Consider the following 243793-nt stretch of genomic DNA (forward strand, 5'->3'; position numbering starts at 1 on the left):
CTGGGCCTGAAAATTAGATCACGATAGGGATGAAGGAAGGAGTTGGTGGAGGACCCAGTTGCTGGTAGTTGACCGAAGCCAAGGCAGGAAGATGGAGCACTACATCTACTTCTGCTTTGGAAGGCAGGGGGCATTAGGGTCATCCAACAGGAGTGAGAGCTCATCTTCAGGGTGGCCTGGACACAGACGGGTGGCCAAAAGCAAAGAGCTGTTTAAACAGTATCTGTAGTAACTGAGGATGCTAATAGGGGGAGCAGAGGGATGAAGATTTTATAATTATTTTTTGGTTGTTGGACTGTTGTTTCAGTGACAGCAGCTCCTGGCTTGGACTAAACCAGGAAGGAGCTCATCTCTATTGCATTACACAAAGCTGACTTGCTGTTTAAGGAAGAATCAGCAAGTTCACAAGAAATAGAAACTAAGAGTTATTCTGTGGACTTCCCAACCAGCTAGATCACAGGAACTGCAACAGCTCAAAATTCCTCATTTTCATCCATAAGGAGATGCCAAGACACCTCCCAAATCATAGTCATATCCCACATCCCCACATGGCCTTGTTGCAGTCACCCTTGAGTGCTCCTGAGGTATCTGGTTCCCCCGAGTGCTATCCCAAGATCCCATCAATGCTGGTGCAAAATGTTTCCCTCTGCTCCATTCTGCATGGATTTGTTTCCCCATCTAATTAACGCTTATCCTCCCCCTGGGTGAATGGGGATAAACCCAGTTTACCACCAAGTCTGTGGCCCCCCTGTTCCCCAGTGCAGGGGTTCTTCACCTGGGACTGTGTTATGTTTGATCATGTATTTGTTCATGCTCTTTTGGAGGCAAGTAACAGAAATACAATTGACCATTGACAAGCAAAGACAGATAATTCATTATTGAGGTTCAAGGATATCTTACTAAATTAAAGAGCAGGAATGAGCCAAGCTTCAAGGAGGGGTAGAGTTGGGAAGTGGAAAAACTTTATAAACCTAGGGAGTGCTTGCTCCCTGGGTCTCATCCTTGCTTCTCTTTGGGCCTTTGTGTCACGCACACTGCATACAAGCTCTCTCTGATATTTGGTCTGTGGGGCAGATGCAAAGTTACCCACTATGCCAAAATTCGCATACAATAGTTCCAGACAGCCGGAGACAGTAACTCTCTTTCCATCCCAATTCCAAATTTCTAGGGTAAGGACTTTGATGACTTCTGGGGGCTCATCACCTTGGATAGATGGGAAGCAGTTAAAGGGGTCATTATAAAATGAGGAGGCATTTCAAAATATGTCCGTGCAATAAAGATTTATTTATTTCTCTGAGTTTACATCTAACATTGGTTGCTACGGGTAGGAGATCTCTGCTCCACAAGTCATATAGAGCAATGCTGGTGGAGACACCACCATCTTGGTGATGCACCATCTGAAACTTATGCCTTCTTCAGTTCCCACCACTATACATGCATTTTTTTTTCTGAGATAGTTATGCATTTCCATGAGATTCTCAGATAAGTCAATAAACAGAGTCTATAGGGATACAACTTTGTGTTTTGCACACCCTCACCCTGCCACTGAGGTTCAGATCCAGGTCCAAAGAAAGCTGGCCCCCTTACTCTGCCTTTGAGTATGGTCCTTTCCTTCTACATCCACATTCTATTTCTGCAACCTGACTCCCCTTCCTTTCAGGGTGAGCACCTTCTCCATCCAGAACATGGGCAGAAGATTAAGAGTCACCCCTACTTCCCAATGGAATCTTTCTGGGGCAGATCATCAGGCTTCACATATCCAGCCTCATTAACCTTCCTTTGAGTTCCTCTGTCTCTCATGCCCATAGACCCCCAGAGTGCCTGCTTCACCAGCCCCTGGATATGACCCGGGATATACAACACGGCAAGGGACAGAGGTTGAATCTTTGCTCTGGAACCTCTGTTTCTGGTATATATTAGTCAGGACTCATTTGGTTGGAAGTAACAAAAATTCAACTCCAACTCACTTAAGCAGAATTGATTCTTCATTGTCTCATGTAAGCACATCACGGAAAGTCAGGGTGGAGTTATTGCTGACACAACTGAATCCAGGGACTCAAAGATGTTACCAGGACTCCTCCATCCTTGGGCGCTGCGTATTTCTCTGTGTTGGTCTCATTCTCTCCTGTTGCGGACCATCTTCCATTTCTTAGAAAGGGCATAGCTGCAGACAGCTACAAACTTGCATCAGCCCAATTTAGAGGGAAGGAAAGAGCATCTTTTCATTAGCTGCCAAATGTAAAAACCCAGGAAAGGCTCTAGTTCACCCTTACTGGGTCACATGCTCATCGTTGGGTCATTCACAGTGGCCACGCAGGTGCCACTTGTACTGCCCATCTCTAGAGGGGAGGCAGCATTCTAGTGTGGAGGGCCCCATCATAACCGCATGAAGTAGGAGGGGGACGTTCTTTAAAGGGAGTGTGTACATTTCCCAGAAGACAGAGGTAGGGAAGAGATGCCAATGGACAGATAAAAACCATGGATGTCCACTCCCATTCTTAAAATCTTCTCTGTCTCCGTGAAGAGCAGATTCTGCAGGTGAGAGCAAAGGGGGCGCAGCCATCAGCTATAGAAGTCAAGGCAGATTTGGTGTCCTACCTGTGCCTAAACTAATCAAAATTGTGAGGCATCAGCACTCCGGCCTTTCTAGACTATGATAGTAATTGCCCATTATCTAAGGCAGAGACAGCAGCATTCCCTTCTGGCTCTGCGTCTGCTAACTAGTGAAAGTTTCACAAATGTCTGTGAAATGACAGCATTTTGACACGAGCCAGACCATTGCTACAGAAATATCTTCTCTCTTTAAAATGTCTTAAGTTTGGTGAGTTGTTTTGAAGTTGGGTTAGCAGTAAGTGCTGTGAGGGGCCTCTGTTAGCTCTGGGGCCGGTTTAAGGCATCAGAGTGGCTTACCCCTTGTGATGATAACAGGGAATCACAATATGTCTTTAGTCTGGGTGTTCATGATGGAAGGCTTGGCATGGATGTGCTCCTATCATATCCCATCATATCACTGAAGATGGCCCATTTTTATCAGCTTGAAGGGATGTTCTAGAACCTTTAAGCAGAAAAATACAGATTGAGCTAATGACTGCTTTCAAGGTGTTCCCAATACAAGACACTGCTAGAGTAACAGCTTCAGCAAAATGAGTCACCAAGAAAAGGAGAAAAGACAACCAGGTACGGATCCAACAGGAGAGAGGCAACAAGAACTCCCAGGCTGGGAAGATGTGGTCCAGACTGAAGCAACAGAAAGGAGGGCTCTAGGAGAGAAGACTCCTGGAAAAAAATAAAAATTGTAAACATCTGATTTATTAATTACAGAAAAGACAGAGTTAAATAAGAAATGCAATGTAATCAATGTATTCTTCATGGTTTACATGTGCACAGACTTTACATAGTGATACAATTAATGCTGATTTAATGCAAAAAAAAAGAAGGAAACAACACTAATGGGATTATGCCAGAAGAGAAAGTGTGTGTGTGTGTGTGTGTGTGTGTGTGTGTTCAGGAGTGAGAGGGCTAAGTCCTCATTCTCCATAGTAGAACACAAGTAGATAATCTCTAAAACTGAGAAAATTAAGAAAGAGTACCATAAGCATGCTATTTACAAAAATGGAGTAAAATATATGAAATAGCTGAAAAGATAAAAAGTAGTTGCCTCTGGGAACAAGAGTTGGGAGTTGGGAGAGATGGAGCTGTTTTTTATTATAAATCTAGTAGTACTATTTGATTTTTAAATCTATTTGTTCAGTGTGATTCTAATTTTAATATATGTATATACCTATATATATACACACACATTACACATATTATATGTATAATAATACATATTATATAAATATTACATTGTTTGCCTACTTCTATGCACATTAAAAAAAAAACAGAGAAAAGCATACAAAAGTCAACTATGCTGTCTCTTGGGAGGGGGAAGTTTAGGGTTGTAGGCAAGTTTTAGCTTTAGTTTTAACTATTATTTCTATTTCCCAAACTAATTGTAAGGAAGACACATTGGTTTATTATTATAAATTTTTTTAAGAAGGAGAGAAAGAAAGAACAGACAGGAAAGGGCATCTTTCTGGGAGCGGGAGATCTGGGTTCAACCCCAGCTGTGCCACTAAGTCACTGTGAACTTGAGCAAAATGCCACCTCCCTGAGCCCCTGTGGATCCAGCTATAAAAGCAGGATTGAACTGAGCTCTAAATAATAGCGATGCTCAGAGCTACCATCATCTAGGACTTACTGTGTTGCCGACTCTCTGCTAGATGCTTTACTTACACCAGTGGTTCTCAAACTTCAGCAGCACAAGCATCACCTGGAGGGCTTTTTAGAACACCAATTGCTGAGCCCACCCCTAGAGTTTCTGATTCAGTAGGCCTGGGTGGAGGCCTGAGAATCTGCATTTTTAATAAGTTGTGGGGGGTTGTCGATGCTGCTGATCTGGGGACTACACTTTGAGGACCACTGACTTATATTAATTCATTTAAGACTTACAAAAACCCCATATGATATTATATTCCTAGTTATTTGTATGGGGAAACTGACACTCGAGAGGTCACACAGATATTAGAGCTATGATTTGAACCCAAGACTATTTGACCCAAAGTTCCTTCCATGACCACTGAACGTACTACCTTCTTCTGAGGTTCCTGCCCAACTTCAACTTCCTATGTTTCTAAGTTTACAAACAACAAAACCCACACATCCAAGGCCAAACTAAAGCTCTCCAGAAAATCTCAAGAAAATCCTGAGCACGTGCATCTTCTGCTCATGGAGGATGAATGGGCGCTAACCCCAAGAGCAGCCATGGGAGGGAGAGCAATGGACTATGGAGCTGCCTTGCCTGAGCAGGGCCAGCCAGGAGATTGCAGCCTCATTAAGGCGCCCTCGCAACTGACTTGAACTTTTCTTTCCCGTCTCCTAAAGTTTATTTGGCATTCTCTGGGTCCTTAATCCACAGTCATTTGGGTGGCAAAAAAAAAAAAAAAAAAAGGTAGAAATGAGCTTTCTTCAATGTTGACTTTTCTTTCAAATTCATGATGATGTGGTGTCCCCAGGAATGGTTATTTTCTTCCCTTTCTCTCTAGCGTGAATTCTCAAGTAAGTAGCAAATGATTTCAAATGCATGCTGACTACAGTGGACAGCTGCCAGGAGAGAAGTGAAAATAAACTGGTGACAGGAAGTGTCACAGTTCATGGAAAGGGCAGCAAGGATATAGTGGAGCAAGCCCATGACACTTCTGGGTCCACATGCTGAAAGACTTACCCGGACGGGCTAGGCAGCCACAAATCTCTGAGTAATTCATTAAGTAAGGGGAAATGCTCCCAGAAACATTTCTCCTCCTCTCCTAACACCCTTTGTCTTTTAATTTCCAAACTCGGGTTCATTCCTATGTCAAGCAAGCCAGGGTGAGTCTCTCTAAACAACCCCTTCATTCGTGATGGAACACACAGCAGCAAACTAATGCTTTGACTCTAAGTGTTTTAACAGGCTGAGGAAATTTCCAAGCTTTAGGATCACAAGATGGATATATGATCGGTGTGAACTACAAAGTAGCATCAAAAACAGCATGAAGGATGGTGGAAACAAAAGCAAATCATGTGGAACTTTGCCCAGTGCAGGGATTACAAAACGAGAAGGAAAGTTACAGGGATAAAAATTGTATGAAAAGTTAGTCACAAGATAAAATAAGATGACAGAGTTGAGGTCAAACATATCAATCATATAAATCAATGTAAATGGGCTTAATTTATGTATTTAAAAAAAATATTTTCAATTTGGCTAACAATGCAAAATCTAACATCCTGCTCTACACAAAAGACATACCTAAAACAAGAGATCCTCAAAGGTTAAAAATAAAAGGATAGAGAAAAATATTGACAAATGCAAATTAAAACTTAAAAGCAGAGTTGCAATCTTGATATCTGACAAGGTGAGATGCAAACCAAAATGCATTAAAGGAGACAAAGAAGGAGGCTATAAGATGCTAAAGGCAACAATTCACCATGAAGGTGTGTCAGTTATCAGTATTTATGTACCTAGCAATACGAGAGGCAGGGGAAATAGACCGGAACACACTAATAATAGGAGATTTTAATACATCTCTTTCATCCAGGATAGATCAAGTGGACAGTAAGGATATAGGTGAGAGAAACACATAACCAATAAGGTAGCTCTTATAGATCTATGTAGAAATCTGAACCCCAATACTAGAGAAAACACCTTGTTCTCAAGTGACCATAGCTTGGGCCACAAAGACAACCTCGATAAGTTCCAAAGACTAGAAAGAATGCTCTTTGATTGCAATACAATAAAACTAATAATTATTAACAAAAAACCAAAAAGACCATTCCATCTGAAAATTTAAAAACACAAAAACATAAGCAGCTGTGGGTCAGAAGTAGAAGCACAACATGCAATTACAGAATTTCTTGAAAATAATGATAATGGAAACACCAGTAATCAAGACTGTAGTATTCAGCTAAAGCAGTTAATAGAGGAAAAAGTTTAGCATTAAATACCTATATTGACAAAAATGAAAATAAATGAATCATGAACCCCACTCAAAAAGCTAGAAAACAGCAATGAAGTAAGCCAAAAGAATCCAGAAGAAAGGAATCAATAAAGATGAAAACAGGGCCAGACCCGTGGCTTAGCGGTTAAGTGCGTGCGCTCTGCTACTGGCGGCCCAGGTTCGGATCCCGGGCGCACACCGACACACCGCTTCTCCGGCTGTGCTGAGGCTGCGTCCCACATACAGCAACTAGAAGGATGTGCAACTACGACATACAACTATCTACTGGGGCTTTGGGGGAAAAAAAGGAGGAGGATTGGCAATAGATGTTAGCTCAGAGCTGGTCTTCCTCAGCAAAAAGAGGAGGCTTAGCATGGATGTTAGCTCAGGGCTGATCTTCCTCACAAAAAAAAAAGAAAAGATTAAAAAAAAAAGATGAAAACAGAAATTAATGAATTAGAATATAGAAAACAAGTAGAACTAATAAATAAACTCAGGGCTGAAACAATCAATAAAATATACAAACCACCAGCTAAATTAGTTAAGAAAATAAATGATAGAAAGCACAGACACACTAAATTAGAAACAGTAACAGTGGGTGGGTGGGTGGGGAAAACCATCAAAGCAGAGGAAATCTAAAATAAAAACATGAGACTGTTTTTCCAATTCTATGCAAAAATATTTAAAGATCTAGACAAATGGATAATTTTCTAGAAAAATACAGCTGACTTAAATTGACCCCAGTAGGACATAAAGTCTTAACAGACCAATTACCACAGAAGAAATAGAGAAAGTAATTAGAGTTCCAACAAAAAAGCACTAGGCCCAAATGGTTTTACAGAGAACTCTACCAAACCTTTAAAGATCAGATAATCTCAATGCTACTTAAGAGCAAAGAAAAAGAAGAAACACTTCGGATAATTTGAATATTAATAAGAATAATAACTGCAACAGACTGAGACATGTAAAATATGTTTATTTCCATGAGTTGATAATATAGATACCAAGTGGTAATAATACTAAAACAAAACAACAACAATAACAATAAAACTTGCTTGTTATCTTTGGAGGATATTAGAGATCTTTATTTTGAAAGCTGGCCAGTAAAGGGAAAGAATCAAGCATTTATCTTTCTTTTCCTGTGTGGACTGTATATCATGATGAAGGTAAGTTTCTCTTTATAGAAGATTCCAGCTAGAAATGAAAAGTACTGATACACTTAGAATATCACTATTTTGTAACCTCTAACAAAATTTATGGATCTGGGCTATGATCATTAAAGGCTGCTCACTTCTCAAAAGGACTGAGTAAGAGACATTACATGTCTTCCAATGGGAGTTCACTGCACCATCCATAATGCATTCTTGGCACAAAATCAAACCCGAATCTGACCAAGCCTCTAGAACTATTAATTTACAAGAAACACACGGTCCAGAGGAACATGTGAAGTAATACTACAGGGATGCAATCAGCAAAACCCAAACCATAGAGTCTCTACAGGAAAAATGATTCAATTTCCTAAACAAATAAATTGCAAGGGGGAAGAAGAGATGGTGGGGGAATCTACAGATTAAAAGAAATTGAAGAAACATTAACGAATCCAACATATGGATGCAATTTGGATCCTGATTCAAACAAACTATGTAAAATTTATGTGGCAATTGGGGGAAATTTGGACACTGACTGGTAATATGATGATATTAAACATTTATTATTAGTTTTTTAAGGTGTGATATTGCTATTAGAACTTTAAAAAAAGATATATGGAGAGAATCCATGTATTTCAGAGATACGTTCTGAAATATTTAAAGATGAAATTGTATAATGTCTGGAATTTGCTCCAAGAGATTAAAGGTGGGAGAGGAGAGAATTAGATGAGGCTATAAATAAAATAAGATTGGCCGGGAGTTGGTATTTAAGGAAACTGGGTGACGGGACATGGTTCATGTGAACATAGGTTCACTATATTATCCTTTTTACTGTTGTGTATGTTTGAAATTTCCCAAAGTAAAAAGTTTCTTTTGTTGTTGTTTTTAATGTCAGTATTCTGGGTGATTGTTATTTTTACCTTATACTTTTATAAATTTTTTACAATAATAGTGATTTACTTTAAATAATGGGAAGAAAGCTTTTTGGCAAGAAATAAAACAAAAAATTTAGTCACTGCTGAATTTCTTAGTAGCTCACTGTGCAAAGTTTGATAATACCTAATATTTATTGAGTGTTTATTATGTGGCAGGTATAGTCAAAGTGTGCATGTGGATTAACTTATTTATTCTTAAATATATTCTTATTTTCCTCTTAAGAGATGAGGAAATGGAAGCCCCGAGACTTTAAATAACTTGCTCAAGATAATACAGCTGGTAAGAAATAGAGCCAGGATTTGAATTCAGACTGTCTGCCTCCAGATCTTACTCTCCAAACCATGGTGTTATCCTTGCCTCTTGACTTCAGTAATTGCTTGGTGAGATGTTGGCATCTCCTCCCTACCCCTCCTCCTCCCGTAAGAACCGCCCATGTGTGTGCTGCGAACATTACACTGTCACTAAGAGTCTGGCTCTTGTTTGTGGCATTGTGGGTAACCTTGGGCACCAAGTCACTTCATTCTCTGACCTTCAATTTTATCACTTGTAAACTGAGGGAGTTGGACTATTTGATGCTGACTCTTGCTGCTTACCAGTTGTGTAGCCTAGGAGAAGTTTCGTAACCTCTTTGAGCTTGGTTCTCCATCTCTGAAAAGGGATTTTATTCCTGCCTTGTAGGGTGGTTGAGAAGAAGAGAGACCACGTGTAAACAGTGTGGGGCACAGTGCCTGGCACAATAATAATGATAAGTGATGACTGCCGTTATTCTCCTCCTAAGAGTCCCTGAGTCCGGAAGGTTTGGGAAGAAGGGGTCACTTGCCAAGAGACATCCTACTGGGCCTTGCAAAGGCACGCTGGTGACTCCCTCTATGGAGAGGATTCCACGCTAGCATAGGCAGAGGATAAAGAGGGGCCCAGAAATTTGAGCTGAAAGGGAGCCTAATAATTGTGCGAGTTGCCATTTATTAAACCCCTACTATTCTCTAGATGCTTTACAAATACTCCCACATTCAGTCTTGGCTCAGCCTAGCAAGGGAGATATTAACAATACCCCCACAGCTATTAAGCAAGTGAAAGTGAAAGCAAGATGGAAAACCATGCTCTTTCTCCTTTACCACTTTGCTCTGGTTATGCTTAATTAGATTTTTTATTATGTGTGCAATAGGGTCTTACTATTGTATTTAACATGAAAATGCCCAAGTCACCAATCAAATAGATTTTTTCCAATTATAAAACAAATACATGCTCAATATAGCAAATACAAGAAAAATCCAGAAAAGTAGAAAGAGAAGACAATCCACTTGCAAATCTACCAGCATGCAGAGACAACTACGATTAACATTTTCTTCTAGTTCTTTTTTTCTTTGTAGGTTTTTCTTATATAACTAAGATCAGGCAATAGTAAATAGATTTTTAAAATCTGAAATCATTGAAATAATAAAGTAAAATGATCCCGAATTGTAAGGAGCTCAGATAACAGAGTATTGAGTTGGTCTATCTCAGTGGGTCTCAATTATGAGTGATTTTGCCCCCCAGGGGACATTTGGCAATGTCTGGTGCTACAGTTTGAATGTTTGTGTCCCCCTACAATTCATATGTTGAAATCCTAATACCCAATGTGATGGTATTAGGAGGTGGGACCTTTGGGAGGTGCTTGGGTCATGAGGGTGGGGATCATGAATGGGATCAGTGCCCCGGAGAGCTTGCTAACCCCTTCCACCACATGAGGGCACAGAGAGAAGGTGCCAGCTATAAAGCTGGCTATAAACCAGTAAGAGGGCTCTCACCTGCTGGTGCCTTGATCTTGAACTTCCGAGCCTCCAGTACTGTGGAAAATAAATTTCTGTTGTTTGCAAGCTACCTAGTCTGTAGTATTTTGTTATAGCAGCCCCAATGGACTAAGACATCTGGAGACATTTTTGGTTGCCACAACTTGGGGAGGGCCTCTCGAGGCTACTGGCATCTAGTGGGTAGAGGCCAAGGATGCTGGTGAACATCCTGCAATGCATAGGGCAGCCCCACAACAAGGAATTATGCTGCCCAAATGTCAACAGTTTCGAGATTGAGAAACTGTGGTCTATCTGATGCTCCAAACACAGCAGCTTTGTCAGTGTTGGATACAGGCAGCTGTATCCTGCTCATCTTCATGGTAACAACTCAAAATGCAGAAGACCCAGACTGATTAAATGGTGAGGGAAGGCCCGTAGCTTTGACTGCATCTCTGAGAGGACCAGGATCCCATGTCCCTGAGGTAGGGCTTCAGCACATCCCTCTTGATGCTTCCCAAGCCAGGCAGCATCGCCACCACTTTCAGACCCCCTTTTTCGGGCGCTGTAGTGAACCCCGAGGACTGGAGGGAAGCTGGGAGTACCACTCCCACTAATCAAGAGAGCTTGGGATGTGATAAGTCAGAGGTCAGAGACACAGTGGACATCAAGAGGAGGACATAAACACTCCAGCCAGAAGAGGGGTCCTGAGCTCCCAGGGCTATCTTTTACCTCCTTCCAACCAAAGGGAGTTGGGTCAGGAACACACTGCTGGTGATTACAGAATAGGAGAACAGACAGAGCCTTTGCCCCCATGTATTAGTTTCCTGGGGCTACCATAACAAAGTACTACAAATGGACTGGCTTAAACAATAGAACTTTATTGTCTGACATTCTGGAGGCTAGAAGTCTGAAATCAAGGTATCAGCAGGCCATGTTCTTTCTGCAGGCGCTAAGGAAAGATCTATTCCAAGTATCTCTCCTGGCTTGTAGGAGTTCCTTGGCTTGTGGCAGCAGAACTCCACTCTTCACAGGGCATTCTCCCTGTGTGCAGGCCTGTTTCCCAAATTTCTCCATTAATAAGGACACCAGTCATATTGGGTTAGGGGCCTACCCCACTCCAGTATGACTTCCTCTTAACTACTTACATCTGCAATGACCCTATTTCCAAATAAGGTCATATTCTGAGGTACTGGGGGTTAGGACCTCAGCATATGAATTTTGGGGGGACAATTCAAGCCATGACAGATCTTGTGTTTGGAAAGTGATTTCAGTGTCCCTAGCGAAGCAGGAGGATCTGAATCATGCTGACTGCTCATGGATGTTCATGGATGTTCATTGGCAAAGGATGTTCATGGATGTTCATTGGCAAAGGAGTCCTTCCTATGTAGATGTCCATCTCCTGGAGTTCCCCTGCCCTGTTCAGAACCTGGAAGAGGTAGGGATGAGGGGGCCACTCAGAAGCCCAGCTTGACCAAGGGAGGCTTAGGCAGGAGGACTTATGTGTCAGGATCATGATGGGAGATTTAGTCCATGGCCAAGAATCCATGTGACCTAAACCGAACAGAAGAAAGAAACAAAAAAGAGGAAGGAAGGTTAGAGATTGGGGTGGGGGGTGAAGTGTGGACAAAAGGGACAGTTGTGACCTAGAACAATCTGCAATAGGAGTCCTGTGGGCTGGAGCAGACATTTTTGCACATATTGGTTAAATAGATTGGGGTTTCTCAAAGTGAATTCTGTGGAATATCAGTTCTTTGGGATATTAAATAGGTATTACAGGATGAAAGGGTTCCATGGCAAAATAAGTGTGGGAAGCAATATTAAACTGGATTTTACTTTCAACAGCAAGATTTTAGAACTTTTAATATACAAATATGGACTGTGCATCTTCAAGAAGAGTAAATAGTAGTCAGCATTCACCAACTTGATTGGGCCATAGATATTTTTTTCTCAGGAGCATCTCGTGGGATGCATTTTGAGAAATGTTAAACTGGGCAATGAATGAGCCCATTGTGAAGAAAACCACAGAGCTAGTGGATGCAATCCATAATAGTCTTGGAAAATTCCTAATTTACATTATTAGCATTCCATATTCCTCCTTTCCTAGATCTTCCCTCTGTTGCTAGTACATTGGATTTCCTTGGTTTGTGAAACATTTCTTGATGTTTATACCATTTCTTGGGAATGACTAATAAAATCCTCAGCACTGATTATACAACAGTTGGCAAAATCATTTTACATGATGCCACAGAGCTAGGATACTTTTTTGACATATATCCCACCTCTCCAGACTCCAGCCCTCCCGCACAGGGAGTCCTGTACAAAGCATTTGTGGGCCCCCAGCAGTCTGCTTAAACCAACATGGAATAGGAAGCCGTCATCACATGACCCTTGAAAGTCTACTGGCTGCCTGAGATGAGGCAGAGCATATTGAGCAGACTTAGGACCCGAGGTTCATTTCCTTTTCATATTTACCCTAAAATAAGACGTTCATTTGGATTCCCCATGAAACAAACCTGGAGACAGATATTTTCTTTAGGAGGTGACCCCAGGAAACCCAAATGAAAAAGTGGGGAAAGTGAGACAGAGAAATTAGAAAAGCCAATAATGGGTACATTAATGAACAAGTTCTTGTTGTGGGAAACTGAGGCTCAGTCTGGCTGGGGAACCTCTGAGAGACCATGTGGAGCACATCTTGGAATGGCGCCGCCAGAGGGTGGGGTGGCTGAAGCATTTGCTTGCCCACTCACTTCCCCCATTGGTTGAGGGTTGTGCTCTGAACTGGGTTGAAGTGCCCCCCAAAATTCACATTCTTCTTGGAACTTCAGAATGTGAACTTATTTGGAAATGAGGTTGTTGCAGATGTAATTAGTTAAGATGAGGTCGTACTGCAGTCGAGTGGGCCTTAATCCAATATAACTGGTGTCCTAATAGGAAGAGGAGAAGAGACACAAAGATACAGACACAGGGGGAAGGTGGCCACGTGAAGACTGAGTCAGAGATTGGAGTTACACTGCCACAAACCAAGGAACATCAAAAATTACTGGCAACCACCAGAAGCTAGGAAGAGGCAAGGAATGATCCTCCTCTAGAGCCTTCAGAGAGAGCATGGCTTTGCTGACATCTTCATTTTGGACTTTATTGCCTCCAGAATTGTGAGAGGAAAAATTCTTATTGTTGTAAGCCACCCAGTTTGTGGTACTTTGTTAGGGCGGCCCTAGGAAACTAATACATCCCAGAAGGTGTAAAGCCCCTCCCAGCTCCCCAGGTATCTAAGACAGCCTTCAGGCAGAGAAACAGAGATGCAGGTACTTGAGGTGGGATGCTGTCAGTGGGCTGAAACCATTCCAACTGTAGTGGGGTCAGGGGTGGATGTGGGGCAGGATATCAGCAGTGTCTGCTACCGTCAGTTTTATGTAATAAATGCCTCATTTATTAAGAGGCATTATATCATGGCTAAGTGCATGAGTTTAGAAGTCAGGTTCAAATCTCTGCTCTATCACTCACAAGTTTCAAGACCTTGGGCAAGTTACATAACCTCTCTGAGACTTAGTTTTCTTTATTTGTACAATGCACATGAGATCATCTTTCATAGAAACGGTGTGAGTATCAATGAGTTCACTTTTAAAGAGCATCTAGCACGTGCCAGGCACATTGCACCATTCAATAAACATCACCTGTTGTTATTAGGTATTATTAATAGAAAGAGGGCAGGCTTTAGAGTCAAACAGACTTGAGCTTAAATTTTAGCTTTGTAGCTGCATGACCTTGAGCAAGTTTCTTAATCTAGTTGAGTTTCAATTTTTCCATGAAGATGTTAACACTATGTGTGACGCCCCTGCTAGTTTTAACTTTTCTCCACTGCTCTAGGAAGCATACAAGGATCATCCTGGAGGTGTCTTTCAAAGCTTCCCCTCACTCAGGGCTGTGAGGTTCCTGGGGGTATTTCTGAAACCCGGAGACTCTCCCTGTATCCATGGTAGAGTTTAGAGCATGAAGTGGGTGTGTCCTCTTGACCTTGCTTTCTGGTGCTAACGCTTCACCTGCTGTCCCCTCATATCTTGTCTCTACCACCCGCCTCCCATCACCCTGCATCTGACTAATAAAGCCCAAATCCCTGACGTGACACGTAGAGTCTGGGCTGCAGCCCGGGCTGGCTGCCCAGCGGGCATTCCTTTGAGTAAGGAAAGGAAGCTCAGACGCCTGTCCATGCCTTCGCGTCTGAGGTGGAAATGTGGCCTCTGCCCGCGGAAACGTTGGCAGCAGCTCTGTGGAAAGGAACTGGAGACTCTTTCCGTGGGCGAGGTGGGTCGGCCCCTTCTCTGGCTTCTTAGCATGGACACAGCGAGTGGTGGGGCAAGTGTTGATGGGATGACATTGGCTGTGACATCTTTCCACTCCCCATCTCACTCTCAGCTAGCAGTTTGTCCAGTGCCCTCGGGGGAGTGTGAGCAGAGGGGAGGATATCCCCCCACTGGGCCCCCTTGCGCGCTCCCACGCTCCCATCCCCACGGTCCAGCACAGTAGGCACCAGCTGTGTGCTGCTATGGAACGCTCGAAATGTGGCTGGAGCTGCTGAAGGCTGAAACCTTACATTTTATTTAATTTTAATTTAAAAACAGGTGCTCGATTCTGTTATTGGAAAAATTTTAAAAATATGTCTGGAACAGCTTAGGTATGTGGATCATACCTTTTACTTTTACAACTGTACATTTTTATGAAATCTAAAAACAGATTAAATATTTCCAATGAAAATTTAGCATCCGAATAGAGATGTGCTGTAAATGTAAAATACATACCAGATTTTGAAAACCTAGTATGAGAAAAGAATGTAAAATAAGTCATTATAATTTTTTAGACATTGATCACTTGAAGAGATGCTAATATTTTGGATATATTGAATTAAATATAATATATTATTAAAACTATTTTTACCTACTTCTATTGACTTTTTTAAATGCTGTGACTAGAAAATTTAAAATTATGTAACTTGCATTAAATTTCTGTCGGACAGTGCTGCTCTAGATGTGTAGAAGCACAAAACATCAGAGCTGGACGGGGCCCCAGGCATCGTCTGGGACATTCTCTCGTTTTCGAGGTGAGGAATCTGACACATGAAGAGTCTAAATGGCCTTCCCAAGAACTAGAACCCAGACCTCTTTTCTCCTGGCCAAGGTGGCACAGAAGCTGGGACATTACAAATAAGCCAAGTTGCATAAAATGAGGTAATGGATTGAAAGTACATGGTTATAATAACATGACAACAACATCATAAGGTGTTTCTGATGTGAAATAGTATTTGCTGTTATTTTTGCCCTTCTCTGTGGAGCGTGATGGAACCAGGAAGTCTCCCTTGAGATTACTCAGAGGGGCTGGTTTTTTTTTTTTTTCCAGACATCGGCCTCATTCTGGAACCTGGATACCTAGGGCTCCTTCCAGGATCGAGGCGTCTGTCCCTGTAAGGAATGTTCTCTTCACAGGAGCAATGTAGGAAGCAGGCTCAGGGCAGAGAGGCCGTCCTATTGCTTTGAGCTGAGTGTCTCCTCTGCTTCTTTCCTGGGCTCATCCCTTTTCTTCCTTTCCCATCCCCCCACTTTTTTGGGGGCCAAGACTTCTCTATTGAAAGGCAGGGACTCCTGTCACATAGACCCTAGCTCCATGTGACACACTGGTACCCTGACATACTGGAGCTGGAGACAGGGATATGGCCCCTACCATCCAGTCTAGCCCTGGCCATTGCATGTGGGTGTGAATTTGACCAAAGCAGAGATCATTGGTGTGATTCCAAGTGGGAAGAGGGGGTAGCTGTGAATGTGGTTACAGAGAGGGGTGGGGGTGTTGTTCGTCTGGTCTGAGGGTCCTTGTGTGTTTGACTTTGCTTGTACATTGGGCTGTGTGCATGGCTCTAACCTTGGGGGTGTGGTTGTATGTGAGAGTGTGAGCTGAGTGTGGCATGGTAGTGGCGGTGGGCTGTGAAGGTGGAGGTGGTTCATCCCAATGCCTGGGTGAGTGGGGAGTAGAGAGGAGTGGAGAGGTGATTTTGAATGAGTCTTTGTAGACCTGTGGGGAATTCGGGGGGTTGGATCTATAGTGTAAGGTTGAAATATCTGCCCAGGTAGATGTGCTTATGGATAGTTGTGGGTGTGGCTGTGTGCCTGAAGGTCGTGTGGGCCCTAGAGTACGGTGTTCTGTGGCCTTTTTATAACAGAACTCAGGGCATTTCCTGTTGGCCCCAAAGCATTGCAAGAAATTGCAGTAAGATTATTATTGTCGAGTATCTTCCTCCCTCCCTCCCTCTCTTTCCTTCTGTCTTTCCCTTGTTTTCTTCTCTGTATTTCATTTCAAACTTACAGAGCTCTTGCTTCGTCCCAGGCACTATATCGGGATTATTTGTCACTTGTCTTTTCTCCCCATAAACTAACCCCTCAAAGCACCATGATAACTGACCTTCTCCTCAGCGACTTCATTATGAAATCCTCTTCATGGCAGAGATGAGGTCTTGCTGGGCTCTGTAGCTCACAGTGGCTGGCGTTTTGTCCCCCTCAATAAGTCCTTGTTGACGAGGATATGCTGTGGTGTCTCTCTCCAAGAAGAGAGGGAATAGGGGAAACGGCTGAGTCGCTTGTTTTTGGTGGGGACAGGGCAGCTGACCAGGGAGGCGATTTGAGCCTGATGGCCTATGTCCCTGCTGTTTGTTCTCCTGCAGGCCCATCGCAGCCCCTGGAGATGCTAAGCCAGGTCTGCAGCATCTCCGTCATGGTCAGAGCCATGTGTGGCTTGGGCTGGCCCCGAGGTGTTGGGCACAGCTTGATTGTCTCCATCACCAGCCTTTCCCTCTGGCACAGGCCTGGGCAGCCAACTGCCTGCAGGCTCTCACACAAGTCTCAGGACCTACCAACAGGGCCTGACCCCAGAGGGGATCGTAGGACCTGGCAGAGGCCTCTGGTTCTCCCTTAGGGCCAGCGGCTGTGAGACCATTTCTCCTTCCTCGGGCTGCTGGCTCTGGTTTAGAACACTGTCACCCTGCTACTGGTTCCCCGGAAGGGGCTTCCAGAGACGCATGAGTCTCAGAACTTGGTGGTGACCGCCACATGACACACTAAACCCTGGCTATCCCTACCCTCCCCGGCTGTACCCAGCCAGGCTCATTGTCCACACCCAGGAACTCATTGGCACAGCAGCTGCAGTGCACACAAAGGGTGTGAAAAGCAAAAGGAATTGCTGTCTCCAAAAAAAAATCTTTTTACAAACCTGGAGCCTGGCTCCCATTTGCTTCATTTTTTTGCTCAGCTTCATTTTCATACAGCAAATTGGAGAGACATAAGGGAATGTAATGGAATTTGAAATGTCAAGAGACACAGGGCGCCGTAGAGGGCCTTGGGAGATCTGCAAGACCACCCTGACCCCAGCACCAACTCCTTCTTGCACTGTTTGTTTCTGAACCTCTCTGGGCTGCAGGTTTTCAAATCTGCCAAATGAGCCCATCTTCTCAATCACTGTATAGGGTTGTTATTTAGGTGAAATGAATTAGGCAATGTGAAAGCAGTTTGCAAAAGAACCAAAGGAAGGAAGGGGACAAATGGTTATCTGGCACTTACTGTATACTAGGAACTTCATAGACTGCATCTCAGTGTGGAGCCGGGCTCTGGAGACTGACAGGCTCCCTGACCTCCACCAACCTCCTTTGCTTAATCTCAGCGATTCCCAAGGGGCTACCCTAATCCTCCAGTAAACATTTGCGCTGAAGTCTGAACAGTGTGTAGACAGCTCCTAGGAGTCAGGAGTCCTGGGCTCCAGTTCTAGCCCTGCCACTCGCCCTGTGATTTCGGCAGGACACCCAACTCTCCGGGCTTTCTGAGCACAAGCATGTCCCTGACCCTGCATGCCCCCCAGACCCCTGCAAGGGTTCCCAAGGCCCAAGTATAAAACCAGGTGTCTTAGCTTGGCATTCATCATCTCTATATTCCGGCCTCAATTTACCTTTTCATTCTTAAGCTCCTCCTCCTCCCTGCCCTGGACACCCCTTGTGCTCCCCAAGCCCTGCACGTTCCCCCCTACACACTCTCTCACCACCCCCTGTGAATGTGGAGCACCCAGAATGCTCAGAGCAGTGCCCGCTGCAGACTCCGTGCTCTGTAAATGGCAGCTTTCATCACTTCCGCCTGGAGCGCCCACACTTGTTTTCAGTAACTGCCTCATCCCCACAGCATCCTCTATGCAGTACTCCAGGCAAAGATATCAAACCGGATTCTAACAATCAAACCAACCTGGAGAGACAAGTCAAGATGGGGGCGCAGGCAGACTCTGAACTCACCTCCTTCCACGGACACAGCCAATTTACAACTACTCGTGGAAAAATTACCCCTGAGACAGAACTGAAGACTGGATAAGAGGAACTCCTGCAACAACGGACAATCCTAATTGAGGTAGAAGAGGCAGAAACTCCCTTCTGGAGAGGAAAAACGCCGCCTTCACAAACCGCAGCACCTCACGGCCGCCAGGGAGCAGCCCATAGGTACGCAGCCCTCCCTGGAGGAGCGGAGCCCCGAGCTGGGGAGCGCCCCCGCTGGGGACATTTTGTGGACCTAGCACAATCCAGACGAGTGGCATAATATCTGACTTTGCCTGCTACTAAAACATTGGGGAATACCCCCAGAAAAGCTGGTTCACAAAGAAATTAAAACCGGCTCTTAAAGGGCCCACACACAAACTTACCCGTTTCAGAAAGCAACCTAAAATCACCAGAAAGAAAGATGCACAGTGCTTTGGTGAAAAGAGACTCACCTAATAGGCCCTGAGTGCATCTCGGTGAGAGGTGAGACCTCTCCAGGGACTGGGACATTGGCAGCGGCCATTGTTGTGGCCTGGTGTGGGTGTGCTGACACAGACACCGTTGGAGTTCTCCCTGAGGCCTGCTGGCCCAGGGTCTGCCCCACCCGCTAGAGCACCGATTTAATCCAGCTCAGCCAGGGCAGGCAGCCCACCCTGGAGACTGGCCCCACCCAACAGGGGGCCCTCGGGCAACTTGTGGGCCTGCATAGATTGGTGACTGGATTCTCTGCACCCTGGCAACTGAGCTGACTTTAGTGGGGCAGGGCGTGCACAAGGAGCGGGTGGAGAGTGTGGGGTGGTGGTAGAGTGTGTGGCACTCCAGCCATGGAGAGACTGGGTCCGCTTGGGGAGGTCGGGGCGCGCACACGGGGCGGGACTGTGTTGACTGTGTGTGTGTGTGGACCTGTGGGCGGCGGAGCTTGTCAGCTGCAGAAGACTTGTGCTTCTCAAAGACCCACATAGGGGGTTTGCCCCACCTTCCAAAGCCTGAAACAATTGGGTGCTCCCGTGCCTGAGGCCAGCCCCACACAGCTGCAATCCTCAGAGAGCTGACAAGAGACCTAAAGGCTGGAGGCTCATAGCAATTGTAAGGCCCTGAGCCTAACAACCTGCCACCCTGGGGGCCTACTCACTTAAAAGAAATACTGCAACACAAATGTGGTATTAGAACTTGCAGCCAACTGTGTTGGGGCTCCCCACACCTGATAAAGAGACTGAAGGGCCCATAACAACTACAAGCAGCTGAGCATTACAACAGCTGGCCAGGAGCATAACTCGGCCTCCCTGGGCACCTACAGGGAGAGCAAACAGGCCACAACAGAAGGACACACGTAGCCCACATAGGGGTCACCCCTGGAACATTGAGAACTGAGGGAAGCACACTGCAGGCCCCCTAAGGCATCACTTACATAAGGTCACCTATCCAAGAGCAGGAGACGTAGCTGACCTACCTAATACGTAGACACAAGCACAGGGAAAGAGACAAAATGAGAAAGCAAAGGAATATATTCCAAGTAAGGGAACAAGACAAAACCCCAGAAAAGGAACTAAGTGAAACAGAAATGAGCAACCTACCCGACAGAGAGTTCAAACAAAGAGTGTTAAGGATGCTCACTGATCTGGGGAGAAGAATAGATGAACTGAGTGAGAATGTCAACAAAGAAATGGAAGATATAAAAAAGAACCAATCAGAAATGAAGAATACAATACTGGAAATGAGAAATTCACTAGAGGGACTCAAAAGCAGAGTAGAGGATACAGAAGAACGGATCTACGAGCTGGACGAAAGACTAGAGGATACTATCCAAGCTGAACAGGTAAAAGAGAAAAGAATTAAAAAGAGTGAGGACAGTCTAAGGGACCTCTGGGACAACATCAAGCACACTAACATCCGTGTTATAGGTGTCCTGGAAGGAGAAGAGTGAGACAAAGGGGCAGAGAATCTGTTTCAAGAAATAATAGATGAAAACTTCCCTAACCTAAGGAAGGAAACAGACATCCAGGTACAGGAGGCACAGAGAGCCCCAAACAAGATAAACCCAAAGAGGCCCACACCAAGACACATCATAATCAAAATGTCCAGAATTAAATATAAAGAGAGAATCCTAAAAGCCGCAAGAGAAAGTCAAGTTACATACAAAGGAAACCCCATAAGGCTATCAGCTGACTTCTCAGCAGAAACCTTACAGGCTAGAAGAGAGTGGCATGATATATTTAAAGTGCTAAAAGGAAAAAACTTACAGCCAAGAATACTCTACCCAGCAAGGTTATCATTCAAAATGGAAGGAGAGATCAAAAATTTCTCAGACAAGCAAAAATTAAAGGAGTTTGTCACCAAGAAACCAGTGCTACAAGAAATGTTAAAGAGACTGATTTAAGGGGAAAAGAGAAGACCACAAATAGGAAAAATTATCTATTTCCATGATAAGAGGGTAATGGATAGAAATGCACAAAAATGAGGTTAGATATGATATCAAAAACATAAAAGGAGGGAGGAGGGAAGTTCTTTAACTCTTTAGTAAAGCTTTCAGACAGAGGTCAAACTAAAGAGACCATCAATTCTGTATAGAAGAAGAAAGGAACAGAGAAGGACTACTAAAACACTGAGGAAAAAAAAGTTAAAAAATGGCAGTAAGTACATACTTATCAATAGCTACTTTAAACGTCAATGGACTAAATGCTCCAATTAAAAGGCATAGGGTGGCTGACTGGATAAAAAAACAAGACCCATATGTATGCTGCATACAAGAGACACACTTCAGACCTAAAGACAATCACAAACTGAAAGTGAAGGGATGGAAAAAGATACTCCACGCAAATGGCAATGAAAAGAAAGCTGGGGTAGCAGTACTCATATCAGACAAAATAGACTTTAAAACGAAAACTGTAAAAAGAGACAAAGAAGGGCATTACATAATGATCAAGGGAACAATCCAACAAGAGGATATAACACTTGTAAATATCTACGCACCCAATGTAGGTGCACCTAAATATATAAAGCAATTATTAACAGACATAAAAAGAGAAATAGACGGTAACACAATAATAGTAGGGGACTTTAACACTGCACTTACACCAACGGATAGATCATCCAAACAGAAGATCAATAAGGAAACATTGGCCTTAAATGTCACACTAGAACAGATGGACCTAGTAGATATATACAGAGCATTCCATCCGAAAACCGAAGAATACACGTTCTTTTCAAATGCACATGGAACATTCTCCAGGATTGATCACATATTAGGCCACAAAACAAGTCTCCATAAATTTAAGAAGATTGAAATAATACCAAGCATCTTTTCTGACCACAACGGTATGAAACTAGAAATCAACTATAGGAAGAAAATCAGAAAAGCCACAAATACGTGGAGACTAAACAAAATGCTACTGAACAATGACTGTGTCAATATAGAAATCAAAGAAGAAATCAAAAAATACCTGGAGACAAATGAAAATGAAAATACAACATGCCAGAATTTATGGGATACAGCAAAAGCGGTTCTAAGAGGGAAGTTTATAGCAATACAGGCCTATCTCAACAAACAAGAAAAATCTCAAATAAACAATCTAACAATGCACCTAAAGGAACTGGAAAAAGAACAAACAAAGCCCAAAATCAGTAGCAGGGAAATAATAAAAATCAGAGCAGAAATAAATGAAATAGAGACCAAAAAAACAATAGAAAAAATTAATAAAACCAAGAGCTGGTTCTTTGAAAAGATAAACAAAATTGACAAACCTTTAGCTAGACTCACCAAGAAAAAAAGAGAGAAGGCACAAATAAGTAAAATCAGAAATGAAAGAGGAGAGGTTACAACAGACACCTCAGAAATACAAAAGATTGTAAGAGAATATTATGAAAAGCTATACGCCAACCAATTCGACAATCTGGAAGAAATGGATAAATTCTTAGAATCATATAACCTTCCAAAACTGGATCAAGAAGAAGTAGGGAATTTGAATAGACCAATCACCAGTAAGGAGATCGAAACAGTAATCAAAAACCTCCCCAAAAATAAAAGTCCAGGACCAGACGGCTTCCCTGGTGAATTCTACCAAACATTCAAAGAAGACACAATACCTATCCTTCTCAAACTCTTTCAAAAAATTGAGGAGGGAGGGAAGCTCCCTAACTCATTCTACGAAGCTGATATTACCCTGATACCAAAACCAGACAAGGACAACACACAAAAAAGAAAATTACAGGCCAATATCACTGATGAACATCGATGCAAAAATCCTCAACAAAATACTAGCAAATAGCATACAACAATACGTTAAAAAGGTTATACACCATGATCAAGTGGGATTTATTCCAGGGATGCAGGGATGGTTCAACATTTGCAAATCAATCAACGTAATACACCACATTAATAAAGTGAAGAATAAAAATCACATGATCATCTCAATAGATGCAGAGAAAGCATTTGACAAGATACAGCATCCATTTATGATAAAAACTCTGAATAAAATGGGTATAGAAGGAAAGTACCTCAACATAATAAAGGCCATATATGAGAAACCCACAGCTAATATCATCCTCAATGGTGAAAAACCGAAAGCTATCCCTCTAAGAACGGGAACCAGACAAGGATGCCCCCTGTCACCACTCCTATTTAACATAGTACTGGAAGTCCTAGCCAGAGCAATCAGGCAAGAGAAAGAAATAAAAGGGATCCAAATTGGAAAGGAAGAAGTGAAACTCTCACTATTTGCAGATGACGTGATTTTATATATAGAAAACCCTGAAGAATCCACCAGAAAACTTTTAGAAGTAATAAACGAATATGGTAAAGTTGCAGGATACAAAATCAACATACAAAAATCAGTTGCATTTCTGTACACTAACAACGAAGTAGCAGAAAGAGAAATTAAGAATACAATCCCATTTACAATTGCAACAAAAAGAATAAAATACCTAGGAATAAACTTAACCAAAGAGGTGAAAGAGCTGTACACGGAAAACTATAAAACATTGCTAAAAGAAATTGAAGAAGACACAAAGAAATGGAAAGATATTCCGTGCTCTTGGATTGGAAGAATTAACATAGTTAAGATGTCCATACTTCCTAAAGCAATCTATAGATTCAATGCAATCCCTATCAAAGTTCCAACAACATTTTTCACAGAAATAGAACAAAGAATCCTAAAATTTATATGGAACAACAAAAGACCCCGAATAGCTAAAGGAATCCTGAGAAAAAAGAACAAAGCTGGAGGTATCACACTCCCTGATTACAAAATATATTACAAAGCTATAGTAACCAAAACAGCATGGTACTGGCACAAAAACAGACACACAGATCAATGGACTAGAATCGAAAGCCCAGAAATAAACCCACACATCTATGGACAGCTAATCTTTCACAAAGGAGCCAAGAACATACAATGGAGAAAAGAAAGTCTCTTCAACAAATGGTGTTGGGAAAACTGGATAGCCACATGCAAAAAAATGAAAGTAGACCCTTACCTTACACCATACACAAAAATTAACTCCAAATGGATTAAAGACTTGAATGTAAGACTTGAAACTATGAAACTTCTAGAAGAAAACATAGGCAGTACGCTCTTCGACATCGGTCTTAGCAACATCTTTTCAAGCACCATGTCTGACTGGGCAAGAGAAACAATAGAAAAAATAAACAAATGGGACTACATCAAACTAAAAAGCTTCTGCACAGCAAAGGAAACCATCAACAAAACGAAAAGATAACCTAACAATTGGGAGAAGATATTTGCAAACCATACGTCTGATAAGGGCTTAATCTCCAAAATATATAAAGAACTCATGCATCTCAACAACAAAGAAACTACCAACCCAATTAAAAAATGGGCAAAAGACCTGAACAGACATTTCTCCAAAGAAGATATACAGATGGCCAACAGACACATGAAAAGATGTTCAAAATCGTTAACTATCAGGGAAATGCAAATCAAAACTTCAATGAGATATCACCTCACGCCCGTCAGAATGGCTATAATTAACAAGACAGGAAACAACATGTGTTGGAGAGGCTGTGGAGAGAAGGGAACTCTCATACACTGCTGGTGGGAGTGCACACTGGTGCAGCCACTATGGAAAACAGTATGGAGATTCCTCAAAAAAATCAAGGATAGAACTACCATATGATCCAGCTATTCCACTGCTGGGTGTTTATCCAAAGAACTTGAAAACACCAATTTGTAAAGATACATGCACCCCTGTGTTCATTGCAGCATTATTCACAATAGCCAAGACTTGGAAGCAACATAAGTGCCCATCAAGGGACGAATGGATAAAGAAGCTGTGGTATATATACACAATGGAATACTACTCAGCCATAAGAAACGATGAAATCCAGTCATTTGTGACAACATGGATGGACATTGAGGGTATTATGCAAAGTGAAAGTAGTCAGAGGGAGAAGGTGAAATACCGTATGATTTCCTTCATTAAGTAGTAGATAATAACAACAATGAACAAACACATAGAGACAGAGATTGGATTGGTGGTTACCAGAAGGGAAGGGGGGAGGGAGGAGGGCGAAAGGGATAATTTGGCACATGTGTGTGGTGATGGGTTGTAATTAGTATTTGGGTGGTGAACATGATGTATCTATGCAGAAATAGAAGTATAATTATGTACACCTGAAATTTACAATGTTATAAACCAATGTTACTGCCATAAACAAAAAATTAAAAAAAAAAAAAAAACAACCTGGACTGTAGGACACTGTACAAGATAATTGGCCTGGATTCTTCAAAGACGTCAGTGGCAGGACAGACAATAAAGAAAAAGGTGGGGAAGATTGTTCTAGATTTATGGAGATGCTCTAGACTGTTCTAGACAAGACTGACAACCAAATGCAACATGTGGTCCTTGAGTGGTTCCTGGATTAAAAAAAAAAGTATAAAGAATATTATTGGGACAATTAGAGAAATTTGATTATGGTCTCTATATTAGTCGGCTAGGGCTGCCATAATAAAATACCACAGACTGGGTGGCTTTAACAACAGAAATTTATCTTCTCACAGTTGTGGAGGCTGGAAGTCTAGCATTGAGGTGTCAGCTGATTTGGTTTCTTCTGAGGCCTCTCTCCTTGGCTTGTAGATGGCCACCTTCTTGCTGTGTCCTCACATGGTCGTTCCTCTGTATGCACACGTGTGTCCTAATCTCTTCTTCTTATAAGAACATCAGTTATATTGGACTAGGGCCCACCCATGTGACCTCATTTTACCCTAATTACCTCTTTTTAAATTTGGCCCTATCTCCACATCTAGTCACGTTCTGAGGTACTAGGGGTTAGGACTTCAACATATAAATTTTGGGGGATATAATACAGCTCATAACAGCTCATTGATACTACTAAACTTACTGGGTGTGACAGAACATTGTGGTTATGTAGCTAGGATATATATGCTGAAATATTTACAGATGTACGTAGAGAGCAAATGTGACAAAATAGTAACAATTGTTGAATTTAGATAAAGGGTATAAGGTATTCCTTGGAATCTTCTTAGGAACTTTTCTGTGAGTTTGAAATTTTTAAAACAAACCTGAGGTGGAAGGAACCCTATCTCATCCTCAAGACCCCCCCCCCCCACCACCAAATACGATGCCACTTTCCCCTATTATGAGCTCAGACGGTGGCCATTCTTTTCCATCTTAGCATTTGTCTTCGTTTTTTATTTTGTGTTTGTATTTTGTTTATTTGACTTCTGTCTCTGTGTCTGAGCTCCACAAGGGCATTGGCCTGCTTGGCTCATGTCTGTGTTCCAGCACCGGGCACAGGCCTGGCGCTCAATAATATTGATGAACTGAAGGAATGAATGAATGAATGAACATACATGGGGCCAATCAGAGACAGGCCAGAAATATGGAGGGGGAGGAGGGATGGGGTCTAGACCCCAGACAGCGTCGTAAAGTTAATGCAAGTGAGGCCATCCTTGCTCTCCTGTCTTCTTTCTCTCTTCCTTTCTCTCTGTCTCCTCCTCCTCCTCCTCCTCCGATTCCTCCCTCCTTCCCTCCTCTCTCTCTCCCTTCCCTCCCAGTCTCACTCTCTTCCTTCCGTTTGCTGCTATTGATTCCTGGGTTCCCTCTCTCCTTCCCTGGGCCTGTCTGGGCTCTCCACGAGACCCCGGGGCTCCCCGGAATTCCAGGGCCTGGAAGGGGAGCGGGAGGAGGGGGCCGTGGAGAGGTGGCGGGCGGGGGCGCAGCTCGGTGGGTGCGCGGGCCGGACAGTCCGGGCCGCCGGGCGGGATGGGGCAGGGCGGGGGGCGCGGGATGGGAAACGCGGGCGGGCGCCCCGCCAAGATCTCCCAGCCTGTCCTAAGCCTTAATTTTCAGGGAAGGAAATCTCTTCTTCAAAGGGCTCCTAATTCCTCTCCCGCAAAAGACCCAACGTCTCCCCCGCGAGGTGTCTGAGCAGTCTCCCGAGTGCAGACCGAATTCCTCTCTCCCGTAACGCTTCTGGCCAGGCGGCGGCTCCAGGACACCCAGATGGGCTGGGCGGCCGGGCTGCTCGCTGCAAGCCCGGGATCGCCGTGACCGCGGGCCCACTCGGTGCACCTAAGGCTGCCGGCGGGGTCCCTGGAGCCCGGGGAGACGGAACAACCCGGGTCCCAGCGTTGCCCTGTCACTCCACAGCCGTGGCCTTAGGCAAGCGGTGACCCCTCTCCCGGGCCTCAGTTTCCCCATTCGTGAAATGTGGCAATTGGATTCCATCGAGGATTCAGGCTGGGAGTGACGGTGATGGAGGGGCTGCCATTCTCAGAAAGGATGCTAAATTGCATGTGTGTGCACGCGTGTGTGTAGGGGTACTTTTTGGTTAGAGAGCATCCACAGCTTCCACGGGATTTTCAAAGAGGTCTCTAACCACTGCCCCCTCCCTTCCCTTTTCTTAGCACTGTCACTTTCTGAGTCTAGGAAGTCTCTGTCCTTCCAGCTTTTAAGGTAGGGCCTTTCTCACCCAGCGGACAGAGCTGCCACATGCTATCTGGCGGACGGTCCACTGCACACAGGCATCCAGCCCAGGGGAGAGTGGGGCTCACATTCAGATCATCCTCACTGGCCACACCACCAGTCCGGTGTAGATCTGCATTTGCCTGGAGAAAAGGGTGCCTTTTAAAAAAGTGAACAAAGGCTCTGTCTGGGCCTATAGTGACCTTAGGAGCTGCCGTTTAATCGCTGCTATGGCTTGATGGCCCTGATGGCGAAACTCTTGCCTTCCAAGGCAAGATGGCGAAACTCTTCTTGTGCCCAGTTGAAGTGGTCATAGACTCACTCCACCTGGAAGGAATTGCAGAAATACTCTAAGACCTCCAAGTACATTGAAAATCTCTTCACTCCTCTCCAGCCACCCTCATATTTGCCTGGACCACAGGAGCAGCCTTCTTGGGATCTCCCCGCTTCAACCCTGTTCTCCTCCCACAGCAGCCACGGGGTGCTTTTAAACCCACAAATCAGCCCATATCACACCACTCCTGTTTAACCTTTCCATCCTCCTCTAAATCCCCTCCCCTCATGGCACTTTGGATAAAATCCAAATTGCTTTTTCTCATCATTCAAACATCAGCCCAAAACTCACCTCCTCAGAGAGGCCTTCCCAGACTACACCATCTAATAAGCACCCATTCCCAGCTCCCCATCATTTTTTTATCTCAACAATTTGAATTATGTATTTACCTGCTCCTTGGTTTCTTGTTTGTCTCCCCCAGACTGTAAACCACGTGAGGGCAGAGCCTCTGTGAGTCCGGGTCATGGCTTAACTCCTGTGACCAGCAGGGACGTGGGAGGTGCCGGATAAACTTTCCTGATTGAATGCAACAGTAAAGAGATAATTATCTTGTGCGCTTTCCCCGCCCTATCAGTTTTAGAGCTGAGCAAGCTGAAGCCCAGGGTGGGGTGTGTGGAATGAACTGTTTGAGTTCACCTCACGCTGTCAACCTGTTGGTGGCAGAGCTGGGACTGGTACACCATCCGCTGCCTCTCAGCCCAGGGCTGCCCTGCCAGGGAAATTTCTGGCTCACGAGGGTGCCTGAGCTGTGGGTGACTTTTGGACGTTCCCTCTACCCCATGGGGACATGATCTGATGTCGCATTCCAAGCCCCTGACTTCCCGCTGAACTTGAATTTTTCAGAAAAAAGAGGTGGGAGGACAAACCCACTGGACATCAACCTCTAACTTCTTGCCGAATGCCACACTGAATTCAAGTCCGCTCTACTTACTCTAAAAAATTTAAGAAGATCCCAAAGTCGCTAAAAGTTTTTCAAATGAACTTCTTATCAAAATAATAATTGAACACAGTTTAAAAAGTCAAGTGATGCTAGCAAGCTTAAAACTTAAAAAAAAAAAAAAAGCCAATACAGTTAATCTTGTTTAATGCTGAGCCAAGTGGTGTACTATTATGACATTTATTTTCTTGTATAACTTTTTTAGTTTACTAGAGCTAATTGCTGCTCATTTTTTTTTCTTTGTTTAGATTTCTTTGAACCTTTGGCTAAGTCTTCCCACATCATTTAATACACCAAAAGTGTTTCTCAGTACAATTTTTCCCATTGGTAAACCTGTCAGCTAGTCTCTCAGTTTCACATTTTCCCAGAGATGGTTCTTCTCGGTCCTTCTTTCCTTTTACTCTTCTCTGGGACCTGTAGTTCTTGAAGCCTCCTGGCCACGGTTAAGCAAACCGGGAAAGCGTAGAAGATAGTGAGAGCCACTTCTCCATCCTACTTTGAGTCTTTGGCTTCACATCCATCTTCCGCCACCTTCCCTTCCCTGTCTCCTTAAAACAATGATGCCAACATTTCACTGTCTCTCAAAAAGCAAGTGTGGGCTGGAGGCAGGAGGCATGACATCATACTTTTCCTGGGTCACACCAATGCTTTGATCTGACATTGTGATCGGATGGAAAATCTTAGGTAGAGTTACATGCTCTACTGCCTAAGAATCTGTTGCTGAAACTCACGTTTCTCTTGGAGGGATCACACTTGAAACTACATCTGGGTTTTTACTTTAGGGGGAATATGTATTAACTGCTTTCCAGAGAGTGAGTGGGGTGGAGGGGCAGTGAAGAGAGCTCTTCTACAGGGCTACAGCCCACCACATTCTGCGAAGGGCCCTCCATTGGTGGGTTGCTGAGGGAGAGCAGTACCAAGGAGGGTGGAGGAAGGCACATCTGCAGAACGGCAGACCCTCAGCTCTTCTTTATCCTTATCCTTCACCTGGAATTCTCACTCCCAAGCCAGGTGTGGAATTTTCTGTCTTCCTTTGGGCCATAACAGTATAAAGTATCATCGGAAAGGATGGACTCAGCTCTTCTCCTTCTTCCCTGCCTACGGCATGACCCATGAAAGTGAAGATCCCTATTTGGAGCTCTGACTCACACCCAGAAAACTAGGAAGGAAGTCTTACAAGGACGCCAGCACCACCCTGTGGCACCCTGATAGCACAGGCATCTACCCTGGCACCCACAGCTGCTGCTCAGGTCTGTCTGGCCTCAGCTGGACGAGAGGCTTAGAAGATACCCACAACTGTGGAGGACCAGAGCTTGCCCAGACAGGAGGGCCAGTCCTCCAATTCAAACTCATCCCCTTTATAAACAGGAGAATTCAGGGAAGGTTTGTCTGAGACTGATGCAGTTTGGGCTTTGCAGGACACTACACAGCCCTGTTCTATGTAGATGCCGTTCTCTCCATCTCTTGCTTTTTCCTTCTCTCTCCTCTGGCTTTTTCTCCCTCTCTCTCTTTCAGTCCCATCCTTGTCTCCCTTTGTTTCTCTGTCTCTTGTGTTCTCCATACACAGTTCTCCTTTCCCAGATCAAGGAAGTATTAAAACAATGAGACAAACCTTGGCTCTGGAAGGTCTGAGCTGGGGAACTTGACTTGGCATTAACTCTGCAGATGCGTGTGTTTGTGTTCTGACAGTTTCGTGTCACGTGGAGGAAGAAGAGGCCTGGTCCGTTGTCCTAGCAGGATGCGGACCCTACTGCCTTCTCAGCGACTGAAAGCATGAGTTTGCCCTGATTACCAACATGGGTCTTTGCCCTCCAGGTTCTGCCTGTGACTATAACCTTGAGCTTGTTCTCAATATTTATTAAAAGCTTAGTTGGACCTAACTGTAGATCAAGTCGATAGTATAACCACGCAGAGGAAAACAAAGAACTCATCCAAGGAACTTGTGAACACAGTACTCTTACTGCCTACCCTTCATGGGATGGAGGCCAAGGATGATTGAACTACAAAAATCTCCCCTTTGCTTTGGCGGTTTGTGGTCAGTAGTGATTGTGGTGAAGTAATTCCTAAACTATTTTGAGCATATTGTAGTAAATGAGTAAGTAGATTGGTATTTGAGGGAACTAGGATTTTACTGTGGGAGGAGGGAGATATGGAAATGGAATGGGGGAAGGAGAGGAAGAGCTTTCGGTGTTGGATTGGAGTTGGAAGTATCAGCACAAATGTACACTTTAAAAATAGGTATGTATTTCCTAGTTCTGTTTCCTCTAAAGGCTTAGAAGCAATGACACTCCAGTGGTAATGAAATCTAAATGGTACCAGAGCTCCTGGAGAAATGACTAAGTCCGTGGCTAGGGAGGGGAAAGGAAAAAGTGGGTCTGGAATGTCTTGTTACACCAGAAAGTACTCAAAGTAAGGAAGTGTTCAAAACCTAAGGAGAGATCAAAAAGACATCGCAGCCATCTTGAAGGAGCCCCATTGGTTAAATTTGGGTCAATTGGAGCATCAAAAAGAATAGTGAAAGTCATAAATAATAACATATCAAATAAAAAAAGATCAATGAGTCCGTTGAGATATTAAAATAATAATCATAATAAAGTGTGAGGTGAGATGAGAAAGTTCTTCTTTATAGAATAATGCCGCCAAATAAATGTGAAAGGAGTGACAAAATTAGGAAATCATAATTTTCCAACCCCTCTTTAATAACTGAGGCAAGCAAAAGTTCCTCAATAGATGCTCAATCCTGGGTAAAACCATCAGGGCATAGGATATTCACACAGTCTCAAAATATCACCCTATAGATGTCCATTCATTATAAGAAAAAAGTAGTTTTGTGCCAAATGATCAAACTTAACATCACCTAAAATGAGACAAACTGACCACATGTGCTTTCTGATGTGAGGCTCTGAGAAAGACCCCAGATCACCTCTGTAATACTCCTGCCAAAACGTTTAACTTAAACCTAATCATGAAGAAGCAATCAGACAAACCCAAATTTGAGGAACATTCTACCAAATAACTTGCCTATATGCTTAAAAAATGTCACTGTCATGGAAGACAGGAAAAAAAAAAAAAGAAAACGCTGTTAAAACAACTAAATGCAATGTGTGGTCCTAGATTGCATCATTAATATTTTTAAAAAGCTATAAAGGGCATGTTGGGGAAAATTGGGGAAATTTGAATATGGATCCTATATTACATAATATTACTGTATTGATATTAAATTTCCTGAGTGTGATGGTTATATTGTGTTGATATAGCACAATGTCCCTGTTCTTTGGAAATAAATGCAGAAGTACTTAACTATGAAGTGTTATGATGGCTGCAACTTGCTCCCAAATGACTTGGGAGGGGACAAAAAGTATTTTTTTTGAAGAGAATGGAGGAAGAAAAGAAACAACCTGGCACAAATAGGATAAAATGTTAACTGCGTTTTCTAGATAAAGAGTATATAGATGCGTGTTGCACTATTGTATTCAACTTTTCTGTAGGCTTGAGAATTTTCAAAATAAAAAGTTTGGGGAAAAGCAAGCTTTTGACTAGAAACAAATGCACGGAGGCTTGTTCAACACAATCCACCTGATCCAGTTGAGCCCTTGTTCGAGGCTTGATCAGTGTTGATAAACTCCGACAGCCACACTTTCCGGGAACAGAAAAAGGAAAAGGATTTAAACCTTCCAGGAGATCAGTTTCCAACCATCATTTGCCTCTGGTTGACTCTTCTGATCCCTCTGGGTCCTGGTGGGGTGAAGAAACTCACCCTGAGTGACTGAGCCCCAGCCCCTGCCCTGGAGAGGGTATTTCTGATGGTGAGTTTCTATAAATCAGATCTCTATTACAGAGAGTGCTGCATTCCCACAGGAATATTCCAGAATTATAAGATGAGGTCCATGGCAGTGTATCCTAAACCCAGCTGCTCATCATAACCACCTGCAGGGCTTGTTAAACCACAGATATCTGGGCCATACCCCCCAAGTTTCTGACTCAATCTGAAGGGTACTCCAGAATCCATATTTTTAGAGAAATACCCAAGTACATCTAATTTGGAAATGGGGATTGAAACTGCAGGACAGGTGACCTTTAAGGAAGTTTCCCACTTTTGCTGTATCTCTACTTAAAAACAGAGAATAAAAATAAAGACACACTTTAGAAACAGGAAGAAACTTTTCCTTGGTCAATCTAGTCATGTGATGGTAAATCTCTTCTGTCTGATTCAAAGTCTGCAAGGTAAGTAATACTTACTGCATTGCAGTGGATTAAATAATCAAGCCACAGCTTGGGTCTTAAAGTTGGAAAGGTACTTTCAAATGTCGCAGACGCCGGGTGTTTGGATCAGGAATGTGGTCTGGGTGCCTTCCAGGCAGAGCCTGCCTGTGCCAGGCTGGCAAGTTCTCAGCATGGCCCAGCCGCTGTCTCTCCTGGCTTCTGAGAGCTTTGTCTCTGCCATGTGGGAAGGAAACTGTCTAGGTCTAGAAATACACCAAAGTACTGTATGTGTGAAAGCTAGAAGTCTGGAACCATGGATGACAGCACTCAAAAGAAACTCCCTCCCCCATTTTAGGCATATGTGAAGATGATAAAAATCCAGCATTGCGTGAAGTAGAAATTGCTGAGAGAGCTAACTCAGAAAATTTAGGCCAAGTTCTCCATGGCTAAAATATGCCTAATAAGTTGTGAGATTTTTTCCTTTTTTATTTCTTCCTTGGATCTCTTCCCCCAAATTAAATGCTTTTAGTGTCTCTTTGTCCTTAAAAGACAACACTGTTTAGCTCTTCGTGATAATGGGGATGATTTTGTTTGCTATCAGGTTTTGCCTGATTTGGGTAAACTAAAAAATTAAGGGGAAAAAAACTCATATGGAGACTCTTTTAAAATTATTAGCTTGTGAATCCATTTAAAAATGGATATTTAAAATTTGTTAATCAAATATTTATGTTCTAGGTACTGGGGATACAGCAGTGGAAAAACATACTAAAAATGTAAAAGCCCTTCCCTCTTGGAAATTATAATTTAGTGGATAAAATATTAGAGGTGAATCCAATTGGCAATTTGTAGTTATTGTCATCAATGTTAACCATCAAACACAAAAATGTTGTATGAAAACAATGCTACATATAATACATTTTGTTGTTCCTAAGACTATGGAATTATAAGACACTAGACAAAACTATTGTATATATTTGCATGTCTGTGTTGCTTCTTAAAAACTAAAACAAATAAAAAATTTTTACCTGTCCAAGCCTTCAGTTTCCTAGAAATTTTACTTCTCAGTGGAGCTTCCAAGATTTTAAAAGGATGAGTAGTGTTTGCTTTGGACCAAACTCTGATGATGCAATAGACACTTGTCCCCAGAGTTTGGGGGATTTTACTCAGAGTCCTTTTGGTTTCAAAGAACAGAGACCCATTTGAGTTTGCTCAAGAAAAGTGGCCTTAGTTATGAGAACCCAAAAGGAAAACAGAATAAAATCTGTGGACCCAAGCCCAACACAGCCAGATCTCATTGAGACTAGGACGGAAACCCCAGAGTCACCAGGAACAGGGGCTCGTCTCTTGGAGGGTCTGTCTCTCTTCTCCCTCTCTAGTGGCTTCTAAGCTTTTCTCAGCACATCTACGCTCTCTCTCTCCTCTCTTTGGCTTTCCTCGTGGTCTCAATTTCTCCTCTCCTACAAATCTCACCTTGCACATGGGCCGTAATGGCCACCCTTGTCTCAGTTCTGCTTGGCTTTTCAATGGTAGTGCCACCCCCACTGCTACCTGACAATTTCCCTGGAAGGCTTTTAGTTTAAATTCTCAAGAGAGGAAGCTGACTGGTCTGGCTCATTTTCTTAAGCCAGGCCATACAAGGTATAGGTTGCTGGCCGGTTTATGGATGGTCTCCTCATTGGTCAGATGTCACTCCTGGTCCAATTAGCTGTGGTCAGAGTCAGATGGTATAGAGATGACCGTTGAGGACAGCAGCACTGTAAATGAGGCAGATTCGTCCAGAAGGTGGTGTCTGGGGACAGGCACTCTGAAACTGTTTTAGTATTGTGGTGGTATTTATTCTCAGATCAGGATCTTTGGGGATATCTGTGGCTGCTCCTGATCCCCGTGAGTGTTGTGTCCTGGGCAAAGTCAGAGGATGGTTGTATCCCTCAGAAAGCCAGAACTGGATCCAGGCACTCAGCCTTTTTTTTTTTTTTTTTTTAACCCTAGGTGTCTGTGAACACAAATAAAAGCAAAATGGGGAGGGGACAGCTGCTGGATTGGATTCCCTGGCATCCTCGACTGCTCCTGAATCCATATGTAATCCCAAATATCTGGGTTCAGGGTAAGCTTGCGCCAGGGTGAACCCTTGGTGGCGGTTGGAAGGAAAGGCACTCCGTGTGGGTAATTTTCAGGCTGAGCTTGTGGTGGAACATCAGTCAGGGAAGTCTTGTGGGCGGACTTCTGCTTAGAATGGGGTCAAGAGGGTGAGCTAAGTACAGGTAGAGAGATTTTGGTTTAATTCGTCTAGAAAGGATGGGTGGGGCCATAGAAAAGAATAAGAGGCCAAAAACTAAGCCCAGAGTGTTCTTGTCAGAGAGAAGTTAGCTGAGAATTACATCCTGGAAGCTCCAGTGGGCTTATAAGGAGAGGAAATACTTAATATTCCAGAAAAAACAGGAGGGCAGATTATAAGGTTGCTGTGCTTTTGATCAGGGTGGGTGGGGGGGTTTACATAACAGCGGGTTTTGTAAAGCTGGTAGTTGACAAGGCCTGAGCAGACTGTGGAGGTGGGTGAGCAAGGAGTTGAGAGTGCAGACTTTGGGGCCAGAAAGAAACATCTGGGGCTGCATGATTTGGGTAAGCCTTAGTTTCCTCATCTATAACATGCATATAATATCTATTTCTCAGGGTTGTTAGGAGAGTTAAATATCATGTTATTTGTAAAGTGGAAATGTTAGCTATTATTAAATGAATTATAATCCTTATCATCAGAATATTTGTCCATGACCATTGACAAAACACATTACCATGCAATATTTCACTTGGCTTTTGCCATTTGGAACTGCATTTCCTGACCACAGCAACGAGCAGAAATTAGTAGAAAAGGGAAACGCTTTCAATACCTCGTTTGAAGTTGCCTCTTCTTTCTGGAATTCTCTTTAATCTAGGCTCAAAGCTTCTATTCTTGGGTTGAAGGCTGAAACTCCTAGGAAAGAGAAGACTTGAATAAAGATTCACACTAGAGTTCTATATGACTGGTATAAAATTTTTTCTTATGAGAAATGTTTTTGGTAGTAAGGGCAGGGCTGGGGAGGAGGAAGACACAAGCATATTGGGTGCTTAAAGGAAACAAAAGTAAATGAAAATAAGTCAAGGGAACCAAAGACCAAGTCCCTACTTCTTCTAAGACCAACTTGGCCTAAGAGTTTCTCAAAAGGTGCAATGTTAAATTCTATGATCTTTCTCAGAAATTCATAATGTGAACTAGCGTGTTAAAGGTTCTGAGAAGTCCTGCCACCAAGAAAGCACCGTCACTTCAGTTAGCCCAGCATTTCCAAATTTATTGCCCACAGAACTCCTTTTTAGACAGAGATCCTATCAGTATCCTGAGGAACCAGAAAATTCTGTTCCACATCTAATCGAGGAAGGGTACATCCAATCCTAACTTCTTATTTCTTCATCTTGACTTATCTAGGTGCATTAGAGAAGACAGAATTCGACAAATAAGATAATTGTCTTTAAATGGGTGGAGGGTTGGCACTTCCGAGAGTGAGATTATGTTTGCTTTGTGTAGCTCCAAAGAATAGAGCAAGAGTCAGTGGCTATATTCCAGGAAAGCAGACCCATTTCTGAATGAGAGAGAATTTTTTTAATTGCCTTGTTTTTCGAAAAGACATTATAAGCACGTGGTATAAAATTCAAAAGATGTTAATACCAAGTGAGGATGTGGGTCAATAGAAACCCTCACACACTGCTGGTGGTACAACCACTTGGAAAAAGTGACAATTTACAAACTCCATGACCTAGCCATCTACGATGTAGGATATACCCCAGAGAAATTCTTGCACACATGCATCAGGAGATGTGTACAAGAATGTTCTGGGAAAGCCTGTAAGAACCTCAAACGGGAAATGACCAAATGTCCATCAACAGGAGAATGGGTAAATAAATTATAGCATTTTCATAGAATAGAATAGTATATAGTGATGGAAGTGAAAAAAACTACAGATACATGCAACAATATGGAAAAATCTTAAAAACTTAATGTTGATATTAAAAAAGTAAGTTGTGGAAGACTACACATAGCATGATACACTTTTTAGAAACTCAAAATCGAGCCAGGTGAAACAATATACCGCTTTAAAATATATCTATATAACAAAATTATTTTAAAAGATAGTAAGAAACAGCATTATTCATAACAGCCAAAAGATGGAAACAACCCAACAGTCTTCAACTGATAAATGGATAAATAAAATGTGGTGTATCCATACAATGGAATATTATTTGGTAATAAAAAGAATCAAAGGCTGGCCCCGTGGTGTAGTGGTTAAGTTCCATGCGCTCCACTTCAGCGGCCTGGGTTCACGGGTTTAGATCCTGGGTGCAGATCTACACCACTTGTCGGCCATGCTGCGGCAGCAACATATAAAATAGAGGAAGACTGGCACAGATGTTAGCTCAGGGCTAATCTTCCTCAAGAGAAAAAAAGGAAGATTGGCAACAGATGTTAGCTCAGGGCAAATCATCCTCAGCAAAAAAAAAAAAAAAAAAGAACTGAAGTACTGATACATGCAGCAACATGGATGAATTTTGAAAACATTATGTAAGTGAAAGAAGTCAGTCACAATGATTCCATTTATAGGAAATTCCAGAATAAATAAATCCGTAGAGACAGAAAGTAGATTGCCGGTTGCCTAAGGGCTGGGGTGGGAGGTATTTGGGTGGATGGGGAGTGACTACCAAAGGGTATAGAGCTTCTTTTGGGGTAATGAAAATGTTCTAAAATTGATTGTGGTGATGGTTGCACAATTCTGTGAATACAGCAAAAACTATGGAATTGTACTCTTTATTTATTTATTTCCCTCTTTTTTTTTTGTGAGGAGATCAGCCCTGTGCCAACATCTGCCAATCCTCCTCTGTTTTTTTTTTTTTTTTGCTGAGGAAGACTGGCCCTGGGCCAACATCTGTGCCCATCTTCCTCCACTTTATATGGGACGCCACCACAGCATGGCCTGCCAAACCGTGTATCAGTGTGCGCCCAGGATCTGAACCGGCGAACCCCGAGCCGCCACAGAGGAGCACGTGCACCCAACCGCTTGTGCCACCGGGCCAGCCCTGGCATTGTATTCTTTAAATGGGTGAATTGTATGGTGTGTGAATTGTATCTTAATAAAGTTGTTATAAAAAGTAGCAAAAAAAATACTAGACATGATATTCAGGCAGGTGATACTTGCAGGGGAAGGGGAAAGAGCACTCTGCAAGAATGGGGTAGAGGAGGAGCCCACAGGTATCCTCTATGGAGTTGAAAATGCTCTAGTGGTGAGATATACTGTCTGGGGAAATTCGTCAGTATTTTTTATTTTTAAAAATTATACTACATAACTTGCATATATGTTGCATATATTCTTTTGTAGATGTCCAATAATCCATAATAAAATTTTAATACAAAGTATACAAAAAGGCATATAGTAAAGGTAGATCTCACTCCCTTTGCCACTGTTCTGTTTCTTCCGTGTCCTTCCAGAGAATCTGTGCGTTTTACAAACATGGCACGTGTGTACATATCCAGAAGTGACTGCACGCTCTTCACACTATCTCACACATTGTTTCAGAGAAAAACTTGGAGAACTTTCCAAACCTGTACACAGAGTGGCCTTTGTTGTGTTAATGGTTGAAAGGCTTTCAGTTCTGTTTGGGAAGAATGCTTGTTCTGGAGTCAGAGCCTTGGTTAGCCTTGCAGCTTGCTCTTTTGCTGCATTCAGACCTGTGAAACAAACAGGCCACCTTATCTAGAATGGCACCCTCCATCATCCTCTGTCCCCTGCCCCGCATTATTTTTCTTCCTGGCACAACCTGGTACATGTATGCATTTGTTTAGCTGTTTATCATTCATCTTCCCCACTAGAAAGCAAGCTCTATGACAGCAAGGACTTTGTTCCATTGCCATGTAGGGTGTATACAGTAGGCACACAATAAATATTTATTGAATGGTTAAACAAACAAATGAATGAATGAATGCCTGGTTTGAAATTCCAGCTCCATCACGTACCAGCTGTCAAATCTTAGACAAGTTACTAAATCTCTCTTTGCTTCAGGTTTCTCATCAGCACAATAGCATAATAATAGCTGTGAGGATTAAATAAATGTATACATTCAAAACACTTAGAACAGAGCCTGGCACATAGTAACATTCATTGTATATATGTGATTGTAATGACTTCTTAAGCGTGTGTGTGTGTGTGTGTGTGTGTGTGTGTGTGTATACATATATATATATGTATATGTATATATATATATATATATGTTGGCTCTTACTATTAGAGTATCCCAATATAGGGATGTCCATAATTTATTTAATTGGTCTTCTTTTTAGGTTGTTTCTAAGTAGAGCTGCAATGCAGAACTTTGTAGATAATACCATTTTGCATATGGGCAAGTTTAGCAGTTGGATGAATTTCTAAAAGTGGAATTTTGGGGTCCAAGGGTATGTGCATTTTTGATTTTGAGAGAGAATGCCAACTTGAAGAGATAAATAATGATGAACAGAACTGGACCACACCGGAAGATGCTGTTCTCAGACACTAGACATGAGTGTTTAGTCGCTAGGCTGTGTGACTGGTTCTCAGCGATCTGGTGGTAGCACTTCCTTCTGCAGATGGGAGGCTGGCCTGTGTGACCTGCAAGGTCCCTGCAGATCCGGAACATAACAGTATGTCCCATACTATTATTGGCTAAATGCCAGACATATTTGCAACATAAAAATGCAAACCTAAATTGTTCCATTTTGTGTATAACTGGGGAGAAGTCCTCTTTTAACTTTGTTTTTAAACTAAAAGCCAATTTTTGATTCACATTGCAGTGGGGTTTTTTGGAGGGGGAGGGAGTGTGATTTATTTTGGGGAACTTTTTGAAGGTATTTGGTGAAAAAATTTTAAAAACGTGTGGTCAATTATTTGAACACTCCCTATACAAATGAAATTTTTATATAATGATGAGGGTGGGGAGTGGGTCACGAAATATTGTCTTTCTTTTTGTTTTTTAACTTTATTGGCTTTTTTTTCCCACTGTTGAGTCTAGTCAATAATCCACATTCTACAGCCACTCAAATGTCAAAATGTTTCAAAAACATTAAAAAAAATAAAGAAATGAATAGAAGCGTCCTTGTTCTTTAAATTATTTCTGTGTTACCCTGAACTGTGAGTGAACCCTCCTTGCTTATAAAAGAAGCAGCTGTTCATGCAATTGAAACCATGGTTCATTACAAGCTGACCTCGGATTCAGGAGTAAAACTTCCTCTATTTTACTACGACTATTCAGACAGGGACTGGAGATAAACAATAATCAAAATCAGGATGGAACTTGACTGGGAAACCCTCTATGTTCTTTGGCAGAATTATAGCGGCTCTCGAATTGCCAGGAGTGAGGCAATGTGAAATGACCCTCGAACATTCCTTCTGAAATGCAGTGGGTCCAGGCTGCCAACTCCGAGCAGACAAAGGCTGATTGTAATGACTTCTTAAGCATATACTTATAGAAACATTAATTATCACCAACCTAATTTTGAAAATTTATAGAAAGTCGAGATGAAAGGGCCCTTTTATATCCATTTTTATATTCCCCCTTGTGAGAAACTATGATTACAGTGTTTCTTCTTTCTTTTTTTTTTCTCCTTGGAATTCTTATTTCTAGGTCTTATTCTTAAAATACTCAGTTTGGTTTGAGGCTTATGTGCTCATCAAGTTAGATATGAGAAGACAGCAGGGAAATGAAATGGTAAGTGGATGTGATGATGGAGGAGCACGCTGCAGCGTGGGAGGTATGGGCACCTTGAGAATGGAAAATGACCCATTTTGGAAAAGTGGACATTCCATTTACTAAGGTGCCAATGGAAGCTCATTCTAGATTGAATTGGCTAAGGTCTAAAGCAGTGGTTCTCAAACATTAGAGTTTATCAGAATCTTGGGGTAGGGCTGCTTTAATAATGAGCATTATGGGATCCCACCCCCAGAGAATTCAATTCAGTGGGTCAGCGTTAAACAACACTCCTGGTGACTTGATTGCCAGTGGCTTGAGGCCACACTTTGAGAAGAAACTGGCCTGAAGGTTAATCATTCCCAGCCTTCCCCTCCAAAGACCTTCAGCCATGTGTCTACTCAACCTACACTTATATTCCCCCTTTCTGGAACCTAACCCTACTGTCTCCCTCCCAGGCCTCCAAGGCACACTTTACCGTGTGCTAAAGTTGGCTCCAAAAATGGTCTGTGGCAGGCCATGTGCAAGGGTGTTCTTGGCTGATGCCATCCATGGAGAATGCTTTGACCTCTTGAAGTCAATTGTAATTTTTTATAGAGTTATGAGAAAAAGAGAGATCACAGGCCAAATTACCCACCGATGGGGAGTAGATGTCCTTGGCATGTAGGAGGCTATTGGGTATGGTGGGATAATGGAGAGACCCTGGACTTGCCCGGGGGGCTGGCAGTTCAATGGGCAAAGCACGGATATGGGAACCGGTACAAAGAGTCAGGCTGTTTGTTTGAAGGAATCATGAGGCTGCACAAATTCCTTTGAGCCTACTAAATGAGACTTGGCTTTGCTCTGGTTTCCTAGAGCCCATTCCCTCTCCTGCACCCCCCTTCTCCTGTGCTCCCATCGCCGGCCCAAGAGAACACACGTCTGTCAGTGCTTCACCTTCTTGTCCTCTGCTCTGTCTGTGCATGTGAACACGAATCATTGGAAATCCCAAATAGAGTGTCAGGAGGCCAGGAATTTGCCTTCCATCGGGTCCAATCTCCCTTCTGTCCAATTCTGTAGCGTCCGAAAAGAACCACTGGACCAAGGCTGGCATAGACTGTTGCTCTTCTCCCTCCTTCTGCCTCCAGCTTTCTGCTGATGATATTGGTCTTCCATCAGATAGACATCCGTGACAGTCACTCTGAAACAAAGTTTTTTCCCAAGATTGCCAAAGCCAAGGGCTTCCAGTTTAGGATTGAGAGAGGGGACTGTCGTTTATTAGGCACCTGTGACATGCCAAGTGTTTTGTGTCTTTGTCACACTTACTCCTAAAAATAACTCTGTAGAGTAGGCAGCATTATCTCTGTTATGAGTGGGTGAAACTGAGGCTGGGGATTCTGTGACCTGTCCAAGATTGCACATATAGGACTAGAAGGTAGAGGTAGGTAGAGGGAGGGTTTTATACTTTCTATTCCTTGTCGTTTTAAGGATTTGTCTCACTCTGAAGCACTTATTGCAGCTGCATTTTATGCTGGTTTAGGAGGCAGTACAGTGGTGAGGTTAAGAACTGGGCTCTGGAGATAGCCTGCCGAGGGTTCTGCCACTCATTAGCTGTGTTCCATCCCTCATTTCTCCTGGGATAACAACAATAATGATAATATAAGATCAACCTCTTAGAGTTTTGAAAATAAATAAAAAGAGGCAGTAAGAGGCTTAGCACAGGGCCTGGTACAGTGTAAGTGCCTTAACTAATATTAGCTAATTACTACTATCATTACCACCACCACCACCATCATCATCATCTTGGCAAGCTCCCTTAACATGGGGTATAAATGCATGATGGAAAAATGGCCAGATGGTGGCTGAGGGAATGTATGAAGAATGCATGCATGAACGAAAGAGAATGATAGGTCCTAGAATGACTAAGGCGCAGGTATGCCTCGGCCCTGACCTGCTGACCCGTTCTGTGGCTGGCTTCCTGAGGCCCTTCCCCTCCCCCTGCCCCTGAGTGGCCCTGGCAGGCGGAGCCAGGTTAGCACAATTATGGTGGCCGCTAATTACCTCCCAGCTGTGCTGCTGGCCACTGGGTGTGGAGGTGGGGGTGTTCCTGAGAGATTAAAGAGCAGGCATTTCTGACCCCGCCCAGTCGGGCAGGTCCTTAATCAGCTTTGGGCGGCCCAGCCCTGGCGCCAGCCAGATGAGAGTGCAACCTGGCCTGGGCACCCTGGGGAGGGAACCCTGACCGGATGGGGGAGAGAGACCCTGATTAGACCAGATCGAGAAGGCAAAAGTTCTGCCTGTAAGATGGGTGGGGTGGGGGCAGCAAAGGCATTCATGTTTGGTTCTTATTTTCCAGATGGCAACTCAAGGATTTAAAAAGTAAATCACTTACCCACGTGTGAATTCAGAGAGGTTGAGTCCAGATGGAGAAGGACACTTGGAAGCTAGCCTCTGCCTCCAAGGGAGGGGATTCCTAGTACCTGCTTAGCTCACCTCGCCTGGTGGTGTGAAGATGACTTTGGACCAATAATTTGTGAACTGTAGCTCTCTGTCTTCATCCATGTATCCGATATTTATTACGAGCCTGGGATCCTGGTAAATTATTATTACTATGTCTGAGGTTTGGTGGGGGATACACATTTCCATCTATGTGCTGAAGGTATTTATTGTCCAAGAGTAATAACTATAATAAGAATAAAAGTAAAAAAAAAAAGAATAAAAGTACTAACTACCACCTTTTTAATATCTACTATGTATCAGGCATTTTATGTTTATCATCTCACTGAGTTGTTATAACAATTGTAATAAAGTGGCCGTTACCAGCCTATTTTATAGACAAAGAAACTGAGGCTCAGGGAGGCTAAGTAGCTTGCACTGCATCCAGGACGTATGGCTGTGGTTCAGTGCCAAAGCCGAGGTTCATGCCCAGACTCTGTCTAACTCCAAAGGCCCTGCTCTTACTAGCTGATCAAGGCGGGGAGTATATATACCCGTGAAAGATCATGCATTAATTGAAGGTGGATTTGGAGCCGTTGCTTCAGCCAGAATGGTGGAAGGAGCCGTCGTGGAGGGGCAGGATGCAGGAGGATTCCACAGGCTGAAGGGAGGGGGCAGCATTTCACGCAGGGGAGAGGGGTCAGTGAAGAAGGGCAAGGACAAAGTAGACAGTGAGGACAGTCAGATATCACCGCCACCAGGATCTTCCCAACAGCCCCGTGGAGGGGGGGATGCATTTCCATTTTGAAACGGTGGAAGCTCAAAGAGGTTATGTGACTTGCCCAAGGTCACCCAGCTACTAAGTGATAGAAACAGGTCCTCTGGCTCCTGGACTTCTTCCATTTTACAAGCTGCAGGGAACCGTGGAACTTTTGTGGGCAGAGTGTGGGAGATGGGGTGCAGACTCTCTTGTATCATTAAATGTGTAATTTTCATTATCTGTATAAGAGCAGTGTTCTTAACCTTTTTGTGCCACAGACACCTTTGGCAATCTGGTGAAGTCTGTGGATTCCTTTGCCAAATAATAGTGTTTTTTAAAAAAATTTTAATTATAGTAAATACATATAAAATTTACCATCTTAACCATTTTTATGTTTACAGTACAGTGGCGTTAAGCACATTCACATTGTTGTGCTATTGTCACCATCCACAAAACTCTTTTCATCTTGCAAAACTGAAACTCTGTACCCATTAAACAATACCTCCCCATTCCCCATCCCCCCAGCCCCTGGCGACTACCATTCTACTTTCCGTCTCTGTGAGTTTGACTACTCTAGGTAACTCATGTAAGTGGAATCATACAATATTTGTCCTTTTGTGACTGGCTTATTGCACTTAACATAACGTACTCAAGGTTTATCCATGTTGTAGTGTGTGTCAGAATTTCCTTCCTTTTAAAGGCTGAACAATATTCCATTTTGTTTATCCATTCATCTATCAATAGACACTTGGGTTAGTTCCCAATTTTGGCTGTTGTAAATAATGTGCCAAATAATGTTTTAAAATGCATAAAATTATATATATGTGTGTGTACGTATATATGTATGATGTATATAAATGTGCATATATATAAATGATATATAATGTGATTACAAAGGAAAACAATTATATTGATATGCAATTATCAATATATATTTTAAAAACAAATTGTGATATAGAAATATATCAGCTCTTATACTAATGCAGTAAATAAGATCTAGGGGCAGGCCTAATAGCTGCCTTAATTTTGAAACAGTGATAAGCATAGATGATATTTTGAGATATGTGCAGTAGCGAATAGGATATGAAAATATCCGTGATTTCCATTGGCAAGTCCCATGTTCTGCCAACATTCCTGCAGTTTGTCATCTACATTGATAATTGAAGGAAATGCTAAATTCCAGTTAGAGATTCGTGAAAAGAAAGATGTAATTATTTCCCATACAAGTCCTGGACCCCCTGGAATTCTCTTTGCAGGCCCTAGGAAATTATAGCAGCCTGGGGCCGTGATAAGATCATAGCTTTGGAGCTTGAGGAAATGTTCTTTAACCATCCTGGCCCAAAGTGAGGGCTCCAACTTCTAACATTTGGGTTTGGGGTGATCTTTTCTTGCCTTGGCCCAGCTGTGTGAACTTGGGCAGGTTAGTTAGCCTCCCTGAGCCTCAGTTTCCCCACCTGTGGTTAGATACCAATATCCATTCCTCAGAGGTCGTGGCTTCCTATGACTCCTGAGGTTCCTTAAAAAAAGATGGATAAAACCAGATGAGCATTTTGGCCCAGGTTTATCTAAATCTCAAAATCCCCTCCTCTATCCATAATGGATGGCGGGATGGCAGGCTTTACACCCACGTTTTCCAGAAACTCATTTCTTCCTGCCGTCCAGGGTAAACAACACAACTAAGCCAGACTCTGCATTTTCCTACCATCCTAGCCTTTCAGGAGCCAAGATTGGCATCTGTTTTCACAGACCCTAAGTTGTCTAAAACTTTTACATACCAGAGGGTGGTCTGGGATCCTATCAGGGGCCATAAAAGACCACAGCCAGCAAAGATAGGGGATCAGCAGGGATAGTCCTGAACAATTAGCTAGAAAAAGGAAACAGCAGAGGGAAGTCTGTATGCAGGTGTCCAGGCATTCCAGCAATGTGCCTTAAGATAACCAAATCCCCGGCCGAGGATGACTGGATGGGGATTCGCTAAGTTTGCTGCTCGCAGGATGGGCTTGGTCCATTCTCTTTGAATATTGAACATCTCTTACTGTAATACTTTTTAACAATCTATGAAATAGGATAATACAAGATTGTGGGTTGACTAAGATGATGTTAGTGAAAGCTGTTGCTCAGGCTGAGCTGGGGCTGAGACACAGCCAGAAAGGGATTTGGGGGGCCCCTTACCCCAAGGTCTGTTTGCATGAGTTGATGTGCACAGCAGTCTGCTTCCTGGTTGAGAGAGGAGGGGGAGGGTTTTTCTGTTGGTTGTTGTTTTTTCCCCTCAGGAGCGCCTGGAGAGGGAGGAAGAATGGAAGAAGTGACCACTGTTTCTGGCCTTCTGTTGCAGGTGCTGGCCCTCTACAGCGGGATGGAGCTGTGCTTTTAAGAGGGTTTTTGAGACTGGGCCCAAGCACAGTTGGTTCACAGCCCAAGGGACAAAATGTCACACTGAGCGGGGAGAGGGCTAGTCTCCCCCACATCCCTTCCATTCTGCCCAGACTGCAGGCAGCGCAGACACAACAGGGCCACCAACAGACTCCCTGTGGAGGGCAATGGCACGGTGGGGACAGGGCACAGTGCTTCGCAGAGGCAGAAGACCGTGAGCAGACTCACTATTGTGTCCGTGGAAAGCAGACTCCCCTGGGATTTCTGGAAAATAAGTCTAGGGGAGAGGGGAGATGTCAAATGAGGCCTAATTTGATGAGCAGATCAAGCTGGGAGCTAGCAAGAGTCAACTATTAACTCAATGTGACCTCATTCGCACTGCTTCTACTTTGAGCCTGGGATGTAATAAGTAAAGCTTCAGCCTCATAAAAAAAAACAGAGAAATTCCTCTTCTTTTTCTGATTCTGGGACATAGTGAGGTATCATACACGTAATTGCTTATTACTAATGCTGTTGCTGTTAAGGCATTCCTCTTCCATCACCTGTGTAGGAGCTAGGTTAACAGGGGCAACCGGCTGCTTGTCAAAGAGCTGGGATTCAGTCAGGTTTCCCTGGTCCCAAAGCTCATACTCTTCATTCTAAGACAAGTTTTCCCTAGATTTATCTTTGATAAAAAGAAAACATCTTCAATAAATTAAACAGAACTACCCCAGTGATTCCACTTGTAGGCATATACCCAAAAGAATCAAAGACAAATGATCAAACAAACACTTGTACATGAATGTTTGTAGCAGCACTATTCACAATCGCCAGAATGTGGAAACAACCCAAATATCCGCAAACTGATGAATGAATAACAAAATGTGGTATATACATACAATGGAATATTATTTAGTCATAAAAAAGGCATGAAGTACTGATATATGCTACAACATGGATGAACCCTGAAAACATGACACTAACTTAAAGAAGCCAATCACAAAAGACCACATATTATATGATTTCAAGTATATGTTATGTCCAGGATAGGCCAATCCATAGAAACAAAAAGGAGATTAGTGGTTGCCAGAGGCTGGGAGGTGGGGGGCATGGGAAGTAACTACTAATGAGTACAAAGTTTCTCTTAGGGATGATAAAAATGTTCTAGAATTAGACAGCAGCAATGGTTGCACAACATCTTGAATGTACGAAATGCCATGGAATTGTACCCTCTACAATGGTTAAGGTGGTGAATATTGTTATGTTTATTTTACCACAATTAAAAAAGAGAAAACAGCAAGGAGCAAATATTTAGATAGAAAACATTAATCACGTTTCAGATGCTTTCTTTCTAAGGAACATATTTTCTCAATTTTTAGTATAATAATATCTCACTCATCTTGGAACTCCTTAGGCAACCTCACCTCAGCAGAACACAGCTGAGAATCAGGAAGAAAACGTGGCTCTCAGGACCTCCTTCAGTGCCTGTGAGAAGAAGACCTGAAGGGCGAGCCTGTGAGCGAAGTCCCTCCGTGTCTTACGACCTAGTATGTGCCCAGATCATAGTGATTCCTTGACTGACCAAGACAAGGGTAATTCCACTCGGGGTCTCTGGAACACAATTTTAGATCTTTTGATTTGCTTTCTGCCTTGTTACATAGCAAATTATGTGTTCCTTGATTCGCTTCTGTGAACTTTGAAGATTTTAAAGGAGTTTCAGGAACGCCTCAATTTTGTGATATAAACTCACGTTCTCCGATGTGCCTAATTAGGACATAACTCTGCACCTAAGACCAAGTGTTGCAAGACAAGAGTTCCACCTAACAGCCACATCAACTCTGATATGACGCTGGCCCTCATATTTTTCAACTGTGGGGCAAGGTGTTCTCAACACAAGGCTATTATGAAAGTCAAATAAGATAATGTATGAAAAAGCATTTTATGAATGATAAGATGCTAGACAAATGTAAGCTACTGATTATTGTGTTGGCAGCAAGAATGCCCTGTGCTAGCTCAATGCCAGTAATAATAACTAACATGTACTACACGTATGTGCCGGGTGCTAGGCCAGTGCTTCATACAGTGTCCATGTACATATATGAACTAAGTTCTATGTTAGTCCCAGTTAACAGATGAAGAAACTGAAGGACAGAGATGGTAAATAACTTATTCAAATCCAAGGTCCCAGAGCTGTAAATGATTGAGTCAAGATGAGACCCCAGCAGGCTGCCTCAGTCTGCAGCACTGCCTCTTGTGTACAGTGTATCTCATTCTTCATATAAGGGCAATGAGTAAGTCAAGCAGAACTGAGGGGCGTAATCAACATTTTTTCAAGTGAGTATCTTTGGATGAAACGACACCTACAATCACTGGAACCAGCTCAAAGCTGGTTTCTAGCATGTCTTTCCAAATTCCACCCCCAATGACGTCCATTTCAGTAGCTTAAAATCAACTATGGTGGGAGTGTTTATATCATGGAAATTAGCAAATGTTCCCAATCAAAGCTTTTTTTTTTTCTTCCGGAAAACCTGTTAAACATTTACCGGCATACTGCTGGCTACGATAATTTCTATTCACAGAAAGAATTAATAATAATATCTGATAATGATAATAAAAGCATTTTTCCTTTGCTTGCAAACCTGCAAATGTAAACTTGCAAATACAAAAGGATTCCTCTTGGTGAGTCTTGATGTTGGAAGAATCAGAGGAGAATTACGACAGTCGGAAAGAAACCTGAGAGCAGCTGCTGAATTTGTGCTTTTCCTGGGCCGCTGCTACCATTCTTTGAGCCATACACAGAACACCTCAGTTGTGTTGTCCCATTCGATCCTTCGAGCAAGATAGGCAGTACCAACTATTATTTGAGCTTTAAGCATGAGGAAACAGAGCCTTAGAGAAGCTAAGTAACTTGCCTGAGCCAGAAAGTAGAAGAGCCAGGATTTGAATCCAGCTAGTATAATTCCAGAACTCACCCTGTCAACCACTGGGCTTTATGCCTTCAATATCTTTGTATTCCCCCTTTCTCTTAGGTGCTGCTGCTGAGGATCTTCTCAGATATCTTGGCAAAAACTAAAGTTAAGGCAATTGGAAAAGCCACCAAGACCAAACTATGTTGGCGATTTGCTCACGAGTTAAAAAGCCCACTGATTCTCAGGCTTGTCCTCAGATGTCAGGGACCCCCTCCCTAACAGGTGCTGAGAGAGAAGGAACTGGTCTAGAGCAGGAGGAAAAATAGGACCAAGGGCTCTTGGATAATTAACTCAACACAATATTTTGAGCACCTGCCGTGTGTCAGGCATAGTTCTTTCAGAGTGCAAGGGATAAAGCAAAACTGAAACAGTCAAGTCTTTGCACTAAATGGAGCTTATGCCCTACAAGAACAACAATTAGCATTTACTGAGTGCTTGCTGTGTACCAGCACTCTGCTCAGCATTTATACTGCCATTCTCACCTAATCCTTGAAACAAGATTTTGGGATGAGAGCATGACCAGTTGGAAACCTTGGCAAGTTACTTGAGCACTCTGTGGTCATTTCCTAGGTATGTAAAATGGGGATAACATTGTAACTACTTCACCGGGTTGTTGTGAGAATTAAATGAAGTGATAATATGTGTAAAAGTGCTTAGCATGGTGTGTGGTACATAATAAATCATCTATGCTAGCTTTCATGGCTAGTAACTCTATAAGATAGACACTACGGTTAATGCCATTTCACAGATGTGGAAACTGACGCTCAAGTCTCACAATTAACACTGAACACCTAGCCACACTGTTCTTGGAGTATCAGAATGGGAAGTAGGAAGGGACCAGGTGGAACAGGCTGGACGCCTGCTGAGTTGGAAGAAAAAAGGGGAAAAGAGGAAATCATGGACAGAGATGGGAGTCTTATGCAGACAATTCGGGCACCAGCTGCCAAACCAGCTGCTCTAATCAGCCTGAGCTCTGGGTCATCCCCTCTGGGAAACTTTTCCTCACTGCCCACCCCCATGCTGTCCCTGCCAGCCGGGATTAGGTGTCCACCTGCTCCCCCTAAACCCCACATTCCCACAAGCCCGTGAGGTTATCTTATTCACAGCACACACCACATTGCACCATGATTGTCTGGGTCTCTGTGTGCCTCAGCCCCCAGCACCCCTGGAGCTCAGGAAATGTCAGTTAATCTGGACAGAAGACCACACTTATGATCAAGAAGAGACTAAGCGTCAGCTCTTTCACCTCAAGAAGTTTATAGGCATAAACATTGATTTAGGAAAGGGAGTAGAGTATCATGTCCTTTCCCTACTAATATCTAAAAAGGAAGCTCAGGTTTCTGCCCCGTACAAAGAAAGTTGTTACAGTGGTTCCGTCCCTCAAAGAGACCTTTGAACAAGATGTCCAAGTTGCTTGATGTCCTGAAACATGCCTCAGAATATGTGACTTTCCCATCTCACAGAACCCGGATGGATGCCTGTTGGCCTGCATGTACTGTGATTCATCTAACCATTGCAGAGCACGTAGGTTGTTTCCAGTTTGACTCTCCCAAGCAATGCTGCAGAACCTCTAGCCTTGCACTCCTGTGCAAGTGCATTCCTAGAGGGGAATTGCTGGGTCGAAAGCATTGCATAAAGGTTCCATTTTAAAAACTCAAATATTAGAAAGTGCTCATAGGAAACCTTGGCTAATGACAGTTACCTCGGAGGCAAATACCTCAAAGTACCTTTTCCATGAACATGTTGTTTATCGGTTCTGACTCAGCATGAGGGTTCACAACTCTTGCAGCCGGGTTCCCCTGAGATTGACATTGCGGTAAGTAGCAGGAACGCCCAGGAGGACGTGTCAAGAGAAAGGGAAGACAAAATCAAGGGCAGTAAGAAAAACAACATTGAAGAAACTGAAATAGAAAAGATGGCTTGGGGGCTGAAAGGAAGGTAGGATAGAGTTAAAGACAGAGTGGAAATAACGCTAGTTTCTGCCTGAAAATGATCTCATAAAAGTTTTCCTTTGAAAAACCCATAATGCTAGTACATAGCAAGATTTTGGTAGAAAAAGCAAGGTTTTGAAGTGGAAGAGATCCTCAGGATTCATCCCCATATTATGTGGATGAAGAAACGAGGGGCAGAGGGGTTAACTGACTTGCTCAAGGATGCAGAGCTAGTCAGTAGCATTGCGAGGAGCAGAGCTCTTGCTTCTTGGTCATGCTGCATCATGGCTTTTATTTTCCCTTCCACTTTTCTCCACTTATCCCTTTATAATTACTCTACTTAGGCAATATGCATTATTCATTCAGAGCTGGAACATCGTTTTCTCATTTCACTGAGTTTAAATAGAGATGACAGGGCCTATTCTTAATGTTTAACAATCAAAACCAATTATGACTCTTTCTTTTCCTCATGCAAAAAACACACTGTCCTTTTCAGAATGTAATGTTTTCATTCTATAGCATAAACAGGCCAATGAGAACAGTATATGGCAATAAAACCTCCGGAGAAGATGTATACTAAATATAATCGAGTAAGCCCGGTTATTCAGGGTTGGGGAAATAATGCCATGGATACAAAATAAAGAATAAAAATAGCTCAAAGGACACTGAACTCATGGGTATGAGTCAGGGCACACTCATGTGTGTTCAGCCCACTGATGTGACCAGCTCCAACAAGCTCAGTTTTCTTCTGTCTTTGGAGGGGACCAGCAAGCCTCTAGATACTTCCTTGGCATGGAACCCAAATTCCCAAAACTACCCAAGCTATGCTTGGCTAGTCCAGAAAATCTTCCTGCTTTGCCCCTGTAACAGAGGAAAACTGAGTCAAGAACCACCCTAATCATGTGTTCAATTAATTACCCATCCATCTTTCCATTCATCCATTTATCAATCATTTGTTGAGTTCTCACCATGTAAGAGTTCCATCAGTGAATTTGGAAATAGCCTCCTGATTGGAAATAACAGCAAAGTCTTGACTTTTGGCTTTACAATATCCCTGGGTGTTTGTTCCTTGTTTATAGAGAGGGATAGCCAATCCTCTGAGGTTTTTGTTCGTCTGTGGAATTTCTATGGATGTGGTTGCTCTTCTCTTTGTTATCTTAAGTAGTAGAGCTGGAGAAATGAAGCAAGAAAAATAATTGAATATAGAAGAAAATCCTATTTTTCTTGGACTGCATCCTGAAAAAGCTATTCTTTTGGATATCCGAGGAAGAGTATTTGCCAATGAGGCCTTCAACAAGGCAGAAAGAATTCCAGTGGAGTGGACTGCCCTAGGAAGACAGTCCTTGTTTAAGAAAGAAATACTCTTGGAGGTCCTTTTCCGGTGTATTGATGGTCCTGGCTTAATTCAGCACTAGAGGCATTTGACACCAGTGCCATTGGGAAACTGCATCCTCAGGTGTGTAGGGGGCTCTGGCCATGGCTCTGACCTTGTTCCTCTTGGGCAAAATTGCCTGTGTTTCAGATTTTGGGGACAAAGCAGTACTTGCCTGAGATCCTGGGGGAAGTTCATAAAATGTGACTATCTGAAATTGAAATAAAGAGAAGTGATACAAAATGGATAAAATAAGCTACCTCCTCAACTGTAAGCTCTGTGAGGACAGGGGCTCTATTGTCGTATTCACTGTCATATCTCTAGTGTCTAGCAATACAATGGTCAATGCTCAATAAGTATTTGTTTAATTAATAAATATCACGGTTGTGGTCTTCCCAGGAAATATTGCAGCACCTAAACTGCTAAGCAATAGAAAGTATATCAGACTTGGAGTAAGAAAGCCTGGGTCTGATTTTTTGGCATGTCTATTTACAAAGCTGTGAGCATCAGTTTTGACATCTTTAAAATGGGGTCAATAGCGTCTAGCTCACAGAGCTATTGGGAGGATTAAATGAAGTAGCATACTCAAAAAGCCTGAGCACAATGCCTGGCACAGTGGTATGTGCTTAATAAATGTGGAATCTGTTGAACAAAATTAGAGGACTGCATATATCTTAGCAAGAGGGCTATAGTGACCCTAAGAGAAAGCACCAATTAAGAGTGATACCATGAAAGAGAAGCTAAAATCATGAAAATTTCAGCCTGTCCTAAGGAAGTGTTAAAATAGCAGAAACATTCGGTGACAGATACAAAGAATATTTTAAAAAGAGAATCAGTGGATAAAATTTTGCTAGTGTTTCTTTGGTAATTTTCAGTGCTAACTTTATTTTCATATGAACAAAACAGCTTTCCTAAGTTATCAAATGATGGCTCATTAAAACTTGCTGTCAAAGTTCTTGTTAAGAAAAATTATCCAAAATTTGGCAATAAGACAAAGAAGTTATGATGTGGTCTTGTTTTAAAGTCATGCTAGAGAATTGTCTAATGATCTCACTTAAGGATTATCTGAAGCTCTGGGGAATTATCATTTTGTTTGACTTACTATTTATTATCATCTCAAATTATTATTGGTCTAGGGTCTATTACTCTAGGCTAAATGTTTGTGTCCCCCAGAAATTCGTATGTTGAAGCCCTAACTCCCACTGTAGCTGTCCTTTGAGATAGAGTCTCTTAAAAAGTGATTAAAGTTAAATGAGAGTGGGGTCCTGATCTGATAGGACTAATGTCCTTATAAGAAGAGACACCAAAGAGCTCTCACTCTTCACCCACCACGTCCCACATGCATACAGCAAGGAAAGGCCATGTGAGGACATAGCCAGAAGATGGCCATCTACAAGCCAGGAAGAGAGTCCTCACCAGAAACTGAATCAGCCAGAACCTTGGTCTTGGACTTGTAGCCTCCAGAACTGTGATAAAATAAATTCCTATTGTTTAAGCTGCCCAGTCTATAGTATTTTGTTATGGCAGCCAGAGCTGACTAAGACAACTATGGGTTAAGGTCCAGACTCTAACTTTGGATATTAACTTGCAGAAGATTGATAAGTTGTTTTTCCAGTAGGGATGTAAATGATTCCTGTTCATAGAAATGAGAGCCCCAAAGGTTCTAGTTTTATTGACTTGTAGGACATAAACCATTTTTATCTAATATTGCATTCTGAGCCTCAATTTTCCTGCTCTGTAAAATGCCATTAATAGTTTCTCCTCCATAGGGCTGCTACAGGATTAAATATAAGGCATATAGCACTTGTAGGGTACTGCCTAACACATAGTAAGCTCTCAATTAAATTATGCTCACTATGATTATTTAGATCAGAGGTCCATGGCTGTATTTTGTTGAGTTTGCACCGTGTTTAAAAATATTAGTGGCCAATAGGTAAAAGTCAGGACATTTCACATATTTCAGACTTTGATTTGTCTTAAAAAATGAAAAGGTCAGGCAGCACAAGGCTTACATTCCCACATAGCAATCAGTGGCTCTAAGTGGGTGGCATCTTCCCCTTGGGATGGGCAGGTATTGTCCCACTTGCTGTAGACCACACCCAGGCCCCTTTGTTTCTTTACATTACCTGCCTGGCTCTTGAGGCGCAATCTCTGGTTTAGAGCATCATCTCCTTACTCCCCAATTAAAATAGCCTTCAGCACAGCTTCCAGAGGCCCCAGTACCAGGGGTCCCACCCAATGGAATCCCAATGGTGCGTTAGTGGAGCCCATAAGTGGCTCTCAGTTCAACCTGATGGTATGGGAGGTTTCCATGAAACATTGCCTCCTTCTCTTCTCTCTTAGCCCTGCAGGAAAGGTGTGGTACCCTCAGGCTGAGTGCTAGGGTAGGACATCTTCCCAAGGGTCTCTGAGATTGTCACATCCTGCCTGGATAGTCTCCATGACTTAACAGCTTGTAGTGCTGTGGTTGAGTGCTGGACTAGCTGATAATAATAGTTAACTTTAATATGGAGCTCCCACCTCTGCCAGCCACTTGATGTGGGTCTTCTCGTAGAATCTTCCAAACCATTTGAAGTAGGTGTCACAGGTCCATAATCTGAAATTTCAGAGCTGTAAAAACCAAAATTCCTCTTAGCAAAATCTAAGGTTAGCAGGTTAGCGAAGTCTAACCTGAACCAACATGAAGCTATATACAGCCTTTATTTCTCCTACTTAATGTAAATACCTTCACGTTTTGCTGCAGAAATACTAATATGTTTGATCACTGTGTATTGCCCCAGACCCCACTGGAGACTGGTATTCACACTGAAATCTCTAAGGTTTGAATACCTGGCTCCAAGGGTTTTAGATAAGGTATTGAGAATATATATTATTCCCATTTTACAGATAAGGAAACTGAATCCTTGAGAAATTAAAAAAAGAAAATCCAAATAAGTGCTTAACCGTAATGACCACCCATCAGACAGCCCTTCCTGGATGACCTTGGGCAAGTCACCTCTCTGAACCTTAGTGACTCCACTTGTAAAATGAAGGGTAGCACTACTAGCTATGTGCCATGTACTTAATGGGCTTTATATCATTTCATTCTTTCTGAACCATCCTATAACATGGGCATTATTGTTGTTCTTTTCTCTATTTTGTTGATGAAGACACTGAAGTCCAAAGAACTTAGATAATTTGCCTAGGTCATCCAGCCAGTCGCTGGAGAGCTAGCATGTGAACCAGGTCTGTCTGACTTTGGCATCACACTCATGGGGTTCGAGGGTCCTCGCAGCTCTAAAAGCAGTCTCTCTCTCTTATATTCCTATCAGATTCTTCATTGAAAAAAATTCCACCCATTTTATCTTTCAGTCCTCACATTCCAGCAGTCATCAGCTTGACAGAGAAGCCAGGAAATCTTTGAAAATGGTATTTACTGTTCCCTACCTCTCATACCCCAGGGAAGAGTTCCAGCCATTCAAAAATGTCCACTTTCCCCAGACTATTGCAGGCATTTTCTAGGACCTCATTTTCTAGGACTCAGTGGTCTGTCTCTCCCTCTTCCTGCTGTAAAGATTTCTTCAAGTAGGTGCAACATTTCTTGAGGGGCTTTCAGCCCCAATAGGTCTGAGCTCAACAGGCCCAGTTTCCCAGGTCCTGTTAATGAGGTCTGTCCCTCCTCCTTCCTTCCACGTCTGCTGGATGATTGCTCCTCCTCTCACTCGGGGACACAAAAGAAATCACAGGAGCCTCTGGGTTGCCTGGGTGTGGCAACCCTGCCTCAGTGAAAGAGAGTTGAGGCCCTGGCTAGAGGAGCTGTCATCCTCCAGCCAGTTCAAGTGACCAGGAAAGGTGTGGTTCATTCCCATACTGGCATGTTTTTCAACCTAATTGCTGGAAGGAAATGTCTCTTAATAAGAAATACAGTGGTTTTGGAAGTCAGTTGCTTGTAATCGCGGGTGCTAGAGGATTCATTATCCACCAGTGAAGAGATGCTACCAGAGAGCACCAAGTTCTGTTACCTCTCTCCCCATTCTTTACCCTTCTGACTTTAAGCAAGACATTTGACCTCACTGAACCTGTTTTCCTGTCTTGAAAATGGGGATAAAAACATCCAGTTCTGCCTATCTCAAAGGACTGCAGGCAGAATCACGGTAGTAATGGATGTGACAACCTTTGCAAACATCACATACAATTATCATGTAAGCCCAAGGGCAGTGGGTGAGTTATAGCTAAGGATGAGGAAGAAAGGTCACAGGAAGTCACCCTACAAAGATAGGAGATTAAAAGTTCAGTAGACTGAACTCCAACAGACCTTGACAGATGTTGCTGGGCTTATACATATATTTCCAATACATATCCCCCTCTCCCACATCAAGATGATTGTGAATTACTGGGTTTAAGAATGATTGGCAAGTTTTGTTTGTGTGTCATTTAAAGCATTTTTATCCCTTAAAATTGTGGCTAGCACAAAGAATGCAGAAGGAGTGAAAATCAAGAGAAAAAACAGGTAGCAGAAACAAACCTGTACCTGCTGTTGGTATTGAAATGGTCAGAGACAGATTATAAAACAAGTTTATTTATTATATAAATTATAAACTTGAACATATTTGCAGGAAATAATAAACTCTAAAAAAATCTGGCAGATATAAAGAAGAATAAAATAGAACTTCCAGAAATAGAATATATAAGAACTGAAATTAAACACACCACAGTTTCATAGACAAGTTCAGGGACTCCTCTAGCTGGGAGAAGGTGAGAGGCAGGGCCTCCCATGGAAAGGAACATTAGGCTTGGTGTAATTGGAGCTGTGGGTGGTGGGGGAAGGGAAATATAAAAGAGCTCTGGAAACTGGACTTATCAGAGCTCCAGGGATCTCAAAGGTGTTGACTTTGACAACAATAATAGCATCAGCAACAAAGCCAGATCCTCAGGCGGCAGAAACCAGAACTTCTTTGAAGAAAATGGAAAAGGGATGGGAGAGGGAGGTATCACCAGCTCTTACAAGTCCTTCAGAAGTATGTCTGTACATCATAAATTCCACCATGATACAGAACAAGGAAGAACAATTAGCAAACTCAGGAATTATTCTAGAGAATCAGCTCTAATTAATTGAAGGCCATTTGTGTTTTCCAATTGCATAGTCTTAAGATTGAAGGCAGGAATCCAGGTTCATGAAATCTTTTCAGGAGGTGAAACTTCTTATCAAAATGAAAGGTCATACGAAATGAATGGAAATATACATCAAAGCCCAGAATCATAAAACTTGGCACTTGGAAAAAACCACAGAATTAGTGTAGGGGAATCCCTTCATTTACAGAAGGGGGAACTGAGCCTTAGAAAGAGAAAGTGTGGCAGACACAGATCACACCTCCCAACCTCCACTTTGAGACTAGAGCAACACAACCAAGCAAAGCAGTGTGCCTTGGCTCAGCTTTCCAAAAGAAAAAATATTATGAATGGGTTGTGAATCCTGGTCCATCTAGTGAATGGTTAGCAAAAATCAAAATATAGAGAGATGAGGGCTGGTTTGAGTAGAGGGAGGTGAGCCTGCCAGGAAAGTCTTGGAGGAGATGAGCTTTGAAGCAGGCCCTAAACATAGACACCACGTGAGGAAGGAAAAGGTGCATTAGGCAGGGGGAATGTTACAAGCAAAGGCCAGGAGATGGGGGTGCCTGCAGATTGGCTTAGCTGTTCGTTCATTCAACAAGCATTTACTGAGAGCTGGTCACGTGCTGGGCACAGCACAGGCAAACTGGACATGGTCCCTGCTCTCACGGAGCTTCAAGTCCAGCGGGCTGGGGAGGAGAGGGAGGGAGATGGGAGAGCCAGCAGGAGTCAACTGTTGAAGAATTTTTGATGCATTCCTGGGGAAAAAGAAGAAACCAGCCAAAGATTTGGTAGAATAATAAGGGCAGCGACCTCTCCTGCAGGAAGTGGCAACATCAGCGCTGTAGTATCGGTACAGGCACAGGCCCTGTGTCTGCATCCCAGTCCCTGCCTGATTGCAAGGCTGTGCCGAGGACTGAAGATAATTTTTGCTGCAGCACCAACCTCCTGCTAAGCGCTCACTTAGCAGTTGCCATCATTACTGCTCCTGCAGGAGCCCCCTGCCTCTCAGGGCTCCGGCTGTACTAAGCTATTCCTTTAGGAAGCAGAGCAAACCAGGAACAGTGTGAATTTCAGGGTGCTAGGATTGTGGGTGCTTCTGTTTTCTTCTTTATACTTTCCAAGTTTTCTACCTTAAATATGCATTACTTTTAAATCAGAAAAAAATAATTGAAGACTTTTTATAAATTATTTATTAAACTACTGATATTAACCATAGGTATCAAATGTACTGATATGGAAAGATATCTGCAATATATTATTAACTGGAGAAAGAAAGCAAGCCAGCAAGCTACAGACAAAACATATAATGTGATCTCATTGTTGTAAAACACTCCATGCATGTATTTGATTATATACACATGTAATACATATATACTCATATAAAGTTCTGGAAGAACCTACACTAAACTCTGGTGGGGGGAGGGGAGTTTCACTTTTATACTCTTCTATAACGTTTGAATATTTACAATAAGTATGTGTTACACTTGCCATTATTAAGCCAAAAATTACATAGATGCTAGGTACCTTTTATTGGGTTGATTGGCCCTGGGACCTGTACTAGCACATTCCTTCTCGCTCTTGGTTGTCCTACTCTCTGAGCAACAGGGAACAAGACTCTTCAACTTGCTCACGTCTGTGCCCATCCCACCCAGACAGACTCTTCCTCAGAAGGAACCTATCTCAGACTCCTTCGATCTTCCCTTTGGGGACGAGGTCTACACCTCCTCCAGGTGTGGTCAAGCTCTGTGAAGCAGGAGACCTGCGGGTGGTTATTTTTCTGGCTCTTCTGTGGCTCTCTGCCCACTTTCCTTATCGGGAGAAGTGCTTGTGATGGAGATGGTGACGGGGGAGTGGGCCGCAGACACCCAGCGGAGTGGGAATGGGGCACCTCTGGCTCGTCCTGCCGGTTGCGGGGAGGGGTAGAGAGGAGGGGGGTTAGGGAGGGGCCCCCACCTCCACCCTTGGCACCCACCTGTGGCCCACAGCCACAACCAAGCTTTTTTCCCCTCACTCTGCCCAGCCCAGGAAGGAGGTGGAAATAATTAACACCTAAGTGGAAACTTTTTCACAAGGGATTGTGAATTCTTCCACCACTTTGCATTTTAAACCTTCTGTGGCTAATTGTGGAATGCGAGCTTTTGTCTCCTCTGAAAGGAAGGGCAGGCAATGGAAATCAGATGAAGAGAGGGGCGTCCTTTTTGTGCAACCCCCCCGCCCCAACATTCTACCTCCAAGCCCAGTGCAGATGAAAAACCTGAGTTGGGAGGGTGTCGCCAGAACAGCTGGTTCCTCCCCCGCAAGGTTTCTGGAAGTGAGCTCTGTTGCTGAGTCCCAGGTCTGCAGCCTGTCTGTGACTTCGGGCCCAGCTGTCTCCTCCCTAAAGCAGGCGAGGCCCAGGCTGGCCCCCCAGCCTTCAGGACAGCTGGCCCCTGTGCAGCGGGGTGTGGGGGCCCGGAAATAGGTCTGAACCTGCTAAAAGGGGCAGGGGACACCAGGGAGGAGTGACTGACATGAGTTGGGAGAACTTTTCAATTATTGATTAATTTTTTGAATGGGTAGAACATTCACAAAAAAATTCAAAATGTTCAAAAGTGAAAAGCAAGTGTCCTTCTCAGCCTTAGCTTCCAGTCTCTCTCTCTCTTTACATATGTATTTATCTGCATGTATGTCTATGTGTGTTTTCACATTTAATGGCAGTCTACAGAACACACTCCTTCATCTTGCTTTGTTTTAAAAGCAGTACTTTTCCGGCCTACTTTGCTGTGAGACCTGTTAATGTAATTAATTTCCTTGTGCTCAATCACCCCACCTGTAAAATGGGGGATAATAAAAATTCTTACCTCATGGTGCTGTTATAAGGATTAAATGAGTTAATTTATGTACAGTCATTAGACCAGTGCCCAGCACACAGAGAACATTATATACGTGTTTTCTGTTATTATTATTGTGGGCATTGAAAGCAAATGGAGAATTTTATCCTGTGATCACCCAAGAAAACCCCACGATCTAGAATCTGTGTGTTTTAAGGTGTGTGTGAGAGAGAGAGGGAAAATGATGATTTAACATTATAAAAAAAAATGGTGATTGATTCTAAGACACTGATTCTGGAAACTGAGAAATTAACATGAAGAAATACAACAACAACAATAACAGCAAAAGCTTCTATTTATTACCTGTCTACCATGCGCCAGATGCTATTCAGGCCCTCCTGTACCTTATTTAAGCCCTGCAACAAAGCCTTGTGGGCAGGCATTATTATTCCCAATGTATAGATGAGAAAACTGAGACTTTGGTTAATTTGTGACAGGAAATAGTCAAAGTAATATAAATTGGTCTTTTGAGGTTCCTCTTTACGCCAGCCACATGGTACAATAGCCAACATGTGTTGATGTTCAGATCAATGCTATGAGTTTTATTTGATTCCATGCTGGTCTCTGTGCGTGGCCCCCTAGTTCTCACATTGCTCTAGCAGCGTGGTCTATGCTTAAAATGAACAAAAATAAATTAGTAGGGGAATTACTGACTTCAAGCCTCATCAATAACTCATCTATTGGTATACTACAGTATGTGATTTTAAGGCAGTCATTGAAGCTGATTCTTTCTTGGGTAAACATTGTTTAATTTCTCCAATGGACGACACACTGGCTTAGCTCCTTGGACATAGTCCGGGAAATTTCGTTTGGCCTTTCTTTCAATCTGCCCCAAGGCATCACCTCCTTGTTGCCCTCCGCCTCTTGTGCCTTTGACCAGGCTCTCTGCCATCAGTGGGTTTACTATGGCAGACCCCTAGTCTGCGGTCTTTAACATGCTGCGCTCTGAGAAATCAGCAGATGACCAGTCTAGATGCGACTGTGCACAAAGCCAGAACTGGCAAGGGTCAAGGGGGAGTGAATCCTATGGGGTGAAGAGTGACAACTCTTTAAGAGGCATTTCTTACTAGAAACGCCTAGAATGGGTACTCTGCATTCTAGGTAGTTGGAGTTGCAGGAAACCTAAACCCACGGTGAGTGTTAACAGTGGATTCCACATCTCTGGCTATTATAGGAGCTAAGAGCAGTGAGGGAGGTGTTAGCAGGAGGCGGCATGAATGAATGTTTGATGACATTAAAATGGTGTGGATTTTGTCCCCTTCCTCAAATGCAGGAGGGCAGCGTGGCATCTGCCCAGTGGCCTCCTCTGTCCCCATCCCAGCCTGGAACCTTGGCTCCCTGCAGGAGGGTTGGCAGTGGTGTTGGGGACTGGCAGGCGGGGGAGGTGGCCCTTTATGTTGTCCTGGCTTTGTTGGCTGTGCCTGGGACTCTTCCCATTGAAGGGCTGGCTCAGGGACAAGAAACAGCAATGACAAGCCTAAGCAAATACACAACTAAAAATTCCACTGATGGGATTTTCTGAAGAAAATAAGTCATAGGAAAGATTGTTTAGTGAACTGGAGCCGTGGCTTCGTAAGTTCTGCCTAGTTTCCCTGGATCTTTGTTCTGTGACCTGCCTGGTCACCTCCATTGCCTGTTCGTCTACTGAGTTGTACTTATAGATCTTGCTGATTGCAGTGAACTCTTTGTAAAATAGGAAACTAACCTTTTATTGGTCATAGATTGCAAACAATTTTTCCTGGTGTTATTTGTCTTATTTTGTTTATGGCCTTTATTTTGCCATACAGAAATTGTGCTTTTTTTTTCCCCCCAAAGCCCCAGTAGACAGTTGTATGTCATAGCTGCACATCCTTCTAGTTGCTGTATGTGGGACACGGCCTCAGCATGGCCGGAGAAGCAGTGCGTCGGTGCGCGCCCGGGATCTGAACCTGGGCCACCAGCGGCGGAGCGCACGCACTTCACCGCTAAGCCATTGGGTGGGCCCAATGTGCATTTTTATGTATCCAAATGTATCAGTTCTTCTGGTTTCAGGGTTTCATGATCTGCTTAGAAAGTTCTTTTCCACTCTTAGATTACACTTTATACATGTGTTCTTTGAGACATTTTATGGTTTCATTTTTAAAATTCAAATCTTTGATCCTTTGGTGTTAAGGATTGAGGTAGGGGTCTAACATAATTTTTTTCAACTGATTATCAATGGTCTCCAAATCATTTACTGAATGATCTCTCTTTCCTTACTAAATTGAAATGCCATTTTTATCATAAACTACATTTCCATGTATATTTCAGTCTGTTTATTGTTCCCTCCTGTTATACTGTCTATTTTTTCTCCACTATAAACTGTTTTAATTATTATTGTTTTATGATGTATTTTAACGACTAATGGGAGTAGTGCTGCCTCATTATTCTTCTTTGGACTTTTCCCAGCTATTTTCACATGTTTATTTTTCCAGATAAATTTTAGCGTCATTTTATCAATCCCCCACCTATCCTCTTGGTACTTTAATTGGAAATGCATTGAGCATATACATTAATTGGGGGAGAAAGACATCCAAAAGAAGGGCATGTCTTCCCATTTACTCTAGTTTTCTTTTATGAACCTCATTAGAGCTTTAAAATTTTCTTCTTATAGATCCTATAGACTCTTCATTAAATTTATCCTCATGAATTTTAACTTTTCAGCTACTATAGCAAATGAAATATGTGCTTCTCATATTTTCTAACTGGCTGTGTGACTTTAGGCAAATCACTCAACCTCTCTAGGCTTCAATTTCCTTGTGCATAGAGAAGGGAGCATGCCTCTAAGATCCCTTCATCTAAACCTAGCTGAGGGGTTTATGATGTAGTCCTTAACACTATGCAAGACACCGGTATTTTCAGGGGCAGCTTTGCCCTCACGGCATTTTCATGAGAAAGACCCAGGGTCAGTTCAGTTTCTCTGGTCCCAGCTGTGCAAACAATAGCTGGGTCAGCCCTAATTGGAGCCTCTGTGAGTCCCCTGCCCCCTCCAATGATTCACCAAGGCTCAACTGCACCCTGACTCCATTCTTCCTGCAGGCTGGATAACCCAGCACGAAGGGCAGAAGCTTTATTCCACCCCCAGCCACCCTTTATTGGATATCTACCATGTGCCAGGCACCATGCCAGCCTCTGGATGGGGCCATTGGCTGTTTATCTGATCACTTGGACAACCGCTTTGGATAATTCACACCTCCAAGTGCAATTTGCATTTCGAGGTTAATTCTGAGTTTGTTTTAGCCTCCAGGTACCCTGAGCAAATAAACTAGACAAGGGCCTTTTCTCCAGGGTGCGATGAAGACACAGCCAGGGCCTATGGCGAGATGCTAGGCATTAATTAGTAGTAATGAAGGGAGAGGATGCTCAGAGAGAGCATGTCTTAGAGAGACTATGATTCTTAGAGAGACTAAGAATGTTAGGGCAGGCCATTCTAGGGATTGCCTGTTCAACCTCCCACCAGGGCAGAATCTCTTCCAAACTCTCCTGGCACCCGCCCACCCCACTGTGTTGACAACTGGGTGACAGGCTCACACTCAGCTAATTCCAGGAGGGACACATTGACGCATTGACCATTCAGCCTAATTGTTTCTTTAATTGAAAGTCAGCAGATAAGCACAGGTTTCTTTCCCATGCAAAAGAGGCTTAAACTAGAAGAAACAAGTCAATGGCATAAAAAACAAATGCTAGCTTTAGCCTGGCTTTGTGGAAGGAGAGCTTTGTGCCTATGTGTTCTTGCATCCTAATGTATTTGAGTTAATTTGACTGGTGGGGGTGCTTAGTTAGCCAAACACTTTGATAGGATTGAAGCAGGATTGAAGCAGGCTACTTTCAGGTCTTACATGGATAAGAATGGACTGGCTAAGCCCTCTTTTCTTTCAGGAAACAGCCCCTACAGTTGTGCAGGCCAAAATAATTAAGTAATTAGCAAAGGCATTTGTCAAAATGCCCAGTGGGGCTGACGAAAATGACAGCTTTGAGAAGGATGAAGAGCTTGCAAATAGCATTTTCTCCAAGCTCTGGGCTGGGGTCAGGCCTGGAGCCTGTGAGGAAAATGCCTGCCTGGGACTCCAGGGTCCCAGCTCAACCTTTGGGGTTCAAGTTCACTTCCCTGTGGCAAAAGCCAAGCTCCTATTTCTAAGAAGGCTTTCTTGAAAGGCCTTTGGAACATCAAAGGGCTCTTAACACGCAGCAAGTAAGTGAAAAATAAGGGAGTCATTTTCCTTTTCAAAGGATTGAAACCGTTAAATAGCCAAGTCTGAGGTGGAGAAGGCATTTGTGGTTTATTGAAATTAAAAGACTGGGAAATAGCTGGAGGTTATAAGGCAGTCATCACTGTCAACAGTGAATTTATTCTGTACCTACTGTGTGCAAAGCAAATTCCTGGATTTTCTTAGGGTCATGAGGATCTCCATCTTACAATGTTTGCTGTTGTAGGGTGGATTAAAGATTGATAAATCAAGAGATTCTCTCAACATAAGAGAGAAAAGCAACACTAAAGTAACCACAAAGTAGGGACACCTTCAATACGTCGGGCACATGGTATCTCATCCAATACCCACCACCCTATGATGTTGGCACTTGTTTTCCTCCTTTAATGGATGGGGAAACTGAGGCTCAGAGAAGTCACGTAACTTAGAGCTGAGAGGCAATGTAAAGGAGAGCAAAGGAGTCATAATGACCCGGTTTGACAGCAGATTCTACTTTTTATAGGTCAAAGGAATAAGAACTGAGAAAAGATGATTAGATTTAGAAACTAGGAGTTGTTGGTGGCTGAAGAGTGGCATTCCATTGGAGTGAAATGGGAGGTCAGACATCATGAGAATGGGGTATGAAGAGGGAGTCTTCCAAAAACAGCCATGGTGGAGGAAGGAGGAGAGAAACATCACTTCGGTCCATTTGGGGAAGTTTGCGAAGCCAGAGGGAGATGCTTGAAGAGAGGAAGAGTTTGAAGAGTCAGAAGGGGAGGGAAGATTTGAGAAAGATAGGTTCTTTCTGGAGGAGGTGGCCCAGAGAGTGATATGCAGCTTAGAGGCGAGGTAGCCTTGTGGTGGTAAGGTGGTGGGGTGAGGAGGTTTCCTGAGAAAGAGGAAAAAAGGAAGGAGAGATTGTATAAAGTTACTGTATATTTGAAGTTAGAAAGGAGGGAGTCGATTCAGAGGAGTTTTGGGGGCAGGGGGGAGAGCTGAGAGGACTCAGGTGGAGGGGAAGTGGCTGACATGGATACTGTCTATGGAGGAAGTCAAGTTAGGCCAAGAGACAGTGAGGCTGGGTGAGAGTGGTGATGGGGTAGAAGTGTGGCTGGAGATGGGAGCTTGGAGTTCAAGGTCTTGGAGGCAGAGTATTTCCATAAGTATAAAGTGGTGTTTGGGCTGGGGGTGGGGGATGCCTAGAATAGTGGCAAGATTGAAAGTTACATTATCCCCAAAGGCCAAAGGTCAGGGAGCTGTGAGGTCTCTCCATGAGCTTTGGATGAATCACGACAGGCAAGGGTATGTCAGGTACTGAAGTCTTCCAAGAACAATGAATGCCAAAGAGCGTAGATGAGGATGGTGAAGAAGACAAGGTGAGAACCGTGTAAGTGGTCATGAGGGCTTCCAATGGGAAGAGTCAGGCAGTGGTGTTGGCTTAACGATCTGGAGGACAAAGAGTAAATCTTTACCTCTTCTTCTAGCGGCAGTGAGAAATATTGGGGTTTTGAGGGTCAAGACCAACCTGGCTTCTAATCCTGGCTCTCAACTTACTAGTCGTGTAACCTTGGAGAAGTCACCTAGTATATCTCTGAGTTTTAAAAGTCATCTACAAAATGGAGGCGCTACACCCACTTGTGGGGTGTGTGTGATGATTAAATAAGGTAATGACTGTAAGGAACCTGGAACAGCACCTGGCCTACAGCCTGTGCTCAGTAAATGGCAGCTGTCAGAAATGTCTGAGCTGGAAGAGCCCTCAGGTCATCTGGTCCAACAGACAAGGAAAAGGAGGCCCAGAAAGGCCACAGATTAGGGAAGATGATGGAGTTCCCCTGAGGTCACACAGTGCAGGGCTCTGGTGGAAGCCACGTGAGGGAGGAGGTGCAGGATGGGAGAGATTCTGGAATCCACAAGGTCACCAGCCTGGCACTGTTGTGTGTGGGGGTGGGAGTTGGGGGGAGGGCAGGTCATAGCTCTTTCCAGGGTGACGAGTGCACACAGGGATATAAAGCTTGCCCTCTAAGTGTGTGTGACAACGTGTTCTGCTCAGCCAAACGAGCACGTTGTCTGTGACCGAAGGTGCCTCGTCCTTTTGCTCTTGATCTAAACCCCAGGCATCGGCCTCACTCTTTGGTGAGAGGGATGTTCGAGATCTGTTTCTATTTATGCCTCTGGTCTCCAAGCTTGGACCATGGTGGCAAGTCCTCTGCATGAAGATTAATTTGTAGTTGACAGTACTTATCTTTGTATGCCCAGTGTCTGATACAGAGTGGGTGCTCTATAAATACTTACCGGATCAATGAATGAATAACCTCTTCTTTGTTTCTGGTGGTGACACGTTTCTCTATCCACCTCTGCAGTTGGCTGGCTGCGTGAGAGTGAAGGCTCCAAGTTCGACAGTTTGAGAAATGAGGGTTTAAATCCCATCTTTATCATTTAATACTGGTGACTTTCTCCAAAATGCTTAACTTCATAGAGCCTCAAATTCCTCATCTATAAAGTGAGGACAATAATACTTCTTTTACCTTCTTTGACAATTCGGTAATACTTGGCTCTGATGTCTTAGCTTTGTGTCTGCCTGGCACACTCAATCATGGTGGCTATTTTTTATTGTCGTTTTATAGTGCAAAGTATGGCAGCACACACAAATTTACCTTCTCTTCAGTTTTTTAAAGCGAGGGCCTTTCTTTCCCCACATTCTAGAAAGTGCTATGAGGAAGCTAAGGGAATGAAGATATATCCCTGTTTCCCACCTGCAGGCCTCACTTAATGCCCACTCGGTTTGGCACTTCAGTGAGAGAAGAGCCAAGCAAACCACCCCCTGATTACAACCCTGAGGTGCCTTCAACCTCAGGTGTGTTTGCCCTGGCGGGGCGGCCAGGTAAAGGCTTGCTGCAAACAGCCCTGGCATTTTGGGGTGCTCACCGCCAGCAGGAGAAACCCTCTGCATGGAAATTACTTTAATTTGCAGTTGACAAAAGGCAAATTGCTGGCATTTTTTTGCTTGGAGCCTGGAATGTAACCTTGCACAGCTGCCCCAGACATTCCAGGTGACAGCTTCCATTAGCCCGGCCCAGATTTCTAGCTTAAAGGAGGGGGAAAAAAGAACTTAAGTAATTTTACAGGTAGTAAACCCTCAATCATCCTCAATCATGATCTAATTCAATCAACTTCTTTCTCTTCAAATTCCCTCCCAGTCTTACCAGCATACAGAGCAGAGTCAATGTGCACATCCTATCACGAGTCTGTTCTTCTTTGCTTAACCTTCGGTCGTGAGTTACCACTGTCCACAGGCTTGTAATTTTTAGTTGGCTGGGAGACTCCTTCCCATGATCTACCAGTGTTGAGTCCTGTGTGACTGGCCGTGAGGTCCTGAGAGCAGGGCCTTCTCTTTATTCCTTTGCAGGATACCTAGATCTTAGTACATATTTGCTGAAGGAATGAATGAGTGAATGAATGAATGAATGGTTTCCAGTTTTTCCCAAGGCCAGAGAGTCTTTGTCTAGTCATAGACTTCTAGAGCATTCCAGAAGGATGGGCATCCTTTAGATGCGGTGTTGGTTGCCTTCCACTTAAAATATGTCCCAGAGATGCCTGTCTCGGGCGGGGTTCTGTGGAATGCTGGCTGAATGGAATGCGTTCTAGGCCCAGTGAGAACCTGAGGCCGCTGCTGCCATCTTGTGGACAGTATCTGACAAGAGAAGTGACAGCAGTGGCCTTTATACCCTTCCATTTCTCCCAAAGAAATCTTGGCTGATTCTACGATGGAAGATTCTCCTTTGCAATGCATTAGGCCATATTTCCAGATCTATACTTAAACTATTTATATTCCTCTGCTGAAACCATCATCACAATATTAATAATTATAACAACTCACATTTATTGAGTTCTAGGCACTGTGCTAAGTGCTTTATACTGAAAAACCTTCCCAGGCCTGTGCTATTACTACCATCTCTCCTGTTGAGAAAGGACGTTGAGGCTCAGGATGGCTGCAGACCGTACCTGCCTAGTAAGTGGGAGGAGAACCAGGATCCGACTGGAGCCTGTCGGCTCTGGGCCCGGCTCTTAGCCGTTATGCCACACTCCTTCCGACTGTCTGGCTGAGTTCTTCTTCTTCTTCCCTTCCCAGCCCCCTTCTGTGACAGTGCATCCGTACCCATAAGATACCAGGTCCTAGCGATTTGTTTATGTGTTTGTTTCCCCTATAAGACACTGAGCACTGTGAGAATTGGTCAGAGCTGTTGAGTACAGGCATTTATGTACCTCTGGGCACCAGCTGTGCACCAGGGCTGTGCTAGATTAGGAGACTGGAAAGATTGGTTAAACTGGGGTACAGGCATTCTTCTGTACGTGTGCCAGGGGGTTGCAAAAACGGAGTGCGTTCCTGGAATATAGTTTGTAATGAAGATTGACAGGTGGTGAGTGGAGGGATTAGGAATTTAACTAGTTATTTACAACCTTATCTTTATATGAACCGGCCTGCCCAGTGCTGCTCAGGTAAACCTTCACCGTTATTAATTCCATCCATACCTGCATTTCTTTGCTCCTTACCCTGGAGCACTTGACACAGAGTTGCCCATGTGAGAAGCAGTTCACTGGCAGCTGGGGGAGTGGAGGGCAGGGAGAGTGAGGGCCTCTCTCTTTGAGGGTCTCCGGATGGAAGGGGCTCAGTGCATATCACCTTCTCCACATGGCCTATATTTTGAGTTGGACTCTCCCAAACATGTCCTCTGTGTCCGATGAACATTTGTATGCAGTTTTCATTTGATGCAGTACTAGACAGAGTCAAAATCTGTTTAAAATAAAAAGATTGTGAAATAGAATGCAAAAATTAGAGCCTGTGGGGTTTACCTGCAAGTTTGAAGCTTTTCAAAAGTCTCCCTTCACTTTATAAATTTATTCTAAGTCCACTTCTCTGTGTCTTAGGGCACTTTGGGGTAAAAGTTCACAAAGCACCCATGTGTCTTTCCTTTATACAGCAGCACTGTCACACGACGTGACTGAACTCAGGACAGCTGTCCTTTCTACTTTGTTCAAGGACCGAGTAAGGATCACTCATCGTTGGCCAGGCACAAGGTCAGGTGCTTCAGGGACACAGAGAGAGTAGACAGGGTCTCTGCTCCTGTTGGGGCTGGCAGATTTCTCAGCTCTAAGTACCAGCATCCCACTGAAGTAATGCCTGCAGGGGCTGAAGAGATACATGGAGAGACAGGAGATACAGAGAGGAAAGGAGACTATAAGAAAGAACTAGAAAGGAGAGAGGGGAGGAGAGGAGGAACAAAGAGAAGAGACAGACTCCAGAGGAGGTGGCAGAGATGACCCCCAGAGGCCTTGGTGGCTCCTCTGAAATGTCCCCCCAGGACCCTGGACTCAGCTCAGACTATCAGTGCCCTCTCTGGGCCCTTCCAAATGCCTAGTCACAGCCATCTTCCACGGTTACTGCAAAGACATCTTACCAGCCTCCTGTGTGTCCCCTCCACTGACCTCTTTGTTCTGAGGTCAAGAGTGTCATGAAGGAAGTATTATCACTATTACTAATATTTTTACACCATGGTGCTGTCTGAATGTGCCAGCCCTCTGGGCAGCAGGAGCTGAGTGGGTGACCAGGTCTGGAGGGAGAAGGTGGGTGCTAGTGGCGGCATCCTCAAGCGAGAGAAAACCTCTAAAACAAGGAAGCCTGTGGGAGACTGACAGAGCATGGGGCTGGGGCACTGACGTGGACCCACTTCTGTGCAGAGATGGCGTGGCTTCCATCCAGGTGTGAGTCCTGGACGCCGTCCCATCTGCACGCAGGGCTCACATCAACTTCGCATCCCCAGTCAGCAGCAAGGGGCCTGGAGGCCAGACCTCGCCAGAGAGCATGGCTTGGATCTTTTCACCATCTAGCTCATTCTCAAGTCTGGTGGGAAGGAAGAATACTTGAGGAAGAATTTAAAAGCTGTACTCTGCGTGATAGTTACACATCGGCGTAACAACGTAGTCCTTCAAAGGACTGGGCTTCTGTATCATGCTCTGACTTTAGTTAACAGTTGTTACAAGAGGTATTTTTGCATGGATAATAATAATAACAACAACAACAGCTAACATTTACTGTGGACTTAGCAAGTGTCAGGGCCTATACTAAGATCCTAGAGAGATATTTCTATCACCTTTTAGTATAAGAAATATCTTTGCCTTTTCTGAGGACCTGGTAAGTCTTTACCAATCAGAACAACAGCCGTCTGATATTTTTCTCTTCACCTTAGCTTCCTGGACGTTCCAAGTCGCTTTTTAAACCTAAATAAGAACAACTATGTTGACTCTTAAAATTGACATTTTTTTTCTTCTCTTACCCTTGTTTAAACCTCATGAAAATTCTGATTGTTTGATTCTGCTTTTCCTTTTTTTTGTGAGTTAACTCAAAGCCCCTTCTTCCTCTTTCTAAGAGAATAGGAAGAAATTTACTTTAAAAATTGGTGAGGTTTAAAGATGGACTTGTTGATCCTAGTGTACTGGTTGGGGACTCTTGCTCAGGTTATTTTAAGCACATTGAGAGTTCTTTAGCAGAATTCACATTTTCTAAGTGAAAAGAGTCTAAGTGCATGCTCTTTCCGAAGGGTGTTGGAGGACCTCTCTGCCTCTCCAGGCACGGAGGGGAGACTACTGTCCCCATAGGAGGTCCTCGGAGCAGACCTACGGCAGCCTTATTATCAGAACCTGGCAGCCTCCCCTGCTCCTTGCACCGCTCTGGGGGTCCAGCAATCAGAGCTTGAGACAGGCCCCCCGCAGGGAGGAGAGCAGCTCAGGGATGGCCGTTAGTTCTGGCTGACCCTCTTAGACTCTGCTGGGGGTAGCACGGACTATAAATTGGTACTATATTTCAGGAAAGCAATTGGCAATTTATCTCGAGGGCCTTAAATATGCTCCTTCCCTTTGACTCAGGAATTTCCCTTCTAGGGATTTAACTTACAGAACTAATGAGAAAATCATTCATTCATTCAATGATGGCTGCTCCGTGTCATATGCTAGGTTAGGTGGACAAGACAAGCTCAACACTGTCCTGCCTTTATAATGTTAACAGCTTAATGGATCTAGAGGCCCCGAAATGCAGGCAAAGATCTTTGTCCACGGCTGTTTAAACAGCATTACTTAAAATAGCAAAAAATTGGAAACAACATATGTCCAGTGATAAGGGATTAGTTCAATTATAGTAGATCCATATGATGAAATTTTAAGTGGCCATTATAAATTAGTTTTTTTCCGTGGTGTGGAAAAATGTTTACAAAATACAATTTTAAGAGGGGGAAGAAAAACAAGCTATAAAACTGGAGAGCTGTGAAGGTAAGGCCCAGGAAGTTCTGGGGGTGGAATCCCAATTGTATATGTCAAAAAAAAAGAGACTAGAAAGAAGTATTGCAAAATATCAACAGTAGTTATCTCATGACAGTGAGAGTATGGATATTTCTCATTTCCTTTTTTTGTGCTTTTTGTGCATTTTCCAAAGTTTCTACAATGAATACAAATTAATTTTAAAATCTTAAAAGCAATAATGAGAAAAAAAGAGACTATTACTGGGTGTTCAGAGCTTCTAAGCCGTACGTATATGGGGAGAATTATCCCTCTGATTCCCCCATCTGCAACATTCCTTCCAGGATCTCCCCCCAGGGCTGATGTGAGCTCATGTCCGGGGTCTTCACTATACTCACTGCACGACCCAGTGGGAACAAGGAGTAGAAACTCATCAAGCACACACGTGGAACTGGTGTGACTCTGAAGCCCAGTTGGTTTTCTTCTGGAACCCTCCTCTCATGCACTGGGACAAATGTGGTGTAGGACTGACAAATGGAATAAAATAAAAATTATAGCAAAACTATAGCCCTTTGGGGGGAAAGAGACAGTCATTAAATGATTTAATTTAATCCTTAAGTTTTTGGTTCCCTAGTTTGATTTTGTTGCTATTTCGTCTGACCTAAGCCATTTAGTAGGATCTCAAAGAGTGGGATCAGCAGATAGAGCGGCTCTGAAGTCAGATTGTCCAGGTCTAAATCCTCTCTCCACCACTAAATAGCTGTGTGATCTTTGACCAGTTACTTAACCTCACTGAACCTTCCTCATATGTAAAAGAGGAAAAACATATAACTAGTCAGCTGAGTTGTTGCAAAGATTAAATGACAGCCCATGCAAAGTAGCCGTGCAGCTTGTCTGTGGCTCTCCTTGCCCATTTGTGCTCAGATCGGTTCCCCACGCTTCCCCCGCGCTCTTCTCTATCACAAGGGGCCAACCTGTGCAACGCTGTCTCCAGGTGAGGGTTGGCCAGTGGGAGGCCCCGCTGGGAGACTGGAGGGCAGGAGGAAGGAAGAGACAGGGCACGTATCCCTCTCTTGCTCTGCTCTTGGCACTGTGGCTGGCAGTGCCTGCCTTGCCTCTGAGGTCCCTGAGCCCACAGGGCACCCACCTCCTCTCTATCCCTCTCTTCCTGGGAATGGACCTTTTATAATTAGTTCCTTCTGCTGAAATCCCAGCTGTGGACTCAGTGTCCTGACTCTGACACTCGTCTGACCTTCGCTCTACCTGAGGTTTTGAATGACCACAATAAACAACTTTTACGAGATTTACTGTGTGTTTGTTTGCAGATCGCCTTTGCAATGAGTTTGATTACAACAAAAAGAGGAAGCAATTTTTAAGTTTTTAAAAAATTACATATTGGATACAAAAGAATATCTTTACAGGATATATGCGATATAAAGAATAATAATACAATGAATGGACACCCCTATATCCACAACCTAGTTTAAGAAAAAAAATTGCCATTATCTCTAGACCCTCTGTCAGCCCCTCCCTGATTGCATCTCCTCCTCCCCTAGCCAGAGGTCTCCTCTCTCCTGAGTCTATCCTCCCTCTCTCTTTTTTGTAGATTTACCACTCTACTCCTAAACCATTTGTTTCATTTTACATGTTTTTAACTTGTATGTAAAAGAAATATCACTGCAGCCATTCTCCCCTGACTTGTTCTTCCACTCAGCATTGTTTCCAGGGTTTATTCATGTTGTGTGTAGCTGTGATTCATTCGCTTTCATGGCTTCATAGCATCTCGTTCTAGAATTACGCCTCCACATATTATCCAATTACTGTTAATGGACCTGGGGTTTCTCCAGTGTTCTGCTATTTCAAAAATTCTTAAACTGTCTCTGGGTGCACGTGTGTTGGCATTTCTCTAGAGTACCAGTTTAGGCGTGGAGTTGCTGGGTCACAGCACAGAGACTGTCACCATTAGCCGATAATGCCACATTGTTTTCCACAGTGGTTTTGCTGATTTTTACTCCCACTAGCTGTGAAAAAAAAAATACATTGTTCACATCCCTTGTGGGTCCTCAATATCAGACTTGTAACTTTTTTGCCAATCCAGAGGGTGGGGAATGTTATCTCACTGTGGCTTTACTTTGTATTTTCCTATTAATGACAGTGAGTTTCTTCGCATATTGGCCGTTTGAATTTTCTTTTCTGAGAAGCGCGTTTGAGAGCAGCTGATTGTATTTCCCTGGGGTAACACAACCTTGGGGTCAGGGCTGACTTGGGGCAGCAGGGGAGGGTGAGGAGGGTCCAAGAGGGAGGGAGAAAGGTGCTGACCTGAAGTCCAGCGTGGAGGAGGGCAGGGGCATGGCTGCAATGGGGGAGACCGGCTGAGAGAGCCACCCAGCCTGGGGGCTTCCAGTTGATTCTATGCCTTGGTTAGAGACCCCTACTCTGGTTGCTTTGACAACAAAATGTACCTGAGTCTCACACTCATCATCTTGAGGAGCTGGGCAGGAAATGTCCAAGGGTGAGGGGTGGGCGGTAAGGGGGTCTGTGGTGAACTGGCAGGCACGTGACTTCAGCCAATTTTTGCTCTGTGAAGTGTTGACAGACCAATGACTTGTCAAGAAAAGTTCAAAATATGATTTTTTAAAATGCATTTTTCTAACTTTTAAACATTGGCAGTTAATTGTAAAAAAGCAATTTGAGCCAAACAAATCGTGTCTATGGGCACTGGATTTAGCCATCAAAAGCCTCCATTATGACATGTGCTTTGGTCATGAGACAAGATTCACCATTCAGTCACTCAGCAAGTGTTACCTGCCTCCTAGGGCTTGCGGCCAGGATCCAGGGAACAGGAGAAGGTAGGTCCCTGGCTTATGGAGGGGTCGTCTGAGGGGACCTCTCATTCTCTTAGCATTTTTTTATTGTGGTAAAATATACAGAACATAAAACTTAACATTTTCAGGTGTACAGTTCAGTGGCATTAAGTACATTCACACTGTTGTGCTACCACCATCCCCACAGAACTCTTTCCATCTTGCAAAACTGAAACTCTATTCCCATTAAACAATAACTCTCCTCTTCCCCCTTCTCCCCAACCCCTGGCAACCATCATTCTACTCTGTTTCTATGATTTTGGCTACTCTAGGTACCTCATATAAGTGGAATCATCCAGTATTTGTTCTTTCGTGTCTGGCTTGTTTCACTTGGCAGAATGTCTTCAAGGTTCATCCATGTTGTAGCATGTGTCAGAACGTCCTTCTTTTTTAAGGCTGAATAATATTCCATTGTATATACATACCACATTTTATTTATCCATTCATCCATTGATGGACATTTGGGTTGCTTTCACCTTTTGTCTATTGTGAATAATGCTGCTACAAACTTGAGTACAAATATCTGTTTGAGTCCCTGCTTTCAATTCTTTTGGGTATAAACCCAGAAGTGGAATTGCTGGATTGTATGGTAATTTTATGTTTAATTCTTTGAGGAACTGCCTTAGCATTCTTATCTGCTTTCTCTAACATGGAATGTGCAGTTAGAATTTGGGGGGAAAATCAATATGATTTTGGATAGCGGTGATTCACATCCTTTCAGAGGCTACATTTCAAAAGCAGAACATGTCTGTCATCTTCTGGCCCACTTCTGTTTGGCTGTTCTTGTTCTGTGATCATGATAATGATGATGATGTCGATGACGATGATGATAACTAGAATGTATTGAATGCTTTCTTTGTCCCAAGCATTGTTCTAAACACTTTTGCATCTTGTAAATCATTTTATCTTCACAATCATTCCAAGAAGACTATTGTCCCAATTTTTCAGGTGAGGAAATCAAGCCACAGAGAAGCAGAACCATAAAACAGTGCTGGGACAGACAAGATCATTTAATTCAATGCTTACTTTCACAACTGAGGGAAAGGAGGCAGAGAGGAGATGCCCACAGTCACAGCGTTACATGGTGACCGAGCTGGGGTGAGCTCACAGGCTTCCAGACGTCTGCAATCCCCTGGCCCCGCGCTCTTGCCGCCTCTAAGACAGGATTCCATCCATTTATTTTGTTTATCCTGTTGACCCAGGTGAAACCTCATATGAGAGGCTGCCGTGCTGCATTGGAATCCAGCTGGATATTCCTGGTCCTCCTCTTGATAATTACCGGGGCAGGACTTAGCTGAAATATGACAGGGGAAGGATTACGAGTTTGGCTCTAGGATTTTGTGAAAACACATGGAAGTAGCACATTAATATTAGTCAAGGGCTGAATAGGCCTTTTTAAGAAGTTGAGATAAATTTTGGCAAAATCAGGTTGCCCTGGGTAGCATTCAATTTATTGTAAGAGAGTTGCTCAAAAAATTACGCTTTTTCTTTCTTATGTTTATTTAATAGTAGAGATCTCAAGTCTGCGTCTCCTACAAAGTTGCGCCCCTGAAGTTATGAGATTGCCCATACATATGGTGGGCCTGTGTTTTTCATTATGTCCCCTTACTCGTTAGGTTTTGCAGTTAGTCCTCGTTACACGTTTCTCTTGTGTTTTTCTTGAACTTCATGAACTCTGGCATTTCATTTCGATGTATATCCAAGGGAAAAGCAGCCTTCCTTTGATCTTCCTTAGGATCCCATTATGTTTAACCTAAGAAAGATTAGGGAGTTGCCATTCAACGCTGAACAAACACGAAACTCAGCTGCAAAGATGGCGGGTGCTTAATCTATTTACAACATCGACTCCATTATGAACTAATTCTACATCAAGCGGACTTTGAATAGCATTCTTCGGAATGGAATTCCCATCTGCCTTGGGGGGCTACATGCGTATGGTCTAGAGTCTCAATGTATTGGCCTCACAAAGAAATCTATTTAGCATGAAATATTTAAACTGTAGCGGGTTTTTAAACTTTGAAATCATTGTCAATGTTGGTTCCCCATATGGAAGTCAAGTTGTACTTTCTCTGAACTGAAGAGCAGTTTCTGGAAAGCACCCTCGCCTTCTCGTTGTGTTTGTAATAACATCTGCTCAACAGTGGTGAAACAAGTCCGCTCCGGTCTTTGGACAAACAGTCCTCTGAGCCGGGGTGAACTCGGAGGGCCAAAGAGCTGTCCCACGGCCAGCACCTGGAAAACCAGACTGCTCAGTTCCCCTCTGCTCTCTTTCCAAAATGGGCTTCAGAATTCTGCCCACCTTTTAAAATAGCTCTTTAAAGCAACATGCAGGTCTAATTGTGACATTTTTTTTTTTCTAGCCTTGAAATGAGAAAGGAAGAACAAAACAAAATCAAATGTTAGCCTGTCAGGATTTCCAGTTCCCTGTCACCCCCACGGCATTGATGGAGATTTATTTTCCTAATGAAGGCTCCAATGTTAATAGTGGCACTTGCTAGAATCAGTTAAGACTAAGTGTTGTTTAATTCACAATGAAGTGACAATCTGACTGGAACGTGATTAGTTCCAGCTTTTAGCTATCATTTATAGGTCACCAGGCGGCTAACAACCTCAAATGAGGGACGATTATCTTTTGACAAGATGAAGCGTTTTCTGGGGGGATGGGAGGAGGGGGAGGGGTGCTACCCAGAAAGCACAGCTCAATATTCTCTCTGGGAATTATTTCATTCCTAATAGAGCTTCACTGCCACTTACTCAAAGGAACTACACTAGTGGATTCCAGGTATGCTGAAGGCAAAGGAGGAAAAGACTTTCCTCACAGCCATTCATTTATGCATTCAGCAGCTATTCCTTGAGTGAGGCACTATGGGAGAGCATATTGGTGGAGTTCCCTGGAAGGAAGGCTAATATTCAGCCTGCACATACTGGCGTAGCTGTTCTACTTTTCTTATAGCCATTCTCCATTGTGAAGAGGTGGAGCATCTGTTCTGATTGGTTAGTGCCAGTGCCATCCTGATTGTTAAAAATTCCAAATAAAAACCTTGCCTGGAACAATGCTCTTTTGTGGAGCCTATTTTTTCTCCAAGAAAATGCCTTTTTAAATAAAACTATCTCCCTTTCATCATTAGAGTATCCTTTAAATTAGATAAAAGCTGTAGACCTTCCATTAATTATAAGCAAGATGACATGACTGTTAGAAAGTAGCAGTTTGGATGTAGCTATAAAATGACTTGAAAGGGTTAAAGGTTACATGTGCTTAGGGGCCTTCCTCATGAATAGCTAGCTGCTCGTAATGAGAGCCATGATGACACCTAGTCAACCCCATAACGCGGAGGGCCCATTGGCCCCCCCAACTGGGGCAGCCTGAAACCACTGGAACAATGCAAATGTCCCTGCTACCACCCACACATATCAACCTTCACAATACTGCCTGGAGTGGCAATAACTGACCTCTTTTCCTACCTCCTGAACTGGAGATGCCCCTTCCCTCTCTCTGGGTCTTGAAAAGGTAGGAGACAGTCTTACATCTTGCTTTCCTCCTACCTAGTGAGTCTTGAGGAAAAGAACCTGTTCTTAGTTCTATTTTTGCAACTAGAACATCAGACTTTTAACCATTCTGATGCAATGCCTAAAGCTTCCACGGATCGAGTACCTGCTGGGCATCATTGTGAAGGTACTTTACATACATGATTCCATTTAGCCCTCATCCCAATCCACTGAGGCAGGAAACATTGCTCCCAGGTTGTGGATGAGTCTGAGGCATGACCCAGGATACAAATCCAGGCCTGCTGCTCCATGGCCCCCTGGGGTGCAGACCTTACAGGTGTTACCTCTGCTCTCAAGGAGCTTACAGTCAGTTGTGGAAATAAGTCACACCTATATAGCTATAAGGCGAAACAAAGTATGGCAATGTTCATCAAACTTGAGCTCTTAGTTTTACAAGAAAAACAATGTTATGAACTTCCAAAGTTGACTTACATTTATAAAGTATTCTTTAAATAAGCACAAATGTAAACCTTGCATAAATTCCTTATCTAGCTAATATTTTGGTACATTTACTTATAGACACACACATATTTGGGTCTTTATTTTATATAGATTTGTATTATGCTTTTTTGTTATTTTGCATACAGCATTTTCCTAGGTCAGTCACAAAATTTTAAAAATGGATATGTTTTCATCCTTGCACCAATATATGGGATTTCACCATATATTCAACCATTCCCCTATACTTGGGCATGGGCATTTAGGTTGTTTTGGATTTGTGCCCTTATAAAGCATACCATAACATACATTTTTGTACTGAACTTTTGGATGTCTTTCTGATTATTTCATTGGAGTTAATACTCAGGAGTGGAATTACTGAATCAAAGGGCACAAACATTTTTAAGGCTTTTAACATATTTCTCCAGAAAAGTTGTACTAATATGTTCACTTCTGAGATTGAAGGATCACTTTGGGGCCCACGAGGTGTCATGGAAAAAGTGGCATTTGAACCAGAACTTCAAGGGCGGGCCGGAGTTCCGCCAGTGCAGGGGGTAGAGGCGTTCCGAATGGGAGATGATGTGCACAGACTCAGGGAGGAGAGTGCAAGGTGCTTGGGGGGATGGTGAGCATTCCGATTTAGCTAGTGTCGTATCTCTCAATCTTTTTTTGTACTGAGCACACTTTGAATGCTAGGATTTTGGGCAGAACATTGAATGGAATTAAAATGTTCAAAATATGAAACAACTCAGCAATAATGCCAAGACAGCCACCATTGTGGTATAACATCGTGTAAGTGTCCAGAAGCAGCGCCATTACAGTACCATTTCTTGCTCCCCTCAGTTCTGTGTTGCTCTTTGACTAGAACTGTTTGCTGATCTCATATATTAACAGGACAATGTTCTCACATGTTTGAGAAGACATGGTGTCTTTGGTGTCGGCATGGAGCCACACTGGGTTGCTACTGTCATTCATTACTTGACCACCTCAGTTCCATGCTCCTCTGGACAGCCCTCCCACTGGTGGTATAGTATTGTGATTAAAAGAAGTTAAGAACCCAGACTATGTGAGTTCAGATTTTAGCTCTACCATTTACTGGTTGTGTGGCCTTGGGCAAGTTACTTAACGTCTTTGTGACTCAATTTCTTCAACTGTAAAATGGGGTTAATAATGTTACCTCTTACATTTATAGAGTTACCTTGAGGATTAAATGAGTTAATATGCATGAAGCACTTAAAACAGTGCTGTGCATAGAATAAGTACTTTTAATATGTGTTAGCTGTTATTATTTATTATATTTATTGTATTATATATTTATCCTATTATATTATATATTTTATTATTTATTATATTAGCCTCACTATTTATAATATTAACCCACTGGCCAAGATTTGACAGCACATATATAAAGGGTTTATGGCCAAATGGTATGCCACGGCATTCCATCCACTGACCCAGAGGACTAGAAACTGCCTCCTTCCCAACTCGACTGACAGCAACAACAATCAGCTGTGTGTCAAAAGTGAAATGTTTTTATTTGGGTTCATCAGAGGGTGAATAGAGTCTCATGACATTTATGCATATAAAATATCATAACAATGGTTATAGGCATAAATAAGAATTACTCTGTTCTATTTTTATAATACATACTCCTTTTTGTTGATTACAAATAAGAAGTATATGAAGTCAAGATGCAGAAATTTTCAAATTCTATTTCAGCAATTTCCAAAAATTGAATTATAGAACTGAGGATACATAAAAAAGATAATTTTAGAATGGAACCAGCCACCTTGACAAATCTTCTGAAAAATGTGGTTAAAACTTTTAACATTTCAAAAGACGATAAGACAATAAGATAAAAATGTTGCTTGTTGGCCTGACTTCCCAGGACCTAGATCCTCTGGGAACCAACAGGTCTGGGTGAAGCAGAGTAACCCACCCTTGGAATGCAGTCTCAGACACAAATCAAATCACTCTTGATTTTGGTCGATAAACAGAGACAGGTTTCCCTCACTGCTGGACGACTCTTGAAAAGAAGCTTTTGCTTTCATTATGCATTTGGCTTCACAATCTTCATTGACAAATAGTTCTGAAAAGGAAACAAAAACAGTGTTAAAAAAAATATATATGTTAGTATTTCTCAACCTTGGAACTATGAACATTTAGGACCAGATGATTCTTTCTTTCTTTTTTTTTTTTTTTGTGAGGAAGATGAGCCCTGAGCTAATATCCGATGCCAATCTTCCTCTCTTTGCCGATGAAGATTGGCGCTGGGCTAACATCCATGCTCATCTTCCTCTACTTCATATGGGAGGCCACCACAGCATGGCTTGACAAGTGGTGCATTGGTGTGTGCCTGGGATCTGAACCTGTGAACCCCGGGCCACCGAAGCGGAGCAGGTGCACTTAATCCCTATGCCACCAGGCCGGCCGCCAGATGATTCTTTCTTGTTGGGGACTGTCCTGTGCATTGCAGGTTGTTTAGCAGCATCCCTGGCCTCTACCCACTAGATGTCCATAGCACCCCCAATTTGTGACAAGAAAATGTCTCCAGACATTGCCAAATGTTCTCTGGGGGACAAAAATCTCCTCCAGTTGAGAACCACTGGTTTAAATCAATAGAATCTAAATCAGGAAAAAGAAATAACTATGAGGAGTTTTTTAAGTGGTCAAGACAGATTAGACTACCTATAGCTAGAAAATAATGTGCATGTACTCATAGTTTACAAACTGAAATATTATACTACTATTGTGGTTGCATGACTATGTTCCTAAACACAAAACTATCTATATTATTATTCATATGAATTGAAATGAGAGTATTTCAATATCTGGACTATCTCTTCTCCACTTGACAAACTGAGCTTAAATGTCCCCTCCTTGGCTGAGACTATCCTCAGCAATGGGATCCTACGGTCATTTGTTCATATCTCTATAACAGCTTGTCTCTCATAGGAATTTACTTGTTCATATGTCTGCTTGTCCCTGGGCTATGAACTGCTCATGGGCAGAAATCATGACTTGGTCATCTCTATACCCCAATTCCTAGCCTATAGTAGATACTCAATAAATTCCTTGAATGGAGGAATGAAGGTACTGCTTCAAGGCATACTGCCAAACCTTCCATTTGGATTCCCATTTATGACTGGGGTGATTAAGGTTAATTTAAGTGGGAGGTTATGTGACGTGAGCCTTAACAAATGAGTAAGATTTTGATAAATACACGGGCAAAGGCATAGCATTGGCAAAAACAACCTGGCAGGTAAGGGCAATACTTGTTTGGGGAACTAACTATCTAGTTAGGGTGGAGTTCAGGGTTTTTGTAGACCTATAATGAGCCCAGATTTGGGGATCTGTGAATACTAGGATAAGGAGTTAGGATACAGGATAATTGGGAACAAGAAAGTCTGAAGGCAGGAAGATCAATTGGAAATGCTGGCTATAGTCCAGAAGTACACTGATAAAGGCCTGAGGGATTTCTCCTAAAATTCCTGAAACCAAAGTTTTTTTCAGACCATAAAGTTTTGCCTGTAATTCGTGAAACCCTAAGAATGTAATTCTAATCACAGAACACATTACTTTAAATTTTCCAAAGGCTGAGGGCTGCCACACCACAACCGCTAAGTAGGTCATTCTTCTGAATAGCAATAAAGGCAAATACCAAGTTAGATGACCAACTACAATTCACACACAAAAAAGCCAAGACAAGAGGCCAAGGACTCGCACCGGTAAGGAGTACAGGAGCACGGCCACGAAGAGGAGCAGTATCAGCAGGATCAGCAGGCCTATGATGACCCACTTAAATCGGCGCCACACGATGAACTTCACGGTCTTACACGGGTTGGTGAACCAGAGGAAGGAGGTTTCTGGTCGGCTGAATTGCAAAAAAATGGCATTACTTACCCAACTCAGGAGGGACAGATATTTTACCTCAGAGCATAACACAGTTTTAAAAATAATTAGTAACATTTATAAAGTCAAGAAAAGATATGATTCCCCTTAGGTAGCTGAGAAAGACTCTTGAACATATTACAGCTTCCTAAGACGCTGAAGGCACACTGGACTTGGCTTTCATGGGAAAGGAGAATGGTTACAACGAAGCCAGATCACCAACCTCTCACTCCCTACCCCCCACTATCAAGTACAAATTTAGAAGGACAACAGCTAATCCATCCCATTAAGCCAACTGGAAGGGGGGCTTTCAGACTGCAGGTGTTTGGGGATCAGACAGCGCTGAGAACAAAGAGGGCCTCTCACTTTGGTGGGTCCAGCTTGGGGTTCATGTTGGGTTCATCCCGTCCTTTCCCAGCTGGCCTCTCGTCGGCCTCCTTCTCACTGAGGACTTCCAACGTCATCTCCACTTTCCCCTTCAGTAAAGCAGAGCAGGTTAAACACATGACATCACGTTTCATAAATATTTTCACTTCGACCCAGGGAGTATTCCCTAAGCAATGATTTGTATTCTTGTAAAACAATCCTTAGATTGCCTTAAATTTTCCTCAAGAGATTTCATCACATTTCCTCTTCCATGTGTTTCTGAACTGACTCCACGTGGGAAATTGCAAGGGCAAATTGCTTTCCCTCCCTCTGCTCCCTGCTTTTTATTCTCTGTATCCCCATCATTCTAACTTTCTTGCATCCATCTCCTTGCCTTCTCACACACCTTCTTTTGTAACCTTATATGGACCCAGATTAACCTGACTACTGTTCATCAATATCTTGCATTAACTGTCAGCTCCAAGAGAGCCTACAAGTTTCATGCTTACCACGGTACCCACCCTGTGCAGAGCAGTGTTGGCACTTAGTGGGTATCCAAAGCACACTAGCTGAATAGATGAATGAATGAGTGAATGAATGAACGCTGGCTCCCTGTTCACAGGTTCCTGAGTGATGTGCTGAGCACTGCTTCAGGCTTCTATAAGGATAATCTCACGTAACGCTCATGGCAAGCCTATAAAGCAGGTACTGCTATTATCCCCCTGTGCACATGAGGGCACTGAGGCTGAAAGAAGTCTAGAAACTTGCTCACTTTTATAGCCAGCCTTAACTAAGGTCGTAACAGGCTTTCTAGGACCCTGGAAAGCCCACTAGGTCACCAACAGTTTGAGAAGCTCCGACCTGGACAATCATTTAGGCAGGGGAGCACAGATGACTCCTATGTTGATTGTGGCAAAGGGCTCCATCTCTCCAAGCCTGTTTTTTGAATCTACAAAATGGAGATAATGTCCACTCCAGGCGGTTGTCAGCAGACCTAAATGAGATTATGTGCAAACTAATCTATAGTGGCAGAAAGCAGATAGGTGGTTTCCTGGGCCAGAGGTGGAGGAAGCTATAGACTGCAAAGGGCACAAAGAAACTTTTGGGGTAATGGGAATGTTCTGGACCTTTATTCTGGTGGTGGTTTCATGAGTGTATACATCTGCCAAAACTCATCGAATTGTGCACTTTAAATGGATGTAGTTTATTTTACGTAAATTATACCTCAGAATTGTTTTTAAAAACAAGATTATGAATGTAAGGCACTTAGCATGTTGCCTGGTTTATAATCAATGATCTCAAATGTTAGCTATCATTGATAATATGTGATAAATTAGGTAGTCTTTTGTGACACAGAATGGTAGCCCGCACTTTTGCTTCTATATTATAGTATATCTTGAGTTCTCCAAACTGGCTTGTAAGTTATGGCCTTCTTGTTCAGATGTCAGCACTCCCTGATTCTCCACCTTTTTAAAATTCATTCATTTATTTATTTTTTTTTTGAGGAAGATTGGCCCTGCGCTAACAGCTGTTGCCAATCTTCCTCTTTTTTTTTCTTTTTTCTCCCCAAAGCCCCAGTACATAGTTGTGTATCATAGTTGTGCAGTTGTAGACTTCTTCTGTATGGGACGTCACCTTAGCCTGGCTTGATGAGTGGTGAGTAGGTCCGTGCCCGGATCCGAACCGGCAAACCCCAGGCCGCCAAAGTGGAACGCACAAACTAAACCGTTACGCCACCAGGCCAGCCCTTAATTAATTTATTTATTTATTTTTATTTATTTTATTTATTTTTTTTGTGAGGAAGATCAGCCCTGAGCTAATATCCATGCTAATCCTCCTCATTTTGCTGAGGAAGACCAGCTCTGAGCTAACATCTATTGCCAATCCTCCTCCTTTTTTTTCCCCAAAGCCCCAGTAGATAGCTCTATTTTTTTTTTTAATGAGAAGAGCTCATATTTGAAGCTACTGGATTGTACTTGAAACTCAGCATAAATTAGCCTTAGTGGTAAAGAAGGGTCCTAAAGAAACACAGTGTAACCACTCAGCCTCCCAGTTTTTTGACAATTCCAATCCCTCTACCTTCCACTTAACCCCAAACATATGCTCACAGCAACTCCCATCTTCTCTTATAGTCCCAGGTCCAAACTGTCCCCATAATTTAAATTCTCATCAATTTAACACTTCCTTATTTTATCTAGAGTAAATCTATTGATAAAGGGCAAAACCTAAATGATAAAAGGAATAAACAACCCCCAACCAAGAAATACTCATACAGCCATCACACGGGAGCCATTTTTATCTGCATAGCATGGCCACCATCCTTTCATGGACTTTTGCTCAAAGAGTGAGGCGGTTTTAGCTTTAAGGGGGTTCATGGCTGTGAGGTCCGGAATCATGTCCAAATTGCATTTCTCCGATGATTTTGCTGGAATGATGGTACGATGCAAATCGAGTTCCAGGAAACCTAGCCAAGGAAACATTAAACCCAAATAAGCTTCAAATGGATCAGCCGTTGTTCATAAGTGAACAGAATGTTCTTGTCAGAGGAGAGGCAGACAGTGATTTTGAACAGGTGATGGGTGAGTTAGAGAAAGGGACCCTGGTAGATGTTTAAAATTCTTTCCAGATAGGATGGAAAAGAGCAGAAGAAATGTTTGTCCCCTGCTCTGCATCTCACAGAGGACTACATCTTTTGTTTCTCAAAGAGACAAGCTCTTCTACAAGCTCAAAATAATTAAACATCTATAGACAAGATTTCCACTGAACTTGGATTTGAAATTTGCTCATATTGGTTCTGAGCTGCCCTCAACACAGAGGTCATTTGGCTTTGGGTAAAGACAATTGGCACTCGGAACACGGGTAGCCCCATAGAAGAGGCACGTATAAGTCTCTCCTAGTGTAACCTCAGAAACAGGAGATTGAGAAGGAACATAACAACTCAGAACATTTTCTCTGGAAACTAGGAAGCCCAGATCAGGATGCCTGGAGAAGCATATTTTCTCTTCCATGATGTGAAGCATTAATTATTTGGTACGACTTTAACTGACTGTCTTTTTTTTTTTTTTTTTTGGTGAGGAAGATTAGCCCTGAGCTAGTATCTATTGCCAATCCTCCTCTTTTTGCTGAGGAAGATTGGCCCTGAGCTAACATCCATGCCCCTCTTCTTCTACTTCATATGTGGGACGCCGGCCACAGCATGGCTTGGTTAAGTGGTGCATAGGTTCACACCCGGGATCTGAACCTGCGAGCCCCGGGCCACCAAAGCAGAGCACGCAAACTTAACCACTACACCACCGGGCCGGTCCCTTAACTGACTGTCTTTTGGGCTTGGGAACTCCCATGAGCCCTTTCCTTAAGAAAATGGTACGTGTGATATGGAGTCAAGTCTCTGGCCTACTGGGACAAGAGTTGATCTTCAACAGTGGCAGCAAAGGGCAACAGGGAGGTTGTGGAAGATTCTCTTTAAACTGTCAGGTTGAGAGCCTGCCCTTCATCTTATAATGGACCCATAGCCCACGATTTACTCAGCCTCTCTTGAGCTAATCCCTGTGTTTATGTTGTCTCTCCTTTTGGTGATAACTACAATTTGCCCACTAGCCATTTTGAAATATACTCATTCCCATTATTTGTTGTCAGACTATTTTGTTTACATTCCAAGGGAAAACCTTCTACTATTCTGGAATTTACTTATAAAGTAAATTTAAAAAGTTAGCATATAAAATAAATTTATAAGTTAGCATGCTTGCACACTCATTTGTTTGTTCAACTCTCATTAAGCACCAGCTAAGTCAAAGCCACTGCATTTAGTGTTGTGAGGGGTAAAAGGATGAACAAGACACAGCCATTGGCCACTGGGAGCTACTGTAACAGCTGGCTAAGAGAAAGTGAGGTCTGAACCAGCAAGTGGCAGAGATCATAGAAATAAGAAAATAAACATGGGTGATAAAGCAGATTACATTGCTAGGAACTGAGTGGGAGAAAGAGAGGAGGACTCTGGTTGCTTTCGCCTGGGAGGCTGGGACAATGGAGGGGCCATGAACAGCAAAAGAAGTTCATGAGGACAGCAGCTATGAGGTCAGGGATGAAAGGCTGAGGTTGATTTTAGTCATGATAAATTTGAGGTGCCAGCCAAACAAAAAGGTGAAAGTTTCTGGTGGGGAATTGGGAACAATCATCATCATAATTTTTTTTTTATTAATAGAGATATAATTGGCATACAACATTGTGAAAGTTTAAGGGGTATGATGTGTTGATTTGATACATCGATATATTGCAATATGATTCATTATAATAGTTTCTTATTACTATATGTCAGGCAGTGTGGCTGGTCAGGAGTTTAGGAGTCATACCTTGCTGAAAGGTGAAAGGTGAAGCTTCACCTTCGACTGAGATGAGAGTGGGTTCCTCACTGGGGGGCCTGGGGAAGAGCTGAGGAACCCCAGGGAAGGCAAAGGACTGTATGTAGGGAGGCCGAGGAAGATACAGAGCAGGCCAGCGAGACAGACCCAAGGCCTGGGAGAGCGGAAACCACAAGAGCACTGTGCTACTGGGAGGGGCGTGTGTGTACGTGCCACGAAAGGGAGGCGCCCAGAGCAGGGGGATTTAACCAGTGCCTTCAACCACAGAGGAGGATGGACCTGGGGGAAGAACAATGGCTGGGGAGACTGGAGGACCTCACTAACTTTGAGAGCAACGTAGAGGAGGAGGATGGGAGCCAACGCTGAAGTGCTGAGGGGAGAGAGAGTGGGTGTTTGGAAGTGGAGACCGGGGTGCGGCATCCCTTTGTGAAAACAAGATTTGAGGCTTCATACAAAGACAGGAGCTGGTGCCAGAGTCTCCAGCCCAGACGGAGATGGACCGGGCTGGAAGGGTGGACGGGGCCCACAGAAAGGGGTGACATTCACTGTGCCCACTTCTCAGAGGACCTGAGACAGCGGACGGGCAGGCCACACTGCCCAGAGGACACCCAGGCAGTGAGTGTGCCCCCACCCCCAATTACCCACAAGTACTGAAGATTTAGATACTTGATTCTGTTTTAATTATTTCACTAATTCCAAGTGAAAACGTATCCAAACGTAAGGCCTACCCAAGTAGTCATCCAGAGAAAACTTGTCATTGTCCCATATCTGAATGATCAGTCTGGGTGGGACCCGAAATTCAGTTTGGTCAATACTCCAGAAATGCTCCTAAAATGACAAGGGAAACAGACAAGCCAAATGACACTGATTGCTGGACTCTGAAACCCTCCCCCTGGGCTCCTTGAAACCCCAGCATTAAGGCATGGCCTTTTCTCTCCTTCGCACCCCCTGACAGCCCCTCCCCTCGGCCCCACCCCTTTACCCCGTGCGTGTGTATGGAGGGCAGTCGGGCTCCCCAGGAAATCTCAAGGCCACCAGCTGGGAGACAAAAGGGATGTCCCAGACAATTCCCAAACAGAAGGTTTCCTGCCATGTTCCTATCAGTGTGACTTCCTGCTGCCACTCCTGGGGTTTAGGGAATGATTCTATCTCTCCCCTGAAGACCACCATGGCCTGCTTAGATTATCCTCCCAAAGCCAAGCTGTTCTAGCCCAGCCCACAATATCACCTGCTGGGGTGTCACTTCCGCTCAGCACCTTCTGCTCTCCCCACAGACCTTCTGCCTGTTCCACATGGATGTCTGAGCACACTCATTTCACATGGGGGTGAGGAGACTGGGGACCAGATTTGACTCTTTTATCAGCACAGATTTAAAATGTCCTGCCATTTTTGGCTTTTGAAAAATATTGCTGGTTTTTACATGCTGTGGTCAACTAAGACCTCCAGATCCCTCACAATAGATAGGTGCAGGGAGGACTGGGTAAGGGTCCTCCAAATTCCCACCGCTGGTCCCTGCCTCTGCCCAGACAATATTAGCCAAGAATAATAACACCTCCACAGTCTAATTACACCTAAGGTCCTCTGGCCCCAGCAGAAAGAGAATCTCCCCCTGCCAATGCTCCATGAATTTGAAAGAAGATTGTTGGGTTGTTCCTTGTATTTTAGATGACATACCAGGAAAGTCACCCTTTGCAGGGCTCAGAGGGCCTGGCTCTGAGGGGCTGGGAAGCCCACTCTGCTGCTGTCTGGCCCTGCTTGACTGTCCCATGTGGGGTCATGTTCCAAGGACCACTCAGGGCATGGGGAGGTCCAGCTCCACATGTGGGTGAATAGGAAAGATAACTTTACCTACAGCCTACCTGACCCCAAACCCCTCGCCTTCCCTTGGTCTGCCTCACCATCTCACAGTGTGCGTGGTTCTACGTCAGGTTGAGTCTCTGTGTCTCTAGAAAGTGCCCTTTGAAGGCATTCATCTCACCTGGCACAGAACAAGTGCTCACTACAGCATCAGCACTGAGTAGGGCCCGCAGGGTGTAGAGTCTGGCCAGATGGGACAAAGGGCATGTACATTTTGAGCAAGTGTGGGGAGGGAGTGACCAGGCAGAGCTAGAGAAAGTTTATAGAATGTGGGGGGTAGGAATGGCACAGGAGACCTATAGACAACATCTGTTATTATTACCTGCCCTGGTTTCAGGCCCCATTTTGGGGCTGAAAGTACCCAGCTTTTCCTCAGGGACTCGCCTCCTCCAGTCTATACAATTTGAGAAGAACTGATTCCATCCCTACCTCTAGAGCCAGGCCAATCAGAGCATTGCATCCCTGGGCAACATTGATTGGTTCAGGGATGGGCATGTGACCCCAAATAGGAAGAGACTCTGAGGCCCAATTCCAGAATTCTGGTTGGCGCCATGGAGGATTCGTTCTCCTCTTTCTGCTGAGGTTGCTGAGAGGGCAGGACGTGAGCTGTGGCTGCTGACAGCCATCTTGCCTCCACCAGGGAATGAGGCCCACAGAAGAAGGCAGAGCAGAGGGGTGGAGAAAGTGCGAGCAATTTCTAAAGACATCAGTTCAACCCGGGATCCAGGCATTCCTTAAGCCAGGTACCCTGGACTTTGTAGTAATGTGAGCCAATAAATCACTTTTTTGGTATAAGCCAGTTTGAGTTGAGTTCTGTAACTGAGAGTCTTATTAATACAGACCATGAGGGCCCTGAACCCTCATAGAACTGCTTCTGAAGGAGGTAAGGCAGAAGCTGAGGTTTAATAAGGAAGGTAAAAGGGAAATTTTACCTACTTTAATATTTTGCCTGTGTTTGGTTAATTAGTCCAACAGTTCCGCTTATCATTGGAAGAAATCGGTCTCCCCATGAAACAAACATACACTTGGGTTGTTGTATATATTGATACAAGATGCCCACTTCTACCCTGTATCAGATCCTTCACCTTGCTGCCAACATGTTAGGGGAAGGAAAGTTGTGTTCCTTATATTTCCTAATTACCCTAATAGCTGTCATAGCTGTGTGACGCTGGGCAAGTATCTGTGGGTCTCAGAGTCCCCATCTGTACCAAGAAGGAGCTGGACTCATGACCTCCAAGGGCTGAGCAGCTCTGACATTCTCTGAATGTCTGTGTTAAGGAAGGCCCAGGACATCCACTTCCCATTGGTATATTTCAGAGCTCACTTTTTTAGCAACCATACAGAGTTGTTCAGCTGGGAGGTAGTCAAATGGGAAAACAAATCTCCAGTTAAAATTCCCTTCGCCATCCAAGGACCTGTAATGGACATCTGTTTTCTGTTTGTTTTCTTCACTGCCAGGAATCCAGCTGAAAAGCAGAGGCACATCGATTTAGCTTCATGTGATTGACAAGTAATCTAGCCGCAAAATTGTGCAGTGATTAGGGTAGTGACGGGCAGGAGAACGAATGCACTTTTCTTGGGCAGGTTCCAGTTATCTACGGAGCTGGGGGCGGATTTATGAAGGGGAGGCGCTCTGTTGCATCCAACACAGGTTGTAGCCAAATAAAATATAACTAACTCCTCTAAAACCAAAGCAGGAAACCTTTTAGACTTCAGTTAACAGGGATAAGGTGAAATTTTCTGGAAAACATCAACAATTTAGCTTCTATTTTGGGAATGTTGAAGCTTGCTGGCTATGACTTCAGTCTTCATAACTATAACTCCTCAGTGTCTGTCATCACCGCTGATAGGCTCAAGGAATATGAGTTAGTTCAAAATCTTAGCATTTCCTCTTCCATATTTTACTTAGGCAAACAAAACAGGCACAACTCAAGTAATCTTACAGCTTCCTTCTTTTGTTATTTTTAAATTCACTATGATCATGTTAATAAGACTAGCAAGGGAGATGTCAGCTGCTCTTTCCATATGCAGATCTATGAAAATTCATTTCCATAAACAATTTAACATCTTAACTTTTGACAATGGAAACACTTCCTTTGGCTTGTACCTGGCACATAGTGGACCTGCTGAAGGAATGAGTGAATGAGAGTGCCTAGGAGGAAGTTGTCACATCTGCCTGCTATTGGGAAGACTCCTGGTTGGAACCAGGGACACTAGATTTTAGACTGGTAAAGTGGTAGAATGTGTGGTTCTCAACACTGAGCACACATTAGAATCACACTGGAATCACTAGGGAGCTTTTAAAAATACTGATGCCTGGACCCCACAGGTAGAGATTCTTGGTAGGAGGCAGGCCTGGCTGTGAACTTGCTTTGCCACTTGACTCTCTGAGCCTCATCTCCTATCTGTAAAATGAGGTTAATGATATGTGCTCCTTTCACATGGTCAATTTGAGAACAGAATGAGAGAATGAGATCACGGCTTAGAAGGGCCAGAGTGGGAAGGAGGAAATCCTAACTATGTTTAGGATAGTTTGTAACTAGGCACTTAGCATGCCTTATTTTATTCTTCCCAACTGCATAACTATTTCCACTTCGCAGATGAGGAAACTGAGGTTCAGAGAGGATATATATATCTTACACAAAGTCACACAGCCAGTAACAGACAGAATTAAGTATAACTCCCAGGTCTGTCTGACTCCAACATCCAGGCCTGTTACTCAGCCTCAAAGGACCATGGCGACTAGAAAGTCGTGTGCTAATATTAGGTCTTATGAGTAGTAGTGGTATTAATACCTATCAGCTACAATTGCTGTACGTTTTGATAGTCAATTAACTGACTAGATAACTTAGTTAAAAAATTCCTTTTGACAATTAACTTCTAAGCTTTTGAACTAACTCACTGAAGAGAGTCTATATTCTTCGGCTAGGACCTTAGCGGCTTCGCCCCCTGACCATCCCCAAAGCGTCACCATCATCCTGCCCCAGACTGCTCGCCCTCTGCAGCTCTTCCTTCTCTTTTTCCATTTCACATTTAATTTTAAATATGAATCTTTTCACATTTTAATCTTAAAATAAGTGAAACAACTACTCTGAGCGTATGTATACGTGTACACGTATGTATAACTTTGTATGTAATACCCATATGTGCATGTGCTAGGCATGTTATTTATGCATTACTCATCTTTTCACATATCGTATTTATATTATAATTCCAAATATTACATGGTACTTTTGCTTTTTCATTAGGGGAGTTTTCTCTCAGTCCAGTATTACTTGAGTTTGTTTCCCTGATTTGGAAAAAAATAATGCTTATGATAGTCAAATAAATTTGCATATATATAATTAGCTGGGATTAGTTTTCCTTGGGGAATGGTAATAAGATCCTGAAATGAGAAAGAATAATGAAGAACGTGATGAAGCATTCCTGTTGACAATGAACTCAAATGATAGTAATTATATCTTTAACAAAGTTTTGATTGAAGGCCACTTGGGATCATAAGTGAAACTTTGTTCTCACTTTATGAATATATTAAATTTCAACAAGACTTATCTTTTACATGTCAAGGAACCAAACTCAGTCTCTGTGGAATAGTAATAATACCAGCTAACACTCATATAGTGTGATGGTTAATTTTATGTGTCAACGTGACTGGCCATGGGCTGCCCAGATTAAACATTATTTCTGGGAGTGTCTGTGGGGGTGTTTCTGGATGAAATTAGAATTTGAATCAGTGGACTCAGTAAAGCAGATGGCCCTCCCCACTGTGGGTGGGCATCAACCAATCTGTTGAGGCCCTGAATAGAACAACACGCACAGGAAGATAGGAATTCATCCTTTTTTCTGTCTCATTGATTGAACTGGGACATCTCATCTCACCTCATCTTCTCCTGACCTCAGACTGGGATTTACACCGTTGACTCCCCTGGTTCTCAGGCCTTCGAACTCAGGCTGAATTATACCCCCAGCTTCCCTGGGTCTCCAGCTTGAAGGTGGCAGATTGTGGGACTTCTCAGCCTCCATTACTGTGTGAGCCAATTCCTCAAAATAAAGCTCTCTCTCTCTCTCTACGTGCACACACACACATACACACACATCCCACTTGCTCTGTTTCTTTAGAGAACCCTAACCAATCCACACAGTGTTTACTATCTGCCAGGCACTATCCTGAATGCTTTAAGTAACTCAGTCTTCTGACTATCCCAGAGCAGTGGGTACTATCATTATTTCCATTTTACAGATGAGCAGCAGTGAGCTTACTAACTTGCCCAGCTAGTAGAGAAAGGACCAGAATTTCAACCCAGGTAGTTTGACTCCAGAGTCTGGCTTCTTAATCACTACACTGCTCTGTACTCAACATCTATAGTCAAGGCATAATACAAAACTAACATCAACATGGACTATTTGGAATTGAATTATGCAAGTAACAGAATAATGAACAACTATGACACTTTACACGGTGGATGCAGGCACTCAATAAATGTTGGCGGAATTAATGATTTAAAAAAACATCTGCTAACATTTCCCCTTTTCCATGAACATTAGCTGCTGGTAATAAAATATATAGAAAAAGAAATTTTTGAAGCTTTACTTGTGCTTCTAGGTATCAGAAAGGAATAAAAATGAACTGCATGACTAAAAAGTCTCAGAAATAACAAATCTGCTTTAATAAACTGAACAAAAGCCACTTTCTTAAAAGCAAAATGAAGAAATATTTATCAGTTCCTATAGGCATTAGATATCTCTGCTCATCAACAAGGTCCATACAGTTTTCTCTTTTCTTTCTGTTCTCTCTCCCTTTGTCTCCCTGGAGGTTCCTAAGCAGATTGCATTAATGAGATAAAATAGCTTCCAATAACCAAGGATCCTACATGGACACCTTCAATAATGAAAACTGATGAAGGAAAGAGTCTGTTTCATTGCCTGAGTTTTTCAAAGGGTCTTGCATGCTAACCTTACCCTTTGACGTAGATGTCACTCATTTCCTCTCCTGTGATGCTTTTCTCATCCAAGAGAACCTCCTTGGTGTTCCAGATGATCACACGCAGGTAGTATCTGAAAGGAGTACATTTTGAAGGTGCTTTTTCCTCTGGTCCTGAACCAAGACCCCAGTCCAATATAGCAGGGTCTCAAGATTACTTACTTCTTGGCTTTCCGGGGTGTGATGTTGAAAGGAGGGCCTGGTGGCCCCAAACTCTTGGGGAAAACATCCACCCACATCTGAAGTTTTCCCTAAGCCATTCAAAAATGAAAAGAGAGATGAAGTTATATTATGGGTAGTAGAGACTACAATTTTCTTTCATATTTCTTAGGTGAAACTAGTTCTTTGGGCCTGCTAATTGATTAGTCCATATGGAAGGCAAAACAAATGGAGTAGAAGAGCAAACCAAGATGAAGCTTATATCTTCAACGCCATTTAGGCCACCCACTCCCGACTCTCACCCAGGAGTCTCTGATGGCTGCATGTACCCACCTGCATCACAGTCTGAGTCTTCTCTGCTTAATAAAATGAGGGGCTTCCTATTGCTAAGACAACCCCCAGCAAACACACACACACAAACACACTCACACATACAAATGCACCCAAACACAAACGCACATACAAAGACACATCCTCTTACAACGACTTAAAGTTGCACCCTTCACCTTCAGAACAGTTCTCACGCTGTCACTCTACTTGTTATCACATTGCCTACTTGGTATCAGTGCCAGCTTTGTGACACCCAAGGGTTTCTCCACTTACCTCAAGACAGAAAATCAAAATAATGTAAAATGGCATTTAATTTCGTAAAAGAAAAACTTATATGGAACTTGCCAAGGAGAGACTCAAACAATGACGAGAACATTACTGTTCCCCAAAGTTGAGGACTCCCTGCCATTGGCTCGCTAGTGCCCACCACCTGGGAGCAGGCTTGCAGAAGCGAGAGAGTGAAAGCCTGGACTGACACTTGTGCCACCATCTTGGTAAGGCCCCACTCAGGTCTTTGTCACAGACCAAGCCCATCTATCTGACTGGAATGTTTTCCCAGACAGGCTAGGAATGCCATTAACAAACTATATCAACCATATGAACCAATTTAAATTCCCCAGACTGTTTTTGGATGTTCTGTCGACTCTGCCTTTATAACAAAAACAGACTGGTCATTAAGAAGGTTGCCAAGGAAACCAGTAGATTGGCTTCCTAATGCATTGTGATCAAAATGAATTAACTGGAGCTCTTGAAAAGGGATATATTTTACTGTGATCCTGACTCTCTTCCAACTAATCTCTGGGGGTCAGGATTCTACAATACATCAAGCACACTGCAGAACATTAGGCGTCCAGGTGTCTCCTAAGACCCAGCCACAGGGTGTCCAATGTGGTAGGTAGAGGTGATGGGGGGTGCAGGGTTGGTGGATTTCTAGGGAGAAATCTTCCTTGCTTTGCAATTTCTTGCGACTTTATTCAAATGAGGGGTGAGGGGGAAAGAGGAGGAGGAATGGACTCTTTGGGGAAAGGAAGAATAACAAGAGAAGGAAGAAATGAAAATGCGAAACCGAATAAAAGCAAGAAGTGAGTGACAAAATAATCTAGTAAGCCCAGGCCACTTATGGCCACTGTTTAGAAATAAGCTTGCCCATGGTTCTGTTGTCAGTGTCAACAACATTTTAATCCATTAGATTAATATTTCTTAAAGTGTGATTTCCTAGTCACCTACATCAGAACCCTTCCAGGTACTTGTTAAAAATTCAGATTCCCGGCCCCTTCCCAGACCTATTGAATCTGAATCTTTGCAGGCACTGCCTGGGAATCTTCACTATAACAAGCTCCCACATGGATTATTTTGTCATTTGCCTCTCCTTCCTTCTCTGGAAACTGCTCCCCAGCTTCTAGGAACTGACCCTCCCACATCATTGTCCACCTCGCCCCTGTGAGGAGCCATCTTGTGCACTGCGGCTCTGCTTCTCCCCTGGCTCTTTCCTCTTAGATGGCACCACCTCACCCAAACTGGGCCAAATGCAACTGCTTTCCCAGGCCCTGCCCTCCTGGCTGCAGCCGAATGGTCCAGTGGTGGACGACTGGGCCAATCCTTTCCACGTTTGGAAGTAGTTGGGCTTACATTATAACATAAACAACCCAGAAACTGTCCACAGTATTCTGACACGGGGAGGTGATCACAGGAAGAGCGCAGACTAAAGCAGACTCATAGAGAGAAGTAGACAAGAGACAAGAGATCCTGGTCCAAGTTTGTTCTTAGTCACAGTCACTCTCCTATATGGATTTAGTGAGTTACATGAAAAATCTTACAATAAATTCCCCTTTGCTTTGAGATGAAGCAAATCTGACTTTCATTTCTATTTCTTGTGTATCTAAAAGTATGCAAAAGAAATAAAAAGAGGCAAATCCGTGTCAGCTATTGCCACTGTGTTTGGGGTGTGGGTGTTGGGTCTTCAAAGGTGGAGAGCCCCTTTACCTGGGAAATGTTGGGCTGGAAGGTGCTGTGCAAAGTCCTTGTTTCCACATGTTCAGGGACCAGCCCCTGAGTCCTGAGGATGTGAAGGGCAAGACGCTCATCAGGGGCCCCAAGGTGGTGGTGCAGGACTTTGTTGACTTCTGCAATAGAAAACAGCATTGAGACAGGGATGGGCATCAGGAACAGTTCAGCCAGATTGCCAGGAGGGGCTTGCAGCACTTTATCCCAGACGTTGCAAAATGGTCAGGCAGTGCCAGTGTGCAAACTTCGACTTGTGGAGGAGTCATTGATAGAAATAGCTTCTGACCGGGTGCCCTGCCCCAACCAGGCTCATGCCTGATTTGTGGGCTGCCAAGAGCAAAGGGACCAGAACACACCAGAACGGTAAGTGAGAGCAGCCTGCGTTTACTTTGGTCGCAGAGGCTCACAGCCAGACTCTGTTTCCCAGACTCCCTTGCAGGTAGGTGTGGTCATGCAAACAAGTTAGGCTAGAATATAATGTAGGTGGAAGTGATGTATGTCCCTTCTAGACCTGGCGCATAAAACCCTCTCATGTAGGATCCTCCATGTGCCTTTCTCTTCTGGATGCAGAAGAAAACAGCAACCTTCGATGCCTTAGCTGAGGAATGGCAGGGCTATAAGATGGGAGAGCTGAGTCCATGAAGCATTGCTTGGAAGAAGGCCACCGACCTTTAGGAATACCTGTTTGGAATTTATGAGAAATAACCTTCTATTGTGTTACGCCACTGAAATTTCTAAGTACAGCAGCTAGCATCACTGTGGCATTTTAAAAACAGAGCCCCCCAATTCTCTGACACTCCTCCCACTGAGAGGTGGGTCTATGTCCTCTCTCTTTGAATCTGGAGACATATTTGACCACTAAAGAAAGGATGCTAGGTGACTTCCGAGGCTAGGCATGAAAGGCCACACAGCTTCTGCCTGGTCCTCTCGGGGCACTTGCTCTGGGGGAAGCCATCCGCCATCTAAGGAGCCCGGGTTCCCAAAGATTGCCCTATTGGAAAGGCCTGAGTAGGTACTTTGGTTGTCAGCCCCAGCTGAGCTCCCAGCCAAGAGCCAGCATCAACTGCCAGCCCTGTGCATGAGCCATCGTGGACATCCAGCTCAGTCGAGCCTTCAGATGACTGTAGCTCCAGCCAATATCCGACAGCAATCAACTGTATGAGTGACTCAAGTAAGCCCTGGCCAGTTGAGTCCTTCCTGAATTCCTAACTCACAAAACTGTGAGCAAAACAAAATGGTTGTTTTCAGCGGCTAAGTTTTGGGGTGACTTGTTATGTAACAATAGTAACCGGAACAATCCTCATGACTGATACAGCTTTTTGGGGTGTTGTTTGATTGTCTGGGGTACTCTTATCCATGACACCATGTTACTTGGCAGTTTATTCCCAATTCCTTTTGCAAGTTCTCATGTTAACAGCAGCATCAACATTTCTTAAACATCTAATCATCCCTGATATTGACTAAGTCCTCTTCAAATGGAAAGATAGAATATAGTTCCTTACAATGTCAAGAATAAACAGTTGAGGATCAGGAAGCATTTTCATTCCTGTGTGCCTTTGCTCAGCTTTCTCTGGATATCCCATGCACCCTAAAGACCAGCTCCACTGCCACCCGCTCTGGGAAGCCATCCCTCCATACAAAACACTGAATCATACCCTAGCTCTTACGCTCTGTTAAGCCTATTTCACTCTTCCTCATAGTGCAGCTAGCTGTTTATGTGTCAGGACAGATTGTATTATAAATTACTACTTGGGAAAGAGCAAGACCCCAAGCTCAGACGTGAGCCAGATGTGAATTTAGCAGATTCTTTGAGCCAACCCCCAGCATCCCTGAGCCTTCTCTGAGAAGGGCTGGAAGAATAATGGAATAAACTTGGAAGAGAAATTCTTGCACCACCATCTGAGCACTTTTGAGCTGATTATGCATTACATGGAAATTAGTTAATTACTAGAACTTTGTGTTCAAAGCTCAGATGGCTATGACCTAAAAAGGTCAAGTGAAACATAAGACAGACAAGAAAATGTGTCCACTTTGACACTTGACATGACAGCCAAATTCTACTATAATGGGGCTTTTGTTAGACAGTCACGTGTTTGGAGTCCCCTATGGTATAATTAGGGTACTGCTCTGCCTGTTCCCCTCCCCAAAGCAAATCCAGCAATATAAATGGTTGCTTTACTTTGTAATCAGCTTGCAATCCATGGCAATGTGCTTACCAAATTCATCCAAACTGTAGTCTCGTCCTCCATATTTGATTATACTTCCATCTTCGGAAAGGGTGGGTGGTGGGAAACCTTTGAATCTGGCTACGTTTTGAAGCAACTGTGTTGGTCTCAATTGATCTCGCCAGGTATTTATTCCAGAACTGTGAATAACATCCCACACCTGGAGTTACTACAGGGCACACAGGTCCCTCTTGGATTCATACCCACATACTCACATACCTACAGACGCCCTTGGGTAACAAGGGAGCAGAGAATGTGCTCTAAGCTATGGCTTTTAACTCGAAATCTATTTCAGACAACTAAAATCCACAATTATTTTGGCCTCAGCCGACTCATTCTTTTTGCCCCCCGAATTTTCTCCTCTGTAAAAATGAGGAGTTGATTGCAATCACCATAATCATAATAGGTGAACTCATAAACTAGAAATCACAAGCTGTGTCTCATTTGATACTGTAGAAATACTGAGTGCCATATAGCGCTCTGGGAAAGAGGGACATCACCAAATTGATCAATTTAGGGGGGAGGGGCAGGGACTCCCTGCTTCCAAAGGGCAGGGAGTTCCTGCCATCAAACATTGCCAGCTCTCAGTCCCTAGCATCAAGGAATGGAGCTCAAAGAATGGAAGCAAGGACACTGGTTCTCCAAGCACTGCTACCTATACCCGCAAAGCACTGCACTACCCCAGGGGCCAGCGTTTTACACAAACTTCAATGTGAATGGCGCCCCCTGGAGTTGGGCAATGCTATGGCTCTGATTCTCCCTAAGTTAATTCTATCATTAACAACAGTCTATATCTGATTCAAAGGAGCAGTGGCTCAGTGAAGGCAGGCCCTGAGGTAGACAGCCAAACGTCCCCAGATATTAAGTCAGATGGGGCAAATTGTCGACATGTATGGCCAAAGCAACTTACACACAGTACTGCTCCGGTATGCCGCAGTGGGACCCAAACCGGGAAAGGAATCGGTTCTCCAGATCAATAATCGTTTCTCCCACTTTTTCATCACGGGTAAAGGTGTCGTAATCATAGACAGAAATTTTCAGATCTTTTTCTTGAGGTAAGTAGCAGCTCAGTTCATACATTCTAAATAAACAAAAGCAAGGTTAGACTCTCCATGATCCCATCCAGGCATCTCACAAACACCAGGGCTCTGTGCAAAGAATCCCCAGGCAGTGGCTCTGGCTGCTGGAGGAGAACATCACGACTAGGAGAACCAGGTGGGTGGTGGTGGGTGGGAGTACTTAATAAGTAGTACATATTAGTAAAAAAAAAGCCACAAGAGATTATATACTTGCTCAGCAGAAGATCACGGGCTTTAAATACCTAAGTTCAAATCCCAGCTCTGCCGCTTACTAGCTGTGGGACCCTAGCCCAGTTACTTAACGTCTCTGTGCTCAGTTTTCTTATGTGTAAAATGGTGATAATAATACCTGCCAACCCACTTCTCTATCAGGGTCAAGTGAAGAAATGTTTAGAAAGCATTTGGCATGAGTGCTCAAAACCCAATAACTATAATAATCATCATTAATTATAATATTATTAACATTATCATCACATGCCTATTAGCTGGGACACCCAGGCATCTCCACCAGCTGGGAGATTAGTAAGGCACAAGCATCCTGATTTCCAGCCCCCTATCTGTGCCCTACTATGTTCCCTCCTCTGCCTCAACAGAGACCACTCCCCACGGAACTTCTGTGACTCACCCCACAAGAGCACATGTGTGGGTGTGTGTGTGTGTGATCGGAATGCACCAACATGGTGTGATGTGCATGGTGCCAAGAAGGCTCCCTCCCCCTCCCAGGCCCTCTGGGTCTGCCATTGGTTCTCAAAGGCTTTTCTATAGAATCTGTACTAAAATGCAAACACTTCTGAGAAATAATCAAACTGTACTTTCTGTGGTAGGTGAGCAACGTGGTGCCGGTCCAGAGAAGGGGATAAACTGAACAGCATAAGCTCCAGATGGGCGGGGTTTGGATCCGTATTACACCATCCACACAGGTACAGGTCCCCCAGTAGGTGCTCGATAAATTGTGTTGATGGGAAACTGTGAGAGGCCTCTCCCATCCCTCCTCTCTCTGTGCCTCCTCCCCTTCTCCTTGCACGCTGGTGTGTGGATGGCTCCTGCCCAAACAGCCAGGAATGTTAATCCATTTGAGCAGAAGGCTGTGTGTCAGTGGGGCTCTGGAGAAGAGCTTCCAGGATGTCTCCTAGCTAAATCTCAGCAACTTTTCTAGACTGCTGCAGCCAGACAGGGGCGTGCAGGGGGCAGGCAGCCAGACGAGAAAAGGTGCTTGAATCATGATCACACACAAAGCACTGTATCCACACGTGGCCCCTAACACTGCAATTCCAACACTGGATTCCAAGGGATAGGTAATATGTATCCTTTAAGAAAAAGAATTCTTTGGTCAAGCAAGGTTGAGAACTGCTTCTTTTGGAGTTCCTCTGGGCAAACTAAAGGCTCTGAGAGGTCCTGCAATTATTATCTTTTTTAACCCAGGTGTCTTGGTTTGATGAAGGAATACTTCTTTTCTTGGAACACTAATTAACATCTTATGGACGACACTGACATTCTGTTGAATGTGATCTGGAGGATGCTATGATGTGATAGGAATGTGCTGAACGGTGGCTGAGGACATAGGAATTTTGACCCTGCCTGAATTCCTGTCCCAGAATCCCTGAGAGTCTTGCTGAGAAGAAAGTCACCTCCTAAGACTAAGGGCAGGGACCAGAGGTTGCAGAGTCGGCATCTCCTTGGCTCCACCCTGCTGGATGGAGGAAGTCTGCAGGCATGCCAGACAGGGATTGGCTGAGCAGAGCCTGACAGCATCACTTCCTCCTGGGGTGGCTTCGAGCAAGACTTTTCCTGCCACTTAATTCAGCTTGTGCTTGGCTCCTCTGAGACAACGATTCAGACAGGGCTGCCTTTCTCTGTAAACCTGGCTTTCCCTGCTTCCCTGTCTCCCTCACATGGAGCCCTCCTTCCTGCCCTGCGTGCCTTTTCCTGTCTAGACCTCAGGGCTGGATCAGTGGAAGAAAAGGAAAACGATCACATTGCCGTGCCAGAGGATTACTTCCACTCCCTGGCCCCGGCACGTGGCCTCGGGGTGTGCAGCACAGAGGATGTGCGCATGTGCGGCTGTGTGTGTGTGCGGGCGTGCGTGCCCGGGAGCTGAGTGAGCGTGAGGTCCCCAGTGCACATGTGTTACAGGGGCTGAGAATGTGTAGGGGAGAGTGGTGCGTGTGAACTTGAGAGACTTTGATCAAGTGACAGACTTTCTTCCATGTGTATGTGCACGCGCACACACAAGAGAAAGAGAGAATGCGTAAGGGCACAAACCAACAAACATGAGTAGAGAAGAGGATGAGAGAGATAGTGAAGCCAGAAATTAACATATAGGCCACACATCAAACAAGAACAAAGTATTCTCCTGCATGGCAAGTTTCCAGGGGAAAAAATACAAAGAACCTTTTTCTACAGGTGATGATGGCTTTGCCATGAATATGAAGCATTATAAAGGGTGTTGGAAAAGCCTGGGGCTTGGAGTCAGGAGTTTCTACCTAAATCTTGCCTCCGTCGTGCACTAGCTCTGTCGACGCAGCTCTTGGTGCCATTTCTCTCGTCTGTAAAGTGGGGCTCTAATCCTGGTCCTGCTCGGCTGCTAGGTTTGACATGGAGAAGAAAATCTGACTGTGGCAGCGACAAAGAGCACAGTGTGGAGACCACGCAGCTGCCGCTAGAGTCAGACGGCCGGGGCTTGAATCCTGACTCTGCCCCCACCAGCTGGGCACACTGAGCTCTGATTCTCTGTGCCTCAGTTTCCTCTGCTGTAAGATGGGGGTAACAATAGCCCCTCAGAGTTGTGAGATTTTTGAGATGTTTTATATAGTCGGCTCAGCATGGCACCTTAACACAGTCAGAGCTCAGCAAATATTACCTTTTATTAAATGTGGACACAGTTTATAGCTGAAAAATGTCAGTCCTATTTAGAGGTCACTTGGATTTGCCTTACCCTTGAGAAGGTTCTGATGAGATCAATGTAACAGTCTAGAAACAAGTCTAAAGTGGCAACGATGAAGAAAATAATGCTATTTCAAGAATCTTCAGGAACAGAAGATGGAGGGAGCAGGACGTTTTGACTCCATCATTTTCTGCCCCCTCCTCCGTTTTGATAGCAGAGTCAAAAATATATTCACTGGATCAAAATGGTGGACTCAAAACGGAAAACGGAACCCACGCTGTATTCCGGGAGTGAGAAGCACCCTGTCACTCCAGGCAGGTCACTCTGCCCATCCTTCTCGTCTAGAAACCACAAACTTATTGGACTCCTGGGCCTTGTACCACCCCCACTCCCAACACCCCCACCTTAGGTCTCAGAGCAAATCTCTCTGAAAGGAGCCCACCTCCTGACTTGATCTTATTCTCTTCACGGCACTTTTCACTTCCATGAAATTCTTTTATTTGCACACATACATCTGTCTTATCTGCTCCACTGACTAGAATCTTCGTCTAGTTCATAGTGACAGTTTCAGGGCCTAGAGCAGAGCTTGGCACCTATCACATCCTTAATACATATTTTACGAAGAAATGAATGACAGAAAAACGTTTGGTATGTACGTTACCTGCCGAAAACTGGGTTGAGAGTGTTGGGAATGTAGTGGTCTCGATCCTCAATTACTTTTTTGCCCAGTGTTATTTTTATGTAAGGGTCACACTGTGGGGACAAAGCAGATGGTAGATTAGGTCCTCATGGGGTGCAAGTTTGAGTCAGTTTCTGGGACAGACTCAGGTGTGCCTCCACACCCACTCCCCACTGATGAAAAGGTGGCGGCCATGGCCCCCGCCTGCCCAGTCGAGGTCTGAGCCCTGCTTCCCCCGGGCAGCACACAGCCAGCGTGCCTTAGGGAAGCCTGCAGGGTGAAGAGGCGGTGGCAGGGAGGAACACCGAGCAAATCTCCTCCCAGGTCTCATCTGTAAAATGAGAAGGATGAACCAGAGCATTCAAAGTCCCTTCAGCCTCTTAGATAAATCCCCGTTGGGATGATCCTCCTGAATACATCGTTTTGATAGAGTATCGTTCCCCTAGTGAGATAACAGACGCCCCAAAAGAAAGAACTTGACAATTATTGTGGCTGATGACTGTAATTATCTTGCTACAGAAGAAGGCCCCACACCCAAACTCTTACCAGGCCATTGTTATCCTGGGGCTGGAGCTCTAAGCCTCGAACAATGTAAATCCTAACCGTGCATTCCTGCGGGATGCTGTCAGGTAATTCCCGAAACTGCCTGGGAGGGGCCGGCACGCTGGGGTCATCCGGCAGAGGGTAGATTCTAAAGGAGCCCTAGGAGAGAGACACACAGATGTACTCACAGGGCCTTGGCGACCTGGGCAGAAGGCTCCTGGCAGTGCCCTCCTCTCCCAGGACAGCCACAGGGGCTGTGGGATTGGGTGACGAAGAGCTGCTTCTTGTGAAAGAAACAACATATGTCGCGCTTTGCATATTTCCAGTAGGGAGAGTGAAATGATGATCAAGTAACTATTTAATAGATCACAGAAGAGAAGACAGGCAGAGCAGAAGCAGGGAGACCAGGCAACAATGTAGGCAAGAGATGGGGGTGGCTTGCACCAGCATAATGTCAAAGAAGGTGGCGAGAAGGAGTGAAATTCTGCACATATTTTGAAGATAGGAATAAAAGTGATTATTTTTAAAACCCAATAAAGTACGAGGGGTGATTTCCCTTTCCTTGCATTCCTCCTATAAACCCTCTCCCACTCCCACCCCCAGGCAAACTCCTATTCATCCTTCAGGTCTCAGCTGAAAGGTGACGCTCCTTCCAGGAAACCTCCTGACTGTCCCCGGGTTGGGTGTGTCTCTGTGCTCTCCTCTGACCCTGCACTCACCCCGTGGCAGCTCTGGCCCGTGTGGTGTCATTGTCTATTTATCGTCTATATTCTTCACTAGAGTGTGAGCTTCCTGAGGGTGGGAATTATGTCGTGTTCATCACTCTATCTACAGGACCTAACACAGGGCTGGGCGTGTAGCAGGGGCACGATAAATGTTTTCTGAATGAGTGAGCCATCAGGGCAGCTTGAGAGGCCATATATTTTATCTGGAAACTAGCTTAAGTACAGGAGAAAGTACTAAAATTGGATTCAGAACACGTGGGTCTTAGTTCCAGCTACATGCATTCAGTAAAGCAGCATGAAGTAAGCGCCTACAAAGTTCCAGGTATTGGCGACCCAAAAATGAACTCAAGGCACCCAGTCTGCCACAGGGATGTTAAATAGGCTTGACTCTCATGCCATCTTTGATTGCTTGGCGGGGAGCTGTAATGAGAAGGATTTTGAGACCGCATATAGGGTATAATCCTCTGATCGATTAACAATGTCTGCTATTGGCAAAGGATTAGAAAGGAGCAGCAATCTGCCATGGATTTGCCAACTGTGGTTGGAGGGAGGGGCAGTCATGAAAGCAGATACTTCAATGTGAGAGGTGCTTTAATAGCACAGGAACCCAGACCTGTGGGAGCCTAGAGCAGGAGTGAGTCACTCTGTCAGAGCCATCAGGGATTCACAAAGAATTCACAAAGAATGTGACATTTGAGCTGGCGCTTAAAAGAATGAGTAGGAGTTTGTTAGACCACAAAGAGGGAAGGAAGGGCATCCAGGGAAGGAAGAAGAGCCTGTCCCAAGGCTCAGAGTTGTGAGAGGACAAGGTGTGTTTGGAGCTTGGGTGAGGTCCTCCTGAGCAGGAGGGCGGGGTGGCAGGGGAGACAAGTAGCTTGTGAAAGGCAAGCTCCGCCTTAGGAAGGGGTTGAGACTTGATCCCGTGGAAACCCAAGCGATGTCTTTAAGCAATCAAGAGACATGATCAGATTTGGTTTCATGGAGGATGGACCGGACTGGGACAAGAAAGGGGGCAAGGACATCAGTTGGCAAGTTGCTGCAATGGTCCTGCTGAAAGCCTGGAGGGGGCAGTGGGCCTGGGGAGGGGAACTAGATCTTGGAGAGGCTGAATCTATAGGAGTCAGGACTGGTTGGCATGAGCAGGGAGAAAGAAACATACTGAGACTGCCTTTGAGTGTCTTGCCCCTGACCCCACTGCCCTTTTCCACATTAACACCTCCTAACATCCTTCAGATATCAGAGGACGTGTCCCTGCCCTAGAATTTGGCTGTCCTTTATCCTAGGTCTATAAAGAAAATAAAGGTGGACTTTAAACAGGACGAACACACACATTTTACTCACCTTAAACTCTCCTACCACAGAAGGATCTTCATTCTCATCTGATTTGCCTCGATACAGCTTGAAAGTATCTGAGAAGTCTGTCAGGCCCTCAAATTCCACTACATCCTCCAGTTCACAATCATATATCTGAAAACCATCAACAGAGTCTTAATTTCTCGTTAAAACACAGGTAGAGTCTAAAAATCAAAAAGACTGACAATACCAAATGGGCATGGGGATGTGGACGGGGCAACTGGAACTCTCACATTGCTGGCAGGAGTGTAGAACGATACAACCACTTTGGAAAAACGTCTGGCAGTTTCTTATGGAGTTAAATATCCACCTATTCCAGGATACAGAAATTGTATCCTGCATTCCTAGGTATTCATCCAAGAGAAATGAAAACATGTCCACATGGTACAAGAATGTCCATAGCAGCTTCATCATCAGGAGAATGAATAAACAAATTGTGGTATATCCATACAATGGAATACCACTCAGCAATAAAAAGGGACACATTACAGTACATATGACAACATGATGGATCTCAAAACTACTGTGTCAGGCTAAAGAAGCCAGACACACACAAAATACATGCTGTATGAGTCCATTTATATGAAGTATAAAAACAGGCAAAACCAATCTCTGCTGAGGAAATCAGATCAGCTGTCTTGGGGAGGGATGGAAGGTTGTGGGAATTGACTGGAGAGCAGTACAAAGGAGTTTTCCGTGATGATAGAAATGTTCTTTGTCTTGTTTTGGTGGTGGTTTACATAGGTGTATACAATTATCAAAACTCATTGAATGGATTACTTTATGGTATGCAAATTATACCTCCATAAAAAACTAGAAGAGGATGAAGACAAGGAAGAAAGATGGAAAGGAGGGAAGAAAAGAGGGAAGGAAGAAAGGAAAGAGGGAGGGAGGGAGGGAAGATGGACTGTGGGTCTGATCCACCAGTTTGATCATTTTTAAAATTAGTGGTTCTTTACATACTGATGTTTCTTAAACTGCGTTGAGATGTTATGAAATAACACAAAAGGATGTGGGTTTTTTCTACTTTGATGGGGAAAATCATTTTAAGGGCTTGATGGTTCTTATTTTAAAGATTTTTTCTCCTATGCGTTATTTTGAAAACTTCATCATTTGCTTCTACTTGAGTGCATTATAGCCTGAAAAACTGAATGAAGAATTGGAAAACCCAAAACATTAACATAAAGATCACAAAGAGCCTGGCCTGCCTAGATTAATAGCTTGTCTTCCGCCTGGCCACACACGCCCATTGTTGTGATTGTATGCTGCATATATGTAACAGAATCAACTTTTCAGCTTGTGAAACTGATGCCCATTCAGGGGACAGGATGAAGTATGTGGACATTTCATGCTGTTCTGCAAGAGCTCCATGACTTTTAGGTCTCCCTGGGTCAAACTGGACAACTGTTAGCCTAATTATAGCATGGTGCCAACCCATTCCCAACCCTGTACCAGATGCCCCGATGCCCCAAAGTGGCAGTCACATAACCATAAATCAACAGCTGTCCTCAAGCCCCTGGAATCTTGGCAAAGCCAAAATCCATTGCAAGAGGGCTTTGCAGGAAGCCAGAGGTGCTTCTGGCGCCTCCCCATCAGCACCCACCATTGGAGCTTTTGGTTTTCTACTTAGCTCTGCCTGTGGCCGGTTATAATGGATGTGGATCTCCCACCCACAGAAGTATAGGCCCAGGTACCTTGAGTTTGGAATAGCCTTTCTGAATATATTGTCCACATTTTTCAAGTTCCCCCGTGGAAGCATAAAATTTACTCCACCAGTCAACGATTTCTTCCTCCTAAAGAAAGACACATCAAAATGAAAAAAAATCTTTAGTGATGACCAGCATTTCCAATCAATGGGGGAAAACCCATATGTAATAGGGAAGAGAAATAGGTACTTCTGAACCCGAAACAGGCGAGATTACATAACTTTTGTTTACATGCACAATGGATAAAGCATTCATGATTCTTCTACCCAGAAGCTGGAGATGAAATGATCATTCTTGGTCAATGAGATGTGTTTGGCTTTAATACCTACAGCTATGCTAGATGTTTTCTTATATCCTATAGACACAATTTATTCATTTGTCTGTTTTTACTTTTTTATCCTGTTGACTTGATATTTACATATACAAATAGATTAAAATAAAACTTCCAATATATGATTTCTACTATTTCATTTCCTTAGCCCTTTTAGCTAGCAAAGCATTGTAAAACAAAGCTGACTAAGCTAAGAGTTGGAAAAACTGGTTTTAATTCAAGTCCCATCCTTTACGTTATAAGCCATACCTTTATGTTACAAGCCATACCGGCTTGGTTGGGCAAGTTACTGAACATCTCTAAGCATCAATTTCTTCATCCACTGAATGGGATAATAACACTACCTGTCTCCAACTATCTTAGTTTTTTTTTTGAAATCAAATAAGATCATTAGGAGAAAGAGCTTTGAAAATGACAAAATGTGACACAGAAGTAGGGAGGCATTATAGTTTATTTCGACCATGGTTCCCAACCTATCCTTGGACGTTCTAATTCAATCAGTCTGGGGCGAATCCTGGGCAACCAGCATGCTTTCCTAAGTCCCCTGCATGATTCCAATGTGCAGCCAGTGTTGAGAACCTCTGGTTTAGATGGTGGTTCATGGTTGGGCAGAAGGGACAGCATATCAGAGTCACTTGTGGAACATTTTAAAACTGCAGGAGGGGCTGGCCCCGTGGCTTAGTGGTTAAGTGCGTGCGCTCCACTACTGGCGGCCCGGGTTCGGATCCCAAGCGCGCACCGACGCACTGCTTCTCCGGCCATGCTGAGGCTGTGTCCCACATACAGAAACTAGAAGGATGTGCAACTATGACATACAACTATCTACTGGGGCTTTGGGGAAAAAAAAAAAGGAGGAGGATTGGCAATAGATGTTAGCTCAGAGCCGGTCTTCCTCAGCAAAAAGAGGAGGATTAGCATGGATGTTAGCTCAGGGCTGATCTTCCTCACAAAAAAACAAACAAACAAACAAAAAACTGCAGAAGGCTGTAGTTTATAGAACACTGCTATAAATCCCACTCAGATTTATAACAAGAATAAACTTTCACCAGGCTCACCCATTGTTTATTTTAATCTACCTGGGAAAGAATGATGTTGCCAAAAATACAGAGTGTCGCCTATAACATAGCCTCCCATTCAGTCTGGGGGGAAGGAAGAGGGAACACTCAAGAAAAGCTATTTCTTACCTGTGTGCAGTGTATATATGTATGTACACACACACACACACACACACACACACACACACACACACAGTTATTTCTCCTTTATGGGATAGTAACCCAGCCCTGGATTCAGAAAAAATTTCTTTACATATCAGTTATAGGCAGAAAACACATGAATCTTAAATCTAGCAAAATGCATACAATAGTTACCTTTTCTGTCAGCTGCTCATCACATGTATGGGCAGGAAGAGGGCAAACCATATAACAGGTCACACAGATATGGAGACCCCATGAGTATAAGGTTTAAAGACAAAGAGAGAAGGAGAAATTATTTTTCATGCATGCTTTATATTATCAACATTTCAATGGATTATTTAAATTATTCAGCTCAAGATGATCTCATAATTGAATACACCTTATTGGTTTCTTCTCTGAAAATGTGCAAAAGAGTTACAAACAGCATTAAAATGAAAGGCTCTGAGGGAGCCCTCCATGTCCCATGTTTTCAATGGAGTTAGACAATCTCAATAACTGCCAGCACAACGGTGGTCATACAGGAGGGGAGGGGGGTGCAGCTGCTCATCTCCTTGCCCCAAACCTTTCATTCCATTTAGCTCCTAAAGCATATCCCCAACTTGGCCTAATTCTCATCCCTTCAAAAACTCCTGTCACAAGATATTTACGTCTAGCATGACCAAAATACCATCATATAGGTACCTTTCCCTGGTTTTTCTCCATGCCTATGTTATAGTACCAAATACATATTTATCCATCAAAATTGTCTAAGATATCAAGTTCCTCATTGGCCAAATCCTTCCATTTGAGTTTTTGCATGGAGAATCCACCCTGATCTCAGGGCACATCCAGGAGATGAGAGAATGGAGATCAAGGATGTTGGGGCTTGAGTTTTCTCTTGGTACATGCTGGAACATTAGCCAAGCTCGCCCTCAGGGGCGGTTTGAAGAACTGCTATCTAGACCCCCATTCCAAAATCCTAACTTCAAGTTCATTTCTAACGTGAGGAAAGAACAACTCCTCACTACAGGCACTCCCTGCAGCCGCTGTGTGGGCGGCCATGGCGCTTCTTATATAGGTGCCCCTTGGAATTTTCTGGATTGACTTTTGCTCAGCACACAGAATAGCCAAGAGAGGCAGAGAGACAGATAGAGGTAACAATCTTTCTATTAGATTCATACCAAAGCAGGATTAAAGGTTAAAACATCACAGCCGCATTGAGATTTTGGAGAGAGGAATTTTATGCCAAAAATGCTTTCACATTCTGAATGGTTCCTGAATTCAGATTTTGAGAGTCTGTTTATTCACATCTGTTTTCAGCTATTCGAAATCATTTCAAAGAAAAGAATAGCTCGTGATTTTGAAAGTATTATTCAAAACAAGTTGCTGATTTTAAGATTTAGGATTCATATGGGAGAATATATTCATGCCTTCTTGCTTATTAGTTCACATGGAAAAGTAACGGAAATAACTTTCTTTATTATATCCAATAATGAATTTGCAATGGGAATCAAATCACTAAATGGCACAGAAGATTCTCCCCTTGGGATTAAAACCATCACATTTGTTTAAAGATCACCTTTCACTCCAAAATCTACTAATAGAAAGAATCTGAGAGGAGAATCCAAGTCTTTAGACTGAGGTCCCCGCGGTCCCAGGCGGCCACATGCATTTTCTTATCATACATACATGCACTGTCGCTGGAGAAGCCATTTTGTTGAGTGCTGTTGACATGCTGCTTAAGCACTGGAATTGGAAGGTAATTGTTGAAATGGCCATGTCGGAATGTCCATGTCATCTGGCTAGCATTTACCCAGATACTTATTTCTGCCCCAAATACTTACTTCTCACTTTTCTTGTGGTAGTGCTGAGCCCATTCGTTAAGAGCTTCCACAGTTATCACAGGGTAATGGTGTGGGTCTCTGTGAGCAGGAGACTGTCACCCAAAGCCACAGCCTCCAGTTCCCATCAACAGCACAGTTTTGACCCACTTCTTCCCTTTACTCATATAAAAGGCTTGAACTGAGTTAGTGGTAATAGATGTATATTACACACACATCGCATGTACATGTAACACATGCATATCACATGCATACATGTATATCACATGTATGTATGTATAATACTACATGTACATGCAATATAGGACATCAGCAAGCTTGTTATTGGCTCTTCCAAAGCTCAACTTTGCTCATTTCACTTGGCAAAGGTGTGTACTATCTTCCCTGATGAACAAGTGGAATCAGTTTTTTAGAGGACATTCCAACCAGCCTTTCTTATGAAAACAGCGTACCTCAACTGAGTGTTGGGAGAGCAAGCTGATGCAAGTCATTTATAATACAGTGGGAAATTACCCACTGATGACTGTACTACCATCTCCAATCCTGCTGGATTGCAATTTAAATTCTCTGATGTAAACTGAACTTTCACAATGTGTTGCTACAGTAGCCTAATCATCTGTTAACTATTGTTAAGGAATGAATGAGAATGGCGGCATAGATTGGCTTTATTCTTCTTCTTAATCCCCCATATCTAGGGCTACTGAGTACAGAGCAGGCAAGAATAAGAATTGATTGACAATGGGAGGTAGGAAAGCTGGAGGCAGATTATAGAGCCAGATCTTAAACTGCCTTCTTCCAGAGCAGTTGTGAATATGTACATAAAGGATCTTAAGTATATTATACTTAACTTCTTTCTAGGCTACTACTATTTTATTAGGAATATTTGGGGTTGTTGATAAAGTGAACATAGCAGTTTTGCAAATTTGATATTGTCATTTGTGACTGTAGAGATTTCCAGGGAACAGAATCAAACACGTTGCTGCACAGTGCTGGCTGTGAAGACCACATTTAGTATGGTCCGATTGTCAGTGAGTTTAATGCAGCGGGAAAGAAGTGGATTTTTTTAAAGGCACTGTTTATGGACATAACACATTAAAGTGCATTTTTTGGCCAGTTTGCACGTTAAAACACGCTGTGAAAGTCCATCATAAATGCCAACAGAAACAAAGAGATATTTGATGTTTTCTTTTTTCTAGGCTGAGATCTTATTTTTCCTTCCTTCTTGTAGAATTGGCTGGAATGGTTTTAAAATGGGGTTCTGAGTGAGCATTTCCACCAATTTCTTGACTTCAAAACCACAGTGAACATAAAAATCAGGGATGTCCCGTACACCGACAAATAGAGTCATTAAAAATCTATGACACTTCAGTTTCATGCAGGGAAAAAAACTGCCATGCTACATGCATGCCTCTTCTGAATGTACGATGCTGTAAATTTGCTCCTGAAATTGCTCTTTCCAGCAAATGATACCACTCAGACTGTCCACATCAATGGTTCTCAGATCTGCCGCCCGTTCGAATCACTAGGGAAGATTCTAAAATATACTGACATCTGGGTCTCTCTCCCTCTTGGAGGGTGGGGCCTGGGCCTGGGCCTGGGTATTATTTCAAGTATCTGGGTAACAGGGTGGAGGACATTAGTCCACATAATGTCTTCATAACTATTGATGAGTACACTATTCAGATTCTTTATCTCAATAAATTAGTTTGATTATTATTATTTTAATTGCATTGAATGGTTGTTTGACTGACTTCACCCACTGCTGAGACATCTAGAAGACAAAACTGACATTATCCAACGATTAGTCCCGAAGCCTACCTTTGAAGCCAGTAATGGTTTGGTGTCTTCTATTTCAATAATGACATCCCGGCAGGGTGGCGTAGACATAAAAGAGGCTGCAAGACAAATAATTTCTTAATCTAAGATACTTACAAACATATAGTGTTGAACATTCTACTCCAAGTTCAAATTTAACAGCCATAGAGTGGATGGTAGTGTTTATTCCTGGATGAGACTTATCGAATGAAGAGGACCACACGCGAATATAGAAAATAATCCAATAATTTATCACTTTTCCCAAAATCTGACATGGTTTTCGACATTTTCAGGGGACTATATGGCTCATTTTTCTTTTGTTTTGGACAATTAGCCCAGTACCTATATATAGCGGAAGTGCTCAAAAAAGAACTGTCAATTGTGTCAACACATGTCTTTAGAGGATGCGGGGTGGGGTGGGGGAACCTACATCTAAAGGAGTCTCCTTTTCATGGGATCTGTTCTAAGACAGAAAAAAGCAAAGCAAGGTGAATAGTTGCACATTCAGGTCTGAAATTGCAGCAGCTGATTTAGCCCTGGTTCTCGTAGTGTATGCAGAGGGAGAAGGCACATGTTCTGCCTTTAGACAATTCCCAGAATATTCGTGGCCCTGGATTTTGGAGTTAGAGCAAGGGCTCAGGAGCAGCCCCTGGGCTCACCAGCTCTGGTTCAGCTGAAGAAGGTACCAAAGCCTCAGCCTGTGCAGGATGGGGGTGAGAGGTACGTCTCCCTTTTATGGAGGAAGGCATCAGGCAGTCAGACTTTCAACAGGAGGCCAGAACCCAGACAGAACAAACTCTGCCAAGCCAAAATAACTTCCTGTTTATCCCACTGGGGCAACTGACATATAGAACATACAGGAGGGGAGGGAAGACACATTTTTTAGGCACCTACCATGTCCCAGGCAGTGGATTACGCCCTTTACATATGTCTCATTTAATCCCTCAACAATCGTGTAGAATATGTACCATTATCCCCATTATAAAGATTAAAAAACTGAGGCTAAGAGAAAGCAAGTCACTTGCTTCAGGTTAAACAACTAGGACAAAGTGAAAGTAAATAATCTAGGTCTGTCTGAGCCCAAAGCTTGTGTTTTAACCATCAACCAGAGCCCAGAGCAGAGTAGACGCTCAGTAAATGTCAGAGAAAGGGTCAGGGGGACACTGGGGAGGCAGGGGGGACTGGAATTTATTGAGCATCTATGACATGCATGTCACGATGCGAGGTCGTTGTACATCCACGTGGCACCCCCAGATCTACCAGCAGTCTCCACGCTTCCAAGATAGCTCCCCCACAAATCCTGACAACTGCACCACAGAACGTGACAGCCAGATGGGCAGGCATGGGGGACACAACTGTATGCAAATTCCTTCTGATATTGTCAGTTCTCCGTGTTACCATCCTGGGGTAAAGAAAGCCTCAGGGACAGAGGACAAAGTTATTCTGTGTGCTTCCAACATTAGGCGAAACAAGCACATTACTCATCTCTTATCCTGTCATTGGTTTTAAGAAAGTACCAGATTGATCTACAATAACAGATTCTGGTCTTGGGAACATTATGCTCCCCTCATCCCAAATTCCTTAAGGATTTCCTTTTCAAGGGGTTTCATGAAGCCTTGACCACACTTCACATTAATTACGTAGAATCACTAACCAGGAGGCCTCTGCCTTGGGACCAACCTACCCGTGACCAACAGGCACATACAGGTCCATCCAGAGAAAGTCTGCAGCATTTGTAATGATTTCACATATTTACATCAAGGAAATTTCTCTCATGAAAGCAGTAGGAAAAACACGAGGAAAATGGTTTCTCTCTATTTAGCAACCCCAAATAAAACAATTCCTGCAGTTACATTAATCTTTGTTGTTATAAAAATGTTGCTATTTTAGGCACCATCAATTCAGCACAAGACGCTTTGCATGGGAAATTAACAGATAAACACATGTAGGGTTTTGCTCAAGTGTGACTGTGGATTTTATTTTTTCCTCTTTCCTGAATCGGGGACAGGATGCTCAGACCCACAAGGCAGATGAGTCTCAGAGGCTCTGCAAAATCAACACCAAACCTTATGGAAGATTAAAAAAACTGGTTAGCCCACAGTTGCTTAAATAGAAGACATCTGTTTCAGTGTTGAAGCAACCAATGATTAGCTGAATGAGTGTGAGCCAGTTCTCCATGGGGTCTCATCTCACGAGGCCAGGGGCCCTGGGATCTTGTTCACCGATGGGACCCAGTCCCCAGGGCCTAACATAGTCCCTGGCGCATGGTAAGCTAAAAATAAGTCATTATTGAATGGACAATAGCAAAACGCTATGCCTTAGTTATGATTTATAATGGAATTCTAAAGTAAGTATTATGCTCTGCTCTATCATTTACTTATGAATTATGTGAGCTAAGCCAAGTTATTTAAACTCAGCAGGTGTTATTTTTTCCTCGATGGATAACAATCAAATATTATCTTTCAAATTACATCACAACAATGTTGTGATGCATTAATGAGATGGGACAACAGATGGAAAGCAATTTGAAATAAAAATCCTTCCCCCTTCAGTGCTCGTCGGGGGGCTCCTGTATTTCCCCATCAAAATATTTATCACACTGGACTGCAGTCACCCATTTCCTTGTTTGTCTTCCCTGCTGGGATCTATGAAAAGTTCATGAAGCACATAACATTTCCTAAAAAGAAGTCTTATGTTCATCCGAGCAGGATACTTCAGAAGGTAATAGCTTGAGCCTTGGTTCCCCCTCAAAATGAGGTGAGGATTCAAGTCTAGCTCTGCCACTTACTAACTACATGACTGTGGGAAAGTCACACAACTCACTGTAAATCAAATCATTTCTTCATCTGCAAATCTGGACGACGAATACTTACCTTGGGAAGGTTTGTAAAGATTAAATCAGATCATGCATGCAAGTCCCCGAATGTTATTTATAGAGCTGCATTTTACCTTTTAGCTGTGGCACAATATCTTCCTTTCCTGCATAAGGGTCACAGCGGAAGCGGTCCAGGCGGTCGATGGTGCACTGGCCGACGACGGGCTTCCGCCCGAACTGCCTGTGGTCGATGACCTTGATCACCAGCGGAGGCATGTACAATTCCTCCTTGGGCAAGAACTGGGGACCACAGAGGCAGGCGTCACTTCTCTGTACAAGGCCCGACAGGGGCAGCTTTGCCAATCAACTCTCCCAAAGGGAACAACCCAGACTCTTTTTGCCCATTTGGCATAGCCCAGGGCAAATAAGTAGTTCTGTAACTAGGCAAGCAGCACAGTGCTCAGGGGCATGAGCTCTGAGGCACCCACGTGGGATCAAATCCTAGCTCTGCCATCAGTTGCTGCATGACCTTAGGGAACTTTCCTATGGGCCAGTTAGTGCCTCAGTAACAGTGGGGTTGTTGAATTCACATATATTAATATGTGATGTGCTTAGAATAGTACCTCAGTACCTGGCTCTGCTCTGTAACAGGATGTGGAGTCAGTCTTTAGTCAGAATTAGTTAGAATTTAGAAATGACCGAGATGAAACTGAAACTTCAAGGGAAATAACTGTGGCTTTGGAGTCTTTTAGCCCTGGAATTTAGTGCCAAATCGGATGCTCATTTTTCCTTGACTCCTCCTGGTTCCTCCACGTGGAATTGGGTGGCCTTGGTGATACTGTCTGATTGGGGAATCATGGATTGGTCCCAGGGCCTGCCTGGTGAGTGGTTCAGGTGAATTTCCACCTCTGGCCTTGCACAGAAATAGAAGCTGGGGTCGATGGAGTGGCTTTCCTCACCTCCGCTGACTAAGGCTAGATTCTAGACTAGAACTTGGGAGGTGGGGGAGGGGCTGGGGAGTGGACAAGGATGTGTGGAGGGGCCCAGGGGTGACCACTTTAGGATTCTGGCTGGGAGGGTCCAGGTGGTGCACCATTGTAGGGGGAAGAACATGGTGTTTGGAGTTGGAGGGACCTAAGTCCAAACTCCGGCCACTCACTTGCTAGCTGTGGCCCTTGTGTAAATTACTTAACCTCTCAGTTTCCTCCAAAGTGGGCAAAAGAGGAGTGAAAATGCCTTGCTGTGGGGTTGCAGTAAAGACTAAATGCAGGGAGTATGAATGCTGCTGGCACCGAGCTGTGGCTGCTGCTGTAGTGTCGACATAACCAGCGCAGCACAGAAGGCGTGGCCTGCACTCACTGTGGGACATGGATATGGCGTTCCCCCTCTCTAGGCCCCAGTTTCCTCATCTGTAAAAGGACAAGTTGAACCACATGACCCTAGAGTTCAAGAGTGGTGTGCTGGAGATACCAAGGGCAGGAAAATGACTGGGGGAGGGAAAGGAATGGGAAGGTTCTCGGCCTTCTACTCCTTCAAACTGAGGAAACATCTTTATTTTTATATCTTTTATCTAGTAAAGTAAAAAAGAAAAATTTTCTCTTTTTTGAAAAGTTAAGGATTTAACTGCTTTAAAGATGGAAAGACTAGGTGACTTCTTCTTGTTCCAAAGTATTATGGGGTCTACGATGGAGGACTGTGAACTGGATGTGATGCTGTCGCTAATAACCAGAGGGTAACTTAGATGGAACAAAGTGGGTGCCACCCCAGGGGCACCTGGAGGAGGGGCACAGTCACGAGTTATTAGGGCATGGCCCCATCACCCCATATAGTTCCTCTGCAGCTGCCTTTCCCAACCAGCAGTCCCTATCCAGAGGGTTCTGGTCCACATACACCAGCAGGGACATGACTGAGGGTTAATATTCTGCCCTCAGGGGGATTGACCAAGAGCCTGTAGCTGACAGCTGACTAGATGGAAAGCTTATTGGAGAAATACATTAGTATTTCTCATAGATATTTCTGTGTTGCTGGGGTTGTCTGAAGCTATAAGAAACCATCACTACAGTTTGAGAATCTAGGGAGGAAAAGTCACTGACAAGCTGCACACAAGGCAGGGTTTTTCTATCTGTTGTCAGACTTTGGAAACATATAAACTATATGTGAGTGTGTGTGTGTGTGTGTGTGTGTGTGTGTGTGATGTATATATATGCACATTTCAAGTAAAATTCAGCTACTCAACACACATGGACTATTACAGAGTCTTGATACTGTACCACTTTCATGAAGAGAACAGAACTGGGAAAGTTGGGTGTCTTCTTAAGGTTTTTGATCACCACTGATTCTACCCTTTCCCCTCCGCACTCCACGATGAGACTGGGGGATGTGACAGAAGCCATCTGGTAGTTCTTCATATTTCTTAAGCCCCAAGCTAGAATCTAAGAAAACAATGTAAAGAGAAGGGAAGGAAACCCAGCATATTAAAAATAATATTCAAGAGGAAAAATTCTTTCTTAATAACTGGTAAATTCTTTAAGATTGACCTGTGTAGATTTGCCTAAAATCTCTGAGAATATTATCCTAGAAAGCCTGTAGGTCACACAGAGAAAGCAGTTTTGCCTCCTTTCTTCTCCTGCCTGAGCAATAAAAAGGAGAGCATTAAGAGGGCAGGAAGCAAATCCTGGCTCTGTGAACTCTCGCAAGTTCGTAACCTCCCTCTGTCTCATCTACAAAGGGGACCGAGAGTATTATCTATCATAGGGTTATTGTGAGGATCAAGTGTAAACTTCTTAACACAGTGTCTGACATGCAAGCATTAAAAAATGATAGTCGTTGTTTAAAGCCACCTGCTTCAGTCTTTGAGAACTCTTAGCAAGATAGCCTGTGAACAGAAATCTCAAGTTAACAGCTGCCTGACTGGACGAAGAGGGGAGGCCTCGAGAGTAGGCCAGACACTGTCCATCAACCTGCCTGGTTGGATCCATCAGCCTGTATCTACTCCAACTGTCTGACAGGTCACCATTTCCCATTACTCCCTTCCCACTCTCCGCCTCTGCCTCCCTCTCAGGTCCCCTCCTCTCTGCAAACACAGACACGCTGCTCTGAGTCTGCCTTCCCTCTCCAAGTTCTCCAGTTGACATGGGAAACCCAGAAATCTACTGGCTCCCAGGAAATGAGAACTCTAGATTCCCTCAGTAATGTTGGAACTGACTGTTCTTGTAGCTTCAACAAGCCTTCTGTTTCCATGAGTATTTCAAATTTTTGGACAAATTTTATAGGACGTTGGAGACAGCAAGAAAATATGCAGCAAGATTCCATTTCCTAGAGGAAAGATCTCAGTTCTGGAGCCACATCCGCTTGATTCGATCAATAAAATTTAGAGAGTAGCATACCTCAATAGCAGTGAGCTGAACCACAGGCCGGATCCCCTGGGGGACCATGTATAGATTTGGTGCCCGTTGTGAGGGAAGAATGGGAAGGTTGGAGCCATCCTGCGAAAAAAACATGGAAACGTCAACGCCTCCCTTTAGTTCAAGCAAACAGTGCCTGGAGTTATTAACAAGTGTTTTAAGCAGCTACACTGAAAGAATACATGAGTGAGCACTCAGCAAGTACCTTGTGCCTCAGAATCAGCTCTGCAGTTACAAGGACATCCCCACATGTCTTGTCTCCATTCATTACTGGGTACCAGAGAAGTTTGGGCGTGACGTCCATTTCTGAGTTTAGTTTCACCAGGGGAGAGCACATGCTTCGTCCTAAAAATTCATCTTTGCCCTAGAGAAACAAGCGATCCTTAAATTCCCCAACAAACATCCCTGTAAACCTCCATTATCCTCCTTGCCATCTTAGACATTCTAAATTACCTACCACTTGGTCATTGTCGAAAAGTTCGATGATAACTTTGGGTGGGTTCTGTAGGACTGTTTGAGGGTCCCCATAGATTTCAATTTCATCAAATATAATTGTTTGGTCCCAGGTGGGATTCAGAGTTGAGTGGATGATCTCAGTGGTTTTACTTCGATGGAGGAAGGAGACATGAGCATATGGGTCTAAAACAAAAAAAGAGAATAACAGTATGGCCATGGCTAAAGTCTGAAACCATAAAACTCCTAGAAGAAAATATAGGGAGTAAGCTCCTTGATATTGACTTGGTGATGATTTTTTGAATTTGACACCAAAAAGCAAAGGCAACAAAAGGAAAAATAAATAAGTAGGACTATATCAAACTAAAAAAGCTTCTGCACAGCAAAGGAGACCATCAACTAAATGAAAAGGCAACCTGGCAACTTATGGATGAATAGATTAAAAAAAAATATATATATATGCCCAATGGAATACAATTCAGCCTTAAAAAAGAAGGAAATTCTGCCACTTGTGACAATATGGATGAACCAGGACGGCATTATGCTAAGTGAAATAAGCCAGAGAGAGAAAGACAAATACTATATGGTATCACTTATATATGAAATTCAAAAAAAAAGTCAAACTCAGAAACGGAGAATAGGATGGTGGTTGCCAGGGGCTGAGGTTGAGGGAAATGGGAGGAAGTTAGTAAAAGGGTACAGATTTCAGTTATAAGATGAATAAGGTCTGAGGATCTAACGTATAACATGATGACTACAGTTGATAACACTGTATTATATAATTAGAATTTGCCAAGAGAGTAGACCCTAGGTGTTCTAACACACACAAAAAAAGGTAAATATGTGAGGTGATGGGTGCGTTGTTTGACTCAATTGTGGAAATTCTTTCATAATGTATATGTACATCAAATCATCACGTTATACACTTTAAATTTATTACAACTTTGTCAATTATACCTCAATAAAGCTGAAAAAAGATAAGAAAAAAAAAAGTAATCCATTTCTCCTCCATGCTAAATAATTTCACCAAACCTTTTTGCAATTGCCTGGGAGCTGACCTATCTGAGCAATAACTTAATGTCTAACTTGATGCTTTTGCAAAAGCCAAATGGGTGCTTGGTTTTTAGCATCGCAGCATCATATGAATGGCACTCTTTGCTTTTGCCCTGATGATATGTCTTATATCTCAAACTGCAAGGAATGTGATTAGAGCTTTACGCAACTTTAGTCAAGAATTTTGATAGGATTCTAACTTTGACTTTCAATGATCGAGTGCCCCCTTGTGGTGAATATTCAAAAATGTCTTCAAAAACCATTTTGGAGATGTGCATTATAGGGATACCTTGAATCTGCTTTAATTTGTAAGAAAAGGAAACCATTTATAAATGTCGGTTAGTATTCATGCTTGGAACACACCTCACAACTGACGTGAGCATGCCAGTGTCAGGCAACTGCTTTAAGAGCTGTTTCCACAGAAGGCCCAGGGAAGGTCTGTGGGCCTTCAGGTCCTGACGTGGAATGCTCCCTGTATAGCCCAGATAGCCTCCAAACTATTCATGGTCCCACAAGCAACAGCACAAATCCCCAGGCAGCAGTGCCCCCGAGCTTCCCCTTAGAACCAGTCCAGAGGCAACAAAACCAGCCAGGGTGTCAGTGTGGGGGTGACAAAGCCTCATGGTTTCATGGTGCTGGGAATTTGGGGAGCAGGCAGCAGAGGAGGTCAAGATGGACTCCACACTGCTTCAAGCCTGGTGCTGTAGGCAAATGGGTAAACTTGTGACCTTTTGTCAACTTAAGAGAGCTACAAAAACATATAAAGTATTTTAACTTACCAATCAACCCAAGAGCCCAGGGGTAAAAACACAACTATGTGTATAAACAGAGAGCAGAAACTGCTTTTCTTCTTGGTGCTTTTTACTACTCAATCAATTAATGATTATTAACATTAAAGGACCATGTATCTTCTCCAGCAACAACCACGCTCGACATACTCAGTGATTGTGTATCTAATGACGGAGCAATTTACTTCATGCACATTAAACTCATCTCAGTATGGAAAAACTTTTTGTGGTTGTTGGAAATAACGAAAAGCGTCCGCTTGATGAAAAGTAGAATCAAGCTGGCCTGCTACGTAATAATGTGCGACAGAGATTATTTTCCTTTACCTGAGAAGCTATCCTTGTCTAAAGCCCTGAGGTTTCTGGCTTGATAGATGTAGCAGCGCAGATGGTAAATGTGGACTCCTAAAAAGAACAGGATGGGGGTTACTTACAAGAAACATAACACTGTTGTTTTTCTGGAATATTTGGAGATAATAGATGTTTCAGATAAATGGGTCACCCAAATCTATTTCCCCACAGTAAAGAACACCGATAATGGTGACGACGTGTCCTCCCAAAGTAGTTCTGTTTCCTGTAAAATGAAACTTATTTAAAAAATGCTACAGTAAGCTCAGTGCCAGTGTGTGAACGAGGAGGACATTACTTCTGGTGTAGACTACCTGGATTTAGGGGACTGCTTGTCATCACTTACCTTTCCAATGAAACTGGGTCTCCAGGAGTTACAGAAATAGGGCTTTCTACACCATTTCAGCACCACATCTAGGGCACAGTTATCTGCTGAAAGTTTCTTTGATATTTCAAAATCTTTATACTCCTTATCTTTATTATATTAATGCATATACACGCCCCACCCACCCACCCCTAAACACATAATTTGAGAGATAGTAAAGCATTGGGATTCAGTGCACAGCTTCTGGGAATCGGACCACTTGAGTTCAAATCTTGTCTCCAGTGCCTACAAGCTGTAAGACCTCGGTCAAGTTATTTCATCTTTCTGCATCTTGGTTTCCTCACCTGTAAAACTGGGAACAATAATTGCACCTACTTTCTAGAGTTGTTATCAGGATTAAATAAGTTAATATATACACAGTGCCTGGCACATGCTAAGACCTCTATAAGGATTTGCTATTATTATTACAGAGTAGGTCTGCCCATTCCAAAATTTCTGAAGGTTATCATTGAAACCAACCTTTACTTAACTTTTTGAACCTTTTTTCTAATTAAAATAACCTTTTTGGGGGCTTCATAGAATAAGTACATATTGAACATACTATGTTAAAATCAATGATTCGACCACCTTCCCCTCCAAATATAATTTTTAAAACTGTATTTTAAAAAATCCTTTTCATCAATTGATGAAAATGGAAGTACATTTGCATAAAGAGATTTTTATTATATTTGGTGATTTGAAGAGTTTTCTTGAGATAAAAGTCATAGAAGTGGAATGCACAAATACACGTTTAAAACTTACTGTCAAAATTACAGGAAACAATGGGAGTGTTTGCTCCAAACACAGTGGTGGCACTGTACTTCTGTTTTTCCATGCTTTTTTCATCTCCATCCTCAGTAGTATCTGCGCCCTAAAGAGACGGAGAAATCAATTAACAATGCCTAAAAACAAACAGGCAAGAATTACAAACCAATGCAATAGTGAATTTTTTCTCATCCAATCACTTCATTTCTAAAGATGAATACAGCCCTGGATAGCAAGTGACTTTCCCAAGGTCACTTAGCTGGAAAGTGACAGAGCAGGAAGTTGAAGCCATACCTTCTACCTCAAGTTCAGGTTTACCAAATCCTGCCACTGAAAGGAAACAAAAAGATAGATAAAGGGATTAAAAGGACGAGAGGAGGAAGAGAAAGAGCAGCCGTAGAAGAGCACAGCAGGGTCAGGGTGCAGAAATATGAAAACAGGCTGTGTTTGGAAATGGTTCCTGACCGCTATGTTTTAGATCAACCACCGCCATTTGCTCATTCATTTGTCCCAGCTTTCTGCTTTTTCCCTCCTGCCTTCTTTACAGTGCTTCCATGTGAACTGCTCTCTAATTCTGTGAGCCATCTTTCTGTTTTCCTCCCCCTCCCATCTGTACATTTAACTTTCTTGGTGTGTTGAACAGTTGTAGTTTCCAAGGTTTGATCCAATGTTACTAGATGTCACCTACAACAAGGGGTTTGGAACAGATATATTTGGAAAATGCTAGGTGAAAAAACAGATGTGTCTGCAGGAGGACTTTTTAGAACTTTCGTATGTTAATGGTCTATTCATTCGACAAAAATTATTGAGCACCGAGGATGTGTAGCTTTCTCCCATATTATTTGCAGTCTTGCTGTATTGGAAGGACCCTCTATGGAGTGGGAGGTATTGTATCCAACACTCATATATTTTCCCTATACAAATATTATTTGAGCTTGGGCTACTTATTACTTACAAGGGCACCTTCAAGTTTAAAGATAGCAGCTGCTCCATGTGTTTCTGAAGGAGCCATTTTTCTCCTCCAGCGTCTGCGGCGAAAGGTATCTGAACTACGCTGTTTCCAGTGAAATTTCCAGCCAATTAAAGAAGCGTATTCCCAGCCCTCTCGGTCTTCAAATTCTTCCCGGGCCTAAAACAGAAGTAAAAATTTTCATCATCATCATCATCCTTATATTGATAAAGCAGATTATTTGGTCAATCAACAAGTATGTATTGAAAATTTACTCTGTGCCAAGCACTGTGCTAGGAGCCAGGAATACAACAAAGAACAAAACAGACAGTCTCTCTGCCCTTGCAGAGCTGACGGATTGTGGCAATAGAGAGAGATAACCAGGTAATTAACGTGGAATGAAATCTTGCCAAGATGGTGGCTGTATCATCAGGAGAGGCATCTTATTCAGACTTGGGGGAGAGGACAGTAAAGCAAATGGATTCTTTCTCAAATTGCTTTCTATTTTCTCACTTCTTTGGCTCAGAAGAACACTGCTATTGTGAGATAGTTGGCAAAACATTATCTCCACTTTATATGTGGAGGAAAAAAATGACATCATCCTCCCCAGGGTTTAAATGTCTCATTTAAGATAATAGTTGTGATAACTAATAATGAAATGATAGATCAGGGTATATTACTTCTGTAATAACTAATAACTAAAGAGTATAGTACTTTTTAGTCTTAAAAACTGTTTATATATAATCGATCTAGGTTTTCAATGTTTTATTCAATTCATTCAACAAATATGAATGATCCCTACATGATAGAGATTGCTAGGAGCTGAGGAAGCAGTGAAGAAAAAGACAGACAGGTCTTTGCCTTCATGAAGCTGACATTTTAGCAGTGGAAGTTTTATGTAAATATCTTAAAAGTATGACCAGATTTAGTAGATGTAAAATAATACCCAATAATATTTATGATCTCAGAAATAAGTGCTCCATGTAGGTTATTATTGTAGGAGCTATTTTTTCAACTTTGAATAAACATAAAATCTAGGTCAAGCACAATCTTGTAATTGACCCTCTAGTTGTGTTAATAGTGGCACTGAAATATTTCATGTAGCCAGGAATGAGGCAGGTGAGGGAACATGATCAAAGTCTCAACAACACTCTTGGGTAGAACTGGGCCATGTTTCTGGTCTTCGACTGGTGGCTCAGTGTTCTTTCCACTTCGCCTTGGTGGTCTCGCATAGAAGGAGGGAGTCAAGTGTCTCTAGAAACTTCTCACCCCATCAGGATAGGGATAATTGAATAACAAATGTTCATTCATCAGCTCATTCATTCTACTCCATTATTTATGAGGAACAAGTTCCTGAGCTAGCAAGAAGGGTACGAAATGACTATGGTTCCATCTTTGTAACCACAGAAGAACCAAGACGCTCACTGTCTAATAAAAAGTAGCTTTATTGCACCTACTGAGTCAGGAGTTTTGTGGAATAGAAAGAGTTCCTGTATGGAATTAGCCTAGCCTGGGTTCAAACACTGGCTCTATCATTTACTAGACATGTGGCCTGGAGCAAATCTACAGAGGTTACTCTGTAAGTGTTATCCATGAAATGAGGATAAAGGCAGATTTTGTGGATGGTAGATGATGCGTATGCAGTACCTATCATTAGAGAAGGCACACAAAACATGCCACTTATTATTGTCATGAATATTATTGTTCCACTTGATTTACTATTATTCCATTTAAGCCAGAATACCCTAATTAGACACATGATATTATACCCATTTTGCAGATGAGAAAGGAAATGAAGCCAGGGTTTGAATCCTTCTGTATCTTATTCCAAGTCCTGAGCTGGTCCCACTACTCCATTATGCTACCAAAATAATTTCTGTTTCTATTACTACCTCCTGAATGGTTCTTGTTATTTAGCTTGCTTCAGAATCACCTGGAGGATTTCTTGAAACACAGACTGCTGGGCCCCACCCCCAGAGTTACTAAATCAGTAGATTTGGGGTCAGGGCACACTTTGAGAATCCTGGAGCAGGGCATTAGGCCTTTGACTGGCAAATGGTTTCTAAAGCAATAGCCAAGTTAACTGGAATTCTGTGTGGTCTGGAAGGCAGAGCCCCCGGCCCAGCTCCCTCCCACTGCTCCTCTTACCCTTGCAGTACTGGAAGAGGTTTGTGTTAAATCTTTCTTGCGTTTTCGGATCAGCCTTCGCCGTCTATGAGTATGATACATTTTCTCTGCTGCAACCCAGGATTTGGGCTTATTATCAGGAGGAATGGTAATTCCATATTCCCAACCTGGAACAGAGTTTGTGAACAGTTAACCAAAAGAGATGCATTTGGCAGGTCACCAAATGAACTCCCAGGAAACATTCAGTCGCTCTCTCTGCCCCCAAACATTCTCTACTGTCACGACTGAAATACCACTGCTCCTTTCACTTTGCTGCAATTCAGCCAAACTGAATACATCCCTGTTCCTCTGGCTCACTCTTCGAAAAGCTTCCTCGCTGGCCATGGGGTTCTCCTCCACTTTATACCTCCAGTCATTCATGGTAATCGAGTGCATCTAAGAATAAGGCACAAGTACAAGAGGCAGGAGGGGACAGTGGTAAAGAGTGTGGGCTGTGTAGTCACACAGCCTGGGTTCAAATCCCAGCACCACCACGGGCTGGCTGTTTACTAAAATAGTTTCTTGCAAGTTAGTAAACCTGCCTATAGTTCAATTTTTCCAGCAAAAAGATAAAATATACCTTTTTGAAAAGAATTAAAATAATGCATGCAAAGCCCTAGGACCATGCTTAGCACATAGTTTGCTCTCAATCAATGCTAACTATTATTACAAGGCCTAGTGTGTGCATTGGATCAGCAAGGAACTTATAATGTATATGTCCATATCAATGCTAGTTCTTTCTGTGCACTACTCCCTTTTACAAAAAAAAAAATCAATTTTTATCTTTTGATAATACCAAATGTTATAGTTCATTTAACTTTAGATTATTGTCCATAGAAAAGGATAAACACAATCAACAGAAGTTATGTCAATAATCTGCATTATTGCTGAATAGGACTTTTAAGGCATTTTACAGTTCTTTCTGAGCTGGGGAGACCCTGAGTGTGATGCTCCTAGGGAGGGTATGGGGTGTGATCAGAATAGAGAAAATCCAAACTCCGGTTTCCTCTCAAATCCTTATCCTGGATTCCCAGCATCTCAAAGTCCAGCTGCGTGGCGCCTGTCCCCTTGTATCTTTCCCTCTCATCAGCCTCCAACCCGGCACCTGTGCAAGCACTGGCCAGTCCTTCAGATTTTGCATCTGAATAGTCACCATAACACCACAGTGACCTGCTTGTCATAGACCAACAGGGGTAAGACTCCTCCCTCCCAAGGAAACCTTACTCTGGCAAACCAGGGCCTTGCTGCAGAGCCCCTAGTAATAGATCTAAAATGTTACCTTTCTCATCCACTGCACGATTTATGTCATATATCCATGCATCATCTTCCCATTCCCAACCTGGAGGGCACGTGAGCTCACTGGGTGATGCTGCTTTATCACCGTTCTTTTAAAAAAAAAAACAAAAAATAAAGAGAAGCCACGGTGTTAAATAAGATACAAAGGGGAGATACACTTCCTCACACTTAACTATAGTATTACCATGCTAATTTAGATACCAGCTTAGACATCAATCTTAGAAAAATCTCTAATCTTTATTTATGTACAATTGCTATACAAAAATTAATTTTTTTAGAATACTTTCTGTTTCCACCATTAGGGAACCACGGGAAATTGTTTTTGTAGGTCAAAAATGGTCAAATATCAGCAATTTCATGTGGTTCAACTTAATATTATGAAATGATGCAACTCTCTTTATGAGGGGTTACATAGGAAAGAATACATCAAACATGGATAAAGCATGAAAAACACGTTTTCAAGTATGGGGTAATGCTGCTGGAGGTTGTAGATGCTAATCACGTAAGACTGAGCAAAGTTTATGTTAAATATTGGCTTAAGTTATGCATAAAAACTGATGGGAGAGTTATGACAAAAAGCTCATAGTAAAAGAAATAGAGATGGTCCTCAAACATATGGAAAAATATTCAGCTTTGCTTTAAATTACGAGTATGAAAATTGAAATAACAAGATACCATTTATTCATGTATTGACAAAGACGTTCAAGTGGGACGGTGCGTGTTAAGAAAAATAGCCCTCTAATATGCTGTTGCTAGAAATATAAATTTCTACAACCTCTTTGAAAGCAGTTTGGCAATATTTATCAAAATTTTATATGCATTGAAACCTTAACCAAGTCAATCTAGGGATCTCTCCTACAGATAAACTTTCACATGTGAATAAAAATGTACATAACAAGGATGTTCACTGTCATATTATTCATAAAAAGCAAGGACTGGAAAAAACCCTAAATTTCCACAAGAAGAGAATTAGTTAAATAAATTATAGTGAATGCATATAATAAAACACTCTGCAGGCATTTTTTAAAAGGCTCATTGGAGCAAGGTGATTCTGGGTTCAAATCCCAGCACCACCATGGGCTGGCTGTTTACTAAAAGAGTTTCTTGCACATTAGTAAACCTGCCTAGAGTTCAACTTTTCCAGCATAAAGGTAAAATATACCTTTTTAAAAAGAATTAAAATAATGCATGCAAAGCCCTAGGACCATGCTTGCAAACCTAGATTTTAAAGAGAAAATGTCTTTATCTTTCTTGTGGTCCATAAATACTTCAGGGCTACTTTCTACAACTATCTTTTCTCTAATAAAGGCTATTATGTATTAACAGTAACAGAAAAAGGCTTCATAATGACAACATTGGGTCTGGCAAAGCAAAAAATGTACAAAAGAAGATCTATGTGTATTGATATCAAAAGATGTCCAAGATATATCGTCATGTGAAAAATACAAGTTGTAGAACTGTGCATGTAATTCTATTTAGGTGGTGAAAAAAGTTATATACTCATATATGAACAGAAAACTGCTATCAATGGTTATCCCTGGGGGATGGAATAGGGATCCAGGAGAAGAATTCTTTTCATTTCCTTTTACGCTGTTTGATTATTTTAAAGACATGAATATTCAACTTCTTATGATTTTTAAAACTATTTAAATAATAAATAAATCTTTACAATAAAAAGTTGCATAACCTGGGGCCAGCCCAGTGGTGTAGTGGTTATTAAGTTCGCTTCCTCTGCTTAGGCGGCCTCAGGTTCCCGGGTTTGGATCCTGGGCGCGGACCAACGTACCGCTTGTCAAGCCATGCTGTGGTGGCATCCCATATAAAGTAGAGGAAGATGGGCACGGATGTTAGCCCAGGGCCAATCTTCCTCAGCAAAAAGAGGAGGACTGGCAACGGGTGTTAGCTCAGGGCTGATCTTCCTTACCAAAAAGAAACCAAAAAATATTGCATAACCCAAACTTTACCATGTGCTCACATCTACTTAAATAGGCCCAATGTCTTTTCTATAGAAAATAATTATAGGTGCACTTGTGTGGCTTAAGTTATAAATGTAATGCTGTTTAGAACATGAGTTGGGGCGGAAGAGACAGGGAAGCCACGCCTTGTGGTTGGTGGATTCACAGAGCTAAGGTGTAAGGGTTTATCTCGGAAGCAGCCCGCTCACCGCATCCGTGTAGGTGTCCTCGGCCACTTTCCACTCGCCCCCGGGGTAGCGACTCTCGTTCTGATATACTTCATCCGTGAACTCCGTGTGACCCGCATCCGCCTCAGTCAGCAAGCTGCAGGCGAGGCTCGTGTTACCAAAGGAGAAATGGTAGCCGACAACCCCAGCTGTTTCCAATGGTCGGGAAACATCCACACTCTGGGCTGGTACCAGTTCCCGCCTCCCTCTACCCCTTTGGGTTCTCCACTCCAACCACCTCTTTGTACTAATAGCTTTTGACATTCCTTTGAAGAACGGGCCTGCTGGAACAATGAGACCTAAATTATCGAGAACTCCTAAATTAGCAGGGTAATTAGGGTGGAGACTGGGAAAACAGTGTTGAGGGCAGCTTCTGATAGGGACCTCGTGTTCCATATTCCTGTTTCAGTTCAGGGCTGTTCAGCTTTTTCTCAGCAAAACTCTTGGCTAACAGTTCAAAAGAATAAAGAGTCGTCCCCCTCATTCCCCCTATTTTTAAAAATGGAGTGGAGACAGTCTCATGAGGCCAAGTGTGGAAACTTTTACTCACGGCTTGTTTGGTCTACCTAACATAAACTGAAGAGAAGAGTTGAAATTTTCTGGATAGTTCCTAGGTAAACAGCCAAACCAGGTCATTTAAGACTCCAAACTCCATCTGAGCACTTAAGAAATCCATACTGACTCTCTGCCATGCCAGTTTTCCTCTTGGATTTGGAACTATTTTGACAACCCATAGAGGAAAGTATAGAGGTTCCAACTCTGATTTAAGTCTTCTGCCAAGTACCCACTCAAGCGAGGTTTCTTTTCCCTTTACCGTCTCTACGTCTTTTCCCCGCTGTATCCTCCCTGAGAATCAGGCACTGGAAAGAAATCAGAAAACAGTCCCAACCATTTGTATAAACTGGGCTCATTCGTCATGTCTCTGGGCTCCAGAGAAGGAGACTAGAAGACCTGGCTGCCGCCTGGGGTCCCATCCAGCTCTGACATGCTTTGACCATCTGTTTTCCAATCACAATGCCCCCTGCCTTTCCCTGTCCTCACTAACCTTCCTTCCTTCTGTACAACTCAAATCCCATTTCCCTTCTCCTTACTAGCAACCCCAACTCCATCCAAAGCAAGCTGTCATGGGCTAAAAGGAATCACGTGCAAACACTGGGTCTTAACAGACCAGACCCAGCACACTCATTCCCTCCTTCCCTAATGCCTATATGATTATAGGAAACAAACGTGGACAGAGAGAGCAAACCCTAGGGATTGAAATCCAACTTCACAAGCTTGTTTCTTCCTAACTCAAGTACGCTGTCATGAGGTGGGGAGAAGAGGGAGTTCTGGTTCTAATGCTGTTGGCAACACTCAGGAACCAGGCTTTGGTTTCCCCTAGACTCTCGGGGAAACGTGCTTGCCTCCCTCCACTGTTTCTTTTTAATAACAGTTTTGAGATATAATTCACATACCATACGATTCACTCATTTAAAGTGTACCCTCTACCGTTTCTTGCAGATGTTCCAGCGCAATAGTGGAGCGCTGGTTTTGGCGCCCAGGCTAGACTTGGGTGCCAGCCCCGGCTATACCACTTACGAGTTGTGTGTCTTTGGACAAGTTACTTAATCTCTCTAGGTCTCAGTTTCCTCATTTGTAAAGTGGAGAGAGTAGTATCATTGGGAGATAATTCTCTGTGAGTCTCTTGCGTTTCTACACAGAGGCCCCAAAACCTTGGTTACAGACTATCTTTTCAAGGATATTTATATGGGGAATAACTGTGAAAGACAGAGATAGTGTCTCTCTCCAGAGCAAAGGGCCAGCATGTTTGCTACCCATTATAAAAGATTCGGGTGCTCTAATCTCAGGGTTCCTCTCCTGTTATACAATCCACTGCATGGGCAAGTGCTATCTGGCCATCTCCGTGTTGCCCTGTGGAAACTAGGGCTCGAAAAACTAAAGCAAAGGCTGACACTCTGATGCAACTATTGCTTGTGTCTCCTGCCAGCATTCATGAAACTGTGGTAGGTGACCTTCTTAGCTTGCAAGTAGAATAAAAATCTCAAACCCTTCATAATTTTTGACACTACCTATTTTGTAGGGCTATAGTCTAGATTCAATAAGATGATGCCAGTGCTTAGCACACTGCTTGACACATTCACACATAATAAGTTCTCAACAACTGTTAGTACCAAGTGCTTCTTATATTTGTTTGTCTTATTATCGGACACTAAAGACATCTTTCAAGTTTCTATGAATTTGTACGGACTAACTTCTGCTCAGTGAGTATTATGTAAATATGATCAAGCATGATGATGGAGAAGATTCATTTAGCAATTTCTTGGGAAACGCTTCATTACTATTCTTTTTTCTCAGAAAAGGGAAAACTTACCTTCTTTCAGGATCAACTATCCAGTCTCCTTCCCATTCCCAGCCTTTTGGAGGCAAAAAGAATTCCCTCTTGAGTTTTATTTTTCCTGTGACATCAGAAAATTTATGACGACCCACTAATCCAGAAGTGCCCCATTTTCCAAACATAAGAGCTTGATTTTCATACTATTAAAAAAAAAATAAAATTGGAGAAACACCATCAGAGAGCAAGAAATAAAGCCAGCCCATACATTCTCAAGTTCATCTGAAACTTAGGCTAAACAGTGATAGACAGTGAGAAAGCTTATACTCAGAAGGTATGGACCTAACCTTCTATTTGGAGGTATGGCTCCAAATAGTTCTCTGAATCTAATCTTTTAAACACCTATAAAAGCCCTTAATTTATGAATGTGCAATCTTCTAAAAGTTTATTTGTAAGTCTACTGCCTAGAAGTTGGGGCACATTGCCCCACAGAAACAATCATATAATTGATGATACATTTTCCAGGCAGTCCACAAAGAACCCATCTGAAACATGAAGTTCATTTGAGCACTCGGAATTTATAGAGACTAAAAGTTCTGAGCCTTCATTCCCTCTAGAGTGCAGAGGTTAGACCAAGACCTTTCTGGAAGCGGGTTTAGTGGCAATGGCAGACTCTGGTTTACAGGGCATTTCTTTCTAAGCTGGAATTTATAAATCTACTATGGTCTGCTCTTCACTATGTCAACCATCAAAACGGCTGAAATTTGCTCGTGGCGAGTGTTCCTTTTGGGCCCAGGCTGAAATTTCCATTTGTCTGCTGATGAGCCCACTGAGATGATTTGCACAAGTGATGGGGAAGTTTTGGGGCTGAAAGAGGAGGGAAGAAATTTGAGTAGGGGCCTGATGAGGAATTTGGGTTCAAGCAGACACAATAGTGTCTGTCTCAGATATTGGCTCTGAGCCCAGAGAGGAGATGAGCTTCAGGCAGCAGCTAAAGGAGTTGTTGTCACAAGGGGTTGTGAGACTTGGGGCCATGTGCATGGCTCCTTTGGTTTCTAAGTGACAAGGACACAGAATGGAGGAGCAAGGCATTCCCACCACTTCTGTTAGAAGCCAATGCGGCTGTTGTAAAATCCAGGCAAGAACCTTGGCATGGACAAGAGGCCTCAGCAGCAGTGCAGATGGGAGTCTCATGTAGCTTGGAGGCTACAGCCTTTAACCAGCAGCTGTGGGGCAGGACTGTTAGGACATGTGAAGCACCTCAGAGACCTCCAGAAATCTGGGGGAAGGGGAGAATTGTGCAGAAAATTGAGGTCTGTTATTAGCAAAGAAAGGCAAGAACCAGTGAAATTTTCATCATTGTTACTAATGTGCCCCTACTGGTAGTCACAGGCTGTTGGAATCTGGGGAAACTAGTCACACGAAACAACTGAAATGCGTGGATCATCTCTTTGTGTGAGTTGAAACTCAAGTTAACCCTATGCAGAGAAGGAGCTGGAAATGGGAAATATTGGAAGGGAGCCCTAGACTGGTCATTCCCTGCTCAGTGCTAGCTTCTCTGGACTTAGCTCCAGTCACAGATTTGGAGGGTAGGTGGACACCAAGAAATCCTACAGGAATGCAAGAGCAAGCCTCTCCTACATGTGCCCTGATGCCCTCACTCCACACTGCCCAGTGACTGGACATCAACATCTGCCACTCAGGGCCCCCCTTGTGGCCTCTAGTACACTCTCTATTTACCTCCAATAGCACTTCCAAGACTGCACTGTAAGGATGTTGTGTGTATCTCCCACGTGTTTCATTGCTTCTCAAAGTGGTCCACTGATGCCCTATATTCACCCACACTGGAATCACTGCTGGTGCTAATCCCTAACTCAGCTACAGAATCAGAATCCCCAGGGTGGCCCTGGCAGTCAGCATGTTTAACAAAACACCCGGTTTTACAATCATTGCAACAGATGAGGAGATCCTTGAGGACAGGGCTTGGCTTCTTCACCACCTTCAGCATCTGCCTCAGTGCCTGGCATAAAGCCACCACTCCATAAAAACCTGGATGGATGGATGGATGGATGGATGGATAAATTCTGTTACCATGTATTTGTTTATTCATAAATATTTACAGGAACCTACTACATGCCAGGCACCATTAAATGAATAAAAAGTAAAAATAAAAGATGGCCATGGGTATTCTTGCCCAGCAAGCAGCTTAGAACCACAATCCTGAACCAGTTGTCAGGTATAGTGGTGGGTAGAAGGAACACATTTATGAATTAGCTAGAATGAAGATAGTCTTCTTCCCATTTATTGAGTAGGAAGGCCCATCTGTAGAAGAATGGAATTCATATAATAGTATACAAAAAATTAGTATATAAAATAACAAATAGTTATATATATTTAACTATATATATTTAACTATATATATATTTAACTATATATATATTTAACTATAACAAATAGTTATTTTATATGTATTTATTATATATATATTTATACTTGTTATAAAAAAATTAAAATAACTTTACTTTTGGCTGTAAAAGTGTATAAAAATTATTTTCATTGGTTTAATTGTAATGAAACTTTTAATTAACTAAGTGGATATTTAACTCAGTGAAGATTTTGCAAACTATCTCTATTGCTTTTGAAATATTCAGATAGCATTTTCTTTGCCCTTGGGCAAACTCATCTGAGGCTTCCCCTAAGTGGGGAATGAGTCTTCTGTGGTTTAAAGACTCGACCCCAAGCAGGCCTCTCAAGGTCTGCACCTCTCAAGTGCCCTCATTCCCGGGATGTTTGTGTGTGAATCACTCTGGTGTGACCCAATCTTTCCCTATCCCCTTAGGTTAAGGCCCCTTGGATGGGATTTTAGGTAGTGGTGATGGTGTGGTTGTTTTTGATATGTGAATGTTTTCCCTAAAGACAAAAAGTAAAAGCACCCCCCACAAAGAGGAAAAGATAGCGATATCATTAAATGTACCATTTCAGCAAAGACGGTGAAGTTTCCTTCCGCGAAGCTATTGAACTTCTTCTCAACAGCACTTAAGCCCAGCCAGATGTTCACTCGCAGCTCCACAGGCACCTTTGGTCCATTGTTTTTTTCCTGCGGATACTGTGAGATGCGCAGTAACATGACACGGTATGCTGGGCACAGCACGGGCTGTGACATTAAAGTTCAAGTAAAAAGCAGACTGAACGTCTAATCATTGTTCTCACCGATCTAATTTTATGTCTGCATAGTTAAAATATTTCCAAATGACCCTACAGCAAAGATTAAAATAACAACCAAAGCAGTGGTTCTCAACTCCATAACTAAAGCAGAGCCATTCAAAGTACAAGATAGACCAGTGGGTTTTAATACAGTGGAGAATGAAAAGTTCATTGATAAGACTTCAGATTCCACGCTGCAATGAATCTTTTAAAAGCTACCACTTGTTGAGTTTGGTGTTGTATCAAAGATGAGTATCCACAATTATCTAAAAATGTTATTAAAATACTTCTCCCTTTTCCAGCTACACATCTGTATGAGGCCGGATTCTCTTAGTATACTTCAACCAAACAACTTATTCTATCAGATTAAATGTAGCAACAGATATGAGAATCCGGTTATATTTCTGTGAAGCCAGACATTAAAGAGGTTTGCAAAACTGTAAAACAGTATCACTCTGCTCTCTGATTTTTAAAGAAAATACAATTCTATTTTATAAAAATATGTAATTTATGTTAACATGTAATGAATTTATTATTGTTATTTTAAAATAAATTAATAAATATTTTTTAATGTCTCAATTTTCATTTGTATTACAGTAAATATTAATAGATATTACCCACATAAACAAAAGCTCCCTGAGGTCTTCAATAGTTTTTGCAAAATTATTTTTTTCTATAAAGAGGTCCCAAGACAAAAAAAAAAAACCCCACTGAATTAAATGACTCCCTAAACTGATAATGAGTATTAACAAAATCAATAAACATATAAAACATTCTCTTAAAAGCATTTTACTGTTTATCCACTGAGTTCTAAAACCTAACACAGAGAATACCACTTTGCCTTCTCTCCCACCCGCTGTGAAGTTTTATTTATTAATCAGTTTGCTTCCACCCACTGCAGAGGTCAATTATAATTGTGGTTCTATCTTAAGAAAAATTTATTCCACCAAGAGATACTTGAAAGAAGATAATCACTCTGGTTCTATTTCACTCTCCTGATTAAAGAGCAAGGAGTACATTTATTAAAAGTTAGCAGGTATTTCCTTGTTTTAAGAGAACACTCTCCCCTGACAGCTTTTTCTCTTCTTGATTTTTCTTCCCCTCCCTCAAATCCAAAGACCTCGGTTGGGGTCGGCCAGAGGGAGGGATGTCCAACATGGAGCTGGGAACTATTCCGCTCTCTGGTTTCAGCTCCAGGCCCTCTTTTAGTTCTCCTTCGGCACTCACAGAGCAGTTCTTAATCCAGGGTCCTGGGATGGACTTACAGGTTCTATGAAGCGCCTGAATCATTTGCAAAATATTGGATGCATGTGAGATGTGCAGTCTTCTGGAAGGGAGGGCCAGTAGCTGTCATCGGGTGCTTAATGGAGTCCATGACTCTAAAAATGTTCAGAACCCCTGCCCTAAAGTAGTAATTCTCACATTTTGCAATTTGATTAGGGCAATAGATTCCATGGACTGTCCATTTGTCCACTTTTTTCCTGCTTCCCAAATGCTCGCTAGAAGGGAAGGGGAGAAAGGCATTGCTTTTGCACGTGACATTAAAAGCAAGTGGAGGGCTGGCCCTGTGGCTCAGCGGTTAAGTGTGTGTGCTCCGCTACTGGCAGCCCAGGTTCAGATCCCGGGCACGCACTGACGCACTGCTTCTCCGGCCATGCTGAGGCCACGTCCCACATACAGCAACTAGAAGGATGTGCAGCTATGACATACAACTATCTACTGGGGCTTTGGGGGAAAAATAAATAAATAAAAAGAAAAGGAAAAAAAAAAAGTAAGTGGAAAATTCATGGCAGAAAGCAAAGCATTCACAATGCCATGTTAATATTAGTGTCACAAAGACCTTTACGGGAAGTGACCTTGATTGAATGCCCATAGACCTTGGATTTCTCTCTGAGAATTACTGGCCCAGGGGAAGGGGCCAGAATGAGCTGGAATTGATCACGATCACCCCAGCCATTCAATGACTGGCAGATTATAAAGCAGCCCCTTCTCGGGAATATGGATTTTGCATTTAAGTATTTCACATTACACAGTGATAAAGACTTACCTTGAGAAAGACGGTTTGAGTTTTCCCACAGTATTTCCCACACGCATTCTCACCACTGGTGGAGTATAAAACCTGATGTGCAGGAATGCGCGCATAGGCTAGTCTTTTCTCTCCCCGGATCATCCAGATGATAATGTCAGGCATGCTATTCTGCGGCTGGTCGCGTGGGTGGACGGAAAAGGAAGCAAAGCTAGAGTTAGTCCAACTGCAGAAGGACTGGAGACCCTGCAGCTGGACCCTCAGGTCTCTTCTTAGCAAAGAAGCCCTGTGGTTAGGGCTCTGTCCAAATTCCTGAGTCTCACATCTTCTAGGACCACACTGTGAGCCTGCAGGGCTGGGAGGCAGGCTGTACCTGGCCAAAGAGAATACTAGAGGGAAGCAGAGGGGGAGCTTCACCTGCCAAAAGCCCTACCCACACAGCTCTGAGAGGTATTTTAGGAAATACTCCCTCTTATCTCCCCCATCGTTTGAAGAAAGGCATCAACAGCAAAGGATTATAGGTTTCATAGATTTCACAGGATACAGACAGAGCATCTCTGTCTCACAATCTGATATTTGCCAAATCTGAAATACTAATTTAGTTTTTAAAATCCTCTTTTTTTCTGATTATAAAGTTGATATAAGTTCACTGTTTAAAACTTTGAAAGTACCAAAGCATAGACAGTAGAAAATAAAAATTACCTGCATCATGTGTGTTTTTTCAAATGTATTTCTACTCACAAATATATGGCCACTCACCCCCCAATCTCTGGAGGTTGGCAGGAGGGATCTTCTACCCCCTGGTTCTTCCACTCCATAGAGGTTAATGGCAGCCAGCATTTAGCCTCACTAGCTGTGTGCTCCGCACTGTGCTAAGCCCTTTAGAATGGTCATCTTCTTCAATCTTCACACAACAATGCTGTGAAGTACTACATTTATCTCTATTTTACAGATGGAGTAACTGAGGTGTGAATACCTTGCCCAAGGTTACACACAGTACTGCCAGGATTCAAAGCCAAGTCTTCCCAATTCCAACCAAAAGTGGCATTTTAATCCTCTGTACTACACAGATCTGCCACTTTATCACTCTGCTTTAAATATTCTCTGACTGTACCATGATAATAATAATGATTTGTCCCCTTTGAAGACCTTTCCAGGACCACCAACTCAAAATTCTTCTCCTGCCCTGACTTCAGTAACATTCACCCCCATTACCCATTAGCATCCCCAGCCCAGTAACTCCTTGACTTCATCATCCATCAGATCTGCTCAATATCCAAGATAACGTACTAGATTTTCCTACCACCACCTCTATCCTTGCTATTCCACAGAATCCCTCTTCCATATCAAGTGATGTTCATGCAGTTTAAAAGTCCTACCTCTTCCGTCAGTTGTATTAGTTTATCAAGCCAGTCCTCAATTTCTGTTAATGTGGACGCCTCTGTGGCCTTAGGCCTCATCCTTATAGCTGCCTCATGGATCTGGGAGAGAGATCTGGATCGCAACTTTTGGATCTGAGTATCAAGAATTGTGACATTAGGTTTTCCTTCCATGAGAGGTAACGTGTATCTAAAAAAAAGAAATGAGAATTTGAAGAATAGCTTTTTAGGCTTCAGAACTGTCAAAATCATTTATGTTTGGTTTCCATCTTGCAAACCACACCAATTTCCTAACTGACTCCACAAGCATGGGCTGGTTTAAGCTGAAGTTAAGTGTGTCTGGCACTGGCAGAGCAGACCTGTCAGACAGACTCTCCCAACTCTCATGAGGAATGCAGGGGGATTAAAATTCCAAAGCAATTCCTTGGGTTTGACCCAAGGCCCATGGAGTCACTGGAAAGAAGATGGAAATAGTAGAAGCAGTTGGGAGAAACTGGCCTTTCCTTCTTTGGCTTCCTATAATCACTGCATAGACCCACAAAATGATGGAAGGGGAAGGGAAATTAAAGATCATTTAGCAGGAGGGTTCTTAACTCGGGGACCACTCACCCCTAGGCAGTCTGTGGGTGGGCCTCAGGAGGCCTGTGAATCCCTGGAACTTACAAAGGAAAGTGTATGTCTCTGTTGACATGCAGTGTCAGGTAATAACTTAGAACACAGGCTTTGGAGCCGACTATCTGGGTACAAATTCTGGCTCCACCATTTACTAGTTCTGTGATCTTGAGTAGTCACTTAATCTCTTGTTTTCCTATCTTCAAATTGGGAAAATAATATCTACTTTTTAGGATTGACGTGAGAAGTAAATGAATTAATATATGGAAAGTATTTAGAGCAATGCCTGTCACCATCATCATCTCATTGTTGTCTCCATTACTGTCATCATCTCAGCAGATATTCCAAGGGGCCCATGAGCTTCCAAAAGGTTAAGAACCACTTATGTTGGCCAAGGTCTCATTCAAAATGAAAAGTCTAGAATGCTGAGCGGGGGCCAGAATTAGCCTTCTTCTGCCAGGGCTTCCCTCTCACCACAGTGGCTGATGGGAACACAGGGTGAGGTTGTCACCAATTCCAGGAAGTTCTACTCACATTGTCTCTATCTAGAATTTCCATTGGTTTGAATTTCACCCAGCTTCTTAAATGAAGGAAATCCTAGCATGACTTCCCTCAAACACAGATTTCCTGTTACATGAAGTTAAAAAAGATTCCAATTTGATTCTTCAAAAACACTTAAATAGATATATCTGTGTCTTGCTCAGCAAACCTTAAAATTCACAGACATTTTCTACAAGAAAGGTATTCCCAAGTGTTTCTGGTTAGTTATATTAGTAATGATGCCAGTGTTTTGGAAGGATTAAGTCCCCAGAATGATTCTTTGAGGCAAAAATACATACAGAAGCTTTTAGCTCAAAGTCACATGTGACACCTTCAATAAATAGATCTTGACTGTGTGAAACATGTAGCAGAAGTTGCACTGGCAAACCCAACTCTGGGCATCAGATGCATCATTTCACCTCTGTGGGCCTCTGTTTTCTCATCTATAAAATAAAGAGACTGGAAGAGATGAACTCTTAGGACCCAGATTTAAATTCCCTGAATTTAAACAAGCGCCCAGCAGTCCTTGGACCTCAGCTGCATTTCAATTACCTAGCTAAACCACTAGGAGGCACAAGAAGACAGGGAAACAGGGAATTAGCCCAGAAGGGGAAGAACTCCTGTGGTTCTTGCGGCTTATGAAAAGTATTCAACATGCTTTTCTTTTAGAACTTCCCTGTCTACTGCTTTATTAGCCAATATTTAAGATGAGTTTGGGATGAATCACTTCCTCTTTGATTTCCAAATGCCCAGCGATCTGAGCTGTTTCCCCAAGTCACAGTTAGGAAAGGTTCTCTGGCTCAAGTCAGATCTACTGGCTTCACCAGAGGGGGCTTGGTCAGAGTGTGCATTAGGCATTCAGTAAAACAGCAAGTAAAAAGGCTGTTCCTAAAAATTTGTTTATGATTTAGGAACTGTTGTTCTGAATGGTAAAATCGACGCTCCACCCCCAGATGCCATTCTCTGTGGGAGCCAGGAGTCACCTTTCTTGGGGCCAGGGGCATAGAAGGATCGATGGTAGGCAGAGGCACAGACCTGCTCCCTCCCCCACGCCCCCACCCCTTGCCTGAGGCTGCACTGAGAGGTGCTTCCCGGAGTGGGGCCTCAGCCGCCCTAGGCTGCTTTAGAATTGGCACCGATCAGCAAGTGGAGGTTTTCCTGGTGGTGATTCAGACTCCTCCTAGTGACGGCCTTGTGAGAAGCCTAATTCAAATTCATTTTTCAGGCAAACACAAGAAACAGTTGTAGAGGCTCTTTTAGTCTTATAGTTTAGGGAGAGGAGTATGGCTGGGAACCTTGAGATGTGATTAAAATCAGTATACCTTGTGTCTTCTATAACTTCATCGATCAGCTTCAACCACATCTCGGCCAACTGGTTTGCAGGAATTTTACCTTGTATCCCTGATTTTAGAGCCTCTATGTTTGATCGCTGAAAAATTTGAAAAGAGAGGAAATAATTGGTAATTATGCCTTATGCCATTATACCCAGTAAAGGTTTAACTTTTATTTTCAAGAAAAAACACAAAAAAGACTTAACAGAAAAATCAGAAGCTTTTTTTTTTTACATTTAATAATGCTCACCATAGCTTAGTACTATTTTTCTTCAAAATGCAATCAACACTGATATGTTTAAGTAATAAGACAACCTTTTCATATAGCTTTGACCTTTGAAACCATGTAAATATTTTATGTACTCAAAAAGTAAATAAAATAAAACCAACAAGGATGGGGAGAAGAAACTCTAAAATGGAACATAAAACAGAAACAAATGAACCTAACTATATTTCAGATGAATAACATAACTACACTGAACTAACCCAAGTAACTTTTGAATATAATATTTTGACTATATACCCTCCATTTAAAGGAAAAAAAAACCCATAAACATATCAAACTCTAATTAGGTTTGTTTTTTCGCAATGGTTTATCTATGGATTTTAGTATTGAACAAATGAGTAAATATACTGAGGATAATGGGAGCCTGGTTTCTCACTGTTGAAGAAGGCAGTTGTAAATATAGAAATGAAGAAGACTAGAATAAACTCTGTGATATTAGAATGGAATTGGAGTTGTCCTTATAAACTCTGCTTTTAGTATATTGATAGATATAGAAATAAACATACATATGTATATATGTGTGTGTATGTTTGTGAGTTTGCCTGCTGAGAAGGCCCAGAAGCAATGACATCTAAGTCATAGTGAGCGCTCTAACACTCAGATCTTGTTTTTTAACATCACCTTCCCACTAAAAGGAACTAGGGCTCCTTGGAGAAGTGGTGATTCCAGGGCTGGAGCAGGGAAAATACAAGATAAGCTCAGAACATATTGTGTCACTTTGAGCATCTGCCAACAGATAGACTGAGGGAGTGCCCACGATGATTATCAAAAGTCCTGATCATGGACTGCCATCATCCCGTCCAGATTAGCATGGAATTAGGACAGGTTGGTCAATGGAGAAAGCTGATGAGAAGAAGTAGGATGGAAAAAGCTGACGAACACCCAAAACATAATTAGAATAGAGGTGTGACCAATTCTCCATCAACTCCCTTGAGATGGAGGATTGGAAATCAATACCACAACTACATTGCATATCGATTGTAGCTTTATTATGTAAACAATTATGCTTAAATTAACTTAAACCTACGATTCTCCTTCAATATTGTCTTTATAACATAAAACAATATTTTGACACTTTGCCATGGAGTCTTAGATCAGTTATATTCCAGGACGCCCACGTCTTGGTCCAGCCCTGAAAGAGGTTGGGTCTTGGAAAAAACATTAATACTAATATAATTTAGATATTAAAACACTAATACCAGCATACAACAATACGTTAAAAAGATTATACACCATGATCAAGTGGGATTTATTCCAGGGATGCAGGGATGGTTTAACATTCGCAAATCAATCAACGTAATACACCACATTAATAAAATGAAGAACAAAAATCACATGATCATCTCAATAGATGCAGAGAAAGCATTTGACAAGATACAGCATCCATTTATGATAAAAACTCTGAATAAAATGGGTACAGAAGGAAAGTACCTCAACATAATAAAGACCATATATGAGAAACCCACAGCTAATATCATCCTCAATGGTGAAAAACTGAAAGCTATCCCTCTAAGAACAGAAACCAGACAAGGATGCCCACTGTCACCACTCCTATTTAACATAGTATTGGAAGTCCTAGCCAGAGCAATCAGGCAAGAGAAAGAAATAAAAGGGATCCAAATTGGAAAGGAAGAAGTGAAACTGTCACTATTTGCCGATGACATGATTTTATATATAGAAAACCCTAAAGAATCCACCAGAAAACTTTTAGAAGTAATAAACGAATATGGTAAAGTTGCAGGATACAAAATCAACATACAAAAATCAGTGCATTTCTGTACACTAACAACGAAGTAGAAGAAAGAGAAATTAAGAATACAATCCCATTTACAATTGCAACAAAAAGAATAAAATACCTAGGAATAAACTTAACCAAAGAGGTGAAAGATCTGTACACCAAAAACTATAAAACATTTCTGAAAGAAATTGAAGAAGACACAAAGAAACGGAAAGATATTCCGTGCTCTTGGATTGGAAGAATTAACATAGTTAAGATGTCCATATTTCCTAAAGCCATCTATAGATTCAATGCAATCCCTATCAAAGTTCCAACAACATTTTTCACAGAAATAGAACAAAGAATCCTAAAATTTATATGGAACAACAAAAGACCCCGAAGAGCTAAAGGAATCCTGAGAAAAAAGAACAAAGCAGGAGGTATCACACTCCCTGATTTCAAAATATACTACAAAGCTATAGTAACCAAAACAGCATGGTACTGGCACAAAAACAGACACACAGATCAATGGAATAGAATTGAAAGCCCAGAAATAAACCCACACATCTATGGACAGCTAATCTTTGACAAAAGAGCCAAGAACATACAATGGGGAAAAGAAAGTCTCTTCAACAAATGGTGTTGGGAAAACTGGATAGCCACATGCAAAAAAATGAAAGTAGTCCCTTACCTTACACCATACACAAAAATTAACTCCAAATGGATTAAAGACTTACATGTAAGACCTGAAACTATGAAACTTCTAGAAGAAAACATAGGCAGTACGCTCTTCGACATCGGTCTTAGCAACATCTTTTCAAACACCACATCTGACCGGGCAAGAGAAACAACAGAAAAAATAAACAAATGGGACTACATCAAACTAAAAAGCTTCTGCACAGCAAAGGAAACCATCAACAAAACGAAAAGACAACCCAACAATTGGGAGAAGATATTTGCAAACCATACATCTGATAAGGGCTTAATCTCCAAAATATATAAAGAACTCATGCATCTCAACAACAACAAAACTACCAACCCAATTAAAAAATGGGCAAAAGACCTGAACAGACATTTCTCCAAAGAAGATATACAGATGGCCAACAGACACATGAAAAGATGTTCAAAATCACTAACTATCAGGGAAATGCAAATCAAAACTACAATGAGATATCACCTCACACCCGTCAGAATGGCTATAATTAACAAGATAGGAAACAACATGTGTTGGAGAGGCTGTGGAGAGAAGGGAACTCTCATACACTGCTGATGGGAGTGCAAACTGGTGCAGCCACTATGGAAAACAGTATGGAGATTCCTCAAAAAAGCAAGGATAGAACTACCATATGATCCAGTTATTCCACTGTTGGGTATTTATCCAAAGAACTTGAAAACACCAATTTGCAAAGGTACATGCACCCCTGTGTTCATTGTAGCGTTATTCACAATAGCCAAGACTTGGAAGCAACCTAAGTGCCCATCAAGGGACGAATGGATAAAGAAGATGTGGTATATATACACAATGGAATACTACTCAGCCATAAGAAATGATGAAATCCAGCCATTTGTGACAACGTGGATGGACATTGAGGGTATAATGCAAAGTGAAATAAGTCAGAGGGAGAAGGTCAAATACCGTATGATTTCCTTCATTAAGTAGTAGATAATAACAACAATAAACAAACACATAGGGACAGAGATTGGATTGGTGGTTACCAGAGGGGAAGGGGGGAGGGAGGAGGGTGAAAGGGATAATTCGGTACATGTATGTGGTGATGGGTTGTAATTAGTATTTTGGTGGTGAACATGATGTAATCTATGCAGAAATAGAAGTACAATGATGTACACCTGAAATTTTTACAATGTCATAAACCAATGTTACTGCAATAAACAAAAACTTAAAAAAAAAATTAAAACAAAACAAAACAAAACAAAAACACTAATACCAGATGGATTTTATCAGTACTTGATAGAAGTAACTTAGTATCTTTGATTTAATTGGAAATATCCCAATCACGTCCCCCTTGTCCTCATCAATGTCATCTAGATGGATAATCACAGCTAACATATCCATGGTGTTTCCACCAGAGGAAACCCCACAGCCTCCAAACAAGGAAAGTTCCTCTAGCCTACGGCAAGAGTGGAAAACGTCAGGGCTGGTTCCTCTGAGCCCATCTTTTCCCATGGTGGGGATTTTTACTGCTTTAACAGCAAAGCTCTCAGGGTTGCATATTTCTATTGGAATGAACCATTCTCCACACCACACTTCACATACAAGTCATGGCAAACTGTGAGTCATCTCCTCACTTCAATATCCATCCTCCTTCTTCCACAGTAAGAGAACTTTACCTGGCCATATGTCTGCCCAGGCCTAGGACTGCATTTCCCAACTCCCTTGTAAGATGTGGTTCTATGACTAGATTCTGGCCAATGGAAAATGAGAAGAAATCAAGTGTGTGATTTCTGGGTCTTTCCCTTCCCGGGAATGGCCTGTGTCATCTTCTCCCCCTCTTTTCCCCTTTTCCTCCTCAGGCTACAGGGTGGGTGTAGTGGTGAGTTGCCTCTCCCACGCAGACAATAACAACTCCTTAGCAACAGCAGAGCAACAAGGGGGAAAGAGTCTTGGTCCCCAACACCACTGAACCTCCATATCAGCCTTGGATCACCTACCTCAATTCTTACTAAAGAAAGAGCTTTTCCCTTGCTTACCACCATATTCTGAGGCCTCATGTTATAGTGGCCTTGCCTGCAACCTAATATATAATTCACTCCATCTGGTGAAAAGGAAATGTAGAAAAGATAAACTTACCAGCCGTTCCACCATGACTAGGAGAGTGTTCACCGCATCCAGGCGATGACTTATATCCTCCCAGTATGAAGTCAGGGTAACAACTGGCTTTGTGTGGGCCCAAGGCAAGTAATAGTAGTAGTTCCCTGGTGTAGAACATTGAGGGTCAGTGAACACTGGATACTTAAAATAAACAACATGTTTATTAAGGAGATGTGCAAACTAGGCTTGGGGAATGGTTTGGGGTGGTCTGGTTCTTCAATTTTATTCAATTAAGCAACTGAGGAATAGATAGAAGGTTCTTATTCATTCAGCCTGTTTTGAAAATCTCTCTAAAATACCCTAGTAAACCGAGCACAACAATCTCAGGATCTTTTAGTGATTCAGGAACATGTGTCTGAATATCACTGATGATTACATAACACGGCAGCAGAAAAGAACATAAGAGATTAGATGGTATGTGTTTGTCCCTGAAAACTGTTATTCTAAATAAATATTTTTGTTGGAAGGGAGGCAAGAAAAAAGAATTTTTTTGTTTTTTAAGAGCCTTAGCTGGGATACATGGGGTTTGGTATTATTTAGAGCCTTATAGTGATTAAGAATTATTAGCCAACATTTTCTAGCACATTTTATATTCTAACACTACTTGTACAAAAATTAGGTAAAAGTTATGGCAATACTGTTGAGATATTTGATCAGAATTTCTCTAGTCTTTCTCTCTATTCTTAAACCATTTGTTGATATCTTCTCATACTCTGCCTTCTATTATGATATATTTCATACACTAGAATGTAAGCTCCTTAAAAGCAGGACTGTTTCTCACCCATCTTTGTTCAATTATAGCTATTTAATCCTCATAGCAACTCTGGAGAAGATAAAGAAACTGACGGCTGGAATTAAGTGATGTGGCTAAGGTTCCAGTGCTGGTGAGTCACAGAGTGACTAGAAGTTTGACTTTCCAGTGCCTGAGCCAGAGTCCCATTCACTTCAACTACTCAATCCAAGAGCAGTTTGGGGCCTGGTAGGGCAGAGGTGGGCAGGGGCAGAAGCTGTTTTGGGGAGGTCAGTGTTCAGCAAGCTGCCATCTTGTGACTTTACAAAGCAAAGCCAGTGTTAAAGTTGGGCATGGGAGGGGGCATTGGGATTCAGACCCTGGCAAAGGGCCTGTGACTGTCTGGGTTTAACCAATCTTGAAGGTGCTTGAATTCCAACCACCTCTCTTCCCCATTCAAATCTTTTCCTTTCCACTAAGCATATGCTGGGCATAACTGCTGCCAGAGGAAGAATACACTGCATGTTCTTTGGCTTGTGGTGCACCCACTGTACACGTGTACAGGACAGAATGGTTAGTGTCAGTCTTACCGTCAAATACGGCACGGCTGTATTGAGTGGTTGATGCCAAAGGTTTACAGGTCGTGTCAAACTTGTTGCCATAGTTTCCAATGCTGACTTCAAACTGAATGGCCTCGCCAACATCTTGCAACATGGTGGCCGAATGGAACACAGCAGACAGGCTGTACTTCCGCCTTCGCTGATATTTCTACAAAGGATGAGCAGTCGTAAGGGTCAGTGAAACTCCTTTTGCTCTTATTTGCATGTGGATTTCTAGCAGATGTAATTCTAAACCCAATAATTATTGCTGAATTAGATGCCAGTGGAGAATGTTCTTGGATCTATCAAGTCCCCTTGTACTCCTACACGTGGGCAAAGATAGAAGTACCAGCATGTTCATTGCAGCATTGATTGAAATAGAGAAAAAAATGAAAACAATACAAATGTCTATCAATAGACTACTGGTTAAACAAATTATGTTATATCCATATAATGGAATGAAGGTTCATAAAAAGACTTAGGTAGATCCATATGGGCAAACATGGAAAAAAGATACATTTTTAAGCAAACCCATTAAATATATACTTAAATATTCGCATCTACATGATGAAAGTCTGGAAGAACATAAATCAAATTGTTGACAGTAGTTATGTTAGCGAAGGTAGAGAAATTATGGCTAATTTTACTCCTAACTTATACATTTTTAATTGCTTGAATTGTTTAAGAATTAAGTTTCTAACCAGAAACAACAATAAAGACTTTTAATGTCAGATTTAAAAATAAGTAAAATCAGATGAACTTATTTTTCTGAAATAGAAATCAAACATTCTTTCTTTCTTTCTTTCTTTTGAATTACTGGTTTACTGAGTGTGTGTGTGTGTGTGTGTGTGAGGGAGTTGAACATAAGGCCAACAATGACCACATTGAGTATCTATCAGCCTAAAAGAATTGACCACGAGCCCTTCAGGTCTTCCTTTATTTGGGGACATAAAGTCCCTTGAATCCACATCCTGCCCCCAAATCTTTGCTCAGATGGCATCTCTCCTCCTTTATGGATCATATCCCCATTGATCTTTGGGCAACTTGCCTTCTTTAGTCAAAAAGAGCCATGCAACGGTTTAAGTTGCTGTACTTCATTATGTCCTAGGCATTCTGCCATTTAACATTATGCAGATCTAGAGTCTGCTGCTGATCTCTTTTGGTACTGTTGGGGCCCAGGGCAGACCACTCCAAAATACCCCACAATGGCCTACTGATTATAGGCATATCTTGGAGATATTGCACGTTGAGTTCCAGACCACTGGGATAAAGCAAATATTGCAATAAAGCAAGTCACAAGAATTTTTTGGTTTCCCAGTGCATATAAAAGTTATGCTTACACTGTACTGTAGTGTAGTAAGTGTGCAAGAGTATTATGTTTTAAAAAAATGTACATATCTTAATTAAAAAATACTTTATTGCTAAAGTATTTTAGCTTAGTATGACTGACTCAGTGAGTCATAATCTTTTTGCTGGTGGAGGGTCTTGTAAGAAACACAGTATCTGTGAAGCGCAATAAAGCGAGGCACAATAAAACGAGGTATGCCTGTATTTTGAATTAAAGTTATTTGAGAAGCAGACAATGCAAAAAAAAAAAGACATTTTGACTCTCCTCTCTCTGTTCCCTCTGAAAGCAGAAAATAAATCTCCCATTTGAAAGACACCCTCCCCGTACCGGGATATAGGCATCCTTATCACCAGAGCCAGGGAAGTCAGGGCTAAGAAGCCTGTATAAACAAACCCTGTTACTTTTACTAACTTACTACCTCAAGCCAAAACCCTGTTTAAATTCCTCTCTTATTATATACCCCAAATCTAAGTTTCTTTGCCTTGTCATTCCTCACAAATTTGTTTCTTTGTGTAAAAGATATATATATTGCCTCCTTTGTTCACTCTCCGAGCATCATTTCTCTGTGATGTCCAATACAGATATAATTAAATTGGGTTCTTCTTCTGCTAATTTGGTCTTGAGTCAGTTTTATTATTACTCCAGCCATAAGAACACAAGACATAAGAACACAAGAAGGGGGAATTTCCCCCTCCCAAAAGCATCCAGTGTCTGTATACACTTGCCCGGCTTGCAAGCGAGAATAGCAGTGGTTACTACAGTGTAGCCACATTGGCTATATGCTCCATTGGTGAACCGGAGACCCACGAGTGATAATACTCAAACTGCTTAACAAATTTCTCACCATAGCAAGTTTAGTTCTAAAGCCCCCAGAGAAGGAATTCCTAGCTCTGCAGTCTTTCAGTTTGAGATTTGGAGGCCACATAGGTATGAAATTTTGGCATATGATGAGTTTTTTGTTGTTATATTTGTTGTTTTCCTTTGCTACCTTGCTACCAATTTGTGTGCCACAATCTAAATAGTCAAGTAGTGACATCTTTTATCTCTAGAAAGCTAATAAAAACTACTTGATCCTTGTAGGATATTTATTAACTGATTTTCCTTTCCTTCATTATTCATCCATACCATGGCTTTTATTCTATAAAATGAATCACAATCATGGGTGGGTCTTCTGGCTTGTATGATGCAAGAATGTGGTCATTCATTTATAGAAGTACTCAGACAACCGTTTCAAAAACTTCCTTTTTTTTTTTTTTAAATTGTGGCAAAGCACACATAACATAAAATTCACCTCCTTAACCATTTTTAAGTGTACCATTTGATGGCACTGAGTACATTCACATTGTGGTGCTACCATCACCACCATCCCTCCACGGAACTCTTTTTCATCTTGCAAAACTGAAACTCCATACCCATTAAACACTAACTGCCCATTCCCACCTACTTTCTGTCTCTATGAGTTTGACTACTTTGAGTACCTCATATAAGTGGAATCAAATGATATTTGTCCTTTTGTGACTGGCTTATTTCGCTTAGCATAATGTCCTCAAGGTTTAGTCACATTGTAGCATGTGTCAGAATTTCCTTCCTTTTTAAGGCTCAATGATAGTGCATTGTATTGTTGAAAGATTAACTGAAGCATCTTAAAAATTTTAAGAGTTTATTTGAGCAAACATCTATTGGAATGGGGCAGCGCCAAACCAGAAGTGGTTAGGAGTGTTCCACTGACAGGAGCTAGGGGAAAGACTTTTATAGAGCGGATGTGGAAGGAAGGCAAGGAAATTATTTCACTGGCTATTGCTTAAGTGGTTGCATAATTTGGGAAAGCCTAGTTGGCTATTTGTGATTTGTTGACCTTCGGTTTCGATTTCTTAACCTCGAGGCATTTACAGGCTTAAGTTTTGGTTTGCTTATGTAGGCTGCCAAGGCATTCAAGGCACCTCAATCTAATGGCCTCCTTGTTTAATTAATTTAATAGTATATATACACCACATTTTGTTTATCCATTCATCTATCGATGAATTTGTGGGTTGCTTCCACCTTTTGGCTATCGTGAATAATGATGATATGAACGTGGGTGTACAAATCCATTTGAGTCCCTGTTTCCAATTCTTCTGGGTATATACAGTAGTCCCCATTTATCTACAGGGGATACATCGCAAGACACCCAGTAGATGCCTGAAACCATGGATGGTACTAAACCCTATATATACTATGTTTTTTCCTATACATACATACCTATAATAAAGTTTAATTTATAAATTAGGCACAGTAAGAGATTAACAACAACTAATAATAAAATAGAACAATTTTAACAATACACTATAATAAAAGTTACCATAGATCTTAGCAATCTCAGCACATGATTTTTTTTCTTTCCTTATTGAGAACTTCCACCTTTTCACTTAAAGGAAGCATGTTACGGCTTCTCTTTGGCATATCTAAATTGTGAGCATCACTACTCTTGCACTTTGGGGCCATCATTGAGTAAAATAAGGGTTACTTGAACACAAGCACTGTGATACTGCAACAGTGGATCTGATAACCAAGACCGTTACTGAGCGACTAACGGGTAGGTAGCGTATACAGCATGGATAAGCTGGACAAAGGGAAGATTCACATCCCGGGTGGGATGGAGTGGGAAGACATGAGATTTCATCATGCAACTCAGAATGGCTCACAATTTAAAACTTATAAATTGTTTATTTCTGGAATTTTCCATTTAAGGTTTTTGGGCCGTGGTTGACCACAGGTAACTGAAATCACGGAAAGCAAAACTGCAGATAAGGGGGGACCACTGTACACAGCAGTGGATTGCCGGATCATATGGAAATTCTATTTTTAACTTCTTGAGGACCATTTTAAGAACGTCTGACAGTGACTGTAGCTTATTGTCTCGAAGAACCCTGAGACATCCCACTATTACAAAATCTCCATTTTGGTTAAAGGAAGTTTTGACATGGTATAATTGACACCTCCAACAGGATTTCATCAGAAATCACTCTGAATCTCAGTTTTTCTTGAAAGTCTTTCTAAAACATTGGTTTGTAACCCTAGCTACACGTTGAATCACCTGAAGAGCTTTAAAATATACTTATAACCAGGCCCCACCCCCCAAGATTCTGCCTGGGCATTGTGAATTTAAAAGCTTCCCTACCTTAGTCCACAGTCACTTTGGTAGAGAGGGACTTGGGGGACTTTTGTCACTTGTTAGGAGTCCCCTTAACTACTCACAACTAAACCCCCTGAACTATCTATGGTTCAGGAATGTTGTGGAAATTCTGAATTTGGTTTGACTTGTGTAAAAATTACCAAGTAGGAAGTTATTTGTATTAGTCAGACCTTATATATACAGCATAACTTCCTTGTAAACCATCTAGGATGATATCTGAGAAGGGAAGCAGCAAAAATGAGAAACATAATTTAGGGCCTGAGTCAGGACCCAGAAAAAAATGATCAGTATTTAAGTCGGAGCCAGCTGTTAATGCAGAGGCTGCAGAGATGAAAGGAGGTGCGTGAGGAAGCTCTGTGTAGGGGTGGGGATGCCCCTGGCTGGGCTTGCTCTGCTCTGCACACCTCCACAAGGCCATGATTCCATTAGAACTCTCTGGATTTTCCCATGTATAACTTGAGTTACCTGCAGAAGCCCTGATAGGACCCTCGCCCTGGAGAGTCTGAGCTCTAAGACAATAAGTCAAGCTTCTGGCCATCACCACAACTCCCAACAGAGTGGGTATATACTACAAGCAAGCTGCTGAAGATGGAACAGCTCCTTGGACTACTTTGCAGGTCCAGATTCCAGGAGGGGCGCCCCTACCATCTTCTTACCTGCCCCAGAGCCAGGCTGTCCTGGAGTGTGCAATTGAGAATTCAGCCCTTCCCCCAGCTCTTTCCCACTTCTCCTGTGCCCTCGGGGCACAAAGAGGTGGAGAGAAGAAGGAACAATCAACACCACTTAGAGAAGTCTGGAGCCTCAGCTTTTGTTCCGGGCCCTTCCTTAGTAGCTATGGGTCAAAACTGCCTACAACAAAGAAAGTTAAAGAATGTAAATTATAGTCTATGGACACAGATAGGTGTATCTTTGCCTTTGTAGAACCCTGAGGCTCTCTTTCTGATCATGGATGCCCAGTCCACGCTGTAGATGGAGTTGGTATAGGGTAGAGTTTCAGAAGTAAATTTGGGGAAGGGGTGATTTTTGTCAAGCAGGTGTGGGCGATCAGAATTGGCCACCTCTGTTAGCAGAGGGGAAGGGGGGAGGGAGGAGGGTGAAAGGGATAATTCGGTACATGTGTGTGGTGATGGGTTGTAATTAGTATTTTGGTGGTGAACATGATGTAATCTATGCAGAAATAGAAGTACAATGATGTACACCTGAAATTTTTACAATGTTATAAACCAATGTTACTGCAATAAACAAAAAATTAAAAAAAAAAGATTAATAGAGGTTAACAGTGAGTGGAACTATTCAGGACAATTTTTACTTATGCCATTTGCATTTCTGAAGTTGCATTTTTTAATCAGAAATATTGTAACTAAATAAAAGAATAATAAAAATACTTTATCTTTTGAAACATCAAAAAAAAAAAAAATCATCCTAGAAGTAAAACTGCTAAATTCCCCAAAAAAAAAAAAAAAGAATTGGCCACCTCAAATATGTCTCTTTGCCTTGATTATTTTCAAGAACAAAAGACTCCAAAAGAAACTTTGACCTCCCCCCAATTAACTGCCTAAAAGAAATTTAAGATAGAAGGCCTGTCACCAGGACAGGCCATCACCATAGGTAACTCTGGGTATTGATAGACTGGGAGGGTCCTTGCCAAGCACATTCTTATCAAAGCTCTGAAAACCAAGTAACAGTAGAAGTTATCCTTTGTAAGAGACATTTACATTTGTAAGGGAAATCTCCATTTGTTAAGGTATCTCTCTCTCTGTACCAGGAAGAAAGGAGGACGAACTTATCTCTAGAAACTCTTATCAGTGCTGAAGGCAAGGACTTAAATCAGCATAGTAACCTTACTCTTGTTTACTGTGTTTTTCTGGTAATCTCCCATAGCTGACTCCCCCTACCCCCAACATCCTCCTTTGCCTTTAGCTGAAGATGGTATTTAAGATGAGACCCTCTGACATTTTGGCGAATTACCCAGTTTTTCCTGGGTCTCTCCCACGTATACATGTTATAAATCTTTGTTTGACTTTCTCCTGTCAGTTTAATTGGTACCCCAGCCAGAAGGACCCAGAGGGTAGAGGATTTGTCTTCCTCCCCAATATAGGATACTGATAAGGGGTAGCAGGTAACAGCTCTTGAAGGTGGCTGCGGGCCCACAAGGCATGAGACATTAAGGGTCAGTGACAAGGAGACTGTGTGCCAAAGAGAACTGGCCAATTTTCCACCTTTGGAGGTGGTGAACGAATCTGAATGTGCTGTTTCAAGCAATATTTCTTGAGCACTTAATGTAGGCCAGACCAATGGGAGATCTCAAGGAGGTTCTAAATAAGTAGAAGAGAGAATGTAAGTTCATAATATGCTCCCAAAATATGGTAGATCACACACAAGAAGACTGGGAAGGAGCAGGGAGGAAGTGTTCAAGAACAGATCCTAGATGGTGGAAACAAAAAATGGGGTCCTTCAGTGGCCGGACAGATGTTCCAGAGGCCAGCAGGTGGTTGAATAATTCTGGGTTTGCAACATTTGCTCTTCTTCTACCTGCCTGATTCTTTAGTGAAGTGGCCAGGCTGAACCCTGCTGCATCTCGCACAGGATCTCTTGACCAGGCCCATCTGGAGCAACAGAGATGAGAGAGCTCTGGGCTCTTTGGCAACTGAGTAGAAAAAACTCACTCTTCTTCCTGCATTCTTCCTTTACTCTTACACAGGACCACTCTCTCAACACTTCTGACACCAGATATGTGGGGTTTTTACCACACTAAGCAATTCTGTGACACCAGCTGGGTGTTCTACAATTTAATTCAATTCTGACACTATTGAAGGGGAACAAAATTTGCACTTTTTTAACACTTTTAGGCTGATTATTTTTAAGCAACTAAAGACTCAGAGAGTTTTTCTTGCTACCTCCCCCTTAACTGCCTAAAAGGATTTAGATGAATGGCCTGTAACAGGAACAGAGCCATCACCAGAGACGTCTGCAAAGACTATGGGCTAAGCGTGGTGGGGAAGATTCTGCAGGGCCTAGAGATCAGAGTCCTCTCCATGTCCTGCTGTCTCTGCAAGGCATGGCAAACATTTGTTTACCAAACATTTGCTTTTTCATCTCCATGTGAACTGCCTTCATCCCCTTTGAAGTCTCAAACTGCTACCCCCAACATCCGCTTTTGTCTTTAGCTGAAGGTGGTATTTAAGGTGGTGGCTTCAGCCATTTTGGTGAGTCACTCAGTTTTGTTGGGTCTCTCCTGTATATACTTGTTATTAAACATTGTTTGATTTTCTCCTGTTCATCTGTCTCCTGTCAATTTCATTCTTAGACCAGCTATAAAAACTTAGAAGGGTAGAGAAAAATTTCTTCCTCCTTTACACTATTCATCTGGAGATAGTGTCAGATCCCACAGGGTAAGGGCTCAGTCTCACAAGACTGCCCTACCTTCCACTTCAGATGCCAACCACAAGTCCAGGTTGTTACCTGTGCTTCTGACCAATCGGCTATAAATTGGTGGTTCCCATGACCCCCTTCCTCGGGTTCAATTAATTTGCTAGAGCAGCTCACAGAACTCAGGAAAAGAGTTTACTTACTGTTTACTGGTTTACTATAAAAGGATATGATAAAAGATAAAGACGATCATCCAGATGGAAGGGATGTGTAGGGCAAGGTATGTAGGGAGGGGTACGGAGCTTCCATGCCCTCTCAGAGTGCTCCACTCTCTCAGCACCTCCATGTGCTCACCACCCTGGAAGTTCCCTGAACTCCATACTGTAGGAATTTTTACGGAGGCTTCATCACTTAGGCATAACTGATCATAAACTCAATTTCCAGCACCTCTGGGTGGGGCTGAAAGTTCCAAGCTTCTAATCATGGCTTGGTCTTTCTGATGGCCAGCTTGCATCTTGAATCTATCCAGGAGTCCACCAAGAGTCACCTCATTAGAACAAAAGACTTTCCTATCACCCAGGACATTCCAAGGGATTTAGGAGCTCAGTGTCAGGAACCAGGGTTAAAGTCCACATATTAGTACAAAAGATGCTCCTAGTGCTCTTATCACTTAGGGAATTACAAGAGTTTTAGGAGCTCTGTGCCAGGAACTGGAGGCAGAGACCAATATATATTTTTTCTATTATTTCACAGCAACCAAATTACCCTTTTGTTGAAGCCTCTTCAGCTCTACCAGAAAGTTTTATTACTTGCACATGACCCAGAACATGAGACCTTGTAAGTTGGACAAGGGTCGTATCATGTTCTAGGTTCACCACTCTCATTAAACCCTCCTAGCAGTTGCACAAATCTGCTCATCTCACTCTCTTACCAGATTCTCGAGTACTTTAAGTGTGGCTATGTCCTCAGAATCCCAGCTCCTCTCCTGCTTTTTAATGTTGTTGAGGTTTTGGTTTATATAATTCACTTTTGTTTTTACTAAATTTACGATACAAGCCATTTTACTGTCTGTGTTTAAGTATTTGGAGCAAGGAAAATTAACTGTTTTGTGTTTATAAAAGATGTTTATAAAAAGACGTTCTTTACATTGTTGACACAAACTGTGGGCAGTATATACTGTTGGCTCCCTGTTTTTATTTTTACTAAATGTATGACACACTCTTCTTTGCCTGTATGTGTTTAATCGTTTGGAGTAAAGAAAACTAATTCAGTTTTGCATTCTAGTTAATAAAGGGTTTTTTCTTTATACTTTGTTGGGCCTCTTCCCCTTGCTTCCATTTGTCCCCCACTGCCGACCCCATTATAGGTGTTTAAAACAGAGCGAAGGATCGTGGACTTCAATTGTGTTCTGGTGATGGAACAAAGTAAAGAGGCACCATAATGGTTGAGAATCCACGACAGCATCTCTGCCTAACCCCAAGTTCCAACCAACATCTTCAAGAGCCAACTCCGATCTGTAACTACTCAAGTCCAGAACCACCCACGCCATCACCATGTGTTTCCATGGAGGCCTTTGGCTGGTTTCTAGCCATTCTCTTGCATGATCCTGGCAGTAAACAGCAGGTAAGCTGCCCCATTTTTCCACCCATCTCTCCTCTTTTTCTCTTTTCTTAATTTGTCCTTAAGATCTACTGTGATTTTGGGACTTCAGAGTTGATAATGTTGGGGGGTGGATAGAAAGACTCTGGCCAGGACCTTACTGACTAGGGGAACCTGTTGCTTTCGGCTCTGTGTCTCTTTAAGTGAAAAACAAAAGAAAATGAGTTTACACTGTGTGATCCCACAGCATGAACCCACGGAATCTGCATAGAGAGATTCTTCTTGATTTATGACCTATTTTGCAGGAGTAAGATTTGAAAAGTCAGGATAAATCCAGCACTTGAAGTCTTCAATTGTCCCTTTTAACTACTATACTATGTCAGACTCACCATTTGCAAGGAATATGTTCCTGAGATCCTAGCAAATCCCCAAATTCAAAAAAATCACAATATTCTATCATTTCCCCCAAGAAATGTAACAAAGTAACTGAAAACATTGGTGGACTCCTTTAGACCCTAATTGAGAGTTGGTGCGCCAGTGTCAGGAATAGAGAACCACAGAGCCTCATTCTCACTGACATGAAGACCTGGTGGTTGGCTAGGTGCACTCACCAGTATTCACACACCTGCCTCTCTGCACATCTGATTCAAATTGTCACCTCAGCAAAATCACTCCTTACTACACATCAAGAAGCTTTGCGATAACTCAAGAATAGTGAAAACCATTAATGTTAAATCCAAGAATGGCATTATGGCACCATTGGTATTATGGTGTAAGTGGCAAAATGGTGTTATCTGCGTGTCTGTATATGAGTGGGGGTGGGGAGATGAGCAGTAGGGTAATGGAGAGTGACTTGATAATTTCTTGAACAATTATCTCGCAATGAGGAGTTATAATAACCTGGCCTTTATATCCACTTGTGTAAGAGGTTGACTATGCAAAAATATCTGATTTTTTTATTGGATACATTAATATATAAAAACTGGAAAAACTAAAACTTAAAAACTGTAAGCAATTTCTGATTGTAGAGGTAGAGATGTGAATTCACATTTGAGGCAGACCATTGCCTGTTTTAGGAAAATTCCTTAGCTAGATCTTTAACTTTACTATAAAGCAAATAGCTACCGTCGTTCTTTCACAATTTAAACAGACTGAATTCAACTGTTCTATTTGGTAACATAAATGGTTAAGTGTATGTTTTAGCCAGGGCTACGTTATAATCATTACTAATTTAGGGGGAGAAATTTTCTTTTGCCTGTATGAAGCTGGACTGATGCCCTGTGGCTTGCTCTTGTGGTGATGTAAGTGTTCTTTCCTGAGGTTCAGGGGTAGAGATAGAATAAGAAAGAAGGTGCAACCTGATTTTCTCTTCTTACAGAGGAAGATAAAGGAACTAGATTGAAACCTGTGCAGCTTAAGAAGAACTGGACTGCTGATGTTCCAAATATGCCAAGACTGAAGAATCCAGAATATGCTACTTTGGACTCTAACCTCCTAATACAATTAATCATCTTCTTGGGAGTCAATGAGAAAGCCCACAACGCTCTGGGGGAGAAGGGAAAGTTTCCTCTAAAGGGAGTGGATATTCTCCTTGTCAATCATTTTGAAAGGGGCAGATCCTATGACAGGCATACATGAGACTACTAGAAGGAAGGAGAAAGCCCTTGTTCAGCTGGGAACTCGTGGCAGTTGGACGTGGACTCTGAGGTGAGGATGTGTACAGGACGGTACTGAAGGTTGGGGCAGATGGAGAGTAGAGTTCTGCCACAAGGAGGCAGGCTGGAAGGGGACAGGAAGGCCAACTGTAAGTGACCCGGAAAGCTGGTCTGCGCCTGTGGGCTCTGAGAACGGCCACATTTAGCAGCCACTTCAAGTGACCCGTTTCACTGTGTTTCCCAACTCTTGGCCAAGAACTGGAAGTAAAAGCTTTTTGAAAGCTGCTGTTTGGTTTCTGATGTAATGTGGGGAAATAAGAGAAGAGCCTACCCTGTGCTTGGAATGGAGGGTAAAAGGAGGGCAGCAGCCTGAGGAAGCCTGCTGGGGGGAGGGGAATATGGAACCCAGCTAGAGTGGCCCTGGGCAGAGGGGCATCAGTGAGCTGGTTGCTCTTGCAAACAATTCAGATTTCCGGAACAACCTGGGATTCTCAGAAATAGTTGGGGAGGTGAACTTGGAAGACTTCCTGTCCTCAAGGAGGAGCAGGGGCTCAGAGCTGTTGTAATGTGGGCATTAATGTAAGCACACCCTCACACGCTGGGAAGCCTGAGATAAACCAGCTACTTCTGAAAATGGGGAAGATTAGTGGTGGCACCTACTCCATTTGGAATGGCTCTTGTGGCCACCTCCCCATGACCGTCCAATCCCACTTAGCAAACAGACCATTCACTTTGGGAGTATCAGCGATCTTGCCAGTTTTCAGCAGGGTATTAACATCTCAAAAGATGAAGCAAGTCTCATCACCCTCATAGAGCTGTTGTAGAAAGATCAAGAGGGCATTGAAGGGCACCTGCTAGGACTCAGGTCTCTCATCAACTCCACCACAACTGACCCCTTAGTCCCTGGATGTCCCCTCCAGGCCCGCTTGCTCAGGCAGGTCAGCACTAGCCATCCCACCACCAATCCTCTAAAACACTCCTTTCCATCCCGAGCATTATCCACACTCCAATATTTACCTCAACAACCAGCAGGTCATCATTTGAAATGGGCTCAAGCTTTTTATCTGGTGGTGTCTTTTCAAGAAAAGTGCTTAATTCAACCAAGATTCTGCCTCTGTAGGCAACTCCTTCCCCCTGAAAGGCAACAACACAGGATTATTCCTCTAGGCATAAAATACAGCAAAAAGAACCCTGTCTCTCTAGTCAGGCTAATCCAGCTACAACTAAAAGTTTCTCCTTCCCATGGCCCTAACCTCCAAAATGAATCAGTCAGTAACTCTCTCATCTGGATTCAGGTCTTTGGTATTTGAAGGAAGAGCCAATGACTTAAGGAAAGATCCCAAAGAGAGCCAGGGGAGCCAGGGCTTAAAGGGATGCTAGCCATGACTGAGGTCAAAGGCTTTCAAGCCATGCTCTGTATCCAGAAGGGATCCCCAGAGACTGGGATGGGAGTGGAAGGGGCTAGAAGTCTCCTTCACCCTACTTCAACAGAGCAGCTCTGCATTTATCTACATTAACTTGGCTCCTTTTTTCCTCTTCTCAGAATAGGGAGGCTGCCATGTTGGCAACCAGGGCAAGTCTCAGAGTAGCCAGGAAGCAAAGGAGGAAGATGTTCTGGGTGTGGCTGAGCATGAAGATGAATAGCGGATACTCCTCCCACCATCCCCAGCAGTGTTGGCAATAGAATCTTCTGGAGAGGAAGAGAAGGCTTCCACCTCCACAGCCAGTCCTTTGTCCTCCCCCTCCACAGGCTTTCTCTCCACCTCAGTCCTTTTTGTGGGTTCTGGGAGCTAACTAAAAGACATTACTTTGGCTTCTAATATGGTGGGAAGAGCACTTCCCATCTGTGGGCCTCCATGTCCTCACCTATAAAATGAAGAGTTTGGTCAAGATCAAGGATAACAAAGAGTTCATCAGGCATGTCACCTCAAATCATTTGGTAAATCCCTAGAAAATGGCATTGAATAGAATTCTGAGGCAGCACATTTGCTTGTTAGGAAGGAGAGCCAGCATTGATTACTGATATGTGCCCGAAGTGTAGGAGTGGGGGAATGGCCATGCTATGTATTTGCTATCACCAACGTAGATGACCAGGATCCGTTCCTAGTCTTGTATTCCAAGGCTTGAGGAGCTTGCGACTTCTATCCTTCAACACTTGATCAGTCATATGGTGGGTCTGGTTGTGGGGGGTATAGGGGGATCCTCTAAATATAAGACTTAATTATAACTATAATAAGAAGAAATCACATTAACCAGTGCTCATTGATAACAAACCTTAATTGAGAAACTAACCTTTCCAGCGTTTAGCTCATCGTAGGGGTCTGGGAATCCTGTGTACTCTCTGGGGCTTCCATAAAGGTTCAGATAACAAGGTCCAAAGGTTGGAACAAAGCCCACCTCTGTTTCTCCTGTATTTGCTGAGAGGTAACGTCATCATTAGATTTTAGGCTTTTAACACTCAATCTATTGAAATAAATATTAGTTATTAGTTAGCTGGGTGAGACTATTTTCCTCCATTTTTTGAGTTAGTTGTATTAGTGCAAATTATAAGCCCTTGTGAGACTTGCCATATTTCCCTTTTCTTATTGCTATAAAACATTAAGTAAAAAACATTTTTGGAGTATTTCAGGCAAACATGTTATTACAAAAAGATAATGCTATTCAATTATAAGAATTGAATAATAGAAGAATAATAAGACTTTCAAGTTGATCTTCACATTTTTTGCAAGTTTATAATTGGCATTGTATTAAACATGTCATGGGCAAAAAATTATATTTTTGGGGGAAGTCATTTAAATGATGTATATCAGATTAACTTTATTTATTCCCCAAAAATGTAATTTAGTCTCAAGTAGTCAGTACAAATCTAGCAGATGCTGTTAAAAACGCCAGACATTTAAAATTTTTATATGTAACACTGAACTGCTTGCATGTGGTTATAAGATTGTATCATATTCATAAGCAACATGAAGTCCCCATTCATGACATTCTACCTCTGAAGAGCATCCAATATGCTCTGTATTTCTGCTACCTGGTCTCAGCAGGACTACTCTCCAATGAAGGACACTGAGGGCATTCTAAGGAAATAGTGGAGCCAAAGAGAGATGGTGGGTGAAGATGGGGAAATGTAAGAGCTGCCCCTAACCACTTGAATGGCTCCCACAGGGAAGAGGGATGAATTTGTCTCTAAAAGCAGAGTAAGGACAACTGCTACGAGCTACAAGGAGGCCAATAGTTCACTCAGTGTAAGGAAGATCTTTTTATGAATTAGAGATGTCAAACAATGAGACAGATTACATTAGGGACAGAGGAAATGTTGAGGCCAAGACTTCAGCCTGTCTTTCAGAATGTCATCAAGATAATTCCTGCTATGGATGAGAGGTTGACCGGATCACCTCTATGGCCCTTTCCAACTCTTACACTTAAAACTAAGGGAGAGAGAGAAATGTGGAGTAGCAGGTGAGCAGAATGCCCATTAATAAAATGTTGACCAAACTGTATAGACATGTGTTTTGCAATTCTTCTCATTATTTGAGGCTCTCCTGCATGTGTAAATGGGCTTGAGCACTTTTGAGGAGAGGTAGGAACCATGCACACTGGCAGAAATCAGCTTAACTTCAATCTCAGTGAAGAGAGAAGAAAAAAGGAACATTTAAATTAAAATGCAGGAAAGTAAAAACTGACAGCCTAAGGGCGAGACTTGGTAAAACCCTGGGGTGCCACATTTCCCACCTGCTTGGAAATCTCTTGTGAAACCCAAATAGGGACCAACAGTTTTTCCAACAGAGATTTCTCTGAATTATGTTACCATGTTACCAAATGAGCAGGATGAAATGAATGACCTGTATCTGAACATATAAATTGGTTTGGCTTCATCTACTCTGCCATATGGAACATGGCAAAGTTGACTAATTGATCATGAAAGAGCAGGGTTTAGACTTCTTGTGGTCGAATATTTTGTTGTGGGGGAGGGGGTGTTGGGTGGGAATAGAGGATTAAAGCAGAGATCCATAGCGAGAGAAGGAAGTCATTTCTAGAAGTTGAATCACAGAATGTTCAAGTAAGAATGGACACTATAACTCTTGCACTAAGATGACAGACTTAGGCCCAGATCTTGAGTCTCATGGTTCAAACAAGGGCACCTTCCACTACACCATCCATTTCTCTGGTCTAGTTCCACCTCACCTCCACCCAGTTCCCATGGGTGACTTTTTGTGTGGTTTGTCGTGAATATTTGCTTTTCATTAAAGGTTTCCAAGGATGGAGACACAAATTGTCGATAATGTTCTCCTGCATATCACCCTGATATCAAGAGCTTAATTCTTTTTGTCCAACCAAATCTCTTTTCCAGTATTTTAAGCCCTTTGACTTGTTTGGTTATGCATGAACATGGAGAACCTTCCTTCTGTGTGCTCACGTCTCAGCACGGTCTCCTGGGAAAGCCTATTCTTTCACAAGCTAACTCTCTTCCTGCCTCCGGACTTTCCTAAACCATTTTTTGCACAATTGTCACATCAAACTTTCTCAAAAGGAAGTGTCCTTCCTCAAAAGTCTATACAAAATGAAACAAAAATTCTTTAGCCTGGCCATCAAGATTTTCCTGTGGGCTAGCTACAACACACTTTTCAAACAATACTTTCCAAACCTCCTTCACCTCTTTGAAGCTCCTTTAGACTTCCATATAAATTATCACTTTATATTTTAATTTTTGAACCTTAAATAGCTGCTTATCTCTGTGACTACACTATAAATTTTTCTCAGGAGTGGTGGGGAGCAGGATTCAAGCACGTTTTATTTTGATTCCCTAAACACCTGGTATGATTCTATGATGGAGTACTACCATATAAATATTTGTTGATTGGTTGAACAAATGAATAAAGAATAAAGTGTTACCAAATCTGCCCAAGTTCATTACAAACCTAAGGACTATTTAATATTCACAGAAAGTTTGATTATAAGATAATGAGATTGATTTTTGAAAACAAATAGGAATGGGGCATTGTTCAATTACATAAAGGCAGACGATCACACCTTATATGTGCACAAAGCTTCAGTTTGCAGAGCTTTCTCATGTGCAATATCTCTTTTCCCTCTCACTACAGCCCTAGGTGATTGGCGTGACAGGGATTATCAGCTTATTCGATAGATGACAAACCTCTCTACACCTCAGAGTCCTCATCTATTAGGGGAATAACAACATCTGCCCTGGGAGAGTTGTGATGGTCAAGTGTGAGAGCATTGAGCAAACTTGCAAAGAATGGCGAGTGCTGTGCAAACCAAAGGACATGTTAGGATCCCTCATGTTTAGAAGATGAAGACCCTCAAGGTACAAGTGGAAAACATTCCATATCTTCGAACTCAGAGATCCACGTCGAAAGTGGGGGAAAGTTATTTCATACATTTCAAGCAATTGATTTTGTGCCCCATATCTCTACTTATTGGACATCAATAATAACAAAAAAACGTTATATCTCATAGACAATTATTTACAATGAAGCCAAATGGGATGGTATGCTCCTAGGTGGAAACATGAGGCATGTAGCAAAGCCTGGTTAGCACATTTGTTTTAAGCTTAGCCACGCAGGACAACCATACAGCACTAACACAAAATTAATACTCTAGCAAAACTGTTTTTAAGAGAGCAAAATGCCAAAAAAAAAGAAATGTTCTAAAGGCAATCAATTGATAAAATCTTAATTAAAGAATAGTAATCAGAAGAATCTAGAAGATAGCAAAATTACAAAGCATAAACCTGTGTATGATGCAGCCCCAGATCCTGAGGATGAGAAGTCTATATAGTAAAAATACGATTGGTTAAACAAGAGAAAAAGAGACACTGAAAAAGTTAATCAAATCCAATGCTAGGTAAGCGGTTTAGCAACACCAGAAAAATCCCAAATTAAGACCCAAATCACATGACCCTTTTGTGATTTATACAAATGTCGCCGGTTAAATGCAAAATGGCTCAAAACTTTGTGACCACTGGCAGAATCGCCACACATGAAATAATACAACCTCTCACCAGCTCCAAAGCAGCAAAGCATCCGAGAACTAGCTTCTCACAGTCAAAGGAGGCCTGGTGAAGTGACTAACAGTTCATGTTGTTAATAAAACGATTACTTGTCCTATGTCTGACTTAGTTGGGACCAAGGCCAGAAAATCCAAGTTAATTTAGTCTAAGGTTGTGTAAGCAAAACCCTATAGTTTATGGTACATTATCTATTTCTTTTGGGGATGCCTGCTGCTCATTGTTATTTTGAGATCCTGTGACAGACTGTCTGCAGGGCCTGTAATGAGAGAAGGCCTCATAGACAGGGGCCGAAACTGCTTGTAACCATTTCTATTTTTAGTTCTTCTGGATGTTACCACCATATCACTAAGAAAAATGCTTATTCCAATATTTTTTTAATAATTATCTTTAGGTAATTACTTAATGCCTTCCAGCTAATGATATGAATTTAAGTAATTTTTACCCTTCCCTCTATACAGTTATAGCATGATTTTTTTTTTTTTTTGTGAGGAGATCAGCCCTGTGCTAACATCTGCCAATCCTCCTCTTTTTTTTTTGCTGAGGAAGACTGGCCCTGGGCTAACATCCGTGCCCATCTTCCTCCACTTTGTATGGGACACCACCACAGCATGGCTTGCCAAGCAGTGTGCCGGTGCGCGCCTGGGATCTGAACCGGTGAACCCCGGGCCACCGCAGTGGGGCACGCGCACTTAAACGCTTGCGTCACCGCACCGGCCCCTATAGCATGATTTTTAATTACTCTATTGGTTACTCTTAACCAATGATTTAATCTAGTCTTTATAGCTGGATTCCTCACTTGATAAAAAGAGGCTAGTTAGTAGCCTACCCTTCCCCCGACACCCCTTCCTCCTTTCACTTCTAACCTCTATCTTCTGCACTTTTACTTTTATATTGTAATGGGCAATGACATTTACATTCTGTTTAGAGCTTTAACTACAGGTTTAATAAAAAATTAAGAAACATTAATAGCACTCACATTATAACAACCATATAAATATTGTTCTCTGCAGAGAAAAGGAAAGTTGTAATTACATCTCCTTTGTTACAGTTCTGGTAGCAAGCATGGTCCCCTATGCCACTCAGCAGAGAATGTTCAGATGCAATCTCTTTCTTACCTTCTACCTTTTGCTTAAAATAACGCCACACGTGACTTTATATTTGAACTATATCTTCTTTACTCAGCTCTTTGTTTTTCCTAGAATTTCTAATTGCCTTTCTTTCTTTTCTTGAGAGAGGGAAACTATATCTTCTTCACCATATCTTTATTATCTTCAGGTTCTTATTCATGCTTTCTACTGCTTGGATTAACAATATATTTTTTGAAAACCCATGAAGTCCTCTCTTAAACAAGATGAAGATGAGAGGAACCTTAATATTCCCAAGACAAAATTTTGTCTCACATTCTCTCAGTTTACTCAATATGTTTAATCTATTGGCAATGATAAGAATTTTTGTTATTTTTATTTTGGTAACAAAAAATAAGCTGCTGATATTATTAATGTGTTAACATTAAATTTTTTCTCTTACCCTCTAAAATTTTCTGCTTTATTCCCTATTATAACTTGTGTCATATGCACAGAACCACAATGTCAGGTATAGGCAATTAGTTCTCAGAATGGAATACAACAAAAAGAAAAGTGTATTGATTATCAATGCTTCTTAGCATGAAAAGCATGAAAACAAAATATACATTACCTTAGGGAGCAGAGACTACACGGCTCATTGCCATCTGACCTCCTTGTTCTTGCCAAAGAAGTCAGTTGAGAAGGGAACATTATTTTATATTTGGGTGGACTTGGGTCAATGCCACTCTAAGAAATAAAGTGCTAGCACTCTGTATTGACACTCAAAAATTTATAAAACAGCTACTGGAAAAGAGTTTTTGGATGGGAGTAAGAAAGCTAAAGTCTTCAAACTGTTAGTTGCTTTGATTATTAATTATTAATTAATTGTTTTGCTGGTCATAACCAAAACATCACTGAAATGGTTCACTAGGCTCATCACATTTGGCTTTTAAGAAATCAAGTCCATTGACAGATGGCTACCCCAGTTCATTTCTTCTCCAGAAGTTCTGCATCATCTTATTCCAGCTCTGTTGTGTAACTTACCTTCCACTTCCCCACCAGAGGCAGCAATTTTAGAGAGGTATAGATATGTTGTTCCAACTACATCATTTTTGGTAAGACGGTCCCTGTGTAAAAGAACAGGTTAAGGCCTCCACCTATGAGGATATATTTTCATTTCAATAATAATAAGATAGAGTTGGAAAAGACCCTAGACCTCAGAAATCCTGTGGGCCTCGAGCTTTACCCTACTTTAAAAATGACTTGGAAACCCCCCACTCTCATCTCCCATCTAAGCTTTTGATTCAATAAAAGCAGGAGTGGAGAACAAGAGTCTACATTTATAACAAGTATATAACCCAATTGATTCTGATGCAAGTGGTCCTCCAACCACCCTTTGAGAAACATAGATCTAGTCAGACAACTCATTTCAGCTATGGAAACTAAGATTTTTACAGAGGTCAAGGAATCTGTCTCTGGCCACACTCAATACCACTGTCATAAAATGAATGCATCAATTACAGGCACATTGCATGATGAGTGTGATGTAATCACATTACATAGAATAAGTACACGTATCTTATTTTATCATGCTCGTACTAATTACTACGATGGTTTAACAACTACAATGGGCTATATCTAAGGGTCCTTCACAGGGAGAAAAATTCCCTTTCAATTCAATTCAAATATTTATTGAACACCTACTGTGTGATAGACGCTATTTTTCTGACTGCAGTTGCTTGCCTGGAACCTAAATCTTATCTCTGTAGTAGGAACAATTTTGCCTACTACAAGTATATACAACTTTATCTTTCCAGGGGTATATTAGAGAGTCTGTGAGCCTAACCTATGAAAGAGTAGTGTAAAAATAAGTTTTATACTAATAACATCCTCTCTGTTTAATTCCTCCTCTTCTTTATTCCATCTAGTGGTACACTGACTGTGAAGTTTAGGACCCCGTGGGAGGGAGGAAATGTTCAGTCTTTTGAGGGAAGATTATACTATAGTATAATATTATTATCTACTATAGTAATGTTATATATTATAAAAAGTATATATAATATTATGCATTATATAGTATAATAATATTAGGTTATAGAAAGTGACAAATTAAACACAGTTTGCATGAGAAAAAATTATTATTTATGGGTATTAAGGCACATAAATGGGGTTTGCATCTTCTCTGTACATCCAGAAGGGTCTAGACTACATTTAAATAATCCTTAGCTTTCCCTCAGTTGTGCAGATACCCTACAGAGTATGTAACCTAAGATCTGGATCCAAGGATTCCCCATTTAAATAGGTTCTCTTTGTGCATTCTAATCCAAACTATTACTTTGGAGAAGGAAGAATAGGTCAGAAAAAAACCCCACATTCGTAGTGACCACAGGCAACTATGAGATGGCTCAATCAGCAACCAGCCCACTGCAGAGTCTGTAGGCTAGAGTGGTCACCTGAGCTATGTAGGGTTCAAACTCACACACCTGAGGGATCCTGAGGCTCCTGGAGCACCTTCAGAATGTCGCCTTAGGGGCCCAAGTGCCTTAAAACTAGCTCACTCTCATTCAAAGGGGCATTTTGTCTTCAGACCACTTCATGGCCCTCAATTAACTGTAATGTGATCATTAAACAAAATGAAGCCTACTCCCCTCCTCCCAAAGTGCCCTGTTGCCATAGTTCCAAGAGGGTACTAACGTGAATGTCAAATACATTTGGTCAAAGGAAAAACTATGGCCAAAAAAGGTGGGGGTCCAAGTGGGTCTCTAACTATCTGAGCGACTGTAGGCAGGTTGTGTCTTCATCTATAAAGCATCAGTGTCTTCATCTGTAAAACGAACTAATAATAGCCTCTGTTCTATAGGGTTTCTCTAAAGACTAAATGGAATAATGTAGGTAAGGTATGAGGCATAGCACCTGGCACTCAGTAGTGCTCAAGAAACAGTATCTAACACCATAATAAACAGTGATGGTGATGATGATGACAATGATGATGATAATAATATGCCATTTCCATTCTCAGGGAGCTAAGCGCTGTCAATTGAATGCTCCATCCAACTGGAACATACCCAAGAATGGGCTCATTATGGTCAATTATTGCTAGGAGATTGGTCTAGTAAAAATTCCATGAGAACCTTTCAATGAATTTTCTTTGCCTTCAATCAGATAGGTAGCTCTGTCCGTTTTCCTTTCTAACAATAACAGAGAATAGCTCTCAGAATGTTTTGGTGATTCTCCCCCAGAAATTGTTTACTCCATTTCTGAAGTCTATTTTGGACAGCTTAATGGTATTAAAAGCCTTGATTTCTTATCTTGGGGCATTTTCAGATCATTTTCCCTTCTTTTGTTTATGAGCAGTTGAACCAAGATATCCAAGGCTTTTCTGCAACAACACTATTATTTTCAAAGAAAACACTCAATTCCAGGAGCAGTTTATCCCTTCCCTCTGGAAATAAGCAAATATACCGAAAAGTAAGAGTTATACCATCTAGAGTAATGTTCCTCAAATCCCAATGTTTAATTCTATAATTTTGAATTAGACACAAGACCATTTCTTAACTCACCAGTCATATACTGTTAGTTTTATTTTTTCACACACTGAAGGAAACTGTTAAAAAGAAACAAAAAAAAAGTTATTTCTCAACTTATTCAGTAACAATTAAAGTAAGTATTCTTACTTTATCTGAAAAAAAAGTAAGTCATACCTTGATCTGAAGATTAACAATTTGATTCCACTCAGGGTTTGCATTTTTCTCAATTATATTTGTGCAAACCTGTAAAATCATCAAAGCAAAATAGTAGATATTCAAGTTTCTAATTTCTAAAAGTTTACAAAATATGCATACTGAATTATGACTCTAGCAGTTTACTTATAAACTTAGTGATCTGGTTAAAGTTTATTTTTCTTGATAATGATTTGGTAAAATATGACACGGGTTTAATACTGATATTTGCTTCTTCTATGCACTGAAAGTTAGTTTCCAATTACCAGATTTCTAACACTGTGTTGTGTAATGACGCAAGAGTTAATGTTTATTGAACACTTATTACATACTGTCTAATAAGCATCTCCTCACTAACATGTCCAAACAGATCTCTTGATCCTGGCCACCAGCCCCTCTCCCTGCTCCCCAAACTGGCTCCTGTTCCAGGCTTTCCATCATCATTCACCAGGTTGCTCAGGCTTAGAATAAAGTCAGCCACAACATCTCTCTCCCCCTCACACGCCTCCTCCAATTCATTAGTAAATCCTGACACCCCTATCTTCATGTAGATCCTGATCTGCCCCAGATGCCTGCAGTTGGCTCTTATCTGGATCCCCATGTCCTCTCTTGCCTCCTTACTTTCACGTCACTCCCCTGACAGCATCCTCAATGAGCTCCCCAAGTACACTAGAATAAAGTCCAGATCCCTACTCGGCCTGATAAAGCCTTACCTGCCCCCCTGCATGCATCTCTCTGATCTTATCTCTTAGTTTTCCCCCTTGCTCGCTCCACGCCAGCCTCATGGGCATTCTTGTGCTGCAAATGTCTCTCCTCCTTGAAGCCTTTACATCTGCTCTTCCCTCTGCCTGGAAGCCCCTGCCCCCCAGATCTCTGCATCATCCAGGCCTCTGCCCAAATGTCACTTCCCCAAAGATGCCCCACATGATAACCTAACTAAACACTCCTCCATCTCCCCTGCACCAATCACTTCTGGTTCCCTGCTTTATTTTCGGGTAGTACTTAACACTATCTGGGATTATTCAGTGACTCATTTGCTTGTTTATTGTTGTCTTCTATTACAAAGTAAGCTCGCTGAGAGCAATGACTGCCTTGCTCACTTCTATATCCTCAACACATGGGACAGTATCTGATATTTAGTAGGCTCACAATAATTACTTCTCGAATTAATTAACCCTTTCAACAATCCTATGGGGTTATTATTATCCCCATTCATAGTTCAGGAAATTGAGACTCAGAGGTTAAGGAATTTGCCTTAACTCCTAGAGAGGGGGGTGAAGTCTGAATTTAAATCAGGCCTCATCTCGCTCCAGAACTGAGGGTTTTTCTACCACTTCCCATTAACTCTCCTAGGAAATAACAGCCAGTCCATGTGTGTCGTTTGCCAAATCTCTCTTTCATAAATAAATGGTTCAACTACCTAGAAGATACTAGTTCTTCATGCCTACAATTGTCCACAGTGCATTGTTATTCTGCTGTGGAAACCCACTCTCCAATCTTTGACTATCTCTGTAGGTAAAAAGTGGTGGTTACAGAAGTTCCTACACTATGAGTCCCCTAGCTTTTCCCAGAAGACTGGGATAGGGTTCCCCTACCTGACTCTCCAGTTTCAGCAGCTCGTTGGGGCGTAGGAGGTGAGACACATGACAGGAGTGGGCAGCTGGGCATCGGGGAGCTATACGCTATGACATTTACCGGGGATTATTGTTGCTGGCTAGGGAGCTTGCCTAGCCAGTCCTGGTGGTCTAGTGGTTAAGATTCCCTTTCACCACCGCGGCCCAGGGTTCGTTTCCTTATCAGGAAACCACACCATCTGTTGGTTGTCATACTGTGGTGGCTGTGTGTTGCTGTGATGCTGAAGGCTATGCTACTAGTATTTCAAATACCAGCGGGTCACTGATGATGGGCAGGCTTCAGCAGAGCTTCCAGACTAAGACAGACTAGGAAGAAGGACCTGGCCACCCACTTCCAAAAAAAATGGCGATGAAAGCCCTCTGAATAGCAGCGAAGCATTGTCTGATAGAGCACCAGAAGAGGATGGTGCACAAAGACCAGGCAGGGTTCTGCTCTACTGTACACAGAGTTACTAGGAGTCGGGATTGACTCAACGGCACTAACAACAAGGGAGCTTGCCTAAGATTAAGAAAATGCTTGGATCTGGGAAATAATACAAATAATTCAGTGGTAGCTTTCACTATCCTAATCTTTCAAAAGGTTGAATTTTCTAATTGGAGTCCTGCATACTTTCCAGTCCAAAATAAACCTGTGGAGAAGTCTGGCATATTCAGACTCAGATAAGCTGTGTTCCTGCAGAGTGCCCAGCTCGTCAGACGGCTACTTTAACAAAGGATAAGCAAGAATTCACTCCAAGGAAGGCACAGTGGTTTAAATATTTATTTCTAGAGGTATTTGCATTTAGATTACATACAAACCTTTTTTCCAGCAAAGGAAACTTCTACAAAAGGATCCACTAGGTTTTTCTTATCTGCATTGCCTCCAAATATTTCCTTTACGGTCTGTGAGAACGCGTCATCCACTGGAAAGTAACATATTGCACAGCAGAAATTAAATTTGATTCTCTTAAAAGAATAGAAACCACTCTGCAAAATTAAAAATGTTCTCCTATACATGAACACAGGTGCAACGAGAATTGTTCTCAAAAGTGGCAAGCACTAGTAGCATTGTATTGCAGAAATCCTTTTTGTTTTAGTTGAGAGAAAGAAAATGTTTTTTCCCCACAAAGTTTTAAAATCAACAAGAGCGTCTTGAAAAATAAACTGATAAATTATGATGTTGAGCATCAATCATTTATTGAGGAAAACATCAGAATTAAGAAAGTCCATCCACATAGGGTAAGAGACAATTCTCAAACTCAGGCCTGGTTTCAATTTGGAAAAGGTGCTTTAGATCAAAATGACATAGGCCTAGTCTGACTTTTTGAGAGAAATTCAAGGAAATTTGGCATAATCATAAATAACACATTTAATCAACTACAAACAGCAGATCTCTCTGTTTTAACAAACTCAAAGGTGAACAGAGATCAATTAAACAGGTCAGCATAGGAAGTACGACATGAGGTTTAATTTGTTTACTTCATTTAAGATATTTCTGAGGGAAAGATGGTATGGGGAGGCAGTATAGGGTGTTTAAAAAGGGAGGGAAGTTCTCAGGAGAAGTAGCAAATCCTGAAGAGATTCATGGCCTGAGCGGTGGGTGCTGCCTCCTAGGGGCTTGGAGAGGGGTCCTATGTCCCAGCAGGAAGCAGACAGGCCAGGCAGATAGGATGCCAGGTCCTCAGCAATGACAGAGGACTAATTGGACTAGTCTCTGTGAATAGAATGACTGTGATTCTCTTAAATGCATCCATCTCTTAATACACATAACTCATAAGACAATAGTGACAGACTTCTAGTTACTGGCACTTAACCACCTTTTGCTCAGTCATTTTTAATAACCCAATAGCAAACACATTTGTTTGTTAATAAAATTTCATATTTTCACTTGGGATGAAAGGAGTTGGAAGTGCCGACTGCTGACCTCTCTTTAGTGTTCTCTAGAGTAAGGAGAAGATATGAAACACTGACGAAAGAAGGGAGCAGAAGAATGGACCAAGGCTCAACAAGGAACATGGATCAGTGACCAACTGGCTACCCCATGAACCAGCTCAGGCAGCTTTCAATGGGGCCAGAACAAATGAAAATCAGTTCTTGAAGGCCTTTAAGAAAAAAAAAGCATATGATAAGGAACACCAATCCCTACATAGAGTATGATTTTAATACAACTAATCATGCAGATAACTGATAATCCCAGGGCAGGATTAAATTAATACGTACTCTGGGGGATATCCTCTGCTCGGTAGATTTTCAGCAAGAAGGTCACCCACCGGAGGGCAATGCCAGCAGGGAGTAACAAATTACTCTCCACGTCATCACTGTCATTATCATGATTTTGTTCCTCAGGCTATTGGGGACACATGATAGCAAATTACACACACAGAAAAGCAGTTCTTGTAAGAGGCCAAACTGATGCTTGTAAAATGAAACCAATTGGAACCATTTCCATTAGGATTTCCTGTGTTTCAACAAAGCTACTCCACAAAATCAATGCTCATATGTTTCTTCAATCAATACACCACAAGAAAATAATGTGTCCTTTTGTAATTTTATGAGCACTAATTAGTAAGGAGAGAGTTCCCGGAGTTCTCTCAATTTCTCTCTGACCACTTACTATTCCCAGATTTGCTACCCAGTTTCCTAGAATGACAACTGTCCCTTGAGGGAGCAATGCCTGATTCTGCAAGCGAGCCATGTTCTGTAGATAAAATGATACAAGGAAGTCTTAAAAACACACATAGCTTTACTGAATGAAAACCTCACTCGTAGACATCAGAAAGGAATCTAAGCGAGCTAGAATAATAATTCTATCATGAAGAAAAGAACAGCGTCTGAAAAACAGGTAGAACTGGAGGGTTGGGGTTATTGACTGGAAGCTGTGTTCCATTTCACAGCTGCTGGTGTCCACTTGCTTTACTCTTGGTCCTCTTTTTTAGTGAAAAAATGTAAACGGCAGAAAATGTAGGGGCTTACAGGAGGCTCATCTCCGGTTCCCAGGACGAACATGCTGACTTTCATGTAACCTTTAGCACCCGAGCTGGCATCTTCGGGGTCATTGAGAAGAAGCCATTTTCTCATGACAGCGTGACCTAAAATAAAAAAGGAGTGAAAAAACAGGACACGCTAAAGAGAAACTAACAGGTATGTGATTCCATCTGCTGCAAGGTAAACAAACATTTCCTCCAAAGTGTCATCATGACACGCCAAATTTCCCAGATGAGTCTCTATATTAATGTCCTCCCTTTGCACTAACACCCCTTCCTCACGCTGCCCTGGTGTGATTCAAACAAGACTCTCTAAGCTTTACTAACTGGTTTTATAATTTGGTTTTGATGAGATCAAAATATCCTCACGAAGCAGAGAAATTACCTATTTGTGAATATTAGGATAATTACCGTTAAGTAAAAAAAAAAAAGATATGCTAGGTTACTATTATTCATTCCTGCTAAGTATCGTTCCCCTTACTCAATCAAGAAAAATAATTTTGTTTTGATTTCTTGATCCTCTACATTTTCTTTATTCCCAGAATCTTCCAGTTCATGGGGAGAACACTACTTACCAGGTTCATCATAAACGAATCCAACATCAATCTGAGAAAAAATAATTAAAGGAGTTTAAATAGATTTTAAAATCAGTTTGTTACTTCAAAGAAACCAACATTATTATATTTAAATATAATGCTTTTGACTAGACTTAAATTTCTTTGGGACTCAACATTTCCATCTTACCCTCTCTGTATTCCCAATGCCTTGCCTGATATACGGCACAGAGAAGACCCTCAACCCATCATTTTGAATGAAGGAGCTAGTCTTAGAGCTGGAAGGGACCATGGAGTTAGGATGACCAATGTGTCCCTGTCTGCTTGGGACTTTCCTGCTAGCACAGAAAGTCTCACATTCTGTGAAACCCCTCAGTCCTAGGCAAACCTGGACTCTTGGTCACTCTACAGGAAGTCACTTGGTCCACCTTCCTATCCAATACTCCTTCTCCAACTAATGTTAATGCTAATATTAATATCATCATTGATTGGGCACTTCAATATGCCAGGTGCTATGCTAGGTGCTTTATATATTCTATCTCATTTAGTTTTCACAATGACCCCATCTTACAGATGAAGAAACTGAGGATCAGAGAGGTTGACATGCGGCTAGTAGGTGGCAGACAGGGTAAAAACACAGGTGTGCCTGATCCAGATCAGCCTCTAGGACTTCTAATAACTGGGAGCTCCTTCCTTAGAGAGGCAGGCCATTCCATGTAGAATTGCTGGGAAGGTACCAACCAAGTATTTGGCCTTAATTCCAATGAGAGTTACTTGGAAAAGCACCCTGATTCTTTTCCCCGGTTTGGCTTGCCTTTCATACTGCAGATTTACAATAATTGGCTTTGTAGATGGAGATCTGGGGCCACTGGTAAGTGGAGCGGGGTGATGGGCTTCTTGCCATGGTCAGGCATCCCTTTCTTTGTAGCAGTGCACTGGCTTCCATCCGCCGCTGGAATGCTAGGAAGGGCCCTGATGTGGCAGCTTCTGGGCATTTTGCTTTTGGGCACTAAGAGTTGTACGTTGGAAGTCAACTAGACCCAGGCCAAAGGACACTCAGCTGGTTTCTGGCCCCTGGGGCATTCATGCCCTGCTCGTGCTCCAGCCCTCAGCAAGGATCATGGCATCAATCCCTTACACACAATCTTAAGATGTGACTAAAATGGGCATCCTGAGACCTGGCCAGGAACCTGATTCCTCATTATGACAGTGTCCATCTTTGATGTAAGTTGAATGAAACTGACTGTTGACACCCACCTTAAATTCTCCCATCAGACAATCTGCCCGCAAAGAATGGGAATTATAAACCTGGAAGAAAAAAGAGTGGAGAAAAGATTATTGGCTTTATCTGGCAGTTAGCGAGCACTACCTTCCTATTCCAGGCCCCCCTTACCCGAATGCTGATGATCTCGTCCATCAATTCAGAAGGCGTTATGTGGACATTGTAGAAAAACAACTGTCAAAACAAGAGAAAAATGTTTGAATGCTAGCAGAGGTGGACTCAGGTTTAGTGGGATCCGATGCTATAATTTTGGGGCCATCATAAAAAAATACAGAACACAAACCCAAAATTAGATTTGACCACATGAATACACTGCAGAGCCTTGAAAAAGGCTCCGAAGCTTAGCTTCATGAGCTTCGTGGTAAACTCACCTCTGCAGGTTGGAAGAAGGAAAAAGGGTTAAGTAACAACTATAGTGCTTATTTAACTAAATTAAATTCTTTATTTGGGACCAGATATCCACTAACTAACTGAAGTAAAGACCTAAGTTTATGTCGTGTGCTTAGGGCTTGCGTGACCTGGAAAGTTGAGTTTAAGTTTCTACCATTTTTAGATCTATCATTTGCGTCGAGTGACTCTAATTTTGTTCTTTCTAACAAAACACTTCAAAGTCAACTTTCCCCATCAGATAATGTTAGTGCCTCAGTAGAGTCAATTCTGATCACATTTTAACTCATTGTAACAGCTAAGTTTAAGGTTGATTCTTGGGAGATGAATATTAGATATATAGAGGTTGTACCATAAAACCAGTTTTATGTACCAATAAACTTTCATCCTAAGAGAGAAAGATTGAGCATTTATTTAAACTGAGACGTTTTTCTCCTACTTATTACTTAAAAATATTTCAAATTTACAGAAAAATTGAAAGAATGGTAAAATAAACACCATCTTTCACCTATGTTCACCAATTGTTACCATTTGAGGACATTGGTTTTCTCTCTTTCTCTTTTACTAACAGAACTATTTGAAAGAAAGTTCTAGATACCATAACACTTCACTCCTTAAAAATAGATTCACGTGCATCTCCTAAGAGCAAGGACATCTTCCAAGGTAATCACAATACTATTATCACACCCAAGAAATTTAGCATCTAACATATAGACAATTTTCAAATTTCTACAATTGTCCTGAAAAAAGTTCCTTTCAGCTTTTTTTTTTTAAATCTAGGATCCACTCAAGGCTCATACATTGCATTTGGTTGCTGTGTCTCTTTAGTTTCCTTTTATCTAGAACAGTACTTCCACCTATTTTTGTTGTTTTTTTTTTTCCATCAAGACCAGTCATTTTGCAGAATATCCCACAATCCGGATTTGTGTGAGTGTCTCCTCACTGTTAGACTCAGTTGACCCTTTGACAAGAAACAACACAGGTCATGTAGATTACTTCCATTATATCAGATCAGGACACACATGTCAGTTTGTCCCATTATTGGTGACACCAAGTTTAATCACTTGGTTGAGAAGATATATATATGTAAACTAGAGATTTTTTAGTAAAATTCTTTTATTGATTTATGAGTTGGTCTGTTTAGAGGCTCAGTTATTTGATTCTTCCCTTTGACAAGAGATCTAATCTCAAAAATATTCATTAAAATGGGAAAATTCTGAGGTGGATATTCTTGCTGGGCTTCTCAGAATATAGCTGAATAAATATTTATCCTGCGTGATAACTGCATTACGCCTTGTAATCCAGTCTTGCCCTCCCACGTGAGTCTCTACCAGCCTTTCCCAGAGTCCCCTTCAAGTGCCCATCTCAGGGCGCACCTCCACAACTCCAAGTTAACTTTGACCCTACTCGGCTGCATGCTGTTGCCTGCAATTCATTTGAGGAGGAAAAATTAGAGGTGAGAAGAAAATGGGCCCTTCTGCGAAGCTGGGGGCCAACTTGAAGAAAGGGGAAGAAACAGGAACACCAGACAGAAGAAACCAGTTTCTTTAGTGAATAGAGGTAGGAAAAAAGGAGAAAAGCCAGATGCGGGCTGGGATTAGAAGCCGTAGGGAACTAAGAGGAACCGTGAGAGGAAACTGTGGTAGGAAAGGTCTAGGCACAGAGAACAGAGCATGAGATGCGGGCCCAAGGAATCTCAGAAATGTGCCTCCTCAGCAGAGGAAAGCTGCACTCCAAAAATTCCCAAACTTATTATTCCTGTTCACAGTCCTAATCATGGAGTTTTGCGGCATTTGAGATGACCGTCAAGGTATTAAGTATGTTTGAGGAGTGTTACACAGGAGGTAACAGAACCAGGCTGTATTCTTTCTCAGTACCGGGGGAAGAAACTCTTTTTGTTCATATGTAATTGGTTTCCTTTAATATACATTATTTTTTATGTTTGACACCTTTAAAAAGTCTGGTTACTTCATCACACAGAGTCACTCCTCAGAGACACCCTGCTAATTAGAAAGAGCAAAAGCAGATGTAGGTGACTTCATGTGCTCCATCATAAGGGGTGCAAAAGATCCAATAGGAAGGGCTCCGTCTGGAAGTTACCACAAAAACACCAGAGAGACACCAGCAGCTCTGAGAACCAATGATGAAGCAGACCATGTGATTTCAAGACCCAGAGGCTCTTAGTATGTTTAATGCTGGCACTTTGTATTGTATTTACCAGTTGAGTTTACACCTGTGTTCCCCTCCCACAGGGGACAGGGTAGGGGTGGGTGGAAGGCAGGAAGGTGCATACAAATAGAACAGACTCACTGAGCGGGAACATGCATTCCGCCCACTTACCTCATCAAAAAATGGATTGTTCCCTCTCTTGATTCTTGTTCGATGTGTCTGGCCACAGATGTGGACTTTGACCACAGGCCTTATGTTGTTGCCGCTTAGCTGCCGGCCCTCAATCACTCGGACACGGATCTGCGAGCACAGAAGGGGTTGTTACTGATCCTTCTCCAGCACACGGTGTAAGAGAATCCTCAGGTGTGGCCTCAGCTCGTCCACCTGTAAGGCTCGCTGAAACCAGGCCAGGGCAGCTCTGCGATGTACGGGTGCTCATGGACTGCGAGCAGCCACCTGTGCTCATTCCCAAGGTGGAAACTGGTGTTGAGTTGCAGAAACCAAGAGCAGTAGTGGGGTCTAAATAGTCCAGGCTGGCCCGGGAAGGGGCAGGGCAGGGCTGAGGCTGCCACTCAGAACCGAGCCTCCTCCCTGGTCCCCCTGAGCCCTGGGATGCTCTAACTCACTCCACAGCTGTCTCCAAGTCGAAGGCAGTGCCCAGAGCTATGAAAAACCCAATGCCTGTGCTTCTGTTCTTTGATTCACTCTTTCCTACCATCAAATGGAAGGAAGAGTATGGTTTTATTTCTCCACAGAGCCTCATCTGGCTTGACTACATCTACTTCTGCACGCAGAAGAAAGATGGAGAGCTCTTCTTGTGGGGTTTACGCCCTGACATCCTTTCTCCCTAGTTGAGCCACTCCCCATAGAAATAGCTCTTTCTCGACATCAGTGCAATTGCCAGAAGGTGGACAATACGGTGGTAAAACCCGGACGTGGGGTGCATGGGCCGTTCCCACCTGGAAGTCCTGTGGCTTGTTGGACAGCAACCGCCGACTCTTCTTCACTTTCGTGAGCCTCCGGGCAAGCTGAGCTTCCGACACTGTCCCACCCGGCCCCCTGGGCCCAGGGACTCTGACCGTGCTGTCCAGCATGTCTTCGTCACCGCCATCGTCCTCCTCTTCTCCTAAAACACCAAAAAGGATTCCAGTCAGAGATGGCACTCACTCTATAAATGTCTGAACACTGGTTTCCTGGACACGGAGAGTTTTCAGTGTTCCTGAGACAGCAGGTGAAGGAGATGCTTCTTGGTGACACCGACTTGGGGCATGTTGTGGTTCATAAGGATTCTTTAGGAAAATGTGTTCACGGTGCATCACGGCACTCATTCAGGCTGTCTTCAAAGTATCAGGGAGAACGCGAGAGAGCATGGGGAGAGCACGAGGAGATGGTGCAGTGGGACCAGCCAGAAATCACCCTGTTCTGATCTCAGAACCCAGCCTGAGGTCAAGGGGCCTTTCTGCAGTTAGGAAGGAGGGACGAGGACTTGCCGTGGGGAACTGGAGCTTTGCAGAGGAGGCATCAGCTCCACCTTCCCACTGCAGGTCTTCCTCCAGAGATTTACTCGGGAGGTTTTGTACCGTCTCCTTTCTGCTTGAGGCTCCTGATTCACAAACGCCCTCTCCACCCTCAGAGCAGACAAGAAGCTCATCTCATCATGCTCTCCCTTTGTCCTCCTGCTGTGTCAATTCCACACACATCTGTCCCCTCATTTATCCCCCTAGCTTCTCTTCACACTCGGGGAGAAACACTCGGAGAGTGAACTGCCTCCCCATGCCTGAGATCCTACTTCCTTCTGATTTTGGGGGGACTCCTCAAATGACCCCTCTCTCTCAAGTACCTCCAGTGGCTCCTTCCCCACTGGGGCCTTCCCTCTGCCTTCAAATACGTACAAATCTTTCTCTCTTAAAAAAGTAAAAATCAACTCTGCCTACTATGTCTCCCTTTTCTTTTATTCACAAACTCTCTGAAACTCACAAAATTCAGCTTTTCTTTCTTTTCTTTTCTTTTTTTTTTTTGTGTGAGGAAGATTAGCCCTGAGCTAACATCCAATGTCAATCCTCCAGTTCTTGCTGAGGAAGATTGGCCCTGGGCTAACATCTGTGCCCATCTTCCTCTATTTTCTAGGGGACACCGCCACAGTATGGCTTGACAAGTGGTGCGTCGATGCGCGCCTGGGATCCGAACCTGCGAACCCAGGGCCACCAAAATGGAGCACGTGCACTTAACCATTACACCACCCGGCCAGCCTCTAGCTTTTCTTTTCTTAATAGACAAAAAGTCTGAGCTCTCAGTAATCTGTACAACATAATTTAAGAGAGACTAGAGACTAACAACCTTGTCCAAAAAATACCAGCATTCGCACTCCTTACCTTTGGATTCTGAAACTCCTCCTTCACAATGCAAAATCATGTAAGAGACTTAATTTCTATATGGAGCCATCTGTCAATCACTCACATCATAGTATGAATTAGTTCAATCAGACTGCTATGTAAGCATGGCTCTAAAGGTTGGGCTCTGGACTCATGCTGCCCATGTTCAAATCTCAGTTCTGAGCTACGTGAGTCTGAGTAAGTTTCTTAATTTCTATTTCAGTTTCCTCATTTGTAAAAAGGGGGAAATAATAGTATTTCGCACAGGGTTATTGTACAGATAAAATTAATCTATACACAAAGCCTTTAACACAGTGCCTGGCGCAGAGCGGCACCCAGTAAATTAATCTTTTTTTTTTTCCAGTTTTGTGGAGAAATCAGTTTTGGTTGGAGCACAGAACACTAGAACACTTCCTAGAGAGCAGTAATGGGCTGGCGGCAGGGCTCAAGCAGTCAGTGGGCAGCGGAGATGGGGGCACAGAGTGAGGAAGGGGCGACCACAAGGAAGTCGAAGGTCTCCCTGACGTACTGCTTCAGAGTTTAGCCCAGGGCGAGCCCTCCCCCTCGCCCCCTCCATTCATGCTCAGCCTGTCCAAGCCTGGCTTCTGTCTGCGGAGGTCAACCGTGACCTCTTCTTGCTAAGCTCAGGGCCCTTTTCTGAATCCTCATGCTCCATCTAACACGGCCTTGGACCCTGGGGCCCACACTTACTTCTTCGAACCGTGCAGCTCCCCTCCTGGCATTCTAACTCAATCTCTTCAGATTCTTCCATGGGGCCCCTTTTTGTCTCTTCCTCACTGAGTGTGACTTCCATTCTGTTCCTCAGCCCTCTGCTCCTTTCACCCAACACTCTCTGGATCCACACTTCCCAGTCTTTCAAGGGGTCACAGACCCACAGAATGTTAGACAAAAAGAAACCTTAGAGATCCTTGATCTAACCTGTCCCTCATCCCATTTTACAGTCAGAAAAACTGAGGTCCAGAAAGCTGAAGTGACTTGTTAGGTTATTAAGAGCTGAGCTGAAACCAGGACCAAGTCTTCACCCTACCTCACTGGTTTAAGACTGGATCTAAAACCAGGCTGCAGGTGAAGGGGATGTTGTCTTCCTAGGTCCTCAACATCTTTGTCAGGACACCAGGAAACCCCATAGAAAGCACAGGTAAAGAATAGCTACCTCTGCCCTCTGCAAGATAATCTGGGTCTCTTCTCTATTCTTGATGAGGCTTCAAAAGGAAGGTTTGTCTGCCACCCATCTTGCGGCCCCTGGATCTTTGCTTGTCCTTCCTCCTATTCTCCACCAGGTGAGCCCCTCAACTCCCTCAAGTTCCAGATGAAATATAGTCTTGGGACGGGCGCTCCTCACCGCTCCCAGATGGAGTGAGTCATACTTTCTCGCGTCCACCACACATTGTTCCATACAGTCCTCCCCACAGAGACTTGCATCTGTTGTTGATCCGCAGGCCTCCCCACCACCATACACTCTTCAGAAGCAGGGGGCTTGTCTTTTCCTTCTTTGTAGCTGTGCTGTGCCTTATACAAACCCTAGTACATAGCAGGGGCTTGATAAAGGTGGAAGGAGTAAATGAACGAGGGCATCCGGACCCCTGCTCGTGCCTTCTCAAGTTCTTCAGCAGCTTGGCAAAACTCCTGCACAGCTCTCAGGAAAGAGCGCCAGACGCTAGAGGGCCGCTCCTCCCAACCGTGGCACCAGCCTCAGGGAGGCACAGAGGGGCAGGCTCCCCTCGTGCAAACCTGTTCCAGACGGTGCAATGGCTGGCCTGCATGGCTTTAAGTCTCCTCCAACAACTGAGATTAACTTCCTTCAGTCATCCTGGGCCCAAGTGGGATTTCCTCCCTGCTGTGGATTGTTCCATTTGGGGTTGGTGGTTGTTTACAGCAGCAAGCAGGAGAAGGAGGAGGGGTAAAGTATACCCCTCTGCAGCGCTGGCCTCTGAACAAGCCCTCATTAAACTCTTGACGGATGCTCCAGAAACAGACCGCAGGGCAATGAAGAGCTAGCTTCCTCTGGAAACACCTTCTGTTATTCAGACTTTAGGCTGAAGGGATGGACCAGAAGAAACCAGCCTAAGTCATGGCTACTGCCAGCATCTCTACACAGCAGCAGAAGGCTATTTGAGCAGGAAATCACCCCTTGATGTGGCAGGAAGCTGCAGACGATTAAACAATGCTATGCTAAGTGTTCCACAAAGAATGAGAGGGGTCCTTAAGGCACTGCTGAACACACCCTTCTGCACAAGCTGTTTCATTACCCAAATGTCAGCGGCTGTACTGGCACGCCCCGTTAACAAGACCCAGGCATGAATCTGAACTACAGCCAAGTGGACCCACAACGATGACTCTTTCATGACCACAGAGGGCAACATGAAGTTGGGAGCCGCTGACTGAAGAGGAAGTTGCTGGTTATATTTGCTTCTGGTTGTAAAAAAGTACCACAAATTCGTTGCTTAAAACGATATAAATTTATTCTCTAATAGTTCCAAACCCTAGAAGCCCAAAATCAAGGTGTTGGCAGGGCCATGCTCCCTTAGAAACTTCAAGGGAAAAATCCTTCCTTGCCTCTTATTCGCGGGGGCTCATGGCAATCCTTGGCGTTCCTTGGCTAATGGCTGCATTACTCCAATCTCTGCCTCAGTTGTCACATGGCTTTCTCCCCTGCGTGTCCGTGTGCCCTCACCTCTTCTCAGACAGACCCCAGTCATTGGATTTAGAGCCTGCCCTAATCCAGTATGACCTCATCTTAACTAATTACATCTGCAAAGACCCTATTTCCAAATAAGGTCACATTCTGAGGTTCTCTGGAGACAGTAATTTTGGGGGGACACTATTCAACCCACTACAGAAGCCATCTTTTGTATCCTTCCAGTTTGTCTCATCTACTACTCCAGTCCACAAGGCTGCAGCCATACAGGCAGCCCCAAGCTATTGAGCACATCACTTCCCCTACCCCCACTTCCTTTATGTTCTTACATTTCCCCTAATCTGTGTTAGATTCTGTGATCTAACACTGCAGTGGCCCCTCTACATGCCCCTCAATCTCTCCCCTTCCCTCACTTTATTGTACTCACCTGGTTCATTTGACTCTCCACCTTCACCCAGGCAGGTAAACTTGGCTGAGAAGAACACACACCTTACTGACTAGCCTCACTTTAATTTCATGATCACAAAACTTAAGTGGACTCGCAGGACTGCCCAACCATCCTACAATGTTTCCAAGGCATCTGTTTCAAAGTTTTCCTGGATCCTGGTCTGAGATGGCCACTGCTTAGCCAACAAGGTCAAATCACTTTACCTTTCTGAACTTCCATTTACTTTGCACCTTGAAAGCTTCCAATACCCTCTCTATCCTCAACGTCAACTAATGAACTTACTTTTTATTTCATTGAGAAAACAGGCTCTCAGAAAAGAATTTCCACATCCTCCCAACTCCAAATCAACCATCCTACTTGCATCTGTTGTCTGCCTTCCCTCCTGCTATGACTGCTGAACTGTCTGTGCTTCCTGACCTGAGGCCAACCCTTCCGGGTGTGCACGGATCCCATCTCCTCTCGCTACTCAAGGATTTTGCTCCTGCAATATCTGCCTCTGTATCCACTCATCCCTTTCCCCTCCTGGAGCATTCCTATCAAGACATAAACATGCTGAAAGACAGCCCATAATTTAAAAAAACAAAACTTTCCTGGACTCCATAGGGTCCCCTGTAGTTACCACTCCATTTTTCTGCTCCTCTTTACTGTCCCTCTGGGGCTGTGACAAGCTCTTCACGATCCCTTTGTATGAATGCCATCTTGCCTCCCCAACAATTACCATGTCACTCAGTCAAGACCCAGGCATGAATCTGGGTCTCAATCAAATCACTCAATCAAATCTTATCAAGCTTTTGACTACAAACAGCACTGACCTATCTTTTTTCTGAATATCAGTAACTTCCTACGTGACCCACACCTGGTCACAAGTGATGCTTCAAGTAACACGTACGAATGGCTCTCTGTCACAACTCCAGCAACTTAACAAAATAAGTCTTCATAATTCCTGAGATGGACAGTTGGCTTCTTTCCAGAAGCTCAATGGCAATATTCCTGCAAATTGCCCCTGTGTGCAGGCACTTGTGACAATGACACTTCCCAATGGCTTCTGTTTGCCCACCCAATGCTGAAGAGTTGGCAGCCCTAGAAGACCTTATGATACAGTCAAGTTTGCCTTTGGCATGCCCAACTGTGCCTTTCCCTAATGGGTATCAGACTCTCTCCTTCCTCCAGGCTTCCATACTCTCCTCCTCCAGCACGTCTTCTCCCCACCAAGCAGAAGAGGGTGGGCCGGGGAAGAGGAACACTTGCCCAGTCACCACTGGCTTCCTCCTGGCCTGGAATACAGACACTCCCTCACAAACACCCCAGCCAGCAGGCCCCTTTGTCCAAACACTCTTCCCATTGCACTCATCTTTTCTGCCCAAGCAATAATTGGGCCACCATCCCATCTAATCCTCTTCCATTCCTTGATGAAGAGTCCTTTCTGGAATATTTCATGCTTTTTTTTTTTTTTTTGGTCAATATTTACTATTTCCCCACAGCAACTCTGCTTTTCTAGAGTCCTAGAATGCCAGTCTCTGCCCGTCATATTAATTTTGCTTCTAATGATGAAGTCTTATTAAGTGGTGGTACTGGGTAAGGCAGAATTTAATTTCCTTGGGCCAAAGGTCATTATAAAATCAGAATAAAGGGCTAGTATAACATCATCAGTGTAAGTTAAAAAGTACAAAGCAGAACAAGAGAGTAAGTTTCTAAGCATGAAAACATTTTGGAGATAACATGCTGATTTAGATGGAATGTTGAATAATAACTTTGTTGGGTTTCTAACATGCTAGAAGTTATATAAATAAATGTCTGCATTCAACCATAAGCAATTCATTACCCTCCAGCCCGATTCTTGGGTAAATAGCACTATATGTGCTGTAAGAATCTTCTGGAATGACTCCATACATAGACCAGAGCAAAGGTACCATGGAAGAGCCTATAACCAAACAGTGATGCAAACATGAGCTTGCAGGGAAATTCTGGCAGCTTCTGCCTTTGATTGATTGAGGCTGTGAGCCAGTCTAGGAAACATTGCCCAAAGAGCTCTATCTGAGTCTGAGGAAGATAATGTTAACCAGATAACACACTCAACTCCAGGGCTTCTCAACATGAGCTCCCAAATCTGCCTTCATCAGGATCTCCTGGAAGTTCCTGTTAACCATACAGATTGAGGGGTTCCTTTTCAGATCAGCTAAATTAGACTCTCTGGAGGTAGGTGCTAGAAATCTGCACATTTAAAGATCTCCCTCAATGATTTTACTGTGTCTAAAATTTAAAAACCACTTGTCTATTATGATCACTCTGGTTTTCCTAGATATCCTGGAAAAAAATTAGCCTAATACATCAGTTTGCTGGACAAAGCCAGTTAGAGACCCAAGCCTGGAAACAGTGCCTGCAACAGCCTTCTAACACATGGATCATTTTCCAGTTCAGCTCTGACCAAGTCAGTCCCCTGTTCAGAAAACGTTCCATGGATCCTCAGAGTCTGTCCATCAAGGACAAATGTCTCAGCCTGGCACTCCCAGCCCTCAGGAACATGCCTCCCTTTTATTACACCTCTGAATGAATCAGTCACTTTGGTCTATTCATTAATGTTCCCCAAAATGCCCTTTTTGAAAAAAAAATTTAAACCATATCCATTGCCCATCCATCATTCACTCATTCATTCACTGACTCAACCAACTAAGCATTTATTGAACATTTATGGATTTCCAACTCTGTGCTAGGCAGTGAGAATACATATTTGAAATACACAGTTGAAAAAATACTTTCTCTAAAAAATTGTTTCCCATGTAATAATTTGCTTAGTCTTCTCTTGAGGAATTTATTATATTCAGGTCTGACCTGTAGTTATTCATGTTTATATCTTACCTTTCTAGAGAAATGCAAGCTCTTTGGAGGCAAACAATACCTTTCTCACCTCTGTATGCCCCACAGATAGGTGTCAGTAAATGTTTTCTGAACTGGATCGAATTGAATTTCAAGTAAAGTGACTTTGGCGTTTGTGGAATGAAATAAATTTGAAGCAGCCAAGTCTGGCTATGAATGAGTTTTTGCATTTCTATCATTGGACAAAGCACAATTGTAACAGATGGTTCTTCAAAAATAGATGTGAGATTTTAAAAATAGTTTATTCCAGCCACAGGAATGTAGGTTCTAGCCAAGCTAACTGACACCTGGTGAATCAAGTTGGCCAAGTAACAGGTTTTCAGGAGGTCAAGCCTACAGTCTGGGTCAGCCCATCCCTCTGTCATGGGAGCAGTCTCAGAGATGGGTTAATGAGGTACCTTTGACACCACACACATTCTGTCAAGCCACTCACGCCCCAGAGTTTGTAATCTCTGCCATCTTGATATAAGAGCTCCAGAAAGCATTTCTTAAAAACGAATCCCTTAGTTAACAACACTAAAGACACGATCTATGAAAGAAATAATTGATAATTTGGACATCATTAAAATTAAAGCGAAAGACAATGTCAAGAGAATTAGAAGATAGCCACTGACTGAGAGAAGATATTTGCAAAGGACACACCTGTTAAAGGACTATCATCCAAAATATACAAACAACACTTAAAACTCAACAATAAGAAAACAAACAACCTGATTGAAAAATAGGCCAAAGACCTTAACAGATACTTCACCAAAGAAAATATACAGATGGCAAGTAAGCGTATGAAAAGATGCTCCACATCATATGTCATCAGGGAAATGCAAATTAAAACAACAATGAGATACCACTACATACCTATTAGAACGGCCAAAATCTGCAACGCTGACAACACCAAAGCTAGCAAGGATGTGGAGCAAGAGAAGATCTCATACATTGCTGGTGGGAATGCAAAATGGTACAGCCGCTTTGGGAGGCAGTTTGGTGGTTTCTTACAAAACTAAATATACTCTTACCATACCACCCAGCAATCATGCTCCTTGGTATTTACCTAAAGGAGTTAATATCTTATGACCACACAAAAACCTGCACATAGACGTTTATAGCAGCTTTACTCTTAATTGCCAAACTGAAAGCAACCAAGATGTCTTTCAGCAGGTGAATGGATAAACTGTGGTACATCCAGACAATGGAATATTATTCAGTGCTAAAAAATAATGAATTACCAAGCCTTGAAAAAACATGGAGGAATCTTAAATGCATAATACTACGTGAAAGAAGCCAATCTGAAAAGGCTACACAGTGTTTGATTCCAACTATGTGACATTCTGGAAAAGGCAAGACTATGGAAACAATAAAAAATATCAGTGGTTACCAAAGGTTGTAGGTGGTGTTGGGGAGATGAATATACAAAGCACAGAAGATTTTTAGGTGAGTGAAAATACTCTGTATATTATAATGATGGATATATGTCATTATAGATTTGTCCAACCATAGAATGTACAACACAAAGGGTGAACTCTAAGGTAAACTATAGACTTTGGGTGATTATGATTTGTTAATTAAGGTTCATCCTTCATAAAAAATGTACCATTCTGTGAGTTATATTGATATGAGGAAGGCTATGCAAGTGTGGGGACAAGGAACATATGGGAAACCTCTGTACCTTCTCCTCAATTTTCTGGTAAACCTAAAACTGCTCTAAAAAAATACAAAGTCTTCAAAACAAAAAAACCTACAAACACCTCAGGTATTCAATTCCTGTGATCTATGGTCATAATTAGTTTCTTCCACTTGCCGGGGTGAATTTTCCCTAAAATCTTTACTTCTGTGTTCTGTCATTAATCTTTCAAATTTCTTCTTTGCAGGACTCACTATGTGGATGCTAACCTTTAAAATCAGCATCCCTAGTTGTGAACAGTGGTTATCTCAGGAAGATGGAACTGTGAGGGAATTGCACTTTCTGTGTCTTATATTTTTGTGATATTTACATTTTTACACGCAGTACTGCTTTTGTACTAAAAAAAAAATCACTTTTTTTAAAATTTGAAAAGATCCATATAAATTAGAGGAAGCATACACATTACTTTTTTTTTTTTTTTGTGAAGAAGATCAGCCCTGAGCTAACATCCACACCAATCCTCCTCTTTTTGCTGAGGAGGACTGGCCCTGAGCTAACATCTATTGCCAATCCTCTTCCTTTTTTTCCCTTTTTCTCCCCAAAGCCCCAGTAAATAGCTGTATGTCATAGTTGCACATCCTTCTAGTTGCTGTATGTGGGACGCCACCTCAGCGTGGCCAGACAAGCAGTGCGTTGGTGTGCGCCTGGGATCCGAACCCGGGCCGCCAGCAGCGGAGTGCGTGCACTTAACTGCTAAGCCACGGGGCCAGCCCCCCATTACTTTTATATAAGAATAGTTAAGGGTTTTTGTTGTTGTTTTGAGTCAATTGAAGGGAAGGGAAAAAACAAATTCTGGGTCATTTATGTCATTATGTCATTAATGACATATGTGATGGCAGGAAGTGTGGCTGCCTTGTTGTTATTTCTCTGTCTCAAGTTTGTTGGTCTTACCTTCCCCCAAGACTGTAAGTTGTGTTTTTCTCCTAGCGTCTTCCCAAACATAGAGCTGTAGTAAGTACTCAAAGATATCTTCGCTTAGTTGAGTTGAATTATCACATTAAGAAAAAAACTTTTTCTTTGAAACATCCAGATAAACTAGGATATCAAAAGATTTTTAAAAACGAGGAAGAAAGTTTCTTTTAGCCAGGTTGTGAAGCCAACATTCAGAATGCCACCTTGACCCGTCCTTGGTGAACAATGATCTTATAGAACAAAGACAGCACTTCCAGATCAAAGAATCCTGTTTATTTTTTAAATAAAGAAATTTCACTTTGCCATCTCACACTTAAAAACAAAATTGCCCTGCAGACACAGTTCATTTGCAAGCCAGCACTTGGTAACATTCTTTGTTTGAAATTCAAATAAAAGGAACCCAAGTTCCCATTCATTTCCTATCTTCTTCCAGCAGTATCAGCAATTGTAAAGAACTTCTGAGCAAGACCTTGGCCAACTGCCATCGCAGAGCCTGGTGGAAACCAGCCTCCTAAGAGAAAGGGTGAATTCTCAGGCCACAAGCACTGCTGGAGCATTAGCGCTGCCAAGACCCTCAGACAAAGGGATCCTAGAGGTCAAGGATTTTCTCCCCACTGGGTTTAAAAGTTCAAGAGTGAGTGCTTTTCTCATTTCGAAGGAAGCAGCCCTTTGCTTCAGGGAAATCACATGTTTTCTGAGCCTGGGCTCACACAGGTCCAACTCAGGAGATGGGACCTCCTCCTACACTCCAAAGAGCCTGACAAATTGTTTCTTCTCCAAGTCTTTCTGGCCCACCAGGACACAACTTTTTTTTTAAAAAGATATTATTTGGGGGGCTGGCCTGGTGGCATAGTGGTTGGATTTGGTGTGCTCCATTTTGGTGGCCCAGGCTCACGGGTTCAGATTCCGGCCACGGACCTACATCACTCATCAAGCCATGCTGTGGTGGTGACCCACATACAAAATGGAGGAAGACAGACACAGATTTTGGCTCAGGGCCACTCTTCCTCAAGCAAAAAGAGGAGGATTGGCAACAGGTACTAGCCCAGGGCCAGTCTTCCTAACCAAAAAAAAAAAAAAAAAAAAAGAAAGCATTTGGTCATTCAACTTTGACTAAGCCAAACCAGATCATTCTTTTCTAATAGCTCTGTTTTTCAGAGGAAGCAATTTGAATGTTCATACAGCGTGTGAGACTCAACTGAGCTTATAATTACAGGCCACCTGGAATTGTTTTTGTAATAATAGCCACCATTAATGTAGCACTTATTGTATGCCAGGCACTAGACTAATACTTTATACGAATTATCTCATTCAATCCTTGCAACAACTTTGTGATGTAAGTGCTACCACTATCCCCACCTTACAGTAAAGAATGCTGAGATACAGCGAGATACCTGAGATACCGCGCCCAGGACCCAAACCAGCAAACCCCTGGCCGCCGAAGCGGAGCGTGCAAACTTAACCGCTACACCACCAGGCCGGCCCCCTAAGTTTACTCTTTTTACTTGAATGAAGCGCAGCGTTATTTTTCTCCCTAAAGGCCTGGCTGAAAGAGTAACACAAAAAGGCCCATTTAACATTTTAGCTCTTGAAATAGAATAAACATAATCAAACTGCCATTTATCTACCAGTATACTGGGTTGAATAGTGTCTCCTCAAAATTCATGTCCATCTGCAACCTCAGAATGTAACCTTATTTGGAAATAGGGTCTTTGTAGATGTAATCAAGTTAAGAGGAGATCATTCTGGATCAGGGTGGGCCCTAATCCAATGACTGATGTCCTTATAAGAGGTGAGAAATTTGGACACAGGCTCGCAGAGAGAACACCATGTGAAGACAGAGACAGACAGGGAGAACACTATGCTATGATAGAGGCAGAGACTGGAGTCATGGATCTACAAGCCAAGGGACACCAAGGATTGCCGGCAACCACCAGAAGCCAGGAGAGAAGGATGGAACAGATCTTCCCTCGGAGACTCCAGAAGGAACCAACCCTGTTGACACCTTGATTTCAGACTTCTAGCCTCCAGAACTGTGAAAGAGTAAATTTCTATTGTTTAAGCCACCCAGTTTGTGGTACTTTATTACAGCAGCCCCAGGAAACTAACAAACAGGCTTACGAAAAATGTTAGCGTGAGGAAAGGCACCCTGATCCTCCCAATTCAGAGGCTACTCCAGATATCCCACCAGTTGGGGCTGCCCTTTGTGGGCCAGAACATACCTACAGCCCTTCCCAGGCCAATGCAAATGCTGGTGACAGCAGCCATGGGCAGGGGAGGCGGGAAGGAAACAGGCTGGACCACTCGGTTCAGCCCCTGAAGGTGTGCTGTTCAGGACTGGACTGTTTCCTCTGTGTTTTATTTGTCGCCACTGCTCTGGCAGCAAAGGGAGCCATGGATGTTCTTGAGCCACTGCAGGGATCTCATGGGGCTGAGAGTGTCTGAGCCAAGCAGTGTCCCCAGGTGCTGCAGGGCAGAGGGTGAATGCAGAGCATGTTGCTGATGTCCTTGGGCTATGTCAGTCCCAACTGTCCTCAAGGAAGAAGGGGCCAGCTGACCCAAGCTGGACACTCACAACTACTTGGTCAAGAAATGAGCCAAAACCTTAATATGGGTGAGTGGGGGCAGCAGCCGGGATCAGGCTGAGATGAGATAAGAAGTCAGGCAGGAATGGGGCAGAGATGCCACAGGGCAGGCAGGGAGGTGCTACTGTGGGTGCCGAGTAGATCACTCAGGAAGCCAGACTGTTGAGTTCAGAACCAAGAGAAAAGAAGAGAAGACAGGACCTGAGGAGCCAAGCCTGGCAGGAACAAGTGCCAGGACGCCCTCCAGGAAGGAGACTTTCAAGGCAGCAAGTGAGCATGGCAGGACGAGGGCCCTTCCCTTCCTGGGACACATGCCAAGGCTTGGAAACAGGGAGCGTTAGTGACACATCTCAGGGCAGAGGAAGGGACAGAGACACTTTTAGCATAACATCACCCTGGAAAAATGCTAAGAAGAGGTCAAACTCAGCAGCGTGAAAGATCCAGTTGTCTTGCAGACTTCCCTCCTCCTGAGGCCCAAAGCCCTCCCCTGAGCCTCCAGCCCCAATCCCACCCAGAGCAGCACCTGATGGCCCTGAATGACGGGCAGTCCATGTCAGAGAACAAGGAGCCTAAGGTGGGTTATGCTGAGGGAAGCAATTGGTTAAAAGACCAAGGGGCCATTTTGGGGCTGGAGGGGGTGAGGGCTGAGAGAGAGAGCGGGGGAGAGAGAGAGAGAGAGAGAGAGGCTCCTGTCCAAGGGCACTGACCATGAGCCTGGCTGCTGAGAGCACAGCCTGGCAATCACGCGTGCAGGAGATGAAGAGACACATGAAGAGAGTAGAGGCCGCTCCTGGAGTCTTACAACCAGGGGATGTTATAGGAGGTAGAAGCTACACACCCAAAGCAAAGCCTTGCTTAGACCTTCCGCTGGAGTCTGTGTGTGCTGGACGGGCACACTGGGAGTAAGGGGCTGTCGCACCCTTCCCCTCTCCCTGGAAGGGCATTTCGCAAACAACTGCAGTGTCCCAGTTCAGGACAGCGCCACCTGCCTCACAGTGCCCTGTCTAAGTGGCCAGGGAGCAACAGACAGAATAATGACAAGCAAGAGTTTGTTGGAGACTTTCCTGGTGTAGATTAGTCGATTCTCCCTGGAGTAGGCTGGGCCTTCAGAAGGGTCAGCTTACCTCCCATGCCTGGCACACTGGTCCCACTGGGGTCATTTGGATGTGGAGCTGAAGGTGGATCATAGTTGATCACCAAGTCAATGGTGGCCTGGGGAGAAAGAATTCATGACAGACAGAATCAGTGCACGGCATCGGAATGCTACAGGCTCGATGCAAACCAATTCAGCAGGAGTAAAAATTCTAGAAGGGGCGAGGAAGGGGATGGGAAAGTGAGAAGAGAAAGAGAGAAGGATGATGCATGCTCGACTGTTTATATCTTCCCACATGTGAGCCCAGGTGGAGTGAAAAACTAGAAGCCTGGGAAAGGAGTCAACTGTGTCCAGCTGCCAAGTGTATCATTGCTAAGGGGCGACTTCATAAACTGGAGGAAAGTTGTGGCAAACAAGTATGAACTTGTAATTAGCTTCCACCCTAGACTAGAGATGGCCTCCAATCACAGAATTACAGTCACATAGGCTCACTTGAAATGATTATTTGTTTACCCATAAACTTCTTTATTAATTGTTGAAATTTATTTTCACATTTCTCTCTAAAAAGAACTTTAAGTGACTAACAAAAAATGATATAACAATGTGATTCATCAAACAGGATGAAAAAGGGAATCAAGTCTGATTAAAGAGAAAGCAAATACGCAAATGATAACATAACATAATTGCCTCTTGCATGAAATGTGACCCCAACATGGCTAGGACTCCAGGCAAGGAGAACTGAAAATGTTATGTAACTTTCATTATCTGAAAGGAAGAAACATACTAGTTCTTTACGGGAGATAAATTTATTCCCATTTTTAAAATCTGAGATAAATTTCTCACATGAAGCATTATTTTAGGGCAGTTTCCTAAATTTTTATATTTCATGAACCTACAAAATTTCAAAACCGTTTGCTAGAGGGAATCAACATAAAGTTGCTAACCTTTTTTTTTTTTTTGAGGAAGATCAGCCCTGAGCTAACATCTGTCGCCAATCCTCCTCTTTTTGCTGAGGAAGACTGGCCCTGGGCTAACATCCATGCCCATCTTCCTCTACTTTATATGGGACACCGCCACAGCACAGCTCAACAGGCAGTGCATGGGTGCACGCCTGAGATCTGAACCCGGGCCACCAGCAGTGGAGCGTGCGCACTTAACTGCTATGCCACCAGCTCGGCAGCTAGGGTTGCTAACTTTGATTTTGCCAAAAACATGCCCTTGACTACCATCTACTATTTTATTTTGTTATTTTATTTTATTTTATTTTATTATTTTCTTTTATTTTATTTTCCCCAAAGCCCCAGTAGATAGTTGTATGTCATAGCTGCACATCCTTCTAGTTGCTGTACGTGGGATGCAGCCTCAGCACGGCCGGAGAAGCGGTGCGTCAGCACGAGCCAGGGATCCGAACCCGGGCCACCACTAGCAGAGTGCGCACACTTAACCGCTAAGCCACGGGGCCGGCCCCCATCTACTATTTTAATCATTTCAAAAAAGAAAGGAATTTTAACAGCAAAAATGAGGAAGGACAAACTTCAGAATAAAGGGAGTTCTTTACAAATAAGGATGTGTGTGCGCCCAGGTTACCAGAAAAAATACGGGACATAACATTTAGCAACACTTATACTAAAAAAATCATTCATTGTTTATCTGAAATTCAAATTTAAATGGACATCCCATACTTTCATTTGCTACTTTTGCTACATCTGGTAAACTCTCCCACACACACAGACTATATTGCCCTTATTTTTTTCCATCTCTCTGCTCACCAGTGAATCCTCCCTTTCGGATCAACACATTCTGTGGCCAACTTAGTAACTACTGATCTGGGAGACACTGAACAAAATAATCAATAATGCCCCCAACAACAGTTTCATGGCAAATAAAGAATCATAAGAGCAGCCTTTTATGGCTCCTATGCTAAAGACCAAGTCTACAAGAGGAAGCTGAATATAGGGAGCATTGAGGGGCTCAAGTGCTAAACTTAATCAAAGAATCAAACTTTTAAAACCTAGAAGAGTACATGACAGCTCATCCTCTGGATCAGTAGTTTCTCAATAATCTCAGGATTCCCAGAGGTGCTCCAGGGACCCCTGACAGGGGCGAGAGGACCACCGGGGGTGAGGACTTGAGTCCCTTAACCTTCCTTACTCCATTCAATCACCAGAGTTCTGCATTTCAGGGTTCTATACAGGTTTTCTTCTGTGTTTAAAGAAAAAAGGCAGCCAGAAAAATCATTGACTTGTACCATCTTTCCTAAGTATTCTTTCTCTCAGCCAGGTTTTGGGTAGACAGATGATAGCCGACATTCTGAATTTATGTTTCATGATTGGAATGCTGATTCACAGCAAACCTATAAGTTTTGGAGCCTAGACCAGCAAAACTGACATTCCTAATGGACACTGAGAAGCCTAACCTGTATTCTTGCTTACAGAGATGGCCTCTTTTAGTATAAAATTTTTTCTCTGTGCCCAGGTTCCCAAGCAAAATAAGTTGATTGGAAAATGAAGGGATAAGAGGTTAATGACACAAGCGCAGTAGCTTTATGAGCACTTGTCAGCAATCATATGAAATCTGAGAGCTGTGATGTTTGAGTCAAATATTTTTTTTTTTTTTTTTTTTTTTTTTTTTTTTTTTTTGTGAGGAGATCAGCCCTGAGCTAACATCCGCCAATTCTCCTCTTTTTTTGCTGAGGAAGACGGCCCTGGGCTAACATCTGTGCCTATCTTCCTCCACTTTATATGGGACGCCGCCACAGCATGGCTTACCAAGCAGTGCGTCGGTGCGCGCCCGGGATCCGAACCAGCGAACCCCGGGCCGCCGCAGCGGAGCGCGCGCACTTAACCGCTTGCGCCACCGGGCCGGCCCCTTGAGTCAAATATTTTTTTAAAGCACCCTTAAGGAAGAGAATCCTGGTCTCACATCAGACAATATCAACATGTACTTATTTAGAGAGGCTGTGATCAGAAAACATTCAGCTGCCAATGCAATAATAAAGATCATGATGTTAACATCCTGATATTCCAAGGTAATATTAATGAATTACTCTCTATAGAATGTTTCAAAGAGTGTCTGATACACAGAGCTATGCTCACTACACAAATGTTAACACCAAGTGGATGTTCATAGAGCTATATCAAGAGAAAGTCCCACTCACTCTATAGCATCTGTCATAGAACATCAAGTTTATCTAACTTGCTAGTTTTCTGATTGAGAGTATAGGATAAGGCCATATCATTTGCAAATGGACCTGTTTATCTCAAAACCAGCAGGTGTGTGTGTGTGTATAATGGGCTAATTATAATTTTACACTCTTTTCTTATGAACTTTTGCTTAACCATCTCACTTCAAAGCTATTCAACAAGAAGGAAAATGCTCACCCCAGTCTCTTGCCCCTTTTCATTTAGCAGGGAGATCAGCTTGTATGGCAGTGATTTGTTCTGGTCGCCAATCAGGTCCTTCAGGGGCACGGTGGCTGTGCCAATTAATCTGCAGGGGAAACGAGAAAGCGCACAGTATCCAAAGTAAGAGGGATGCTTCTTTTTACTCATCGGACCTCCCAATTCCCTTCCTATTCATCTGTTATCTTTAAAATCACTCATAATGAAATGTGGGCCAATTTGTTCTTACCCTAGTAGGGTATTTTGGCAGTGAACATCACATATCAGCCATCACTTCTCCATAACAAGCAGTCATTTCAAAAATTAAACTAGGGTGCCCGTGAAACGTCAAGTCATGAATGAGATAGATGGGTGGGAGGCAGAGACTGAATATAGCACCCCCAGAATCCAGGAAGAGAGAAAACCAGTAAAATTCAGGCATTCCTCGGTAATGGAAGTTTAAACATTGCCCAATGTAAAAAAGCCCCCTCAAGTAGACCTTCTCGAAATGTAGAATAGGTTGCTAGTTTAGTGATGGGGCCAATTTGCTACCCCATATACTCAAGAGCAGCATTCAAAAGTTGGATGTGTGCACTTCTCTCTCTTCCTGGATGCTGAGAGGTTATATTCAGCCTCTGCCACTTACCCATCTACCTCTTAGTGCACATAACGTTCGTTCAGAAGTACACGTGTGTCCCTGATCACTGGACTGGAGCTCTCCAAAGGCAGGGATTGTTGTTGCTTCTGTTCACTGCTCTAACCCCAGTGCCTGGAACATAGTACATTTCTTAACAGATATTTACTGCATGAAGGAAAAAATAAATGTCTACATATATTGAGAATGAATACCCAAAACATCTTTATAGTTAGGGCGCATGATCAAAAAAAAAGTTATAGAAGACACATACCTAGGCAGTTAGTCAATATAAAAATGCAACCTATAGAATATAGTCTGTAAATTGAAGGTTATAACATGCAACATGGTATGAGAATGGGTGAATTGAAGAAGTTCCCTTTGTGAAATGCAATCAAAAAGCAGAGAGCCCAGAGGTATGCTCTCCGTATGGATACTGAAAAAGGAAAAGAGAAATAATAAGAATTTTTAAATGTGATTTACTTATACCTTGCATGCATTTGCAGTGACTTCTACTAATAAACAGCAGCGATGATAGCATGGACTATGGTTAGCATAAAAACAGAAAACTAAGCATCAAGTCCTTCAAGTGATATAAGAGATTCCTTATATCAAAAAATCCATGGTGAAGAAACCATAGTTGAGCACAAAAGGTAACTCTAGGCTTTCAGGCAAAAATAATAGTCAGGAAAGTTCATCATGTGGAGAAATAGTCACTGTATTTCAAAATGCAGAACACTTTCTTTAAAAATTAGGAAGTGAAAGTTGATGTCAACACGGGCACATCATTTTTGAACTGACATATATCCATATTCTCTTCCCCCACTCAGACCTCAGAAATAGGACTAGATTCTACATAGATCTGGGGTCTGTCACCCAATCACATACAATAATGTTGCCAGTGACTCGGCAACATTAGTAAGTGTCTTTGCCTTCTGTGAATAGATGTATTATATTGCACAAGACCAGAAAATTGCTATGGCACCGTTTCACCCAATTTACCCAATGATGTGAACCGTTTGCATATGGTTTCTTGGAAGAGTACACCTTCTTGAACAGAATACCACACAAGACGCTCAACAACTGTGATGGATTCTCATCTCTTCTAATATCACAAGTAGAGTTACTTATGGGCACTGGAAAAGAAGAATTCTGCCTCCAGAGGGATAAGAGTGAACTTTTCAGCCCTTTTAGGTCAATACAGAAATTAGATCACTCAGTCAATGCTGAGAAGTGATGGGACCTTTACAGAGTAAGTTTTCAGATGAGTATGTTCACTCAGTATGTTTATTAGATTTTTTTACATGAGTATGTTTTCTCCTCATTTGGATTTGTATTCCTCTGACATATTGAGGACAAGAGTCTACACATGATGCCATCTCCACCAGATGAAACAGGCAAAGCTCCCACACCAGGTGAGAGCCCCTGGTGAATTCTCTTCCACATCTCCCTCAGCCCCACACGGTATGAGCCTGAGGAGAATTTCATTCCATGTTTTAAAAATGAGACAGTAAGCCAAGGGGTTGGCCATTGAGTTTTTAAGAAAAACAAAATGTGAAAACTACAGACTTAAAAGTCATCTGACTGGTATTAAATGTCTAAAGGAGGTACTCGCCTTGAAAGATGTGGAAAACACACTGGATTTTATTCCTCACAGTTCCGTGATTCATAACCCAACATTATGATTAAAATAATAACATTGTACACTTGCATTGATTTGCTTTTGCTAAAATCAAGATGACCTGACTCTCTATCAGCAATAAATAAGTCTTGGAACAAAACAAAAATATAGAATGCCAGGGCAATGCTGGAGTGGAAAGACGGCTGGCCTGGGGTTGGAGCAGCATTTATCAACCTTGGCGCTATTGACATTTTGAACTAGACAATTCTCTGTTTTGGGGGGCTGTCCTGTACCTTGTCAGATATTCAGCAGCATCCCCGGCCTCTACCCATTAGCATCTCTACACTTTGCCAATTGTCTCCTAATGGGCGAAATCGCCCCAGGTTGAGAACCACTGGCTTAGACGATTCCTATTGTAGCCCTAACTCTGTGTCCCAACTATCTTTGAGGCCTTGGCTAAGTCACCCAACCCTCTGAGCCCACTTCGTTGTCTGCAAATGAGTGGACTAGAGTAAATACTTTCTCAGACCCTTTTTAGCTCTACAAGTCTGCTACTAGTCTTGCATATGTGGTGTTTTCTACATACGTCTATTTAGGAAACACTCTCATATTAAATCGCTCTTTTCTCTTCTCTTAAAAGTCCTCATTCATCGATTTAGGAAAAAAAAATCCCAGAATATGCCCATGATGGAGGATCCAGAATGCTAGGCAAAGTTTCTGCCTTCAAAAATATTGGCCTATAATGTCATGAGTCAAACTTAAATTCAGACAAGGTGTCAAGAGGAAAGGTTAGGCCAATAGCAGAAATGTGGAATATAGTAAGTGATATGTAAGACAGTAGTGAGTGACGGAACTTGTGGCTAACTAGAGAGAACAGGCAAGCCTAAAACACAAAGCCCATGGGCGGGCCCTTTTATGACCCTGAATAGTTTTACAATTCCATTCTGACTCCACCAATATCTGCTGCTTTCGCTTCCCTATAACAGGGTGTGAGAGGGTAATAACAGACAACTGACCAGGAAAGGAGTAAAATAAAAGAAGTCAATTGTAAAATCTAACCTCAATTCCTTTCAATTCCCTTCTTTCAGAAAGCTTTAGTCCTGTTTCTTAAGATTTGCTTTTTCATCATAAAATTCTGATGCTTGTGTGTGTGTGTGTGTGTGTGTGTGTGTGTGTGTGTGTAGGGAGGGGATGTAAAAGAAAACTTGAATTTCTTTTTTCTGAAGTAAAGATAGTGTGTTAAGACGAAAGCCTGGAAAGACTTTAATCCCTGAAATATTTTTAACAGCTTGATTGAGTTGAAGAAAAAAGCAAACAGTTACAACTTTTAAGAGCTTTCACTGTAAGTTGAAGAAAACCTCCCCTATGGCTAAGTCTGAGTGCTTCCGGACTCCAAAGGCACGCCCAGCTGGCCTGGCCTATTTTCTATGACACTGCTTGGATACAAAATACTGTGAGAGGCTGGGAAGTGATGACTTGGCCTCCTACACACGGGATAAGAACAGTTCAGTCAGACCACAAGCCAAATTTCCTTTAAAGGAGGTGACACTAAACCAAGCATCCTTTTTCCTTCGTGTTATTAATGCTATAAATATGCTAAAATGTCACAGTGTGACAGTAATGGGGATGTTTTGCCCAGTATTTTCATGGAAAAATAAGAGTCTCGCCATGGACTCCACCCAACGCTGAAACAGATGGATGACGTCTCAAAAAGCAACTTTATAGTGAAAGAACCACAAGGCCCGTTGGCTCTCCAGCTTTACTTGCAGGATTAATAAACTGCAGATGTATTCTGCAGTGAAGAAAGCCAGCCCTGCTCCTATTCCTTTCAGCCTATGGATGTCCATCCAGTTTTGAGTTGCATCTTTATGCAACACTGAACTAAGTCTAAGCAGTGGGAGCAACTACTTGAAAATTAGATGCTATGATCAGGGGAACAAGAGTTTAATTGTCAACTAGTCAACTCAGCATGCAAGTGTTGGTTAAGAACTTCTTCAACTATTTCTTTTTTATTAAAACAGAGTCTAGGGGGCCGGCCTGATGGCGCAAGCGGTTGAGTGCGTGCAATCCGCTACGGCAGCCCGGGGTTCGCGGGTTCGGATCCTGGGCGTGCACCGAGGCACCGCTTGTCAAGCCACGCTGTGGCGGCGTCCCATATAAAGTGGAGGAAGATGGGCACAGATGTTAGCCCAAGGCCAGTCTTCCTCAGCAAAAAAGAGGAAGACTGGCATTGGATATTAGCTCAGGGCCGATCTTCCTCACAAAAAAAAAAACAGAGTCTAGAGTATTTAAAAAAGAGAAATGGAAAATGTTCTCCCTGTTAGCATCAACGCAAATGGTAACAGCCACATGCCACTGTGGTGAGTAAGGGCTTCGCTGGCTGAGTTCTTAATCAGGGAGCTTGTGTATACGGAGTGGTTCTTCTGTGCAGCAGGACACAGCCTGCATGGACACAGCCCGCATGGACTACTGGAGGAGGGTTACTGGAAATTCCTTCAAGAAGGAAAGGAAAAATATGTTGGAGGCTGGAAAGTAAACCACGTGTTTCTGCCCCTAGAGACTGCGGCATTTCTCAACTTCTGAGGGGGAGTAACAATCCCCAGCTCGGCTGGGGACAAATACTTCTCCAAGCTGCTCCCAGGCCCCCTGTAGACAACCTGAAAGGACCATGACCTGCCCACCCTTTGAAGCACTGGGCTCTCAGCTAGCGGAGCCTTGTCATTTTGGCAGGGCCTGTGTGGCCTGTGTGGTTCCCTGGCTGAGCCCTTCCCCCCCTTCTCCCTCCCCTAGGCCAGTATCTGTCAAGCCGCACCCGAACTGCCCCCAGCCAAAAGGTGGGAGAGCCAAGCATGCACCTTGTTTCCAACCAGATGGGTGGGAGAGGCAGGGGCAGCCATGGCAGTGGAGCCTATCATAGGGAGCCCTTGGTAAGAAACAAAAACCTCAAAGGGCACCCCCCCCCTCGGGTCTCCCATCCACTGCACCAGTGGGGAACGCTCCTGAGTCTCCCAACTGGCCCACTCTCTGGATTAGCTCATAAACCATCTGTCAGAATGTGGTTCCCCAGACCGCTCTGCAACATAGTCACCAGGGCCGTTACAGATTCCAGGGATCCTGAGTCAGACTTTTTCTTTAGTTAATTCTTATACCCAGGAAGTTTGGGAAACAATGGTCTTAACAGTGATTCTCAGTGGGAGCCAGGTAGGCGGAAGGGTGGGAGGAGGGCTGGGGTAGAGAAGGCAGCTGGCAAAGCCCGATCTGGAGAGATGGGGACTTGTACAGTTTTTTAGAAGTACATCCAATATCATAATATAACTTCACATTTGAGAAATGGGCATAGAAATCCAATTATTTAACAGAACAAAGTAGTATGCAAAACTCCATGAAAATCTATTCAGCAGGTCTGGTTACCTGCGCCCTTCCCATGGCATCCTTTCCTTACTCCAGACCAGGATTGTCAGAGAGCCTTGAGGCTTTTGTCCTGTTCATCACAAGGGGACAGGGGTTTCAGAAAACGTAGAAACGCAGGTCCACACAGTGGTTCCCAAACCTGGCTGTGTACAAGCCCCCCAGGGGTGGGGCAGAGCCCACGTACTTTTAACAAATTCCATTCCCGGGTTTTGGAATCACTGAGCTAGACTGGAGGCTGTGGCAGGATTTGCAGGATTCCTGGCCAGCAACAACTTCCTTTTTGCCAGTCCCTCCCAACCCCGCCGCCCCTGCTGCTGCAAATGGCTTCAGTTTACCCAGGGAAGGAGCAAATGGAAGGCCAGGTCTTCCCATCAAAGCCTTCCCGGGCAGCGAGGCACCGAGGCCAGAGTCAGTTAAATCTTGTGGCTGCAAGGGGCAAGTTCATTAACCTAAAGCCTGGCATGCAGAAGATGCTCGATAGTTATTTCTTGAACAGATGACCATATCCTGTCTTTTTGCTACTTGCACCTGACCAATTCTCCTGTTCATTCAATCCTCAAGGATCTTAATCTGTGCTTGCCTGCTAGGATGGTTTGGCAGAGCTCCCAGGCTCTGTCTCTTTCTAATCCCCTCGTTCTCATTCATTCATTCATTCATTCATCAAGCACTTGGACCTTACAAGGTAAGGGGGACAGCATAACATAGTGATTAAGAACTTGAAGCTAGGCAGAGCTGGCTAATTCAGACTCATCCTTGTACTACAGGCTGTGTACACATTGTTTAACTTCTCTGAGCCTCAGTCTCCTCATCTGTAAAATGGGGATAATGACAACTCCTAATAGTATTGTTGTAAAGATTAAAAGGATGATGTGGAAAGTGCTTAGCAATCACCTTTTATATTATTTCAGACATTATGGAATCTAAAAAAAGCATATGAGGATGAGGACATGACTCCAGGGCAGTACTTGAAGGGAAAACCGGTCTGAACTCATGCGCAGCCTAAGTCACAGGAAGGCAGGTTTATCTAGGCGGGGGCCTGGGTAGGCAGGCAAGAATGGACAGATAAGAACCCTTGGCAACTACCCACATCCATTTCTATACAATCACTGCGCAATGTCTTAAAACCAGTCCTTTCTCTTACATACGTCAAAAAGCTCCCTCCTCACCCTCAAGGCTGTATATGCCACGAACCTGTTTGTGAAACAATTTTTATTTTCAAGATTAGAACAGAAGTAAACTTTAGATGCAACTGAATTCCCATAAAATCCAATATAGTGGAATCTGAATGAAGGTTGTAAAGTCATTGGTTTCATAAGACGTTTCATTACAAAACAGACCCCAAAACAAATCCTTATACAAAAACCCTATGTAAACCAGCACACACACACACACACACACCCCTCACCCTGTCGTTTTCTCCCCTTTTCCCCTGCTTTATTTCCCTTCATCACATCTATCACCATATGATATACCATATCCAATACGTAGATTTACTTGTTTATTATCTGTTCCCTCCACTCAGCTGTAGTAAGCCCCATGAAAGGCATAGAGCACCCCAGGGCCCAGAGCAGTGTCTGACACACAGTATGCATTAGTAAAGATTTGTTGAATGAATAAATTAATTGATACATCACTGAACATAGTCCAGTGACCTTGCAAATGACTTACAGGTTATAAAGCTTACTCTCCTAAGAGAAGGTGCAATTAGAAGATGTGCAATTAGAAGATAATTGCAGTTCCTGTCATTATGAAATGCCTTCTCTTTCAGTCTCTCCGGCTGTGTCTCTCCAGGGCTGTGGCCCCCTCTTACTCACATGATCTTAATATATGCTAGCAGGACTGCGGCAGCTACTTCATGGGCCTCCCAAGCAGTGGGGTTCAGCTTCTCCGGCATCCGGAGACAGCCAGCCTGAACCAACTCTGACCTTCTCATAGTTTTGCTGCTCTATTGAAAATATGGAGCTAAAAAGAAATCAGAACTGAGAATCCTGTTCCACAGTAACATCTGCTTCTGGTTTAGATTTTCACACAGCCTGAGTAGCTACTCCAGTTAGAAAACCTGCCTCAACCGTGGGCTGTCCATCTCTCCTCACCAACCACACCAGGGAGACGGAATGGGCATGGGGACGACTTAAACACACCCCGCTGTCATGTTTACATGTGGCAATGTCAGGAGTGAGTCTCATTGCTCAGAGAGATACAAGTATTAAAAGCTTGAAGTCAAGGTCTTTTGTGTACCAGGAAATGAAAATTTATCATAAGTGATACTACTTTGTCCCACCAAATTAATTTCACTCCAAACCACAGTCTTTATTTTTGCTCTAATTTAAAAATCTTTTGCCAGGAAGTTAGACTGTTTCACAACTCAAGCTTGTACTTTTCTTTTTCTCATTGTATAGCCTCTAGTACCACCGTGTGCATGTGTGTGTGTGTGTGTGTGTGTGTGTGTGTGTTTGGATGAAAGGTTGAAGACCAGGATGCGAAAATGAGAAGACAGCATCACACACACAGGCACACACACACACATATACACACTCACACGGAATAAACCTTGGAAGGTCTGGGCTCTGTGTAAAAGGATTTTAACATAGCTAGGTTAAATCCATGTGCTTCTACATAAAGAGCTGGATAAAGCAATTTGGTGAACCTCTCTGAGCCACATTTTTTTCTCATCCATAAATTGGAGATAAGCCTGTCTGACTCAGAGTCATTATAAAGATTAAATCTAATCACGTGTGGAATAGTTTTAGCACAATGCCTGGCACATGGTAAGCCCGTAAGAGATATTAGCTATGATGTTGTAAGGAAATTGAATCAATTTCTTCTTTCATTATATTAAATTTGCCCTTATGTCTACCATTTATTGAGGAAGTATTAGAACCCTCATTATAAAGATGAAGAAACTTGTCAAGAGTCACCCAATTAGTAAGAGTCAAAATCCAAACTAATCTCATGATCATACAGCTGACCACCACCTACACCTCCTCTTACACAAGAACTTGGGTAAATTTCCTCCCAGCTATATTGTTGGGTTTTAGGCATCTCCTTCTTACTCATACCGCAGCAACACAGAAGCTTTCCACAGTGATTTATATCCAGACGATGTTTCTCACTTTGCTCTGCATTTGTGTGGGGGTGTGTGTGATGGTGGTTTTGAATGCACAAGTACACACATATGAAGGGGAAAAAGAAGAATACTAGAAATGCAAACTCTTAGAGAGATAATTATGGTCATTTTATCTCAGACATTGTAATTTGCCTCTCTAGAAGTTCAATTTGGATCTTTTTTATATCTTCCGCGTCTCTACTTCACATGCTCGTGCATTCCTCTACCTTCCTGAGCCTACGGAATGTAATTATAATACTTGCTTCATTGTCCGTGTCTACCAATAATATCATCTACTAATAATACATCTGTTTTTTCTTCACATTACTGAGGTAAAATTCTTCTGAGTGTTCTACCCAATGCTCCATGAATTACAAGGTTTTTCCCATCTGGCTGGTGGGAGCATTAACTACCCCAGCTCTGTGTGCATTCCAAGGACTGTTCTGTCTGCTCTTTTCAGATCGTTTTTTTCTCTGCCTCATAGTTTCCTCGCTGACCAGTACTCAGCTGAAGAGTCAAGAGGAACCCTCTGCAAATCTCTAGAGCTTTGTGTGTGTGTGTGTGTGTGTGTGTGTGTGTGTGTGTGTGTGTTTAGCTCTCTCCTCTCGGTCCTCTAGCTATCTTCCCGTCTCTTGACTCCTACTTGCATCCTCTCAGCTCTGGGAGACAACTAGGATCTGCCCAACTTCCCTCTCCCTCACTGCAGCCTGGCAATGCTCTCTAGGCATTAAGCTGGCACTCACGGGCCTCATCTCATTTATCTCCCTTCTCTCAGGGATCACTGTCCTGTGCTGCTGATGTCCAATATCTGAAATCGGTGTTACAGATAACTTACCTGCTTTTTGGTTGTGTCATGTGTCATGTCATCCTAGCATGAGCGAAACTTCCAAACTACAGTCACTTTAGGGACGAGAATTCTGAGGCCTGGAGGGGTTAAGTACCTTGCCTGAGGTCACCCACTAGTTGTCAGTAGAGCTGGTCTCTAAGCAGCCTCTGTCTGGCTCCAGAATCTCAGCTTTGAACACTATGCTCTACTGCCTTCCTGCGAGCTCAGCTGTAAACTCCGCGTCTCCCTACAAAAGGCAGGAGCTTTGGGACAGGCCTTTGTTTCCCTTGTGATCTGCCCCCTTTGTGTTCTGACTCCTTTGCAGCTCAAACCCAAGTTGGAGCCAGAGAGCTGTTCCAGACAGCCGAGCTGCACAGGTTCCACATAAATGGCCCATTCCCAGTGGCTAACTGTCAGATGCAAGGTGCTTAGAAATGTTAAATTTCATTCATGTAGTAGTATCATAAACTCATTTGTTCATTCATTCATTCAACAAACACTTATTGAGAATCTATTTATTATGTGCAGGCATTGTGCTAAGTGCTCGTGTTAAAGTGTTGAACAAGACAGATGTGGAGCTTCCTGCCTAGCAGGAGAAAGCCGAATGAATAAATAAACAGATAGCACATTTCAGGTGTGGTGAATGCTGAGCTAGATAAAGCAGATGTGCAGACCAACACATATCTTTGAGTACTTATCTAAAACCCAGCCCAAAAGTCCACATGTCCAGATGGACTCCTCCACCATTCCCACACGCATCCGAGGTCCCTAACAAGACAGCTCTGAGGAAATAAACCAGGACAATGAGATGGAGAGCAAGGGCAGGGGCTGCTCTCAGTCATGTGGTCAGAGACACTGAATGACAAGATTTTCCATCTACTGCAGCTGGAAAGAAAGAGCATTCATTCCATGCAGAGGGAACAGCAAATGCAAAAGCCCTAACTGGCATTTCTTTTTCTTCCCTGGCACATGCACAGGGGCACACACACCCGCACAACTACATCGGAAAACTTGTAAACATCCTTCATTCCCACTTTTCCAGCCTCCTGAAGATGATTCTTCTTTAGGAACTCAAGTGGAGTGACAGCATGGCAAGGATGTCAAGGGATCAGAGTCCCAGCCTCAGCCCCTCTGAGCCTCAAGTCTCATCTCCACTTCTCAAGGTCATTGTGAAGATCACAGGAGATGAGATACACTCTCCAAACTTATCTTGTCCATTGCAGAGCATGAGCATAAGTGACTTACTATTCAACAGTATAAAAAAGTCTGCTTAAAATTTTTACCTAGGGAAGAGCTACCAACAATCTGATAATGAGTGTTCTTAATTTTTTTGCAAAATTAGAAAGAAAAATTACTTCCACTTTAGCTAAAAGTTAATCAACCATTCCACCTACATTTTGGTTCCTATAGGTGGTCAGAGGTTTTCAGGATAACATAAAAGTCAAGACTACAGGCCTGGATATAAATGCTGACTCTGACACATACCTACTATGTGACCTTGAGCAGATTACCAAACCTCTCTGAGGAAAAATAGGATCTGCCTCATAAGGTGTCTGTGAGGATTAAGTGAGATAATGCATTCAAAGGACTCAGCACAGCCCTTGGCACTCTCTAAGTCCTCACAAAGTGATGGCCATATTGCCTGTCTGCAAGGGAACTTTTCATTCTTCAGCAGCTGGGAAAATCCTCCCCCTCTGACATTTCAGCTAAAAATATCTTTTCATTTTCCTCACATGCCCAAGAGGCTCCTCTGGCTCTTCTCTCCCCCTCATTCAGTCTGGATGGCTGGTTGGATGACTATAGAGTGAGGAAGAACAGTCCTCACTGAACGGCCCAGCCCGCTCCCAGCACCTGAGGAGGGATGTTGCCGAGGCACCCCCGCTGTGCTTGCTTGGACTGGACTGGGGCAGTCCGCTGCGGGTGTGGGCATGGCGCACAGGCAAACCCAGGCAGCCTGGCCCTGTTTGCTTACAGGGCCCGGAGCAGCAGACTCAGAGTGAGAGCCGTGTTTGCACAGCCGGTCTCCATGGCAACAGGAAAGTCAACAGGCAAGACATTCCTTAAGCTGGTAGAAAAATCCTCTGCCCCTACCCTGAGCTTCCAGGTGAGGGAAACGCTCCCACACGGAGCAGTGAGCAGATCCTCCAAGGCCAAATCTTTAGTAGAAAAGACAAGAAAATCTGGGGCCGAAGTACATAAATATTTTGGACAAACATGCAGCTTATTCCCAGATGGGTTTAATTTTTTTTTTCCTGCAGTGTACAGGTAATTTGCCCAAAGTCTATGTGTTGTTTAGTTGGTGGAAACAAAGCCAAGGGTCATGATTCCTGGCTGATGGTGGAGAAGCATGCAGCTCAGTGGAGTAAGAGCACAGCCGACACAGGGGCGCTATCACACGCGCTGTGCATTCCAAAGCAGACCCAGAGTCGCCCGGCCTTCCCCCAGAAGACAGCAAACAACTATGCAGCAGAATTTGTAAGACAGAGAACTAATCTCCCAATTAAAAAGATCTCCCCCAATGACCCTGCCATCGGGCCTAAAATGCCCTTTTTTTTTTTTTTACTTTTTCAGATAAGTCACCAGTTGCCTCAGTCCCCAAATCAGTGTTCCTGGGAAGTTAGCACAGTGAACTATTAGCAGCTGTTACACCATCACGCAGACAAGTTTCTCAGAAAGCTCCTTTCAACCAGCGGAACTTCAAAGGACTGAGACACAGGACAGGTAAGTTTTGTTGGGGAAAAGAACTGGCAGAGGTGCAGGCATGGCTCAGAGGTCAGGCCTGAGTGGGTACGCCAGTGGGAGCCCTGGAACGTAAATGAGGACACGGGGTGCTTGGGAGAAGTCAGGGGGAGGAAGACCCCCTGACAGGAGGAGAGGCGGGAGTTGAAAGAGTAATGAAGACCAGCTTCATGCTTTGCCTAGAATTTACCTTTCTCTGTTAGGCCTAAAAATCCCCCTGTTATCATAGTGCCATAGGCACGGCCTGCTCATTGGGTCTTTATGTTCAGCCGACACCATAACGCCGAGAACAACATATCTCAGCAAGATGCAGGGGGCCCCAAACTTTAGAAAGACCCTCTTATAACAGGACCCATCATATTTTCCGTGTTCAAAATTAGAAAGAAAAACGCCCAGGAGTAGAAAGACTGTACATCAACTCTACCCCCAGAAATGCAAGCCAAACACCCAAAATAAGTGTCAAGGTGAGCCTCAGGGTGGAGATATGTCCTCTCCCCATCGCTGCTCTCATCCAAGGACCCCGCTGGGTTTTCAGCAGGCATGAAGTAAATATATAATGGTCTCCCAGTATTGTTTTCCCTGCTTCCTAACTGGTCCCTCTATCCCAGTCTCCACACAGAAAGCCTGAGTGATCTTTTTAAAATATGTCAGATCATACTCAAAACCCTTTATGAATTCCCATTCTACCAGAAATGAAATCTAAAGCTGGTGCTGAGGCTCACAAAGCCATGCGTGCTGTGGCTTCGCTGATCTCATCTCCTTCCCACACCCCAGCCCCTCCTGCTCTTTGTGCTTCAGCCTTATTGGCCTCCTCGGTGTTTCTCCAACACCCCAAGTACACTCCTGCCTCAGGGCCTTTGCACTTACTGTTCTCTCTGCCTGGGATATTCTTTTTCCCCAAGGAGCTGCATGGCTCATTCCTTCACTTTATTTAGGTCTCTGCTCAATTGTCACCTTATCACCACCTCATATAAAACTGGATCTTTCCCCCCTCCGCTGTCAATCACAGTCTATCCTTGTACCCTGCTTTACGTATTTTTCTTCATGGTTTATAACAGTTTCCTCCTTAGCTTATAGCACTCCATAGCACCTGATCAATTACATATTTCTTCACGTATTTGTTTTCTGACTCTCCCTCAAGCATATTACCTAGAGGAAAGCAAAGACTTTGTGTGAAACATGATGAGAGCTCCCAGGCCAGCCTGCCAGGCTCTGTCGCCATGTTAAATAGATGAGGCACAAAGTGATAAAGGCCCAAACCAGGCTGGTGGCTGAGGCCATGAGTAAGAAACACATAGCACAAACAATAGAAAGGAAGAAAAAGTAAGATTTGGCAACAGATTGGATCGGATGTAAAAGGGAGACAATCCAGAGAGATGCGAGGTTTTGAGCCCAGTGCTCTGGAACTGTGCTATCCAATATGGTGGCCACCAGCCACGTGTGAATAGGGAGCACTTGAAATGTGGCTGGTCTGGATTGAGATGTGCTGTAAGTGTGAAATATACGCCTATCGTAAAGACTTAGTAAGGAAAAAATGCATGTAAAATGTCTCAATGATTTTTAAAATATTGATTACATATTGAAATGATAATATGTTGAATATATTGAGTTAAATAAAATATATTATTAAAATTAATTTTACCTGTTTCTTTTTTTTTTTTTTTTTTTTTGTGAGGAGATCAGCTCTGAGCTAACATCCACGCCAATCCTCCTCTTTTTGCTGAGGAAGACTGGCCCTGGGCTAACATCCGTGCCCATCTTCCTCCACTTTATACCGGAGGCCGCCACAGCACGGCCTGACAAGTGGTGCATCGGTGCACTTCCGGGATCCGAACCCAGGCCGCCAGCAGCAGAGCACATGCACCCACCCACTACACCACGGGGCCAGCCCCTCTTTTTTGTTTTTTAATGTAGCTGCTAGAAAATTTTAAATTACATATGTGGCCTGCACTGTATTTCTATTGGAGAGGGTTGGTCTAGAATATAAACAGTGGTACCATTTGCAGAAAGAAGAGAGCAAAGAGGAGAAGGGATTATTATGGGTAACATATAGGAGGCTACAGTGAGGCTTCATCACCCATTTCCCCAGAACTTTGAAATATGGAAAATAAAACTGTCCTCTGGGAATTGGGGTGGGGGATAGATAATCACATAATTGGTTCAAAGCTGAGACATGCAACATAACGTTAAAGAGCTAGAATGGTTTTCAGTCTAAGAGAGTGGGACCAGAACCTGCTGGAATGCATTTATATAGCTTAAGAAAAAAACCCATCAGTCACAAGGGGCATTGGTCAGCAATGGAACATGAGAAAAAGGATCTCTTCAAAGGTGAGCAAGGGCAGTAGCTACGGAAGCACGGTCCAGGGGGTAGATGTCTGTCCAGGCTCTCTTGGTCTGACACCATTAAGCAGAAGACCCCAGTGACTAGGGTGACCATCTAATTTACTGTCCAAACCAAGCCACTGTTGACAGCAAAAGGGGCATTATTAATCATTGTGCTGGGACAATAAACCAGGACTGTCCTAAGCAAATCAGGGCAAATGGTTACCCCACCTCAACTAATTCATTCTAATTTATTGCTCTCGTTGCAGCCTTCTGACTTTACCAAATGTGCCTGAGGCTAAGACATACATTTTTAAATGTATTGACGTTACTAAAAACTGGGATGCTTCTTACAATTGATATGGGCATTTAATATCAGGCTTCTTCCCCCTACCCCAAACTTGTTATTAATTTAATAGTACATCTTATGGTCAATGACATCTTACACTCAAGGATACAGAGTAATTTGTCATGTGGTATGACATCAAGGAGAATTCATTGATCAGAGAATAGGAATGTCCTCCCACTAGGCATTTATTTCCACTGGAAAATAGCAAGTAACTAACTTAGTTTTAAGCACTGGTTTCTTGTGAGCTTGATTAGTTTGAATCAGTAACCTAAGACTGGTTTCTGAATCTAGAAGGCTAAAGTTCAGATCAAGGTCTGAAGTGAATTTACTGAGGTCATTCTGTCCCATGGAGACCTGTTTGAGAAGTCTCCCAGCTTTACCCAGGGGACAACCCTTGGTGCCACCACGGGCACCATCATTACCCTTCTGCATTTGAAACTGGTAGAGGCAGTAAGACAAGGAATCTGGTTTAGATCTGTTGGGTTTAAAAGGCCAATAAGACAATATTGGACATTTAAAGACATTAAAATGGAAGTGGGGCTGGAAGCAGAATTTGAATGAGATGTTTATGGATCACACGTAACCAGAAGAAGAAATTATCTGGCTTGCAGCCAATATGGCTACAGTTCATATAAACCACCAGTGGTAGGAAGTGACTATATGCGGTTAACAAAGAAGTCTCAGGAGTGTAAATAGGTTTCACCATTAGTGCCAAATTGGACAGACTAGAGGTGGCTTCACATTTACAGCCTCTTAGGAATACAGAAGTTTGAGGAAAAGCACTGTGATTGATTACCCACGTCTGATATTGGCTTGGGGTGGTGGGCATGGAATTAAAGCATGATATTTTTGGAAGTATTATAAAGTGTTATTAAAGATGTGCTCCTTCAACAAAATAAACAATAGTAAGATAATACGTAAAATGAGAAAAACAGTTGAAATCAACTTACTTATTTTGTCCAATTGTTTCAAAATCTTTCACAACAATCCCAAGGGAAGATGAAAAGTCCAGTGGTATACCCCTCAAGTCAAACTCCAAAATCTATCACAGAAAAGTTATGAAACAAAAAGACTATTAAAAGGATCAGAGAACATAACAAGATGTACTGACATTAAACATCATTATCTTCACCAATGACAGTCTTTTGAATTACTCAATTCTATAATTAGATGGAAGTGATTACACTCTAAACCTGGAGGCTGCTGAGGGTTGTGGGAAAGCAAACCAGACTTAGCCTCAAAGTTTCTGGATGCAACTCCTGGCTTCCCATTTCCTAGGCTCTGTGGCTTTGGACAAGTCACCAAACCCATCTCATAGTCAGAGAACTGACTTAATGCCTACCACAATTGTTGTAAGAATAAAACAAAATGTGTGTCTGAAAACGCTTTCTTCAATAGTTGTTTTTAAATAGTTTGCTCCTCCTAATTATATTATTATCAAAGAGATGAATAATCTAAGAAAACATTTTCTAAAATGCATCAACCTCATATTTTAAGTCCCGCCGAGGTCAGTGCTATAGTCAGATGAGACTTTCATCTTAATGCAATAAATCGCTGTCTAATGGTAAATGTAAAATGATCAACATAGCACCACTGATGTCTTTGACTGATTACGTAATAAATGAATTAAATAAAGCAATGTCTACTGATGATTTGATTCTCCTTGTAATGGGTTGGGAATGGATGGAGAATGTGTCTTACAGCTCATATTAGAACACACCCAATAACCTCAATGGGTTTGGGGTTGGCATTTCATTTGGGTTAGGTTTCAGTTATGACATTGCAATTGGGACATTTACTTGATAAATACATTTATAATTTAAAAAAATACACGTTGGAAACAAAATGGGGTGAGATGGATGATGCCCTATGAAGGACATGCCTGCTTACATGACCATACATCTCTCTGCCATCAGCTACATAGATTGACCTCAAATATAAAGAGGCATGTTAGGATTACACAAGATCAGAAGCACTAAATGCATACATATATGTACTTTTTATTTGTTTTATTTTTGGAGCTCTGTGTGAGATGCTAGGATCTATAGTATCCACAGCGACTAACCAGACTGGCTTCTTGCTCTCATGGAGCTGGTGGTCCAGCTGGCTGTGTTCTGGGTTCCAGTGAAATTGCAGAGAAGTGGAATTCCCTCTCAACCTGCGTGAGAACAGCAGGGCTTTTCCCAAAGGAGTTAAGAAGTTTCATCTTCACCTCATTCAATGAGAAGGTATAGTCTTTATCTTATAGAAATATTAAAACTAGCTTGGAGGGGAAAGGATCTGCATTTGGTGGAGGGAAAGTGTTCAGAGCCGGGTGACTTAGCAAAAACAACAAAGACATTTGTCACTGTGCTTATCCAGGAAGGTTTGATACAGCTTTTGGAAAAAACAATGGAGCTGATGATCAACTTTTCAAAAATTAGTCAGCATAGGAAAATCTACTCAGTGGAAAGAATTAAATTTTCCCAATATTTATAAATATATTAAACACTGAACCATTTATAAAATAGATATAAAGTCAACAGTGGCGGGGGGAAGTAAATTATATTATATCCCTTCTATAGAGTATTACATAGTCATTAAAGATACTTTTGAATAAAATGATATGGGATATGTTCAGGATATAACAGTGAGAAAAAAATAGGATAGGAAACTGTATTTGCTAGATGATACTAATTTGCCAATTTTAAGACATCATATTTTATTAAATACATTCACTCAATAAATATTTATTGTTACATCCCAGATGTTAACAGTAGTTGCTTCTGGATAGTGGGACCAAAGGTAATTTTTTTATGCTGATCTGAAGTTTGCAAAATTTCTACATTAAGTATAAACTAATTTTATCAACATAAAAAACTATAAATGTCATTACTCAGCCAGACACACAAAGTATCATGTAATATACTCTTGATTAGTCACATGCAGGTATGTTTCTAATTATGGAGCTTTCCCTCTGGGACTCTGGAAATGATATAATCCCATCCTTTATCCACATCTACAGATGTGCCCCAGATATGCACCATAACTGGACCAAGGTCACACAGCAAGCTCAAGGCTGCTCCAGGCTAGAACCCAACCTTTCTCACTCCCCATCCAGGCTCTGCTCACCACACCACTACTGTACAGATGTCATTGTGTTATGTCTCCTTGAACTGCTCTGCTGTCTCCACGGCCACAAAGGGAGATGGAGGGGGTGAGGGTGAAATGCAGAGATTCTCCTCCCAAACGGAGGGACAATCAGACCAAAGATGGGACAATCAGATATAGCTTATCCATTGAAACAAAGTTGAAAAAACAATAAAGTCACCTCATTCCAGACAGGGTTGAGTTCACTATCAACTTTCTTTGTTTTCTTTTTCTCATCTGCAAATAACAAAATAGGAGATATCAATCAGTTAGAAATATTTATAGAGCATGTACCATTCATCTGTTCATTCAAAGAACATTTCCCTGAGGGCCAACTATGTGTCCTAATTTTCCCATCTGCTTAGAGTGGGGGCTACCTGAATCAAGGTTTTCCAAACTGAGCAGCAATTTTGTGCCTAAAATATTTTTCCCATCCCCAGGTCCACAAGGTGTTAGGGGATGAGGGACTCAAAATCATGGAAATGCTGAGATCCTCTGCCTCTCCCTCACCAACTCCTGCAGGCCAAGGTTACCCAGGGCCTCTGCATCTCCAGCTTGTTGCAGAAAGAAGCCGACGAAGCTAACCTTTGACCTGCAGGTATCACCATTCTGTAGGTGAGGATACTGAGACTCAAAGGAGTTAAGAGAGATGTCTGAGCTCATACTCGGCAGTGGTGCCCTGATTTCACCTGGAATTTCAGCTCTGAAGCCCATGTTGCCTCTGTGTGTGATAAGACCCCAATACAGCTTAAAGATTAAGCTGGACTCCCTCCCACAAGTCTCGGTACAGGGTCATTAGGAGATGAACACTTTCTAGGGCCGGCAGAGAATTGGGGGTTTACTTGACTCCTGGCCCACCTTTTCTGAAGACACGAGGTCTTCTTTCTCTGTGTCTGGGAATGGACAGTGCATCTACCTAGATGCATGAATGTTTACCTAGCTAGTGCTTAGTTTCCAAAGGAATCCAAAGTTTCCTTGGAGTGAAGTCGCAAGAGCGAAGTCCAAAGAGCAGGGGCTTCTATGTGTCCCTAAGTCCCCAAATGCTTACGAAAATAAAAGCTAATGTTTGAGTACAAAATGCTTTGTAAGCATTAGCTCATCTGTTTTTGGGGAAAAAAAACAGGTTTTCCCCCTTTGTGTCTCCTTTACTATCACACAGAATAGCTATAACACTTCTGACACCAGATGTATGTGGGGGTTTCCCCCACCAAGCAATTTTCTGTGACACCAGCTGGATGTTCTACAATTTAACTCAATTCTCACACTCTCTAGCTGGAGATAGCATCAGACCCCACAGGTTAAGGGCTCAGTCCCACAAGACTACCCTGACCCCACTTCAGACGCCAGTAGCAAGTCCAGGTTGTCACCCATGCTTCTGACCAATCGGCTATAAATGTGAGGTTCCCACAACCCTCTCCTCAAGTTGGATTAATTTGCTAGAGCAGCTCACGGAGTTCAGGAAAACAGTTACTTATGTTTACCCATTTGTTAAAGGATACGATAAAGAGTACAGATGAACAGCCAGATGAAGAGATACATAGGGCGAGGACTGGGAGGGTCTCCAATGCAGGAGCTTCTGTCTCCATGGAGTTGGGGTGCATCACTCTCCTAGTACATGGATGTGTTCACCCACCTGGAAGCTCTCTGAACCCCGCACTTTTGGGATTTTTATGGAGGCTTCCTCAAGTAGTCATGATCAATTATTAACTCCATTTCTAGCCCCTCTCCCCTCTCTAGAGAAGTGGGAGCCGGGGCTGAAAATTCCAAGCTTCTAATCATGGCTTGGTCTTCTGGAGACCAGCCCCCATCCAGGAGCCACCCAGAGTTACCTCATTAGGACAAAAGACACTCCTAGTGCTCTTATCACTTAGGAATTTACAAGGGTTTTAGGAGCCCTGTGTCAGGGACAGGGTCAAAGACCAAACCATAGAACAAGAGATGCTTCTAGTGCTCTTACCACTTAGAAAACTACATGGGTTGTGGGAGCTCTGCGCCGGGAAGGGGAGGTGGGGGGTTGTGGGTGGATGTCAGTACAGACCAATAAATATATTTTCTATTATCTCACATCATCTAATCTCCTTAAAAACCCTGGAAGGCATGTGTAATTATTTTCATTTCCCTTTCATAGCGAAGGAAACTGAGAGGTTAAGAAACATATTCAAAGTCACCCAGTTAATAAGTGGCAGGGCTATTGAACCCAGGCAGTCTTGTCAGCGGCCACGCTTTGAACGACTCCTTGGCTTCCCCCTACTGCTGTGGAATGTAGGAGGTAGTGGGTTTTGTTCAGCTGAATGTCACATTGCTAAGGATCCCATCACACAGCTGGCTCTGGGACTAACCACCTCATTCTTCCAAGACTTCAGCGTAGCAAGGCCATGAGTCATCGCCCTCACTCTGCTAAGCGTTAACTTTTCCACTTGAGTGGGCATCCCAGGGCCCAACTGGCTTCTCCTTTTAAACTTCAGCATGACCCTGCTCGTCAGCTCATGCCAGGATCTGCAGCGGTTAGTTCTGAGTGTGGTCTTTCTATGTGGCCTACAGAGCTCCTCGCTGGATCTGACTCTAATGTCACCCAGAAACTGTCCTGAAATTTCCCCTCCCACACTTCCATATTGACCCCTGTCACCCCTCCCCCATCTGACAGAAATCTCTTCCTCTCTGATTATACTATGAGAAAGTGCTCTGAGAGGAAGAGGAGCTGTGCAAAGGATGTTTAAATTTATGGAACTGGACAAAATGGCTTGTATTCACAATTGTAGCAGCTCCCTCTAAACAACCATCTACAGGTGCCAGGCTGCACATGCTGCTGCAGTGTCTCTGTATTGTTCAACAACCCTGCAAGGTAAACATTCTCATCCCCATTTTACAGACAAGGAATTGAGAGAAGCTGGTTAACTTGTCTAAGGTCACACAGCTAATAAGGAAACAGAGCCAGAGTCTGCATCTATGTCTCCCTGGCTCCAAAACCCGAGTGTGTGTTTGCTATCACACCACAGTGCCTCACTGGAAGCTGCGAGAAATGTTAGATAAAGATGCATAAATATAATATGTGTGATGGGTTTGGCATCCCAGGCAATGGCCACAGAGAAGTCCATGGTCCGGTTTCAGGGTATCCTGAAAGTCTCTAAGACTATTTGCTCCAACACACAAAATATTACATCTATGAGTTTTTCTGGGGGGAGAGTTTATTGCTCTCATCAGATTCTCAAATGAGTTAGTGACCTTGACAAACATTAGGAATTCCTGCCTTTGACAAGCATGAAACGGAATCATTAATCTCCTTCCAGCTCACCACCACCCCTGCTGCCATATCCAGGGCTAGGTGGGCAGAGAATTGAGTCAGGAGGGAGTGAATCTGGACCCTGAGATGACAGCAGACCTTCAAGAGAGAAGATGGGCAATTGCAAAATGTTCCAGTGACTAGGTAACGCAAGGAGAAGGCAGCAAATAATTTACAGAAATTGGGCACAGGGGCTTGGGGTAGCACTTGGGTCACTGAAAAATGGTATTGAAGCATAATTCCAGTCTCCAAGTCCCCAAGATTCCAGGCAAGCAGCTAAGGCAGAGACAAGGGATCCAGAGAGGGCACGGAGAGAGCCAGTACGTGCTCACTTGAATTGAGTCCCAAGCCTGGTTACTGACCTGGGAATCAGAGTATGAGAAGAAATGCTGCAAGGCTATCTTGATGCCAAGCCTGGTACTGTGGACCCTCCCTCCCACAGCAGGGACAAGATTGTTCCACAGTCAGCAGTGGAGGAGTGTAAAGGTCACTTCATTCATTTTCACACATTTATTAAGCACCTACCATGTGCTAGTAACTGGGGAAACAGAAGAGTGTAAGATAGTTCCTGGTCTTAAAACATTCCACAAATGGAGTTTATGGGCTATTGAATAGAGGAACCACATAACTCTTTATGCATGCTTGTACCAAGTAGCAAAAAGCCCCACCATGCTCTTGCCTGTTCATTCTTATGTTGGAGTTCCCTCCTGTAAGGGAGGGAACAATGACTGGCCAGGTCAGGCAAAGAGACCTTGTAGCTCAGCCCACGGAAATGGTCCACTAAGTGAGTTTTTCCACAAACATTCATCAACTTCTTCATTCCTCCATCCAACGAATATTTTTGAAATATCACTTGCCAGGCACTAAGCTGGACACTGTGGGAGACACAAGGATACCCCAGGCAGTTCCTGTCCTCGGGAGGTCCAGTGGGGAGGCGGATGTGGCCACAGGCGACTGATCCAGAAAAAAGGCTTCAGTTGCCATCAGAAGGATACAGATGAAAATACACATTCAGAGGAAGGGGAGGGTGACTTCAGGCTGTGGGCACCAGGTGAGGCCTCACAGAGGAAGCAGAGGCTGAGCTGGGGATTGAAGGACAAGGAGGATTTGAAAATGTGGAGCTGGGAAGAAAAAGTCACTCCAGGTGGGGGCAATATGGTGGGCGGGTCAGCCATGGAGGAGGAGACAGCAGGTCATGTCTGGGGACACTGCACAGCCCGATGAGCTGGAACCAAGGGATGTGGAAGGGAGTCGAGGCAACCAGGCTGTGTGGGAAGGTTATGGTCACACTGTGAAGCCATGAGTGCGAGGCTAACCTTCATTTGGCTGATACAAGCCATAAGAAGGAGGGTGTTAGAAACTGGACTTTGTAACTTTAAGAAGTTAATTATCCAAAGAGAAAAACGAAGTTGCCCAACAACTCTTCCAGGACGTGCTCCTGGACACATGATTCAGTTGTGTTGAGAACAAAGAGGACCAGTTGAGTCCTAACAGACGCAGAGTGAACGCAGGCCAGGTGGGACTATTCAAGAGGACCTTCCCGCAGCTCCTGGCGCTTGCGCATAATGTTGATGCCAATGGCGCTACCCTCTAAAGGGCGCTCACTCCCAGCCAAGCATGTGCTAAATCCTTCACATAACAGCATTTCATTTAGTTCTCCTAGCATGCCTATGAGGTAGGCACTGTTATTATCCCCAATTTGCAGATGAGCAAAGTGAGCCCAGAATGGTTAGGTAGCCCAAGATCACAGACCTAGGAAGAAACCATCTAACTCAGGACTAATCTGACTCTAGACCCCATGTGTTTAACCACTGCATCCTCCTATTTCCCTAGCTAGTAAAGAAAAATTAAGTGGCTGACATTAGCTCTTACCCTTCTGGAGAAACCCAGCTCAATCCCTTCCAAGAAGGAGACTCTGATTTTTATCAAAATGTATATACATTACTTTTTTTGTTTTTGTTTTTTTCTTTTTTTTGGTAAGGAAGATTGGCCCTGAGCTAACATCTGTGCCAATCTTCCTCTACTTTGTATGTGGGACGCTGCCACAGCATGACTTGATGAGCGGTGTGTAGGTCTGTGCCTAGGATCCAAACCTGTGAACCCTGGGCCACCAAAGCAGAGGGTGTGAACTTAACCATTATGCCACTGGGCTGGCCCCTATGTTACATTTTATTGAAAGCCTATTCTCACACGTGAACATGTGAGCCACACACAAAAAAAAAAGTAGTTAAATTTCTTTCTTACCAGCAGCCACAGAGTCACGTATTTATATTATTCAATTATTCAATTCCACCTCTTTTTTTAAAAAGGTCAAAGTGCAGGCACTAAACATCAGATTAAATTACAGGAAACTCTTTCCCCTACTCCACATCACCTACCTCCCCTGTTCCCATCACTAATTTTATTAAGATGACTGTTTCTTCCTATGGAAAGGAATTACATATTTTCAACCCAGAACATAACAACTGCTTCAAAAGCACAATACCCTCTGGACCATGATTCAAGGCATTCTTTGGGACATTTCCTGTTTTTTGATTAGCTATGCCTGCTTCTCTCTCAGTTCGGTGGAGGTCACCATTGCAGTAATTAACCTGCATGCCAACCTCTGAATACAGTTTCCCCCAGAACTGAGCAAGCCCTCCTTGCCAAGCCACCACGCCCTCTTGCACAGAACTATTTCCTTTGCTGTTCACCCACCAGACAGTGTGCTGAACTCTTAATGAAGAGGCTCTAGTGACACCATGCCTCCTAAGACTGGATTACTACATCTGTGCTGAGAGGGTCAGTGTGATGGTCAATTTTATGTGTCAGCTTGGCTTGGCTATGGTGCCAGTTGTTTGGTCAAACCCTAGTCTAGATGTTGCTGTGAAGGTATTTTGTAGATGTGGTTAATGTCTACAATCTATTGACTTTAAATAAAGCACATTACTCTCCATAATGTGGATGGGCCTCATCTAAACAGTTGAAGGCCTTAAGAGCAAAAACTAAGGTTTCCTGGAGAAGATGGAATTCTGCTTCAAGACTGTAACAGAGAAATCCTGCCCAAGTTTCTACTGCTGGCCTGCCCTACAGATTTCGAACTCAAGACCGTAACATCAACTCTTACCTGAATTACCAGGCTGCTGGCCTGCCCCACAAATTTCTGACTTGCCAGCCCCTAGAAATTGGCATGAGCCAATTTCTTAAAATAAATCTCTCTCTCTATGTGTATATACATCATATTGGTTCTGTTTCTCTGGAGAACCTGACTAATACAACAAGTAACACCAGGTGCCCCTGGGAGTAATAATACCTAGAACGATAACATATTTTAAATACTTCCAGAGACACACCATCTCACTCATCCTAACAATCCTGCAGGGAAAAGGAGACAAGTTGGCCCAGATCTTCTGACTGGGCTTTCAAATCAGTGGACTCTTCATTTCTTTGAGCTGTTATCTCTGTGAGACATAACATTCAACCACCGAGCTCAGAGTTAGGCATGTGTAAACTGGTGAATTTGGACCAGATGATCCCTAAGTTTTCCTCCAGGTACATGTGCTTTATGAAGTCCTGCCAAGTCCTGACTAGTTAGACTGCTCTGTCTTACTTAAATGGCCCCAGGAGCAGTGGGGGTGCTATTTACAAAGCTTCCCTAAGTAACTCAGTTCTTTGGTAGGCCAAGTAGATCGGCCATCCATCTAAACTTGACCTCCCACTCAGACGTACTTCTTCATCTTCTCTGGGTCCCTGGGTCACGGCCCCTTTATTTGGAGAAACATTCACACATAAACACAAAGTCGCTCACTATTTGGCCTAGAATTTCACAGATCCCCTGAAACCCATCCCTGCATGGGTAACAGTTATTAAGTGCTCTGAACCAGTCACCATTACCAGTGCTTTCCATGGACTGTCTCATTTAATCTTCACAACAACCGAAGAGCTAAATTCTATTATGATCATGCCCAGTGACAGAGGAAGAAACCATGACACAGAGAGGTTAAGCAGTTTATCAGAGGTCACACAGCTGGTAATGGTGGAGCTGGGATTCAGACTCTGGCAAACAGAGACAGAGCAGTTTCCAAAGTTGGAGGATTAGGGCCAGACAGTGAGCCCTTGAGGGCTGAGACTGTATTTTATTACTATTGTTATTCTCCCCAGTGTGCTTACTACATAGTAATTTCTCCGTGATTTGAGTGAAGTGGACCTCATAGGCTTATATGAGTATTATTGCTACAGTTGCTTTAATGACTAAGTGAGAGAATGAATACAAAGTGCTCAGAGCAGGCCAGCAGGCGATAAGCACGAAACCAACAGGAGCTGTTGTTTCTTCTCCAGGGGGGTTCCCAGGCTGTGGAGCCCTCCCTGGATGTCAGGGCCTCAGTGAGCAGAGGAAGTGCCCAGTGATGCTGAGCACAGCCCCGACAGATCAATCCTCTCACATGGCTCCGTTCCAGACCTCTGAGGCCCACCCGAGGCAGCGGGCATGGGGGTAGTGACTGCTCCTCCCCGCAGTCACTCTGGCAGCCACCGGCATGTGGGACAATTTCCATAATAACCAGGGGACAGAGATGGCTCTGGGAAGCGCCAGCAGGAGACTCCTCAGCCCTCAGGACTTACAGGGCCCTGGGGGAGCACAGAGACGTGTTGCCCATCCAGGTCGACCTGGCCAAAGGACTATCTTCCCAACCCTGACTGCCCTACTGCTCCAAGGAGAGGTTGCCAAATGAGTTCTGGGGAAAGGCATTTTGGCCAAGTGGCCACCGTGATACAAAGCGAGGCTGTTTTGCACATTTCTGAAACAGTCACTGATATCGCTGATAAACAGGAACACCCAGACAAAAAGGCAGGCGGGGCGACTGCTCCGCCTCCGCACCCAGCGCCCCACTGGTCTCCACAGACGCCCTTTCAGGCAGCCAAGCTCTTGAATCAAAACCAAATCCTCCCAGGGAACTGCGGTGAAGCCCAGTTGATCCAAATAACCTGGACAGACTCTTCTTCCTAAAAGCCGACCCTGGGAGTGGTCATGTTCCATCTCTGCTGACTGCCCAGCTGCAGGTGAGGGAACCCAGGTCGGCCAAGCACCCGGACTTGCTGCCTGGGTGGAGAACCGAACCACGTGCCTCTTTGGTTTGTTCGTTTATTTTGCATGTGAGCATCCACTCTGTGCCAGGCGCTCGAAACACTTTCACATCTAATCCTTACAAGGCAGGTATTGGTATCCCCATTTTACAGATGAGGAAACTGAGGTTCATTGATGTTAACTGACTTGCCCAAGACTACAGAGCCAGTAAGCGGCCGAGATGAGCTGCAGCTCAATTCTGCCTCACTTCCAAACCTGTGCTCTTCACCACCACCGCAGGCTGAGGGTACCGGGCGACCTGCCACATTGTCATCACTTACCAGCTGTGTAACCTTGGACCACTTACTCCAACTCTCTGTATCTAGATTTTTTCTTTAATAAATATAGGTACCTAATGCCCAGGAATAACAGCTACCACATATAGGGCTCATAATATGCACTCCTCTGAAGGCTTTGTATACGTTACCTGTTACTATTATGATCCTTATTTTGAGGCACAATAAAATTAAGTAGCTTGTCCAGGGTCACCTGCTAGTAAGAAACAAATCAATGCAGGTGTTCTGGCTCCTAAGCCTCTTAGTCTCTCCTGCCTCTGGCTAATACGTTTCTGAGACATAATTTGCTGGAGACTGAATGAGGGCTGGTACTTGGCAAATCCACCCTGAACCCAGCTTGAGGCGATGAGGAGTTCCTGGAGTTTCAAAAAGGCCTCTCAAGTCCTGAGTGTCCTGTAAGTGGGGATGAAAAAGCCCGCCTCGCAGAGGTGCGTCGAGGATCAAACAAGAGAGCGTGAAAGAGCCTAGGACACAAGGGACACTGCTATGGGTTGGATCAGAAACAGAATTATAAACTGCCTCCATCGGACAACAGGAAGAGGATCCAGTTCTTCTGCCCTCCCTGACTCAAGAGAAAATAAAACAGTCACAGAAAAGAACTTTAGAAATAAGCACAAAGCACTGAGTCAAAATCTTGATAATCTAATCCTATCCCTCCTAGGCAACAAATTTCTAGCTGAATTACCCTCAGCCTCAGATCCTGGTGTCCCATAATCAATCATCTCTTTAAATGAGGTTTTTGCCACTGTCAGCAGTTTTAATCCACCGTCCTAGGCCCTCCTTCCGATGCTGCGGATGGTTTTGACCTCTGGGCTCCTTAGCGAGCTAGGCTGGTCAGTTGCTGCAGGTATGATGCAGAGCCGGGAATCAGGAGTGTTTGCCGGATTGCTGCTCGTTAGTGGGATGGGTTGGAGGGTGGACTTAAGCAAGAGAGATGCCAAGCACAAAGAAAGCCGGACACACAAGCATCAGTGGGAAAGTGCATGGGGCTAAGAGTCTCAGGACTGGGGTTCTAGTCCTTTCTTGCTTCTTCCTGGCTGCCCAACTTTGGCTGCTCTTGACCACTCTGAGACTCAATCTGCTCATCTGAAAAATGAGTATAAACAATACCTGCCCCGGACACTTGCTCGAGTTGTGAAGAACAAATGTGATCAAGCCCAGGAAAGGGCTTTCTGCACTGTACGCGCCCCGGGAGGAGGCCCCTTCCTCAATGTCACATGTGGGAAGCCATCATAATGTGTCCAGCACACTGGGACTAGCTGGAGGGCATTTGGAGCCCCAGACAAGGCCTCTGAGGCCAGAGGTGTCTGGCCCAAAGGCACCAATGCCCCAGGCCCTGGCATTGGTCTGACCAGATGCACCCAGGGCTGAATTCTTCCCAAGGAAATACAATGGGTAGGAGACAGAGCCTGGATGTCAACCACACAGATCTGAGCCCTGAGCCCATGTGCATTACCCCACGCTGGGCCCAATGCAGATATGGCCAAGACCCAGCCTCACACACAGGCATGTCACAGCCTCTGCAGTGGGCGTGAGTGTCCCAGCTCCACCAGGAACCTGCCGTGGGATCTTGAGCAAGACAACCCACCCTACTCAAGATTCGATCTCTTCAGCTGTAAAATGGGGGACTTCCATTTTGGGGTGAGAATTAAGTGAAGAAATATATGTGAAGCACTTAGTAATGCTTGATAGCTAGTAAGCTCTCATCCTCAATATAATCTGCAAATAACAATAATGCCTCCTTCCCGAGAGTTTAAACTCATTGAACTCTGAAGTCACTGAACTGTCGATGGATTTATAGCCAGACTATAAGCTGCATGCGGGCAGGAGCCATGTCTGGCTTGTTCCCCATCAGAAATGCAGTGCTGAGCACACAGCCTGACAGAGTGCGCTCTCAATCGACATTTGTTAAATGAATTCCCATTTGGGAGGAGCAGTAGGAAGAAACAGCAGCAAAAGAGAGGAGGAGGAGAGATAGGGACCATCCAGGCAGTGAATTCCCACAGTGAGGAGAGGTCGGCAAAAAGAAAATGTTTTATTTTTTAATAATGAAAGAGAGATAAGGGAAAGGATTTCTTTTAAATTCATAAATTGTGTTATGGGGATGAAAAAAATGTTGAAGGTAATAAATCAGAAAACCAATGTGAGGTAAAGTAGAGACTGCCATTCAAATGTTAGATTTTTTTTCCATTTTTTTTTATTGGTGCCATGATAGTTTATAACTTTGTGAAATTTCAGTTGTACCTTGTTATTTGTCAGTCTCCATATATATGTGCCCCTTTACCCCTTATGCCCACCCTCCAACCCCTTCCCCTCTGGTAACCACCAATCTGATCTCTTTGTCCATGTATTTGTTTATCTTCCACATATGAGTGAAATCATATAATGTTTGTCTTTCTCTGTCTGGTTTATCTCACTCAGCATAACACCCTCAAGTCCCATCCATGTTGTTGCGAATGGGACGATTTTGTCTTTTTTTATGGCTGAGTAGTATTCCATTGTATATATATACCACATCTTCTTTATCCATTCATCAGTCAATGGGCACCTGGGTTGCTTCCACGTCTTGGCTATTGTGAATAATGCTGCAATGAACGCAGGGGTGCATAAGTCTTTTTGAATTGTTGATTTCAAGTTATTTGAATAAATATCCAGATGTGGGATAGCTGGGTCATATGGTATTTCGATTTTTAGTTTTTTGAGAAATCTCCATGCTGTTTTCCAGAGTGGCTGCACTGGTTTGCATTCCCACCAACAGTGTATGAGGGTTCCTTTTTCTCCACATCCTCTCCAATATTTGTTGTTTTTTGTCCTCGTGATTATAGCCATTCTAAGAGGTGTAAGGTGATATCTCATTGTAGTTTTCATTTGCATTTCCCTGATGATTAGTGATGTTGAACATCTTTTCATGTGCCTGTTAGCCATCCATATATCTTCTTTGGAAAAGTGTCTATTCATATCCTCTGCCCATTTTTTGATCGGGTTGTTTGTTTTTTTGTTGTTGAGTTGTATGAGTTCTTTATATATTTTAGAGATTAAACCCTTGTCAGATATATGATTTGCAAATATTTTCTCCCAGTTGATGGATTGTCTTTTCTTTTTGTTCATAGTTTCCTTTGCCTTATAGAAGCTCTTTAGTCTGATGAAGTCTTATTTGTTTATTTTTTCTTTTGTTTCCCATGCCCGAGTAGATATGGCATTCGACAAGATCCTTCTAAAACCAATGTCAAAGAGTTTACTGCCTATGTTTTCTTCTAGGAGTTTTATGGTTTCACCTCTTACCATTCAAATGTTAGATTTTTAATACTTTACATATAACAAGTTAGAGTTTTAGTCTCCACTAATAAAAAGGCTCCAACTTGATTATCAGAGGAACTGATTCACTGCTAGGCAATGTCAGCTCTGAGCTTCTGAGTCACAGCATGTCATAAAGGCTTCCACTACCCTGTGGATACTTACCCCAGGAGGACTGGGTTTTGTTTGTTTTTTTTAAGTTCTTTTGTTCTTGGTACACGTTCTTCCTCTTTCTGACTGGATCCAAATGACCCCAACACACTGAACAACACAATCTGTTCAGAGCGGGGAGGATCTGACTTGGTTGTTTTAGGCACAGGTTGTATGTTAACCTCTTCATCCACAATGACCTCAGGGAATACACACAGAGACTTTGGAATCAGACGGTCCTGAGTTGAATCCTGACCTGTCTCTGCCTCAGTTTCCCCATGGGTAAAATGAAGATGATAATAATACCTACCTCCTAAAAATGACATGAGAATTAAATAAGATAATACACACAGGTGTGGGCATAGTGTAAGAATTGAACAGATGTGGTGGTGGTATAGTCGGTGGTTGCTACTCAGGCTGTCCACCTGGGCCAGAATCTCCGGAAAACCTAAGTAGCAACTAACATTGAAAGCACTTTCTACATGCTTTCGTTTTACTTCTGCTAATCTTCACAATGACTCTCCGAGTGAGGGACTATTATCCTCTCCATTTTGCAGATGAGACAACTGAGGTACAGAGATTCTGGGCGACAGTGAGTGAGAGCAAAGGCTGTGGCTGTTCTCCCGCCATCTGTGCTGTCCAATGCAGTCGTCAATAACCACAGGTGGCTGTGTACATTTAAATTAATTTAAATAATATTAGAAATTCCTCAAGTCACACTGGCCACATTTCAGTCATCAGTATCCACACGTAGCTAATGGCTACCACAATACACAGGGCAGATCTTGAACATCTCCATCATCATAGAAAGTTCTATTAGACAGCTCTGCCCTAAACAATCGAGCACACAGTAGGTACACAAATAAATGACTGCTGAATGAAGTACAAAAAAAATTAGTAAAATGGTCTGTTTTATTTTCACCAAACTGACTAGCTCTTTTGACAAAATATTTACCCAGTCTCGACATCTGTTCTAGATTTATAGCTTCACTTTCTAAAAGGGGAGTATAAAGGGCCTGCATCAACTGTCCTCACTTGACTTGTGAATTTCTTATTCCTTTAGCCCCTAACCTAGCTCACTAATTTTTGACTTTGCAATATGCAAAAAGAGCCAGACTTGAAGAGGTGATGTGGGAATAAACATCTATTTTTAGTCTAGATACCTTAAATACATCATCTCATTTGATTTTTACAACATTCAGAGGTAGGTCCTATACTCACTTCACAGCTAGAAAAACTGAGGTTCAGAGAAGTTTCTTGCCATCAACAAGACCAAAGCCTGAATGTCAAGGTCAGAGGTAGGCTGGGGCTCCCTTGCCCTCCAGCTTCCTTTGAGATGCAGCTTCATGGATCTCAACTAGCCTGTGGAAACTCTGAAGTCCTAAATATTCAAGATCAGTTTTGTAGTTTGTGGGCATAGAGATCTGGTTCCGTTTGGTCCCATCTGGTCTGCCTGGCCTGTGGGACCCTGAGCTCAGTGAATGGAGGAGCCAGAATCATTCATTCAATAACTACTTATTGGTCATCTACTATCTGCCAGGCACTGAGCTAGATGCTGGGGAAGAGACATGGTACCCACCTTCATGAGGCTTACTGCCTGATGGAGGAGGCAGATAGAAGTCAAATAAGCCAGCAAATGTATAACTGCATGTTCTAATAGGTGCCACAAAGGAATATGGGATATTGGGAGAGAGAGTTACAGGGGAGTCTGATCTAGGGCTACTCTGATCTCCTAGGATGTTCCAGTCTGGCTCCGAGTAGTCCAGGCCAACTAGAAGACCTGGGACTGCAGGGGACCAAAGCTATTTCCCACTGGCCTTCAGCTCTGCTGTGGTTGCCAGCATGATCCTGGCCACATAGACCTGACAGGGTCAGGGCTCCAGCGGCTGAGAGGCCACAAGGTCCTCTCAGGCTGCTGTGGGCCCCTGCCAGGCAGGCTTCCTGTCACAGGAGGGTTGCCTTGCTGCTAGCCACTGAGGCCACAGACTACACTGCAGGGATCCTCGCTCTGAACTAATGAGGCAAGTAAGTGTCAGCTGAAAATCCAAGTCAACAGAGTTGCTGAGAATCTACTATGTTTGTATTATCCAAAACAATTAGGATGACTATTGTCCAAAAACAAAACAGAAAATAACAAGTGTTGGGGAGAATGTGGAGAAAATGGAACCCTTGTGCATTGCTGGTAGGAATGTAAAATAGTGCAGCCACTATGGAAAAACATATGGTGGTAGCTCAAAAAACTAAACATAGAATTACCACATGATCCAGCAATTCCACTTCTAGGTATATACCCAAAAGAAACAAAAGCAGCCACTCAAATAGTATTTGCACACCCACGTTCACAGTAACATTATTCACAACAGCCAAAAGGTGGAAGCAACCCAAACGTCCATTGATGGATGAATGGATAAACAAAATGTGGTGTGTGTGTGTGTGTGTGTGTGTGTGTGTGTATATATATATATATATATATATATATATATATACTGTGTGTGTGTGTGTGTATATATATATATATATATATATATACTGTGTGTATATATATATATATATACATATAGTGGAATATTATTCAGCCTTAAAAGGGAAGGAAATTCTGACACATGCTACAACATGGATGAACTTTGAAGACATTATGCCAAGTGAAATAAGCCAGTCATAAAAGGACGAATACTGCATGATTCCACTCATATGAGGTACTTAGAGTAGTCAAATTCATAGAGACAGAAAGTGGGATGGTGGCTGCCAAGGGCTGGTGGGGGAAGGAATAGGGAGTTAAGGTTTAATGGTTACATAATTTCCGTTGGGGAAGATAAAAAAGTTCTGGAAATGGAAAGTGGTGATGGTGCTACAACAATGTGAATGTGCTTAATGCCACTAAACTGTGCACTTAAAATGGTTAAAATGGTAAATTTTATGCTATGTATGTTTGACCACAATTAAAAAGCAAACAAAAAAACCTACTATGTGCCTAGTCGAGAAGCTATGACGTTCTCTCACAGATGAATCAGACATGGGCTCTGCCTTCAAGCTGCTTGTGCACCATAGCCAGCGGGCATCCCATTTATTCCTGTAAGTCTGGGCCACCCCTCAGATGTCCCCCAGGGTTCTGTATAACCCCCAGCAGTGGAGGAAGGAGTGGAGCATAAAGGGGGAGGAAATGAGTATTTGTCGTACAACTATTACATGCCAGGCGCTATGATAGTGTTTAAGATATTTTACCACTGTTGATCCTTACACCATCCCTGTGAGGTATGTATCATTCACCCATTCTATAGACAAGGAAACAAAAGCTCAGAAATACAGTTGTCCAAAAATATTTAGTTCCTTAGTGATAAAGCTGGGAGGGAAACAGTCTGCTCATCTGCTCAGTCCAAAGCTCATCCCTTTCCATGTACTGTTTTGATTATACAAAGAAGGGGGCTCTTTAAGAAGGGAAGGTATCAAGTAACGACTTAAAGATGGGAAGGAGCAGGTCTAAGCCCCAAGCTGGAGGAAGGTGGGCTGGGTGGTTCAGGTTCTCAGCCCTCAGAAACTTGCCTTATGTAGTAGACACATCTGGGATACCCGCCTTGTTTGTCCTGAGCTTCCGTGTTCCTCAGCACAGCCGACTGGACCAAGGGGTGAACACCTGACCCACACTGAGCCAATTGGAGTCTTTCTTTCAAGGATCTCAATTAAGAGACACTGACGCTGTAGCAGATGTAGAGTCAGGACCAAGTCACCTCCATGGTCACCCAAAGCCCCATGCAAGCTGCCAGCTGCAGAGGGGTAGGAATAAGAGGCCCCACTAAGGCAGCCAATGTGCAGAGAGGAAATGGATGCTACGTGCGGAGAGGAACAGAAGCATGAGGCCACTCAGTCCCTGGGGGAGAGAGAGTGAATGCCTCCCTGCCTGACCCAAATTCTGGCTCCTGTGAGGTCCATGATTTGAATTCTTGGAGATTTCTCTTTAGCTTTAGTGGAAAAAGCAAACAAAAACACCCCACGCTTTACTTGAGCAAGCTGGAGTGGGTATGTGTTCCTTGCAATTAGACAGTTCCTGACCACAATACCCTTCACATAGGAAAACTGGGTGGGGAGAGAAGGACCTTATGTGAATAAAACCCCAGCTGAGCTTGGTTGAGGAAATGCTCCCCATCTGACCTTTGGGCAAACAGCAAATGTGTCTTTTGCATCACTTCCTATTTCTATGCCTTTCTTCCCTCTCTTAGTGGCCTCCCTCCTGCCTCAGGTAGTTAATGCCCTCACTCTGGCCTCTTGCAGTACCACCCCACCCAGCCCTGTATGTACCCACAGAGTGTACACTCGCACTGGGGGGAACCAGTCTGAGGTCCCATTTCACAGAAGAGGGTGAGGAAGGACAGCCCAATCAGCCTGCCCAGTTCGATTTTTTTAATTAATTTAATTCATTCAGGCTGCTTACTTAGTACCTTTCATATTAGTTCCTTTCTTCTCATTCTATCACTGGAATGAACTCCCTCTGCCCTGGAAAGCATTTGCCTCAACTAGTAAACCTTCTAATTAGTCTCCCTGACTAGTACCAATCTGTCCTTCACTATGCTGTCTAGTGGCTCCCCTGGTTTATGAGTAAAGTGCAATCCCTAATCACACCAGATCACTCTTCTGTCAACTTCACCACACAGGCCCATGGCTCCCTGGCCTTTTTGTGCTGTTCCAAAGCCTGGAATGTCTTTCTTCCCATCATTTCTGTCAAACTGCCACTCATCCTTAAAGGATGACCAAGTCAAGCGACACCTTCTCCATGAAGTTTTCTCTCTTCCCTCTGCTCTTGCATTGTAATTTTGCATGTCTATTCTGGTTTGTATCTCATTCTTGTGTTCTAACTAGGTGCTGTCCTAGGCCCAGAAGACCAAACCATGTTATATACATTTTTTTAGACTTTGATTCCTGACATACTATCTGGTACATTGTAGGGCTCCACAGAAATAAATGTTATCAAATAGGGAAGGAAATCCTATGTGCAATTTCGCATGTATATTCATTTAATCTTCAAACAACCCTGAAAGGTAGGAGGTGTTATTAAGAACACTGAAGCTGAACATTTTAATTCATTTGCTCATGAGTATATAGGAAGCAAGGAGTGGGAGCTGGAATTCTCATTCAGGCCTCCCTGGCTCCAAAGCCCAGGACCTTTGCACCCTAATGCCTAGTGTCAAGTTAGCTGATAAGGTTTAAGGTGCCAGATGTCCAAGCAGCTGTTTCTGAGTTAAAACTCTGCTCAGACCCACTCAGGGCACAGCCTTACTCAACAGAACAGCTGTTCAATAGAAATTTACACGGAGGGTAAGGTGATCGATGCCATATGCATTATGCATTCTAGACCACTGAACATTTCACGTATGAATTTTCAACGTAAAAACTGGCAGCTTCACATTTTCCTTGTCAGGATCAAGAATGCAAAAGTACTCCGACACCAATTTGCCCCTGGGTAGCAGGTGCTAGATACTGGTTACGCTCAGTGTTCGGGAATGTGTGAAGTGGATCTTTGCCAACCCTCATTCACAAAGCACCTGAGAGAATATTAAGTGTAATTCTTCCTGTAAGAAGGGAGACTGGCTGACTTATGATAGTCCCTTTCAGGACCAAGAATCAATGACCTTATTGCACTAAGATGTCTCAAATCTCCGGCCAACTCTTGCTTCCATGGTCAACATTTAAAATGTATATTCCACATCAGTGATGTGCTAGGCGTTGCAGAGGATATAAAAATCCCATGCCTCCTTGGCAGGACCAAATCCCAGGTAGATGGAGGAACTCACCAGTAAACCTAAACCAGACAAATACCAGCACCCCTGGACACACCTTGAGGGCATGCACGGAAAAATGTTGTGGAGGAGGGGAAGGAAAACAAGCCATGTCAGTTCATTTTTAAGAAGCAATGTGGCTTTATAAATGACTGAGAGCCTGCAGAATGTGCCTTTGGGAAGCACGCCTCTCAGAATTCCCAAGCTTCAATAGGTGTGGCCACTTTTCCTTAGGTGGTGAGACTCCAAGCCCTGTTCTCCCGGAAGTGATGGGAATGACTCAGTAGATTAAACACTTTTGCCTTCCAGAGTGTTTTGTAAATACAACACAGTGGTTCTGTGGAAGTACCAACAAGGCATGATTGTCAGTTTGAGCCGGTGGGAATCTTCTCGACTAGTCCTATGGTGCACCCTGGGTAAACCTAGGCACCGTGTGGACCACTCACCAGGTGCCTTCACAGATGACAGTGAAGGAGACCCATTGGATCTTTCTCCCATCTTACTTCACCGTTCTTAAATGGAATCTCCTAGCTTTTCTGCTTATTTAAAAGGTTATTTTTTTTTTAATTCAACTGTAAGTTTTCAAATAGCAAAAAAGTTTTTGCTAAAAATAGTCAGAAAAGTATTGCATAAATCACAGCCTCTGGGGATCTCTACAGATCTACTTGCTTTCAGATAAGCCATTACAGTGCCATGTGTCAAAAAAAGAAAAAAAGATTCTCAGAGAGGTCAAGTGGTTTGCTCAAGATTACAAAGTTGATAAGCTCGTTGGAGGGGGGCTCCTAGAAATATCTAGGATTTCACTCCAAAAAGATGTCCAAATGAAATAACAGGTATCTGGAAAAATAAGTAATAACATGACAATTATTTGGTGACCATCTGGATAATAGCAGTAGCCATTCCACAAGGCACGTTCTGCACAAGACCAGAAGTGAGAGAAAATTTTGGTTGATGGAATGGACGATATAAGAATGGAATGAGAAAACTGCTATAGCGGCAACAACTATGCCCCCCAGGAGCTGGTTTCATATAAATGCTATGTGGCTGCACTGCAAAAGCGCAACAATATAGATGTGTGCAAGAAAATTTCCTCTCAATCAATCTTTTCAAGAGATTTGACACCGAAGCAAGAGATGAGCCAAAGGGAAAAATGGAAGTCAATGGCAATATCCAGCAAAACTATCTTTAAAAGAAAAGACAAGAAGGGCCGGCCCAGTGGTGTAGTGGGTAAGTTCGCACGCCCCACTTCGGTGGTGGGTCGGGGTTCGCAGGTTGGGATCCCGGGCGATGGTGACATCCCACATACAAAATAGAGGAAGATGGGCATGGGTGTTGGCTCAGGGCTAATTTTTGCCAGCAAAAAAAAAGGAGGATTGGCAATAGATGTTAGCTCAGAGCCAATCTGCCTCACACACAAAAAAAGAAAAACAAACAGTACAAAAAGACCAGGGAATCTGTCCTTCAGACATGCACACATTCACAAAAGATATGCGCTATAAGAACATCCATTGCAGCACCTCTGCTGACAGGGCATAGCTGGAACAACTAAACATCTATAGCAAAAAGTCGGGAGGAATTCAAATCAAACTGTTCAGAGTGGTTACACTTAGGTAGTAAGAGTGGAGAAAGAGAAAGAATAGGAGGGCATTATGAGAATCTTTTAGTTGTACAATCTTTTCTGGATTGTTAGTTTTGTTTTCACAAGCATTACTTCTTTTATTTAAAAATTTTAATATTATATTATTTAAAATTTAAAAATTAAAAAAACCTATTATGTTTGGTGGAATCATAAAGTCTTAGAGTTGAGAGACACCTCAGGGGTCTGTCTAACCTAATCTCAGCTAGATTCAGCTTCATAGCCCGGTCGTCTGATGGAACTCAAGAGAGAATGGGCACCTCCGGCTGGCGGGCACTCTGGCCTTAAGATTCAGAGCCGGTTCACGGAACCTGGTGCACCCCCAGGACTTGAAAATTGAATAAGCTTTGTAGTTTTCATAACCTACTCCAGCACTGCTAAATATCAATTGACATCCACACAACAGGGACTCCAGTAAGCCCCAAATCCTCCTGGTTCATACCAGGTCCTGAGAAGTTTGGTAATCAGCCGCAGAAAGGGTTTGAACTCAAAAGCCTGAAGTCAACTCTAAACCAGCTGGTTGTCAGTGCAGCACATTCCCAACCACAACGTAGCTACCATCTAACAGGTCCTCACAGGGTCTATCCAGCATCACCATTAATGCGCCCATCACTTGGCCATTCTGCCCACCATCTTAGAGTTTGAGAAGAGCTGCTTACTGCACTGACTTTGCTGTTTTATGTCCTCAAGAGGCAAAATTTTACACATTTCAGTAAACACAGGAACTTTCTTTGGTTCTGCCTTGATCTTCTGTTAGGGCTTTTTATGTCTTACTCTCCCCACTCCACCCCCCTCCACATCGTGAAGTGCATCTGGTTTTGCTCCATGTTCCCTCTGATGGACATATCATGCTATAAGTATCCTCAGTTCTGTCAGAACTTAATGCTACCTAATTTTACATAGTGCTCAAAATTGGGAGGCACGCCTGGAAAGGGTTTGCCATCACCAGTGTTTTAAACCACTGGGATAGACTAAAAGCAAGAAAAATGCCATATTATTATTATATCCACTTTAGAGTCTAAGGCAATGCCTTCCACATCTTGCTGAGAGCAGATATTCATACAAACTTATAGACTTCATATAAAATTATAGAATCTTAAAGCCAGAAGGAACCTCAAGGAAATCAGTTCCCATCTTTCCACAGCTGAGAAATTTGAGATCTGGATAAATAAATAAAGTCAAATTTGAGATCTGGATCATGTATCTAGTTAACATCAGCTAGAGTCCAGATGTTCCTCCTCTGAGTTCAGAGTTCTTTCTTCTGTCATGTTGCTTGTCAGACGAATGAATGAATGACTTTACCACTCAATTTGTACAACCAAAGGAAACTAGGAAAGAATCTAAAGTTAAATAATCTAGTAAATGTAATTGTTTGAATAGACTATATTTTCCCAGTCTACCTGAAGTTTTCTACTTTCAATTGAATGATTATGTTCATACCCTGAGATATATTTTTCAGTCATTTAAAATTTTTGACCAGTGCATATACACTCCAGTCAAATAATGTCAGATTTCAATATAGTGTTAAACTCTTAATTCTTTTATAGTCTATATGACTTGCCTCAAATAATGACATCGCCAGGTTGAACTCAATATATTTTTATGTGTCTTTTACATGTCAATGGTGAAGGATACAAACTTTTCATGTTATGTCCCTATTACGTTAATTGCTTCCAAAAAAACACACTAATACGTGTAAATGATCGCTGATATAACATGACTACACGATATTCACTTAACCAGATTGTCAAACCATGTTGTCCTTTAAGAATCTAACTTTTGCCCTCCAAATTTTTTTTTAACTAAACAACCATTTGGCAGCTTTGGATTTCATTTCTTTCATTTTCTTGCTCATCCTCATAGCCAGAAGTTTGAAAAGAGAAATAGAGAAATAAAAAGGACAAAAGAAAAGAGAAAGGCATAGAGTACCCAGAAACTGGAAGGGAGAAGTAGTTGGTTCCTGGAGGAAGAGACAGATGTGCCAAGGCGTGGTCAGGAACCATGCTCCCATCAAGGCTCCCACTCTCTCTGCCCTCCCCTGTCACTCCCATCCCTCCTGCCAAGAAGTCAGCTGACAATCTTACCAATGACCTTGGACAAACAAAAAATGATAAAGCTCCTAAACTCAGATTTAGACACACCACTTCAGCCGAAACTGGAATCAATTCCAACGCCTGGGAGCATGCCATCACACCAACCACTCTTATCCCCCTCCACTGCAATCATAATTAAATGTCATAGAAAAAATGCCGTTTGGAATTACAATTGGCCTTTTAAAGACGATCTAGTCTAAACTCTTCTCATCCGTTTTGCAGAAAAGAAAACTGACATGGAAAGAAATGAAGTCCCTTGCCGCAGGCCATTCAGCAAGACCAAACTAATTCCCGAAACTGCAGACTTGCAGTTCAGAGTTCTTTCCTCTCTGAGCAATTTAAAAGCTACGAAACATACAGAAAACATCCCAGCTTTGGAGAGATAAAGAGCAATTACAAAGAGGCACAAAATAACATGAAAACAAACTAATCCAAAATAATAGCTTCACTCGGCGTCCCAGAAGTCCAGTGACAATAAAAGCAGCAGTGGGCTGTTTTATGGAGTAATGGTTCCTTGGAAAATTTAATTGCTTTTTTCCTCCTTTATCCATTTCTCCCAGGCAGAGAGAATAAAAATGCATACAAGACTGCTGAAACTCTTACTTTGAACCAACACAGACTTTTTTGATACCTGAAATGTGGGGATTAACAAATACATTTTTCCCTCCAAGGGCTTATAGAAATCACATTATTAGAGTTAAAATATCAGGTGATTCAATGACTCTCAACGCCCTGGAGAAAATTAAATGCCTTCCGCAGAAAATCGGTCCTCCCTGACTGCACAGGTGACAAACGCGAGCGAGAGCGGAGAGACTCCGCTGTATCAGGCGCCTACACGCAGACTTGCAAAGAATGTGACCCAAGAAACTAAGTAGCATTCCAAAATAGGACTTGAGAAAGAGAGGAAAACTTTTCCTTACCCTTAAAAATAACAGAAACAATAGGATCCGGTTTCCCAAATTTCGTTTTGGGGATATTGCTGGCAGACTCCACAATCACGCGAAGCATGGCTCTTAATTGGCAGAAAGCGAGTTTCAGCAAACGCGGTTAAGACATCGGCGGCGCAGGAGCTCGGGCCGCACTGCCCGGCGAGAGCAGGCAGGGGAGGACTTCTCCAGGGGAGAGGGAAGGGGAAGGCAAATGGGAGGATCCCCGACGGATTGTTGACTGAAGGCTACGTGCAAACTGATACCCACGCTCCCGGAGTCTCCGCAGGGCCGCAGGGTCACACTTCTGAATCCCGGAAATGTGGAAGTGAAAAGGACAAAATCTCAAGTAAAGATAATTACGTGCAACAAAGGAAACTGAAATGGATTTGGAGCTAATAAATGTGGGCAGATCAGGACACCACTAAGACGCTGTTGCTTTTTGGCAACAATATGTGAAGCCGAATTAATTGGTTTTCCGCCACTGCTTTCGTTCTTTTCTGAAGTTCATGGAGTTTTAAAACTTTACGTAGTCATTTTCTTTATAAATTTTACTGTTGCCGTTTCTTCCCTCAGGCTGTTGAACACACCCACTCAGCAACCACTTACAGAACAATTTTTTAAAAATTAGTTAAAAGCTGCCCCCTACTGTATGGCAGAGGAATAAACTGAGTTTATTTCAAGCAAGCCCACTCAGGGCAGGTAACATGGGTTTACAAAACGGGTGTACTGGGGGCTGATCCACTACTGTACAAAAGGATTCATTATAGGATTTCTTCAAAAATCCTTTAGATAGCTAATCACCTAAGTTTTCCTGGTCCATCCAATGCTGCTAACAGTCTTCAATGAAAATGGAGAAGTGACTCTCCACTCTTTCAGGACCTGAACTTGAGCAGTGTCTTCTCTTCTTTTGTTAAAGAAAAAGACTATTCAATGACGCTCCTTAAAGTGCAGTAAGGAAGACTTTATCCAAGAGGAAGGGGGCTATGGCGTTAGGTATAGGGACCACCACAATGGAATTTTGCGGTGGGGGAGAGAGATTGGGCTCAACTCTGAATACAGCATGGGCAAGTGGGAATTTACAGCCAAGGAGCAGAGTGGGGGTCAGCGGATGGGAAATTACTAAGAGGAGGCATCCAGGGAAAGGGGATTCTGGCTAAACCAACCTAACAGGATTCTTGCTGAACACAGGTCAGATGGACCAGACATCAACTGGGGGATGGTGGAGGATGAGGAACCCAGTCAGATTCAAGAGTAGTCAGATATGGAGGGTGGGTGTTCTGGTTAAAAGGACTTAGCAAGGTTCCTGCTAAAACTAAATTTTACAAGAAAGTACACAAATGGGCCCAGAAGAAAGTTTAGGAGGCTGATTAAAGTTTGGTCAAGCAAAGAATCTTTGTCACCTGGAGGGTGCATTAGGCCATGTAGCCTGGTGGTTAAGATCATAAGAGGAGGCCTGGGGTTAGCAGTCAGTCAGACCTGAGTATGGGTCCTTGCTTCACCACTTTTGAGCTATATCACCTTAATACATTTCTTAACACCTCTCCTCCTCAGTTATCTTGTCTGTAAAAATGGAGATAAGGTTGTCATAAGATAAAGGTCTTAGTATGGGGCCAGGCACAAAGTATGCAGTAAATTACACAGGTACACAACCAGAAGTTCATGCTTATTTGTGATCTCATAGCATTTCTATAAATGCAAGTTGGCTTTAAATCAGAATCTCACTGTGTTTCAGAAAGAAAAGACCAAAACTTAGCGTGAAGAAACATAGGGCTTCCTTTTGCTTTTGAACTGACAACCAAGAAGACCCATCCGTGAGCAAATACTTCAAGTGCGTTGAAAAAGTATGGTTTACCTACAAGAATTCTGTCTCAGTGAGTTTCTCAAAGGCTTATATAAAGAACCAATGAACTCAATGCTATATACATTATTGTATTTAACGGACATATAGGGAGTTTTAGTGGAATATAGACAACATTATGTTTATTTTGTTTGGCTGGGATTTATTTCTCCTTTTTATTGTGAAATACATTTACAGAAAAATGCATACAACATGAATGGCAATTTAACAAACAAACTATCCAGATCAAGATAGAGAACATAGCCAGCATGCCAGAAATCTCTCATATGAATGTCCCATGTGTCATATCCACCTCCTTCCTCCCAGAGGTAACCAAAAACAATCCTGATTTTTATGGTAATAATTTCTCTGCTTTTCTTTATAGTTTTTATCCAAAAAATAAATTTGCTTGATTATAACCTTTATATGATCATATGAATTATTTTATATATTATGAACTTTATAGATATATGTATGTATATATACACATATACATATATTCACACAGTATGAATTATTTGATGTATTATGAGCTTTATAGAAATAGAATCATACATTATGGATGCTTTTGTGTTTGGCTTCTTTTTTTCTGCATTATATGGTGAGATTCACCCATGTAGCTCTATTTCGCTCACTCTCATTGCTATATGGCACTCCATTGTATGACTGTACTGCATTTTATTAATCCATTCTACTCTTGATGGACATTTGGATTGATCAGAGTTTGGGGCGGTTACAAAGAGGGCTACTCTGAATGTTCTTGTACATGTTTCCTGGTACAAATGTGCATGAGAGCATTTACAGTCTAACTTATGAGTGGAATTGCTGGATCAAAGGGTATATACATTTCTTCACCTTTAGTAGGTAATTCAAAATTGTTTTCCACAGAGGTTGTACTATTTACGCTTTCACCAGCAGTGTATGAGACTTCCCGTTGCTCTACACTCTTGTCATACAGGGCAATGTTAGATTTTTAAATGTTTGCCCATCTGGTGAGTTTATAATAGTATTTCATTGGAGTTTTAATTTGCATTTTTCTGATCACTAATGAGGTTGAGTACATTTCATATTTCCATTTCCTAATTTGTGAAGTGCCTGTTCAAATCTTTTGCCAATTTTTCTATTGAGTTCTCTGTGTTTTTCTTACTAATTTGTAGGAGCTATTTATATACTTTAAATACTAGTCCTTTGTGTGTTGTAATTTTACTATAATTGAATTTATCAATATTTCCTTTATGATTATTATATTTTTCATATTAAGAAATCCTTTCCTACCCTGAGATCATGAAGATATTCTTCTATATTATCTTCTAGAAGTATTTTGTTTCATCTTGCACATTTAGATTTATATTCCACTTGTAATTGATGATGTGTCGTGTAAGGTTAGAGGTTGCATTTCATTTTTTCCCATATGGACATTCAACTGATCCACTACCATTTATTAAAGTTTGTCCTTTCCCCGACTCTAGGTCATATATCAAGTGTGAAGATGTGAGGGTCTGTTTGTATGCCCTCTATTTTGTTTCATTGATCCATTTGCCAAACTCTGCACCCAGACCACTCTGACTTAATTATAGCCTTACAAAAATTTCATAATAAGATTTTGAGCATTTCCTCCCATCTTGTTATTTTTCTTCAACTGTCTTGGCTATTCACACATTTTAATTTACACATTAGAATCAGCTTATCAAGTTACAAATATTTTTAAAATGGATTGGAATTTTGTCTAAAATTGCATTGTCTATAAATCAATTTTTGGAGAACTGATGTCATTTTAAGATGAGTATTTCAATCCAAGAATATACTATATCACTTCATTTATTTAGATTTTTTAAACATGTCATAGTTTTATAACTTATCCCATAAAGGCTTTGAACAATTTTTTTTAGATATATTGGAACTTGACATTTCTTTCAGCTCTGCATTATGAGCATTTTCAAACATATTTAAAAAATGAAAAGAATAGTACAATTAACCTCTGTGTACCCACTATCTAGATTCAACAACTATTAACATTTTGCCATGATCTTGCTATCTATCTAGATTGTTTAAATAAAATTATTTTCAAGTAGTTGCAGATATCATGAAATTTTATCCTTAAATATTAAAGCATGCACCTTGTAAGAGAGACATTCTCCTGCAATATTCACAATAATATGATTACATCTGGTGTATTCAAATAATCCAATTATGCTAATAAATAATTATACTAAAATATCTTTTTTAGTTTTTTGGTATATTTCTTAATCAGGACCCAATCAAGATTCATACATTGCATTTGTGCATTTGACTGTTTTGTTTCTTTGATCACTTTTATTCTTAACGGTCTCCCCATGATTCACCTTTTTTTCCATGACATTAATATTTTTGAAGAGACCTATTGCAAATGATATATTTTTAAATTTTTAGTTTTTAATTGTTGTTGGTATAGAGAAATACATTTGTTATTATATTTGACCTTGTGTCCAGCAATCTGGCTAAACTCTCACATGAATTTTAAAAATTCAGCAGTAAATTCTTTGGGATTTTCTAATATTATAATTATACAATCTGCAAATAATACCTGTTTTGTTTCTTCTGTTCCAATCCTTGTACTTACTTTATTTTCCCTTTTCTTATTATAGTGGGTAGACCTTTCCTTACAATATTGACTAGGGGTGGTAATAACAGACATCCTCACCTTTTTCCCTATTTCAAGGGGAAAGATTTCCATATTCCACCATTGAGCATGATATTTGCTATAGGTTTTTTGTAATTAGCCTTTTTAAGATTAGAGAAGTTCTCTTTATTCCTACCTCGATAAGACTTTTTATAATAAATCAAGTTCCATTTTATCAGATGGTTTTACTTACTGAGATTGTCATATGATTTTTATGTTGAATGTAGTGAATTACATTCGTTTCTAATATTAAATGAACCTTGCCTTCCTGGGATAAATCCAACATGGCTGTCGTGTTTTATACTCTTATATCACTGAATTTGGATTGTTAATAGTTTTTAACATTATTTATGACTTGTGCATCTATTTTTATGAATGAGACTAATCTGTAACTGTCCTTCCTCCTTTTGTCTTTGTCAGTGTTTGCCATCAAGGTTATGTTAGCATCATAAAATGAGTTGGGGAGTGCTGCTCCCTCTTTTTCTATTCTTTGGAAAAGTTTGTAAATTTGGAATTATCTCTTCTGATAAGTTGTTATTTTATAAAAGTCATATCTGTATTTATTTTAGAAGTCCAATGCACTATTCATTGGGCCACAGAGCCACCTTATTTTAAAGAATGAAGATGTAACACAATGGAGGTGTTAGCCAATGCTACAGTGGTAATCATTTTGCAATATATAAGTATAACAAATCAACACATTTTACACCTTAAACTTACACAATGTTATATGCCAATTATATCTCAATAAAGCTGGGGGAAAACAGAATCAAGAAATCCTACAAGGCATGTTACAAAATAAACAGTTCACCTCTCCTCGCCTCCAGCATTTCCCTAGCAGCATTTCTCCTCCCAGAAATCCCCACTTTCAACCCTTTCATCTGATTATTTGGGTATTTATCTCCACATCTCCAAATAACATGCTTTTATTTCTACTTTTTATTTTCCAGTTTGAGGAATTATCTCTTTGTTTCCTAACAAGGAAAAAAGGATTTTCCTTCATCCTGCCTCTATCCACTCACATATGCACAGACTTCCTACATCCCATCCACCCAACAGAGATAGATCATAAATTTGTATAGACCAGGGCTGGCTTGGTGGCATAGTTGTTAACTTCGTATGCTTCGCTTCAGGAGCCTGGGGTTCACAGGTTTGGATCCCAGGCATGGACCTACGCACTGCTTATCAAGCCATGCTGTGGCAGGTGTCCCACATATAAAGTAGAGGAAGATGGGCACATATGTTAGCCCAGGACCAATCTTCCTCTGCAAAAAAGAGGACGATTGGCAACAGATGTTAGCTCAGGGCTAATCTTCTTCACCAAAAAACAAAAATTGTATAGACCAAATGTTTACACTATTGTGACTATTTATACACTATTCACAAGTAAGCCATGAAGTGTACTATGATGTGCTTCATACAACATTTTGATTTTCTTTCTTTCTTTTTATCTTTTGGAGTTACTACTGTTTGGTTGTTTTTGTACCTTAAACTCTCCCCAGATTATGTAAATCTCTCAATATGTTCCAGTGTATCAGGTATTACTGGATGTCAATTTCATCTTCTTGAAGAAACCTCTCTTGGAGTCTTCTGAATGGCTCCAATCTGGGATGGTTTTGCTCTGAAGCTACTGCAAGGCTGCTTTTCTGGGGTTTCCCCTCCCATCCTCTGTCCCTTTGCATTTCTCTTGTTGGGGATGCTGTGTCCCCCCCCCCCTTTCTTGGTTTACTTTCTTGTATTCATGGAGCATATACCTTTTCTGTCTGAATGGTGTTATTCTACTCTTACATTTAGTGGACAGTTTGGCTGATACAGAATTCCAAGTTCATAAGCATTTTCTCTCATAATTTAAAAGTATTGTTATGTTGTCTTCTGGCTTCTCATGTAGCTCCCCTTCTCTAGGAGAGTATGGTGCTATGTGACTTGCAGTGCTTTTCTGTGAGAAGCATGTTCTGCCCCACCCCATTAATGGCAGACATGGTCATGGCTTTAGCGGAATATGAGAGTGTGGTGGGTGCTGCAATACAGTACCCAGATCCCCGCCCCCCCCCCCGCCCTCCCCTGGAATGAAGATTTTATTACCTCCAGCTGCTTGGAGAGCTGCCAGGAAACATCCCTCAGCTGTCAGCCCGCTTTGAGGATTGCCCACACTGAAGAAAGCTGCCTTGCCCAAGGTCATGTTTTCTTCCAGGAGCAGCCTACCTCCAATGACTGATTAATGCAGGGCTATAAAGGCCTGGCCCCCTTGCC

The 243793-nt window shown here is 42.7% G+C and overlaps 1 protein-coding gene across 4 annotated transcripts; it reads right to left on the reverse strand.

The window, feature by feature from the left end:
- Window positions 1-80458: 80458 nt before the first annotated feature.
- MYOF (myoferlin) lies at window positions 80459-237250 on the reverse strand. 4 transcript variants are annotated; one of them, XM_058543548.1, is made up of 55 exons: window positions 237039-237250; window positions 214682-214737; window positions 212322-212413; window positions 196364-196472; window positions 193015-193102; window positions 179322-179488; window positions 178534-178662; window positions 175918-175980; window positions 175782-175832; window positions 174546-174576; window positions 173960-174075; window positions 173207-173333; window positions 171806-171909; window positions 169356-169424; window positions 169215-169258; window positions 166699-166781; window positions 164312-164350; window positions 160852-160976; window positions 159577-159693; window positions 147408-147585; window positions 146067-146191; window positions 141246-141352; window positions 138772-138961; window positions 137414-137569; window positions 135137-135268; window positions 132202-132365; window positions 129813-129927; window positions 127632-127737; window positions 126335-126480; window positions 124193-124366; window positions 123235-123343; window positions 122088-122165; window positions 119927-120108; window positions 119675-119833; window positions 119452-119550; window positions 118336-118497; window positions 116200-116365; window positions 113254-113330; window positions 111284-111340; window positions 109790-109801; window positions 108077-108175; window positions 106371-106496; window positions 104308-104463; window positions 103744-103835; window positions 100030-100200; window positions 99111-99259; window positions 96874-97013; window positions 94564-94652; window positions 94380-94475; window positions 90745-90886; window positions 88292-88391; window positions 85479-85669; window positions 83206-83315; window positions 82675-82822; window positions 80459-81037 (listed from the first exon to the last, which is right to left on the reverse strand). In XM_058543548.1, the coding sequence occupies exons 1-55, from the start codon at window positions 237124-237126 to the stop codon at window positions 80999-81001; spliced, it is 6240 nt and encodes a 2079-aa protein (XP_058399531.1). In that variant the 5' UTR covers window positions 237127-237250; the 3' UTR covers window positions 80459-80998. The 4 variants fall into 4 exon arrangements, with proteins under 4 accessions (XP_058399531.1, XP_058399532.1, XP_058399533.1 ...); XM_058543549.1 differs by lacking the exon at window positions 164312-164350; XM_058543550.1 differs by lacking the exon at window positions 111284-111340.
- Between the last annotated feature and the right edge of the window lie 6543 nt (window positions 237251-243793).

Source organism: Diceros bicornis, chromosome 6 (assembly GCF_020826845.1).
Source record: "Diceros bicornis minor isolate mBicDic1 chromosome 6, mDicBic1.mat.cur, whole genome shotgun sequence".
NCBI classification, from domain to species: domain Eukaryota; kingdom Metazoa; phylum Chordata; class Mammalia; order Perissodactyla; family Rhinocerotidae; genus Diceros; species Diceros bicornis.

Excerpts from the sequence above, each read along its gene's own strand:
- MYOF (XM_058543548.1), bottom strand. The coding sequence starts at position 237,126 with ATGCTTCGCGTGATTGTGGAGTCTGCCAGCAATATCCCCAAAACGAAA. Across the intron at positions 106,497-108,076 it reads AAGGCTATTCCAAACTCAAG|ATATATGATTGTGAACTGGA; the intron begins GTACCTGGGCCT and ends GATGGTTTTCAG. Across the intron at positions 81,038-82,674 it reads TGCTCCTGTACTCCTTACCG|AACTATTTGTCAATGAAGAT; the intron begins GTGCGAGTCCTT and ends TTTCCTTTTCAG.